This window comes from Drosophila sechellia, chromosome 2R (assembly GCF_004382195.2).
Source record: "Drosophila sechellia strain sech25 chromosome 2R, ASM438219v1, whole genome shotgun sequence".
NCBI lineage: Eukaryota > Metazoa > Arthropoda > Insecta > Diptera > Drosophilidae > Drosophila > Drosophila sechellia.
The window spans coordinates 8,962,529-9,236,160 of NC_045950.1; the positions used below are offsets into that span (position 1 = coordinate 8,962,529).

Consider the following 273,632-nt stretch of genomic DNA (forward strand, 5'->3'; position numbering starts at 1 on the left):
TTTCAATTTTCAATTAACATTGCGACATGGGAACTAGGAAAGCTATATAATGTAGTCGTAATATTTTTATCAAATTAAAACCGAAATAATAACTTATTATATATACCCTTTGAAAGGGTATTGGGAACAGCTATTAATGGGCCTGATTTATGGGCAGCAAGAGCGACGCCTTGAAATATGCAATATGGAAATTAATAAAGCGCGGCTTAAAGCTTAAATCCTTTGACACACAAAGAGAAACAGCTGCAGGGATACAAAAACAAGCTACATATGCCTTGGGGAATTTATTACCCACTCACCTGACCCGATCCGACCCGGCCACGCCCATGCCCCAAATTGCGCCCCCTTTCGCTGGCACAATTTGCCCCCTAGATTTGGAAATTATTCACATTTTATGGCATTAATTATGCGCTCTCCAGTTGCTCACGTTGCTGGATCGCGATTCTTGTTGTTGTTGTTGACATTAATAAACGCGCATTTAATGAAATTGCAAACGTGCAGCTACATAATTAATTGTTTGCATAAATTAAATAAATGCCGCGCAAATTACAATCCGCCTGCGAATACATGGCCACGTCCACGAATTCCACAGTTGACTTTAAATGCGCTGATATTATTTAATTATTAACTTTTCCTTTCCTTCAATCAGCCAAATATTGCTCTTAATTGAATTCTCTTTAAAAAAAATCTTTTTAAAATATGATTACCGATTAAGGTAGATTCAAAAAGCCATTAATAAAACATTACCTTGCATTTTTCCTGCATATTGTAGCTATTATTTGCGGAATAACCTTCAACCTTTCATTTCTTAATTACAATTGCGGCCAACTTTCGCTGTGCTTAAATTTCAAAAAAGAATCCATTTGAAGCACTCGACGGAAACTCCGATGGTAAAAATTTGTAACATTCGCATTCGAACAATTAGAACACTTACCAAACCCTAGACCGCTTAATGGAAACTTTTCTGCGCATCGGGCCTGAATAAAGTCCGGGCCAAAACTTGAATAAGTTGAATAGGTAATAAGCCCGTTGACCTGGCCGCAGATGAATGGCCTTCGTGGGCCGAGCGGGAAATTATTTGCAAAATGCTTGACCAACTTCCGAACTTTGAGTAACTCTTCATGCGATTGCAATTGTTTTCGAGTTGAGCTCGGTCTGCGGACTTGGCAAATTTATTGCTGCAATCGCAATTCCCCTCACACAGCCCCTTCTTGCCATAATATGCGACTAATTTAATAGAGTGTCAACTTGACGGAGCAAATCACACTCACAAAATACACTCAAGATACTTAAAATGTTGATTTACGGCATGCAGTAAAATGTAGGGAAAAAGATAGTTCTGTGCTCTCTGTATTTTAATATCTTAATAAAATTTTCATAAATTACATACCAAATTGAAGCCTTATCTTAATTAACTATTTTCCATATATCAAAACTCATTTACTTACTACTTAGTTGACAAAAGATGGCAGAAGACAGAGGCGGTCCTTGCTAGCCATCTAATCAAAATGCTGCACAATTCACACAAATGCTCTGACTCGACAATAAATAATATCAGTCGCAACCAGAGGCGTAGTTGCCATTAATCTTTATTTAAATCGGATAACAGTAGAGCCCAGGATGAACTATGGGAAATTCAATTTGCCGCTCCATAAACCACATGAGTAATTAAAACGCCCATTTTTACTTAGAATGCAGTCAATTTCAAGGCGAGATTTTCACATTTTATCCATGAAATTGAAAGTCTACTGCAGCTGATCAATGCAGTATCAGATTTCTAACTATTTACGTGCAAACAGGGAAAATTACACAACTTTTGTTGCATATTCTCACAAGTTGGAGCTGCTGCTTTGGCATTAAACAGCACAATTTGCATAACGTAAACATGCAATTTCAGCTCTATTTCTCAATTTCAGCTATATTTGTGGGGCTCTGGGCGGTTTGGGGGTTCTAATTATAATTTGCATATTAACATCAGTTTGGATGCAAGAATTTCTAGCTGCAAACAGATTATGATGCCGCGTGTGATGTGAATAAAATCAGAGTGGCGTCAAGAGACCTGTTATAATTATCCTTTATATCCGTTGTTCTTCAGTTGATGATTATAAACGTGGTTAGTTGAATTGACTCCATGCTATATATTATATATATTTTTAAGCAAGCCACTGCCAGACATATTTTGGTGTAAAATGAATCAAAAAAAGAGATATCCATTAATTTCAAATTGAATTTGAAAAATATCACCAGCTTTTACGTATTCTATATGGAATTCCACTTTCACGTTGTTCATTGAAATTTGATTCGCATTCGAGTACACATTCCTTGCGTTGCTGATACAGGTATTTATTTAATGCATTTAAATTGAATGAAAATGCCAATTTTTGTTGCCGCCTTTGGAGCCTTTGGATGGCTGAAACCCCAAGGCTGTCAATCAAAGTCAGTGGCAAGTTTATTGCACTTGTAACGGAGAAGAAAGTCGGTGGAAAGTGTGGGGGCTTGGGCTCCGGAAGGGGAGCTGAGTCTGCAGCCGCAGAGTTATTTGTTTGCACATAAAAATAAGCCAGGGCGTAGAGTCCTGGCAGTCCTGTAAGTCCTGGGAGACCCGGGAGAGTCGAGCCGAGGCAGCAGCAGACACAACCATGTCGGCATTCAAATATGTATATGTACACTTGTGAGCCCTCCACGAAAAGTGCTTTCTCCGAAATATGCACATTGCTGCTCGAACGAAAACAAAAATCATTTAAATATTAAACAAGTATATGTATATGTGCTCATAATTTATGAGTAAAGAGTTACACACATACACACTAAATCGAGCAAAGCCCAGGCTGATGGAAACATTTTTCTGTTTCAAAAAATTTTTAAATAGTACATTCTATGCAGTAGCTTAACTATTTTGTTAAACAAAAACATTCTTACTTTATGCAGTTCCAGGAAACGTAATTTTAATACTAGACCAAAATTTCGTTTCCAGCCAACGCACAAACATTATGCTTAAATTCTTTATTAACTATTTACTTCTATAGTTACTTTCACTTCGCAGAATTTGTAATATGAAAGAGCCGAGTCGTTTCGCCCACACACAAGCTCTAATTCCTCTTCCTCCAACGGAAAATAGTAAAAATAAGCCAGCAAGAAGTTGGCCAAAATGAGATGGAAACTCGTGGCTGTAGATTTTGTGTGAGTAGCTAATTGAAATTAATTAAGTGCGTATGCTTTTCGCTGAAGTCATGGATGATTGCCACTGCCAAATTGCATTTGTTTCTAGCCCAAGTTGGCCCAAACAATTCTGCACAATCAACACATTTAACCTTTTGCCCTATGCTCTTTCATCTGGCGTGTAGGAAAATCCCCAGTACGACTACCATTTATTAAAGTCGCCCCCAATCCTCATTGGAAATCAAGTTGGTAAACAACTTATCTAGCCGGGAGCTGCGTTTTAAAACCCTACTTTATTGGCCTAGCCACTGACCGGGCTGACACCTTTATATATTTATTTCGCTGGACTTGCGACGACGTGACAATTTTGGCAATCGGGCACCCAAGTAATCCGCCGTCTGATGAAGGTTCATGTTCAGTGCCAGGCCAGCAATTATTATTAACTGTGCCCTTGGGCAGGATTCCCTCTCCCGCGGGTCAACTGTCCACTGCCACGATGTGATCATCTAGCTAGGAAAAGGAGTGGAAGGCAAAATAAACCTATCATATTATATGCTTAATATAAAATTTTATAAATTTATACTCAGCATCATAAAGTTAGGAAAGGAAGCAAATATATTTTGTATAAGTTTTAGAGTTTCTATATTTTATAATAATATTTTTTATATAAGGTTATATTTGTCTTATAAAATCTACTATATTAGATAATAATATTTTTTGGTAGTAACTAAATATGATTGATATTCTTAATATAATATAACATCAACTTTAGCTCGATAATATTAATAAATATAATATAATTTCGACTTTAGCCGATTAGTAGCCACCATGAGTGTTTAGTAGTTTCTTAAATGAGGTTGGTAGTCATCACTGACTGTCAAGAATGTGGCATTGACATTGTGTAACAAACAGCGGAGTCGGGGAGTTGGAGTACGTGCCTGGAATTGGATCTGGCGGGGGCGCAACTGGTGGACGGGATGGGATTTGCAATAAGCCATGTCCGAGTAGGAATCGAAGTGAGCCTGCAGCGAACAGCTAATTATGCAGTACGCAGCCTAAGATGTCTGCAAATATGCGGCGTCTGACACACTGGACTCGATTGCATTACGCATACGCCACGTAAGCTGCGGGGAAAACGGCTGGCAAACAGGTAAATGGAAAGCGCCGGCAGCCAACCAGATTGCCTCTCCATAATTGGCCATAATGCTTCATTATCGCCGGCCAGCCACGAGTGGCGAAAAAAAGGAATGAAATAAAATCAATGGAAATGGAAATGAAAATGGGAATAGGAATAGGAATAGGAAATGGTAACGAAAATGGAAATGCGCTGCAAACCACGAAACATGGTTGCCCTGGTGAGGATTAGGCCAGCAGCAGTTCAAATGAAAATGCCTTCAACATTTCCCAGGCCATTCGAAGCCATTGGAGCGCAAAACTTGCTAAAACTCATTCACCAATATTGGATAAAGGGAACTGTGAGTCGGTGGTATGGCATTAAAGTGCCTTTAAGGTCGCAAGCCGGTGAATATTTGCATAAATAATTCAGTCAGCATAAACAGGAAAAGGAAGTCCTGGCCAAAGTCCTCACCGGCCTTTTCCACCTGGCTACGATTATTCCTGTTTCCACAATCCTTGTTTCGCCAAGTCCTTCGTTGCAGTTTCCGCCTGCTGGAAAATGGGAAATATTGCACAAACTATGCAAATCGGAAGCTAAACGAGGTCCGTGTGTCCCTCTCCCTATTTGGTTTATCTGCTGATTAATGTTATTTATTATTATAGAATGCAAGGACTTGTTCCTGTTCCGGTTCCTTATCTTCATCCTCATCCTCATCCTGACTGCCAAACCCCCTGCGCCACCATTCTAATTAGATTTTCATATTTAAGCCCTGTCTGTCGTATTGGAAATGCTCGCAAAATGTTTTTATTAAATTTTCCACTTGCTCTTCCATTGACGAAGAGCTGTCAGGAGGGAAAATATAAGTATACACCCACTTAAAACACCCAAGCACTCCCGCAATACATAAATTAAACGATATATCATGCTGACATCTTAAATATTGTTAAAAACTGTCACGTTTACGCTTTTCTTTGCTTACTCATTCAGTTCTCCCGCCAACAGTGGCTTCACCTTGGCTGCTTTGGCTCCTTGAGCTCCTTTGGCCCAGGTTCTGGCCGTTTTGGCCGGAGGATTTCGGCCCTGACAGTTAATGGACCATAAGAAATTCAATTAGAGACGTTATGCCACACAGCCAGTGGCAAAGCTGTTTTTGTTGCTGCCGCTTTGTATGAGCCCTATTCTTCTTGTGGCATTATTTTTATTAATGATACTCTCTACTCAATGCCCCATCGTATTTGTCTGGCCGCATTACAAAGCCAAGCCGAATGGAGGCCAAACGGACGTCAGTCTGCTCCATCATTCAGATCAACAATGCCCGACCATCTGAATGAAAATTCCATTTCAAAATAGACAGCCGCGCTGCAAAATATGCCATGAATGTGAAACAAATAAATGCCGAGCCACGAGTTTCCATCCTAGCGAAACTAATTAAGCCCGCAACATTCATCAGTGGGAGATAGTAAGTGGCATACATCATATGCCTATATATAAGTTAACACAAGCAGTTCTCACGGAGTGAAACTGCTGAATTGCAGGCCAACGACTTATAATTTATATATTCCTGCCCAGCAACCTTAGCCAGGTCTCCTTCTTAACAGGATATATATAAAGAATAAATTCATTTTTAACATACTTAAAAGTATTAATGATCTTTCAGAATGGTGTTCTAAATGCTAAGGAAAGTATTTAACTTCTATTTCTATTTCATTTTCATTTGATTTTGTTTTTCCTATGTGATATGCTCGCACCACAAAGTGGTCGAAAAATCAAAGCCGACTGGCAATTGGCGAAACGTCAAGCGCTTTAATTAAGCTAAGCAGCGATAAGCTAAACGGCAAACAAAACTCTCAGCCCCGCGAAAAAGCTGAACAGTTGAACACCTGAACACCTGAACATCCCGACATCCGAACAGGCGAAACACCCGGAACACCTGAAAAGGCTGACTCACCTGGCGGCTTGTTTGCTTATTTGCTTTCGTGATTGTGCGATGACGTTGGCGGTTTCTTCGGCGCCTTCATTAGCACCTTTCCCTGTGCGTGGGTGCTCATTTACATAGCTTTCCAGAGGGGCTGGGCTGTAATCCGACCAACCACCCCCGCCAGCCAACCACTCAAGCCATCACACACGTTAATCAAGTGCTATCGACTTCAATCTGGGCATTTGTCTTTGAGCTTTATGCGGTCATAAGTTCGGGCCAAGAAGGGCGCAATGGGACACAGGACTGGCTGATGATACGGAAGTGGGCGTAATCCGGGTCAGTGGAGCTCGTAATCTCTGCTCCCCGCCCCTTATTATCGCATCCTATTTACGGCACGCATTTATATGGCCATCACCCGGCAACTTCAAATGCTCCGCAAACATCAGCGCACAACAAATCGATCAATCGGTGCCACTTTGCCCGCTCCATTCACAGCTTCGTTTTGATAGCTGCAAATTGGTTTTTTCTACTTGATGCAGCTGCAATGCGATACAAAAAGGGAGAGAAAGAAAGCGTGGAAAACTGTGGCGGAAAATGGTGGAAAAGCGGGGGTGGGGGTGGTAGACAAACTAACAGACGAGCAAGATGGCAGATGCACAAAATGCAGCGACAATGAATGCAATTTATAATGCAGTCGGGTTCTTAGTGCAAACATATACAAACGCAGCTAGAAACAGAGTGCAGTCAATCGACTATTGGATACCTTTGAATAATAGACGAATTAATTATACATTGATATAGATATCAATCTGTTGTTTGCTTAAACAAACATACATTTAATAAATATTTTTATAAACAACCATTTACCAGTGGTGAAGTTAGTATTTTGCCCATAACAACACGTTAAATGGAAGAAAGATTATTTTGTTTGTAAATAATGTATATCTCAACCTAAAAGTAAACACTACACTTCTTATATACACACCGATCCATTAAATTCGTATTAAAAATAAATAAATGCTTTCTTGTCAGAAGTTTTCAAGCATTTTGAATTCCAAGTACCTATATATAAGAAATTCATGAATATCCAAATATGTCAAACATTTGATTGATTGTGAGGAAAACTCTGTTGGGCGATGAAAATGGTTTCCAGCCAGTCACAGTCGCAATATACCCTCGCAAAATGCCAAAAGGAAGTTGCGGGTAAGCACTTCACACTTTACGGCATTGGCATTTCAATTATGGCCAAAAGCAGAGTAAACTACTTAGCGGGAAAGTGGCAAGCGAGTAGAGGAATTCACTGGCTTTATTACATAAGCTCCGGCAAGGAAGGAAGTTCCATCAATATTTATAAATTTAATGCCATACCACCAGTGATTTCCAATATCCAATTACAGAAAGCGAATAACCCGTCAAACAAACTATCCCCACTGCATTTTGGCCATTGTTGAGGTCGAGCCAACGTCATTAGATTTGTGCAGTCAACTGTGGCGAATGTCGAATACTTCAATTAAACAAAATATTCGATTCGATAAGCAGACCGACCAGGACCCCAGTTCACATAATGTGGCTGTTGGAGCAGAAACGCAAAAGGAGAGCGAACGACCTAAGCCAAAAGAAACCAATCTTTTTTGGCTGCCTGCGGATTGCACTACTCTTCACTGAGCACCGAGCACCGAATTTTGCCCCAAGTAATTTGCCTGCTTAAATTCTGAAGACAATTAATAAACATCAACAGATGCCAGCACTGAAATATTCCCTTTTGCATTCCGTGTAATGCAGTCAGTTAGTTGCCGCCGCCCAGAAACTTGCAGCCAAAAACTACATTGCATTGCCCCATCTAGTCTAGTGTTTTGGGTTTTCGCAGCCATTCCGCCCACATCCATTACATGTTTCCACTTAGTACATTTTCACCAACTCTTTCAATTTGCATGGGAAAACATTTAGCAGGCCAAAAGCCTTTGTAAGCTTCTTCAACTTAATTGTGTTTATTTGCACTAATGAATGTTTAATTTGTACACCCCATTCGCCTCGTTAGAAAAGCGGTAAGCAAAGGTAGTTATGTCGCCTCTTATTGTTTTCTGATTGACCAAAGGCATTCGTACTTTGTCATTGTTTTATATATTGTCGCATATTCAACTGTGTTCGGCTTATGGGCGAACATTTTCCAACCACAAAATCCCACGAAAGTGGAAAAAGTTAACTTTACTTTCGAGTAATTGCGCTTGGTTTTCGTTTTTGGCACTGTGTGACAAAACTTTCGAGAGCTGTCCAACATAAAACACAGGCAAGGAACAAAGCTACATTTATTTATTATTTAAAATACAACAGTTTGTTCTGTGTTCTATGCACTCGTGAAAGCAGCTTTAAGCGAACAGAAAACTAGTTACAGTAGTGGTTTGTTCATAGTGTTAAAGAGTTATCTTGTATTATGTGCAACTAACTAAACTAAACAGGAGAACATTCTTAGGTACTAATATTTTTATGAATTTCTTTAATTTCACATAGTAAACAATCGCGGATATATGAAATATCTAAATGATTCTTTGCTTGCAACTGCCTGGAGGATATGGGAAAACTTAAAAATGTTGCATGGCCATGAGGCAGAAAGATAAAGCCTTGTGGGCCAAACAGAGATCAAGTGAAAGTGGTAGCAGACAACAGTGGCTTAAACTTTTAATGGCTGCTGTTTAGGCCAATCGAAGCTGGATGCCGCCTGAAATGAGTGTGGCATTTATAATATGTGCCTTTGTGCCCCCGAACGGGATAATGATGTAACCAAAATTGAAACCAGCAAAGCAGACAGCCCACAAAGCAAGAATCAATTGAAATCAACATATGGCGAGTGAGCGTGGGGGCAAAAATCATTGCCATTTCAATTGCAATGCAGCCGCATGCAGACTTGTGGTAATTTCGCAATTACCAAGACCCCCGATGCTCTGCCACTGCCACTGCGACTGGTGCAACTGGATGCAACTGGATGCAGCTGCAACAGAGACTGCAACTGCAACGGCAATTCTCGATTTTCAACTGGGACATGCGGGCTTGAATATTTCATTTTGCGACGGCACAAACTGGTCAACCGACCATCCAGCCAGTGGCCGGCGTTCAGCAGTCCCGGACATAACAATGACGGCCAACAATGGCAACAAATAAGCCCAAAAATAAACAGGAACCCGGCTAAACAAATAACAGTAAATAACAGCAGCCACATGCCAGTCTCTCTCTTTGGGCCAAGAGTGTACATATATGCCACCGAACGTAGCTCATAAAATGGCGTTTATGCGATGGAAAATTGCCAGAAGGACATGAATAGATACCAAATTATAGCGCTGTCATTAGCAAAACTTTCATATTTATAAAAGGCCAAACTTTGATCAATAAATTCTTATTAAATGTAATTATTTATGAGATATTACATGCATCGGTTTTGATTCATTTAAGAAATCAATTGTACATTGATTTTCTAAATAATGACATGTATCTTAAATGTATCTATCCATATCTATATCTAGCTTTTTTTAGTTAAAAAGAATGTAACTACTACATCATTACTCATACGCACTGTTGTGCAGTATCTAAAGCTTGCAGCATGTTCATTTAGAACCACCCCTCCTTTTCAGTGCCTTATCCATAAACCTGAACTTTCGTAGCTGCATAAACACTAGCTTAAAGACGGCCAAATGGCGCACTAATCGCCTGTGCATTGGTCCTAGTTCTCGTCCTGGGAACATTCGCCCATTCACATTGTCGGTTGGCTAGCAAAAAACTTTGCATGCTAAAGGGTTAGTACCCTTTCGGTGTCTGCCCGTCTATGTGTGTTGGTGAGTATCTGTGTTAGCTTGGCTCTCGGCCTGGCCAGACACTGGGCCAAAATGGGTCAATGGAACTTTATAGAGAGCGCTGCAGACACCAATCTCCATGGCCATATCCATAGCCATAGCCATCGCCATCGCCAGTTGTACGTAATCGTTGCAGCAAATAAATTTCAAACGCTGTCACATAAATTCGAATGTTTTTGTTTTTTTTTTTTTTTGGGACTGCTGTAGCTAAAATTAAATTTGACTGCACATTGTTAATAGGTCTGCAATGTGCCCATAAATGCCCCATAAATTAGTCTTTCTGGCCGGAGCACTACAAGTGCGATAAGGCTAATGAAATATGGTGAGAGCCGGGCTAAAAGGGGGCAAGGACCTATTTCTTTATCCTTGTGCCATCTTTTTTCGGCCTCAGGACGCAGCTGGAAAGTATGCAACGCCTGGGCCAGTTAATTACGAGGCTGCCACAGAATAAAAAAGTCGACAAACACACAAGGAAAAATCACTTACTGTCATAATAAAATTGGCCAACTTGGGCTAACTTTGGCATAACTTATAACTTGAACGCGCTTATTAAATTTATTTGCCCTCAAAAAGACAAACTTTGACGTGTGCCACGTAGCCCGGAGTGATTCCTCCTAGACTCTTTGGCCCAAAACTCGAGTTTGCAAATTTAAGGCTATCCACCTGCAAAAATCAATAGGCCAAATGACACAAGCCTCGGCAACATGAGGCAAATAAGCCCCCGGCCTTTAAATAACAGACCCCCCACCTCCCCAGTTGACTTTTCCAGGCTCGTGCATAGGGGGCCATAAACAAGGGGGATCGGGGGGAAGTAATCCCAGGTAAGCAAAAGTTTGGCAACTCCATCATTATTTGTGCAATTTCAGCTTAGTGGGTGTATTTGCAGAGACATCGTCTGGCTTGATTTCTGTTTTAATTATGCCAACTAAACATCCACAACGATGCTAGGCAGACGTACAGGCAAGCCTCGGGGGACGAACCAATGCCAGAACTATATCGTCAAAGGTTAACGATGATAGATAAGTGGATTTGGGCTTAAACAAGGCTTTGCTTTGGATTTAAGGTGAAAGCTTATACTGAATTTTCTACACCTTAACTTTTAGCAAGTGACCACCGTAGTTGTCACTTTTGTCATCACTGAATTTATAATACTTATTTGCAATAAACTGTTTAAATTACTTTGAAAGCACGTGTCTACAACTGCTGTGTACAATTAGACACAATTGACTGCAGACATAGTTTCAATTAAATTAGGTTAATTGAAATTCCAAATATGCAAGAAGAGTAAATGAAGGGAATATAGTAGTGTGTAGGAATTGTCCTTTTATCGACCTCATTGTTGATTGACCGCAGCTAGCACACGTGGGTAATAATATGTTATATTGACGCAAACACCCCTCGTAATTAAATATAAAATATAATATATAAATGTTGTCATTAGAAGTGCTTTATTAAATTAAGCATATTGAATTGGCAAACATTTTCGTGCAAATAGAAGATAAGGAAAACATTCATAATTGGGTGTATTGAAAATGTTATGATATAATTATTTTGTTATGTTATCAAATTCAGTTTTGATCCTAATATGCAAACGCTCTGCCTTTGCACTTTCAAATTCAATTAACTTGCTAATTTTTCATTATTGCACCTGCCAAATGCAATCAAACGGAGCAGCAAACCAAATTTAAATTAATTGTGTGCATATTTGAATATGTGGTCAAAAGTCAAAAAGCTAAAATAAGTAATAGCATCGACTCTTTTGGTTGTCTATTATTTAGCGTTCTTTTTTTCGGTTGAAAATCGCCCAGGGAGACTAAATCCAATAAAACGGGAAATTAATTATAAATTTACGAATTTCATTTGCGAACTTGGGTTAGTTTGGCTTAAGGGCTTAAAGGAAACCGATAACATATTAAATACGTTTAAAAAGCGCTAACTAGATTGTGAAATTGTAACCCATTTAGCGGAAGTACTTAAAATGGTTAGAAGTGCTTATATATTATGTATTTCCTTATTTAATATCGCCATTTAAATCATTTGGAATAAATGCTTTAGTATTGGTTTTACAAAAATTATTAATTAAAAATGAGTCAAATTTACATTTTAAAGTGCAGAGTTTTAAAAGATACCTGCCAAAATAAACGTGAGACCGAAATCAACAAGTTTCCCACGCGCTAAGCACAATTTGCAATTTTCCGTATACGACACGCACTTGCGTCATATTATGAATATTACGTGTGTTTTAAATAACTAAACGCAAACACACAGTGAAACCCATAATAATGCGACCAGCCAACGAGCGGCGCTTATGCAAATTTTCTAGTTTCGCTTGTTTTCCGAAAACTTACCCCCGAATGGGTGGAGTGTATGGCGGGAAAGCGGGACTAATGCAAGCATTTGCCGCCTTTTAGCAGCATAATTTTCACATATGTATGTATGAGTGGGCGAGCACAAAAGAAAAGCGTGTGTTTATGTTTCGGATGCGTTGCAAAATGACATCCTGTCACATTTCCCGACCACTGTGCGTCCGTGTGTGTGCCGCCATCCGGCGAGGACTTGTACATGTGTGCGTAGCAGCACCCTGAGTGTGTGTGCGTGTGCGTTACTCTTAACTGTCAGGCCCGTCGATCTGTATGTCGTCCCTCGTCCTTCGTCCTTGCGTCCTATGCTCTTCGTCCTTGCGCCCCTCCACTCCGCCAACAAAGGACGTCCGCACGGAGAAAAACGGCAACAGCTGCTCGACAATCGCACGTTTTATTTAAATTTCACGCACCCACACTCCGCGGAGAGAAAAGTCCAGCACAGTGGGCTAATGAGAAAGGAGCTAGTCCGAGAGTAAACATTTTCAGAAATTATTTTTAAGCTAAACCACATTTCATTTGTGTTTCATAATTATGCAATTTTATATTGAACAATAAATTCAATTAAAAAATGTATTTATAGCTAACTAACAATACAAATATTTTATAATCTTTGAAAAATATAATTTGCTATATATAATTCGGTGTTTTTGTTTATCAAATTGGAACAGGCTCAAAACACATTAGCTAATTCTTATAATATGCCAAAACATTTGTACACATATAAATTTAAAGTAACCTTATTTAAAAACCCTTTTAATCAAATCTTGCTCCACTGTGCGTTGGCCCATCACGTTGAGGCAGGTTAAATGAACAAATTCCCCCCACACCCACCATCCGGCCCGGCCATCACGAAAATTCTTTCATCACACACATGCTCACCGGCTGGAGTTTTATACACATTTAATGAGACAATATTGAAATTAACATTATTTTTTATGATTTTGATTTTATAAGTAGGCACTTTGGGTTGTCATAAAAGGTCGGAATACGGAAGCACAGGCTGTGTCGGGATGTGTGCGCATATAAGTGTGCGTGTATTTATGGCCGGTCTTTTGGAAAATAAGGGAAATAATAAAACGACAAAATGGCCCAGAGAGCTGAAACTAATCCGAGCCTGATTGTATTCCGGATCAAGTGGAACTCCTAGGGACCACATAGAACGTAAGCTGGGAAACGCATGGTGGCCAGTGATAACCTATCAATTTGTAGCGCTCGTATTATAATCCCCTAATAAAGTCATGCATCAATTTAAATCAACTGGGCTAAGGGAATCATCACTCCCACTCCCTCACAGCCGCCCAAAAGGACATAAATTATTTGCGTACAATTTTAATGCGGCATGCCACGAACAGGACTCTCGGTGGGCAATTTCGCTAAGTAGTGGCAAAGGCCACACAGCGTGGCAAAATAATCCATCGAGAGCTGGGTATCTGTGCAAAACCGCAAACTGCCAACAATTGGCTGCATATTATCTGCAAAATGTTACTGTGAAAATATCAAATACACATGCATTTTACATAGAATACGCAAAAGGACGAATTTTGTGAATTAAATTAATTGCTTTGTCTGCAGGTTGTCAATAGTTACCGACCCACTTGCTCACCTCATCACCGCATCGAGTTCAAAGAGGCTTAAAGCCTTAAATGCAATTATTTCAATTAGACCGCTTCAATGTTAATTAAATTTCCGCATATGGAATGCGATGTCGCACAAAATTATGAGTGAAGTGCATGGAAAAGTATTAATCAGCGTCATAATATGGCGTTTAACATAAATTTAAACGGCTATATGCAAATTTTAGCGAACTATTCGAACCAGAATCTAGTTAACTTTTAAGTGCATTTTATATTTCATAAACTAAAATATTAAAGTTATACTTTAAAGAGCTGCATTCAGAGTCAGAGTTTTCCAGGCTAAACCACTCCGCATTTCTTGGCAAACTTTATTATTATCGCTCTTGAAATGGATTTGCGGGGCACACCACCACCACTGATTGCCCCACACATGCGATTTCATATACGCACATTTTTGTGGCAAAAGTTTGTGCAACACGCGGCTGCTGCGAGAAACGCAGTGACATTGCCGCCAGGACGCCCCACGCACTCACGTCCATAAATGTAATGCAATTTCGAGCTGAACTTTATTTAATTGAGTATTTCGGTGTTAAGGTTGTCACTTGCACACAATCTGAGACTGCAGCGCGAATACAGAGGTATGCCGGCATGTCAGTTTTATGAGAATAGTTGCGGCTTTGTTGAACTTTGAATTTAATTTCTGGCAACTTGGCTTCACTGGCTTAACCGCATCCTATGCGGAGTGCACTCGACTTGGGTGCGTTGTTAATCTTTATGCGGCTGATTGGATCTTCCCTAGCACTATTATTTCAATTGGTATTCCGTTGCAGTCGGATTGCAAGTGCATCAGTGGGTAATGTGGGCCATAAATAGTCGGAGCTCTAAAAAATGTTCAACAATAAATATGAAGGAAAAAGCGTTGCATACTCCGGGGCGCTTACAAGGGTTTATAATGTCCCACAAGGCATTATCCTCACATGTTCCATTCTGAGCATGTGTGAGTGTGTTGTTTGTGTGTGTGTGTCTGTGCAGTGGAGCATCGTTTTATTTATGCTCATAATGCTGCGCAATGAATAATTATGCAAATGGAGCGGCTTATGGTCAAGCCGCCTCGGCTGCTCCTGCTCCCATTTTGCCTTTTCCATGTAAGCCAGCAAATTGCAAGATTCTGCACAACTTACTGGACATTCAAGGATACGAAATCTTGTCGTCTTATGGGCTCAAAAAAGTGGTGGACCCAAGCAAATTTGGCAACCAGCCTTACAGGCCCAAGCTCAGTTATTTATTTATGTATATTGTTCTGCAGATACAGTATACTGTATCTACTACTGCAGTAGTGTGTTTTGGTTTTTATTTGTAAATTCACATAAAATCGAAAATGTATATTTTTGTTTTGCATATGTAAAATTATATTTCCCTATCATATTTTCCATTAGCAGTAATTGCCACATAATTAACGTGTTGCTTTTTAAATTGCGCTGCGTATTTGTATTTAACTGACGCCCTTTGTGTTTGTTTTCTCAATGAAATACCTTTTGTAACACTTGGTAATAATTTATATGGTTTTTCTATTATTCGCAAGTTAAAAGCTTATAAAATTCTGTTATCTCATTTAAATTATTCTCTCAATGCTGGAAAAATTGTCGAACGTCAGTGGCAAGGAAAATAATTATCCAGCGCGGCAAAAATGCAAAACGCAAAGAAAAACTTTGAATTTCCCGCGACTGGGCAACTTTTGTTGTTTCCCTCGAGAGGGAAAGTCGCCGAGCTACTTCTCCCTGGGCTCCCTGAGCCATCCACCAACTTTAGGCTTATAAAAGTTGGCCAAAAGTCTGGCTGGATCAAAGCTTAATCGCTGGCCGCTTTATAAATCAAATCTGGGAATCAAAACAGAAACTTTGGCCCTGGACAACAAGTCGCTAGATTCCAAATATGTATTTGAGCTGCATAATATTTATTATCTCACAGCTGTTGACTTGCGAATAAATCAATATCGTATTGTATTAACTGCTTAGGCGGGCCGAAAAACTTTTGCCTAAATACCCTCGAAGCACATAAATAACGAGAATGTCAAAAACTTTTCGCCCCTCAGCTGCTCCCGATTTCCCGGAGTTTTGGTTTTTCCGGCGCCACTGGACCGGACAAGCAGCGAGCGAGTTTTTCCATCCAGTGTTTGTCACCAGCACTTCTTCACCAGATTTCTTTTCAATTCTCGATTCACTTAAGACACCCAGCTTAAATTAATTGAAAAATCCAGCCAGTTGATTAATGAACGGCTGCCTACGAGCTTAAATTGAAAAACCGCATTCGATTAGTTGGCTCAGATGCATAAGACTTTATTGACGTGCCTCAAACTTCAGCCAGAAGCCATTCTTTGGCTTCAAACCATGACCCCTTATGTCGTTCAGTAAATCGCGGGATGTCCTTTCAGCTGGCAATAGTTTGAAATTTAAAAGCAACTGGTATACTATGGATTTCAGCTCCATCAGTGCCATTCGATTGCCAATGCAGTTGCGAGGACCCACTCCGAAGGGCATGTAAACACGGGACTCCAGAGCATGACCCTCGACGAAACGCTCCGGATTGAAGAACTCCGGATCCTCGAAGTTCTCGGGATCGTGATGGAGCGAGAAGATAGGTATTTGCAGGACATCACCCTTTCGGGCGGAGAACAACTTCTGACCATTTTCATCGAACAAATCAATATCCTGACTGCACTCACGATCGGTGGAAATCGATGGTGGCCATTTACGCAGTGCTTCGAGTACCACCATGTCCAGGTACTTCATCTTGGTCAGCTTGTCATATGTCAGAGGTTGACCATTCAGTTCTTCGTGCACGGAGAGGACCTCCTCATACAACCTATCCTGCACCGTAGGATTCAGGCAGAGCTCATGGGTGATGAAGCACAAGGACGACGAGATAATCTCAAAGCCGGCAAAGAAGAATAGCAGGCACTGGGCTAACAGGTCATCGTCGGTGAATTCGGAATAGTATAGCTCATCCTTCGACTTATCCCTCAGATCGGCCAACCTTTGCTGCTTGGCCTCCATCATCAGGTGGATCATATCCGGCCTCACCACTTTGTGCTCCTGGCGGTACCTCATCGCCGCGGTGACCAGGCTGCTGAAGTAATCAATGTTCTTGGTGTCCAGCACCTGGATGCGGAGAACCTGAAGCAAGCAGAAATGAGCATAACCCAATAAATAAATAATCAACATATTCCTTAAATAGTTTACTCCCGACTATTTGTGTCCTGGTTAATTTATCACTTAATAAAGAATAGAGTGAACCAACTGAATGGGTTGACACTTTACCGACCATTAGGACATTATATACGACATCTGGACAATAGTTACCTTCATCAGGCGTGGAAAGAGGGCGTACAGCATGGCCTTGAACACCGACCAGGCGCTAATCCTGGACATGGCCTGTCCAATGCGAAAGAACTCGTTATCTTTGCGCCTGAACGAGTTGATGCTGATGCCAAAGGCGACCGTAGCAATCACATCGTTGGCGAATCGCGTGAAGTAATCCTTCATTTCCAGTTCGATGCTCGCGTCCTGCGACAGCTCCAACTGCTGCTGTATGTGGATGACGCCCTCCTCGCTGCACGATTCGATCAGGTCGTACATTATACGCATTTTGCTACCCGTAAATGCGGGTGTCAGGATATTTCGCATCTCCTTCCATCGACCATCGCGCAGCGAAATGAGACTTTTCGAGAGTATCGACTCCTGTATATTGTTGTGCATGCTATTGTGATTAACGAAGTGGTCGAACTCCTTGATGCCGATGAGCTTGATGAGCTCAGGGTCTCGAACGAAGAAGACGGCATCTCGAAGGGCGTAGATGCCATATACCGGGGATCCCGAGTGTTTTGCATGCAATTCGATCATTTTCTTTAGTACTGGCAATCCACCGATCATGCCCTTGAGCGGAATATTGCCAATTAGAGGCCATGGCTTCTCATGTGCCACGCCCCTTTCACTGAACACACCATATTTGGCCACCGACCACTTGTAGAGCAAAACGAGCAGTATTATAAACAAAGCAATTGCTATCATCGACAGATCCATGATGTCATATGTGAGCGGCTAATTGAACCGAAGATCTCGAGAGCTGAAGCACAACTGATTTCACATTAAATGTGAACGAAGCTATCAAAAGCTTTTTAGAAAAGCTGCTTCTGATTATCAAGCGATCACTTATAGGGTTTTATACTATCTCCAATCGATAAGCATTATCTATGTGTAAATATAATTGAGTTTATGATAATTGGTCTATCTTTATTAAACGTACAGCCCAAGTGCAGTCCAGTTATCAGCGGAACGCATTAGCAAAATTGGCTTCCAAATTTGTTTAATGAAAAATAAATTGAAGTGCTATAATCTGTATCTCCCACCCGTCCTTCACTCATAATTCAAAAAGAAATCAATATGTGGCCAATGAAATGCTGCAAATAAATGTTCCAATTCAATGGCGAAAATTTGTGCAAAATCATTGGCAATTTAGGCAGAAATTGCACCCAAATGAGACCAGCTGGGAATCCATGCAAGTCGTGTCCTTTAAAAACTGCCTTAAGAAAGCTATAAAAGGCTGAGGCACACGCAGGATGGCTCAGAATTCGATTAGAAAGCCAAGTTATAAGCCATGTTTGAAGACATTCAGCTAATCTACATGAACATCAAGATACTGCGATTCTGGGCCCTCCTCTATGACAAAAACTTGAGGCGTTATGTGTGCATTGGACTGGCCTCATTCCACATCTTCACCCAAATCGTGTACATGATGAGTACGAATGAAGGACTAACCGGGATAATTCGAAACTCATATATGCTCGTCCTTTGGATCAATACGGTGCTGCGAGCTTATCTCTTGCTGGCGGATCACGACAGATATTTGGCTTCGATCCAGAAACTAACTGAGGCCTATTACGATCTGTTGAATCTGAACGATTCGTATATATCGGAAATATTGGGCCAGATGAACAAGGTGGGAAAGTTTATGGCTAGGGGCAATCTCTTCTTTGGCATGCTCACATCCATGGGATTCGGTCTGTACCCATTGTCCTCCAGCGAAAGAGGTAAGTTGGAGGGTTCTTAAAAGAAGTTGGAAGGACATACGTTATATTACCCATTATCCTCTTTCAGTCCTGCCATTTGGCAGCAGAATTCCTGGTCTGAATGAGTACGAGAGTCCGTACTACGAGATGTGGTACATCTTTCAGATGCTCATCACCCCGATGGGCTGTTGCATGTACATTCCGTACACCAGTCTGATTGTGGGCTTGATTATGTTCGGCATTGTGAGGTGCAAGGCTCTGCAGCATCGCCTCCGCCAGGTGGCGCTTAAGCATCCGTACGGAGATCGCGACCTACGGGAACTAAGGGAGGAGATCATAGCCTGCATCCGATACCAGCAGAGCATTATCGAGTACATGGATCACATAAACGAGCTGACCACCATGATGTTCCTCTTCGAACTGATGGCCTTTTCGGCGCTGCTCTGTGCGCTGCTCTTTATGCTGGTTATCGTAAGTAGATGTCCACAAAGGGAACCTAATGTACGCGTGTCTGCCATTTGTCATAGGTCAGCGGCACCAGTCAGCTGATAATTGTTTGCATGTACATTAACATGATTCTGGCCCAAATACTGGCCCTCTATTGGTATGCAAATGAGCTCAGGGAACAGAATTTGGCCGTGGCCACCGCAGCCTACGAAACGGAGTGGTTCACCTTCGACGTTCCACTGCGCAAAAACATCCTGTTCATGATGATGAGGGCCCAGCGGCCAGCTTCAGTAAGTCCTGCTTACATTAATCCTTGCACGATAACGATAACCATTGTTAAAGGCTCAGTGAAAACGTAATATATATGCGTTTGAAATTTAAATTCCAGATACTACTGGGCAATATACGTCCCATCACCTTGGAACTGTTCCAGAATCTACTGAACACAACCTATACATTTTTTACGGTTCTCAAGCGAGTTTACGGATGAACGAGCAAGGACCAAACTGGAATATTTTATGAAATAGCTTAAATACTGCACATGCAAAGACTCTCACGATACGATTTACCATTTACTCTGGACACAATCGAGCACATTTTACAATTGAATAAATCATTAGTGAAAAGAAAAATAGTTTTTCGTATTTAGCTGGAAATACTCGCGATTTATTTCTTGTATTTTTTCAGTGAGAACTATTTTGCGGTTGCTGCGTATTTCACGCTGTGTTCACCATTTTTTCACCGCCCCAACAATGAAAAACGAAATTTAAAAAAAAGAAATAACTGAAATCAAATGCAAAAAGAAGAAAAAATGTGTTTGGCTGTGCGCGATAAAAAATTTGTTTGCTAAAGTTGTCAACGAACTTTTTGCGTCCGCTGACTTTGACTGGCAGTCGCCGAGGTGCGAAAACAGGGATTCTGCAGGATGCAGAATGCAGATTTCAGGATCCAGAATGTGGGTAGGTAGGCAACCCGGCGGGCAGATGCCAAAACGGAGCGGGGAAAACACATTTCAATTTGAATGCCACGTTGCAGGTGAGTGGCGTCGGCGAATCGGGTTCATTATAATAATGGTGATGGAATTAAGGTGCGATTCTACTGGCTCAACTTTCAATCTCTGTTGTAAAACGAACAATTCAAACAAAAAGACGCGGAGTAAAAAATAAAGTTCTTAAGGAATTATCTCTCTAAATTGCCAATAAGTGGAGCTGCTTTAAAAACAATTTGTGAAACAAACTAAAGTTTTCTTTAAATGTTTAACTGTTATTGAACATTACACAAAATTTAGCTGGTTGGTATCTTTAATAAATATCTACAACATAATCTACAAATATAATTTATAATGAATCTGCCTGTCAAATAATACTTGGTAGTAAATTCGGAAGGGGTTTACAACTTGATTGATTTTTGATGTAAAAATACTAGGAAAATATAGCTTGGGCGGCAGTACACATAGTGACGAAGCGCTCCTTGTGTGCTTCGTGCGATATCAAAAACATATACGCTGTGGTTGTCCGATCACAACGAGTGATAAACTTAATAGATTGCTAACCAAGAAAAGAAAAAGTTCAATATTTCAGGAAAAAAGAAGTGCTGAAAGTGAAAAAATTCATATTTTTTATATCGGAACTGATGGGATGGTGAGAAAATGAATAAATTCTCTTAACAAATCGACGCATCGAGTGACACACAAATATGTTGTGGGTGTCACTGGTTGTTGAACTCGTGAAGAGCTGCTTTTACTTTATATAGTAAAATAATATACTATAGTAAGATTTGCACCCACTCACTTAATCGTGTTAACTAAAACTGTTTGTTTAGACCTTGTTAATTTCTTCTTGTAAGTTATAAACAGAGCCAAAGTTAATGCAATCTGTATTGTTAGTAGTCATATTTAACCGCACTCATATTGTAGGTACAAGCCACCCACCAAAAAGAAGCCAGCAAACATTTAAGTCCTTTCATTTTTATTAAAGTAAGTGATTTGCTTTGGAATTGCAGAGCCCGCCAGTTCAGAAGAGGCCAGCCAGGTTGGAGGAGTCGTAGATCTCGTTGACGGAGCACAGGTTAATGAAGACCGGATTCCGTCCGCTGCGGCACTCGGTGGCCGGACGATCGCCACTCTGGTAGACCGGGGCATTGACATCGTTTGTCCGGACAAAGTTGCAGGTCATGTACTGGTGGACACTGGACAGCGACTGACCGGCCTCGTTGGTGGTGTTCTTGGTCTGGCGGAGAATGCCGCAGCCCACGTGGGTGGTGCTATCCCGGACGAGCTGTGTGAAGTAGGCAATGCACTTGCTGACGCGCAAGCGAAGGATTCTGGTCAGGTGAGCAATACTTAATCCTGGCGCCTCCACCTACCTGTTGTTGGGCGGACTAAATGCTATAATATCCCGCATGCTGCATTCCTTGTACTCGGCGAACATTTCCTCCAGCGTGGCCTTGATTACCTCATCTTCAGTGTGGTACTCCACCGGGATTGGAGCTTCCGGATTGGGAGGGCCACTGGAAGAGCTCGGCGGCAAGGGATCCCCCTGCCAACCGCCCTCAGCCACCACCTGGGCCACGTTGCGGAACTGCTCGCTGTTGCGGCAATGATCGTTGACCAGGGCACATCGTTTCACATTGAGCTCCGCAAAACTGGCCAACTCCTGATCCCACTGCAACGTGGCCATGCGGGTGGCCGGACTGAAGCCCATCAGATCGCCCCTCGCTATCCGATCGCGGTACTCGTTCAGCTCATTGAGGATCATGGTGCGACGAGCCGTCGTGATCCGCACAATGTGGGCATCCGGACTGCAGATGTCGGCCAGCGCCTAAAGGAATCAGTCATCAGCGACGTGTCTCGCTGACCATTAGATGCATCTTACCCCGAAATTGTTGCAGGCTATATGCCTCTCGGGTCCGGGACACAGGGTGGGATCGCAGTAGTCGAAGGCCTGGAGCTGCTGGCCCAGGAGCATCAGCAGCAGCAACAGCGGCGGCCACTTGGTGTCCAACATCTCGACGAGGCAGCCAGTTTAGCCAGCTCCGGCCACCCGAGGCTGCCTCTTATAGAGTTCGAAGGGGCCAAATCGATTACCAGTCAAGCGGAGCTATCAATTGCGACCATTTACTGACCACCAATCAGTTAAACAATTGGTTAGGCCCACTATTAGGCACACTTTTGTACACAGAAAAAAAGCGATAAGTTCTGATCAATTTTTGTACCTTAAATTTTGTACCATAAATCCGTTAAAATAATATAATATTTTGAAATTATTTCTCCCATTCTGTTATTGGTTTTATAGGTTTTTATTTAATGAATAGTATTTATGTGAATACTGAGTGCATAAGCACCTTTTCTTTAAGTGCAAAAGTGTATTTAACACCCTAAATGTCATCTTGCACTTTGTCGCTGGGCGGCATATTCGATTCCACCGCCAAGCTGTTGGCATCGACGACCTCATCCTCGCTGCAGAGGAACTGGTACATCTGGCTCGATCCACTGGCGCACTTCCCGCCAGCAATCTGACCCTCCTCGTACGGAATCAGGTTGTTCACACTGGCCCGCGAGAAGTGGCAGAGCAGGACGATATTTGACTCCTTCTCGTCCCTACCTTTCACACGAAGGCCGCATCCCATACGAGAACCATGGTCCTGAATCAGAGGCATATAGTGGCCCACACAGGTTCTACAGTAAAAAAAAATATGCCCTTAGTAGTTAGATAAACCAATTTTAAAAATGTAAGCTTAAACCCACTAACATGTGTTTAAAACGAAGTATTTAACCTAATACACTAATTTGTAAAAGATTTTAACAAGCATTCTATAAAGTTGGTTTCTATACTTGAAATATAGGTGGCGTTTTACGTCACTTACCCTTCTCTTAGTGGCACTAATTTCTGACTGTTCATCATGCATCCCATGACATCCAGGAACAACTCCGGCAGCAATTTATCTAAAATCGTACGTATAAGGCTCTTGGTCCGTTTCATCTTGCTACGGATTTCGATGGTGGCCACATAATGATACTTATCGGTATTGGCGCAAAACTTTCCCGTCTCATCGCATTGGCGAACCTGTCGATCGGCCAGCCTCTGCAGTTCGAAATCCCAGCCCATCGTTGGCATGCGAGCGGCTACCGAATAGTTGCCCACTCCACTGGCCACATAGTTGCGCAACATGTTGATCCTGCTGAGGATGCCGGTCTTCAAGGCTCCATTGACGTTCAGGAAGAGGTTGTTTTTCCCACATTGCTCGCCTATTGCCTGCAGATGAGGTGGTTAAATCACTACAATCTCGAGTATTGATAGCTACTACCTTAGGTTGAAAGCAGCCCACATGGACTTCCGAATTCATGCAAAGATTGGGCTTACAATGGGGATCATCTTCTGGGGACAAGCTCGCAGTTAGCGGTAACAAAAAAAGGTACAAATACCACATCTGCATCTTGTGGCAAAAGCTATTTAACTAATGTGTAAAGCTATCTTATGAGCTAGATTTATTAAATGCAGCATGAACGAATCAATTAAGCTCGCCCAATTGCAGGGCATTGGGATTAACGTGCTCCTCGGGTGAACAGAGCCCCTCATATATGGAGTGGGTTCCCGCATAGCAGCGACTTCCCGGATGGGCACTTGCCCGGTAAACCAGCTCATTGGCAATCTTTCCGCGCGAAAAGTGACAAAGGACACCGTACTGGTAGAGTCCGCTCTTTTGGCCTTTTCGCAGCATCATGGCACAACCGACATGGGCGGCCAAATCTTGGACCAGCTGGGTGAAGTAGCCGCGACACTGCCTGCAATCATGGATCAGATATACACTAACCACTTGGATCTCTCACTCTCACCCATCCTTGGCCGGTTTCTCGGCATTAATGTGGGCCATTGTGCAGCCCTTGACATCATCCATCCAAAACTGCAAAACAAAGTCCAAAACAGATATGGGATCCTTTTCCAGTTGCAACCACTTGGTACTGCCATATATATACGACACATAGCTGAACTCCTCCGTATTGCTGCAGTAATCGTCGATATAGTCACAACGCCTCAAGGCAAACTTGGCCAATCCGGCCAGCTCCTCGTGCCACCGTAGTGTTGCCATCCGGGAAGCTGGACGCAAGTGCGGATACTGACCCTTAGCCACGGTATTCCGAAAATCATTTAGGACGGCCAGGAGGTGGGCACGCATGTGCATGGGAAACTTCACGATGATTGCATCACTGCCACAACTCTCATCAAAGTCCTGCGAAACTCAGACAGTTACTAAGCACCTTGATGGGAAGCCAAACTTACCCCATAATTGCGGCAAGCGATATGCGTTATTTCCGGCAGACACAGATCCTTGTTGCAGTAATCCGTACATAACGCCTCCTGGCTGATAAGAACTATTGCAAGCACTGATAGAAGGTACAACATCTGGTGCGTATTGGTGGAGTCAAAATACAAAACTATTTTGAAGAAAACTAACCTATCTATACACCGGAAAATCCATTTTAACTGCCTTAACGAGGCGTGACAATTCAATAATATATAAAGCTATTAGTAGTTATATATATCCAACAGTTGCCATATTCAACAAGGAATCCAAAGATCTAGAAGGTCATTATTAAGACATAAAATTTACAAAATGTGTAAAACATTGTAATTTCGCATGGCTCACCAAAATCAGTTTTAAAACAGCGTGGCTAACAATGGAACAAACATGGTACTAAAAACATAAAACATAATTCCGCATCTCAATTAAAAAAAGATGAATAAAAACTTTCGATTGCCGCAATAGCAATGGAAATCCACTAGTAATCTTTAGAAACCCATTGGCAAAATCATCCGAGTGCAGAAGTAATTGAAAACATGTTTGCATTTCTTGTTTTTGTGATTTTGTGAAAGTGCACATCGAAACAAATATGCTCCAGTTGTATTTGATGTGCACTTCACTGGTTTATTACAATTAACACTTCATGTAGTTTGGTTTGGTTTTCGTTTTGGATTTGCTTAATGTAGATGTATAAATAAAAGGTTGCGCTTAAGTTATATGTACACTTTACATACATCACATGGAATATAAAAATGGCTCGTTGTGCGATCGCTTTCACTTTGTTTTTTTTCCCAGGAGTTTGGAGTTTTTTCGGGGAATACATTATGCAAGGAAACATGGAAAGTAAAGTGTTCAGCTGAGTAAAAAAGCTATAACGAGACGGAAAGGGGATCCTCAAATATAGTTTCACTTTCAGTTAACAGTGAGATTTCACTGGCTAAAGTGGGGATTGTATGGAGCTTGCTTCTCATATCCAGCGGGCATAACACTAGGTCCTGGATTAGCCATGGCCATGTCATACGGCGGAGGATTCATGTTGGCAGCCCCGGCGCCAGGATACGGCGGATAGGCCACGCCATGCGTTTGCTGACTGCATTGGATAAAAGCATATCAATTAATATTTGCGTTCCGCTGGAGCACTAGTTTCCACTTACCCCGGCATCGGCATTGGCATTGGCATTTGCTGCTGGTTCTGGTGGCTCATCTGCATGGGCATCTGCACAGTCACGTTGCTGCGGGGAAAACGAGAACATTAGAATAGTTTGCGGCCCCACTTCAGGCTCCGTACTTACCCGGTGGTCTGTGCGGGGTACGAGGTCGCAGTTACGTAGGCATTGCCCGACGGATAGCCCGGCGGAGGCAGCTGTGTGACCGGATATCCGCCGGGAGCCGTGTGGGTGGCGGAGGTCACCACCACAGGCGCTGAAAGTAGGAAGAACGGAAAAAAGAAATTAGAAACGGAAAATAGCTGCGCCAATGATTCTGAATCATCGCCAACCGCGAATCGCAGACTCGATAAGCTGCCTCTTTTGATTAGACTCATAAGTTTGAACAAAAATTCCCCTTTCAGCACTATAAACAATTTTCAATATTGTATTAATCTAAATTAATGTAAGTCATCAAAACTTGATGTACATTAACTTCTTTGCTGTTTTTTTCTTAATATTATCCACTTAATTTATTTATAGAAAAACGTGTCACGTTTATTTACACTATAAATACTTTTTTCATTATAATTAATATTTTTAAAACAAATACTGCCTGTATCGAAAACGAATAAAAAGAAAATGCTTCACACTTAGACAAAGAAGATAAGGCACCACAAAATTTGTTGCACTACTATTTCTTTAAGTGTAATTGTCAATCTTTTCATTGCTCAGTCAATGTAATTACCAACGCCTTCACTGATTGTGTAGCCAACATTTCGCGCTGCTTTCTGCTTGCGTCTAATGCAAACAACAATGGAAGTTATGAAAAATATGGAAAAGGCTATAGATAATCCGACAAAGAACGCCCACATTCTCGATAAGTCAGGGGATTTAGCTCTGAAAACACAATCGCTTTCCAGGCGAACACAGAACAGACTGCAAGTCCTATGTCTGACAAACCCACTCACTCGGCCCACGTCTAATCAATGTCCGATTATATGGCCAATACGATAAGCGGGTGGTGTACTCGCATTATGGTCTTGTTTACCTCTGATATTGGCAGTACGGAGCAGCTTCGAAATTACATAAATCATAAAACATAAATAACTCTTCCCGGAGCTGCAGGTATTTACCCATGTATCTGAACTTCTTGGCTATGCAAAAGAAGCAGAGGCACATCGACGAGGCAATCACTATGAAGACTGAGACTGCTATGATGGGAATAACAAACGGCTCCATCGCGAATATTATTCTATACAAACTGAACGAACTGGTGCTACAGCATGGAGTTCACGATTTCAACTGTTTCATGACATTGGGGCTTTTGTGTTTTTTTTGTGTAAATGGGCGATATTGGAAACCCATTGGTCGCGTTATCGCCACAAGCGGGAGATCCCCGAAAACACACCTGCGCCCTTGGTGAGCGCCGCTCTCCGGGTTCGACCACGGGTCAGGAATACCGCCGCGGATGTCATGAAAAATACGGAGAAGGTGAAGAAAAGTATCCAGTAGATGCCCGAATCATCCATGATTTTGATACTGACTGAATAAGCGGCGTACAAAGACTAAACAAAAGCGAGAAACTAAAGCCGCCGGATTGGCAATTGGCAAAAAAGTGCCAGTAATGGCCAAAGAAAAGGGCAATCGCACTCATAAAGATAGCTCTTATCAGTGATAACAGCACACTTCCAACCATTATCATAACTTACTTAAATCGCCGAGAGCCTGACGACGCTTCCAATGTAGTGCAACCAGGCCGATCAATGCTAAGATGAATATTTTGAAGGTTATGCGAAAAACGGATACGAAAACCACAGAGCGTTCCGTGGACTCCAGCAAGTAGCTGACGTCCGTTTCGTTATTCATTTCGAAAATACTTTTTCTAAATGTTCAAATAGCGAAAGTCTTCCGGATTTCTAGCAAGATTTAAGGCATATATCACAACAAGGGCAACCAAGACCGTGAGAATACCCGCTTCAAATGCCAAAAATGTCCAGTTGATGTGCAGTCGCTGGGAAATGTCCTCAAACACATCCAATATGGTGGCATTCATCGTGAGGACCTGCGACCTAACTAAATGGATTTCATAATCATTTTCTGAATTACCCAGCATTTCGGGATCGATCCCTTTGTATGACCATTAGCCACTAATACCTAATTATTGATTTGCGTTTAGGCGTAAATGAAGCTTTTAGTGACACATTTGGGAATGGGATCCGAAATAGTAGGGAATCACAGTCGTTGTTATCAGTATATATTGCACAAATATAACAATAACACCCAGTCATTACCCACTCCAAACCAAGTCCTAAATCTGAGCATACCAAGATAGCCGGACTATTTCACCACAGAAGCTTTAAAAGTTTAGGATATTGGATATGAAATGAATTAAAATTGTGTTTTGAAGGAGAAATTAAAAATGTTTTACAATTTTTAATATTAAATCGGAATTTCCATGCAAGATACTTTACGACTAGTTGAAGAACTAAATTTCTTGTAGACAATGACTTGAATATTTCAACCATAAATAAAATTGACAGTCCAGATAGGAAGCAAAAGCACTAAACCTTGGGCAATACCCATTATCATCATATATTTATCAATTTACAAGATCGAGTTAGGAAATCTAATACAGACGCCTTGAATGACGTCATTGAGGAATGGGTTTAATTAAAAAACAAACAATATTCCCAGTGTTTTAGATGCAGATATCGCTATCATGTGAGTAATCTTTAAGCACCTGGATTTACCTATATTTACATGTGGCAACTATGAACAAAGTGACTCAAAGTGAGTAATACGCTGGATAGTTTCTGGTTTTATGTTATTTTTATCATTAGAAATGATAATTAAAGTACATGTAACTTGGTCTAACTATATAAAACGAAAATTCTCGATTCATTAAGAGGTGTTTTTTTTTAAAGCAGACAGCAGGATTGTAATAATAAAATTAATAAGAATAATGGGTTACCAACCATTACAGTTTTTAATCTCCTTTCCACTTTTTAATCGTAGGCATATACAAATGGCCCCAATACAAATGGTTAATACAAAAACCGCAAACACTATGACCAAACTGAAGTCGCCTTCATTTGAATTCGACTTGAACACATTCACAAAAAGAAAATTCATTATTGCACTGCAAACGCGACCTATAGACTAAGATAGCAATCTGAAAGTGCAATTATCTGTGAGTTTTAATAGATGCTGAAATAAGAGAGTTGGCTTATCGTACAGATACGTTAAGAATTTCTCTTACCTTCCGTTTTAGTGCGTTTACAACAGGAACAACAACACTTGCAATAGCCCCAGACAAAAAGCATAAAAATGACGACTATTAATCTGGCAGCTGCTGCAGCAAATTTGTCGCCCTCTTCATCGTGTTGAGGTGGCATTGGGAATTCTAAAGAAGGCATCTTTTTCTAGTAAACACGTTTGGCTGCAACGAACTGAGTAAATGAACTGATCGAACTGTGCCTAAGCTCAAATCTTTTTGGACTGACTCTGGGAAAAAATCCAATTCACTAAGCCCTTTTCCTTACGATAAGCAAAAGCGGATGAGAAAGAAAATGGCATGTTATCGTTTAGACTGCATATAAAATATTTATCTATAATAAAGAAAACTTTAAAACACTTAACAAGTACTGCTTAGCTCTTTGTTTAATCTAACAAAGGAACAATGTGCACATTTTTGCAGCGTACTTTTAGGCATTTAAGGCGTTAAAAAACACAAGAAATATCAATAAGTTCTTGTCTTATTTGTCTTTCCATCTGCTTATAGCGTCTTTGATACGTGACACCATAAAAGGTCTCAAATGTATAGTACCAATTAAAAAAAACCATTTTGCGACCGATTTTAAAATTTATGATTTAGTCACAATAAGTCAGAAAAACACTACCGTTCCAATGAAAGCAATGACTACTACTATGAACTACAATATTATACAGAAGATTATTTAAATATTCGAAAGAAGAATCCGATCGTTTAGGATTAAATCGAAAAGATACAAAAAAATATCCCAAATTAAAAACATACCCCTTTGAAGAAAGCACAGGTAAATGCAAAACAAAAACAATACAATAATGAAAACAACGATTGACGTATATATTGCCATTATTGGTAAAATTTGCTAAATTCCAAATCACTTGCGATCCGAATAAGCGGAGCAAAGAAACTAAAATGTTAAGGAAGTCGTTGAGGGTTTTCACTTTAAATAATTACTCATACTCATAATATGCACATGGTAAATACAATACCATTCGCTTAAAAATTTGATAAGGATAATCTTTACTCACTGAGTCGCACTCAAAAAAGTTAAAAATTCAAAGCATTGAGCGATTTTATTCCTTTTCTATGTATAGTTCAAAAATTATAATCTTTGAGTAAAATTTCATTAAACTTTTCTAAATTACTAAGAACATAGTAAATCCGCAACATAGCGATAATGCACCGAATGAATCAAAATATTTATCCGAAATGTGTAGGAAAATAAAATCATGGGAAAAAATCATTGTATGAAAAAGTATGATTATTTTTTTGAGTGATAGTGGTTGCAACCGAATTTTTTTTTTTTTGAAAAATCTTGATTTTTGTATTTCGTGCACAGCAGGATTAAATACAACATATATTTTAAGTTCTTAGCCAAGGCAAATGATTTTGTGTCAATATTGTAGCAGAATCAAACTTTTTATCCATGTATATAAATGTGAAATATATTATAATAATCTTATTTATTAAGCAGTTGGTTCGGCAATCTTGTAGTGTTACATAATAAATAACGAAACTAAGTTGGTAAACTTAAAAAAAATCAAATAGATTGTTCTCCATCATTTTGTTGGACAAAACAACACACAGGAACTTCACACACGGAACTTCGACAACTGCGAACTCGAAAGGACACAGAACAGCAACAAAGGACTTCTGCAGCGGACTATACTAACTTGCTTCGATCACGCCCTTGTCCGCCAGCCGCTGTTTTCTTTTGCGGATCACGGTTCCTATGATCATCGCCAGGACTGCGCAGACGACCACAGCGAAAATGGTGCAAAGGATGATGGTGGAGATCTCCAGATCCCTGTCGCCCGGTACGTGCGGCATCTTAATCGAACTACTTCAATAATGGGTATTTACTAACTAACAGATTCAATCGGCAGGCAGTCTTGAGGATGGTTCGATGGGTATTGAAACTACGCCACGGTGATGCGAGTTTTTCCAGTGTTCATTGCGCAGAGGTTCGACGATTATTGCGATCCGGATTCGATTCCTCGACGGCTTTTGTAAGAGTCAAGTCAGTTTAAAATGGTGGTTTGAATGGCAAGATAAGATTAGCACCCATCGCTGGGTCGGCATTGACGCTCTGGACGTTTAATCGGCTTAAAAACGCCATATAGTTCTGATATCGGTGCCAGAAGGTAGCATAGAATGGAGGGGAAACCATAAAAGTTCAAGTGGACATTGTATTTACAGCTTGAAACCTGCGTCAATAGTCTACATCAATCAAAAGAAAAATTAGGTTTCGTTTTCGAAATTTATTACTTCTGGGGGATCCTCAGCACGATGCGATTACTCTGAACAATTCCCACAAATCTCTGATCGTTTCTGACGTCAGTGGTAATCAAATAATTGAATTACGCTTATCGAACGCTTACTATCTGGGATGGCAAACAATTCAGCTGTTGGGGAAATTCACCGGTCAACAGTTGGACCCAAGATTTTTCTGCAGAAACGAAGTACGATTCAAGTACAACGACAACAATCATTCTGTTTGCGAAATGCCAATAATTGTTTAACTTATTTTATATCATTATTTAAATATCTAAAGCTGGTCATAAGCACAAGTATTCTTGAGGCAATTCAAATCAGTAAAGCAGTGGCTACAGTATTTTCAATTACGTGTAATTCGAGTTTTTATATATTTATAACATTTTTTATTGCATGCTAAATATTGCCATTTTGACCTTGTTAGTACAAGAACTCTATAGAGATTTGAAAGGTTTAGACTTATTTATTAAAAAAATTTTTTTTTAATTATTACTGCTGTCTAAAATTATTATCAAAAACAATACAAAATTCAAGAGATAAAATTTTTCCATAAAAAAATACAAAATTGTTTGTGTGCTGAAAAGAAGTGGTTATTCTGGGAGCACGGTACCAACTATTTACGACCATCTAATCAACAGCCTATCGCCTAATTCGAACAACACTAAATATAATTTAATATCATTCGGGCAAGGGTAAGAAGAAAAAACAAGACTTGACGTCAAACGTTTGCGAATATAAGTTAATAAGATTGTCGAAAATGTTAAAAAGGCTACATTAGCCAGATTCGATTTGATGAACAGCATTGATGATTTGTAAATTAAGGTGATAATCAAAACGCTTGATGCAAATGGCGTCTTGGACTTGAAGGACTTATAGGTATATATGATTAGATTTTGATAGCTCGGCTGTCTGGAGCGATTCCCAGAATCGAAGATACGACCATCGATCATTCCAGAGTTACTATTTAAAGTCCTGTCCTCACCGGCGGTAACCACAGTTGCGTTTCCCATGCGAAGTCGACGGGCGCGACGAACTCGCAATAGCACCAGTATCAAAACCACAATAAAAAACACCATTATAATGGGAAACCATATATCAAAGTATATGTAAACCATGGTTAAAAGATACTTTCAACGAGCCGTTCGGTAAAAAAGTTCGAGGTATACTGCATGCGTATTTAACTGTGGCATGTGGTTACAATTGTAAGTCGCGCTTATCTCTAAAAATATATCAATTCCTTATCGAAGCGCTACTGAAGATGAGTCATTTAAATTTAAGTTATATTGTTGTTATATTAAAAAATCTAACTTTATAGGTAGCCAATGGTGGAAAATGGGTAAAAACTGGGAAAATCATGCCCAGAAAGGGACAACAGACAACAACCACTTGTTTCAGATAAGATACGACCATATAAATGAACATACATAAATAGATGATTACTTGCTGATAAAGTAAGTTCCGCTTATGGCTGAGCATACTTAATGTTGTTTACGAATCGGTGGAGAGGCAAAAGCCAAAAAACTGCAAAAGCTCTCTCTCATTATTCAGATCTGTCTCTCTCTATAAATATATACCGACTGAATATAATTGTTATTATCACTTCTTAACACGAATAGGATGTCGTATAGTCTTACGCACACTCGCTCACTCATGAAACTCATCTTTTGAGCTAAACTCCGACTGCTTTGACTTTCCGGTTGGTGAATGACTCATCGCTGGTTTTTATTTGATTAATGGCTTATAGGCTGATACTTCTATATTGTTTATAGTTACTCACTGGACAGAACGGCACCCTGGCGTCTGGTGGTGCAGCAATATCCGCAGCAACTCATGATGAGGAAGGTGAGCAGGAAGAACATGAAAATGCCCCAGAAATCCATGGCGAAATCGTCTATATCGTCCAACTCAAAGTCGTCCACTGCGGAGGAAGTTAATGACTTTAAAAGCTCGTTTCATGGTCGATAAGCCGTCGTGATATACTTACGTTTGGCAAGGTTTAAGCGGTTGTTCCCCTTTCTTAATATATGTACTTAAAGTCAAAAATTCCACTTGTTGCAGTTATTGCACAGACATGCACTGCCTACTTATCGAATTTATCCGTTCGTTGGCAGCACCCCTGTAATTAAATTCAATTTCACTGAACTACTATGCCGGAAGGCCGTTACTGAAGCCCGATTGGAATTAACTATATCTTATCAGCGTTAATCTGAAAATAATACAATTTATCATGATGATAATGGCAGCACGTTTTGCAGCACTGACAACGCTGGCTGTGTTATAGCTACCGATAGCTAGCGCACTCAACACAGCTATCGATACTATTGGAATAGAAAAATATAAGAATTAAATAGTTCAAACATTACATCTGGTTTGATTGTGTTAAAAACTGTAGTGCAAGGCTTATGATGGCTCATAATTATGTTTATTTACATTCCAAATATTTTGTAAATTTATTTTGTCTTACTTAGTTTTAATATTTTATGTAGCAAATTTTTACAAAATTACAATTTATCGTGATGATAATGTCTGCACGTTTTGCAGCACTGACTGCGCTGGCTGTGTTTAGTGAGCAGTCGATGCAAAGCGTCGATATTTGGTGCACTCAACACAGCAACCGATACTATTGGAATAGAAAAAATAAGAATTAATTAATTCAAATATTACATCTGGTTTAATTGTGTTTTTGCTTTACTGCAAAGTTTATGATGGCTCACAATTATGTATATTTAGATTCCAAATATTTAGTAAATTGATTTTGTCTTACTCCGTTATTTTGTTTGATATAGCAAATTTTTAAACATGTTTTCCTATATTTGTGGCTAAAAGCATTGAAAATAAAATATATCAGTCGCAAAAAGTGCTTACTATTTGAATATTTGAATTTATGCCCTTAACAGAAATAACTTCCACGATATACTACTGGAAATTTTAATACATTCAAAACTAAAAATTCATTAAAAATTCAGATGACGTATTGCTACATCGAAAATAAATTAAAATACACTTTATAAAAGCTGTTTTAAATTTTGGCGCGCACTGGTTGCCACCTTGTGAGTTATCGATAGTCAACACTCACGTTTAGTACTTCCTACCAGTACTACTCACATATACATACACCTTTTGCCATTTTTATCATGGCGATTTCTTTTTGACATTTGACTACGACTGGGCGCACGTGTTTTCTGGCAAGGCTCTGTGCTAAATTATAGTAAAATCAAAGTGAGTAGTGGAAAGTGCGGCATTCGATTGGCGTTTTACTGATGCGACCATTGTGTTTATTCAATTGAACAGATGAACGCGGAAAAGCTGAAGAAGTTGCAGGCGCAGGTGCGCATTGGCGGCAAGGGCACCCCTCGCCGCAAGAAGAAGATCGTCCACTCCACGCCCGCCACCGACGACAAGAAGCTGCAGTCGTCGCTCAAGAAGCTGTCGGTGAATACAATTCCCGGCATTGAGGAGGTGAACATCATCAAGAACGATGGCACTGTCATCCACTTCAACAATCCGAAGGCCCAGGCCTCGCTGCCGACGAACACGTTTGCCATCACTGGTCATGGCGAGAACAAGACGATCACCGAGATGGTGCCCGGCATTCTGACGCAACTGGGTCCCCAGGACATCAACCAGCTGAAGAAGCTGGCCACGGAGATTGCCAACAAAAGCGGCGCCGGCGGCGCAGCCGGCTCTTCGGCCGCCGATGCCGGTGACGATGATGTGCCCGATCTGGTCGAGAACTTCGAGGAGGTGGCCATCGCCGACACAAAGGAGGAGAAGTCCGGTGAGGTGGCGGCCTCCGCTTAGGCAGGTCCAACCCCGCCCACCCAGGCAAATCACACCACACACACCGAACGCAAAAACATACATACAAAACATACGGGGCCAGGGAGCAAGACGAAGTGGGTGGCATACAGGGCAGAACCCACACACCAGACACGCCGGAAACACATCTACCACTTACCCATTCCGATTCCAAATCGGAAACGGATCCACTCCGGACTGCAACCAGCGCTTCTGCCCTGGATGGGCCATTCTTCGTGCTCCCTCCAGCCACTTTTTTGGGGGTAATGCTAAACACTAAACTAAAATACAAAAATAAAGGCATCCGAGTGAGCGCTGAACAGAACACATAAGCATAATAACTAACTTAACATACTAAGGGAACCCTTCAATCTTAATCTAATTGTAATAGTTTGGAACAGTCAAATGTATTTTCCAAAGCGATTAAAGAACGTTTCCTTAACCAAAAAACCACAGTCCAAACAACACACACATTCTAATTTTTGCCGCCCTCCCAAGAACAACACACACACAAATGTATCTATAGATATATGCGCTCTCATAATACACTATATACTATATATATACGATACGGTTTTTGGAAGAATTGTGACGTGAGGTGATTAGGGGATCAACGCAGACACTCCAGATGAATTCATTGCCAGGTCGCGAGGACAGAGAAATATATTTTTAGCACTACTAGCTCTTACCGATTTTCCCCAAAATCCGACTTTTCGATGTAACCCCGCCCTCAACGAATCCTCAATTTAAAACGAAAACAAGCTGGAGGCCACAATTTCGATTCGAGGACTATGTGCCCAAATTGTTGAAAACATAGCTTATAATTTGTAAACTATTGTTTTATACTATCATACATGCATTAAATGAGCTGTAAAAAGCATACGACCCATTCATATTTCCAGCATTTTTTTTTTAGTTTAATGCCTTTTTTTCGTTGCTTGCATAATCGACATGTGTGTGAGTGTGGACCTGTGTGTGTATGCATAGCAACGCTCTTGTGTGAGGTGTGTTGGGAAAGGGGAGGTGGGAGGTGCGGCGCAAAGCACGCGGTAGTCGAAAACTTGTTGACATTGGGAATAGTGGGTCTAAAATCCAGACGGTCAGAAGCCTCCTTTGGCAGGAACTTTGATCCGTTCGCAACATCCAAATTATTGGGCCAAATCCAAAGGTGGGAAGTCATAGCATGCGGCACATATACATATGTATATATATCTACATATATATATGTATGTGGTGTTAGGTTCGAAAATCTTCGAAATGAGTCACGTTTAAATTGGCTTAAAATTGCGATTAGGCCAGTTCAACCGGAATGTTTCTTGAAGTTTCCACTTGTTTGTGCATCAGCAAGCGATTGCCGGCTTCTTATCGCATTTCGACGACCTATAACGTATTAGGGTTAATGCAAATGCTAGTATTTTTATCAGTTGCGAGGTCAAATGGAGTAAAAAAAACTCATATTGTAGCGAATATGCCCATTTAATTGATGTTTATTAGGTTCCAATTGGGTTTTGTTTTGATTTTTTGTCCATTTAAATTTGCCGGTCGGCCTGCCAACTTGTTTTATAAACATGCGTGCATAGCTAATACTGTGAATAGAAGTGTTTTAAATATTGTTAAATAGCTTGCTGAAATATTTTTGATGATTAAAATAAACTTTATGGCAAAGCTTATTGAGAATTAGATGTTTATTATTTAAATATTCTAAAATCTTGTCACATTTTAATCTTAAACTGTGAACTAAAGATAATCTAAAGATTTTCTAGCTTTTAATAGCTCACACCACTGTGACACATGTATGTATGTATGTACATGCGGCACCGAGTTGCCAGATGTAAGAGATAGAGCCGCCACAAAATCAAAACAAATTAATTTCAATTTCAAACTTTATTTTAACCTACTCTATTTCAACAACTTTTAACTGACTAAAGCGTACGCATTTCATTTTTACAAATGCTGCAAACGATCTTGCAAGGGACTCTAGCTGAAACCGGAGTATCTACACGATGGAAAACCGGTGTTCCGCCCTCAGGAACAATTCTTTTCTGCGGACTCACACGGATATTGCTCGGCTTTCGCTCGCTTTCCACACAGCAGCAGAGGAGGAAGCTTAGTGGCACTGCCTCGCCCTCCTCTAAGGTCTGGGGAAGATTTCGGTTACGGGTCTCCGGCAGCAGAAGACTAGCAAATCCTCCCAAGATCAGCAGAGCTCCCATCACAATTAGCGGAAGTACGAGCATTTGCTGACCCTGCAACGGGAAATGGGTGAATATTATGGTAAACAGTAATCCCCTGAGCCGCACTCACCATATGATTGATCATGGGAATCACTATAGGTCCCACCATGGCTATCACCGAGCTAAAGCTCATGCCCAGTCCCCGCACCACCGTGGGATACAACTCAGATGCCATGAGCGGCAAGACTACGAAGGACGAGCTGATGCCCATCTTACCCACGCAGTAGAGCAGCAGTGTGATGTCTGGGTACAGGAACGTGGCCACGCAGGCGACTCCGCCCACCAGCATCGAGATGAACAGGATCCAGCGCCTTCCGAAATAACTCAATCCCGGCCAGAGTAGCAAATATGTTGGCAGTTCCACCGCCCCAGCCAGAAAGAAGTTCCAGATCTCATCGCCTCCAAGCGCAGGAGCATAGTAACTCAGTCCCACGTAGACACTGGTGTTGGCAAACCAAATAAGGGTTATGATCAGGGTCTTTCGACGCATATTGGGTCCCCGGAATAAGTCCAAGATGCCATAGTGGGTAGTCATTGAAGATTTGGTTTCCGCAGCCTTTGTGCTGACCAGTTTTCGCTGCAACCGTTCCACAAAATCCCGATTTACGCGCACACCATTCACTCTGGCCATGACTTTCAGGATTTTAATGGCCCTCCTGGTTTTCCCCACGGCCATTAACCATCGTGGTGATTCCGGAAGCACGAAGAAGCAGGAGAAAAGCATCAGCAAAGGCATGGACACTGCCAAACTGAGTTCCCGCCAATCACGTACGATGTAGATAACTCCGGCTAATACCACCAAGCCCAAGGAATAGGCGATATTCGAGACGATGGTGCAAAAAACTCTCCTCTCCGGTCCCACCAGCTCAATGGCCAGAACATAGGGACTCGCCAGAATAGCTGGCACCGTCAGTCCAACCACAAAGCGCAGTCCCAACCAAGTGTAATAGTTCCAGGCAAAGGCACTGGCCGCACAGGCAGTAATCTCGAGCAGCAGATAGGCGTAGAAGGATGGCCGCCTGCCCCACAGATCCACGAGATATCCAAATACATAGTTACCTAGCAATCCGCCCACACCGAACACCACAAGCGCCAAAGTAACAAGGAAGCTGCGGTCGCACACCAGGTTCCACTGCAAGATATATGAGGAAATAATTCGAATATATCATCATAGCGAATGTGAAAAGCCTCACCTCTTGAACCACCGTACTTGAGTATATGGATTTGTCGTAGTGCCAGCCATGTTGGCACGGCACCACCTGCGCCGTATCCGGCTGCAACTTGAGCAAATCCTCTGCCTGTTGTCGTAACAAATCCGGAGGAGGGCGATACTCAAGATAGCGCACTATATCGGTGTAATTTCTCGCGTACATGGAACACTCGGCATAGGCTCCATTGCGATTACGCGGAATGCTCAGGTTCTTAACAAGCTGCACATAGTCCTGCGTCCAGGGCTCCAGCTCAGGAACGCGACAAAAGTGCTGAGGTGTGGCCGCTATGAACAACTGGCTAGAAAATAATCATGTTAGATAATTTTGAAAATTTACTGATGAAGTACCTTTAAGAGATAAAGGTAGGTCCCATTTGATAATTGTGAAAATTCCATTGAGATTTGTTTCTAATAATATTTTCTTATAGAAAACCCAAGAAGGATGACCAACCTATAGGCGTGGAAGGCACAAGGCAGCGCGGCGGGCAATAGAACGGAGCAAATGATGACCTTCTGGTAGAGCCCAAAGGAGCCCACCTCCCGCAGCACCTCGTCGAAATCCATGTCCGCCCGTTAGCCAGACGCTCTCGCAACTGACGATCGCGCCGATCACCTTGTCCACATTCAATCCAGCCCAGGAACTGGTGGCGCTGCAGGGGCTGATTGGACATAATTACATTACGGCCTCTCGTGCGCATTAATTAATTGGACACCGCGGTGTGGACAAGGTTCGAACTAGTTGAGCGCCCCAATCCCAGCCAAAATCCCAAACCAAAGCGAGCACTCGACAATGTTGGATTAGTTAGTCGTCTTGTATTTCTTCGCGGCTAAGGTGGCACTGGGCACATAAAATTAAGTTACATTGCTAAAACTGGAATAGAAGCTATGGATCATAATGACCAGTCTAATTGCGAGACAATCCGATAATGGTCAGTATGTACATGAAGATGTTAATAATGTCCAGGTAGAGGTTTAGAGCGGCGAAGATATATTCCTCAGGACTGATGGAGTACTTATGATTACCACCCAGCATCAACTGGGTATCGTACACCAAGTAAACGGAGAAGAGCAATGCTCCCAAGGAGGCATAGACCAGTCCGATCACCTTGCCCGGAATGAAGATAGCGATGATGCCAAAGATGATGAAGACCACCAGACAGGCCACCAACACTCCTCCGCACATCGTAAAATCGTATTTGGTCTGCAGGGCAAACAGGGTGAGTCCCAGGGCCACCGCAGCCGTAATTCCCACTGCCATCAGGACCTCATCAGCCTCATACTGTCCGGCGACCATTCCCAGAAGGAACGACTCCGCCACGGTGAACAGGAAAAGGAAGATGAAGTTGAGAGGCGTCTTACGGCGTACACTTTCGCAGCAGGCCATGCAGATCATGGTCACGATAAGAACGACCTAAGTTTAAGAATTGGATATATTTGCATTCAATATTTTCCAAAAAAGTCGTAAAAACTTACCAAGGCTATCCAAAACAGTGCCGGATTTTTTTGCACCCATTCCTGCGAAGCTTTCGAGAACGTAAATACACTAACAAAACCGAAAGTGATCAGCAATTGGCACTAGAAATAGAACGATATCAAAATTAGATTGCAGGAAGTCAATAAATCTTGAAGTCTTAAAGTGACCCAAAGCGGAAAAGTAGTGATCCAAATACGTTTATAGTTTGGGCAATTTAAATTTATTTTTTCTTTTTCAGTTCAAATATCAGCACTTACCATCAATATCAAATAGACCTTCCGGATAAAACCCTTCCGGATGCTCTGGTCATCGAAGGCGAAGCTCTTGTCCGCTTCCGCATCTGTGTATGCGCCAGTTTCATCGCCTGCGTGGTTGGAAGACAATTCAAGGAAGCAGGAAAATTAATGCAATGACTAACCGTACTGAAAATGATTGTCGCTGCTCATGGTTAAATTGCTATGACTAAACTTTAGTCACTTAAGTTACTGTGCTCTTTTTGGCCGACTGCCGGCAGCGTGCTAGTGTTTCAGCTTAATGGTACCGAATCGCCCTTTCTAGGTGTTCCCATATGGACGTATGAGTTGAGATTAGCCGGTTACCGGCTCTTATCACAGCCCCACACTTCTACTCTAGATAAGATTTGTGTATTGATGTCGGTGAGTAACTGATATTGCCACCATACAATTTCAAAATGGTTGTTCACTCTCCCTTCGATTGGGTGAATCAGTGTTTTTGGGCCCATACAGAAACCTTTTCAGCTGTCTTATCAGATGAAAATGCGCCGAGAGAGATATATTTTTTCGACTCTTACTGAGAGGAAACGATGCAGTCAATAAGCTTTCTACAATAGCCAAATCGATTATCTAATCTAGAGCACCTTTCCGCAGCCAATATGGTTTTGGTTCAGCCCAATCCGGGCGATACTTGCCTTGCTGGTAGTGATACATTTTATAGCTACGCCCTGCTGGAATTCACACGAACTACTGAACAGGTGGCCGGGTCAAACGCATGATATGGGGCCAACCCGAAATTAAAACACCCGGACTTCTTTCTGTGGTGGTGCAGATAACAAAGTTAACTCAAGCAATAATAAAGCAAAAATGCAGACGTTAATGGTGTGGAGTCTAGAAGTAATCCAACCACCGGCGTCGCTCTGCCGTCGCAGACTAAAGTTGCATCTGGCGGTGGTGGCTGGCTGGTTGAACTGGATGAACCACTGACGGAAGCCCCACAATGCAGGGGTCTGTGGCTTTAATAAATAGATGCGCTTTATTGTTGACTTTAAACTCAGTGTCGCTGCAGGGATTACAATGTTCGGTACTTGATTCATAGTTGAAAATCGGGATTCCTTGGTTATTACACACGGTTAAGTTTTATGTTTTAACAACGGCAAGCCAACTTGCTTATATGTATATTCTCTCATAAATATGTTTATACGTGACTATTTATTGTTGTTTCGTGTATCTGAATGGCATATCATTTGGTATACATACATATTTATAATTTTTTTTTTAAATTTGGAAATATCCACTTGGTTTGCGCCTCAACTTAAGCAAGAATAAAACATACATAACAAAAAGTTAGTTCATATACCCTTAGCTGATATTTAGAACTAGAAGGAAACGGGAAATTGGCAAACACAACACGAAGTAGATAGATTTGTAAGTATTTGAGTAATTCGTTAGTTGAAGATTGCCTCCACTGGGGGAGCACACCGATGAGATTACGCGACAACAATATTCGTGTATTCCAGGCTACTGAATAACCCGATTAAACTGTAAACAATATTTGGAAATAGAGCGGAACTTAGTCGCGCGATGCGCCGATTATAGTCAGAATGTACATGAAGATATTGATGATGTCCAGGTAGAGATTTAGTGCCGCAAAGATGTACTCCTCGGGACTGATGGAGTATTTGTGCTCGCCGCCCATCATTAACTGTGTGTCGTAGATAAGGTAAACGGAGAAGAGCAGCGCTCCAATCGAGGCGTACACCAGTGTTATGATCTTTCCCTTTACAAAGATGGCCACGATGCCGAAGATCAGGAACACCACCATGCAGGCGATCAAAATGCCGCCCATCATAGTAAAGTCGTACTTGGTCTGCAAGGCGAAGATCGTTAGGGCCAAACAAACCGCTGCTGTTATGCCCACCGCCATGAGAACCTGGAAAACAGATATCGTTTGATTTTACTACATATCGTACTTAAATCAAAGTACTCACCTCTTTCGGCGCATATTTGGTTGCGGAAACTCCCATTAAGAACGACTGAGCTGCTGTAAACAGACCCAAGAATATGAAGTTCGTCGGAGTTTGGCGGCGCACACTTTCGCAGCAAGCCATAGACAGCATGGTTACTAACATCACGCCGAGGGCAACCCAAAAGAGCCACATGTTATTCCTGGCAAAGGTTTTTGTGCCCTCGTGGTATACAAACAGGGCAACAGCTCCAAAAGTGACGATTAGTTGTCCCTAATGACAAAGAAATGTTAATTAATTGTACATGCCTTCTATGTAGAATTATCTTAAGCTCACCATCAGAATCAGGTACACCTTACGTATGAATCCGCGACGGATGCTTTGGTCGTCAAACGAGAAGTTCTTGGGCTGGCTCTCCGGATCATCGTAGGCTCCGTAGCCGCCAGCGGATGGTGGTGGTTGGATGAATCCCGGCTGGGGAGCATAACCTCCCGGTGGAGGGCCCTGTCCGTAGGGCTGTGGATAGGGTTGAGCACCTCCTTGAGCATAGGGTGGGTAGCCTTGTGGCGGTCCTTGAGGTGGATAGCCGCCCTGAGGTGGATATCCACCATATCCTCCCTGCGGGGGATAACCGCCGCCATAGTTGTACTGCTGGTTGGGATCTGCGGAATAAGACATCTCGTTTTAGTTTGTCATCTAAAAAGGTGCTACCAACGCGTTCGCTACAGCAATCTGTCTACCAAGAACTGTAAAATCTAAATGAAACGCTTCGCCGTGACGAAGAGATGCGGTAAACCAAGAAACAATCTCGAGCAAATATGTACATACAACCATGATAAGAAGGGACAAGTACGATGTGTAAAGAGAGAGAGCTAATGGAAATAAATCAGCTCTGGGAAATTACTGAGCATTCAACGGGTCGACAAGCCCCGGGACGAACGAAAAGCATGCGATCAGAAAACGGGTAAGCTGTAACACTCGCTTAGAAGTTAAGAAGATTGCACCTTGGTATTGGGGATACTGGGGAACACTTTGCCAGGACATTCTCGAGGGACTTCGCTCTAGGGATTTCTATGTAATTCCGAAACCGCTGTGGAGTAAACTTAGATCCGAAAAAGAATGTGTTAGTACGGCTTGTCCTTATTCCACTCACCTTGCATTGTTTCGTTGTTGTTTTACCTGCAAAGACAGATGATAAGCAATCATTAGCTAATTTAATTAGTGTCTAAGAAAAGTGCACACCCTTTGGTGGCATGCAACTTTAATTATCAATCAATTTGCCACTTGAGTAATGCCTGAGAAACTTCGACACCGTTTGGTTTGTTGTGGCCCCCATGACGTGTACCCCTCAAGCTTTATGGTGTGGGTTCTCCGTAAATAGCTGGGGCCATTTATGAACCTTACCTACACGTTGAACCGCGAGCTTAAGCGCTTTAACCTAGTCGTAGCTATTAAATTAGTTCAGCCGGAGCACCACCAGCGCAAATAATACATACACAGCAGCTCGGTGTAGGAAAAGTGGTGACTCACTTTTAGAAATTGCCAGCTTCTCGAAATTACCGGGAAATCACACTATTACAATTTTCTTTGACTTGACCTACTATCTCCCCATTATTCAAATTATGCTCTTTGGATGACTAATTACCTCTGGATTACGTTGCAATTTGATCAAAACAAACAATTGAATGTTGTTTTTCTGAATATTTGTTTTTTTGCTATAAATTAACAGAGATGTGCCTGCTGACTGCTATCGGAACGCAGCTGTAATTATCGTTGGGGGTGGAACTTATTTTTTTAGAAGGTGGTACATTTACAGACTACACTAACCTCGGCTTAAACATTATTGCGTTTAAATTTTATGTGGCACGTACCATCGTTTATATATGTATAATACATTCACAGTATTGTAATTAAATTAGGATGTTATAAAATGCTACAGATTCTTTTTTTTTAAACTTATCATTTCTGTAGATATTCTAATGCTTATGATGCTTATGATTATTAATTTAAAAAATATTAATTTTCAGTATTAGCTAAGCTCAACTTAATGTGACACCACAAATTCACATATGCGCCACCCTGAAGCACGCAAGCAACCATCGATATATATCGATAGCCGCGATAGAAATCCTCTAGACTGCACCGCGCTGCTGGCATGTGCAATAGTACACGACGCTCGTGAAATCAATTCGTTTGTGTATTAAAAGGGCAAAATCTAGCTGGTAAGTCGAGTGAACTTGAATGCACCATTGAAATAACCAATAGGGGAAGAGATAGGAAGTGAATAGAATCGGTAAATAATCAGATAAAAGACCGCAAAGTTTAGGTTATGTGCGAGCCGCTAGACAAAGAGTGTTTCTCTGTCCCGGGAAATATTTGTGGACATATGGCTATTGGAGGAGGAGACTGGGTCACCGAACTGCAGTCCGGAAGCCAATGTCACTTATTCGCAAATGGGGCACTTCATCAGCCAAGTGCTATTTATAAAACCATGACGCAACGCACAAAATACTCCTCCTTTTTCGCCTGTTGCTCGCTTATCGAAACTGTGTGGTTTACGTTCTAGTTGTGTGACCCTCTTCTAAAATATACAACCCTCCCTTCCTTACAGCCGTTTTTGTGCATTCCAAGATGGTCGAGGAGAAAGAGAACGTGGCCAACGGAGAGCAGGTCTCTAAAAAGGGAGCCAAAAAGCTGGCCAAGGCCGCAAAGGTGAGAATCTTTGATTTGGGGACGTGGCATGTTGTTCTTTTTGAACCTCTGATAACAGCTTTAATCTCTATTTGTACAGAAAGCCGAACAAAAAGCGGAGAATGCCTCCGCCGCGGCGGCCAATAATGCTGGGGGCGATTCTGCCGAGGATCACGCCGCCGGACGATATGGGCTCTCCGAAATGATCCAATCCAAGGATAAACGTAGTGAACGCAACTTTTTCCCGGTTTCGGAACTAAGCGTTCAGGTGGGCAAAGGACTCGTCTGGGTGCGAGGACGCGTCCACACGTCGAGAGCCAAGGGAAAGCAGTGCTTCCTCATCCTGCGTCAGCAGAGCAGCACGGTGCAGTGCATCCTGGCTGTCGGTGATGTTATCTCCAAACAGATGGTCAAATTCGCGGGAAAGTAAGTTATAAATATTCGACATGGCGATCGGTTATCTTAAGAGCCCTAACCCAAAAAAGCTCAATATCAAATCTGAATTGCGCAGGTTATATAGATATTTTCATCATACTTTGATAATATATTATTGCGTAGAATTTGTGTTGTTTGAAATTTATTAATTCATACTGATAAACATTATTATTTAAATACGTTTTAAGCTCAAAACTCTATTTTTCAGTATCCCTAAGGAGAGCATCATCGATATCCAGGCCAAGCCAGTGGCGGTGTCCAGCAAGATTGAATCCTGCACAGAGCAGTCACTGGAATTGTCCGTCGAGCAGATATTCGTAATTTCCCAGGCCAAGGCTCAGTTGCCGTTGCAAATCGAGGATGCATCGCGACCCGAGAACGCCGAGGATGCGGAAGGTCTGAATATTCGCGTGAACCAGGACACGCGTTTGGACAACCGAGTGCTCGACCTGAGGACCCCGGCAAATCAGGCCATTTTCCGACTGGAAGCCGGAGTATGTCGCCTGTTCCGCGATATTCTCACCGAGCAGGGCTTCACCGAGATTCACACGCCAAAGATCATTTCGGCTGCCAGTGAGGGAGGCGCCAATGTGTTCACCGTGAGCTACTTCAAGGATTCAGCCTATCTGGCGCAGTCGCCGCAGCTGTACAAGCAGATGGCCATCGCTGCCGATTTTGACAAGGTCTATACCGTAGGAGCCGTGTTCCGTGCAGAGGATTCGAACACTCATCGGCATTTGACCGAGTTCGTAGGCCTTGATCTGGAAATGGCCTTTAAGTACCACTACCACGAGGTGCTGCACACGATTGGAAACACGTTTACGTCCATTTTCAAGGGACTGCGTGACAAGTACGCTAAGGAAATCGAATCTGTTGGCCAGCAGTACAAGGTGGATGCCTTCAAGTTCCTGGAGCCACCATTGATCCTCCAGTTCGCCGATGGCGTGGCCATGTTGCGCGAGGCTGGTGTGGAGACCGGCGACGAGGAGGATCTGTCTACGCCCAACGAAAAGCTGTTGGGTCGCCTGGTCAAGGCCAAGTACGACACTGACTTCTACATCCTTGACAAGTTCCCGTTAGCGATACGGCCCTTCTACACGATGCCTGATCCAAACAATCCGGTCTACTCCAACTCTTACGATATGTTCATGCGCGGCGAAGAGATTCTGTCCGGCGCGCAGCGTATCCACGATCCCGAGTACTTAATCGAGCGAGCCAAGCACCATGGCATTGGTGAGTATCCCCTACACGTAGTAAATAACTCCTTAGGTCAGCTTAGTCACAAGATCTCTTGGTAAACAATGATAAGACTGCAATAAAAGAATAATATAAGTGTATAGCTCAAGTGCGCTAATATAAGACTGTATCACATTCAGATAAGAAGTTCCACCTTGATCTACTCTATAAATACTTAATATTAACGCCGTATATATTTGTTTTCTAGATACCTCCAAGATTGCGGCGTACATCGAGTCCTTCCGCTATGGATGTCCTCCACATGCTGGTGGTGGCATTGGAATGGAGCGTGTGGTGATGCTGTATCTGGGATTGGACAACATCCGCAAGACTTCCATGTTCCCACGCGATCCCAAACGATTAACGCCTTAAGCACGCTAAACTCACACAACGTACCCTTTAGATTTGAATCCAATTCGATGAAACATTTGTTTTACTTTCCCTGTGACTTTCCAAGCATTCAGTTCTTTTTATTTTTACGCCAAACCCAATTGTGAGTGTTTTATCCCTCTTCTCAAGACTAACATGCAGCGAAGTTGTTAAACAACGAGAAAATGTACGGGAAGACTGCCTAGAGTCAAATTTATTTGGAAGCTCGTAAAAAATAAATATTTGCGCGTATGTTTTGTACTTTAATAATTGCTTTTAATATTTTGGTTGGTTATTTATAAGTGGATAAAATATATAAGCTAACATGTAGCTAGAAATTATATTTTTTGTTGCATAGTTTTAGGGTCTGTAGAAAGGCCAGATTTGGTCTTATAGTTTATCCATATGCACTTGGTCAATGAGTTTTATTAATGATTTACTTAAAAGGTTGAAACCAAACCAGTTTTATTAAAAACCTCAAGTAAAAATGGTTAATTACTTTTGATTTCTGATTGGAATAATATTCTCAAAATTTTCAAAATAAATAAGTGATATTATCTTTTGTTGAGGGCTGAGCAAAACCAACTATTATTATCTTGCATTAGGATTTAGAAATTTAGTTTTTGATACAGGCTGTGTACTAACCATTATATTTTTATTGGTGATCATCTATAAGACTGACTACCTTAACTACTTTGAGGATCCCTTAAATAGTCACCACTCAAAGTCCCGTCGGCCATGTCTTCTTTATCTGGAAATTTCTTTCTCAGGTTAAACTCCCACATAAACATTGTTTTATTTATATGTTTCTCCGTAATTATAGAACTTCTATACAACTTCCCACAACATTTTACAACATTGCTTAAACAACTTTTTGCACCTTAAAATAAATTTCGATATTTCGTAAGGACAAAGCAATAAATATAACCAGTAATCAAAACATATTGGCTGTCACTAAAACCAAGCTTTGTGTTCCGACTTTCCTGGAATTTGTAAATGAAAACCTAAGTTTAGATCCTATATGATCTCTTGTGGGGCTACCTTCCATGCTAACACGACGTAATCCATTTTGATATTAACCACTGATTTTCCAGCGTTTTTTACACGTTCCTATCGGCAATCTAACAATTAAAGGTGTAGTAGACCGTCTTTCACTTTTTCGCATCCACACCTTGCCAACACACAATCCGCGGCGAAATGAAGGCGAATGAACAGCACAATAAATTGTATTCATTTGCAATCAGATTATTATCAATACGGAAACTTCGCGGTTGAGGAGGGCTGGCGGCTTGGAAGGGGACTGGAAAACAAGAATTGCGGGGGCACTGCAAACACTGTTGACACAGTTGGCGCATACTTTTCATTGCGGAAAGGCAAGGAAAGGAACAAAAGGACGAAGTAGAAGGCCCCGGATGAATGCGAATTCCTTTCAATCTGTTTGTCGAACTTTAAAATCAGAGAGAAACAGCAGGAGTTTCGTCTACTTGAGGACACAATTGAGACGCACTCCATTTTATTTTCACACCGATGTGGCATCGTTAGTTGGAAACCTGGAAACAACAACACAACGCTGAATGCGGCAGCAATCAAGTGGGCGGTGCTTGGCAACTGCAGCACACTAGTTGTCCCGCTCCCACAGCGGTCCAATGACTGCCGTGCGAGGGAGATGGCCCGATACAAGAAATTGCCATTTTGTTTTCAATGCCGCGGCGACTGCGCTGCTGTCGCGCTGCCCGCAAATGCATTGGATTTACCGCTCCTTTTGCCAGTTTGTTTTTTCTCTTCCGATTGAGCGGCAGCCGGAGCTCTCCGTGTTTTTCTCTCACCGCCGAGCGGGATTTTCGATTTTCGGATTTTCGATTTCAGCGTGAACGAGAATATCGAAAAATTAAAACGAAACAAAACCAAAATCCCAGTGAGTGATCGCGGCAAGTGCAGTTCATTTGTTTTCCAAGTGCCACATCGCAAAGCAGAATAATAATTATAGAAATAGAGATTTCCGCGGATGCTGCAATTGCCAAAATAGTGCCGTTCTCCATCTCGTTTTCGCTCCGCTCTATCTCCCTCTCTCTCAATCGCTCTCGGGCTGGCAAGAATTTATGGAATTCGGCATTTTGTGGATTTAGCGAAAATATTTTCATTGAGTGCGCCGACCAAATGTTTGCTGCTCGTTTTCGGTTAAAAATAATCGCAGAAGCCCCTGCGCCAAAATCTCAAGAATTCACGTGCGAATTCCCCAGCGCGTATCACTTTAATTACTATTCAAATTAACAACAACAAAAAAACGATCAAACGAAAATTAAGTCAAGTTTTACCTTGACAAGAGTTGTGAAATTGTTGAATATTTTGCCAAAAGTGCACTGTAACGAGAATAAAGTTAATATACGCAAGCAACACTGAACATCTTATTGGATTACACTAAAAACATTCAAGTGGTAAGTAGGGGTTTGATAAATGAAATGTCTAATTGGATCACAGTCGTTTTCCTTCTGGTGCCATTATAATTATAATAATTTGCCTACTTTTTCGATTTGCATTTTGTTTTATTACACATATTAAGCTAAACGTCTGAAATTGTTAAGGTTAATTTATTATTAACACTTAATTGGTTATATTGTTCCTATACTTTTTAATTGAATTGTAAAAAGGTACAACGTGTAAAGATCTGAACAGTTAAGGATTAAAAAAGGTTGTCAAAAAGCTTCCGTTTATTGTAACGGGAAGATTATGTAGCTATACTCATTTTATGTGATATGTGATAGTTACTATTCATAGGATTATTCATTAAATTACAAATATTTTTTGTGACAGGTAAGCTTTTAGAAAAAATTTAAATTTGTTATTCCCATGTCCCGACGGAGTTTAACTTAAAAATGATTCCTGTTGCCGTCGGAACTTAAATATATTTTCATATATTTCAGTAGCTTTGATTGTGTTCAATCCAATAGTTTGTTCAACGTTTGGCATTCGCTCCTGCAGTTATTACATCAAGCAATAGTCAAAATTACAACGATTATTTATTTCCATTCTACAAAGCAGGTTAGCACATTAATTTGCGATTTAATTCAAGATATATCTAAAAGCTAAAGCCAAGAATTAAAGCCAATTAAAGTAATTTCTTATTTTCCGACGGATTTATTGAACAATTTTTTATTCACTTCGTTTATAAAACAGTTTATGAGCCAGTTTATTGGTTTTTATTTTGATCATTATTACTTTAAATGTGAAAGCTTTCGTTTGTGGTTTTTTATAGCCATTTTCAGACTTGATGATGGTTTGTTTACATGCAATTGCTATTCCAAACACAATTACGGTTCAAATAGTCACATCATTAAAGTCGGTTTTAACATAAATGCCAGAAATTGGCTCTTCAGCTTTGAATTTCTTACCACAATTAGCAAATTGTTAATGCCTTCTCCTGCACTTTTCTCAATTTTCCTTCCAGTTGGCAATTCTTCGTCGGAAACGCGGATGAGAAACGAAATTGACGTTCCAACGCCAAAGGGAAAAAAAACTGAAAAAATAGAAAACAACGACTAACAGCAATCAACAATGTGGAAATGATAATTGCAATTGCCTGCACAAGCAAACAAAGAAGAAAGAAGCAAGTGAAGAAAGTCGAAGAGCGACGAGGGGAGGAACCTGAGTCGAAAAGAAAAGGAAATTACCCACCAACGGGAATGGCAAATGCATAGAAAGAAGTTTGCGAAAAACAACAGAAACGTAAACAAAAAAACAGACGAAAAGCAATTATAGCTGCTGCTGATACAAACGCGATGGTGTTTTACAATATGTAAATATAATTAGCCGAGCGGAGTTTTCATTTCAGGAATTTTGCCAGCCAACAAAAGAAATAAATACTACAACTGCTGCAGAAAAACTACAAGAAAAACAACAACAACACAACAAAACACGCCTTGACTTGAAAGCCGGTTTTATAATTACTCCAAGTTTTAGCCCCCTTCCCGCCCCGCGCGCTCTCTATCTATCTATCCATCTATCTCGCTCTCCTCAGAGAGAGCATTCAATTTCAAGCCCCCGATACGATTACGAATCCAATTGGAACCACGCGTATTGGTATCACAATTCCCCGCTCAAGTGACAATACCAATTTAACTACCATCCATCGCCAAACCGCAAAAGCAGTGAGCCAGTGTGAGTGCAGTGCCAGTGCCAGTGCCAGTGTGTGTGTGGCAGTGAGTGGCAGTTGCAGTTGCAAGTGCGCTTGCCACTGCGACAATGGCAGTGTCCTGCCCCGAAGTTATGTACGGTGCCTACTATCCATATCTGTACGGGCGCGCTGGACCAAGTCGATCGTTCTACCAGTATGAGAGGGTGAGTACCGCAAACCATTCGTTTCGATTCGATTCGATTTGCCTCCCGAACTTTGAATATTTGGACCGGTAATCAGTCCAAAACAACTGCATTTGGCTAACTCCTAGATCTAGAAAAAGTTTTTTCAAAGCAATATTACTTAAAAACATCACATTTTAAAGATTAGATTGAGTTGAATTAGCTTGTTAAGTCAAGCTTAAACTCCAAGCAGTCAGTAAAATGTTTATAATTTACATTTTTACAATCAGAAGAAGAATAGTTGTTTAGTTTCAGATAGTAAAATAGTTCACCTTTTTGAATGTTGGCTGATTTTAAAGAATGGATATTAAACTAATAGTCGGAACTCGATGGCACCATTTAAAAAATAATGATAGTCATGTGGATGTGGTCACAAAAAATATGGAATTTCAGTCAGACGAGTTTTACGTGTTCAGTTCGACAGTTAATATTCGAAAATTACTCGAAAACTAGTTTATCGTTTATAAGATTGGTTTATTATTGGTTTATTTATCCTCAGGAATACCATTCAATTAATCAAAATCTCAGCGAAACATCAAAAACTGGTGGCAATAACAATTTCTATTTGCATAAGTAATAAATTAAGGATTTGAAATTAGAATTTTGAAATGAATAATGAAGAAAAATAATCAAATAGATAGTAAAACCACGCAGTATATAACGGTCGATTCACAGAAATCGCTACAATTTGAGATTATTTAACTTATTACATCTATTAAATACTAATTACTCACTAATTTCATAAAATATCAAAGAAATGAGCTGAAACCAACCAGCAAAAGTGTTGCTGACCAAATTTGTATCTTGAACATTTTTGGCTAGCGAATTTTCGAGTTTAAGGCGTTGCGGTTTTTGTGGCTAACGCACGTACCAAGGTGTTAAACATTTCCAAATTTACAATTCTCCATACTTTTTGTAACTCCAAGTTAGTAGTTGAAATTGCTGACATAACTGTTTTTTAGAAAAACCCATTTCTTGAAATGATAAGAAACCACGTCTGTTAAACAGAAGCAATTGAATAACTTGCTTAGAATTTTAATTAGTCAAAGCTATTTATGGAAATTGTCAGTTATCCACAAAAAAACATTATTTAAAAAGGAACGACATGATGTAGTAGTTTAAGCGTTCTTAAATGCTTATATTCTGTATTTCATGCGTTTAAGCTCACATTTGTAATTGCAAAAAATAAATTGAAGGAGTAAAGGCTCTTTGTGCAAGCGCAATTCAAAACTGGAATCCCATTTGTGCAACGCAAGTTTCTGTTAGCCAGCACAAAGTGGCTCGCTTTGCATAAACACCGAGTGGCCAAAAGGAAAATCAGAAAACGTTTTGTAAAGACTCTTGTTCGTTCGTCTCCTTTTAACCAAGAACAAGTTGCAGGAGGAGCACTTAAAGGAGGGAAAGCACCGAGGATGAGTCACTTGGCCACCGCTGATTGATGGATACCTCTTTGCACTTTTGGCCAAGGCCAACGAAAGCTACTGTGTTGGCTGCGTCAATTTGTTTGGACGGTTTTGTCGGCTGAATAATTAGACGCTTCTAACAAATCATAAGAATTCACGCAGAACGCAAATCGATTTGGGAAACCCAAAAACAATAAAGAACCGAAAAAAAAGAAGAGAAGTTGCCCAACTAAAGGGGCAACATTTCAAGGAATTCCGCGACTCAATGTTGGCTTTGTTTCGCCTCTCCCGCTTTTTGCTAACATTGATTTCGAAGATTTCGCTGTGATTTCTGTGACAAGTACAGAAAAGTTCTCACGATCCCAGGTTTCCAGTGTCCAGTTTCGAGGGCCAAAACTCCGGCCGACCATGGTCAAAAGGCGGCTGTGGCAGTGCGGCCAATATATCCATGAGGCAGTTGCCGTTGCTGCTGCCGCTGGGGCACAAAGAAATTCTTGTGTCGCAAGTTCCAATTATACAAGGCCGCGGCACCAAATCGAAATTGGCCTTTTATGTAAGTAACCGATACGACACGATTCTGATTCTATGCTTTTGCATGCCCATAAAGAGGGACCGCGATAAACCCGCCTGGATATTGCGGCTTCGGTTGCTCCTTTCTGCTCCTTTCTGCTCCACCGCCATGGAAAGCCAATCGCAGATTGAGTCAGCAGCTTTGGCTCCTCAGCTGGATGACCGGTTTATTTCGTCCCACAAACGCACAATCCTCGTCCGCCCTTTCGACACTTTGGCCAGCCAGGCAGTCCCGAAACCTAAAGTTAAACTAAAACAAATAAACAAACAAAAACCTTCGGCCGTTGGGTTAATTTATTGTGTGTATCGCCATTAGTTCTTGCCGATCTTCCAGCTCTCCTCGCCTACAACGCCATAACATAACCATACCGATTCGATCCTTGGGGCCTTTTGTCAACCGATCGCAGATAAACCAGGGAGCTGAATTCAAAAAAACAAAAAAACAAAAAACCAAAAAAAAAAGCCAAAGTTTTGGGGCTCCGAAATTTTGTCGCTGGTTCGTCTGGCGATTCCCGGTGATTTATGCCGTGTGATCGAAGGTCTGACTGCTCGGCATAACCGAAATATCGCCTGCAGCTAATAACACTGCAGCAGATACAGATACAAGTACACCGGGAAAATGATACGTTGCTCAGATAGTTTAAATTAATTAATGGTCAGGGTGTTTACATTGAACTGAACTTGATAATTACTGCACTTATGACCTTTATATGAAACTATCTAACTTATTACGCAACTTTCTTTTCACTTAATAAATTTGTTATGCATAGCATTAGCCATAAACAATGTTTTAACACTTGAAGATAGATACCTGTGAATCAGCGCTATTTGACATTTCAATTAAATATGTGACCGCACTCTTCACAAAGTTATAGCTTTGTTCAAAAGATGCATATATGTATATGCAAGATATTTCTCTCTGTGTGCCGATTGCCGTGCAGATACATCTGCCGATGCGTTTGCGACCGTGCGTTTTGTATCTGTATCTGGGCATTGTTTCGCCTACGCTACTGCACTTGGTATTCGCGATTCGGGTTCCGCAACCGGAGGATTCCGCCCTCCAATTTGGACTGTCGTCGCTGATAGTGTTGGCCGATAAGGTGGAACGCATTGATTATGTGCTTAAGCCAGGTGACAGATGGAGATACTCGATCTGCCACATATTTGCGGCAAGTGCCTGTGATGCTGCAGCTTTTGCCGCAGCTGTATCTCAATCAATTTGTATCTGTATCTATTAGCAAGTATCTTTCGGCTGACTCAGCGCTTTCGCCTAATTAAGTGGCATGCCTCCTAACGGGCCGGCCAGCTGTTGTATCTACCAGATACGTGGCTCGTAAATCAGGGCTGCTGTCCGTGGACGCGCTGCACTCTTCTTGAAATGGTTCGTGCCCGGTTAACCCATTATTAACCCTTAGACACGATCATAATTGGCATGCGCCTACGAAATGGAGCAGGGCAGGGGTCGTGGTTCGCCCCGCTCGACTGGAAGTTAATGCTTAAATTTAGAACGATTTTCGGCTGCAAATGTGGCATAGCAGGGCAGGGACAGTGGCAGGGCAACGATTGCCATGGGGTTATCGGCTAGGGAGCCGCTAATGGGCTCATTAGGAGGGGGGATGGTCGAAGGTGTTGCTCGTAAATCGTCGCCAGCGCCGCATTATGTTTGACAGTCCGCTAAGCAGAAGATTGCGGCGTGATTATCGCCTTCTGGCCGCTCTCCTATTTCAGTTTCAGTTCACCTCCTCCCCAAACTCGAACCTCCCCCTTTTCCCCAGCCCATTTACCCATTTGGAGCGGTGCAACCTTGCAACGAGTCCGTGATAATATGCGCCAAACGCTCGTAAATTTAATGGCCTCACTCGCGTTTTCCATCAACATAAATTTTCTTATTGTGTCATTTTCAATTTGCTGCAACGCGTCTCATAACTCATTACTCGCCCGTCGCTGGCCTTTCGGGAATCTGCCGGGAATATCCACTTATGAATCCAGAAATATAGTTTCAAAGGGAAGCGTGGTTAAAGCTGTTCAAACTACAATATAGTCTAATACTATTAAAAGAATGATTTGAATTCAAAATGAAAAAACTATCTCCGATAAGAATCACTACTTCTGTTCATTGTAAAGAACTAGGTATGTAGTTCAATAGCATGATTAATATTATTCCCAAATCAACTTTTTAAAGGTATTATAGGTAACTTACTGGAAAATTAGATATACGCGTTTACTATTTTAACTGCATTAAATCTTATATAACATCATCCAACCGTAAGAACCCATTCTCAACTGATTAAAACTTAAATTTCAATGTTCATTAGGAATCTCTTAGCTGTCTTAGTTTTAAAATTGTTGATAACAAATGAACTAATAACTTTTTTACATTTTCAGTTCAACCAGGATTTGTACTCCTCCTCGGGCGTCAACTTGGCCGCCTCATCGAGTGCCTCGGGCAGCTCCCACTCGCCCTGCAGCCCCATCCTGCCGCCCTCGGTGAGCGCGAATGCCGCTGCGGCGGTGGCAGCGGCGGCCCACAACAGTGCAGCGGCGGCAGTGGCGGTCGCAGCGAATCAGGCCAGCTCCTCCGGCGGAATCGGAGGCGGTGGACTCGGCGGCCTGGGAGGACTAGGCGGCGGACCGGCGAGCGGACTGCTTGGCAGCAATGTGGTGCCCGGGAGCAGTAGTGTTGGGAGCGTGGGACTGGGAATGAGTCCGGTGCTGAGCGGAGCGGCGGGACACTCGCTGCACGGTTCGCACAGGACGCACGCACACTCCCTCGCCCACGCACACACGCACCCGCACTCGCACACACACACGCATACGCACCAAACCAAAGAAGAGGACCTCATCGTGCCGCGCAGCGAAGCTGAAGGTGAGCAAGGATCACTTGGGTACACCACATATGATGGATCTTAAAACTTTACAAAAGTCATTTCAAACTATCAGAATATAAAGTTATTATTTAGTTTTAACTTAAGTGTAACTAAAACCACGACAGTGCTTAATTAGTTACTAGAGAGAAGAATAATCTTTTAAAAATCGATGTGTTGATTTATTTAACTTTAGAGATCGGACCCATTTAGCCCTTCCACTAATTAATACATTAGTGTCTCAATTAGGACATTATAAAGTTCAGCTCCAAAGGTGAAACTAATCGCAAAAGTATTAATACCAAAATGAAAGTAAAGTCGCTATAGATGTAATTAATAATAATAATTAGCTAAACACTTTGTTTGCACGTGTTCGTTCGAAACGCTTTAAAGCAATGCATTTTTTATGGGTTTTCATGTGCGTGTGTTTATTGATATTGTCAATGTCAATGTTTGCATAACATTTATTTTTTGGCAGCTCACTGAAAATTCATGCGAGTTAAAAAGCCCGATAGTCATCGCACACTCGTAGCTAATTAATTTGAAAATTCTTGAAATTTCCGACGAAGCACTCGCATTCCAAACCAGTTAGCATTCAATAAATTATATCATATTTTTCCCGTTGGTGAATTCGCCATTATTTTGCGATTATTTAATAGTTTTTCCGCTCGGCTTTTCTTCTCGCCCTCTCTGATTTCCCAGCACGCCTGGTGGGCTCCCAACAACATCAGCATCATAATGAATCATCCTGCTCCTCCGGTCCGGACTCCCCGCGCCACGCCCACTCGCACAGCCATCCGCTGCACGGTGGCGGCGGAGCGACGGGCGGTCCATCCTCAGCGGGCGGAACGGGCTCGGGGGGCGGCGACGGAGGCGGCACGGGAGCAATACCCAAGAATCTGCCAGCTCTGGAGGCGCCGATGGGCAGCGGAGGCGGCGGATTGGCCGGCAGTGGCCAGGGACAGGCCCAGTATCTATCGGCCTCCTGCGTTGTGTTCACCAACTACTCGGGCGACACGGCCAGCCAGGTGGACGAGCACTTCTCCCGCGCCCTCAACTACAACAACAAGGATTCTAAAGGTGAGTGCTAAAAAAAATATGATAACTTATCAATTGACCACAGTAAAATTGTGATATGGAGTTGAATCATACAAATTTTCCTTTGGTTAAATTAAATAGATTTAAATTATCATAGTCTATATAGGCTTTCTCAAGCATTTAAAATAAGAACTGGTATTTGTGTTAGTGCAGGATGATAATCAGCATGTTTTCCATGCTCCCCCTACCCGTTTTTCACTCATTCGTTGGCTCCAGTGAGTTGTGATCAAAGAACCGCTCGTGTCATGTACTTGTCCCAGCTGTCAGTTTGCGTGTTTGCCTCGATTTGCGGCACTGTCCCACTTGTGCCCCCAAAATGGGGGCATAATTAGGTGAAAAATGAGCCAGCAGTTCCAGCAAAGTTATTAAAATGTTCTCGGAAAATTCACAACAGGCAAATTATGCCTTTCGGAATGCATAAGTGTGTGGGAAAGAATGAGGTGGCTAAATCTAACAAAGAAAAATACACAATTTTCAGTTTTGTGAAGTGGTTTTAATGTCTGGAAGCACTTCTTGTGCTTCCCCAAACTCAACTGATGACCTTGTATCGATGGGGAATGTGTCGGTTAATGTGTATAAACTTTGGGAGTGTGAGTATACTATATGGTTGGGGCAGTAGCCTCATTTAGCCTTTCCAAAATAATGAAGAAGTTTTCACAACAAATCAATATGCCTTTAGACTTTTAAAAGTGCAAAATTAATGCTTTGGTGTGTGGATATAACTAAAGTTTGAGTTATATCAAAATATTAGGCAATCGACATGTATCGATTAAATCGATTAAAAATGTGTCTTAAATTTTTTGAGATTTCATTAAAATTCTCGCCTTTAATCCATCTTTTCATTCGAAAACTATGCAAAATATTTAAATTTTCGCCTCCACTCATTGTCAGCCATTCGTTTATAAGATAAAAACACTTTAGGATGGCACTTTGTTTTATCCCCTCCACAAGTTTGTGAAATGTCTGTGAATGTGAGTGTGAATGTGAATGTGAAAAACGGGCGCACAATAAAACAAATAAATCAAGTTGCCACTTGCCACTCGCTTGTTCTTTCGATTTCAAAATTAATTACCTCCTTTAATGAAGATAAACGTTTCGTTTGTTCATGCCTGTCTGTTTTGCCTGTCCGTCTATCTGCTGCACATTATGTGCAACACGGATCAACGTTTATATATATGTGTATATATATAAAAATAACCCAACATGTGTGTTGCTTATTTTTTGTTTTGTTTTTAATTTTAATTGCCCTGTTGCAGTTTTGCCCAGCCATAACGAATTCAGCCTTGTCAAGTGAAGATTTTCATTATGATCATCGATGCTATGCTGCTCTGCTAACTGGTGTCCATTGCTCAATCAATCTATTCCATTATCCTCGCATTTGAATGCCGAACAGGTGTTGGCAGTCGAAAAGCCTCTTAATGCTAATGTTTCGTACGTGCAACGCCCACTGGGTGATTATTTCGGTTGCCACCCCCTCGATTGGAGCACTTTGTGGCATATTCCTTTGCCACACCGCCAATTGCAGTTAAACCTGGGATTTTATTGAGTTTCTGTGGCTGCCATTGCCTCGATTTTCCCCCACCGATTTGTCCAATTTCCTTTCTGCTTTGAGGAAATGCCACCACTTTGATTGTGCGAAAATTCAGTTTCCATTCAATTCCCCCCATTCGTTATGCGATAATTGGAAATTTTCCACAGGCTGCTTAACTACGAATTTACAGTGATTGGTTCGCCAAAATTTAAAGCAAAGCCAGTAAAGTTTCCTGGAGCCAATTAACTGGCCAACAAATAAGCAAATACTAAATGAAATAACTTGGTTGAATACTTATTAAAGCAGATATGGACAAATGATATGTTTCGATATATCAATTTTCATTTATGATTCAGATAAATTACTATTTTTTATAAATTATAAGTTAAGTAGAGGATTGCTATTAGGTTTCTAAGAAATTATCACTTTTGTAGTCCGGAAATTCCTATAAAAATCTACCTTAAAAATATTTAATAACCAAATATTAAAGTTGTCACCAAATGCAGTAGGGTGATTCGATTCAGGAAAATTCTTAATATCAGGGTGACGTTGACATTTTTTCGCCAACTGCCGCACACTGGCACACATTGCCCATTTTAGAACTGCCCCTTAAAATACAGTTTTAAAATGCGAATGGGTTTTTGTTTAAATTTGTTTACTTTTGCGCCTCTTGTTTTTGCCCGTTTTTTGTTGTCTGCTTAATGGTATTTAAAGTTCATTTTGGTCATTTGTCTATTTGAGAGCAGCGCGCGCAGTTGAACATTTACATTTGCGCGCTTAAAACTATTCAACATTTATATAAATTTTTTTTCGAAATGCAATGCGCCGCGTCTATATGTTTGTGCTATATGCCCACATGTATCTATATATATATGTGCATATATATGTATGTATATATCGCTAGTTGGAATGTGCTATGAAATGTCGCCGGAATGCGATGCGGTCGATGCTGATGTTGTTGCTTTGGGTGCCAGTTGTTGTTGCTGTTGTCGGACGGTGGCAATGCCGAATGCCGCATAGATTCCTCATTACGATTTTAAAATGCATTTCAATTAACTGCTCCGCACAGTGAAGCCAAACAAAACGAACCGCACCGAATCGTATCGAACCGAACCGATCCGAACCGAAAGAGGGCATCGCAGAAGATGACGCGATAGCAGAGCGGTAGGAACGGCACGCTTGCAGTTTTCTCCGTTTTCCCCCGTTTCCCGATCAGTTTCTCGATCAAAAAATACCCGATTCATCAGGGCAGTCATTCGTATTATTTTCATTTTGTTTCTCTGCCGCGAGGAGCATTTAATTAGATGCCCAAAGAATTCGATTTAAAATTCCTTGGCACCCGCTGCAGGCAGGAGAAACGTCTTTCCGAAATACAAAACAGAAACCGAAACCGAAACAGATAGAGATACAGATACATTTGAAGATACGTTTGCAGATACGGATACAAGTGCAGGGACACACGGAAAAATATTATGCTCCAAAGGAAATTAGAACAATTTAGATTTTACTTTAAAAACAAAAAAAAAGAGAAAGTGCACTAAATATAAATAGATTTCTTTTACTTATTTCCTTGATAAGTAATAAACTCTCACAAAATAGTTTAAAGCATAGTTTCAATATATAAGGATAAACAAGATAAAACTACTGTTGTTTTGATTTTAGTTTGAATACTCTATACTTCATTTAGAATGTTCATAGAGGATTAGGTTAGTTTTCTCTGTGCAGGAACGCACTATGCGTCAACGCTGGCGATCGAACCTTATCGGGTCATAAATCGCCACGCTCTCTTCATTAGGCCAAAAGGTGAAAGGTGGGGACAGGTAGTGCGGCTTTCGCTTTTGAAGCCGCTGGCTGAAAGTGAAATGCTAACTGAAGGAGCTGGAGAGGAAATATCTTTGGCAGTCTGCTTGTTTGCACATTAATGGGAATTCCACGGCCTCAGCTGAGCGAGTGAGTGAATGGCAATGGGATGATGACGACTTCTGGCTTCTGGTACGGAAAAAAAAGGCACGCGGCATGGCATCCCGTATCCAGTATTCAGTAACCCAGCCGCACCATCACCATCATCATCCGCATCCTCATCCTCATCCTCATACTCATACTCATCGTCATCAGCATGCATGGCACACTCGCCAACGTGCCGGCCAAAGTTGTCGAATCGCGACGGCAGCCAAGCACAAACATTACACATCCCCACAAGCACATTCACATCCACATCCACATCCTCCAGCCTCGTCCTCGTCCGCATCCTCAAAACTCCTCTCCAGTTGTTGGATATTTTTCTCTCGAATCGAGTTTGGAATGTTGTCAACGCAAATGCAAGCCTATGCAAGTTTTTGGTGTCTCCTGCCGCTCAATTGCAGTTGCTATTTTTGGGCGCCCGGTCTCCTGAGGGAGCTCCATTACACATAATGGAGATGTCTTGCCCGACTCCTGCTCCTTCTGCATCTTGTTGGCGGCGTCGCGCGATTTCATAAACGCGTAGATTTACAACCATTTAATACAAGTGATGATCCTGAACAACAGCGCGACAACGAGCACGAACGACAACCGAAAACATTCCGCTCAGTTATTTGCAACAGGCCATGGCGCCGCCACCGAGGCGGAGATTCAGACTGGGACTCCGTGGAGAGGCCCCAACCAATCCTGTAGCCGAGCCACAGAATCCCCCAAGACTCGTTCATCTGCCGGCTTGTCAGTTAATCATTGCCGCAAGTGAATGGAAATTGCCCCGAGAGGCAAAAGCATAGCACCTCCTTCGAGTATATTTGCTGGCGAAAATTCAATGAAAAAGATACATATTACCTTCTTCAGCTATCTATTTATCTGTATAAAAGATGGTTCCTCTTACTAGTTACATAAATTGCTAGTAGTAAAAAAAAACATAAACAGCATAGGTTGTGTTTGTTTAATAACAAAGTAAAGTAAGCAAATGTGAAAGAAACATAATAATATGTTTATTACTTTTTTTTCCTTACCTGCTAATAGATTTTTGAGGATTTTCCTACACTATTTTTGCTCCATTGTCCTGATAATCTTTGGGCGATTTAACAACATCTTGTTAACCATTATCATTATACATTTGCCCTAAAAAATTCCCCCATTTTGCAATTGCAGAGAGCAGCAGCCCGATGTCGAATCGAAATTTCCCACCGTCGTTCTGGAACAGCAATTACGTGCACCCCATACCCGCGCCCACACACCACCAGGTGAGCACCCACCCAAGTCCCATGACCAACAACAATGCCACGTCCAAGTGGTCAGTAGCCAGTTGCTAGTTGCCGATTGCTGGCTGGACGTGAGGCAATTACGACTGGAAGGAGCATGCGATCCTGATGCTCCTGCACTTCCATGCTAAATAAGTTGTAATCCGATCGGATATCTGCTTGCAGGTTAGCGACTTGTATGGCACCGCGACGGACACCGGCTACGCCACCGATCCGTGGGTGCCGCATGCGGCCCACTATGGTTCCTATGCCCACGCAGCCCACGCCCATGCGGCCCACGCCCACGCCTACCACCACAACATGGCCCAGTACGGCAGTCTCCTCAGGCTGCCCCAGCAGTACGCCAGCCACGGTTCCAGGTGAGTCGATCCCCCGATCGGGCATCCCATAGACCACGTCCTGACCTCTCGCCGGCTTCTCGTGTCTTACAGGCTGCACCACGACCAGCAGACGGCCCACGCCCTGGAGTACTCCAGCTATCCCACAATGGCAGGTGAGCCTATGAGCAGGATTTTAGTTTACTCCAACTATGTAGTTGAAAAAGAAACAATTCAAAGGGACAAATATGTTAGTTAAGCGGTGATATATACAACATAATTTAGGATGATATGTATTCTCATAAGTGTAGTTCAATCATAAGGAACTAGGCTTTAGTATCTCGTACTTTAGTATCTCGTGCTTATAACACTTGATATGAAGGATAACTTGTAAGCTTCTCTGTTTAAAAATACTTTCTATATATATTTCTTTAAATCATAGATATATAAAGCAGCTATCTCAAAGCAATAGCTCAAGTTTTCGTATAAACTCATCCTATTTATTTTCCAGGCCTGGAAGCGCAGGTGGCGCAAGTACAGGAATCGTCGAAGGATCTCTACTGGTTCTAAACGCCACCTGGCGATGGAGGGCGCCGAGGTCCTTCGGGACGACACCCCGGATCGAATACAATGTGCGACTTTGGGTCGGGATTTTGAGAGCGCTTCTTAAGCAAAACTGCAGTGTCTGTGTTTCTGTGTGAGCAAAACAATAACAAACGCAAAGGATTTTGAAATTTAATTTAATTTTACCATAATGTTTAACGTTAAGCTATAATTCGTAAGCTTAAAAACACCTTGTAAACAAACGATTTTTCGCGCATTCGAGACCATTTTTTCCGCGTAATTTGATTTTGTAAGTTTAGCATCCCATATCAGCAATTTAGACACATACAATAATGACTATATACACTATATATATAAATATACACATAAATATATAATGGTATTCGTAATCAGCGTTGGTAACGTTTAATAATCGACATTTCTTGTATAGTTAACGCGAACTTTGACATACACTTAAAGCAACAACAAAGTTAGAATTTATTTTGTTTAAACTTCGATTTTTGCAAACTTCAACAAACTAGGATAACGAAAATCAAATTGAGAAAAAAGCAAAGCAGAAAACCCAATAAAAAAAGATAAATAAAATAAAAAAACAAACACAATTTGAATACAATCAATAAACTGAGTTTGCGTTTCTAAGGGAGCGGTTCGATAAAGGTAAGAATTTTGGAGTTGATATAAACTTTAATTAGTTTATGTGCCCATCTGCTAATGATTTCATTCCGATTAACCAACGAAACACAATCAGATAAGCGGCCAAATTTCATAATCGTCGACTTTGAATGCTTTCCACGCCATTTAGCCAGGCGCCTTATTAATCTCGGGCTATTTATCATCCAAAACGACCCAGCACGACCCGAATCAAAACAAAAACGAAACGAAACGAAATGAAATGAAATCCCCAAAAGGAATCTCTTGCATAATTAATGAAAACACAAATCTGAGATAGTAGCCAAGTGGTGGCACAAGTCATAAATAAGACGCCAGGCTCCTGTGACTTCTGGCGTTGCAACTGCAACCGTGACTTTGTCCGGGAACAGTGACTCCCCTACCTCCATTTCACTCTTTTCAACCGGATGGACGAGCTTGTGTGCGGGGGGGAGGGGCACCCATACTATTGACTTTCAACAGTTGGCCAAAGCACCTCACCTTCGATCGGTGGAGCAGGAACAGTTGGTCCAGAACGCCGATCCTGCTCATGAATTAAAGAAATGAAACAAACGCGCGACATGCTCCCGCTCCATATTCTGTTTTTTTTTCTGTTTTTTGGTCTGTACCCCCGGTGTACGCAACAAATTTATTACTGATCGATGAACCACTAGCTTGGTGGCTTCACTCCTGCTCCGAGTCCGGTGTTGTGGGTCCATTATTTTAGCATAAGAATTCCATAATTCGCGGTAACTGCGCTCGGCCGCTTGGGCAAGGGAGGCCATCCACAAGGTGTTCAACAATTCGCCAAATGCGTTTTGCTCTGGGTTTATCGCTTTTTAATAACTTCCCTCCGCAACTCATTCAATTCACCACTTTTTGCTGGCCTTTTTCTTTTATTCTTTTTTTTTTTTTGGCCCAAACCATGTTCCTGCTGCTGTTGTCACTCAAGTTTCGCCATCGGGACAGATGGTTCCGTTTGGCGGCTCTACTTCCTTCCTTTTCTCAACTTTCGACTCTGGTCGGTAGCATTTGTTGTTGTTTATGGCCGCATTGTGTGTTAATGAGTTCAGCTAAATGTTTGCGATCCAAGGGATAAGTACTACTCTGCAGTCTTGTATCTATTCGGTTGCGGATTGAAAGTGCAAAAAGCAAACGATTTGAGATCGAAAACGTTGGCTTAAAAATATATCTTTAGAGGAGTAAATAGAAGGATCAACTGTTTTGAAAGGTTATCTATAAAATATAGAGCTAATGTGTTAAAGGTCCATGGTTTCTATTTCGGTGAGATCTATTTCAAAGATATGTTTCTGTATATCTTTACTTACCACTGAAGTAGTGAATATTATTTAGTCAGCTCCATCAATTCCATATAGTCGCCGTCAAAAGCGGCACGTCCAACAAAATGAATACCCCAGTTTGCCCATAGGTTATTGGACCAAGTGTCAACAAGACCGTTTGCCACATTAAATGGAAATTAATTTTACCCCAGATAAACAAGAATCGCGGAGTCCAACAAATTTCCAATTTGGTATTCGGTTAAGTTATGTTAACAAAAGGCGCGCAACCAAAGTTGGATAATAAATAAGATGTGAAAACAATAATAAAAGAGCGAAGTGTGGCACGTGGGTATTTTTGGAGGCCCCCATTTGAAGGAGCCACCGTTCGATAGGGGAACTTTGACTCCACTCGGCGACACTTTATGACCAGCGAATGTGCGTGACTGGCCGCAAAGTATAAATAAAAACATTTTCCCAGCGTCTTTGGGGAGAAGATATCGCACCGCCTCCGCTGGAGAAATCGCTGAGCAAATGGATGGATGAGTCGACGGATGGATGGAAGAGCTCTGCTGGCACGTACTCCGGCATCCCGGGTGCAGCTCGTAAATTTGGCCAAACCGTATTGGCTGCTAATTGCTGATTGGAGTGGGGGTCACGGAAAAACGAGAGGTGAGGAGCTAAGGAAACAGTGGGGTATATGGTGATTTTATTAGGACAAATTAGTATAAACTAAGCAAAAATAATTAAGTTTCCAAATGCAAAACAGACGAATATGACAAGTACTTTAATGGAAAGTTATACAATGGGCTTAGTAGCAACTTAGTTGCTTACTGCAACTTATAGTTGCAAGTACCACAAGAACAACTTTCATTGGATCGACTGCAATGATGGAACTAAATATGTTGCCAAATCGAATTGTTTTTGCCGCGTTGCAGATAATGGTGGGTTTGCATGAGAGCAGAAATCAATTTATAATTAACGCTGTTGTGGATGCAACACATTTTGAGCACATGTTGGGGGTCCAATGCTCCCCACATGCGGCGCTGATTACGGCGCTGGAAGCCAGGCATCGGATTTGGAATCCTTCGGAAACGAATCATCCTACCGAATAAACGGGGCTACTGTTCGATGTGATGCATTGGGAGCTCCATGTGGCTCCGGCGATTGCGCAGACAATCAGCGGCGTTAAAAAATCCATACATCATTTTCCTGCCCGCAATCCGGATTCCCCGATTTCCCCGTCACCCGATTTCCCGTATTTCCCCATGCTTTTCGGGTTCATTTCGGGCTGCCTGCGGTTGCATGTGCATCTGGTTGGTTTCCTTTCCATTTTCCTCCTTTCCATTTGACTGGCTGGTAGGTTGGTCCGGTCATGTCAGTTTGTGTGGCGTTTGCTCTGTGATTTATTTGTCTGTGCCCGCTCGAAGAGTCCTGCGTCCCGGGCAGAGTTCCCAAAAGTGCCCGGGTACAAGGTGACATTTCCTGTGTATCGGAGACAACGACATGGAACCAAATGCTCCATTGATATTCTAATTAATGTGTGTAAGATATCTGCTAGCTCCCCCACCTCGTTTCCTTACTCACTCGAAGGTATTTTCTAATTTACACGTTTAAGCAAACAGAATGAAAATTATGAAACAACATTTTGCATACAAACGAAATGCTTCAAAGGGAATCGCTGGGAATTTCAAGTGATAGCCCCACTCCTCCACTCGTTTTGGCCTCGAGCGGTTCTACCTTGGCAAACTTTTGAAATTCAGACCGCGTTAAAATACTTTTCCTCCGCTTACCGACCGTTCTTTCTTCACCCCCTTTTTTTGTCCTCTTTATCTCAGCAAAAGCTCCAGCTCCAGCTCCACCTCCAGCCTCCAAGGACCTCAAAACAAAGCAGGATGTCTGAAAGTGTGTGCGTGTGTTGAAGTGAATTTTCCAAAGCAGCTGCCAAGATGTCGGGTTGATTTTGCACACCGCCCACTTCCACTCGGCGCAGATGGAAGACGGAAAATACCCCGCGTTGCCAGGACTCTTTCAGGACTCTGCCAATGGCCGCACAATAAACTTAATCTGCTCATAATGGGAAAATAATTCACAAAAATGCTCGACTTGAAGTTGTCGGCTGCATTTGCACTTCCCTTCGCCCCATTGGCTCCACAGGCCCTTTAAACAGCAATTATATCTATAGGCGGGGCCCCAGTACTCCAAGACAAAGGACCCCAGACGAGATGAGGTTTCTGCGGGCCCAAGGATAGCCGGGAAAAAAGCAAGGAAAGTTTATTAGTTTGACCTGGCAAAGGATGCTCCGGTTCCAGATCCGGGTTAGGCCTCCTGTCTCCTGTCTGCGGGAAATTGGATTGCGGAGGCAGACGGTGGATGAACACAAACTGTATTAGGAATATTCCGCGCCATCTAATTTAATTTGCTCCAAGAAAAGTCCAGTTAGTTAAGTGGGGTGTAGGCTTACCCGCAAATAATACGTAATAAAGTTTTATCGCAAAGAAGAGTGCGCAAAATGAGTATTGAAATGGAAGTACTTAGTGGATATCTAGTTTTTATAAACTTCTTACAATTTGGATTAAAATCGAGCACTTACAAGAACCATCATTGCCTAAAAGTTTATTTTTTTTACTATGTCGTATAAGTAAATTGTATAAAAGATTGTAAAAAAAGTTAAATTATTTATTATACACTTATATGCTCTTTATAGCCTGGAGTTAATGCTTGTGAAATTCTCACTGCAAGTTCTTGAAAATTAACTTTGTAGTTAATTTCTGTGGATATTTGTGAAAATTCAATTATACTTACATATGCGAAATATGCATATCAATTGCACTCAATTGATAAAACCCTAACCAGGGTTCATTTTTATTGATAATGCGTTGTTTTATTTACATTTGCCGGGCAATTATTGCAAATACACAAAAAGAATGCAACTTATTACCACATCACGTCACATCGTCGGAAAGGATATGAAATATGTGCTGAAAAAAAGAAGTGTAGAGGAGAAAATCCATGAAATTGAGTTAATTAAAAGGGAATCCACTGTGCACCGCCCACACACATTCTCACAGCCACATTTACACACACGAACACACATGCACATGGGCAGGCAAACGGCATGAAAATGCGGTAAAAAAGCAAGAAGCAGAGTGCGCAGCAGAGAGATGAATATAAAATATATGGTTAATAATGCACACACAGAGGCATGTCGTTGCAATTCGTGCATATGTATTGCTGGCATATGCACACACATATACGCACGCACATACATATGCAGTTCATAACGGCAAATGGACGGGGCATTGTTGAAATTGTTGAAATTTGGTGGAAAAATATGCTATGCTCTCTGCTACGGGCGCTTTAAAATGCATTCAAGTGCAAGTGCCGCAAATGCAGTTCACTTCGCTGAATCGATAGAGAGCGAGGTGGGTGGCGATCCAGCCCCCACACGACCCGCTCCCTCACGCCCCTACGCCCACACTTTCGTGCACATTCACCTAACTACTCCCATGAACAATTGCAACATTTTGGCAAAAGTCAAGGAAGTCGGCCCTCCCGCTCGCACCTTCGCCTCGCGCGCCACTCCGCCTCCTGCGTCCGAGCGAGACAACTGTAGTGTACTTCAGACCTGGCGTGATGTATAATTCGCACAAGGCACAAACAATTCATTTCAGGCATGAGAGAGAGCGAGCTCAAGTCTCCGCCCAATAATGCAAAGAGGTTGAACCCCTTGCTCTCAGGAAACCGGTTTATTTCCACAGTGTACACTGTGCGTGTGTGCGTTTCTGCCTGTGTGCGCTCGTTTGTGTGAGAGTGAGCAGCACAGTGGCTGCGGCAGACATCTTTTGCCAAGGGTTGGACTTTTGCCGCAGGACTCGCAGCTGACCTTAAGCTTACCTCCCCTCCCCGCTTCGCCATCAAGCAAACACACACACACACGCACTCTACCAAAAATATGTGCGTGTACTGCCTGCCGTAAAGGGGCGTAATTAAAACCAAAGGGGGAGTGGAGTGGGGGTGTAATGTCGGTGGGGCATGCAACCGCCAGGTCGCTCCTAAATACTTTCACCAACTATGCCATGTTGTCATAATTCTTCATCCACCTATAAGGCACACACCCGAAAAACCACACATAGAAATAAAATAATAAATGGTGGGTGGGGAGGTGGATGTCAATGGGGGGCCAGCACCAAAAGCAAAAAGAGAGTAACGAAAAGTGCACGAAATATGCGCCCTGTTATTGCTAATACGCATTCCAGCTGCAGTTTTCGGCTCAGCCCAGTGGACTCACAATGGAGTGGAATGCCACTGTCGTCGCTGCCGGCATGTCAAAGTGAATAACTCAATAGCCATATTGGGTGTCCACCTGTGCGAGAGCGGGAGAGGGAGAGGCAGAGAGCGGGCGAGTGGCAGCTTCATCCATCAGCAGGAGGGCCAGGGGCGGGAGTGGGGTCGCAGAGGGGGTGAGCACTTGCAATTCCACGTAAATCCACTCGATGAGAGCACTTACATGAGCTTGCGTTTGTCACACACACACACACACACTCGGCAGCTCGCACACACTCACAGAAATGGCCGTTAAAATTCTTGACAACCCGATATGGTAATGATAATTTCGCACATTGAGCCGCAATTTACACTTCTGCGGAATAAAACAAAAGCAAAGTCCGAGGCAATCGCCAATCCACAGCCATTTACAGAGCCACTCGTATCCAGTATCCAGTATCCAGCTATCCAAGTACCCAGGTATCCAAGTATCCAGCTATACAAGTATCGAAGTATTCAACTATCCAGTGAAGTTCTGCTGCGCGTATTACCACCCAACCAGGTAAGCCCGGCCATCAACTTTAGCCATCAGCCATCCGGGGAATCCCATTTGATCCCGGGAATGCATCGGGGACACGCGCAGCGCATAATCTTTAATTAGCAATGACCACAAACGCCCAGCTGAGCAATGCGAAAATGCCAGCTGAGTGGAAAAGAAAAGCTAGTGAAAAACCAGAAAACAGCAGCAGTTAACAAACAAATATGCAAACCATTATGACACACGCGGTGCTACACAGAGAACAATGGGAGCTCGAAAGCTAACGATCACTTTATACACTTGAATACTTATGAAAAACAAACATAGTACACCATAGATGAGTTAAGAGTTCAAAAGGCATAGGGTTTCCAGATCTCTGATTAGTGTATCATGTACTGAAGAAAGGGTTTGATTACCACTAATTTTTTAATTATGATTAATATGCGACCACATCTATAAGCTCCTTTATCGTCAGTGTACCACACTGTGCGCTCTTAAGCAGACAAGCACTTGAAAAACGCATTTAAAATAACTCGCGGGACCTGAGAAACCTCCGCGTGAATGGATGTGGAGCACCTTGGGAGCTGGGAGCTGGTAGCTGGTAGCTGGGAACCTGGAATCGGTAACTGGGAGCTGGGCACTCTGGACGTTGCGCAGGTCAGTAGCAATTAAGATAAGCCGCTACAAGTGTGCCGATTATGTCCTGTCAATGTGTCGTCGATAACTCTGGCCGGCGCCCCCGGTGGCCAGGCAAATCAGGTAAGCCGGTGGCCGACTTGAAACGGGAAACTGGAAGACTGGCCGGGAAAGGTGCAGCATGAGGCACTCAAGCGACGGACAGCGGTAGCCGTTTCGGCCTCGATAAGCTGTCCAAATGGAGGGACATCCTGCTCATTCCATATGCATAATGCATTCATTTGACAGCTCCGAATGCGAGGACCACCGATCGCTGGATCAGCATCTGCTGATTTTAGACCGCCTCTAATGTCTTTTGAGTGTGCCGCACACATCCTTTTTCCGCCTCGCCTAAGCATTCTGCTACCGCCGCTATTAATTAGAATGTATATATGGGCTCAAATTCGGATCGGAGTTGGAGTCCCCATTTCATTCCGTTAATTTTTGGCATTTCAAAAGTTAACAGCACGCGACATTTTAAATATGTATGATGCCCGATGCCCGATGCCCGATGTCCTCGTCCTGTTTCTTCCCCCTCGAGCTGCGTGAGTAATTTGGGTGGCATTCCACAGATATTATTGTTCAAATATTTGAAACTTGATTTGCATTTTTCAGCACTCGCCTCGTTTGTCGAAGTGGCGAACTGCCGAAGTGGAGGAGATGATGTGAACAGGCAAGGGAACGGGAATGGAAGCGGGCTTGGGAATGGGAATGGGATTCCCCGGAGCAGCTGTTAAAATTGATGGCTGGTCGCGTTTGGCATTTGCCGTCGAATATGCAAGTAGTCCTTTCGGGGCATGTTAAGTTAATGAACACGATAGCTGGCCAGCACGGACGGGGTATATTCTCTTATCCCGCAATTTAGTTGTGCACTTCAGTGGGTTTCACTTAGCGAGTAACCCCTGTAGCGGCTCCTTTGGTAAAAGGAGTTTTATTAATAGTAGTTATTTGAAAACATGCCTTTGCTATCCATTATTTAATAACATTCAATTAATTAAAAACAAAAAACTTTCCAATATATCGTTATAAGACTTATCTGGAAGTTCTTTGACAAGTTAACTATGTAACGGATTTATTTGTTAATTAGTAAAAGTCCAGATAATAAACCAGCTTTTATTAAATTATAGGATAACACAACAGAATGCTTAGGCCTTTCGTTAGACTTAAAAAAAGTGTAATATAAGTTTAATCTGATTTATTGATGACGCCACTAGTCTCAATAGCTGCTGAATAAACTTTACGAATTTCAAGGGAAAATGACACTCAATAAATGGCAGGCGGCAGGTGGAAAACCACTTCCCCTCTCAATTTTCCAGCCGCATTGTTCGGGCTTTTTAGCCTGACCTTCTTGTGTGTGTGTGTGTGTGTGTGTGTGTAGGGTGTGTGGGGGCTAACAACATCAATTTTTCACCAATAAACCCTATTTGTGGCATTCCGTGCGACACTATATTTTTTTGCATGTTCAACAAGGTCAAATGCCCGGCCAGCCGAAGAGCTTGACAAACTTTCGATTGCACATCCGTGCAAATTGAATGCACAAAAAGTGGTGAAAGGAGCCGGCGGGAAGCGGACGTCGCCATGATGAACTGGCTGGAAAATCGCTTGCCATGGAAACAACGGGTAATTTGGGGCTCATTACCCGGGTAAACACGGGATTGACTGAACCCATCCCATTCCCATCCCGGACCGTCGCTTGCCGCGTGCCGCCTGCGATTTTCCGCTTTTCCACATCCCGCCGTGAAAGTTATGAATGGCGGACGGGACAATCAAATCAGGCAACGAGGCAGACAAGCAGTCGAGCAGCCAAGCAGCTGAGATGACGACGACAAATTGGAGTAATGAAAATGTTTTCGAAGTATTTGCTTTGAGGTAGACGCGAATGCGCACAGAAGTATGCTAGCTAAGCCCACGCCACTCATTCCAGACCCGAAAATCCGCAACCCGACAACTCCGGACCAATCCTCATGGCACTCGTGAGGTGAGAAGTGCCTACTTAAGACGGAGTGCTTTTGCACGGCGCGAAAATGTCTCGATATAGATTCGGCACTGCAATCTAAGGTATATCACGATTTTTTACCGTTGACATACAATCCTTATGATTAGGGATACATGTAGTACTTCTCATAAGAAGAAAGTTCTTCTCCTGTAACCTAGGTTTCTATTCTCTATGACCTACAATTTAAACAGTTACATTAATCCTTAACATTATAATGCCTTACTTAAACTGTTTTCTTTACACTACAAGTTTTTGTGAAGAATATATTAACAGAAGTAATCCCTAATGAGCATTAGCTACTTTACTTAAACATCTGACACTTAACAGAAATAAATATTCCAGTTGGCAACCTTTTTTCCCGTGTAAACCCAATGCCACTCCCCCCTTTCCAACACTCCTTATCGCCGGCAATGCCAAATGTTTCAATATGTTTTTATGTTAGTTCAAACAGCGTGTTGAATGCTTCCAAATCGCTGATAAACAGCGAACAACTCGCGAGGTGAACAGCGGTGGGTGGGGCTGACTTGGCAGGGGTGGGGGAGGCGGATGGGAACGGGAAAGGCGGCAGTTTGAGGGCTTGGGGAGACCAAACCGGAGCCCAAACCGGAGCTACAAATACAATACAAAACGAGACAGACGACGGAAGAGACAAACCCACGAGTGGCAAGCGGGGCAAGCGGGGCAAGCGGAGCAAACGGGGCAACAAGAGCTGCAAAAGCTACAAAAGCTACAGAGCAACATGGAGCGATGATGGAGACGATGAATTTCGGTGTCTTTGAACAGTGCCTTGTCCCAGGGAGATGGAGTCATGGGAACCAACTTTTCACATTCCGGGCGCGCTTCTGTTTTGCAGTCTCCGCTTTGGCCCTGATATTCGGTGCGTTTTTGCCGCTCTCCGCCGCCAGCGGCAAAGTGTCCGTGCAGCGTCCAAGTTCCTTCGGCGGCACAAAGACAAAGCCATTCGATGGCCAATCTTTGGGCAGACGAGGATGTCAGGACGAGAGAATCCTAAGACCCCGTATCGGACACGATCCGGCGGCGACAGCCCGGACTTCAGGGCACTGATAAGGCGCGCTTCCTATCCCGTGGGTTCCCGAGAAGAACCAGAACATGTAGACGAATCAGCCGCATCAGCTGCACTGAGAAAAGTCATATTGTATTTATTCAAGCAGATATTATAATAACTTCTACAACGAAGGTGCATCAAGCTAAGCCGGATGGTAATGCCAACTATTTTATGACAACTTAAGATGATAAGCTTAGCCTTGATCAGATTTTCCACCTCACCTGTGCAGCTGGGTTTTTCTCCAAGCATTGTTAATCAAATTGTTGCTTTTCTAGTTTTTCCCAATTGCCAAGCAAATCGCGAAATTTCTTATCTCCTTGCGTCGGCAAAATGGCCAAACGAGCCGGGGAGCAAACAACCGCGATCATCGGCATTAAATTGTTGCCCCCCGGACTCGTTTAACCCACCTCGCATCCTCTTAACCCCAACCTTCCTCATTTTCCAGCCGCAAAGATGATAAAGTCTTGCGGTCGGCTCAACTGCAAAATGCTTTTAAGTTGTTTTTGTCTCTCTCCTCTCTCTATCTTTCTGTTGCCCTGCGACTTGCATCGAATGCAGTTGTTAGCAGTTGTGTCTCTGCCTCGGAGCCCCTCGTCCTCGGCTGCCCCTCCACCGATCCATGCTTCTCCAGATCCTGCTCCCAAATCGAACGATCGAACGGACGAGATCGAGAACGAGTAGCCACCAAATTTGTTTCTTGACATCGGACGAGGAGCAGCAGAAACCACGAGGCATTCATATGACGCACGATCGCTTCGATTCCCGATTCCAGGCCTGGGAATCGTTTACCGCCGACACATCCCTCCATATCTCAGGGAAGAAGGGGTGCACTGAAAGAAATTCTGTGATAAAATCATTTAAAATGCAGTCTTTAAGAAGACTTAGGTGCTTTAATGGTGGCAAACCAAATTATTAACATACATCAAACAAAGTTAACTTCATGCGCTAAGAATCTAGTAACGAAGGCACTTTAAAGAAATATTTTATATAATAATTATTCTAAGTGTATGTTTGGTGGGGGAGGGGAGGGGAGATGCCTCTTGTGTACGCCGGGGTATGCAACTGCAAGATGCTGATGCCGCTGTTGTTGCCCCTGCTACTGCGGCAAGTTGCAAAACGCTTTGGACGTCACGCATTTTTGATGATCAGTTTCGTCTATTCGAAGAAAGAGACGGAAACGATGAAGGAAAGAGAGAGGAACGTAATAAATAAGAGGTGGAGAATGAGAATTCTTATAATCATTAGAAAAATTGGTCATTCGGGAGTGCTCAAAAACCACTAGCATTCCATTTCGATGTGACAGATTCCAAGCCTAATGAGAAAATTTAATTGGTCCAGAAATGAGGTATAAAAGTATTATGTAAGAGTATTTATATAAAAGATTTTGCGCAATAAGCCGCATTATTTATGCTAATAGAAACATTAACTTTAAGCAATAAAGCCCCTTGATTTTCAATATCCCTGAATAAGAAATTTCCTCGCCAATAATCATAAAATCAGAAGATCTCGCGATCTATTCGGTGTACAACTCTATCAAGTCGTTCGGTAGCTGCCCCTTTGAACCGCGATCCTTTGCAGAAAAACGAGATGCACTTGCGCAACCTTGGGCCCCATCATCCATTTTGTCAACGCCATTGCACTTTTTGCTCGCTCGCCACTTCGCTTATCGATTGCCGCCATCTGTGTCTTCTGGACCCTTTCTTCTCCAGAAATCCAGCAGGGAAGGAGGCCGCGGAGGACTCCGAGTAGCTGCGGCAGGATGGAGCGGACCAGAGTGGACAAGCGTGGAACAGAGTGGTTGGGGCAGCAACGTCAATGAGTAGATCAATCAAAAACGCCGTCCGTCGAAGACGAGGCCAACATTAAATGCCAGACGATAATGACCAATCGGAAGAATCTTAAATGCATCATCACGTTTGCCTCAGTATCCGGTGTGGTTGTTGGATTGTTTGTTTGGTTGTTGGGCCCCCTCGATAAGAAAAACTGAATTTCAATTCGCAAGTTTTCATGTTTGGCATTTCAGTTGGTACCGCAGTCAAAATTGTTTAAGCAACATTATGTAATGTGAAGAAATCAAATTCATTTTTTGAGAACTTTCAAATGGTTTGAAAGCGGATTTTCTAGCTAGGCCAGTTAAATAAATAAAATCCTAAAAAACCCTTAAGAACATAAGCTAATAAGTTCAAAATTTAAACTAAAACTTGGCGGCCAGTTTCGATTTCTAAGTCTTGCTAGTTTCTTGATCCTTCCAGCACCATTAAGATAAATGTGTTGGCCTGAATTTGTGCCCAAACTGTCCATCTGTTCAGTCCCCCCAGTGATGTGCTCACTTAAGCGCGAAAAGCCAAGATTATTTGGCCATAAATAGAGGTAATTGGTCATTGCAGCCATATTTCATAAAGCGCCAGACATTTGTGGTGCTCAATCAATATCGAACGCTGATGCGCCTCAGTGCCCCCCATTTCATCGGATTTCATGGGGTTTGTTTGGCTAAAATTAATTAAAATTTCAGTGCCGCCTCCCCCTTTGGAACTGTGCGCAACCCCTATCGAGGCCGGGTGTCCATGAGCTCCTGATGCCATGACGATTAGATTTTATTAAAAAGCCAAATATGCACAATTATTATGCTACGCCAACCACTTGACAGTCCGCAAGAACGGCATAGCTGCGAGGGGTGAAGGCGCAAGGACGAGAGTGGGGGTGAGACATCCAGTTCAGTCAGCTCATCTAGGACATGCAGCCACCACCGCCATCCTCCTCGGCACATCCTCATCCCCAGCCCCATGGCCATGCTCATCACCATCATCCACATTATCCGACTATTAACAATGCCTCAGACGCATTGCCCTCTGCTGTCTGCGGTGGTCCTTTTCCTTCCTGCCCCCCCCACCATTCAAAATTCTCTTATTTGCTTTTTAATAAAACAGGTGCTCGACCTTCAGCCACTCGGTTGTTGTGTGTGTAGTGTGTTGTGCGTGTGTCACTGCTTGCTTTTATCATTTAATTTCGCATTCAAACGTTTCGCACCCTCGGCATCAAAAGGATGTGCAGTGAAAGGATCACGGGGACAGCACACAGCATACAGCGAGTCCTGATTCGGCTCCTGCTGCCAAAAGTGCGTGCGGTCTTCACTCCACTCGACGTTTTGGACGGCGGACGGAAGGACGAAGGACAGACGACCCTCCGTTGTCATTTTTCATTTCGCTCACAACCCCCGTCCCTCAGTCGCATTGCCGAAATTTGTATATGTCGAAAAGTCCGACATTCCAGTCGGAAAATAGAGCGTGCGGGGCCGCGGGGCGGGAAGCGGGCGGAGGGAGGTCCTGTAGGTGGAGGGGAAAGACCAGGCAGCTTCATCCGGATCCGGCAATTAGGCCAAGCGTAAAGCGTGCTGAAACTATTGAAAAGGACAAGAGAGATATATAGAGTCAGCAGCCAGTGCTGCGAATATTGGGAGTTTCGGTGGAGTTACGGGGGAGTTGCGGGGCGTACGGGCTATGTGCGTGTACGCCAAATCGTTTTGTGATTGCCGAAAGCTGTCTTCGGACTTTATTGGTTTTTTGGAACGAGATTTCATCAGCACTGCCAGAAAATTGGGCCCTAAATATTGGGCATAGCGGGAAAAGTTCTAATTGTCCGACTTTCAATTAAATATTTGCAGCTATCGAAATAATCGAAAGTGCATCGATAAGTAAATAGATTCAATAAGTATAAATGCTTGCACATCAAAAATGAAATTAAATTTAGTTTTATTATAGAGCACGGGAATACACTCTAATCTACACATTTTACTTCGTCTCTATTTACAATCTTAAATTATTCACTTGCTTTGAAGTTCATTAGTCCTATAAATTCCTATCCCTTTTGCCAACTGGTTTTCTTTGCAGTGCATTCGCACCGAATATTATATTATCTGAGCATTTTTGGACAATCATTCCTATTATCAAAAGTCATTGACACCCTTTTATTTATTTTTACATTTATTGTTTTTCCCCGCATCGCACCCCGGCGTTATCCTGCGATATCCTTGCGATAATCGCTTACATGCCACTTGTCCTTGTGCGAGGGGATGCTCAAGGATGCTGGGCGTGCGCGGAGCTGGCGGGACGAAGGACGATAAAATGCCGTGAAATAAGGATTAATGGTGTACACGATTATTTGTGCCGGGTGACTGAGAGACAAACAGACGGTCGGTCGGTCGGATGAGCAAACATATTAAAAAATACAATACGAAAACTGTCGCGAGGGCGAGGGCGCAAGGATATTCATGGGGTGGCGTAGGTCGAATTTAATAAAACTCAGCTCCTCAAGTGTTTATCCTGCTGATGCGAGGGGATGCTGGGTGCTGAATGCTGGGTGCTGGTTGCGATTTCGCACGCTTCTGGTTGGCTGGCCGAGTTCACTTGCCATCCTGTCGGCTTTCTTCTTTGCCGAGGGGTGCTCACTGCTCACTGCTCACTGTTTAGTGCCTGGCAATTGTGTTGCCCCCCCTGCCTTGGCTTTTCCCTTTTTCTCGTATGATGAAAAATTTATTTGAAAATTAAGAAGACAAATTATTTAATTTCGACTTTATGAGCTTTTGCGACGCACCCCCACCCGTCCCCCTTCCCCTTCGTCAACCCAATCGAGCGCTTTAATTTTGAATGCGAAACGGACGATAGGGATTGCGATTTCCGGGAAAAGGGTTCGCTGTCGGCCATTTTGAGCGCGGGAAAGGCTCTTTGCATTTTATGCGCGACGCGGTAATAAACACGCAGCCACGGCTTAGACTACAAAGTGGAGTGGGCCATCGGACTTGGCACGAGCACGCCACAAACTTAATTTCATTTAGTTTTATGTACATTTCATTAAGCAAAAAATGTCCAGGCATCGCGACGGCGACCAACATTCAAGTGTCCGGACTTTGGACTAGGTCCTGCACATAAACCCGACTATGGGACTATATAGCTATGGCGATAGCGATGGCGATGGCGACTTGGGGACAATCAAGATAAATAGCAAACGGAATTTTTATTGCCGAAAGGATACGACGAAGGGCGAAACAAAAGGCAGCCCAAAGAGTTGAAAGTGTTGACGTGACTACTGTGTCCTGTGGCCTTTGTCCTCGATGTGTGCAGCCAGCCAGGATAGTCTCACAAACTTACTAAACACACACACGCACGCACACACACGGGCCACGGAAAATTGTCAGAATGTTTTGTATTTTCCAAATTTATTGCCGGTGGCCGCATTTTGTTGTCGCTGCGACCATAGATTATCTCATCGTTTAGGAGGCCCTAATATGCGCCGGAGTCAGTCTGAATATGATTTATAGCCAACCTACCGATATATGATCGTTGCGGGCTTGTTTACCTACGAATCCTTTAGCATCGCCTTTGCCTTCGTGTCCTTATCCTTCCACCTTGACTCTTCCAGCAGCTCCAGCTGTGAGCCGAACATTTTTAATTACGCTTTTTACAAGAAAATTAAATGGCAACATGTCATCACTAATTAAATTGTTCTTCTGTTCGGTTTCCCACTTCTTCATGGTTATCCTGCGAGTGCGACAGTGTGCGTGTGTGTGGAAAACCGGCAAGGAGTGGGGAGGGAAAAGGGTTGTAGATGACTGCGTTGATAATTCAATTAAATAAAATTATACCCTCTGTAAACGCTGACGAAAACCATTTGAAAATTATGGTAGCAAAATGATGACCTCGTTTGTGGGCTTAGTAATTAGTTATAATTAACAAATTTATAATCACAAGATGCAGTTCTAGATATGAAAGCACATTAGAGCTAAAAAATGTTGTATTACGCTTATATACTGTTTTTTATTATACTCAATGCACTTAGCCACTATAAAGTAAAATCTTTCAAATCAATAAAAAAAATATTTTATATATTATATTCGCTCACTAATTTAAAATTAAATTAAATGGGAAAGTTAGGTCATGTACGAATAATAATAAAATAAGTAATAAAAGCTTAAATTAGTTTAGTTTAGTTTTATAGCAGCTTAAGTAACCACATAAAAATCCTGTATGCCATGTTTAAATGAAACTCTTCTTGTACAAAAGATCTGCTTAAAATGCAATTCAAATATTGCGGTCATCAAAAATTTGTCAGTACTTAACCGAAATAAACCCTTTGCAGTACTGCTGAGTAGTCGAGCTGGTTCGATAATTTTTGGGTCATCGCTATTTTTCCAAGTTCCACACCGTGGATTGTGAATTAGCTACGTGGCACATTTTTAGCTAAGTTAACAGGCTATCGATTGCTGCATGCGAAAAATCGATAATTCTATTTTCTGGACACACCGATAAAACCAAACGCACATCGATTTTTGTTCCAGCTCTATTTCGTGGAACCTTTGCGTGATTTGCTATACGAAATTACTCAAGAAAAGGTTAGTAAAAATAATTTAAAGAGTATGCTTTGCAAAAAGTTTTTTGCTTTCTTTAGACAGAATATGGAAAGCACACTTCGTTGCAAGTGGATTTTCCGCACTTTAGCCTTTAAATTTTCCACGATGTGCCAGAGAAAACCGATTCGATTGTGTGTGTATAAGTGTGTGTGCTTGTGTGAACGTCCTCGTTTCTTCACGGCGAAAAATCAAGTATTGAAATCAATAAAAGTGCGAAGCTCCCCTAGATGCCATAGTCGCTCCATCGCGGTGATAATTTTCAAGAGCAAGCAGGGTAGAAATTCGTCATTCAAAACGTTAATTCGCATGAATCATTTCGAGAGAAAAAAACACAAAGAAAGTTTGCGCGTATGACTGTGTGCGTAGGTACACCTATTTGCGCCACAAAATGGCGTCGGCACGTCGGAAAATCTCAAATGCTGTGTTGACGTTGCCCGCTGCCTTTGCTTGAGTTATCTGCAGTGCCCCCTCCCCCGGGAAGACAGCCCTCTCACGGAGTTAGAGTTTTTTCTTCCATTCCATTTCCACAGCTTCACTTTTGGCGTGTGCCTTCCAGCTGCTCTCTGATCTCCCACACACACGCATTGTGCTGCTTGCATGTGTGTGTGCTTTCGTCACTATCGGTGGGGAAAAAGAAGAGTGCGTTTTTTCATGGGTTTTCTCAAGATATTTGCTCTTGAAGCCCCCGAAAAACTGGTAAAATAAATACTATTTGCAATGTGGGTGTGCCACTTGGTTAAGTTAAGTTAAACAGTTAAACATGCAGACAGCGACAAACACTTGTGCACAAGAGCCGAGCCGAACGCTCGAATTGAGGTCAAAATCATCCACAATTGGGTCTGTGCGGAAGCAGGGGGGGGGCTCATTTCTCAGGTCGGGGTCGACGCCTCAATGCTGCAGAGGGTGGGTTTTCGCATTGGGGGTGTTTAGTTTTGGCTTAGCCCTTCCCCGCACGAAAGACTACATTATTGCAGGCCCAAAGTTCGTATGTATTTATGTGGTGTACTCGCACAATGACAAATCGCAGGGTTGTTTGCGACGTCGTCGTCCTATGGCCAATCAATTAAACCAAGCAAATTGAGCGGAATGGAGTAGTGACTCAGCTAATCAGCAATTGCAACCCCCTGCTTGCTGTGCGCCTCTGCCTATTTCCCGGGGTCAAGAGACTTTAATTCCGTGGCGCAGAAGACCAGCATCGCGTGTGAGCGGGATGGCCAGCTGGCTGGAAAGCGGGAGAGAGGGAGAAAGAGAGGAGATCCCCAAAGCTGAGGCCATAAACCCCAACACAAAGAAAGGACACTGACACACGGACGCAGCTTCTAGTTCTTTTCGGTGCATGTGTGTTGGTGTTGTTTGAGTTTGTGGTGGGAGAGAGTGCGCCAAACAAAGAAAGCTGGAACAAAGAACGGCAGGCTACAGCAAATGAGTCAATCAAGCGAAAGTAACTTGGCAAAAATAAAACTTAGCAACGGCACAAAGCTGGTTGGCATTGTGTAAGCCTGTGATTAATTACAATCTTCCCAGCACTTAATGCTCAAATGGCAATGCCACCAACACTTGCACACATGCGATTGCGGAGAATGCGGCAGTGCCGTTTCAATTGGCGGGAGAGAGTGGAAGTGGAATAAACTTGAAGGTGCTCACCCGAGGTTATTTCCATTAAATGCATATTTTCCAGTTTGGCTGGCAGGTGATGTTATTGTTATTGTGCTTGCTCGCAGTGAAATCGAGTGTAAACAAAAACAATCGTACGAGATTAGCAAATAACGTCCATTTAAATAATCCCACACGCACACCACTACGATCAGTTTTCTTTTGTATTTTTGTCACAATTGTACGTAATTGTCGATTCGCCTGATTTAAGACTAATTTTTATTAATTTGCCACGGTTCCGGCTTTTGTTTGTTTCCACCTCTCATTTCTCTCCAGGATTCCCTAAACGCAAGGCCGTACCCAGTGTGACGTAACGAAACGGAGAGACCAATCCCAGGTGTTACCACGCAGGACTTGTTACTTCTAGCCCAAAGGAACCAACCAGGAAGAACCGAAATCGGAAGGAACAGTAGTAGAGTTGGTCTTAAATAGGATAACCAGCCACCCATAACCCATAACTTGTCTCTGTGTGCGTACGCGTGTGTGTGTTAGATTTGTGTGCGTTTCGTCGATTGTCCCCAAGGATCATCAGAACCACAGAGCAGACGAGGAGGATCTAAGACCCTTAACTAGGATCCAGATCCCCAGAAAACGGGGAAACCAACCAAGACGCCAAGAGTAGCCCACTCCGTGCCACCCAAGCACGCACCCATTTCGCCCCCGAGTCGATCAAGAAAAGCATCCACCATTCCTCTATCAACGTACGACGCCGCTCCCCTTTTGCACTCTTACGACGACAGTCCGCAGCGTTGGTCCGGAGTCACCAACGGGCACCAGGCAGGCGTCATCATAGATCAGTTTCGGGGCGGTAAAGCGATCATCATTGAGGGAGGCACCAGCACCGGTGATACGAAGAGCATCGGCGGCGGCAGCGATTTACGACTGGTAATAACGGCCAATCCCAGCGAGATCGAGCGCAATTACGAGCAGCCAACCAATCGCGGTGGTGGCGGAGGCGGCGGCGTTATCGGCGTCAGCTGTGGTGGCCAAACCCCACCGACACCCTCGGTCGGCAAAACCCTGCTCAACACCAGTCCCAATCTTCTGCCGATCACCACAGCGACCGATACGTTTAACAACCTTAAGAATCTAGTGAAGATCGACAAGGGCTCCTCGCCATCGTCAGGATCGAATTCGCTTGGCGGCAATTACCGTAAGGGCGGCTCTAACGGCTCAGGATACAAGAGCGCCGGCGGCAACGGAGGATCTCCGGCCATAAGCGGCAACAGCGAGGGCGGCAGGAACGGCAGCCGATCATCTGGTGGACCGACCGGACACTTTTCCACTGGCTATAGCAAGAATTCCGTCAAAATTCGCCAACACGACAGTGAGGTGAGCCCAAGACCTCGACGATCTTACCAGGGTGACTCGTCGTCGTCGCGTTACTATCCAAAGAATAGTGACATTTTGGGTCAAGGCTTAGGCGGCAACTCCGAAAGCTACAACGGCAGTTCCTCCTCTGGTAGATACCAGCAGCAGGATCAGCAAGGCGGTTCGCATCGTGGTAGTCGCAACAACTATCACTCAAACTCCGATGGCAGCTACAATCGATCAATAAACTCAAACTCCGTGGGAGGAGGAGGGTCTGGGGCAGTCGGCTCTGGAAGCGGTGGCAGCAATTATCGCTCCGCCCGCAACTACGAGAACGGCAATGGGAGCAACGGCCCACAGCCACGTTACGGCAGCGGCAACGGGAACGGCAACAGCAGCAACTCCAACTCCTCATCCGGTTACAACGGATCTGCAGCAAGCTCAACCAACAGCAAGTCGTCGTATGGGGCTTCGCGCGGTGGCAACGATGGAGGCGTGAGTAGCGGATACAACAGCAACTACCGCGACAACTACGAGGATTCACCATCGCATCAGCGCTACAACAACACCAACAGCCTAGAGCGAAACGGAGGAGGCGGATTAGGGGCAGGAGCGAGCGGAGGACCCCGCAGCTACGGCAGGTCTGACGCAGATCGTTACGGGGGAACCCCATCCAGTCGCACACCCAATCTTCGCAACGGGAATGCGTCTGCTCAGATCTCTGGCTCCACTTCCAATTCTTCAAACATTTCTCTGAACTCTGGATCAGCGTCGGCCGCAGGAGGAGGCACTCCTCATTCTCAACAGCACCAGGAACGATCCCAGACTGGCAAGGCAAGCACACCGCCACCGATCACCGGACGCTGGATACCACCATCGTTGCGTCCACAGCATGGACTCACCCAAAGCGAAAAGAACGACGCCGTCTTCCGGCGTGTGAGGGGTATTTTGAACAAACTAACGCCCGAGAAGTTCCAGGAACTGAGTGATGAACTGTTGAAGCTGGATCTTAACTCGATTGCCATTTTGAACGGCGTGATTTTGCTGATATTCGAAAAGGCATTAGACGAGCCGAAGTACTCGTCTATGTATGCGCAGCTGTGCAAGCGACTTTCCGAGGAAGCCCCGTCATTCGACAAGGAACCAAGCAATTTGTGCACCTTCTTACGCCTGCTGCTTGCGGTCTGCCGCGACAAGTTCAACAACCGACTCAAGCGCGACGAGAACGACAACAGACCTCCGCCCGAAAATGAGGCCGACGAGGAGGAGCGCCGCCATTTGGCCAAACAGCGCATGCTCGGCAACATCAAGTTCATCGGAGAGCTCAACAAGCTGGACATGCTGTCGACGAACGTGCTGCATCAGTGCATCATGGAGCTATTTGACAAGAAGAAGAAGCGTACGGCCGGTGCGCAGGAAATGTGCGAGGACATGGAATGCCTGGCTCAACTGCTCAAGACTTGCGGCAAGAATCTGGATTCAGAACAGAGCAAAGAGCTGATGAACCAGTACTTCGAGAAGCTTGAACGTCGGTTAAAATCATCTGAATATCCTCCGCGGATACGTTTCATGCTAAAGGACGTCATTGAGTTGCGCCAGAACAATTGGGTGCCACGCAAACTGGGCACCACCGAAGGCCCCGTCCCCATAAAGCAAATACGCTCGGATGACGACTCAATCATACGCACCCCGTTCCCCAATCGCAACCGTGATATGCGCAACAATGATCGCGACTCGGACAGCTGGATGAATCGTTTCCATCTGAATATCCAGCCTGGCGGCTACAATGACATGTTTAGCGGACTGAGTGTTACGGGAGCTTCTCCGATTGTCTCGCCGTAAGTATTGAGAACGTCATGGGAGTAATAAACACACATTTGGTCGGGTGTATAGTTTGATTGCACAGTTAATATTAATTACTTTGAAAGTACAATGCCTAATTTTAAAAAATTTCAGGTTCGCTACGAGCAATCGTGACCGAGACCGCGACAATCGCCAGTACAACAACCGAGGCGATCGCAACAGGGATCGCGACCAGGGCGGTAGCGGCGGAGCTAACTATGGCAATCGCTACAACAAGCACAACCAGAATGGAGGAGGCAGTGGCGGAGGATCCTCCAACAACCGGGACCGGGATGATTCGCGTAGGAATAACGATCGCGACAGGGATCGCAATGAAGGACAGTATGGGGGCAATCAGCTGCTGGGTAGTAAGGAATTGGCACCGAGGTTCAAACGCAACTTGATCACCACGAACCAGGATGCGGTGGAGAACTTGCAAATGCGCCCGGCAGCCAACTCCTTGCTCTTCCGAGCGGCCTCCCAGAACCAGAAGTTTCCGGCCACGTTGCCCATGTCAACACCACCCAATAGCAACAATCAAGGCAGCACGCAGGGCAAGGATCAGGGCCAGCTCTCGAACTCCCACTACCCTATGCTCGGCACGCCCACATCCCATCTGATCAATCCAACGCGTCCCTCGTCAACACCATCTGCTGAATATGCTGATAACCGAACTCTTCTGGGAGTGCAACAGGAGAGGGGCTTAAAGGCCACCTCTTCTTCGCCGAACTTTTCATCAGGAGCGGAGAAGTTGGATTTAGACGGTCAGGCGGGCAGGAAGGGATCGCATGACGGCAAAGATCAGGGCAAGAATGGCTCGGTGGAGAGACCAAGCACTCCGGCCGGCGGTATTGGCTCGGCCAAGCAGCAAAAGAAAGATAAGGGTCCCAACAAGGAGGAGCTGTCTAAGAAGGCCAGTCAGTACTTCAAGGATAGTTTCTACTACGACGAGGAAGAGGATGCTGAGGTGACGGAAATTGAGGTCAAGGATATTGATGAGGCAAAGAAGGAGGAGGCCGACGCTGCTCCAGTTGAAGACCCGGAGGTAAAGGAAGAAGCTGCAACCCCTGTGGCCACTCCAGATCGCTTCGCCAAGCTTGTAGATGGTTTCCTCGAGCTGAAGCTGCCAGAGAAGGTGCTGAAGGATGTGTGCATTAATCTGCTGATGGAGGTCTTGGACCGTGTAAACGATGTCTTCCTGGAGCGTGCTGTGCGACTTCTGCAGACATTGCGCAAGCAATCCAATATAAAGCCGAACATCGTGGTCGAGATTTTCAAGCAGGTGGTCAACAAGATGAACGAGCGAGAGGCACTTAATCCCCGAATCGTTAGTCTTGTAGCCAGTGTGCTGGCAAAGACAATTTGCGAGCCGGCTTTGCTGAAGCTAAACGATATCGCCAACTTCACGGACAATGGTCAACACTATCCGCTGTTCCTGCTCGTGCTGCAGCAACTGGTCAAGGTCATCGGCAAGGATGCGCTGGAGGAGAAATTCCGGGCGAGCAAAGTGGATCTTATGAACAGCCTGCCGGAGGCGGATCGGAACAAGGAGCGCCTGGCCGGGATACTCGAGGATCGCAAGCTTTCTTTCCTTTATCCGCTACTAAAGGTGCAGGCCGAGATGCTGAAACAGCTGCAAAGCGACCCGAACCCCAACAACTTCTACAAGTGGATCAAGGCCAACGTTGACAACAAATACTACAAGGACCCGGGCTTTATCCAAGCCCTAATGACTGTGGTGGTCAAGTATGTGACCAAGGAGACGACGCTGGCGGACAACCTCGACCCCAAGGAACACCCTGAGAAATCTGTGACCCAGAAGGAGCAACAGCTGCTTGAGAACTACAGTCAGATGCTGCAGACCTTCCTGGGACAGAACGAGCTTCAATTGATAGCTCTCTATGCTCTGCAAACGTTCTGCTACAATGAAAATTTCCCCAAGGGTAAGTGCTCAACATTCTAAATCAAATCTGTTTTATCGGTAACTTATATTTGCGTTATTTTTTCGTTAGGCATGCTGTGCCGTTGGTTCAAGTATCTTTACGAATCTGAAATTATCGAGGAGGAGGCATTCGTCCTGTGGAAGGAGGAGATTTCCGACAAATATCCAGGCAAAGGATCCGCTTTGTTCCAAGTGAACGCCTGGTTGACTTGGCTGCAGGAGGCCGAATCTGAGGACGATGAGGATTAGGAAGCACCGCAGTCCCGCATAATAACAGCGCTATATGTTTATCACTTCCAATATTTATTCACAAATCGATAATGATCACATGATGAAAAACAACAAAACTAACAAAACACGAAAAATAGGAAACAAAATACCGCCAGGATGGAAGTTTGAAATCGCGGTTGCAAAACTTAGTCAAATTATAGTAAAAGAGAAAAACAAAACAAAAAAAAAATTAATCAAAATTATTTGATATCCAACAAATTCAAAGAACATTAACAATCAATTATCAATAAATAAAGCGCAATAGACGTCAAATATAACCGATATTTATCCATACATCATAATTCCCATTGACATTTCAAGCATAACGAATAATTAGTGAATTTCCTCAGCTTTTTTAAACATAACCGGAACTGATCTTTAAATCGAATAACGTTGATTTCAATTGCCTTTTTTTGGTACTCTCGACGATTCCCCTTTTGTGTATTTAAATAAGTAGATCAAATCAAAGCGACAACATTAACATTATAGAAAAGGAAAAACCAATCGACGCGCGCCGAAGAGAGCGAAACAAAATCTGAATGTAATTGTGAACAAAATATCGTATATATGTATTTAACTAAACAAACGTAAACATTAAAAACTCGCCCACATTAAATAGAGCCTTAATAAATGCAACCAACACTGCGAACGGCGAAATCAAAAGGACTTTCATTGGCTATTGAGGGAGTAGTACAAATTCAAAATACGCGCTTTGGCTCTATAGTAGCTGCCTATCGATAATATTTTCGATTATTTTAAAAAGCTATCTATGGTCGTTTCATTATCTGGCAACACTTCTCCGGTCAAATTTGCAATTTCATTGTTTTCCTTGTGAACATTGCTTGTTTATGTATAAAATTCGCAAATGATGGAGAGCGTTGCTTCTGATGTTGTGCCTGCAAAGGAGTCTGGTGGCTTCACCTCACATAGCGTCCACTTGTCGGCGGGTCCCTCGCAATTCACCGTGCGCGCCCTGAAAATGCAAGGCAGCACCATGCTGATCATAAACCCCAAGGGATCCGAGGTTTTCGAGGAGCTAGCGGTGGCCATGCCCTCTCGCAATCCCGCCAGCAGCCAGTCCGTATCCTCCACAATCCTGGGCGGACACGGGCAGACCGACTCATCTGTTCTGGCCGCCAAATTGAGTAAACGCTACTGCCGCCAGTTTTACGTGAGCCTCAATCTCAAACTGGATCGATTAATGGGCCCTCTGTTCGAGAAGACGCTAGTCACCTACATGCAAGACCATCTGGAGCACTTCGCTTGAGTGGGTACAACAACTTAGTGTGTCGTAAATTTAAGCCTCAATCGCTGACTTATTTCTGGTTCACGTGCACACAGGGCTCGCCTGCGCTACCGATGACACGGCGCCGCGTGGGGGTCAACGTCTATTTCGGGGACCGGCGGCTACCCCACGGACGCAGCTCCACGTACTCAACGCACTCCATCAGCTAACTATCTGGGATCTCCGATTCCCGATCTCCGCTCAGACGTCATGCGGCGGCCGAGTGAGCGCGAACTTTAAACGTGTATCGGTGAAACGAATTTTGTACAATAAATTTATTGCCCTAAGTAAGTTTACAGCCGTATGTACGCTTTATCAATTGTGTCGCGATAGCAGTGCTCAATGTAAGGAGAGGTCACCCGCTGTGGGAGTGATCGCGTGCCACCCGCATGCTATTCATGCTGCTTCACCACCCAATGATTTGAAGGTCAGTTTGGCTGCACTGATGATCCCTTGATAGGTGATTTCCCCGTCATCGTATTAAATTCGAATATATGTGTGTGTTCGCAGTGCGCCGGTTCGTTCATCCGGCCTCCGTTCCGGTTTCCCTTTCGAATGAATGTTTACAGTTTAGGCAAAAGTTAATCACTGATTGTATGTAATCATCATCCGGAAGTTTTCCAAATTGGTTCTATTTTAGTTTGATCACTGAATACCTCTGACTATTAATATTATTCGATTTTAACTAGAAAAGGTAGTGGGACACCACTTTCAAATTAGTGTATTAGTATTAACTAGCGGGATTACAATTCACAATGTGATTAACAAGCTTCAAAATTGTGTGAATAATCGTTGAAAATATATATCTCTTGTTAAAGTTCGTTAAGCTTTTGAAAAATGATATAGGTCATGACTTCTTTCGAAATAAAGTTATAGGAATTCTCAACTTTGCTAATTACCCACAAGCAAAAAGTTAATGTCACTTCCTGCATGAGTTCCCAATTATAATGATTGCGATATCCAAAATATCCAAGTCATTTAACTATTTCAGAATGGTTTCACAGAAAGTCTGCAACCTGAACAGTTTGATACTCAGGTATCAGATAGTTGAAGGACCAACGCGACAACTTCATAATGCCCTTTATCTATCGGCATTCTCAGACTGAAAGTTTGCTACACTTCCTGCCCGCCAATCGTAAATATGAATCGGTTGATAAGACGTCTGAATTATCCCCGCCAAGAATGCCAGTCATATTTATAATGGAACAGCCCCCAGCAGCGTTGTGCAATGGTTGTGTTGGATCACACCGCCTGGAGGTGCCATTGAAACTTTTCCGCTAAACATCCCAATGGGAGCGAGGAGCAACAAAATGAAAAACACTAATGTACGAAAAAACAAATTTCGCCTCTCATAATAATGCCCAGTCTAGACGAGATATTGTCAGGCGTATCAGTGGTGGTAACAGCGACAAGAGCATATCGCTCCAAAAAAAAATAGCAGCACCCATTGAACGGGTATAAAAATAGAGCTCCAGCCGGAAGGTCTACGCTCCGGGGTCTGTGGGCTCCCACGAATGTCTGGAATGTTTTTTTCCCCGTTTTTATTTTTTTCTGCTTTTGGTTCCCCCAGTTGCCTAATAACTTTTCCTTTTTGGCCATATCAAAAGCTGTCTGGCGATAAGCGCCCTATAAATAATAGATCCGAGTCGGCCGAATTCGAGCAGCCATCTGTAATTATCGGGTCGGGATGTGACTGCGGGTCGGGATGTGGCTTCCATGCCTCGGTTGCATGTCCCTGGCTTGGATGACTGGCTGTCCCGGCTGGCGGTACATGGACTTTGGAAGTCTGTCGTTGGCGGCAACAAAGTAATTAGCCTTCTGCGGGACTACCATAGCCATATCAGCGCCCCCAGTGGGTTCCCACTGCAGCGATAAGCCGGCTGGACTACGCGTGGAACCTTCTCCGCGGCGGCTGCTGCTGCTACTGCTGATGCTGCTGCTGCTGCAAATGTGCATCTTGGCTGATAAACCCCTAGGTTCAGGCGCACGCCCACCGGTCAAGCTGAGGCGCGAAACGGAACGGTTCGGATCGGATCGAATCGAATCGAATAGGAGATCCCAATCCGAATCTGCTGCGAGGGCTTATCGGACCACCAGGCCACCTTTGCCAGCCATCCAGACCCCGCCGGTTATCGGTCGAGTGTTGTTAATTTGATAGAAATATTGAACATCATTGCGCCCGACGGACTGCACCCTGCCATTCCGGATCGATCCGGATCGCCGCCGAGTGTCTATCCGCCTAGTTGGTTGCGGATTTGTTATTATTTACGCCGAGATTCGGACCACGGAAAATTAATAAGCGCACACGCTCAGCTCCCCAACGGAAATTCGCCAATGTTCGTTGGTATTCGATTCCTTTTAGCATGCTGACAACTGATAAGCGGAGAAGCTGAGAAGCCGAGAAGCCTCTGGACTTTGGGAATCTCCAAGGGGGGGACGACAAACGGTTTTGGATCCCATCTTAAGGGGGGGAGGGGGGTGTTGACTGGGGCGGTGGTGACAATGGGAGCTGGCTTATCGACAGCCGCTCGCGCCATACAAAGTTCATACTGTCAGCCAGAAAATCCGGATTTTTTGTACTCATTTTCTACGCGGATTTAATTGCCGGCAAGCGGCAAAAAACATAAAAATTAGGTTGCGCCTGGGGTCCTTCATCGCCTGTATTCGATTTGGGGAGGCGATACGGACCCAATGCCGTGCTTTTGGAAGATTCCGCTGAACTGACCTCGCCATGCGCGACTGTACCTCGGCTCGATTGTCCGGCGGAGCAGTTGTGGTCCGATTATGCCCCCTATCTATTTATAAATCATGATTCGCCATCTGGTGGGGGAACTGGAATGGGTACGGCTACGGGGATTGGGATGGGTACTGCGAAGTGCAAATGGCCATGAGTACGCTTCCACGACCACAACCACGTTCGCCTCTACCTGTCGCACTGCTGATAGAGGGCAAGGGCTTATCAAAGTCCCTGATGTCAGGTTGTCTCTTTACGTAAGCCAGGGACCCCACTCGTTGGCCCGTGCGCAGGGACGGATTACGTGTGGGGATTGGTCGATTGGCGCTGGTGCTCTGCAGCGCTGGGGTGGATCGAAGGTTGCTCCCCCAGTGATTCACGGGACCAGACAGCGCCTCCGCCGCGCTGATAACGACGATAGCTATATAGCTGGCTGATAGCTGATTGCCATAGCCACCACCACCCAGCAGAGCGCAACTCCGCGTCCCGCCGAGCCATTCGCGTCATGGCGCACCAAGTTTCGGGCCAAAAGATATGGTACCATGGCGGCATGTGGCGGCGTCTGTTGACTTGGCGTGAGATAACCAACCACCACCACCACCTTATCGCCGTTCCAGACGCAGCGCCCACACACTGAGGTGAAACCGGCGGCCAAACCCAAGAATGAATTTCTGGGTTTTGGGATCGTACGCATGCATATCGTACACATGTGGGGGAGGTTTACTGTTTCTGATAAAGTGATAAAATTATAAATGAAAATGTGTGGGGTTTCACAAAGCTCAAGCAAGAAAATAGCACTTTTGTTTGCAGTGTACTTAAATTAAATGTGATAAATTAAATAAAATAAAATTAGTGTGATTATCTTATGCAACACATCAGTTGGTGCTTATATCCATTATAAAGTTCGGAATTGAAGGATCCCTTCTTAGCGCAAAGCTAACTTTATAAAAAGCTATTAAGCTTAAAGTCTAATTTTATGTTTGTAATAATAAAACATATGGAGAAATTGATAAATATATTACAGAATTGAGATTGTTTGGCTTCCACGAAAGTTTATCCATTCCCTTAGAATATATGGATCATATGGATATGGATTCTAATTGTCTGCTTAAACTTTTGATTCTCTGTCCCAAAACTATAATTATTCACATTTTAGTCACAAGCTCGAATATATAGTTAGATCGGGAAAACACTTAATTGTCTCTACGCTTTGCTTTATTAATAAATCTATTTATGGTAATGATGCAAGACGATCTTATAGTGGCCTCTTTGTAGATTCTAGAACCAGCCATCCTCAGGCAGAAGATCTAGATGGGTCTTCAGACGAATTAGCCCATTCGCTTTTCTCTAAGTGCATTAGTACGACTCCAAGAGTTGACGTACCTGTTCCAATGAAGGGGTGGGATTCGGATTGGGAGTGGGACCTCGGATCGGTACGCAGGGTGGGGTGCGGCAGGGAATTCGCTACGCGGTACGAAGTGCAAGTCAGGCAGGCTGGCAGGCAGACGGCACCGGGCGATAAGACTTGCCCCCCAAAGAGCGATCATCGGGCACACACATGTGCATGTGTACATATGTGGACTGGCTGGCTGACTGGCTGGCTCTCCACTTGTGCGTTGATAAGCGGGCCCAGACCGTACCCTGTTCGCCCCCAGTCACCCATCTGCGTCGCAGTCCATCCAGCACGGAGTTTCACTCACGTAGTGTGTGCTTTTGGCCCAGATCCATTTTTTCCACCGCTCCACCGCTACGCACCTGCTCCTCGGCGCTCCACTGTTTTGGTTCCGTCTGCCGCCGTCTGCTCCCCCAGCCCCTGCCACGGCCCCGCCGGACCCGTCTGCAGCCTTCGGAACTGATAAGCGTACCCTGTCCGTCTGGGCGACCCCTTATCGCCGTCCGAGTTTCGCATATTACCCGAACCTCTGCAGGCGAGCGGCTCATTCGATCGGCAGGCGCTTTAGCGAAAGCAACAAATTTTCTCGATCAGCACCCACCCACCACAGACAACAAAAATGGATATACTACAAAAGTCAATCTTCAACAGCGGCCCACACAGCAGAGGCATCTACGAGCCGCCCCTCGGCTACTTTACGCCGTACAACACCCCGCCGTATATAGCCGCCTACTCGGATTCCGGCAGCTGGTTGGCAGATCACCACCACCAGCAGCAGCAGCAGATGCAGCACATCAGGTTTCCCACGCCGCCCATCACACCGCCGCGTCCCATCGCCGGATACGGATATCGCCAGCGCACCCAATCCGTGATCATGAAGGCTCGTGGCCAACAGGACGAACTATGCCGCAGTCCAGTGGAGTTCCCCGACGACAGCAAATCCTGCAGCAGCAGCAGCGAGTGCGGCACCGCCAGCGATTTCGTCTGCAACTGGACAGATTGCGATAGGTAAGTGTCAACTGCAATACCGAATTATTCTGGAAATATCAAAGATATTTTCTAAAGGGGCCAACACTTTCGTAATGTTTTTTAAAAAGGTGCCAAGTTGTAAAGTTAAATGGAACCAATAGGTCTTACTTACAACATGTTCTCATAAATAGGTTCGATATAAAAAAATAAAGTAGTGTTTAGAACAGTTAATATTATTAGAAATACTAAATACTTAAATATTGTTTAAATAGACTTTAGTACTCTGCATTATATTTTCTTTCGAATTTTGAGTTGCCAGAGAAAGACATTGGGTGTAATTCTAGAAAAATATAAATCACAGTTCCCTCGCGTTTTACCATTAAAACCGATTACGCATTCGACAGAAATAAAAAAAAAACCACAGCAGCCTGTCATTTGTGCTGAACTGTTGGACTCGACTTTCTGATAAACCCTCCAATAGCGATAATAATGTGATTTTGGGTCAAATTGACAGAGATGCAGTGTATTTATGGTCAGCAAGTGTATTAATATTGGATAAGAAATCAATTCAGTATATGTTATTTCCGTACTAACCACTCATATCCCTTTGATCCTTGCAGAGTTTTCGACACCTTGGAAGCACTGGCGCAGCACGTGACCCAGCGACATGCGATCGCCAGCCTGACAGACGGACTCTACTACTGCCGCTGGCGGGGATGTCAGCGCAGCGAGCGAGGATTCAATGCTCGTTACAAGATGCTTGTCCATACCCGCACCCACACCAAGGAGAAGCCACATCGGTGTCACCTGTGCGAGAAGTCCTTCTCGCGGGCGGAGAACCTGAAGATCCACATCAGGTCGCACTCGGGCGAGAAGCCCTACAAGTGCAGCTTCGAGGGCTGCCAGAAGGCGTACTCGAACTCCTCGGACCGGTTCAAGCACACGCGCACCCACTCGATGGAGAAGCCGTACATGTGCAAGGTGGCCGGCTGCCAGAAGCGCTACACGGATCCCTCCTCGCTGCGAAAGCACGTGAAGACCTTCAAGCACAGCATCCACCTGATCGCCAGCCAGCCGCTCACCCTGCCCAGCGTACCCTGCCTCCTGGAGGCCAGCAGCGAATCAGCGTTCACGTGTCTTCCCGCTGCCGGCAGTGTGGAGTCCACCAGCTCCTCCTCCTCCGCCCGCTACTATGATGACTCCAACAATGAGCCCAGCGATTACTCGCTAAAACCCAAGCAGGATGCGGAATTCTCGCCCCGCTATTGGCTAGGCGATAGACAGCATAGCTATCTCCACAGCGAGGACTTCTTCGTTAAGATGGATGTGGAGTCACCGCTCGATCTGCGCGTCCATCGAATCTGAACTGGCCAACCGGTTCGCCTCTTGTCTCTCTTCCCCTTCTAGTCATTGCGCTGTTTCCCAGCTCTTGTCACCACACCTAGATTACTTATTAACGTGATTAAAGACTGTTGTAATTGAACTGCTCTAGTTTGCCATGGGGGTATCTTCGGGATTGATCTGATCTATGTTCCTTTATAGTGATTCTGGCCAAAAAGAGTAGTTTAAGAATTTCAAAAAACGATAAGCTCAAGGTATGGGAAAATCCCCAGTTACAGACGATTCGTCACAAAACTAGTGACCAATCTTAATCGACTTCGATTAGACTTTATGATCCAGACAACCTTTGTTTGGAGGAAAATCCCCATTTCGAATGGCTAGGCTAATAGAGCGCTGGATATTGGAAAATATTTATTGTTTAAATGCGCATCTAGACGAGTTTTTCACACAACTGTTAATAACAGATTTAATCTTTTTTTGCGGTTTATAGGAATGTTAGTTGATCTAGATAACCTCTCGTTTTTATACAAACAACAAGAACAAACAAAATAAAAAGAAAAGTATTTCACATTTGAAATAGATGAATACACTTTGAAAGCGATATCAGGGTGTACACTATATATAGGCATATATACTGACAACATACTACAGAGTAGAACCAAATAATCAAATTAATATTATTGTTGCACTCGCGTCATTTAAGGAAACATATACGTTGTAGTCCCATCATCAGGATCTGCTGTACATCTTGTACACCTGGGCTGGATCTGGATTTGTATCTGGATGTGGCTTGTGGCGACTATCGGCTTCCAGCATTACACTAGGTCCAGTTATCATTACGCTCTAAAAAATCTTACAACTCGTACAATATATTGTCGGCAAATTGGGCACTCGTTCAACACTTTTCCACAGCTCGTGCAGGTGGCCATGTGTCCGCACTCTAGAAAAACGCACTCAATCGGCGCATCCATGCAGATCTTGCAGAGCTCATCAGTGGCGAGTTTTTCAACAGCTGCGTAAATGGTTGAATCCTTATAAGGGTGAAATTACAGTGCAAAGTCCAAAGCTCACCTGGACACTCGCGCATGGTTTTCCACAGCCTGCTGACGCGGTCAAGAAGCTCCTGCTTCTCGCAACAGCCTTTGTAGTCGACGCGGTGCAGCATCAGCACCTCCTTCAACTGCTTCACTGTCAAACCCTCCAAGTCTTTTCTATAAATCAATAGAGAGGCATTAATCGATCATGAATATTCTAGAGAATAGAGCACTTACAAATCCTCAAAGTCTTCCAAATTGACAAATCGTGTGTCAATGCCGGCTGTCGGTTCAAAGTCCGATGGAGCGGCGTATACATGGATGCCCTCGTCATCGTCCCAGCGGATACCATCGTCCTGCGTTGGCGAGAACTCAATTGTCGGCGTGATGGGCATGTCCGGTGATCTTCCACCAGCAGCCACACTTATAGCATCCACGCTGAGTGGCGACACCGCGTGGCTGTCCGCATCGGATGCATCCACCGACTTGGTTCGCTGCTCCAGGTACGTGAGAAACTCCTGGAGCTCCCGTTTGATGTCCTCCTCGGACATTTGCGAGTTCTCCAGATGGCGTCGCATTTTCTCAACATGTCGACGTATGTTTGTCTTGTTCTTACCGCAGCGCTGGCAGCTCTGGCGATGGGAGTGCGGATGCAGGCCGTGCTCTGGGTGTTCACTCAGCGTGGAAAGTCCCAGGCTTAGGCCAGGTCCACCTGGCGCCACAGGCGACTCGTCATCGCTGGAATGGTAGCGGCGATTCAAGTAACCATCGGATCGTCTTCGAGTGACCTTCTTTGTGCGCTGCGGTACGGCGGGATAGAACGCCGGACTTGGGTTGGCCGGGCGCTGCTCTACGTTAAATGCCTGAGTACTTTCGCCCGTCTGACTATCGTCGCCCTCGACCGCCGGCCTGCTCCGCAATGTCACCTCTAATATCTCATCGGCGGCACTCGTGGTCGGCGTCTCTTCTACAGCTTCGATCCGGTTTACCTCCAGCACCTGCCACTGATCCAGGTGACTGCTATTGGTGTCCGTGTTGGCCTTGCTCTCGTCTGAGATGCCGCCAATGGCGCCCAGCTCCTCAAAACTTGACTGCGAGGAGGCATCTGCCTTGGAGCTGCTTGACCCCTGTTTGGAGCAGCCCGGACTAGGTGCTGTGTTCCCTGCAGGTCCACTATCTCCGGTCGCTAGATCAACAGGACTGCGCTCTGTGGCAGCATTGACCCGCCGGCCACTGGTATCGGTTTTGAGCGACATCGAAACACGCTCACTGAACGTGGCCATAATCTCTTCGTCTGAGCACTCGCAGTCGGACTTGCTTTGATCGTCTTCCTGCTCTTCATTTCTCGCTTCCTGATGAGCAACCTGGGGCTGGCTGCTGCTGCTGGCATCACGATTATTTGATGCCTGCGTGGAAGTTGAGGGACTGCTGCTGTTTAGACTGCCACCATTGGTGGCTGTGGCCTGCTGTTGGACATGTACGTGTTGTGGTCCGCCGTTTACGGCACTGGCATAAGTGGGTATCTCACGCGTAGATACTCGCGGCTGCTCGAAGATGTGGGTGGGCACCTCTGGCGACCTGCTCTCCGGCGGCTTTGTGGTAACTTTGGAATCAAACGAGGCTAGCGAATCACTTATGTTATCGCTTAGGTTGGAGAAGAAGTTTTGGCACGACTGTTTAAGGCTGTCGATGGGATTGGCCTGGCCGCGACCCGGACTATTGGAGGAGGCGTTTGAGCCTCGGCTCCTGTCAACCTGGGCCACATGGGTGAGAACCAGTCCTACAAGCTCCTCTTTCTCTGTGGGAAAAGTTGTGTTAAGTTGTGTTTTCGCAAGAGGTTTCCCCATCCAGGGGACTTCCCGGCTGAGTTACTCACCTAGACAGCCTTCAGTGGAGATGTGTTTGGACTGCAGATAGAAAATCAGGTCCTTGGGCTTGAGCTTTAATAGATCTGTCCTTGACAGCGGACGCTGGGCGAATACAGAGCATCGTTTGCACCGCCTGGATGCAATGCAGTTGGCACAGTAGTAGCGTCTAATGGAGGATTAGAAAATTTCGGTGATTCCCCGAAATCCGAGACAACCATATGCACAGGCCATTACTCACTTGCAGTCGAAGCAAGCACGCTTGCGACGGAACACCGTGAATTCCACGCCGCAACTTTCGCAGGGCATCGTGGTCGTTGGACACTGGCCAGCTGCTCCTATCGACCGTGTCCTTGCGCTGAATCCTTGCCCTTCCTGGCGATTACACCCCTTTCGCCTGCTCACGCCCACTGTGCTGGCATTGCGTTTGTTTTTCAATGTCAACGCCGTGAATCACTGGATGAAGAATGCCCTGCACACGGCTATAATTTCCACCTGGCGGGGATTCGTTAAAGCGCGCGGGGGTGCACTTAACACTTAATCATAGCCAGCTGGCTGCGTTCGCGATGATTTTTATAATTTTATCAGGCCAACCAAAATAGCAATTTAATGTACTAGTCTCACGGTTGCATGGAAGCATTACTATCGGTCCAGTCTGCAGATATGGCTATCGATAGGCCAGGTAATTGGCGGTTGATTTGAATGCATCCCCATTCGAAATAAACTATTATGTTAAGTTAATTTACTGGTATATCAAACTAAATGCACCATGCCATAATTAACAAATCCAATTAAGCAGTTTAATCTTTTAGTTGGTTTTATTTAATTCACATCCACTACTTACAGTTAAGTATGTAATTGTATGCATTTAAATAGTTAAGTGCCATAAAATGTTGCAATTTTGTTTAAAATAATACATCAATTAATTGCTAAATATTATACGGGCTGCCTTCTGCCCCGCCTTCAAGTCAATTAGTTATATACACATGTGGTTTCCGATGATTGAGCTTTTCCAAAATTCTTGTCGATAAGTCTTTAATTACATAAACAAATGCGTCCGTTGTTGCTCCGGCCAGAATGTTGGCCAGCCATAATAAGAGCTGGCTAATGATGGCAGTTGGAGAGTCCGTCCTCAAGCAGCGCCAGCACCGCATCGTTCGTTTTCAGTGGCCACGGGTGTTTTAAGGTTTTTACTTTCACAGGGGATCTTAAGCAGCAGCTAGAGAGAGCGAGTCGTCAGTGTAGATGAAAATGTACATTCTTTAATTTCTATTGGCGAGTTGAATGTTGCTTGGCCCTGAAGAGACTGGAGACTGGCTACTATGACACAAGACCCGGATCCTCGGCCTTCACGTGGCTCTGCAGGGGATCATCGTTGTTGTTGTCATCGTCGTGGATGCCGGAGGAAACCAGCGCCCTGCTTTTCTCGTAGTCGACAAAGTCGTCGAAGAGACTGGGCCACGCTTCGGTATCATCGTAATTTTGTATATCACATTGTTCCGTAAAATTGAGGTACATGTTCCATGTATCCTTCGGTATGCGGCGAATATTCGGGTGCTTTTCGAGGAAGTGTATCCAGTTGGAGAAGAGATCAGGTGTTTGTACAGTGAACACGAGTTTCCACAGGTCGATAGCCATCTCCAGAGAGAGGACGCGCTGATCGGGCTCCAGACCAAATCTGAAATTTGAGACGCTATTTAGGTACTGATCTTGTCAGCAGTAAGAACGGCATACCGGAATGTGAAGCGGTACAACTGCTTGAACATCTCGGCGTCCGCCTTGAGCATCTCGATTGTCTGCTCCAGCCGCACCCGGATGCTGGCTATTGTGTCTGCCCTCATCTTATGCAGACCCTCAATGAACTCCACCTTGGTGAATCGGCACATCTGCGAGGCATCCAGGCACCAGGCCAAGACGAGAATCGCGAACTCATCGGGCTGATAGTTGAGGTCATTGCACAATCGCTCGATGCCGTCCGTGAGTATCATCTCCTCGTCGTCTGGATCTTTGTACTCATCGAATAGTTTGCTCAGCGTCTGGTGCGATACCTCCATCGATTCCTTGACAGCTATTAGAATATATAAAATCTAATGAGTATTCCGCCAAGGTAGTCGAAAGAACGCTGACTCACCAGTTGTTATGATATCGCTCATGGTGGGCGCACTGCCATTAAGCAAACCTAAAGACTTAAAACTATTACGCTTAGTATCACAATTGTTTGCTTTTGCTGGCTTGAGTGGAGTTCGGCTAGAGAGCAGTTCATCGGTTTCTACGGGGCATACGCCGGAATAAGAGAGGTTTATTAGACTTTGGATCGCAATGCGGTTATTAACTTTAGAATACCCACCTAAGGCGCAGCGCTCGTTGGCATTGGGATTAATGCCCACCGATTCGTAGCAATTTGCAAGGCTGGTGGCCGTCTGGCAGGCGTTGGAATTGGAATTGTGTGAATTGGGGGACGAGGCGTTCGTTGGCATCGATTGTTCGGCGGCAGACTGGAAGCATTTCAGGCAATTGCCCATAGTGCGGGCGTGCTTGGTGCACCACCAGGTCCTACTCCTCCCCCGTGCTCCGCCTGCAGTTGCTTGCTTAACGGGAGCACTCGATGGCTTCCAGTTTCGTTTTGGCTGAGACACTGTGATTTGTCAAGGGGCGTGCAATTGCAATTGAGGTCTGCTGGTCGTATAGCTTCTGGGGAATTTATTAACTATGCATTGGCACTGCGATTCCCTCCACTGGCATATGGTAGTTGCTATTCCGATGCCGATTCCAAGAACGTCCTGTGCGAGTACAAACAAGTACGATTCCGATTCCGATTCTTTGTTGTCACTGCGATTGCTGTTGTTATTTTGGTGCCTCCTACGCAAACGCACACTCACGCGTATACACATACATGTGCAGGTTGCAACTGCAGCATTTGGTGCCACCAAATCGCGCTCGTCTCTCTCTATTGATGGTTTTCATTCACATTTTCATTTCACCGTGCTCCAGCGCTTGTTTAACTACAATTTTGTACAATATTTTTAATTTGATTTATCTCGCTTTTTCACTTGTCTTGTTTTTTTCTGGCAATCGGACCAGGGCGGCACTAGTCAACCAGGGCAGCAGTGCTCTACCTTAGTTGATGCGATAGTCGCAGCGAGTTTAGTCTGGCAACACCCTATCGTCGAAGAGAGTCACAGTGGGACAAACAAGTTGATTCCGCACAGTAGTTACCATTTTAAAATTTTCTAACAAATTATTCTGAACAAATTATTCTAACAAATTACTCAAATACGATTATCGCAGATATTTGCTTACCACTACGTTCAATAAAATTTCATTTATTTTTTATTAATTAATTTTTTTTTATATTGTTTTACTGGTTGAGAAATTTATAACAATACGCTTCCATACATAATTTTTCCAATTAAAATATTTTGTTGCCATATAAGCTTCACCTACCATTTTCTCGACCACTGTGCGTAATGTGAGCGCCGAGTTTGAGCAAAGTTAACAATTTCATTCAACAACATGCAGTCGGAGCGGTAGAAAGTGCTTCCGGGTAACGGCTTTCGGAACGTGCATATTCTACCGATCGCAGATGAAAACTTTCGGTTCATTTGGCTAAAAAGAAAAGTGTCAAGCTGCCCGGAGTGGGAAAATTCAATTGGAAATCCTGCATTTGAAAAGTCGTCTTGAACCGGGACAACTAACTGGTAGTAAGTGAGTGTGTGTACCCGTGGTAAATAAGTAAATGGTTGGCTGCCTCGATTTTCGGTTGTTTTGGGCAATTCGAAAACCAGCCAGCAAGGTTGAGTGAACTTGGTAGTTGGCCCGTTGGTATGTAAGCCAAACTCCGTCGTGTGCAGTAAATGGGTAATGTTTTCTTGTATGCGTGTGTCGTGGGCCTGTGATTCTTCGCGGCGGCTACACTTTTCTTTTTCTTTTTTGGATTATTAATTCGAAACGTGTGAACGTTAGTACACAAGTGCTGGGAAAAAGGGCAATCTGCTTAGTGGGGAATTTGGCTCATCTTCGGGCTCATTTTAATTGGCCAACCACACGATAAACACATTAAAAAACGAAGTACCCCTTTTACATATGATACTAGTAACACCGGAACGGAAATCAGTGCACCTAATACATAGATATGTACATATATGCATATATAGGGATCCATAAATCTAATCATTGTTTAGTTGTGCATTAAAAAGAGCACATCTAAAATGAGAAAACCTTAATATATAATCTAAAATGGTATATATCTTTTATTACTCTAAATATAACAATACACACACCGTTCTTCCAATCATCAAGTGTACATTATTTCAGCGCTGGGCGGAAGATTCTTGGGTATGTTGAGCATATTTTCGAAGTAGCTGGCCAACTCTTCGAAATTAACTTCGTCGGGGCTTTGAGCCTGAGCTTCTGTGCCTCCGTTAGGAAAAATATCATCACGTTGACAGGTCTGGGAGACCGTATCGGGATCCCTTGGGATCGATTTAGCCAGTTTCTGTGGCTTGTCCACCTTTGGAATCGTCAAGTTTATGGGGTTTCCGAAACCAGAAATATTTTCGCACTCGCCCATCATGGTTTTAATATCGTAGGCATTGCCAGAAACTCCTTCGGAACGAATTTCAAAGGGATGTTGAATTATTGACTTTCGAGAAAGAAACTTTTGCCTCACTGTATGCGTCGGAATTCGTAGATCATCGAATTTGTTGGAATCCAAAGTTGCCTCTAGTGCGGATTTATCGGAAGTTGTTGCTTCGATTGGATCGGCAGAGATTATCATCTTATGCAGCTCGGAGGACAATTTTTCTATAGACATGCTTTTTGAATGTATATAATTGTTGGGGCTTGTGTGTGTGACCTAATTTTGAGAATCTTGAGATGTGTGATGGAAAGGAATGGAAAGTATAATGGACAGCCTGCTCATCTGGCCTTGGATTCCTTTCAGATCGATTCCAGAATTTCCATCGCCAACCTGATTGAAAGATAACACAGACGAATATGTCATCGGATCGGTTTCACAAGTGGGTACATGCAATTAATTTGACTCTATCTTATCACCAATGGAATGCACAAGAGACTCATTAACTTTCTGGATCAATCTTTTCTGTTTAGAGCCGCCAAAGATGGGCTGTTGGATGTGTTGGCAGCAGCCACACGGAAGGATACGAATGCCAAGGACAGTGATTCTATGACGCCGGTAATGTGGGCTGCCTTCGAGGGGCGTCTGGATGCACTGCGTCTGCTGTGCGGAAGGGGGTACGCATTAGTTTAATTGGTGATCTATATCTTCTGAATATAATACTTTTCTTTCCCTTCAGTGGTGACCCTGACAAATGCGATCAGTTCGGAAACACAGCCTTGCACTTGGCCTCCGCCAAGGGTCATTTGCATTGCGTCGACTTTTTGGTGAAATTCGGAGTTAACATCTATGCCTTGGATATCGATAAGCACAGCGCCAAGGATCTGGCGGCTATTAATGGCAGGGACGAGATCCTGCGCTACTTGGATGTCGCCTTCACAAACTTTGAGGCCACTGAAAAGTAAGTTTATGAAGTATCTGCCTCTTGCTTGCATGTTTGCTTGCATAATTTAATATATATACTAAAACTAATACTTTAACTTACAGGAAAAAATGCAAGGCTCTGAAAGAATTGGCCGAGAAAAACTGCGAGAAACGTGTTAGGGAGTACATGAAGCGCCAGAATCAGCAGCAACAGCGCCAGGATCCGGAGTATTCAGATCTAAGCCCACCCAGTGGCTCCAGCAAGACCGGCAACATGCTGTCCACTTTGAAGCAGAAGATCTGGTCCAGCCAGGGCAATCTAAATAAAACCCCACGGGATACACCGCCTCCCACAAAGTTCAGCGATCTGGTTGGAAGCGGTAGCAGCAGCAGCGGTGGCTCCACGATAGCCAGTCGAGCGGGAACGGTGCAAAAGAGACCATCGCAGCTCCAAAAGCAGCACAGCAGCACATGTCCACACTCCAAGACTTCCAGCGACACCGACGGTGGCTTCAAGGTGCGCGAGGTGGAGCCAGATGGAAAGCGAACCATTACATCGCTTACGGGTCTGCAGAGAGACTCCGAGGTGCTGTACGTGGGCACCTTCAGTTCCAACGAGGACAGTGTCGGCAAGCGCGGCAAGATAAGCGATGTTTTTGAGTGCATGGAGGTCGATGAGTTGGACCACAGCGATAACCGCAGTGGCTATAGCTCTACCTTAGCGCGTTCCTTCTCCCAACCGGATATTCTGGGGGATGGTCAGTTAACCCAGGAACTAAGCGAGGAAGTGACACTCCAGAGACCCGTTGGACTCTTTGACAGACCCACCATGCTGGGCAGCATTGCCTTTCGTCGATCCGTGACTGCTGCTTTAAGTCAGCTTCAGCTACACACGGACACCAGTTCCACTTCCACTATGCGGAATGCGGGCAGCAATCCTCCAAAGTCACGAAATGGCGGAGGAAAGGGTCGCTTATATCTGAACCTTTCGGATGATACGGATTCGGAGGGCGGCGGTCATGATATCTACAGCGATGATGACGACGACGACCGAGACGCCGGAGGGAGTGCCTTGCAGCGATTCCTGGCCGTTTGGGCCCTGGAAGAATACCTGCCAGTGTGAGTAGCAAAAAAAAAATTTGTCTGGAATGTATGTGCATTCAACTTGTATCCTGCTTTACCATTTCAGATTTCAGAAGCAAGAGATCGACTTGGAGACTCTGATGCTGCTCACAGAGTCGGACATTAAGTCACTTGGCTTGCCACTGGGTCCATTCCGCAAACTCACCTTCGCCATCCAGGAGAGACGTAACGCCCTGGCCAATCCCGGACCCCTGGTAGACAGTCGACTGTAGTAGTTGGCAATCATTCTATTTTTTTGTAATACTTCAACATGTTCAATTAGCCTAGTGTACATACTAAATTAAAGCCTAATAATTATCACCCCAGCTCGCTGTGTTAGCCCGACACCTGTTGCATCAGGTAGAGATTGGCGTAGATTTTGTTCAGTGCCATCAACTCATCGTGGGTGCCGTGCTCCACTACCACGCCGCGTTTCAGCACACAGATGAGATCCGCATTGCGCACGGTGGTCAGACGATGCGCGATCGTGAGACATGTGCGCCCTGATCTCGCCTCATCCAACGCCTGTTGCACCACCTTCTCGCTCTCCAAGTCCAGCGCAGAGGTGGCCTCGTCCAGGATGAGTATCTTCGGGTTTCTGACCAGCGCTCGAGCGATGGCAATGCGCTGCTTCTGACCTCCAGAGAGCTGCGAGGTCTTGCCCAGCCGGGTGTCGTAGCCTTGGGGCAAAGCACTTATAAAGTTGTGGATATTGGACTTCTTGGCCGCCTCAATAATCTCCTGCATGGACACATCGTCACGGAAATTGTTGCCATAAGCTATGTTCTCGGCAATGGTGCGATCGAAGAGCACGGGTTCCTGCGAGACCAAGCCCAGCTTGGAGCGCAGTGTGTCCAACGGGAATTCCGTGCTTGGCACTCCGCTCAGATTCACGGATCCCGATACGGGATCGTAGTAGCGGAGCAGCAGTTGCACGCAGGTGGACTTGCCGGAACCAGATGGACCCACCAGAGCCACCGTCGTCGACTTCTTGATGGTGAGATTTAGGCCCTGCAGAATGGGAGTGCCCTTTCTCGTCGGATATTCGAAGCCCACGTTTTCATAGACAATGTCTCCCTCTGATTTCTACAAAGACAATGAAATTTGAGATTCCAACATAATGTCCGGTTGCGATTGTCGAAAAGCTGACTTACCTCAACTGTATTGTAGGGACTCTGTGGCGGATTGGGCTGCGTGGAGGTGCGCTTGAAGAGATCCATCAGGCGTCTGGCGGACAAAATAGCATCGTTTACATTTGGCGCGTAGGCCAGGGCCTGTCCCAACATCCAGGAGCCAAAGATCAGAGCCTCGGCCACCTTTATGATGTCCTCGTAGTTCATTCGCTCCTCTGCCACCAGAACACCACCATAGTACATGGAGATGCCGTAAGCCAGGAAAGGAGCCGCCTGTCCCAGAGCGAAAACCAGACCACGGAAGCGAACCTTGCGCCTGCAGGCGACATCCACGCGATCGATCTGCTGAACGTACTGATCCAAGACCTGGCGCTCTAGGCAAAGACCATTGACCGTTCGGATATTGGTAATAGCTTCGACTGCCACTTGAGAAGCCTCCTCGATGGACGCCTTAGCCTTCTGGGCGCTCTTCATGATGAAGCGGCCCTCCAAGTACACGGACAAACAGACCAGGGGCAGGGTGACCAGTGTGAGGAGCGTCTGTTGCCAGGAGAAAACGAAACCGACGACCATTCCAACCACAAGAGTGGCCACAGCCTGGAGCATTGTGCCCACACGAGCTCCGGTAGCCTGGAATATGGAAAAAACGTTAGATATTTAAACAAATAACTTGGAATAGCAGTGCTTCTGCATCAATCTTGAAACTTACCCCCTGAACGTTGGAACAATCGCTGGCCAGCCGGGAGCACAGTGCTCCCACTGAGTTCCGCTCGTCATCGAAGTAGGCAATATCCTGACCAATAATCGTTCCAAAAGCCCGTTTACGCAATCGCGTTGTCATCTTCACGCCGGCCGTTGTGAACATGTAGGTCTGGAGCATGTTGCCCAATCCGGCCATCAAGCCAATGCCCACAAAGATCATGGAGATTTTCAGGACCTCGGCTCGCACAACGTCATCGTCACCATCCGAGAGGATTCCAAAGAAGTCGCCGAAGAAGAGACCCCAAAGCGGGAATGTGGCGCCATGCATTACGGATGCAATGCCTCCGACCACAATGAAACGCCACTCCGGAGAATTAAGCTTCATTAGTTGAGTGAAGGAGACCTTGGACACCACTTCTTTGTCCTTCTTCTTCTTGCGACGCTGCGAGCGACCTGTAAATTATTTGAATTGAAAAGTTAATTTATAAATTAAGAATATGAGCACCATTTTATAGAACTTTTGATTTTCCATTTTTTCCATTTAAGTAAAGATTTTTTTACTTATCGAATTTAAGTCTTGGAACGTGGGTTAGTAAATCCATTATTTATTCTATCATCTGGTACTTACGCTTGCGTCGCGTGCTGGCTCTGAAACCGCTGTCCCTGGAGCTGCCCGAAGTCTGCAGCTCCGGCTCCTCGTCCTTCTCCTCATCCTCCTCGTCATCGTCGGTTTCCTCGTCAGACAGGTTCTGCGACTTCTGCAGAGGTCGCCCGGCCACCGCTCCCTCGTCCGCCTCCGTGGCCTCCTTGCGCTGGGTGATGTTCACCAGTTCGCAGTAGAGACCCCGTCGCTCCATGAGCTCCTCGTGCGTACCCTGCTCCGCCACTACACCGTCTTTGAGGAAGACAATCTTGTCGGCATTGGTGATGGTGGACAGTCGGTGGGCCACAACCAGAGTGGTTGGTCCCTGACTGGCCAGTTCTAGGGCACTTTGCACCCGCTTCTCAGAGGTGGGGTCCAGGGCAGAGGTGGCCTCGTCGAGAAGGAGCACTTGGGGCTGTCGAACCAAAGCCCGGGCAATGGCAATCCGCTGCTTCTGGCCACCAGAGATCTGGGCGCCCTTCTCGCCCACCTGCGTGTCGTAGCCCTTGGGTAAGCGAGTGATGAAATCATGACAGTTGGCCGCTCGCGCCGCCTTCTCTATATCCGCCTGAGTGGCCGATGGTCTTCCGTATCGGATATTCTCGCCAATGGTGGTGGCGAAGAGAACCGGTTCCTGGCCCACCACTCCGATCTGCGAACGCAACCAGCCCACATTCAGTGTTCGAAGATCCCGTCCATCCAGTTTGACGCTGCCCGCTTCGGGGTCGTAGAACCGCTGCATCAGCTGGATGAGGGTGCTCTTGCCACACCCAGATGCGCCCACGAAGGCCACCGTCTGACCCGGAAGCACATCGACGGTCAGACCCTTGAGGATCTCCACATCCGGACGTGCGGGGTAACGGAAGCGGATGCCCTCGAAACGAATGTGTCCAGCGGTGTTCTCCGGCCTGTTTCCCTTCTCGTCCATTGGATCCACCTGCGACGGACGATCGATGATGTTGAACAGGGTCTGGCCAGCTGCCGTGGCCACAGCAATGGCTTCCACGTGCGGAGAGGCGAAACCGAGATTCTGGGCACCCATGATCACGGCGAACAGGACAATGACCAGAACGGCAGGAGTATAAACGCGATCGGGAAGATCACGCTCGTCCAGAATGAGCGTCACACCATACCAGATGGCAAGAGCCATGCACAGGTAGATGATCAGCCAGGACAGCGCATTGCCCATGCCCGAGTAGAGACCCTTCTTGCGGCCCGTATTCTCTGCGGGAATGAGCAGCTTTCCAAAGCGTTCCTTCTCCTTCTCCTGACCACTGAATGCGAACACTGTGCGAATTCCACTGAATACCTCCTCGACCACGTTGGCTGCATCCGAGTATGACTTCAGCTCCTTCTCGGCCAGCGATCCCTGGAGTCGAGCCACCACACTGGTGGCTGCAATGATGAATGGCACACAACTCAGAACGACCAGGGTGAGCTTCCATCCGTAGACGAAAGCAGACACTATTCCAATCACAAAGGTCATGATCAGGAATACCACAATCACCACTTTCTCGCCAATGCCTTCCTTCAGTTTGTCCAGGTCTCTGCAAATTCCAAAAAAATCGAGAAGTTCTAGAAATCACAATGACCAAAATTGCTCTTAAGTTTATTTAATTCTAGAATTAAAAATTCGCACAAAAAATGGGCACGTCATTGGCATGAGATACTTAATTTATTCAAAAACTTTCAGGTGGCTTCCTAAAATTGTCTGGGAATCGCGATAGTGATAAATTGGCTCAATCATATTTAAACCATATTGATGTTAATAAGTCCGATTGCTACTATGATTGCGTAATTTTCTAGTTCTGCTAATGAATATTCAATTGATATGGTTTTTATAATTTGTTTAATGTAATAAGATTCGCATTATACGGTTATTAAGAATTATATTTTGAGACGAAACTCACTCTGTCATTTTGCTGGCGAAGTTGGAGCCCGAACTGGTGTCGTACCAGGCGATGTCCTGTCGGAGCATTGCCTCCAGGAAGAGCTTTCGGATGCGATCGATCTGGTTGAGGGCTATCCGGTTGGCCAAGTCGATGGCCAGTGTGATGAGCAGGAACATGGCCACAGAACCCACAAGACTGCCAATGCCAAAGGCAGTCGCATCATCGATGATCGCCTGGTTGTTCTCCTCTTTGCTGGCATTTGTCCTGAAGGAAATATCGAGTTATAATATAATCCTGGACTATCTTATCATTTAGAACTTACAATTGCTGGCCGCCACCAAACATGGGCAAAGCGAAGGCGGGCGAGGATGTGCCCACGCCGACTGTTCGGTCCACGAGCAGGGATGTGAACTCTCCATAGATAATCATGAAGTAGGGTATAAAAACGGACGCAGCGGTGGCCACCAGCAGACTGACTACCAACAGGAAGCGCTCGCATCTGGTTGAGTATCTGAACTATATGGGCGATACCAGAAAGGATATAGAACATTTATCGATGCTGATGTGGAGTCACCACTTACCAGATCAAAGTAACTGTACTTCCGGGTCGCATCAAGGACTGATCCTTCCTTAAGCTGAAAGTCACCAGCTTGTGGCAGCCGTGAGTCCTCCTTCTTGGCCATTGTGTCTATGAGGCGATACTGCAGTAAAGTATCTCTATACTCGCTATAGCAATCAGGCCTAAGAACAAAGTTAACAATCAGTATACAACATTTTGTGCTGGCCTTATATCTAAGCTCAAAATTGGGGTCTATAATTTAGAGTCTGTCAATTAAAGAACTTAACCACGAGAACCACAAACACGCCCAGTTGCTGTGGTTTTTATCTGCAAACTCGACTATACAAGTATGATCTTAAATTCAAATTCAGAAAAAGAGTTCAGTGCTCATAAGGTAAACATGTTATCCCAGGAAAGTTACTGGGAAGATTATAAAAAATATGATTGAAATTTAAAAAATATTTTAGATTCTAAATATTGTTATGAAAAAAATTCTAGAACTATATCTTCTTGCATTGCCACTTCATAATACTTTCATAACAATAGTTTGTCATTCGTTTTTGCTTAACGAGAAGTATTTGTACTTGCACTTAATTAAATGGAAATCAATGTATCTCAACATCTTGGAAACACGTAATTATAATACCATTAAAATAAGTAATGTTGATAAAAATGGGATCAATTATGACGCTTAAGTGTGTGATAATTAATGTATCTTTACGTGCTACATAAAATATTGTAGAAATTATTAGACGCGAAGCAAAGGGCTGATTAATCAGCAAAAACAATTTTCCCAAGTCAATTTAAGGAAATTAGCTCGATTGCGCGAATGAAAAAGCGTCCATAAATTAATAAATTAAGCGCAATTGGAAAGCGAGATATTTGTGTGTTGATTGCGATTGTCAATTGCGAACGGCTTGCACTCAAGATCCAAGCAACTTGGGTATAATAGCCCACTCCTCAGCTACTCAGATTCGATTCAATCTTATTCACTTGTCACCGAAACGCACTCATCGAAAGTTTCGAGAAACTGAATCAATTAATCGAAATTCACTTGCTACATGGGCACTTACTTAGCAAGTGCCGCTGTGATCTTCCCTGGACACTTGGCAAACTGATGAAACTCGCGATCGTCTGAAGACTTTATATATATATATATATATATCCGCTGCCTCTATTGGCACTGGGAAGTGCTCAAGAAGCCGTCTGAAGCCGACGAGTGCGCGATCTGAACTGGACAAACACAATATCGAATGGTTGCGACGACAGCTCGGTTCCAGAATCTCGGGTCTCGGTTCTCGAGCGGCAATAAAGTCGATCGTATAACTAATCGGGATTCCCCCCCTGGCAACCGCCTGCCCCACGCACTCGTGGGCATACTGGTTCCTGGCCGCTGGTCCTGTAACCAAAACAGAGCCATATTATGGCCGATAAAGACGATGCAGATTAGATAGATTAGACAGTTATGTGTACGAACCATCGATTCGGCGTAACGCCAGTCTGTTATCAGTCTCGTAACCGGTATTTGTTTACTGGCCAGCGTGTCCATAGATGCAGTGGAGTCGGGACTAAGCGAGACTAAGCGTAATCCATTTGCGCGCATGGTTTTCCCCGCGCGAAAGGTTTTAAGCTGAATTCGCAAGATCGGGGGACTAACCGAGAAGAAATCTGTATCTGTATCGCGTGCGAAAGCCATGATTCATACCGACGCTGAGGTGTGCCGTGAAATACCTGGATGCTTAAGCGTGGTAGCGGCATTCTCACGCTGCACAGCGGCGACTTCCCCAATCCAAATATAAAACACTACTTGGTGTGATAAAATACAAATAATGTCGTTGCCGAGATTCAGATATCGCAGGGCATGGTCCAATTCTTTTGCAATGGTTCGTCGTATTTCACCATTTCAGTTGAAAAGCGTTTCCAAGCAAAGCGATTTGGAAAACAAAAAATTTTCCAAAGTTATCTCGTCTGCAATCTAATCGACAGTTGTAAGCACTTCAATTACCCATATCAAAATGTTTTTTTAGCAATCAGATAAGCCGAATTGTGGCCAATTTAGACAAGGTTATTCCAATAGATAATTGCGGCCAGGTCTGGCGTTTTTGACCATTTGGCATCAGATGGCGAAATTATTTGGAAGTCGGTTTAAATCGGTTCCATTCAAATGTTCTCCTGGTTGCGGACCTAGTCCAATGCGACTATGTTATCTTCGGCAAACCAGATTAGTATTCTAAAAAAATCGTGCATATTTATAGACGTGGGAAAGAATTTGGACAAAGGTGTATATATCAAATATTGGCGAAAGTAATTGTTGATGTACTCAGTGTCGAATTGCTTTCTTCTTTCTTTCTTTAATATTTTTTCAACCATTAACATTTAATGAGCTCCCATTACTTCGTATCAACAATGCATTTTCGTCAGACAACATATATATCTGTTAAAATTACATTAAATATGTTAATGGTTTTCGAAGTGATAAGCTTAATAAAAAACTGAAATTTATTTAATTTAAAAAATTGATCGATTAAAGTGCATATCATTAGCTTGTAATATAAGTATTGAGCAACTTATATTAAAAAAAAATACATTAAAAGCATGAAAATATTAAAATATTAAGAATGTGTGTTTAAAAATCAACAAATATTCATGTTTTTCTGACGGTGTATTTCTAGAGTACGTATTATGACGCATTTGCTCATATTTACTCTTACCTGTTTCGCCTTTCTCTTTCTTCTCTTTCATCTTGTGCCGTGTGGTTGACGTCGGAAAACCAGAATCGTTTAAGAAATCTTGTGTTGGCCAATAACGGGCCGTTGTGGGAAATGCCAGATTTGTCTAATCGTAAACCCCGCGTGTGGGTTCAAGGAGGTTTCAAGCATATGGGGTTCTTTGCTGAGCTGGGAATACAGCGTTTTTAATTCCGCACATTAAGCCAAGTTTAGTATTCTACGTGATACAATATTATTTTGACCTTAAACTCTCGTGCTCGCAAATCGTTTAGTTACCATCTTCTAATCGTAATTTCGTGTTAAAGCGGAAGAACTTTGTTCTTTACGATTTTGCATACACGTTTATGTTTGTTTGTCATAGTATAATTACTAACTTATTTTACACGTGGTTGTACCGACGTAATAACAAACCCAAACCATAACAAATGATAAAATCCAAAGGCGTCATTAAATAAATAAAACATTTATTACACAACAAACTTTAAGTGTGTCAATATAATTAGTGCATAAGTATCTCAACTAGTAAATAAACAATATATTTATCGGTTTACAACATATCGGTTAAATAGAATATTTTCAGAGGTAGTTTCACATTTTACAGTTGGCATTTAATATGCATTTAATATTTAGTACGTAGATAATTAGTGGTAGATAGATAATTAATAATTAAAATGCATCTTAGAGATGCACATTTTTACACATTACACAAATTTATGCGTGGTTTTATAGGAATAAATATTGTTTATATGGTTTTTCATGGTCTAGCTGCTCTCGGATTTTCCAGATTAAACAGTAAACTTCAGTAAACCAGGCGGATGGCCTGCTGTCCGTGGTAAATATCGCTCCTAACCAAAACTTCGTAGCTGCTCAGACGGATCTCTTGGCCACCGTATGGGATTTGGAGGCAGCGGTTGTAGGACTCAATTACGCCGGGGGTCAAGCTGCCGCAGTAGTGACCCCGTCCAATGTAGAGTGGTGCTCCGCCAGGTGTCGTTCCGGCTACAACTGCTCCGGGTGGAACGTTTCCGCCGTAGGATGCCACCCAGTGGTACTTGCCCTTGCCCACCAGCATTTGGTACGAGGGCTCAATGATTTCACGACCCCCGTGGGCTATGTAGCCACATCCCTGGCTGGGAATGGCCTTGCCTGGAACATGGACACCGCGGTAGTAGGCCCTGCAAACCAGCAGTTGCTCCATGTTGCTGTCATGACCTCCAATCACAGCATCTGGGGAGTAATAATAGCCTGGTTCGGCGGTTACCCAAACGTCATAGTTGTTGCCATAGCCATAGGCGTCATATGCCAAAGGAGCAGCACATTCGGCCGGAGTGTAGGACGAGCATCCCGCCTCGTAGGGATTATAGGTGGAAGCGGGTGTAAACGATGGTCCCACGGGAACGGATGCTGCGGTCACCTCTGCGGGAACATATGATGGTGGTGCCACGGAGACCTCAGCGGGAGTGAACGATGGAGGAGGAGGTGGCATGACCAGCACTCCACCTGCAGGCGGTGGTGGTGGTGGTGGTCGCGGCATGACCAGCACTCCTCCCGCCGGAGGTGTTGGGGTTGGACTCGGCATCACCATCACACCACCAACGGGCGGCATGGGATCCGGAGTGGGTGTGTAGGCCGGAGGCCTGTCAGGAAATGGCATGGCAGCCAAATCCGGATAGGGATATGGTTTGGCCGGCAGTGGCGGCGCCATGGCCAGTGGCGAAGGTGGTGGCGGCGGCGTTAGTGGACACTTTTCCGGCTCCTCTAGTGGAGGAGGTGGTGGCGGCAGCTGCCAGCCAGGAACCACTCTGCGCTCCTCCACCAAAATTTCGTAGGAATCCAGACGACGTTCGGCACCGCGAAAAGCGATGAACAGAGCTCGATGAACAGAGGAAATTTTGCCGATAATCAGGTGACCCTCGTAATGACCACGACCAATGTACACCGGCTGATCCAGCGACGTGCGTCCACAGAGTACAGCATTCTCGGGAATCACATGGTCGTAGCACTTGATCCACACCAGATTCTGGCCGCACAGCACCTCGAAGATGTCCTTTGGCAGTGCCTCTCCCCGCTGCGAAATGAATCCCAGTTGCTTGCTCGGCACCACCTTGCAGACCAACATATCGCCCTCGTGCTCCGCCCTGCCCACGTATATCATGGCGCCGTCCTCATCGTTGCCGCCCACCACTGCCTCCTCGGGAAGGGAGGAGTAGGCCGAGGATTGAACCCATTTGTAGGCTGGAAGAAATAGAGGTACAGTTGGTTATTTGCTTAAAAGTGCATTCAGAAGTGATTAGTTCATCTTAAAGGACGAATAGTTAATTTGTTAAGCTATTTCATCTAGTCATTTTAAATTTCATTAAAAATAACTAATAGTGAAGGAAGGGAGAATGCAAGGAAATGACCTTCATAGCAAGCCATTATCTCAGCTCATAAATAAATGTAAAACCTGTCTAATCAGACAATCCACTTTGAAGTTGTTTCAGCCCAATATACCATATCAGTATCATAAATTTGCAGGGATAAGTATTTTCAAAATAGCAGGAACACAAAATGCCAACAGATTTCTTGGATATTAAGAGTCACTTTATTGGGAGCGATAATAGTTTGATCTAGGCTAAATGCATGTGGTATCTGTAGGGTTTCGTTCCTTTAGCTTATTGTCTGCAGAGAATCTCGTACGAGTTGATGCGAATCTCCCGACCTCCGTAAGGAATGTAGAGGCATCGCTGGCTGGCCGAGATCAGACCCGGTGTCAGGCTGCCCTGGTAGTGTCCTCGCCCATAGTACAGGAGCTCTCCATTGCGAGCACGACCCGTGGTTACGGCGTTGGGTGGAATGCCGTGGCCGCAATTGGTCCACACATATCCGTAACCAGTGAGCACCTCGTAGCTGAGCTTCTGGAACTCGTATCCTCCAAAGCAGACGTAGGCGGTTCCCTTGCTCGGCACCACCTTGGCGGGCAGCATTTCACCCTCGTGCATCGCCCTTCCGGCGTAGATCGGAGTACGGTCGGAGTCGTGTCCGGCGATCACTGCGCCCGGAGGAGTGAAACTGGGCGAGGCCGGTACCCAGACGTCGTGCTGCTGCTTGATGAGCACCTCGTAGGTGTTGATGCGTACCTCCTGGCCACCAAATGGAATGTACAGGCAACCGTGCGACGGATGAACTTTGCCCACAGTCAAGCTTCCGGCATGATGGCCGCGTCCCACGTAGAGCGGCTCGCCCGTTCGCGTCGTTCCGCTCCTCACCGCATTCGGTGGCACTCCACCGCTGGAACTGGGCACCCAGGCAAATCCCTGACCCACCAGCACTTCGTAGTGCGTCTTCGTGTGCTCCGCACCACCGTAGGCCACATAGGCGCATCCCTTGCTCGGTATGACCTTGGCGGGAAGATTCTCGCCCTCGTGAAAGGATCGACCCACATAGATGGGCGTGCGGTCCGAGTCATGGCCACCGATCACCGCGTAAGGGGGCAGGGGGCTGTGTGGAGACGAGTGCACCCAGGTGTTGTCTGCAAGGAGAAAGGCAGTAGGGCGATAAGTTTGATACCACGCGATAAGATAACCTATCTGTACACAGAGAGAAAGCCGGAGAGTAAGTTTCGTGTCCTTTCCATTGGAAATATCTTAAAACTCTACAGATCACATTATAAGTTTTTAGTTAACTCCGTAATAAATATATTATTTTAATGCTTTTCATAACTTGTTATATTAATATTGTTTTAATAGATTTTGATGATCCATAAAACCATATTGTAATTCAAAAAAGAACAGATTAGTATTATTTAACTTGATACCTTTTCAAAAGGTAAACATTTATCATCCCGAGCTGCATTAATTAAATGGATTAAAAATTTATTACAAGATAAAATGAAATGATTCACTCTACACATACTATCACAGCTCTTTCTCTGTGTACATATTTGGTATTTGCTATACGGTTTTTCGGGTTTGGGTGGTCTAGGTGGTCTAGGTGGTCTGGGGGCGGGGATGAAGTGGGATTTGGGGTTTCACAGAGGCGTAGGGGTTTCACCCTGGGCTCACTGCACTCGTCCTACCAACGGTCACAACTCCTCCTGGCTGCACGGCGCCTGGAAAGGGCAAAGAAAGGCGGAGAACTGTAGAAGTCACTCAATGCTCTTTGCTTTTCTTCCGGCTAATGTGCACAGAGAAAAAATCACAATACCAACAGAATGTGACACTTGTGGCCCGTAATTGGGGAATTATATTAATTAAGCTAATATGCAATATAGCCGTGTAAACAATATATTCTTTGATGATCTTCGAAGTTAAATTACAATTTATTCATTCGAATTTCGCATTGCAAATTCACTTTCTTTGCACTTATCTGAGGTTACTCATGGTACTTACCCATTCTGCGTTAATTGATGATAAGAGTTATTCCTTTGAAAAATAGTTTCTGACTCCAAAATGCGTCTGAACAGACCGAAGTTTGCCTTTTCACTAAACTATTGGTTCGCAAAAGCCTGGTGTTTAAAAACCGAACCAGACCGATTTGTCACTGCTCCTTATCGGCGAGCTTTTATCTATCAATTCGCATTTGTACATAAAAAAAAGAAGTGCAGTTGATATTGGGACCTTCGCTATCACTACGTTTAACTTCCAGTCTCGAAAGCTCCATTTCCAGAAAAGCATTCCATCTATCGATCGAGAATGAATCATTGGCCCAAACAGGCGGTACTTTTGTGGAGTAAAAGAATCGAGGCATGTTTTAAATGTTATTGTTGTGCCCTCTCAACAGGTGGAACCCCCATTAGGTGAACCCTAAAAAATATGACGACTGCCAGAAGCGCCCATGCTAAAAAAAAATCCCCCCGTTGAAGAGGCGATAAGCATGCCCAAAAATTGCAGTTTTAAAAGGAAAAGGACCATTCATATTTGATACTATTTTGCATACAGAAATATTAAAAATTATATTTATATCTTTAAACTTTTATTGTAATGTATGTATCTTTTTTAATTAATAATTTCTTTGTAATAATAAACAAACAGATTTAAAAAGACACATGGTATGTAATAAAAAGCGATTAAAAAGTATAAATAAATGTGACTCAGCGGTAATGATATCAATAACTTTATATCGCAATTGACTCATCCTTATAGAAAACAAGTGTCTGTAATTTTACAATAGTTACACATGATGTTTTCCAAAGGTTTCTCAATTGTTAGTTTTAAGATCAAAATAATCCACAAGAAGGTTAGGTAACTGTTTACATGCTGGGTATTATTTTTGTTCTAGAAAAGCATTCCCTGAGCTTATAGTTGATCCGTGGACAGCAACATTCATACGTGTACCTATATAATCTTTTACGAACTTATTGATCAAGTTTATTTTTGACTGCCGGCGATAAGATTCGTAGCCAACTGCTTCTAGATAAAACCCGCAAAAACAGAAACACATTTCATGCACAAGATCGATTGAGTAATTTTGGTTGCCCTTCCTGTTTAGCGCAGAATTTAAATTGTTTTTCCCAAACAAAATCATACAACAGACATTCTGACACACCTGTAAGTTGGTCGCAATGACGAACACCCCCAACGACATGAGGATACCTTTGTGGAACACACACAATCGAACGGTTCAAAGCAGTGTGACTAAGATATCTTATCACTGCCGGCTAACTTGCCCAACTGATAAGGGGAAACAACAGCTTTTAAGGCGCAACCGATGTGCGGGTAGAGACCAGTCGTTGAAGTCAGCCCCAACATAGCGGAGCCAGCGAGTATATAACGCCACGTTCCAGACCTAAATCAACACACAGAACCCACACAAACACAACATGGGAGGTGAGAACTGAAGTGCAAAGTTAGTGACTAAGTTAATTCCGGCGAAAACGAAAGCATAGTGCCGCAATTAGTCGTGACAAGTGGGCTAGTGTCATCGATACTCCGAGCACCTGACAGCCGAAATCCCTTGGAGCTTTGGTAGCTTTCCATAGATCCAGCGATTCTACACCCTGACAGATAAAAGAAACCTCTACTGTGGCTGATTAATGGTGTACAGTTGGCCCAAGTTCACTTATCGCCTCTGACCTTATATATATTTTCTTCGCTCTCAGACTACACCTGGATTAGCACCAACGTTTACGGATCCCTGCCCCCAGGAGCCATCCTCGCTGGCCACGATTCCGACCAGGATCCCATCTTTGTGGGCCGTGCCTACCACAATGGAGAGATGCTGCCAGCGAAGGTGGTGCCCGGCAAGCAGCAGGCCTATGTGCCATGGGGCGGTCAGGAGATCAGCAAGCATGACTTCGAGGTCCTTGTCGGTGATCACTTCTCCTGGATCCCGTCCAGCGGTGGATCTGTCCCGCCCCACGCCATCCAAGTGGGCCAGACTGGCGAGGGTGAGCCCCTGTACGTGGGTCGTGGTTACTTCCAGGGCAGCCTCACCCCCGGCAAGATCCATCCCTCGCACCAGTGCTTGTACATCCCCTACGGCGGACAGGAGGTAGGTCTAACCCTCACTTTAATGTTATGTTGATGGATTCCCATCATCCCCTCAACAATAACGTTCGAAGTAGTGACGAATCGCACCAGCAGTGTTTGTAATGTGATAAATCTTAGTAAATCACTTTTATCTTTGACCTAACGAATTCTTATATCATTTCAGCACCGTCTGGAAGCCTATGAAGTGCTGGTCCAGCCCGAGACTTGGGTAGCCTCCAGCGGACGCGGCATTGTTCCCGGAACTGTGGTTGGAGGACACGACTGCGATGGCGATCAGATCTATGTGGGTCGCGCCTACCACGAGGGCGATTTGCTGCCAGCCAAGGTGAGGATATTAAATTATAAAGAGCTTGTGTTCTGAAATGGAGCATTCCAGCTTTAAGTTTTTCTGTTTCATCCCACTTAATTTGTCCACTTATCCACCAGGTGATCCCCAACAAGGGCTGTGCCTATGTGCCCTACGGAGGCGGTGAGGTTGTGAAGCACGACTACGAGCTGCTGGCCGGATACGGATACGGATGGGTGCACGACAGCCACGGCAATGTGCCCAGCAATGCCGTTCTCTGCGGTCGCACTTCCGACGGCGAGCCCCTGTTCATCGGCCGTGCCCACCACCACGGCAGCCTCACTCCCGGCAAGATCCACCAGTCGCACCACTGCCTCTACATCCCATTCGGCGGCGAGGAGGTCCGCATCGACCACTACGAGGTCCTGGTCAAGGGCTAAGCTGCTACAGCGACTAGACTTTTGTGTTGTCCCCCCGTCGTCTGCCTACTAATTTATAAATCATCTTGTATCATTAAAAATGTCCCCTGATAAACCAAATGTCCGGAATTTTAATGGAAAATGTCAAGACAGCTTCTTGTTTTTGTTTGGTAAACACAAGAAATTTGTTTTAACATCATATTTGATATATTTTATATATTTAGTAATCGCCTGCTATGAACGCTACTCTATAGCGAATTAAGTTATGAACACATTTATTGGACTTTTGCAACAACAACAAGGACAGCATGCCCAGTCATCCCTGATTTTCATAGCTGCCAAATTCGGACCTTCAATGACTCTCCAGGCAGCGAAGGTCCAGCAGCTGTCACAAGTGAGTAGATGATGGACCGGGGTCACTATGCCTTTCGACTTCCAGTCGACCGATTTCGACGAACTCCAGTAATCAAGAGGGAACTATGACTAAAAGTCAGTGAGGTGGTTAACCAATCCCTGGTCATGGTTATTAGTATGGATTGAGTTTTGCTGGGATATGTGTATTCCTTTGCAAAAGCTGCTTATAAAGAAATGGGAAATTGTGTTTGAGGGTACAACCACCAACAGCAAAGTTTAGCAAAGAATAACAGGTAGAAATAAAATACATTTCCAATCAATGTTAGAATTAATGATTTATTCCAACACTAGCTGGAATTTCGGTTAGTTTAAAGATTAGTTTAAAGACAGCTGTTTAAAGGCAGCTATGAGCCGACATTGATGTTTTGAGAACGGAAACTTTTAAAAAGTTTTTCTTTTGAGGAATGGCTATTCTGATTTCTGAAGAAAGGTTACCGATCTCATACAACCATAAAATCGTTACACCTTAAGTTATGCTTTGTTTTGCAAGCTTTTCCAGAGCTTTCGATTAACTCTCTACATGGTGTGTAGACTTTATGTAAAGATACACCCCCAGGGCCGAATATCTTATTCTTTTTTTTTCCCCCAGCCGCACTCGCTTGCTCTCACTCGCGCTCGCCCTTATTGCTGGCTTACCATTGGTCGTTTGTTCTCGTCGTCGGCAGCGCTCTGTTTTCATTGGCTAACTGGAAATCATGCCGCTCCCGACCTCGAACTTAATTGGTCTTCTGTGGCAAGTTTCTCAGCCTGTGGACGTAGCCAACTAATAGTGGCAGGTGGCCAAGACAAGGCGTTTCCGATCGCATTTCATTTACAAGTTAATTTCCCCCCAGAGGAATTGGCGACTTGATGATTTCGTTATTGTCCAAGGTGTATATTAGAAATTAAAATACGTTTTTACTGATACTCATGCGAAAGATTCTTGAAAAGAAATCTTGCCGCTCCAAACTGGTTTAGGAAGGACGCCTCCCAGACCTCAAAATGCCGTCGCTACTTTCATGCAAGCTGACAAAACAGTAAAGTAAGATTTTTTGTAAACATTTAGCTTTAACACCTGGAAGTCAGCTTTGTAGATCTTAATCGCTGTGGACGGCATCTCAGGTAGTCGCGAAGCGCACCAAGATAGTTTCGAAGGCAATACTACTATAAATACATGAATGATTTATTAAGAAAATGCTATAAATTAGAAATATATAGTTAAATAAACATATATAGAGATATATTAACTAACTTATTGTTTTGCAATTTACGCTTGTTACCAATGATAAATGGGGAGTTATTTTTAAGCACTTTCAAAAGTATTCAAAAGTTAAAGAATGGCAATTTTGTAACAAATTTAAAAATATTTTTATGTTACATATAGAAGTTTCATCAAATGTTTAGGGCACCCTAAAATCAATTTTTTTTAGTTTACAAACAATTTTGTAGTAAATTGGGTGCATTGTAACATATGTAGCTTGAAGTTCTAAATGTTATATGATTTTAATGCATTTCTGGTTTCAGTGCTAAGGATTCCATCTTCTACAAAAAACATATATCGCCAATATCCATGCAACATGCAATAACGCTGAAGATAACATCTTAAATAACTTTGCAGATTAAACAAAGCGATCCAATTTAATATTTCTACCTGACCATTCATGTTACCCCTTTTCACTAAACCCGTTTTTATTTGAATATCAGACACCCCAATGTGTAACCACCAGCTTTCCAAGCGTCTGTCAATTTCAGACTTTGCAGCGACAGAGTCATAACTTTAAAGCCATACAAGGAGTACGGGTTGCGGGACATGGGAAGACCCACCCCCTGGCGAATAACCCTCGGCCAATATAAATTCTTGTAATTTAATTTCGCTATTGCAAAGCAAGCGCACTCACATACTCGTAATCCGGGGCATACAGTGCCACGGCATCAGTGCCACGTAAAATCTCGCATTTATTTTCCCGGAGAAGAGATATTAAAAGGCAACTGTGATGCTATCGGAGACCACATCCCATTGAAGCCGAAGCCCAGCTTCCTTTGCTTTTTTACCGCCAACCCTCGGAATAACTGTGAAAATGCTCGACATTCCGGGGCCCAAGCAACAATAACAAACGGGGACGGGACGACTATCAGTTTCAGTCTCTACAGACGAGAGGAATGACAAAATTTCGCCTCTGGGCTGTCACTGTATCTGAACCTCGTCGTCTATGCATGTATCCGTATCCGTGTTCGTATATTTGTAACCGTATCTCAGTGTCTGTATCTTTTCGCAGCGCACAGCGTTTAGCTGGCAACGAATGAAGCCGTTTTGGAGAAGGGCTCTACCAGCATATGTACATAGGTTTTCATATGCCGCCGTGTGGTACATAGGGGAAAATTTCTATATACAACAAAGGCGATACAATTAGTTGAAAAGCCCAAGTGCGATTCGATGTCGTTATATCTGTGTGTGGAGTATGGTGTGTGTTCTGTGCGAAAGGGAGGGTTGCTCTGCCGACGTCGCTGCTGCGAAGGTATTACTTTTTGGACCAGCAGTACGGGTCTTCATCCTGTTTCGTTAGCGAACAGCGGGGCAAAACGAAAAACTGAAAAATGTACATAAAATGGAAATGAGAGGCTTTTGTTGAACGCACGGCGATGGGCGTTTCGGTATATAAATCGACACCGAAACCGAAAACCTTTCTCGAATTTAAAACCCCGGCTCTCGACGCCTACGTCGATCCGGGCAGCGACGCCAGCGCAGGCAGAGCATGAAGCTGTACACTCAGACAAATAGCGCGATCCAATAAAGGCAAATTATGCAAAAAAAAATATGATTGTTCCACCGTATATTGTTTTATATTAATTGTATCTTCTTATAAAAATGATTGTGTTTTACATTACATTTCTGAAGAAACTGTATACAGATACGAAATTATTGGCAGTGCATCGCAGGCAATTTGGAAAAATATTCTTGATCCTTTCTTTGTTATGTAATCTACTCAGAATCAGATTCAAGTTCGGAATAATTATCTAATTCCTGTAAGTGTAGACGCCAAGCGAAGACTTCGACAGCGCTTCTTCTAATTAGTTTTCGGAGTCTAAAAATAAGTTTTAGTGGATGTGCGGGGCAGCGGGTGCGGTGCGTATGAGGGTTAGAGTGATATGGTACATGTTTCTCATCTGCTGCGTGATAATTCAATTAGGAATGTGTGAATCAGCAACAACAACAAACAGAGCTGCAGCAGCGTTGCAGCGTTGCAGCGTTGCAGCGGAAGTGCAGGCGAAAGAGGGAGGAAAACAAGCGAAGGGGGCGACGGAGAGCGGGAAAGAGGAAGAGAGGGAAGAAGGAAAAGTGTCTTTCTTCAATAGAAAGGCCAGAGTAAAGAGGAATATGCGTGAAAAGAGAGGGGCAGAGAGAGAGAGAGACAAGGAGAGAAAGAGTGGGAAGGCGGAAAGAAAAACCATCCATGTCCATGTCCATTCCATGTTGCATGCAACCCTGTTTTGCTTTTTTTCCAACCTGGATGTGGCAGGAACAGAAAGTTGGTGCCTGTGCTGTGCTGCTGTTGCTGCTGCTGCCTTTGCCACGGCAACAATTTATGTGCATGTATTTGTGCTGGTACATAAAAATAGCGGTCGAGGCAGCCACGACGCCAGCAGAGCAACAGCAGAGCCACAGCCAGAAGCAGAAGCAGAGCAAAAGCAGAGGCGGAGAGGCAGACGCAAATACCCTGTGCCTGTGTCGTGGAATGGGCAAGGGGTGGGGGTGCTGCAGAGTGGAACGCACAGAGGCTTGTGGTGTGGGCCAGGGGGTTCGGGGCACTATGTGCGCAGCTTGTGCGCCTCGAAAATACATATTTCAGCATGAAGCATAGGCATGGGACATTGAGTGCGACACAGGGGCGCCGACCAGAGGGGATCACTTTGGTACGGTATCCAATGAAAAGCTCATAAAGTATCATTACTCATTGATTTCACTGATTTCATTAATAATATATAAAATAATTGTTGTTAACTATGTCATAAAACCAATAATAATTTTCTTTTATCTAAAAATATTATTAAAAATATTTAAATCTCAAAAAAAAAACTTTTTTATTTTATCCATTAAACAACTTAGTAATAATATATGCTAGCAAAACCCAGAGTTGCATTCAGAAACCTCTGTTTAACTTATACTATTGCTGCGATACCCAACTCTACCCCAGCACCCTGTTAACCTCGAAACGCCCCTACCACTGCGCCTCTGGCCGAGTATCTTGTATCTTGCAGTTTGCTGTGCATACACAGGCACATGCGACTTTGTATGTACAAAGTGCCATGTACAGCATTTGGTAGGTAGCTATGTGCATACATATGTGTGGCTGCATGTACGCTGTGTTCGCTATGTACTCAAGTGTGCGATAGTGTCGAGGACGTTAACGTTGGAAAATGCCAGCAACAACGACAACAACAACAACAACAAGAGCCAAGAGTTCGGCAACGGTCGCATTACCAATTTAAATTCCCATCCAATGTCCGCACGTAACGTAACGAAATCGGCGGCCGAAAGAGTATTTAATGAGCGCGTTGCCAGAACAACGTGATATATTCGTGGCCTTTGTTGTTGCCCCCAAGTGGTATATGTATGTATTGGTATATAGGTACAGCTGTCTGTGTGCGCTATCAAATTAGGTTCATTTGCTGCCTTTGGCAGTACCGCTGCTGACGCTTCTTTGCCTGCCACTCACTCACTCGCTTCGTACACTTTCTGTCGCTCCAGTGGCCAAAAGCACCCTTCGTGCAACTGCTCAGCGATGCCCCTACCCCAGTTTTGTTGTTCTTGGACGTCAAGTGGGCGGGCGAATGTGAGTGTGTGTGTACATAAACGTACTTATCGCCTATGTAAACCGCACGGCTCACTGGCTGCGCGTTGCTTTCGTTACTGCCTTCGTCACTGCGGTTTCTGGCTTTTTTTGTACATACTGAGTATATAGAAAGGCAACGCCTGAGTGGTTCACATAGTCGTCAATGAAGAACCCCCACCCCTCGCCAACCCGCAAAAACAGCCCTTCAAAACGCTGCGGCATGCTGATAATTCAATAAGCAGAGCCCACGAAAAAAAAAACTCAGACCCTAAGTTGATGAGTCGCTCCTGCGTAAATACAGTCATACTTCCAAAGTTGGCTACAAAATGAGGACCCTTTTCATTTTTCTTTATTCAAAAAAAATAAGGACAAGAAAAACTTTTTTTATAAAAGAAAAAAAAGGCTTAAAAAAGGGTGACCATTCCGGCTGACACTTTTATATTAAAAAATATGCAAAAAAATTGAACAATAAGCAGCAAAACGTGTTATGTTAAACCTTTACAAAATACAAACGACAAAAAATAAAATTGGCGTACTAGAAAGCATTTCCAAGGATCATGGATTGCTTATTTAAGACACTGTACCGGGTTTAATTCGAAATTAACACTCACTTTTTTTTTAAACTCTACACCATTTTTTCAAAACTTTTTTTCAACCATTGATATCAGTTCTTTTTAAAGGGTGTGAGCTTTTATTATTAGTAAGACTGTGCCATGAATAAATTAAACCAATATGAAACCCATATCCTGAACAATGACCAAATTTTGTACTTCTTGCTGCATAATTTGAAATTCAAAACTTTCCAAATGGAAAAACTTCAAAACTCGAATCTTTGAAGTGCAGGCTACCTCAGACTTTCGACCTGATAAAGTTCGGGTTATAGAGATGCTAAGGTAAGGCATAACCACAAGAAAAAGGCCAAGTACTTTGTGTGGTCGTTTGGCGAATTCCTTGCGCTTGTGTGGACTCTCGACCCAACCAACACTCGACATCATTATGGCCAAGGGAGCGGGAAAAAACTCACTCGGTTCAGTCGGCTGAGCTGCTGCCTGCAAATAGCAATGTCATGCAGCTGTCTCAGCATCAGCTTCTGCACCACTCCACACCAATCCATACCACACCACACCACACCACAACAGAGCACAAGGCTCACCACAAGCCACCCATCTGCCACCCAGAACCCCTCGACCCACTGAAAGCGCCACCCGGACGACCGAACGGTGGCAACTTCATTTGCAATGCAAACAGAAAAACCGAACGGAGCGAGGAGCTTCGCTTCAGTTCAGTTGTGTAATCAACTAATTACAACAGCCACCGAAGCTGGCGCCATTAGGCATCATCAGCAGTCCAGCCCCATGACAAAACCCCACTCATTTGTCTGGCCGAAGTGACTTTTAAGCATTGGCGAGCACATTTTGCCAAACGAAAACGAAAGCCAAATCCCCGCCAGTTTGAGACAATTGAGTAGCCCTGCCACTCGAATCAATCAATTCTCCGCAGTCCTCAGATCCACTCAATGGTAAACCCCCCTCCTAAGACTAATACTTATTGCTCTCGCCGTTCCCCGAAATGCAACACTGCGAGAATTTGGCACTGCAAAGCTTTCGAAAGGAAGTTCACAGTGGTCTAAAGTTCTAAACTTTGTTAGATCAATCAAAGTATCACTTAAACATGTGACTATACTTCATATAACATCGACACCATTATAAACATTATATTTAAACATTTATTTCGTATTTATGTGATTTTACATCATAGAACTTTCCAACTAGATTTATTACAGTGGAGCTATCAATCACCATTAAAAATGTAGCAAATGCAGGGCAGATATCACATCTCCTGGTCCTGCTAAGGACACTTTGGAACAGTTAAGATATCGTATATATCAAATATTTGAAAAGTGCAAATCATAAATCGAAATGTACAACTTATTCAGCTTACGTTTTTAAAAGGCAAAGTACGACTTTGAAGAACACCCTTTTTGATTGAAAAGAAATCCTTCAATCAAAAACTTATTCCCACAGTGCACTCTCGGAGTTATTATTCCTGTTTCCGGTTCAGGATTCTCGATGATTTCGCCCTGTCTTGAGTCCGTCGAAGAACTCCGGGCGTCTCCTTGACGCAACGCTCCTTCTGCCCTCCACCTTTGGTAAATTGATACTTTCTTCTTTTTTTTTTTTGGGTTTTTGGGATTCGCATTTTTTGTCAGGCACGCAAAAAATAAGCCAAGAGGGAGCGGGACAACTTGAGACTCGGGCTGCGCACTGCGGATGCCATCCATATTCATAATGGCACACTAATTGGATCTTAATTCTGGCATTTTATTTGATTACACGACCGAATTATGTCTGATGAATTCAATTAGATCGCGAAAAGTGTTACCGACATTGACACTTGCTAAACAAATTGGCGGAATTATGGAATGGAAATGCAAAACGGGGTAAGTTCGGGTGGCTATCATTTGGTAACTGGTAATTGATATCTTTGTTTTCTTGGTCTTGATCTTAGTACTTAACCGGAAATTGACCCAACTGTCGCGTAAATTAATATCATATCTAACTGAACTAACAATTGAATCATTTCTCTAATTTTCCCCATTCAACGCAGTTGCTTTGATCAGATGCATATTCTCCGCCAATGACGCAGTTCAACTGTTTGTGATTAATGAATCCAGATTGAATTACACGGCACAACCTGTGCCAAGCAGTTTGGCCCCATTCTCCTGGAAATAATAATACATGGAAATAAGCCGAGGGGAAAACTTGGCCATAACTGCCTTTGATTGGAAGCAAAAGTTGGTAAAAGTTTAGCCCGGCAGGTCGAAAAACTGCGCACGTCCTTTGAGCAATTTGTTTTGGGTGCTCTTAAACAGGCATTTACGTGCTTACCATTTGTTACATAATCACAATAAATTAGCCCAGCAACAACGACAAGTTCAAGTGCTCAGCAGATGAAATTTAATTAGCAATCACACGGCTGTCCGTCCATTTGCAAGCGCTACAAGTGACTGATGGATGGATGATCGATGTGCCACTTAACAAGTTGATTGAGTTCCTAAAGTCAAGTTATATAGTGTAACAAAGTTGTACTATTCTTAATATATTTTGAGATACAAAATATACAAATTAGGGACTCAGCGGAGAGTTAGATTAAGAGAATATTATAGAATTGATATTAATAGGTTTTTGTATCTTATACTAATTCCTATTTAAATTCATACTAACTAGTACATTAGATACTTAATTTCAGAAGCAAAACATGCAGTCCTAATTACTTATTCTGCTTTTCTTAATAGTTCTTAATAGTTCTTAGTAGTTCAACCTCAAATCTCAAGAAACTCTTAAATAAACGTTTCAAAAGTAAGATTCATTCACATTAACCTATTTAGTGTTCGCAATTAGCCCCGCTCAGTAGTTAGGAATATCCTTTAAGCACATAATCAATATTCTGCCACCGCTTAAATTCCCCCCTATGCTATTAATCTATCCAAGTGTAAATTTAATTATGCCCTTGGGCCAGGAAAAACATTCTGGAACCACAAAGTGAGGCCAGGCTGTCAATGAATTGCGCCACTTTTTCGATGTCAGCGACAAATTGCCGGTGAGACACTTTAGATGCAGTCGACTGAACTGGATTAATTCATTCAAATACACCAGCAAAAGATTTAAGTTAACTTCAACAAGTTGAAGGGTGTGGAATTCTGCGGTGCGGGGACGTTGCCTTCCATGTGTCCGCTAGATTTATTGGCTTCGTTTAATTCTAAAGCTTTTATTGATCGTATTTTTTTCAGCACAAATTGAGTGGAAATCGACAGATTGTAAATGGCTTTTTAGACTCGAGAATTTTATGAAAAACAACATGCGGGGGGAGTCAAGAGATACATTTTTGATATACTTTAAATATGGGCTCTGTTCCTATAATAATTTATAAAGTTTTTTGGAGGTTATCAATGACTCAAGAATGTAGATGATGATTGTCCAGCGAAGCTCATAATTTGTTGGTCATTTCAAAACTAATCTAAATAACCTTAACATATGATTGATCTAACGACCTTGATATGAAGTTAAAGATTCCATGACGAAGATTCTCAAAGTTTGTGTGAAGAAAGTTCTACAAGATCCAATTTATGTAGTAATGAAACACATAAGAATATTTTACATTCCCTAGTAAATTTTGATCCAAAACAAGAAAGAAAGGTAGGTTTTAATTTTAAAAAAATTTGTATTAAAATTTGTATTAAAATATTAAAAACTTAAAACCAAAATCAACAAATGCATCATTAGAATCTAAAGAATCTTGTAGATCCTATCATATTTCCAGCATCTTCATTTTTATTAGTTTCACATGAAGAACATAGTGTTTTGTATATCATCCCTGTAAACGTTTTTATACCAAGCAATAACTGAATTATTTATAACAAAATGATGTGGTAAGAAGCTAGGTATTGTCCCACTCCTGAATAATAATCATACATTGGGGAAGCATTCCGTAAAATTTGTAAATATTATGTTATGTCTGTTTTATTTGTTCACCAGCTCGTTGAAGAAAGTTGTTACTTGGGCAGCAGCACTTGAAATGTAATATTCATTATTATTGTTTCGAATAGCATGTGGGAAAAATCCCACGTGTGGTTACTTTCTACCTAAGGGAAATGCCGAATGTCTAATTGCCACTGTGTTGCCCACTTTCCGCATCTTTGGCGAGTACTCGCCTGGGCCCAAATGATTTATAAATGCTCATTTAATGCGCTAAAAGCCGGCGTATTAAGCTGGTAACTCGTATTCATATGGGCCCCGCCCATTTGGGGCGGAAAATGCGAAAATGAAGCTGGTGGAAATTGGAGGCACATGCGTGCGGTTTGCTCCTTTTTTGCGTGGCGAGAAAAGGTAAACGTTGCGCCCGGGCTTTAATTATTGTAATTGGAGTTTTTGGCTCAAACCGCACAATCGTATAAATTATGGAGGCCAGATGATGATGATACCCCAGATAACTTTCCCTTCTCGGGAATCATATGTTAATTGTTTTCGTAGCAAAGTGGAGCCCGCCTTCAAACGGTTACCACATGTGCAACATAAATCTCCTCCTCGGGCGAAGAGCAATTTTCACCTAATCTCAAACCCTCGGGAAATATCTCCAGTTCATCCCTTTCATCCCGATGCCCACTACTATCTTATCACATTCATTACACGAATTAGGTTCGAGACGTCGGATTGGTTTCCTTTCTTGGATTGGTTTTCTTCGTGAAAATTGCCTAGTTCTGAAATCAGAAACTTTGCAAAAACCGGGGAAAAAATAAGATAAAGGTAAAAGGGCAAGCCAACAACAAAGGCCACAGAATTTCCAATCGTTTTTATTGAATTTTTCGAAACGGCGACAAGAAAATCCAGCCATCCTGCCCGGTCCTTCTGCCCGGTTTCACGGTGTCCGCATCCGTGCTGGCGAGAAACCCAATATAATCTTTACTCCCTTTGTGTCCGATGGTCGGTCGGTCGGTCGAATGTTCAAAATGCTCGGACATTTTTCATTTTAAAGACATTTCGACATTTTTTCTCCGTCGCCAGGCATTCCATTCAGTGGGAATTGGCAGATTAGAAACGCTCGAAACGCAGCGGTCGGTCTGCGGGGAAGGTCGACCTCTGACCTTGGCCAGTTGATTAGCATTGGGATTGGACCAGTCCATTGACCGACCCGGTATCTCCAACTGGGTGTGTGTGTGTGTGCGTGAGCTAAAGTCATTGGGAATTAGGAAGTGACAGTAAAAGACGTCAACGTTTTTGGCATAAATTAGATTTCTATTTTTCCGCTTGATTTTACATAGAAAAGATTATATAAATGATATCTTACGTCTGCTATTTACACTTAGCATTAGCATCGCTTACGGCTATGAATAAATATAATTCGTATATCTGCATATATATCGATTCTGAATCGCTGTCTTATCCTCCATTTATTTTTAATACATTTCTTAAATCTAGACATTTGTATATATCATTATATATATTTACAGAGCGTTGGCTCACTACCGAAAGGGAGGCATGTTTAATGTTAATGTTTGTTTAACATGTTTTTTTGGGTGAGGAGAATCCACCCCCAGGTGCAGGGGTTGGATTCCGTGCCACCGTAATTAGGGCGAGGAATTGGTTCTGGTCGTGGACTCTGCCAAAGCGCCAACGAACGAACGGGTAACGTAAATGAATAACTAAAACAAGGTCTTTAAAAATTAATTAGAGCTACGATCTACGAGGGGCTGGGACGACTCCTTCACTTGCTTTTGGTGGCCGGTGGCAAGGAGGCGGCGGAGACTGTTGCTCCGTTGTTGCCGGTGGCCGCTGTCTGCTGGCGTGCATTCGCTCCACTGCTGCTGTTTCCCTTGGTCTGGGGTGCCGTGGCCGCTGCCGTGAGTTTTCCAGCTGGGAGGGGTGATGTTTTCGGGCTGGCTGCCGGCGGAGTGGCTCCTGGACTGGGCAACGTGACCGTGGGCAGCATGGGCTTAAGCTCTCCTTCTGCCGGACCACCTCCTCCGGCCACTGCTGCAGTCTTCAGCTTTTGCAGGTAATCGTTGAAAACCTCGTTTCCGGCGCGCTGCATTCGCGACAACTGCTCCATGAAATATGCCTGCTGGTAGTTGTACATCGCTGGCGTCATGTGACCCATTTGGGCCAAGTTGTACATCATATTCGACTGGTTAGCAGCGGCCGCCTGGGCAGCCTGCGCCGCTTGCGCGGCATGCACCCGCCTCAGGTTCTCCTTGAGGAAGTTGCTCAGGTCCAATTGCCCCGAGGCGACTGCCGCAGCACTGGCGCTGGACGCGATGCTTAGTGGAGCATTTTGGCTATGCATGACGGGATGGGGCATCATTTTGCCGACTGCCGGCAAGGATGATGGCGGTGGCGTCGGATTCTTGGATACCTTCTTGACCTGCTGTTGATTCTTCTGGGGTGGACTGGTTTTCTGTTGAGCCGGCTGCTGCTGTCCACCATTGACCAGCTTTTGTTGGCCAGCCTGATGGGCAGTGGCTCCGGCATTGGGTGACTTCTTGCTGGGCGGCACCTTCTTGCCAGTGGCTGGATTTTGGAGTGGGTTGAAACCAACGAAGGGCGACAGTGTAGGCAGCTTGGGAGCCAACTCAGGCATGCCATTCTGGCGAGGCAGAATGGGTCGGAACTTCTTGGCCGCTGGATCGCCATTCTGAGCGCCCCCAGCCGAATTTGCCACTCCTGCAGCTCCTCCCTTGGGCGATTTGTTTTCACTGGCAGTTGGTGAATGACTGCCCATCTGGGCGGCGGTTCGCTTCTCCGGGCTGGGTGTCTTCTTATCCGCCTGCGTTGGTGTGAGCACTGGCTTTAAAGGCGTTACCTTTGTGGCATTGGCAGGTGGTGATGTTTTTGGTGGCGTGATCACACGCGGAGCACTTGAAGGCGGAGGTGTGGCCACTTTGGGTAACTGTGGCGGCGTCATACGCGACACCAAATGCTGCGGCGAAGGAATAGCTTTGGATGGTGGCGGCGGGGGCAACTTTGCGGCTAGATGTCCTGGAACGGTAGCAGGTGGTGACTGTCGTTTCTGAGCCTCCTTGGCAGCCTGCACCTGATCCTGCGGCTGATCGGGCAGCTTAACAATCTCAATGTAATTGTTGACCGGACTTTTGTGTTTAGGATGCTGGCCGTTATTGGGTGAAGAAGAATCTCCATTATCCCGAGAGATGGTGATCGATAGCGAGGAGGGAATATTGATGTTGCACGAGTTGAGCAGAGACTTGACCTTCACCTGCTGCTTTTCGGGCGCGTCTTCATTGGGCATATAGATATTGTTATTCACCATGCCATTGCCTCCACTTTGAGAAGCTGAAGAGGAACCTCCTCCTTGAGCTGGATTGGTATTTTGATCCGACTTGGTGGGCGGTGACGGGAACAATCCACCAATAGATCCACCATTTCCGCCTCCCAACATATTCTGCAGGTAGCTGCCAGAGCCTCCGTTACCACTTCCAGAATTTGGAGTTGGTTTCGGTGTATACTTATAGGTGGGCATTGTTGGAATATTGTAGCTGGGCACATACTGCGGCGAACTGGGCGAGTATATCGGCGAGTTTGGCGTGTACATGGGAGTGCGGCAGCCAGGAGGCGCCTCCTTGCCCTTGCACTTACTGGAATTGAACAGCGCCAGATTCAGATAATTGTTCGAACTGTTACCCTTATTGGGCGGCGCTGACATCGGCAAATTGCCCGCCTGCTTTCCAACGTTTTTGCTACTCTGAGATGATGGGGTGGTTGCAGGTAAGGCCGGGGGTCCCATCTTAGTGTCTCCCTTGGGTCCGTACAGATGTGGCTTTTGGGCAGAGTTACTGTTGTTCTCCACTGATCCTCCACCAATCGACTTGATTTCGGTACCAGCATCTTTGAGCAATCGATTGACATCGTTTGGAATATTGGCAAAGGGATTTGGCCGCAAAGCTTTGGGTAAAATGGGCTGATAGCGTTTTGCGATGGGTGTTCGATTACCAGGAGCTGACATCTGCACACCGGCATGATGATGTATCGGCGATGGAGGCGGCGCAAACTGGGCGGAGGGCTGGAGTTTCCGGGGAGCCAACATTGGCGGCTTTGCCGGCGGTGGCATCAGCGGTTTTTCTATCTTTGGAGATGCAGTGCCTGGAGAATTGCCATTGGTGGCGGGCAGGCGTATCTTAAAGTCCACCGTTGGAAGGGGCGGCGATAGTTTTTGCTTCTTGGACACCGCCTTAACTGGTTCTTTGCTCTTTCTCTTCGAAGATGCAATGGATTTGGGAGGCATACAGCTGGGCGGCTTCATAAGAATACTGTCGTCCATGTTGTTACCCTTCGATTTGGGTGAAGCGGACTGTTGCACTGAAGGCGAAGGCGGTGTGATGGCTCTGTTGTTTAACGTCCTTTCAGGTGATTCAACTTTAACCTTGATGGGTTTCAGAGCAAACGACTTGAGGAATTCCGACTTCGGATCTTCCGAGAAACCTCCGCTGGTTACTCTTGGACTAAGTGTGCTCACCCCACTTGGACTCATGATGCGCTCCGTGCGAATGGTCAAAGGAGGAACCGTCAGCGGGCTGGGACTCTTACGCTTGCGCTCTCCACTTGAAGAGGAACTGGAGCTGCTCGACGATTTGGGACTTCCGTCCTTGTCCTTCTTCTTCGACCGTGACTCCTTCTCGGGCTTAAGTGGTTTAACAATCTCTCTGCGCTCGGGATCGGACATATCGATAATGGTGACACTGTTCTGCTTGGACAGATCGATCTTCAACTTGATATTGGGCTCCGAGGGTGACGAAATGGGAGTGGAGGGCGAACTCTTCGATTTGGAGCTCAGCTGTGGAGAGTGACTCTTTTCACGCTTGTCCAGCATATTTCGGTTGATCACCAGCTTGAGTGTCTCTGTCGGGGATGTGGTTGCCACATCTTTGATCACATCTTTTACGATTTCCCTATTGCTCTCCTGTTCCTCCAATTTAATGGAAGCTTCGGCTTTTTGGTCCTCGGGCAGGGACACAGGTTCTACCTTCGAAGACGCAGCTTCAACTGCCAGCTGTTGCTCTTGACTCTCCCTCTCCTGCTTCTCCAGTGTCAGTGGCAGCACTCGACGAGGAGCCGGCTTCACCAGCGGCTGGGGCGACTCATAAACACGGTAGTAAAACCGCATGGGTGCATCCCGTTTCCACGTGTAGATGTAGGCGATGTCCATTAGCGTGTAGTAGTCGAGCAGAACGATTGTCTTGACCTTGTACATAATGTCGATACTAAAACGCTGGGCATCAATCTCAAATTTGTCGTAGACGAACTTCTTCAAGTGACTCACACGGCACATGGCCGGACATTGAAGGTACCGCGGACGCAGTGTGTCCACCAACTCAGACTCGGAATCGTTTGTCAGTTCCCTAGGGAAGAAAACAAAGGAAAGAAAGAGCCTAAGATTAATATAGTGCAAAGGAATGGTCACAGGTTTAGTTAGCTTATACAGGGGTTAGTTTTCAAACATTTAAAGTATGTTTTATAACCATATGGTACATACCCCAATTCGGCGTACTCTAGCGACAGCGACATATCATCCGAGGGACTGAAGATCAGATGCTCCGTATCATCGCCTCGCTGCTCGGGCGTGGCCAAAGCTGCCTCCTCGGGACGATCCTTGTAGAAGGCCCTTTTGCGCATCAGTTCCCGCTCGTAAAGGCCCGGCACGAGCTTGTACACTATCGCCTGGAGCGTGGTGTCCGATCTGGAAAGGAAGAAGACGAGCAACGGATGGATTAGGTTTAGGTACATATATATATAACTAAGGGTTTGGGTTTGGGTTGGGGGTAACTGTAACTGCGTGCATGCCCAGTGAAATGGAACGCAGACAAAGGCGAGCGGGAAATGGGAAAAGTCACCGTGGATGAGGACACACAGAAGCCAAAGAGTCGGGGACAGGACTTGCAACTTCCTTGGCGCGGAAATGAGGCACACAAAGCGCACGAGTGAAAGAGACGGGAACAGAGCAGTCTGTACAAATTAGGCGGCAGATGCAATTTTCTATTGCTTCAATGGCACGCAACAAACACAAAAAGCGGACAAAAAATAAGGGAAGTGAAGGGACGGGACGGTGCTATGTATTCCTTGGCATGCGCTGGTGACGACGGTAGATGGTCGACGTAGTGATAGTGGTGGTGCTGTGGTGGTGGTTTCCCCCAGATACTCACACACACACACACACAGCAGCGAACTGAGACAGGAACCGAGCAACTCTGGCCCTAAGACGTCTTTAAAAACATCTACGGCCCCGGGCAGCCAGGCGCTCACTTCAATCATTTCAACCAAAATAACGCAAGACGCAGACCGAAAAAGGTCTTGAATAGAACCGAGGAAGATGAAAGAATATAGTGAATATAGGGAGGGGGGATGGGGTAAAGACCAAAGCATCGGAGACTCGGGATCTGAAAATGGCACGACGGCGGCTCCCATTTACATAACCCGGGGCCATAAATTTATCGATCATTGCCGAGTGTGCCAAGGGGTTATCACTAATCGATCCGATCTATTCAGGAGTATCCTTTCACAACCATATTAATATTACCCACCAAATGAGAGATGAGCGATAAGGAGGGCAACCCATGTAATTCAAGTAATTATCTAGTTATGGGGAGCAGTACTAGTTATTTAGATACATATATACGAACTAGTATTGTTATTTTGTAAGGAATGATGATTATTTTCGATAACGATAATTTAATGTTTTACATAGAATTATACGCCTTAAGATAATATTATTAATAATATTATTATAATAATATTTATAGTAAAGAACATTCGTGTGTTATAACTGCGAGCACAATGAAGTAATAAAGAACTTTAGAACTATTGTCTCAAAGCAATTATAGCATAAGCCGCATAAAACACGTTTACCGTTTATTGTTCGAAAATACGTTATATAACAATCCGATCATTCTAAGTAGACTTTTGCTCGCTTTCTACTTAGCTGCCACTTTTGGACGCCAGTTGCAAGGAAAGAAGGAACTCTCTTTCTCTGGGTAAAAAAAAAAGAAGAAAAAGGAATCCAACAGAAGCCAGACTGTTTGGCATTCGCTCCTTCTCCCTCGCGCGCCTGTCACTCAATTGTTGTTGTTGTAGCTGCTATTATCATGGTAGTTCCTGGTTTCTTGGCCCTTTTGTTGTTGTCAGCTGCTGCCAGTCGTCGTCGCTTTTTGGCCGACGGCAAATTCGAGCCATCGCCAGGCAAGACACGCCCGTTAATTATCTCGGCCGCACTTGGATTTGTTTTCATTCGGTTTTCTTGGAACTGCGTGTCGCTGCAGTTTCGTGCTCTCTTCCCTTCTCTTCTCCTGGCTTTTTTGCAGGGTATTTATCAATTGATTTGGGGGGAGCCATAAAGCAATAAGAACATGGCCGGTCGGTCCCTGACACACATACAAAAGAGCTGTAGCTGTTGAAACTTTCAGAGTTCCCGAGTTCAGTTTAGTGGACTTCATTTCATTTCTTTTCATTTCATTTTGTTTTTCTTTTATTTAGTTCTAAAGTTAGTTCTTTTTTTTTTGGCAGCGCTTTTATTTTGTGTTTACCTTTGTAAAGACAAACTGAGCCCCGTTTTCTTTTGTGATCCCGCTGCTGTGCCCTCATCTTCTCCTTCTCCCGCCTTCGCCTGGCCTGTTCCCTCGACTCCCCTGACTCCCCTTCATTCGGCGGGTTAAACAATAAACTTTTGCAATAAATTTAATTGGAGACTCGAGACTTCCACTACAATACTACTAAAAATTCATGGAAAACATGGCCAGCGGCGTACAAAGGGCACTTGTTTGTGGATCCACCAAAATACCCGCTATATCTTCACAACTATATCTACACGGTGAGAAAAAAAAGAGAGAAAGATCTCCTCAAAAGGCCAACCAGGTAAACGCGATCCCCACCAAATCGAACTGCGTGGATTCTTATAATTCTCGGTATGAGATTGTTATCTAACTTCTATTTAAAGAGCTCCAAACAATAAAATGCAAAGGAGATACAATACAAAGCAATTTGAATGCAACATTTTTTTAATGAAATAAAAAGTATTTTAATTTTAAGCTGACTAATAAATAATAACCAATTAAATAAGTTTCAGTACAAATTATTGATTTAATCGATTTCGTTCACAATCTTTAGTTTTGCGAAAGTTGTTTCTCAACTTTATGTTGGGTTATTATGCAAGTTCGACGCTATGTATATACATAAATGGCTTATTATTTTATCGCCGTGTAACCGGCTCCAATCCATAGCTCACCACTTCACACCATTTGGCCAGCAATGGCAGCGGTGGCAGCAGCAGCCCAAAAAGGTTCGTTCATTCATTCATTCACCTGCTCTTCATTTACTCAGACCTCTTCTGCCCACGATAACGCCGCTCTTTGAATTTGTATTCATTATCTCTTTGTGTGTGCCAGCGATTACAACGTGCCACTTGAACTGTGGATGGGGGGGCAGAGCAGGTGGGCAGGCGGGGGATGCAAGGGGAGCGCCAGCGGGTGGTTTTCTATACAGACTCCCATTAAAGTTGTTGGTTGGGGAGGGGAGGCGGCTTAAATAGATATACTATTCGCTGGTTCAGCTCCTCGGCTCGGAACATGAAACGTGTTTTTCATTACGCCCAGCGAAATGGAATGGAATGAATTGAAACGTGCCAGACGAGACAGTTGGAGATTCCCGAAAATGCTTGGGCTGCGTCAAATAAAGTTAACCACAGGCGAAAACTTTACGGCAAAAAGGTGGAAAAGAAAAGGAGAGCGCACAGGCAGGCATTTTCTTGGCCCAATCTCGCAGGCAGCACAGCACACTTAGGCCAAAGGTTTTTGATCAAGTTTATCCCCTCCCACTCCCCCACTCGCAATTTGGCAGAGGAAAAACCACTGATACCGTCACCGCTCACCCACCGAAAATGCCAAAAGTTGTGCGGTCCAAGAAGAAACATTTAAGAAGAAACTACTCCGGTCCAGGAGTTCGTCGCTTCCCCCTGGGGAAAATCAATCTCGCAGCTATAAGCTACATGGCCCGTAACCGTGCTTGTGGGCGGGAAAGTTGACGGAAAAGCGGTAAAATGAAAGGAGCTAATCTTGTACTGATTTTCTGATTATATTAGTCAGCTGACAGCATCTCCTCGCACACAATGCGTTTGCAGAGACACCTTCTATAGAATAAAGATGTCATTCACAATTGGCCCTTTGACACCGCACAAAAGTGGGATTAAGTGGAGTTTAGGACCAGGCTAATTCTTCTTTTATTTGCCAAGGAAGTGAAATCATGTCGAAATCTACCTGCGTACTAACTGAAGTGGAGTACCTCCACGTTTAATTTATCACCATTTTTCTGTTAACTGGTTATGAAACAAGTTATAAAGCAGGCAAACTGATTAATGAACGCAGCATAAACCCATTTCGTCCTTTGACATCTTTGCAACGCATAAAATATTGAGCAGACACATTTCGCTAAGAACCTGAATAATTTACTTATCCCTCTTTTATCAGCCATCGCCGCTGTTCCCATTAAAGATCCATCTGGGCTTGTCAGAAAGGCTGGCTGGTTGGCAGCAGCTACCACTTACTTTCAGCCAGACAGCGACGAATCGCAATCTCAAGCACCTTTGCAGCGCCCCCCCTGCAGCCCACGACCTTGCATTATGTATCTATCATCTAATCGCCTGTTGTCAAAGACAGACGATTGCGTTGAGCATCCATTCAGATACAGATACATAGCTACAGCTACTAGAGATATATTTTTGTAAAGAGCCCTCTCGCATACTCACTTGATGTTCGGCTTGGCGTTGTTGATGACCATCTCGCAGCGCGGGCAGAATCGCTCCTTTCGCAGGTGATTAATGAGGCAACTGTGGCAGACTGAAAAGAGTGCGCAAAAGACGAGTATAAATTAGAGGGCTTTGGTATGCGAAATAGGCAAATAACGATGCACACGGCATTCGAAATAAGTAAACTCAACAGATTTCGATGATTCGATTGATGTAAAACCATTCCTGTTATCCAACCAAGCCAGGCAACCACCCCGCATAAAATGGAACGGAAACGCAATCAAACCCAACAGAAGGGCAAAAAAAAAACACACAAACTGGCGAAAGACTAAGGACGAAGGACGAAGGACGAAGCACCAGGCAAGGGGCAGAGCATTAAACATGGAAATACAACCTTCAAGGCAAAGTGAGTGCCGTGCTGCAAAAAAGTTGTTTTGACTTTAATGTCAATGGCAGTGTCTGTCTCTTCCTCCGTGTCTGCGTAGCTCCATCTCCATCTCCACGCCACATCCACGGCCAGTTCTCCCCAGTTTTCCCCAGTTTCCTCCTGGATATATCCTGCCCGCTACAACTGTCACCCAGCAGCAGACCATGGCGATTCCCAGTGGGTGGGGTTCTGCATGAAGCAGGAGGCGAAGGATAGGATAGTCCACTGGGGGTCGCAGCACCGTCAGTCAGTCCAAGCTGGCCCGCCGCCTGTTACGCTTGTCCGTCAGTTTTGGTCCAATGCCGAAATAATAATAATGAAAAAAACACGCACACACCCAGCGAAATACAAGGAAAAATTCGCACTGAGCAGAAAAAAAAATATAAAGCAGGCGGTTTAGTGGGGCGTCAGTTGGGCGCTTTTGGGGCGGTGGCGTGTGCAAGCTAGCAAAAGGAACAAAAAATGGTTTTACTGCCCGCCAAATGGCCTCGAATGGGGAGAGCAACAGCAGCCAGCTTTCTGCAAGAGTTGCAGCAGCATCGGTGCACTGAGCGAAATAACTAGGCCCTACCAAAATCAACTTAATGAAACTTTGTCTCGCTAAAAACTCAACCAAACTAAACTTGGGTAGAATAACAGCAAGTATCTGAATAATAAGTATAATAATATATAAAATACATATTTTAAAGACTTATATTATTTATACACTGTACCAAAAACTCTACTAACTGAGCACTTCCAACTATACATCTTTGTAATTATATCTTAATTTCTTCTACTAACATAATAGTTTACATTCTTATATACCCAAACAAAATCTACAATTTAAGCTAGCTTTTTGTTTACAAATTTCTCGCAGTGCACCCTGCACAGGCAGCTGTTGCTACTACAGTCCGGTTTTCGGTTTGGTTTGGTTTGGTTTGCTCTGCTTGCTCTGCGTTGCCTTTGCTTTTGGTTTCGGCGTTGGTTTGCTTTTGCTTTGGCCTGGGTCCCAGTGCCCAGGTCCGGTCAGCAGTAAACAGTCCACCGACTGTCCACTCTGTCCAGTGTCCACTGTCCACTGCCCACCGTCCAGCGTCCGGCGTCCCCACTTCGCATCGGTTTGTTTTGGTTCGGTTCGTTTGACAGTTAGATGGGACTCCCGGGTGCTCTACATACGTAAGCATGTATATCTGTGCGTCCCTGCCGGCCAACAGATTTAAATGAGCCTGACCAAATGTATCCAGTGTCCATTATCAACACATTGGTTGCCAGATTTACGGACGGCCAACGAAGTTTGGCAAGCAAAAAAAAAAAAAAAAGAAGCGGCTGAATGGAAAATTAACCTTACGCTGCAAAAGGGGGAACTTTTAATATCTGAACGGAATGGAGAACCGAACGGCTGTTGATGAATGGCCGCATTCGCTAGTTTTATGGCGTTTAGTCCCCCGCCTGAATGCTAATGTTGTGTTAATATCTGTGTCGTTGATAACGCATCCGGGGTTTTTAGCAGCGCTGCCAGGGACAGGATCATCTCTTGGCCGCCACCTCGAACAGTTTCTCAATCAATCGAGCTAAGTACTTTCGAGGCCGGGACCATTAATGTGCCCACAAACTTATCGCCCGGCAACATCTGCGTGTCGTCTGTGTTCCTGCTCCGAACCGCCCAACCCTCGTACTACTACTCCTCCTCCTGCTGCCACACCATGCAGCTCCTGCTCCTCGCCCTGGCGAAATTCTCCGCCCCTCGAAGCAAACATAACTCATCGCGTCTAGGCAATTTTGCAGAACATCTAGACATTTGAGTATGGGTATTGGAAATGGAATTTGGCGGGGATGGTGGGTGCCCTTAGTCGGCAGTTGGCATAATAATTAAGCCACAGCGATTACTAGCTGCAACTTTTCCCAATCCCTGGACATTGCCCGACGGTTTTATGGGATAAAATCTAAATACCCCAAATTCTAATTACTCTGAGCTACAAATATACCGAACCTAATCGCATTAGATATTCGTGTAGCTCTCGTTTTTAATATCTTGATGAAAAAAGTTTGTATCTGAATTTATGTAAACTTGTTGGGGAACTTTTAAATTGTTCTTTCAACGGAAAGTAATTATTTCCCTTTAGATGGTAACCACTTAAAGTGAATCCAAACGAATTTAACCATTTAGGAATTTCTTCTTTTAACTTACTCCCACATTGATTAATTTGTAATGGTTTTCAGCAACCAGAATCGGACAAGTTTTCAAAAGGCTCTTAAAGTTTCCGTTTGAAACTGCTCAAGTGTAAGGAATTCCCAGGCCAAGAATAGCGCATTCATTCATTCCATTAACAGGGTAGTTTGAATTAGAACCATTAGAAGTTCACAAAAAAATCTGTATCTGTATCTCCTGGCCACTCAAAGGTTATTGACTTGTGCAAGTCCGCATCGCAAATAGAATACAATTTGATGAAGTTCATCGGCGGAAGGATACTTACAGGAGTGCAGACACTCGACGATGGTGGTGGCATTGATCAGATATCCCTGGCACAGGTGACAGATGATGTGCGGATTGACGGCCGTTAGAAGGACGGGGCGTGGCCTTGAAGTTGTGGCCAAATCGGAAGTCGTTGTCGCCGTTGAAGACGCAGCTGCCGCCGCCGCCACCGCTCCCGTTGGGTCCTCCTCCGACTTCTCCTCGTCGGCGGAGGCGCCACCATTGCTGCTGGCGTCCTCTGAAGTGGCTCTCCTTGTCGTCGACCACGAGGACAATGATGAGGAGGAGGATGACGAGGAGGAGGATGACGAGGAGGAGGATGACGATGAGGAGGAGGCCTCAATGGATTCGACAGCCGGAGGCGTGGATTCCTTCTTTATGCCGTTTTCTAATATTGTTTTTGCTGCTTTGCCGGTGGCAAGTGTTGCTGCTGTTGTTGTTGCTGGTTCTGCTAACGCTTCATTCGCAGTAGTTGCTAATGTGTTTTCACTTTTTACTTTAATGCTGCAGGCAGCAAAAAGTTGCTGCTTTAGTTGCTGTTGCTTTTGCATTTTATCAGCATTAGTTGGTACCTCTGCTGTTGTTGGTGTTGTTGCTGTTGTTTTCTGAGACTGAGACAAAGCCAGCTTTTTGCTCGAATTGTTGCCACTGCTATTTGCATTGCTGACAACGCTTTTGGCCGCCTTACTCGTTGCCGTTGCCGTTGTCGTTGTTGTTTTCGCCAACGTTGACAACTGCGACTTTTGTTGTGTGTGAGCCATTGTTGTTGTTGCTGTTGCTTCTGGTGTTGCTTCTGCTGTTTGCTTTGTTGTTGCTGCTGCCGGCTGTATTGCTTTCGATTCTGGCGTCATCATAGTAATAATACACTCTCGCGGCTAAAAATTCGCTTTTGTTTTTCGCACAAGCGTCAATCTGCAAAATAGATAATGCCAAAAGTTGAAATTAAATGCGAATAAAGGAGCGCATGGAAATGTGAAATGGAAAATGAAAATCGACTTGAGAAGAGAGCGTGCTGAAGATTATAAATAAATCAGCCGCTGAGCCGCAGAAAGCAATAAGCTGAAGCTATATCGGTATAGCCTCGTTGGTGCGCGAAGAAGCTTAAAGCTCCACTCGCCCCTCGCTGTTTACGAAAGAATAATGGAGGCAAGGGAAATATACATTTTCTGGGAAAACTGGTCGAGTTAATGAACTCGGTGGGATCGTATTTTTCCTCGCTGCAATCTTCTCTTTTGCATCATTCTTCGTGAATCAGCTTTAATATAGTTGAAATAGTGATAAAGTTTCTACAGTGATCGTCATAAGAGATCTATTCAGAAAATATAAATGATCAAGCATAAGAAATTATGAACTAACTTAGAAAACAAATATGTTGTGGTATGAACACCGGAACTTAAAGATCATTTAACTTTTGGAGTTTTTAGTGAATGTGCTTTGACTTTAAATTGTTAGAGAACGCTTTAGCCCAAAGAAATCAAAATGCATTTAACTCAAACATGATGTACCGAATTAAAGCTTGTGGGACTTGAGCCGTAGACAGAAAGGAGTCGCAATCTGGCAGCTATTATTTGCAATCAGTCGATGGATGTGGGGGCCCTCGATAATGGATGTTGTAGTTGCCATGGGAATGCCTACGTCGAATATATTGAAATGCACAGCACTCGGGGGAGCTAAAGAGGGGGGAACAGAGTTGCACAGGGGTGCTTTGTTTTATTACGGATGAAAGGGTGGAGGGGGGAGAGTGAAGAGTGCCGAGTGGAGTTTTAACCAGATGCCAAGTACATCGAAAGTGGGGGGCGGAGCTGTGGGGGCGTCGAACAAAATGTGTATTTCAAACAACTTCAAGTTGTTTTTGCATCAACGCGCCAGTAAAAAGTCAAGGTACATACGGTAAACTTTTCGGAAAAACTTTTCCAACTCCAGGGGGCACACAGAATATGGAAAATTATATTTGTGTACAGAAAATATGGCAATGGAATATGAATGACTGTATATGCGAGAGGGCGCAAAGAAATTGCCAGCAGGCCTCTTTAAATCCTTTTTACATCACTTTTAAGTGCTGTGCGAAAAGAGGAACCCTTCTGTTGGCCCCTTCCCTTCTTATTTTACCGAACCCATTCCATGGCCGTGTTTAAAGTCTCAGGGATTCTCGCGCGCGCAAAAAATGTGAGTGAGTACCAACATGAAAAGGATAATAAAAAAAAGCAGCGGAATTTCTCATTTGTGTGTGGTGTGCGTGTGCTTATGTGCTCGCGTATGTTTGTGTGTGTGGGTAGGGATGCGAAGGGATGTTGAAAGAAGGGAAACGCGAGACTGTGACAGTGAACAGAAAAAACAACAAGCCAGCGAAAATTCGGAGAATGCAGAACCGAGACTGCGGCTTTATCTCCTCTTTCACAAGCACGCACACACACACACTCTCGCATATTACTTTCATTCAAAGAAACAAGTACATAAGCATAAAACAAAAAACGTTGCTAAATGAAAAAGCAGTAAAAAAAAATCAGTCACACACGCTCATATTCTCATGTTCCCCTTTTTCATTTGCCGTGTGTCCAATCGAAATTCTCACTTGCTGGGACAAAAGGAGAAAGAGAGAGAGGGGGTCGTAAAGAGAAAACAGAAAGAGGAGCTGTGGTTGGGGGGGAGGGGGATGAGCGCAACAGCTGCCGGTCGAGAGCAATGTTGATTAACGCCAAGCATGTACCTTTGTATCCAATCTTTAATCCACTAATAATCCAGCCAGTTAATTGGCATCGCGGTGGTCGCCTTGTATACATAAATAATCCAATGGCAAGAGGAATAATCCAAGTAAATAATCCACACTTGAGTTTTGAGTCAGCGTTTCTGCTTCCCCTTCTTCACTATGCTCCACTTCACTTTTATTTTATTTTATTTTCTTTCTACTTCTTCACTTCGCCTGCACATTCAAACCACACCAACACGCGCTGGCACTTTCGGCTGCTCTGCTTTCGCGGGCACCTTTATTGTGTATTATGCTTTGCTCTATGTTTTCTGCCCACACGCACACACACAAACGCGCGCGACGTACATAAGCCAGCAGACGTAGTTGTAGTTGTGCTTGTTGTCGCTGCTACGGCATTTGTCACACAAAGGAAATTGGCTTCAGATTGCTTTTTTATTATTATTATTATTTTGTAACTGAAGCTTTGAGCTCTGGTTGTAATATAAACACATGTTTCTTGTTTCGTTATTTACAGTGGTCGCTTCACTCTGTTTGGATAGCGATAAAGCAGGAGTATCGAAACAACCGACCGTACACGTCCGTTCGCCTTGAGAGTTTTTATTCGACTAACGACCACGCTGCCTTTCGTTTATGTACTGCTGCGTTGCCCGCTATTTACTCTCTCTCGCATACACACACTTATATACCACGCCAAAGACAGGTAGCCAACTGCTCTGGGCGAGTATCTTTGTTTTCTTTTTCGTCGCTCGCACACGGATCGTCTGTCTCGCTCCCGCCGGCCTCTCACTGGACAACTTGACAGCTATCTCTCTCGCACGCGAACTCGGCTCTTTTGTTGTTCTCGTTGCGGGGCGTCGTCGCTCTCGCTCGGTCTCTCTCGTTCGATCTGTAATCTTTCCGCACAGCGTCGGCGAACCGCTCTCGTTGAATGTTGGTGTTGCACTGAAGCACACGCTCTTCGCTGACTCTGTTTTTCGGTCGCCACATCGTCGGTTGCTGCCGCTGCCTGCGTCGACGCCGACATCGACGTCGTCGTTTGGCTCTTTTCTTTTGCTTTGCCAGCCGTTTCTTTGTTCGTTTCTGTATATACAAGCGGAAAATGTAAGAGGGAGGGGGATAGAGAACAAAGGGCTGCACATAAATGGCAGAGGTTTTATAACTCTTATCCATCTGCAAACACTTCGGAATACATAAGACCATGTGCAATCAAGGTAGAATGAGTGCCTATGTAATCGCAACTTGCAATTTCCGTCAGCAGAAATCGCATATTTGCACGTAGGCGTACGTCTATATCTGCACCCCTCTCGCTCTCACGCTTTTTAATGCCTCCAAATTGGAAATGCTTTTTGCTTCTTTTCCCTTCGCCTTTTCCTTTTTGCCCCCCACAGAAGTGGCAGCAACAGCAACAACCACAATGGGAGCGCGAAAGAGCTCTCCAATCAGTGGCAACCAACAACAATAAAAGCAGCAACTTCGTTTCCGTCTTGGCGAATTAACCGTTAGACTGCTCTACGTAACGTAACAATGCAGATCTAACGGATAATTTGCGAGCGAAGGAACCGTACCATGACGATACTTTCCATGCAAATTTACACTATTATTATCATTGCCGTGGGAGTAAAGAGTTTATTCTGCTTATTTTTTTTTAATAATGATCCTATCCTCTAAATAGTAGCGTACTCAGCCAATATTATACTGAAATCTTCGAAGCTCGCAGATTAAAAAGTCAATAGGGTTTTTCTTTCAGATTTATTGCAGGAAAACTTGCTTTTAAAAGGCAACTATTTTTTGATAATTTTCCATTCTATTATAATACTTTTATTGATTGTTTTGGCCACAGTAAAATTTTAGATGTAAGCCGATTTTAAATTAATATTTTATTCTGTTTCACACAAAGCCAATTTTCAGTTATTTATCTCTAACTCAACCACTGTTTATACTAGTTATAAAACTAACAAATGTTTTTAACAGTTTCATACCAAACAAATCAAAAAAGATCGATTTTTATTCTTATAGAAGAAATAAAGTAGTAATCTTAGAATATATTTAAAGTGTAAAGCCACAAATAGCTATTTATAGTTTGATAAGTAAGTTAACAACCCTACAAGCCAAACAACTACAGTTATCATTGAAAATGAAACATTTAAAAGTAACTATGTATATTTTGGGTGATTTCAACCACCGAGACAGTTTAAATTTAAACCATCAATTAAATGGACATGTATTTGTACATATGTATGTACATATGGATATATATAAGACATATAGATAATAAAAAAAAGTAAATAAAGAATTGGTTGTTCAATCAACGAAAATTTTTGTTTTGCCTTAGTTTGTTTCCACATCTGTTTTAGGTACAAGTAACTAAAAAATTATTTTAACGATCTACCTTATGTCGAAATCTTGGATTTTGAAAAGGTGCTTTTTGGTCTATTTTTAGCCTTTTGTATGAAACTTCCACACAAAATATGCACCCAAGAAGAATTGCATTTGCTTGAATCAACCAACTATTACGGTATCATAATAGTATTGCATTTTGTTATCGAAGTTCCAATAGATTTGAATTTTATTTCATCTGTGTTGCTTAGTTGCTTAGTTGTAAGCTTAGTTGCTTAGTTGTAAGCTGTGTTTTAGGCAGGGATTTGTTTTATTTTCGGTACATATAAAGAAGCAAACAATTGCACAATTCAAAAAATTGGAATATATTGTAATCACTCCAGTAAACACTTTCGCACACAGTTTTCACCGTCGAAGGAAAATTCCAGCATTACCTCGACTTTCAAAGGCATTTGATTCAATATTTCTTGATCATAATAATAAACTTATTACTTCTGTCACGAAATAAAGGATTCAATGAACATTTACCTTTCAGTAAAGAACTTAATATATAATTTGGTAAAGTTCTTAATAGAACTTAATAGATCGTTTGTTATGGGTATATACATACACATATATATTTTGGTATATACATACATAAATATAAACATTATCAGGAAAAACAAAAAACTGTGTGCTTTGATTATTTTGTATGAGTCATGCAAAGCGATAAGTTCGCCAGCTTATGAATCAGAAAACGTGAAATATTGTTTTTGAATGAGTAATACTTTTAGAGGATACTTTTTGCGTTTGCAAAGATCAGGAATCGCTGTAACTAAATATGAGCACACTATAAATATTTGTGAATTATTAAATAATACATCTAAATAAGATAGTTTTAAATTGAAGGACCTAAACCAACTAATTTAAACATGTTGTCAGACAACCCTCTAAAGACCAAAAAGATTTACTCGTAATTTCTAAAATGAAAAGTGTGTTTTTCCACGGAATATAATAAAGTTTCTCTAATGGATTATGTGGGCAGATTACAGTTTCTTTTAATTATAACTCGGTAGTAAATTACAATGTATCCTAGCTAAAAGCTTGGGAAATCCAGAGTAGAATCGATATTATATAATTAAAAGGTACTTTTCCTTCTAACACTGGTCGTTAAATCCAATTAGGCGATCCTTCAGTTACCTCCCTTTGACCATTCGCATTGGGAGGGTGAAGCATTTGGACTCCCCGTGGATTTTTATTACGTGTATTGAATATCCCGCTTTTTTGCCCAATTTCTCCGAGGAGTATCAATTCCATTCGCCAGAGACTCCCCGTTTCTCTGGGCAATTAGAACCACTCGAACTGACGCTAATCCTCGAGTGGAATCTTCCAGCGTGTGCCGGACACCGGGCCACTGTGGGTTTAAATGTATCCGAACTTTGGATACCCGGAGTAGATTGGCCTCCCATGCGGACGCCATCTTAAGTCGGCCGTCATCGGCGGCTGATTGAGCTCATCCTGTCCGCTGGACACTGGTCTCTGCCACTCCAGCAGGCAGGGACGTAAATTATTGATTGGCTTTAATGCCTGGCAATAGATTGCCCCAACTGGTTTTAACAGCTTAATTGAGACCCCATGAAGCAATAAATGCGATAAAGCGACGGACTTGCACTCGGATTCCGACTTGGAGTCGAAATCGTGGCAGCTAGGGCAGGAGAAACTACAGTCCAGCTCGCAAGTGGGCAAACTATTCGTAACCCGCAAGAGTAAGGTTATGCAAAGCAGATTTATAAACATATGTTACTAAACCACTTAGTATAAACGTAGGGTTTTATATTCAATCGGGATCGAAATTTTTTTTTGTTTTTTTACAAAATATTGAATGTTTTATAGGATTCGAACTATTACCTAACATATCGATGATAGGAATAAAATATGGTTTCGTAAAATATTTACCCTAAAACCCCAAAGTAATGGAAGATTCGAATATCCTAAGAGTATGTTTTTATAACTTATTATGCACATCCGCGATAAGAATCATCAATATATTAACATGGATCATATGTCAGTTTAAAATTTTGTAAATTATGAAATAAGGTTAAGATGCATATTATGTTATAGAGAGGAATTGACACAATAAGGTTATCAATAAAGTTCTTCTATAAAAGGACAGCCTTTTCAACAGCCTTTATAATTATGTAATATTAGGAGATCTATTATAAAAAGACCAGTTAAGGATACAAGAAAGAAAATAAAAACCAGTTGTGTGACACTCTTTCGCTTTGGAGGAGATCTATCTCCTTAGATCCCAAGATTTGAACCTATCGAGGCTTCACTGTAGTCTTGAGCCGCTCAGTGAAAAGACGATGGAGCCAAGCCAAAGTCGTGTCCACAGCGGCAACAACAACAACAACCTAAACGTAGCGAATGCAAGAGAGACTACAAAAACAATAGGATTGGGGCAACAACAGTAACTCCGGTAGCAGCAGCCCAAGTGAATGGGGGGCATTTAAGTTTAATTTGTGTGCCGCCGACGTCGCCACTCGTTCGCTTCCCTCTCTCTCTCTCGCGCTCACTCCCTCTCTCTGCTTTAAGTCCTCCTTCCCTCCTCTTTCTTAAACGAAGCGCACATAGCAGAAATCCCAATCCCCACAAGCATTTGAGATTCGTATTCGTTGTTGTTGTCGTGCATTCAGGGCGCATGCCGAAAGCAAAAGCAACAACTCGTACTCATGTATGTGGATTGTACATACATACATACATACAAATGTGCCAGTTGAGTTTTCCCAATACGCACTGCTCTGACGTCACGAGCATCAACAGCAGGAGCAACAGCAACAGCATCGTCATAATCACCATGTTCATCATCGCAATCGCCACAAAAGCAAAAGCAACTCAACAGCAGATGTTTATGTGCCAACGGTAGAGTGTGCGTTTGTGTCGGAGAGTATGTGTGTGAAAAGGTGCATCTGTGTGTGCTAGCAAACAGCAAATAGTGCGAGCGGGGTTGTCAGCTCACTGGTGGCAAATGTGAAAAAGCTGTTGCCGAAGTAAAATAAATAAATTTTCTTTTTTTGCTATTTTGCTTGTAATAATATAAGATATACATAAAGTATGTGCACTATTAAAAACAAATAATTAATATGGTATTACATAATAGATTATTTACCTATTGGATGTATAATTTTAAAGAATTATTCGCGCCACTCGACAACCCTGGAATCTGTTATTGCCTCGCTCTGCTTTTATCTACGCGCACACAGGCCAACAGTCGACAGAATTTCTGCTGCTTTCGTCGCAGCGAGCATAATAATGATTTTTCTCGCCTCCGCCTTGCCACCACTTTCCACACACACCGTGTTTTCCCGGTCGGAAAACGGGGGATGAGTAGTTGGGATGAGTTGGGTGGAATATGCTGAAGGGAAGAAGGAATTGGGACAGCATAATGCGAAATAATGTTGAAAATTATAAAGCGAAATTGCCAGAGATGCCAGATAGAAATACAAACGGCCAAACGGAACAAGCCACATTCAGTACATACACACACCACGCATATACATACTTACATACGTACAATAGCAAACTGGTTGCCAGCGAGGGCACGAAGATGTGTGGAATGGAGAAGGGCGAAATAACGCCGGCAGAGCGAAGCCATATGAAAACGAGAGAGCGGCGAAGAGAGAGGGAGCAAAACCAAGCATAAGGCAAAAGGCGAAAAGCATGCAAAGCAAATCTCCGAAATATATGTATGTATGTGTAGTTGAATGTGCGAGGGCCGCTGGCGCCTGCGAAGAGTTGAAGAGGGAGAGAGCGCAAGAGCGGAGAGGGAGAGCAACAACGAATGCGGGCAGCAAAGCGGAAACAAGCACAAAGCGGAGAAGCCGATACATAAGACAAAAACATTCGAGAAAACTGAGAGGCCAGCGGCAGCATGAAAACAAAAGGTAGCCGCCGCTGGTCTCTCAATTAATCAAAAATATTTAGGTTCATATTTAATTATTTGATTAACTGCCACCGCGTTCCAAACATTCCAGGTGTCCTCTTACCTTTAAATTTTTCGTTACAGAAGTCAAAGCATACAGTTTGCACTCACAAAGGGCGAAATAAGAGTCGAAAGTGATGTAAAGTATATCCATCCGATAAAATGGGTGAATTTCTATTGAAGTATATTTGGTATATTATATACTTTCCTTATGTGCTTCATTAGTTCAACAAAAATTATACAATTTCTTTATTTCACCAACTGAATATTAACGTACAAATAAAATATTAAATAAGTATGTTTACTCTAAATACTATGATCAATAAAAAAAAGTGATTTAATTTTAATTAAAGGCCATTTTACTACAATACTATTTCTTTTGACTTTGGAGAACAATATATTTAAAGAACCTTTTTTTTTTGAACATTGTTTTCACCAAAATTATTAAAAGGATATTTTCCATCAACAGGATCAGATATTCCTGCTTAGAAACGTAAGTTAGATAGAGACCTAACCAAATGAAGGAATTTATCAGAGGGTTTTAAAAAAAAAACATTTTATATTTGTTTATTCTTCATTTCATTTCATGAAATCCGCTGATATTGACGATCGCTTCTAATGAAAACTTATTAAGAATTTATTAATTTCAACTATATTTCTTTAGGAACACTGCTTTGCAACTGACTAACTGAATTAAAACTTTAAATTATCCACAATTAATTACTCTTCAGTATGGAAATCTGCTTCAAAAAATGCTAGAAAGAAATCATTTTAATTGCTTTTCCAAACACGAATAAGCTCTACTGTATTTACCCAGCCCCTACCATGAGCTCCCACTCCACGCTTCACCATTTATAAGTCGCAAAAGTTGAACAGAAAAAGTTACCTAAAAACTTGAACAAGCCGAGCCAAAGTTCACTCCAAGTCGTGCAACTTTTTTATGTTCACGCCGATTTTATGCGATGTCTTTGCCCGAAAAGGAAACGGCTCGAGGGGGCGAATAGCGGGGTGGGAGGTGGAGCCTTTTCGGGGATACGACGCAACACGTAAGGGAAATCCGGCAGCGGATCAATGAGAACGGGTCCCGGTCTCAAAAGTTCGAAGATGGCAGGCTGGCAGGCCGAAGAAGAATCAGCCCATTTCACAGTTGAAAGCGGATTTGAACGCACTTAAAGATGCAAAATCAATTTGCCGGATTTGACGGCGGCGGCATGTTAACCTTCTCGGGAACTTAAATCGAAATCTCGACGAGAAATAAGAGTGCACAGTGCTGAGCTTCCCGGCCAAAGGCTTATTGAATTACAGGTAATACTTCCTGCGATATTTTCACATGTTCATGCGGGTTGCAACATCAAAGCGAGTGTATCGGAATAAACAAATGGAAGCGCGATGCTTACTTCAGTCGGATTTCGAAAAACTAAGGGGGTAGCATTTAAAAGATATCCGGTTTAACACTAACATCGTTTGTCACTCGCTTGTTTGTGTTTTCTATTTTGTTTCCATATTCATGGGTTTTGTTTACCATCCATTAACTGTTTCTGTTTGTTATTTCTGCCAATTTTTGCTTATTGCAAAGTATTCAAGTTTCATAAGGCAAGAGTTCAATAATATATGTGAATATGAAACACATTTCAAGTGAAATAGTTTCCCGCATGTGGTAAGCCAGTCATATTTCAGTTTAGTGTTAGAAAACGTGCCGTTTTTGATTTATTTGCTGTATTTGTACTTGTTTTAAAAATACCACTGATTGATAGAATACCTCGATGAATTCATAAAAATAAGCCCTAGTTGCATAATCAAACTCTCTGACAACTGCAGATTTCCGCTCTAAACCAGAAAGGACATGAAAAAAAGAGGATTATTTCAATTACATGCTTTGAATATTTGCCTAGGGGTTACGCACTGAATGTCAGGGAGTTTTGGGAAAGAGGGTGGTTAGAGCACTCCGAAAACAAATGCCAATTCTTTAAACCATTCAAGACCGAGCGCAAACTTTTCAAAATGAACCCTTTTAGTCAATGATGAATGAGTGCATAATTTTCTATGTCTTACCAACAATTCATTCAGAATTGCAGCAATATACACGTTTTCAATTTCAGTGGCTTCGTTTTGGAGATTTTATTTTCATGGGTTGTAGATTAAAATGGTATACTAGATTTTTTCAAGGCGCGTGGCGGGTAGAAGATATTGCATTCGACCTTTAAAAGTAAAATATTTTTAATTGGACCCACTAGTCGAATAGATCTGCAAACTGTCCCGAGCTCACCTCTTAAAGATATATTTTTAATTGGAGTCTATCTAAATTCCATATACTAAGATCACGCCAAATTCTAAAACTCAAATGTTTAGCATTGTATATGGAGCAATTTATGTACATCTATCCATCTGCCGAAAATTCGAAATGTTTAATTATAAATGATGAACAATTAAGTGAAGCTGCTGTGAACTAATTGTTACAATAATAACGTCTATTATTATTTGGTACTTGAGTAAAACAATGCTATTTTATTAATATCGATATATCGATTTGTATAATTAAATGATATCATTTAAGGCTAAAAATGATTTTTATACCAAGATGAAACATTCTCATGTTTGCTTCCTTCTTATTATACTACCATAAAAAACATTTTTTTTTCTTAGTAACATTGAAATCCATCTTGAACTATTCAACAACAAAATACAAATTTACAACTGACCAAAACTGCGTCCTCCAAAAATTGGCAAAAAAAAAACTGAAATAATAAATTGAGGCTTTTTTAAAAGAACGGGCGTGGCAAACTTATATTAAACAAACTTGCGCTGTGTCTATGTTTCTAGAATCTTCTTGCTCAGACTTAACTTAACTTATATATAGTTCACGAGATTGCAACCTTCATACGGACGGACAAACGGACACGGCCATATCTTATATGATATCATATCTACTTACTTCTTTCACCTGTTACATTTATTTCACTGAATAAATAAATTTCTAAGAGAACTTAAAGTAAAAGCCAAAATAAACATGCAATATTTAACCGTCGCTACTTTATTGTTCAGTTGTTTTAAAACTAAGATCGCTGCCAACTCCAGGTTTTTTATTCGTAAGGAATGGTTTTACGTGCGCCATTATATGGAAACAAGCCCGTGAGCCGCACCCACTTTTTAAACTTATCATTAGCTTGGCGAATAGCCACTTGCACTGAAACTGAATGCTGATCAAGGCAGAACCGAGTCACTGGGCATTTTATATTGCAAGTTTGGGCCATAATTATGCTAATTTCCGGCGACGGGTATTGGCAAAAAGCCCGACAGAAGGCCTGTTCTTCGAGCAATTTAAATCCACTTTAATTGGAATTTTAAAGTTAACAGCGTCAGAGATTAAGCTGCAGCAACAAACAACAATTTAAGCCCTTAAATTGCAAATTTCGCAATATCCCCGGGGAAAGCGAACGGGCCCAGTAAAAGGTGGGTGGAGAAGGCGGCCTGTCGTCCTTGCCGGCGTATTTCAATTTCCACCCGCCAAACCCTCTTTAAAATTCTTCCAAACATCGCGGGCATAAACTAATTAGTGACATAATTTCAAAAGTCGCGACTGGTTTTCGAGCCCGGTCCCGCAAGTTGAGGGGTGTGACAAATCCCGCAGGTTGTCAAAGGCGAACCAAATTATATTACACAATGATTATGAAAAATTGCTTTGTCATTACACGGATCTCCCAGTTCAGGCTGACAATGGTTGCAACAAGACCCATTGCCTTGGGAGACATTTTTTTTAGTCAAATTATATGAACTAAGTACATTAAGTAAGTCATTTGTTCTTTTAAAAATTTGCAAGATTTCAGGGTATTTCTATTCAATTTCGGGTTGCTACGAAAAAAGGTTTAAGCCTCACGTTTAAAAAGAGCGTTTTCAAATTAAGATTGGCAGATGTCGGACGATGGGGAAAATTAAATAAACGTATATTTCTGATGGTTGGTTGGTTGGTCAACTGTTAAAGCCTTCCGTTTAAGTTGTTAGCCATCTGGCATACGTCAAATAAAGTAGTAAGCTTATACACAAAAACTTATTTTGACAGGTCAAAAAACTTTAATCATATGGTATTGAATTTGTAAACAAAACGGTGTTTATAAAGTTGTTATACTGAGTTCAATAAAAAGTATAATATTAGTACGGGAAAAATGCAATAAGCAATATTTAAAATGTTCATTGAAATACATATATTATTTATCAGAATAAAATTAAAGAAGGATCTATTTAAAATGGGACAACGTTTAGTTTTTTCTGATATTCTCTGGAGATTTGAAAATTTGCTGTAAAGGTTAGAGCTATTTACAAAAATATAATAATTTTAAAAATGGAAAAAGGAAGCATTTTATAACATGCAAAAATTGTATTCTAAAATTAAAATGGGATACTAACCTAAAGTCGCTTTTAGCCATTTAAAGCACTTATCAAAGAGTGAAACCTAAACATGGCAACATATAAAAAAGAGTGCAAAGACCATTAAAAGAGCATAAAAAAATGAGAAATGCCAACCAAAGTTTTAATGGTTACGTAAGCTCCATTTGCCCCAAAGCGGCTTATCCACTTGGAAAATATTTGGAATAGCTCAATTCGATATAATAAATAGATGGCCGATTGTCATAAGATTATCGCATTTCGGGCTCTCGCCGATTAATTAATCATTCGCCGGGTATCTCGTTGCTCTCTTTGTTGTTGTTGCTGGCGTGTCTCAATAAAACATCGTGTGATAAATCGAAACAAATTATAATTGGACAAAAGCGGATAGCGCGCACACACACACGCGCACACAGACAAGCGGGCCACAGACACACGTGAACGAAACGAATCGAAACGGAAAAGGAGAAAAAGAAAAAACAACGACAAGAGCTGAATGTTAAACTACACCCACACACAAGTGTAGCCGTAAAATGAGCCTCAGCAGTTTCCCAATCAAAATGTAAATATTTCCCGACAGTTGCTCGCTCGCCGTGTGGATGCAGGGGTTGCGGGGGGCTGGGCGAGGGGGTTGGCCGGCCTGCAATCCATAAGTAAATATTGCTCGTGTGCGCCTCTGTGTGAGTGATTGTGTGTGCGTGTGTGTGGTAGCGCACTTTTGGCCAGGCAAAATGCAAAAAAACGAAGAAGCAACAGCAAAGGCAACGCCATGTTTGCGCACGACGCGACGCCTCTGCCGACGTCGGCAGAAAATATGCCAATACCAAAGCCATGCCCCCCCAACCCCCAGCAACCAACAACCTTCCCATCCCCCCACGCCCCCGCTCGAACCCAGCGACGAGTCACGCAAGGCGAAATGAGGAAAACAACGTGCCCGGTTGGAAATGGCAGAGAACAGTTGACCATATTTTTGTATGCTATGTTTTTATGTTTTCTTACTTTTGCTTTCAACCAAGTACAAAATTTAAAGAACGCTTAATTTGCATTGGCTGAAGAAATGAAATCATGCATTTTACTCATAATAAATTGGTTGTGTATAATTAAAAAACATTAATATTAAATATATATTTTTCTTATAAAAAATAGAACGCAGTTGCTGTTTTATGCTCAGCATAAAAAAAAAACAAATGCTTCACAATGATAATTAGCTTAGTTGATTGACATGACTCATTAATATAATTATTATTTATTTAATTAATTTTCTGTTTTTACCTGAAGCAACAACGTAGAAACCAAAGCAAATGGACACAAGCCGGGTGAGAGTTTATCAACTATCCCACCACCGAATTGGACACGGGGCACTTCGTGCTTGTGCTGTGTGGATGGCATGCTGGCGTCGTAAATGGAACGATGAACGGGCGGCAAGAGCCAGGGCAAAGCAACAAAAACAGCAAACAGAGTGACGTCTGTGTGTGTATGTGTGTGTGCGTGAGCGTAAGTGAGTATCTGTGTGAGCGACGGCTGTTGTTGCTGCCTTTCGGTATCTTGCACTCGAGCGTCGAGACTCGGATTCGAAATCGGAATAGGCACAAGCACTATACTATACCCCGCATTATCGTGTACCGTAGTACCGCAAGTGCTCATTACGAATGCACGGCGAGAGGAGAATGAAAAGAAGCAGAAGAGAAGAACTGTGCGCGTTTTTTCGAGGGTTAATACGAAAAATATATATTTCAGTCCGCTTCACAGATTTGCTAGCAATTCAAATCTTTCATCTTTCATACCCTTAACGAAATCCCCTTTTTTTCGGCTTCAGTTTCGGTCGCTCTCGTACTCTCTCCCGCTCGCACACATGAGCTGGCGAATAAATTATGCTCCCTTTTTTCATAAATGTCACTTTGCGCGTATATTTGTCGACTAATTGCGGCAGGGTGGGTCGCCAAGTGGGCGGGCAGAAAGTAATTGCCACAGAGCTGCGTAATAAGTACACCTGTCAAAATTATTTTGGCCGCGACATGGGTTATGTGAGGTGATTCAGCACGCTGCGTAAAGCCAATAGGTCGCATTTTCCTGGATGGAACTCGATTTGCTTAGGCTGGCTTTCAAAAATCATATGTTTTCCGATTTTGGAAAAAAACTAGATCAACCACAGCAATAGATTTCAATCCTAAAACTTCTTAAGCAAGGGTGTCGTAAAAATTCTCAAAAACATCTTGTATGTAGAATTTTTAGTTTTTGGTATGACAGTTACTATTTAAAACCAAAATTTAAGAAAGAGAGCTACTCAAAGCTTTCTTAAAATAAAATAGTAATTTATAAATAAGATTCTATATTTCTAATTATGAATATGTTCGTTGTGGATTTTATTCACGTCGTTACTCATTCGCCAAGCAATAAGCCTAACTCAAAAACACTTTTTTGAACTTGGTTCTGTCCGACACTCTTTTCCCAATAACCATAGCATCAGAACCCAATGAAAACCCATTCGGTATTTATTTACTATTGTAAATTACTTTCTAAGCTCCCGCAAGGTCAATGAATCACCCAAAACCCCCCTTTGTAGGGCCCATGAAAACGTAAATGTAATTAGGCTCTGACCACCCGATCCCCACCCACCAAACTTCAGTGTATTTGCGTTTGTACTTGTGCTAACCGCACGTACAAAACCACAGAGCAGTTGCAACATTAATTATTCATTTTGCCAGAGGATTCTAAAGGATTCACCCGCAGCAACATCGTGTGTCTGCCTTTCTACGTGGCTACATAGGTGCATGTGCAGTTCACATTTTTGGGGCAGCATACATAATCACTTTCCACACACATTGCAGAGGGGTGCTTAACTGAGTTTGCCCAAATTATGATACAGTAGAGTGGTCAAGCAGTGTCAAACGGACTTAAAAAGGTCGGAAACGCTTAATTTATTTCATACACATTGTCACAATGTGTAGAATAAAGCCATATAATAATGTTATATGTTTGCTATATTTTGGTGTTTTTAAATTTATTCCGTATCAACAGGCTATTTTGATCTAGAATACATAAATAATTTGTAGCACAGCTTAATTCAATAGGATGTAAAGACAAGATGTTAAAATTATGGAAGGTCTAATGTTATTCAAAATATGTTTTTCTGCAGCGTAAAAGTATTGAAAATATATCAGTTTTAATAACTTAATATTGGCAGTACTTTGGATTCGTATTCGGAGATACTCTTTTTCAAATAACCTTTTTATATTTTGTTTTCCCACCAACAGATTGTAATTGTAAATTCATAGGTAACAGAATTTCATATCTGAAAACATTAATCAGTTTTTAATATTTAATAGCTCTTTTAGGTAATAGCCGATTAAAGTGTAATTTGTCTTTGACAATTATAAGCGACTATTTAAAGCTTAGTTTTTGGCATTTAGCTCAGTTGTCCATAAAACCTTGACACTTCAAAGTGAATAGAAACATGCATTTTTCCGTTGGGTTTCTAGTGACCATGCTTTTAATCAGGAAGGTAAAACTTCAATCAAACTACGAAAATGATGACTGCAGGTTGTACATATACATACATACGTTGCAGGTCCATTCTCTAGTTGAAATAACGAACTTTAAGTGTGAGTCATTGGATCGAAACTTTTCCAACTTCGAGTACTGTCGCCTAAAATCTGTGAACCGGACGTACAAATACGTTTCCCTTAAGGTTAACCTCTTCCAAACTCCCGTGAATCAAGTTAAGGTATGCCGTTATTTACTTACTTCATAACAGCTCCTTTAACTATCAACTGTGGATTAGGTTAATACGGCCTTTTATAAGCGCTTGAATGGCTATAAGCCCTTTCTCTACAATGTAGCTGTAGACGGATGCAAATTTATGAAAAACCAGAACTCAAGTCCCGTTTCTAAGTACATCTTCGGTGTTTTTAAAGACGCCTCCAATATAAACCATTCCTGCCCCTACGACGTACGTAAGACAAAACAAAAAACATCTGCATTTCGCTACTGTTTTAAATATATATATTTTTCTGTTTCAGCATGGCATGACATATTTGTGGAAAAGCTATCAGCAGAGAATATTAATTTTCAAATAACGAAAATTCTTCCTTTTCCTGAAGGAAAATATATGATTCAAATGCACTGGTTCGCCTATGAAATTAACCGAGCCATAATTCGATTATATTATACACTCACATAAGATAAATATATTCAAACAGAACCACACAAGTTTTAACTTTTAATATGAAACAAATCATCGCTGTGCAAATATCAAATTCATTCGAAATCTACAGACTGGAACGCTTCAATAGTAGTTTTTAATAATTATAATGTTATTATTTAGTGCGTTATATTTAGTGCGCTCATTATACCCGTTAATCGTAGATTAAAAGGGTTCGTTGAAAAGTAAGTGTAACTGGTAGAAGAAAACGATAGTGACCATATAAAGGATATATATTCTTGATCAGGATTAATAGCCGACTATGTCCGTCATTTTTTCATTTTTTGTATATCTTGTAAAACTCTATCGCCAAAAAACTATGGCACTATGGCAACTGAAATATATGTATGTACCCGATTTAACAAGGTTGATTGAATTAAAAAGCTGAGATAGACACTAAATAGCTATTGCAATATTAATGGATGTTAATATTCTAGTAAATTGTTTCTACTTAGCGTTGTTTTAGGCCTTAGTGAATGTAACGCTCGATCTTTAAAGTCCTGTAAGGACTTGTAATCCCTTAAAGATGATTGGAAAACTTCTCTACGTAAGGTAGCTGTAAAATATACCTTATACATACATACATTTACATATCTGTTTCCACAAGAACAAATTACGATTTCCCACAAATGTATAAGCATATCATTAAAATGTGCATGCAACTAATTCATCGACAAGTCGGATTAAAATGCCGTATTTCGCGATGAATGGGTTAGAAATACAAAAGAGAAAGCTTAAGTAGAGTTCCTCGACTCTCAAGTACCCATTACGAGGGAGAAAATCGAATATTTTGTTGGCATATCAATGGAAATTAGCAAGACTAATACTAATCAAAATCTGCATCTAATCTGCAACTAATTCCAGCTCTTATAGTTCCAGACAGTCGTGTAGAGGAAGTGACATAACCAGCTCGACTCGGATAGTGATCCTGATAAAAAATTAACATATTTTATAGGGTCGGAATCGCTTTGTTCTACTAGTTACACATTTTTAGCCAAATCTAGTATACCTTTTTATTCAACAAGAAGCTGGTCCTAACACTTTGGCCGAGTTCTATACAATGTGGTTTCCGCTCTTTATTATGTTAATTTGTTTGAAAGATGAATAGATAATATACTACTTACATAATATTCTACTTGCATATCTAATAATCGAGTGCCCGTCGGTTTACCTCCTCAAAATAAAGGGTATATTTTCTTTTTAAATTGTTTTGATTAATAGTAGCATCACTCCTCTAGGGCAACGTGGGCTTCAGACAGACTTTCGTGATTAACAGGAAGCTTCTCTTTGAATGAATGCACAAATGGGAATACAAATTGCTGAAACAGGCTCCAATATTTATACGCAGCTTCCAGTAACGATCTGAGCTGCTATCTCTTTTTGGCATATAGACTACATAACAATACATTATAAAGAAAACCTAACACTTGGAGATTGCGTGGAAAATGCGGTGTCATTATCATTGATCAATCAATCTATAGAGGTTTTTGGATCCCCGCTCTAAGCAAAAGACGAGCATGAAATCACTTTGTGTAGAACGCGCGAAAAATTATTCGAGGACAATGCCAATGTCCTTTGAAATGCAAATTTTCCATTCTGTTTTGCCGTTTTCCCCCTTTTTTGCATCGGAAATCAAGTGGCGGCAAATGATGCGAAAGAACGCACTTTGCATATGGCCAAAAACAGGTTCGTCGCGGATTTCAACAAAATGAAATGCCAACGGCAGACCAACAAAAAAAGGATAAAAAATCTACGAAAACGGGCATTTTTGTGTTAATTATAAACGCCAAGGCCAATACACGGGCACACTGCACGCACATACATACGAATATGTGCGTTAATCTCTCTCATTTGACAGTTGGATTCAATTAGAAACGACGCCACCCACACAGTTACAGAGTAAGCTCAATTCGTGAGAGTGCGACGCAGACAGCCTGCTGTTGCCGAGCGTCCCTCTCTTGTCATCTCACTCGTGCAGCGATGCGATAGGCCAGTGGTTGTTCTCTCGTGTTTCACTCGTGCGGCTCTCTCATGCGAGCCGAGTGATTTTGGGCAGCGACAGCGCCAGCAGGTCTAATTTGAATCAGTCTGTGGAAACTTTTCGTGCCGTGCACTTTGTGAAACGGAACGGAGAATATATTTTTGTCGTGGCGAGAGCTCAAACGAGTGCGAGAGGGAGAGAGCCCGAGAGTGTGTGACAGAGAAGCAGCGAAAATCTGTGCGTGTACGAGAAATCGATAACAGCAGCTGAAGTGACAGAAGAAGAAGACGAAAAGGCAGTGGAGTAATCGAAAGCGTGTGTGTGTCGGCGAATGGATTTGTTTTAATGGAAAATCCAAAGGGAATGTGCTACAGAGGAAAACTCTTCAAGTTACAACGCAATTGCTTTGAGTACGTATTCGGGAAAAAAAAACCAAAAAGGAAAGGGAACATGAAATTTTCCCTCTCACATGTATGGGTGAAAATTTTGTAAACACAAATGCCCTGGTGTGCGTGCGTGTTATTCTCGCCGCGTATTGGAATTTTCGTCGTGCGGCGAAAATGTCGACAGTCGGCGAAAATGCGCCCGCGCAAAAGTAGAAAGTTTGTTTGTCGTCTCTCTCGCCGCGGCGAATAGATACAATTTTGTGTGTGTCGTGCGCTCTCGCCTAACGGCGAATTGAGCGCGCAAGTGGCAGTTGGGATTTCTCGAATTGGATTTCAGTTGAACTCTGGACGCGGCCGCGGAAAAATCGTATTTCCAGTGGTGTAGCGATTTTACGTAGATTTTCGTCCATGTTTTCGTCTTTTTTTGTGAGTTCATTTTTCGGACAGCCAGCTTGTTGCTTGTGTGTGTGTGAGCGATGTTGTGATAGAGAGTGGGAGAGAAATGGCGAGTGTGTGTATGTAACCACCCTGCGGGCGCCCGTGCCGGTCTAACTGTTATTGTTGTTATTGCATTGCCGACACTTTCAAGCTGTGACCATGTGTGTGTGTGTGTGCAAGTGCGCGCCTTTTACGAAATTGCGGCGTATAAACAGAAAGCGGGCTAAGGAAAATCAAGAAAAGCGCTCGCCAGCGACGTCATCAATTTAAGAGCATCATCAAACGTGGAACTGTCATTTTCCAGCTGAGTGGGCGTAGGCACACGAACGCCAACCACCCACTTTTCTGCCCAACTTTAGTTCAAGCCGCTCGGCCTTTTGTTTTTGTTTTGTTCGCTTTTTGTTTTGCTAGCACAGCCTCCGTTCTTCTGCCTCCCCTTCTCCCAGCCATGCCACCCTACTCTTTGCGTGCCATTTTCGCGTGAGCGGCAAACGAAAATAATCGAAAGGCAACGGAGACAAAAAATGGGCGAAGCGATGCGACTTTTGGTTGCGCTATGCGATGGGCGTTTTTGATGGGGTGGCTGTGGATTAAAAGTGCTTAAATTTGAAGAATACTTAGTTAAATAATGAATAATGCAGTGCCAAATTCAGTCACGTTTCAACAAACTTCAACTTACTGGCTGTACTGACTGAATTGAGGGGAATAAAGATGGCCTATTCCAGAAGAAATCATCATTTACACGCAATTTTGTTTCTAATTATGCAAATGCGGGAATATCTAATGCAAATTAAGAAAAAGCGTTCAGCTAAAAGAAATTGCTTTGCGCATAATTATTTATCATTCTGATGATAATTAGTTGGTTTACTGTACTTTCTACAGCTCAACAGTTTTATCCAAGGTATTCACTTTGTAATGCAGATCTTGTTGATCCGATTAAAGCCTTTTCTTTTTATTATTCATGTTGGTAATTAACATATTTTAAAAATATATAGAAATATATATATACTGTATTGTATTGAAATGAAACTTTTCTAAAGGGGTTTGCGAATATTGACTTAGATTTCCACATCTTGGGTACACTAATTGTTAAACACAAGTACTTGAACAATAGTCCCAAGAGTAACTTGAAGTTTTCCTTGTTTTCCTAGTAGCTATCCGAACAACCTGCTGATCCACTATGCCCTGAACTTTGCCCTGAACTCTCGGCTGCCTGCCATCAACTCGCAATCATCGTCAGGGCATCGCCATAATGATGAAAATTCAGTTTCCACTGGTGTGCAGGGCACAAAAGCGTAATTTTCGTAGTTTTATTGCGGGCAAGGAGGGGTCTGAAGCGATGGGGCAGAAAAGGGGGGCGCCAAGCTAAAACTAGCTTCAAGTACACCGTCGAGTGCACATCGCTTTCTGTGCGCTTCTCTCGGCTCTTCTCGGCTTCTCTCGGTAGGTGCCCTCTGTGGCACGAAGGGCGTACGAAAGACCAAAGACCCCACCTCCCAGAGCCCGTAGCCCCCCCTGCTTGCCACCCGCCCACAAAGTTGCTACTTTTGTGTTCTGTTTTGTTTTTTATTCTATTTTTTATTCATATTTTTGTGAGCTGCAAGCACATTGTTCCGATTCATGGATATGGATGGCTGCCTTACTAGTCTAAAGTTTTCTGTATTGTGCGAGTGTGCTGACGTTGCCATATCTTTTGGGACAAGATACAGATACACGGTTGATATATCTGGCTCTGTGGCTTTTTTGTTGACGAGCGACAACCACAAATGTCGACAACAATGATGATGACGATGATGGTGATGGTGATGTTCATGTTGATGGGATTGTGTGCTGTCTGTTGGTTCTCACAGTTGTGTGTCTTTTTCCTAGTTTTTACTTGGCCCCTGTTACCCCGTTTCCTTCGTGCCCTCGTCATAATTATGGAAAGACCCTAACAGATTAGCCATCATCAGTTGTCACACTAGTGTCACTTGTTGAGCACATGCCAAACATGGATATGACGAGTCCCTAACCCCCATCCTTGTCCCTCTTCCAGGACCCCATTGAAAGAGGCTGCTAGGAGTAAGTATTGAGAATAGACAGGAAGATGCACCTGCAAAACACGCACAACACAATGGAATCACACGCCGCTATGGATGCCACATCCCCAGCTTCCCGGGATGTCCGGCAGTTTCATGATCTGATAACGTGCCGACTTTGTCGCGGTTATATGATCGATCCAACCACCGTGGATTACTGCTATCATACCTGTAAGTAGTCTTAGATTCCAAAGAGTACCTTTAATATACATGTAAAACCAATATCTTGTGTTAATTGCATGTAATTTGATCATTAATTGATTGATGAATACCCTACCCGAATATCCTTTGCGATTCACTTTTACCTTTTTAAAGTTCTTTAATAAATTTAAGGTTTGTCGTTTATAGTGTATTTAAAAATCATGATTTATGCCAGCATGGAAGCAACTTCTGGTAGTTCTTAAGCTAAAATAAATGTTCATATATCTTAGATCATTAAACATATTGTGTTTCGGTTTGATCTATAATCTCTCAACAGATTGCCGGAGTTGCATACTAAAGCACCTGCTGCGAGCGGTTTACTGTCCGGAATGTAAAGCCAGCGGTGGAAAGGAAATCAATGAATTGAATCTGAAATCGGATGATACGTTGCGATCGCTGATCTATAAGCTAGTGCCGGGACTCTATCAAAGGGAGTGCAAGGAGCTGGCAGAATTCAAGGATCAGCACGATTTGGTGGATGAACAAACGACTGATGAACAGGAGTTCTTCACCACCACGGAACTTATAAGGTAGGTTTCAGCTAAATGCTAACAATGCTTAAACGTGTAAAACTAACCAACTTGTTGCTTTACTTTTCGTTCATATCAATTAGCTTATCCCTGGAATACCATCCCGCCATGCTGCGTCAGTGTGGTCCTGGCGAGGTGCCGCCCACTATTTACCTGCAATGTGCCGCCGGATTACCTGTGGAGCTACTGAAAAGGTTCCTCTGCTCCAAGTACAACATAGAGACGGACAATGGTCTGGTGGAAGTGGAGGTGACCTACAAGGATGAGGTACTGCCTTCCAATTTCACCCTGATGGATGTAGCCTACTGTTACAACTGGAGCCGGGTAAGTGATGTTTTACTTAAAACGAAATATTAGTGCATTTTTATAATGATATTGGGTTAAAAATTTAAAAGGATTTAACTGCAATGAAGGGACAATGCAATTGTAAAATCTTTAAATTAATTCTAAAAAGCGGATTTGAGTACCTATGCTATTTTTTCAGTTGTCAATTAGTGCAATGAAATGTATTCTTCAGATGGATGACTTTTTGATTCCGTAAAACACAAAAACTACGTAACAATAAGGAGGGAAAACAGGGTTGAAACTTCTCACTTGATCTGCGGTCATCCGACTGACAAATTAGACCTTGAAAACATATCCATCTTATCATTATCGGTCAGTTTTAAGTGCTATATACGCCCTTTTTTCTTTTGTTCGGGGGGCGGTGTATTGTCCCTTTTTGCGGTTTATCCCAATAACCCGATAGATTTTCGCAAGGGGAAACCCAATCCAATTGTGCCGGCAGTTTAGCGTTCAATGTCCACTTTCAATTTTCCACCCTTGTCAACCTGCCCTTTTTCCATCTATTTCTCCCCTCTCCGAATCCATTTAGGAATCGCCCATGGCTTTCTGCTACCGGATTCTGCTTTACGACAACGAGCAAGCAAAAAACGATGAGAACAACCTATCCAGGATTAACCAGGACATTGAACCAGAGCATTCGGTACGTCGCTCCAAGTCGGCCAAATCGGTGACCTTTGCCGAGGACCTGGAATCGGAAATAGACTCCGGTTCTCCGCGTTCCAAGGTGCGGTGTAAGACTCCGCCAAAAGTTTCTCCCTCGTCGAAAAACAAACGATTGACGTCGAGTAAACGGGATGCGGAACCTGAAAGTCCGGTGAGCAACTTCAAAAGTCTGCGAAGCAACGACATGCGGTACAGTGATTACGCCGTGTCCAAAGTTAAAAGTGAACCGGAACAAGAGCAGTTCCTATTGCCGAGAGAACGGGAACAACAGCCACTGGAGGCCAACACTAATATAGTGGTCAGCATTCCACCCTCGCAGCTCAGAAAGTCCTACGTTGATGCCGAGGATTTTGAGCTGAAGACAGCAAATCGAAAGGGAGTGGGCCATTTGCCCAAACTGAAGATCGAACTGAACAGCATGAAGAGCAAGCTGAGTATGCCATTATCGGCGGGTCCGCGACTGGAGGATACCTCCTGCTCCTCAACTTTCTCGGCTCAACAACTCGATCTGGAGACCTACGCCAAGAACATTGGCCTGAAGCCCATTGAGCAGCCTTTGCAGCAGAGTGCATCCAATCCCGATAGCAAATACAGTCCCAATGCCTCGCCCATGTCCTCGTGCTCCAGTTCGACCAACGGATCCAGCGGCAGTCTGGGCACTGCCGATGCCAGTACATCGACCAGCACGTCCGGTTCCCATCGCAAGCGCAAGAAGAAGCACTCCAAGGAGCCAAAGGATGCGAATGGCAAGCGGAAAAAGTTGCACGCTGAGATCAGCTCGCAAACGGATGGGAAAATGAAGGTTAAGATTACAGCCAAACCCAATCATAAGTTGGATTTCAAGAGGTCCCATTCACTGGCCAGTGGAGAGTTGGATCTGCAGAAGTTGAAACTGGACAGTACTAGCACTTCCGAGGCTCTGAATCGCACATTGGGCGAGGAGGCGCGGAGTATCAACAGCCTGGTGGTGGGTGGAGCACCCACACCGCCGCCCACGCCCACCGCCGAACCAGAAAAGCAGCAGCAGCAACAACAACCACAACAACAACAGCAGCAGCAGCAACAGCAGTTTGTGGTGCTGCCAAAAATAAAGGATCTAACCTTGCCCACATCGCCACCTCTGCCGCCCAGTTTATTCAAAGCCTATACACCCAGCACGACGCCAACTGCTCCACTTACGGTGCCCGGCGGAAAGCCCAAGCAGCAGCAACAGCAAATGCCACAGCAACCTCAAGCTGTACTACAGCAAAGCCTGGCTAAAACGAACCCCGCCAAACCGCCGCTGAGTAGCAACAATAATCGCAAGCCAAACAGTGGACACTTTGCGGTGCCACAGGCACCAACCCACCGGAATATGTACCACATGCAACGCTACCAGTCCACACCCAGTTCGATTGCCAGTGCGGCCAACAAGATGCCAAAGCGATCCATGTCCCTGGACGAATCGCATCCGGCCAAGCAGGCGAGATTGAGCCAGGCTCAGGCGATGGCCAGCAGTTATGCGGCCAAGCTGCATATGCAGACTACCAACCAGGCCAAAAGTCAGGCGGCCGCCTTTCTGCCCAATCCCCAGATGCGATCCTATGGTCTTCCCGACCTGGGCAGCAAGCCAACGCTGCCACTGTTGTGCCCGGCCAACAGTTCGAGCCAAGTGACGATTACGCCAAGGCCCAGAGCCACACCGTCGATTTATTCCTTCTCGGAGCCAAATATCCATGTGCCTGCACTGGAAATAGTGCGATTGCCGGTGAATAAGCAGAGTGCAGGAGGCAAGGGTCTAACGATGCCACCTCTTAGCCCGCCGGCAACATCCAGTGCCCGCCTGATGGGACCACCAGCGGCTCTGCCCAAACAGGCTGGAGGACATGGTGCGGCCAAGCGGAGCTGCCAAATGCCGACAATGCCAATGCCGTTGCCGCTGCCGCTGCCCATGCCGATGACCACGATTCCGGCGATTGTCAAGTCGCCACCACTGTCAGTTGCGCTCAGTGGCCAGAGGAACAACAAGGGCAACTCCTCGAACTCAAATGCTTATCGCACATCACCGCCTGCATTAATAAATCTGCGCAACACAGCCGCTCCACAGCACTCGTTTCCATCAAAGTCGAGCCCAAAGGTGGAAGCCAATTCAAAGAAATCCCCGCCAGCAGCTGGCTGCCAAGGCAAAACCAATGGCACTGCCGCATTGGACAAGTCCAAAACGAGTTTGCGCGAGTTTCGGCCAGCAGTGCAGGCGGCTGTAACAGCAACAGCAACCACATCGGCCACCACTGCAGCGGAAGCAGGAGCAGGAGCAGGAACAGGAACAGCATTAGCCAAGGATGCCGATATACTTGATTTATCAGCTAACCCGGGAAGGAGCAACAATGACGCCAAATTGGCGCCCAACTCACAGCCCGCTGGCAACAACAACAACAATAATAACAACAACAATAATAATAACAATAACAACAGCACAAGCAACAGCCTGGAGGCCGCCTTAAACAAAATCAAACAGAATATATCGGCGAACAGCAATGGTGGACCATCGACCACTTCTGGCGGTAACTCGAATGGTACAACCAACGGCGACGATCTACAGAATCTGCATATGCTCTCGGAATCGGCAACGGCCAGGGAGAAGATCTCCATAAAGGCCGCCAGCAGTGGAAATGGCAGTGGTAGCACTAGTAGTTCCGCTAAACCCAAGAATGCCAATGCATTGGTAAGACCACAGAATGCCTCAGTTAGGAGCATACCCAATCCATCGGCTTTGGCATTCCGCAATCAGCCAGCTGCTGCCAGCACGGCAGCCAGCATTAGTAAACCGTTGACAGTTAGTGCTGAGGAAAAGATGAAGGTTTCCACCAGCAATCCGGGATCACTGAGCCCCACTAACACGGGCAGTGGCTGCTCAAGCGGCAGCTCTGGATGCAGTGCGGCCACCTCGCCGCGGGCAATGACCAAGAAGCCCACGACAATCGACCAAGTGGCGGCCAATTTGAATATCCGCGCCGAGGCCAAGGCCGCCGCTCTCGCCGAGGAGGCACCACCCGTTCTCAGTTCCAATGCGGCCAAATCCCCGGAGTTGGCCAAAACGACGACAACGGTTGCGTTGAGGCCAGAGCCCAAGGAGACGCCCATCACTGTTTCGGCGGCCAGCACTCTGCTGACCATCCCGTCTGCGGTTTCCAGTGTGTCCGCAGTGCCGGAATCCATGGCCAAGCCACCCGTACAGATTGCCAATGCTCCGGTGGCGAGTTCCGCTTAGTCACAAGGTGAGTTGTTGCACTGATTTCTATTGGTTTAAGGGTTTCTGATAGGGTACAATTATGAAATATATGTAGGCTCATTTAGATTCCATAAATAACTAGAATCCGCTGTTTGTGAATAACTTAAGTTAAGTTTAACTAACAAAACTTGAACTTCGCGTTTTTGGAATTTTGTTCAACACTTAATCTTCGTTCCTCAATATTGTTTTGTATTTCTGGGATTATATTCGTAGTTTTTTAATGGTATTTTTTTTGGAATGTGATCTGTTCGATGGCCAGTAGGTGAGATGATTTGGTTACCACCTTGTTCCGGCGATCTAATGTTTAAGTTTCCTCATTTGATTGCTTTTCTTTTTAGCGATTCATTGTGACCTTTTCAACTCTACGCTACATTAGTAAAACAAACTCTTCTGTTAGAGCCAGTTGTCTTGAACCCTAGTTCTTTGGTGCTTTCCACTTCCCTTATGAGTTGGCTATATAATTTTTCTTTTTGGCGCATTTCCCACACTGGATGGAATTGAGACTCAAATTATACAAATTACATTTCGTGTTTTGCGTTTTCTTTGCCTCGATTTTCTTGCCGATGTTGTGTTGTTTGTGTGTTTGTTCCTTTTCTGCTTTGGCTTTTCTCAAGTAGTCATTATACACAAATAATGTATCTTCTTCCACGTACTCTCTCGCCCTCTCTCTCCCTCTGCACCCATCTCGCTCTGTTTGTCGTTCGTCACTTCGGCAGCGGTCTTGGTCGGTCATTCATACGCTTTGCTTTTATTTTAGACGTTACTACACACTGAGTTTTGACTTTTGCGCTGTGTTTTTTGTATACCCGTTTGTCGTAGAGCACTAAAGGTATTTTGAACTCGTCTAAGCGTTTTGAGATGATGACAGAAATGAAAGTCTGTCCGTATGCCTGTCCGTCCGTTTCAACATCTGGATTTTATTAGCTATTTTGCATTAAGAAATCTGTCGCTTTTTACACATTTCAAATGAACAGATAACACATCTAAGTATCTTTTTTTCGTTTAATCATGCGTGAGTTACATTTTAATTACGCACTTGTCAATGTCAATCAAATTATTCCAAAGAAATTTTTAATGTGGTTCTTACAAATCATTGGATCACTAACACTGAGTATCTTGTAGTCGTATCATTAGACTTTGACAAACATTCTTGTTTTGATATTCGTTTTTGTTTTGGTTTAGTTGTTTTTTTTTTCTGTTTTGGTTGGCCTTTTAATGAACATCGGCCGAGTGTAGAGTCATTACATCATTTTGTATTTTCACCCATAGAAAGGCGAATAACATTTTCATTCGTTCTCTTCCCCTTTTCGTTTCTTTTGCAGCGTTTCTTTGGCTGTGCGGAACGCAAATGTATCTTGTGGCGCCGCTGGAGAATCTGCGAAATACCGACAGCAACTGAGGTGATGAAAAACCGTATAAACAACTCCTATGGCGCAAGTTTTCCAACCTCGCTCCCGAAGAAGAAGTGCAATTTAATCAACCAGTAGAATGGATCATCGTAAGCCTTAGAACTAAACCGAACAACACTGAGCAATATCTACAACGCAGTGGAATGTATCTGTTGGATGCGAAAACCGCATCATTTGCATACATATATGCAAACATTTGCAATCGAATTAGTACGCGACTAAATAAATAATCCAAGCAAATTTCAAAAATGCCAGCAACAAAATTCATTAATAATAACCCAACTGAGAGAAAGAGAGAAGCGCGAGGAGGAGAATAATAATAATCAAACGCGCTGGCGTTCGCTGGCATTTTCGAAAGCCGGCAAAAGCAACAACAAAATTAATTATAAAATATCAACAGCAAATATGTGTTAAACCGCGATAAGGTCAGACGAACACAAACACATGCCTTTAGTAGATAGATCTTCGGTTGGCCTTTTGCTTTTTGGGGAAAGTCCAAGCGTAAGCAAGAGAAAAAAACTCTACTAATAAATAGCAAAATTAATTTCAAATGCGCGATAGTAAAAGAGTTTATTTTCGAGAAAACCCAAGAAGAGGAAAAACCACAAACCGATTCGAAAACGGAAATCGCATCAGGAATATTTGATTACGCACACACACTGAGTGCCGAAAGTGTTTGGCCCACACCCTGCGGAAAAACTGCCACGAAGTGTGAAAATTCGGAGGTAGTGTTGGTGGTGGTGGGCTAGCTAGCTAGCTGCTAGATTTTTCGAAAGGAACACACTCAGTCGCGTATAGCGAAAGATACAGCCCCGATACCCGATACACACACTCACGTTCCTCATCGGGGCGATAAAATTTTAACGATTTTGCGCCGCTTTGAGCGAGCGTGTCAGGCATAAAGATACAAAACAATACTTGGGCATATATAAACAAAAGCAAACAAAGCGGAATGAAAATAATGAAAATAACAAACTCGCACTGGCACAATGCGTATATTTCTATACATATACCCAAATCAATATAAACACATATTTATATATATATAAATATATCTTGTAGATACCTTGTCGCATTAGTTGTTTAAGCGAGTTACGTTTAATTGCAGCACGAATTTTGTACATAAATTTAAAAATCGAAGCCAGGCAAAAACAAAACAAGATGCCAACCCAGCACTTGGAAATGAATTTTAATTTTTTAGAGCTTCGACCAAATGAAATACCATACACATAAACACGAACAACACACACGTATTATGCAAATATTGATAAACTTCTTCTTATATTTACGATATTCGTACACTCGAAAAAGGCTTTAGATTTTCGTACATTTATTCTCAACTTGCTCTTAGCTGATATTTTTTTGTTTTTGTTATCTTGTATATGGTCTGTACATATTTTAAGCAAAGATTTAACTTTAAAGTTTATAAGGGGAGCAATAGAACCCTGAATTATATGAGTTTCTTAGAGGAATAGCTGGATTTTTTAGAATAAGTACATGGTGGCAGATCCACCCCATTGTTTATTCGTATCCGTATCTTTTTGTTGCAACCCCTGTCTGCTGGCAGCATCCCCCTCATGATCGGCGAAAAATTAACATAATTTCCAGGCAATCAAACAAATTGAAGGCCTCGGATCGACCTCCAGCTATTCCAATAATAACTTTGGCTCGACTCCTGATTGTTGTATATTTATTTATTCCTATTATCGAAATATATACATTAAATATATATATCTAGTTGTATATGCGAGGAAAGGCTCGACTTATTTAAGCTGATATTGTACTGTTCGGACACCTTAACTAAATAAACCTATGAATACTTAAATATAACGCATATATATATGTTTAGAAATCTGATTGTATGCACATCTGTATGTAATACTGTTAGAAAACCCTCGAAATGTAATCCAAAAACAAACACACACACCCCCACACACACTAAGTTAAATTAGCTGATTTTCAAAAACAATAAAAACATGAAAATGGAACACAGTGTATAACAAATGCGAGTATGGCTTTATATATATTTTTTTTTATGGGCTGCGGATAAATCAGGGCGCTCGGCGTCGACAGAAGGTGTCGCCCTCGCTCGAAAGGAAGTCGGCTCAAATTACAGAGCCATCGTTCCAGCGTTCAATGGTGCCATCCTCCTCCTTCCATTCTCGGCCTTGGGGTCCACAAATCACCGATGCCTTGCCAACCCCGCTTGGCCAGCAGTTTACTTGTTGGCATTGCGGATTTCAACGCTTTTCATGGCCCATCAAGGAGTAGTGGGTGGCGGTGGGCGAGCACTTGCCGGAAACATATGGCAGCACCCTAAACCAAAGACCTTTGTCGCCGCCACTGTCGGCTGCACTGTGAACAATTGGGGCTAACTAGTTCGAAGTTCGAAGTAAAGAACTTAAGGACCAGGAATTTCAGTCAAGATTTCCAAAAACACGTATGTATAGTACTTAGTTTTTAACTGTACTGAAGTACATACTTTCATATATAGAAGAAAGATACATAGATAGAAGATACTAAGAAGATACCCATAACTAGATACTTTTGTCTTGTAAAAAAAAGAGTTATCTAAGATGATTCGATTGCATTTCGCAGCAATAACAATTATCTACATGCTAGACAATCAAATAGATCTGATTTTTGCGAGTGTGCTCACTGTGACTCCCCCACAAAAGCCGCAGAGTCCTGCCGCAGTTGCTGCCACATAACGGGACACGTGCCAGAGCACCACCCACAGTACCACCACCACCCCACCCAACCGCTCGAGCCCAGCGGCGTAACCTTCTGCAAGGGCGACTGCCGCCGAAGCCAAGGATTCACGAGGACGAAGGCACAAGGACGAAGGCGAACCGAAGGAAGCTTCAGTAAGCGGCAGCTTATGAGTTTCTTCTTTTTTCGCCATGTACATATACATATGTATGTGTGCACCAGCCAACTGAAGCAGCGAATTCGAATCAGCGATGGCAGCGTGATAAGGGATAAGCTAGTTAAAAGTTTATAAGCTATCTACAAACCGCTAAAGAGACACATTGCAAGTCCATTAGGAAACCATGAGGATAATTGAATGTCGCAGATGAAGTTGGATTTTGGGAATTATGTAAGTTTTAAAATGTCAAAGAAATAAGCCTAGACTCATATTGTAATTAACGAGAGTATTTCAGGGGATTTAGATTGAAAACTTACAAAATATTAAAATATCATGATTTCTTTAAAAACAACACTAAAATTATCCTTTAAAAATTGGAGCCTTTGATGAGATTTTCCTGCACTCACGCTGTCATCGCTTCTTTTCAGGCAACTTGTTGTTTTATTTGCTTGTCGGACTTTTATTAAAAACGAACGCCACTTAATCAGCAGCAAAATGTCGCACTTTACTGCGCACCCCCCAGGAAAAGTTGTGGGTGCGCAGGGGGAGGGGGGGATTGCGAGCGGGACTTTTGACTTTTCGCCGTCGTTGGCGAAAACAGACTTATCAGCGTTACGATGTATTTGTTGCTGCCACTGCCTGCGTCGGCTGAAAGCTTTCCGAATCGCCCCGTTCCGCTACATCCGGCCACCCGTTTGGCATGTGCCGCCCCCTTGGCCGCCCACCACCTATAACCCACCACCCCCCTCCAAACCCCCTTGGAAAGCCACTGCTGCGCGGCACAAGGCCCGCTGATAAATGGCATTTAAGTATTAGTTGCTGCGACAGTTTCGCCGGGAACGTGCCGGCTTTGCGATTCGCGATTGGTAAATTGGGTAATTGAAAACACTTAGTCGTTATGATTTATTATCTGTTTGATTTAGCCAGTCGCTGCTGATGTAACTGATTCGCTGGCACACACAGTAGTAACTAATATAATAGTAATGTGGGCTCACCTGGCAGGGCAACTCAATTAATGGCTACCTTAATTGCAAATGTTGCAAGTTGTACCTTCTCTTTTTAGACACGCAGCTGGATATGCTTTTAAATTATAACTTTAGTAATAGCTTTAAAAATAAAAAACATATTGAACAACTCAAATTCCAAAACTTGTTGCCAATATTTTTGGTAATTTTTAGATATATTTTTGAGATTAGGGTTTTTTGCATGGATTTTACTTAACACACTTAATCGTTCTATTAACCTGCTTTTAAAAGAGATATCCTAATAACTTTAAGATAACTTTAAAAAAAATGATTAAAAAATTAGTTGTCTATCTTTTTAATAACGAGAACTGTTGTAAATGTTTTAAAATTAAGTAGATTTAAGCTTACTGCTTGCAATTTATAGATCCGCGTATATATATAACAAAGTTTCTTATTTCTTAATGAAAGTTCGTATCTACACCATATTTTTCTAGAGTGCATTTGCATTAAAAAACAATTAATCAAATGTCTATCGCCATTGATACACAATTTGCCTGATAAGTAACTGAAAATGTTAATACCCAAAGGTGTTGACGAATTTCGCGGTAGACGGCTAATGCCCAACACTATTTCTTTGTTTCTAAATGGTTATTTGTTGACTTTTGAAGTTGAGAGTAAGTAAACGTAGCTCAACTTGAATTTGCTATCAAATATCGCAAATATTTGCGCTGCTGTCGCGAATATAAATATGCTAATTAATCACGTGTTTTATACCCTACTTAGCTTACGTAACTGATAGTATCAGTGTGTAGCGGAGCACTTTGGCAGCCCGTGCCGCCGATTTGTCGCGCACAGTTATTAATGCTAATAGATTGCACTCATTATATGCATATGCAATTAGTACCGGTGGGTAGGGCGATATAATCGATCAATAACTTGTTGCTAAATGGAATATTTTGAATATTTCATGCAAATTCCGTGCCCAAACTTGAAATTCTAAAGGTTTTATTAATATAAAGCTATTTTTAATGGTATATATACCGATGAATTATGTCGATTTTTAGAACTTTTGACAGTGTTTAAAATGTTCTATATCTGTGATATGACTATACCGATTCAGGGCTAAGATTTGTTAGCTATAAAGCTAGTTATAGATAGTTAGTTGGATAGATAGTTCTAATTATCATTGGTAGAACAATACTTAAATAATAGATGTCTCTGGGTTTCAGTTTTTTAGCTAAATTTGTACCTAAATTTCTGTTTTTTATCAAGTTCTTTGCCTAAATCACATAATTTTATGTAAAATCTAGCATAATACAGGCTATCATATTGACTCTTTAAGTTTCCTACGCTTTATAATACTATTTCTTGGCATTGCGCCAATCTTGTTAGCCGTAAATCACTCCCAATTAAGAACGTATTAGTTTTTGGGTTGTCCATAAAATCCGAATGGCCCGAATCTAATCTACGCCTGGCAATTTTCGACTTTCGAGCGAGATCGTTGGCGGCGATAAGTGCCGAAAATAAAAGGAGGAAATCTCAACTTTGATCCCCAAACCGAAGAAGGTATTATGCGTCCGTGTATAACCATTAAAATTAATGAAGAGCCCGTCCAGATGCAGGGGCCGCCATGCGAAAGGGACAGCGATATGTGCATATAAGGCCGGGGAACAACAAAATGAGCGTTAACCAAGCGAATCCTCGGCACGTTTTGGAATTTACACGAGGCCAGGAGTTACGTGGTTGTGGAGACTTGTGGCGGTGGCCCAGAGGGAGGGGGGGACTTCCTTCCACCAAGGTGTGTCTGGTAGTCCAGGGGGGGGGGGGGGGGGGGGGGGGGGGGGGGTTGTGCACAGACGTTATGCGAAACACGCAAAACGAATTTGATTTCGCTGCATCAGTTTAGTTTGCCGTGAAGCTAACCAACCATCCGACCAACCAACCACCCCTCCCGTCGATCCGATCCAAACCGATCCCTCTTGGTCGTGGCTCCTGGCATGGCTAGCATGGCAATTTGCCATTTTGAACACATCGAAGCGCAGCGTCGAGGGTTGAGAAATAGGGGGTTCCAGCGGGCATCGCCGGGGGGTTAAGCGGGGTTACCAGGCATTACACGAGGGGCAGCGCGGTGAGGGGCGGGGTTGAGGGTTGGCGATGGGAAAACAACCGGGTACAAAGCCGAGCGAGGAGGCCGAACCGCAGTTTTGCGGCTTCATTGGATGCCAAAGGCGGCGACTTGGTTGCGTGGGGGACGGGGGTCAACGGGGTTGGAACGTGGCATTTTCGGCTCTCCAAAATTTTCCAGAGTTTCGCCGAGCCTTGAACCATGGAATCATCCGCAAAGGGGAGTTTTGCTGTTTGTTTTTGATTTTGGCAATACATGAGGTGACAGTTTGCAGTCAGCAATAATCACATGGAATCAATTCATCATGGCTTATAAAAAAGAATAATTTATTAAGTAATTATTAGTGGAGTAATGATGCGAAAAGTTTTATCAAAGAATTTTTGATTCAAAGTTGATATAGTATACAAAAAGATCATAACTTTGGCTTCAATATATATTTAAATAAATCCAACTTTGTATAGATCTTATGAACTTATGACTTTCATTAATCACAGTATGTTAGAAATTCATTAATCACAGCAAGTTAGAAATTCTAATTAATTACAGTTTATTAACGTTCCTAATGAAAACGTAAAAGATATCGATGCATCTCTATGATAAGCATAAATTTAAGGTTCCCATAGGTAGCTCGTACAAATACATTGTATTTACTTCAAAAGTTAGTTGGTATCTTAAAAGAACGAGAAATTATATATCACAATCTTGGGAGCTACAAGCACTGTACCATAACTTCCGCTTCTGGAAGCCCATGCTCTGAATTCATCCTCCAATTCTCCCAATCCTTCCTGAAATCCCTCTCTGTCATCGCATCTCCTGTGGCGTTGATGACGGCTGACGAGATGAGGTAAACGGAAGGTGTTTCAATCAGGGCTCGTTGTTTATGGATGCCTCTGTGTGCGTGTGTGTATTCGTGTATCTGTGAGCTTGTGTGGGAGCTTGCACCTGTCTTCCACCGATTGCGCTCCTCTTTGGCCACATTCGCTGAACTTTTGCCTTCCGTGCGGAACTTCGGCTTTTAGCCGACGGTTGTTGGGTCTGGTTTTTGGTCTGTGGCAAGCGAGCTTGTTGGTCCCCGGGATAGGATGCTCTGGTGCAGGGCGTAGCTCGTATAGAGGTTATATTGCCGCTGCAGGGGGATTCGAGTTAATCGAATAATAGGCGCACACACGCACACGCACTGCGAGCCACAGATACGCCTCATACATACATACATATACATATATACATATTTGTGGCCCCACGGAGGTCGGAGTCATGACCAATTGGCGTGTTTTTCAAAAAGCGGGCATGGAAGATGATACGAGTCGCTCGGTTTTGCCCAGTTCCTCTGGTTTATTGCGCCTTTTGCTCCTCGGCATCGCTCGAAAATGATGTGCGCTCATTTGTGAAGTGCGCGGCGTATCTCTGATTCTCCAATTCTCGAATTCTCCGCTTCTCGGTAGCTTTGCGGTGCGTGAGAAAAGATACACTCGACATCAGTTCGAGATACTTATGTGTATCTGCAGCTGTATTTGTATCTGCGGCGATCAAGTGGCGGTGCTACTTGAAAGCAGCTCACCGAGTTCCTCAAATTCACTTCTAATTGATTCAAAATTGCTTTCAATTGCAACAAGCTCCCTTCGATCGAACGTCAATTTCATTTCAATTTATGTCGGACAAAAGTCTGTGCATTAATTGCATTTAAATTCCTCAGTTGGATTGTTACAACTGCATATTTAATTCCCCCCAGGCTATCGAGTCAATCTCTTGATTGAGACCTCATGTTGTCTTGGCAATGAAATATACAATACCTACAAGGCTCTAGTTTGATTTTTGTTCCGCAAATCTACATTTCCATACGAAGGGCAACTTTGGAAAATGCTGTCTGATGAAAAGCTGCCATTTAGCCATGTGTATACCCAAAAGGCGAATAAATGTTTTAGCTTCTGCAGTTTGACATTAATTAAAACTTGGCATATGGACAAAATGGAGATTGTTTTTAGGCGTTGAGTATCACTATATCAGGCTCTGTCATTTAGTCGAAGTTATTTAATCTATAAAAAGATTTTCGTATCAGTACTTTGATATTTTAATGATATGTCCAGCAATTCCAATGTTGTTATCATGAGATACTAAAACATGTAAACAGATATTATTCATATATTAATCAAATGAATCACGAGATTTATACTGTAATTATTTCAGACAGCGCAGTGATTTAGTTAATTTTTCGAAATATAATTAATAACCAAGTTGACTAGACTTCAATACTTTCATATATCGTTTAAAGAGAATATTTAAGTGAAATTTCACTGTTTTGCATTAATTTCGAAATATTTCAGCCTGATTTCGGCAGACATTTTATTGCAAAATTCCATTCCATGAATATTGTTCACAATGTGGTTAATGATTCAGTGTCGCGCCTCCATTTTGCATATTCCCATCCCTTTTTTTCAGCGAGGTCGCAACCCTCCGCTGATGAGCTATAAATAAAGTTTTGAAATATTCAGCGCAGCGATGCGGTTTTTTTATGCTGTATTTTCCGAGTGTGAGCTTTGTTATTGATATATATAGATATATTGCTTTTTTTTATTATATATTTTTCAAGCAACATTTATTTTGCACTTCGGAAACAAAGCAAAACACGAAAAAGTTTCGGTTTCGGTCGAAATTCCAGAGCGTCTCGGACAAGCGATAAATTCGTATGAACAAATTGAAAACGATGTGCTTGTTGTGTATTGTATTGCTTTTTTCTTTGTTTTTGTGATTGTAGTTTTTTAGTGCGCCGGGCTTTTGTTGCTCGTTGCCGGCGTATTTCATTTCATGAATGACTGGCTGACAGCAATTTTAAATTGCAGTGCGCGCCAAAAATGGAGCAGCGTCTCGCCTTTCGTTAGTGTTGTTGTTGCTGCTGTCTCTTGTTTATGCTTCTGCTCTTTTTTTTAGTATTTTTATTTGAGTTTTCACAGCTCAAGGTTTTCGGCTTTGAACCAAACAGTTGCTAACTCACTCACACCCGCACGCAGACATTTTATTTCACAGCTCTGCAGTCGACGTCGCTGTCTGCGCCATTTGTCATGTGTCGCTTTTGTTGCTTTTTCCACCAGTGTTGTTGCTGTAGATGTAGTTGCTGCTGCTGCTAATACTGCCCACCCACTCCGCCCATTCCGCCCCTTATCCACCCCCTTCCCAACATGATTCTCAGCTCCCATTCATCAACCGTTGCCTTGCCTATTTCTTTTGCTGTTCTCAGCAGTTGCTTAGTTCTTGGGTCGGACAATGCGGTTTACACGATGGGTTTACGGATCAAGAATCACAAATGCATTGGCGTGAACATATTACATATCACAACATAAGTCCAAAGAATATCAATCTCAACGAAACTTTTTGATTTTAAAATTTGAATTTCTGTAGCTTAAAAAATGGCATCATTAATGGTATATTCATTAATATCTAAACGTCTAGCAAAATAGCTTAAAAACAGTCTTAATTATATAAAGTAATGAATGACTGTAAAAGGCACGACATATCGTATATCCATAAATGATTGTTAACAGCTGTGGAACAGTATATAACAATAGCAATAAAGCCAAAAATTGTTCTACAAATCTAAAGTGGTTATGATTGTTTTTCAGTTCTCATCTTATTGCTGCACGAAAGTTAAAGGTGAAACAAACACCTTTTAATTCACGGATATCATATACAACTGTATACGTAATTAGTTTATATGTGCATATATCGTGATTACCTAAATCGAACGACACGTAGTTTTATTTGGAGACGCATAAACGTGGCAATGCTAGCAGTAAAATTGTTTCTCTCTCCGCTGTTGCCAGCCCCCTGCTCAACACCACCACCCCCTTGCCTACTTTCTTGGCCCCATTGCTCTCTTTCTTTGGCTGCTGCTCCCCCTCTCACTCTCTCTCGCTCTCTACCCCAAGAGAGCCCGCTCTCCTTGGCAATTTTCTAGCGTTTCAACTCTCATCGCCAGCAGTTCGTTGGCTGTTTGAGTTGTTGTTGGTTGGGTAGGTGGGTGGTGGGCGGCGCTGCGGTGAATGGAGAGTGGGGGAGCAACCCGAGCAACACACGTTGTAGGTGTGTCTGTGCGACCGAGTGTTCGTGTGCCCGTTTGCTAGTGTGTGTAATCAGCCAACGGCTTCGCTTTATTTGGCATTTCATTTATTTTTTCATTCGCCTCTCCTCACCACCTCGCTTTTGTTATTGTTGGCAACTTTTTGCGCAGCGAAATTTCATTTTAAATTTCATGGAAAATCGTTTTAATTATATTCGTAAAGTTTCCTTTTCCACGCCACCTTTTTTGCTCCCCAACTCGATGGGCAAACTTTGCCGCGAGCTTTTCATTATTCAGCATTTGAAGAGCATTTCATAAATTCAAATTAACCGCAAGTGTTAATGCAATTAGTGTCTGGGTTCGCTGTTTAATTACCCGCCTCTCGATGGCCCTTTGCAAATGTGGCTCAAACGACTTTCTTGCTCAGTCAAGCGGCGAAAAAATATTCCACTAAAAACATGTGTGATCTTTGAAAATCAAGAAGGTCACTATGAACACAATTTACACAATTATTTTTCCTTTTAGTAGGAAATTTCAAAAATTTAAATATTTCAAGAGCTGATTTATTTGAAAATACCAAGAAACCTCATTTTCTTTTTAGAAACAAATAATTTTTAAGCGTTTATTCAACGATTTTATAATTGCAAGACATATATGTATCCGTAAAAATGTTTGGAAATATTATTATAAACACAAAAATAACCCTATTTATTGGAAAGATGTTATTTTATTTATAATCATTAGTTATGTAATAATATAGCTAATAGAAACATCGTCAATACCTTTGTGGAACCAATTTAAATTCGTTATGCGTTACAAAAATCAATCCACCAAAATTACATTTTGTTTGGTAATTTTGAAACTTAAGTCTAGTTGGCTTAAATTATTTAATTTATTTGACTTATTGTTTTCCATGAACTGTGAATTTAAAGTTAAATCTATATAATAGCGCACTACCCAGTTTTATTAAAATGGTTTAAACCAAAAATCACAGCAACTTTTCTCGGCTTTGCGCATAAATGGCAATTTAATCCGTAAAGTTGGTCTGCATTATACGACATTGATGTGATATAAAATGAAATTGATGTGATTACAATTGCCGGGAAGGTACGCAACGAGTTTAGTGCCACGCCGCTGCAGACTGATGCGAAAATGGCGTCACCAGCCGCATCCGTTTAGCGCGGCGATCCCTTCTTGACAGCCATTTGATGACGCCTCGTGCACGTAGTAGGATCCCCGACCCAAGAAGACCCATAATGCGGCATGCAGCATATAGCATGTAGCCCCCTGGAGCGACGTGCGCCAATTTGATTGGCATTCAAAGGAGCGTCGGACATCAGGTGCAGCAGTCAGGTGCCGGTGCCGTCGCTATCCAGCTGCATCTGTATTTCTATCTGCCAGAATCCAGTATCCCAGCATCCCAGTATACAAGTATCCAAGCATCCAGGAAGTTCAATTATGCATGCGATTTACTCGCCCTGCGCTGCGCTGAAATTGATTTTTGAAATCTGTGAAAGTATTTTATGAGCTTTGTTCTTCGTTTCTATGTACATACATACATATCAATATATATATCCCATATTAAATGCACACACAACTGGCGAAGTGTGTGTTCATGTGGCAAGTTCGCTAACTTTAAGCTTTGTGGCAACTTTTCTTATTTCAAATGTTAACTTGTGTAGCAGACAGCTTGTTAGGGTCGTTGGAATGCGAAGGGTGGAGACCGGAACTTCTTCAAGGCCTATTTATACGGGCTTTGGTCAAGACGGCAACTTTTGACGTGGGCATCAAATTTGCACATTTATGTATGTATGTATGTACCCACATCATATCACAAATCAAAAGGAGTAGCAATATGTTGGGCAGACGAATATAAATACCTTTTCAAATGAATGCACTTAAAGTCCTTTGAGGGTGCAGAGATTTTTATCTATACGGTAAAGTATAATATATTTTAATTTCGAGTTATTTAAGCTTCAGTTCACCAGATACTTTGGCTTATTCTGATAACATATCAAGTCTAGCATACACCATCTTAAGTATGAATAAGAATCTTTAAACACTGTTAGTTAGATTCTTGGTAAATGTTTTTAATAAAAGGATGGCAAATGTAAAAACCTTTGGCTGGACTGTACCATTTATTCATATTGACAATTAAATATGCAACATAGGGTATCAGGTGATCCCATAGATTTCTATTCCAGCACATCTTACCATATATAGTTGGGCACGGAAATTTTCTTTAATGACGACGGCCTGTGAAATCGCGCCTTTTACGTGAAGAGGCACACGAAAACCAGCTGCGGCCATTTTGAGACGTTTTTTATTGGTCATAACTCTCGAGTTATGACAAATATAGAAACCGAAAGCATTCAATTTGGCGACAGCGAGAATATCCATAAAAAATCCCAAGTCAACGCATTGAAATTCAACTCGACGAGATAGGTGAGCGGAAGGAGGCCTTCGAAATTGTTGGATTGCCTTATAAGTTCAGATGAATAAACCAGGCACACCGCTTATGATTGAGTGTGTGTGCGCTCTGCTCATTACATTCATTAACTTTAATGAATTGATATTCAGGCAAACTCGAAGGCCAACTGAGGCCTACGACTTATCTGAATATTGGCTGTGTGCTTAATAGCAACAGTGTCAATTTCCTAGGCGAGACATTTAGCAAATGGATTTCTCATTAACATTGAATTGAAACATTCACCAATCACTAAAGTACAGAACTAGCATAACTCAGTTATTCATAACTCTTATTTTCAGTGGGAAACCTTGAATATATTCCATGAAAGCACGAGCTAATAATGTTATCATGTGGTAATTGTGAATATTTCATCACCATTGTTATGGCTCATTTCACACAAGCAATTTTCACACCTTTCATTTGAATCTCAATATCAATTCCCCAGAAATGTCTTGTTTTTTGTTTTTTTTTCATTCGTCCAAAGCCAACAGAACCATAAAGCCCATAAAAGCTGACACTTTGCATAATAATTCGTCGGCTAATGTGAATTCAATACTCGTTCGTTCCAGAAGCACATTTCACAATTTGTTGTCCCCAAAGCGACGAGTGTAATTCCCTAACACCTTTTTGCCGACAATTGCCATAATTTGCTTAGATATGCATGGGACCCATTTTCACTCGTAAAGCTCTGGTAATCGGGCACGTTTTATCACCAACCACCCAACCGCCCACTATATACCATTCACATATAGATACACACATACATACACATGGCCAAAACTTTGAATGTCCCCGGATAATATCGTCAAATTTCAATAGCGGAAGAACTTCGCCCCTCGACCTTTGCCGCATAAAATGGCGTCGGCAAATGACGCTGGTCCGTGGCTCGGATCTCTTACCAAAATCCACACTTTCCGAGGCCTTACAACAAAGTTGTTGTTGTTGTTGTTGTAGTTGTAGTTGCTTTTTGGCTGCTGTGTTAATGCTTTCGGGAGATAAAATGCCATAAAAACGCCACCGCCCGCCGTTTATTTGTTTCGAGTGAAGTGGAATGGCATGGAATAGAGTGCAGTGGAGTGGTTCTGGTTCAGCAGGTAGAAGCCGCACACACATCTCCACATATATATTCATGAAAAGATTCCGAAACCCCGACAAAGTCATCAGACGTTAAGTAGAACGAATGAATGCAGGCGGCCAGAAGAGGCGAGTTGTAGAGCTGTCGCGCTCTCCCTCGCCCATTCATTCATTCATTCACTTATGTATTCATTTTAACGACGACAGGTAAACTCGGACGGACACACACTTGTGGGTGGGCTCAGTGTGCGAAGGAAACATAAAAAAAAACGAGGGAAAAATACTGAGGACCCGAGATAAAAAGAAGCAAATTAAAACCCCCACAAAAAGCGTACAAAAAGATTTCGGACAAGAGGGAAGATTTGATCTTGGGGACCTTGGGGACAAAAGCTCGGAATACCCTTGCAGTAATGTCAAATGACCCCATATACATACAAAACTCTTTTTTTTAGAGTGAATATATCTGAGTATTTTCTTTTCTCTTTTCACTATGTTTAAGTAGACCCATAAACAGCTTTGGGGTCGAAATCCAGTAAGTTTTTCTAACTTTTCAGTCCGCAACACAGACTTTTATACCTAAAACCTTTATGAATTTGTAGTTTAAATGCTGCTACTTCTCACTTATATTTTGACAGAGCGTTGACAGATGTTTGCATAGCAACAGTTTAACGGACAATTATACGGAAATTTGAAGTTCTGGGGCTTGTAATGGTATTCAAAACTAATTATTTACTGACTGGAAAACTCTTCCTTACATCCTCTAATAACCTTACATTCACTTAATACTGATTTTCCAAAAAATCTTTAAAGTTAATCATTGTAACGGACAAAGATACGGACAAAGCGGAGCTCTACGGACAAAGACTTTTCTATTTTGCAGTGAAACTGTACTCAAAATGCCTTGAGCTAAGAAATAAATAGGTATTTTGAAAATATTTGTAGAAACAGACAAACTAGATTCTACGGATTATGTCAATTAGTGCAGATTAAGAATAACTCTGTGAACTATGTACAATGTACATACACCTTTTCCTCAGTTGTTGCATAACTTTGTGCAATTCTGTAGCATTTTAAACGGGCAGCAACTGTGGCGAGGCTCCACCTCGCATTCGCATTCTTTGCGACATGTTGCTAGTTGGCGACTTAACGCTTAGCTCCCCTTTTTTTCCTCCAACGTTTTCATCCGACGTCAGCTGCTTTGGCTTTTTGCGACTTTCGGCAGGGCACTAAAGATAAGAAAGTTTTACGTTGCTGCTGTTTTTTCGTATAATTTGCACAGTTGTTGTTGGCTCGTTTTTATTTAGACCTGAAGCAATGTCGTGCAATAAAAATAAAGCCTCAGAAAAACTTATTTACTCCCGCAAAACAGTGTGCGCGCGCGTCGGATGTTTTTCGCACATACAATTGGGGCCATATTAATAGCACTATTTATTAAATATAGTTATGATTTTGATTCTAAATGTGGCTAGAACTATAGGTCTCAGTTTGAAACTTGTTTAATAATTATAACCAAATCCCAAGCTTAAAACAAGCTATGTAAGTTTCTAAGTTTTCCGTTAACAGAGTCATCTTATTGCCTAATTGTGGTTTCTAACTGACTTGAAGCTGCCTAGATAGTGTTTGTCAAGTAAATTCATTAATTATTTAGTGTGTATGTAACCACATTTAAGTGTAATTCATTACCATAAACCTTTTCGCAATTCAGCTGACCGCAACTGTGGGCACTATTTACATAGCCATATACTCAGAGCCAGATGCTCATTTGTAAGCTTTTAGTTTTAGTGGCTGCCTTAGTTTCGTTTTGTGTTCGCTTTTTGTACTTTGGCGTTTTCATTGTTCGGCCACCTCCACTTCTGCCCCCCTTTTGGCCATACCCCCTCCTGCTTTTGGCCCATCCGTGTCATGTTATTTAGCAGCTTTTTCTCGGGCGAGGGTCTCGCATCTCGGATCTCGGGTCTTTGGTCTGGGGATCTTGAGGTTTTTGCCGCCCGTCCGGAGGAGAAAATTTCAGCTTTGTTCCAAGCGCGTTAAATGCCATGAGATGGCACAAATTTTCCAAAGCGATTTCTGCGCGCTTGCAATCTAAAGAATCTGCCATAGCTACGCAGAAACACACACGTATTTAGACCATATATCAAAGGCCGGTCTTTGAACAGGTTCAAGTGGTATGTTGGTTGAGAACTTCCAGCTCTAAAAGCACATTTTCATTATTTAGCTGAGTTCGCTTTAAAATAGGCAAATATGTGCGCAATGCTTGCCACATCATATCCACTTGCATCTGCCAATAAAACCCCTACAAATAAAAATCACATTGGTCTCATTAAGCTCGTTTGTGTGCCGAAAAAGCAGACTGAAAAGTTGGCTTCACTGGAAATAAACTATGTTTGCCTGATATTCGAGCGCTAAGCAAACTCTATTTGGGCGCTTGGAGTGCTTTTGCTGTTCTCCGTAAATGGTTTCCAATTTCGGAATATGTTGCCTCCGGCTTGGCTCACAATATTGACCAAAAATAAAACAGCCAAATTTCAGAGTGGGCGCACACAATTACTAGCAAACAGAAAAGGAGGCGTGATGAAAAAATTGCTTTGCTTCTAAAACAACTAGTTGCTAGAACGATGGAACTGTTCTGTTGATAGTAAAATAATAATAATAATAACTTTGATTATGCAAACAGAAAGATCTTGCCAAATAAAGATACACCTATTGATTATAATAAACGAAACAGCTAAACAGTGTGCTAAAAAGAGATACACATATTTATTATAATAAGCAAACAGCAAAACAGTGTGCTAAAGTGACAATTAATCGAAAATTCGTATAAAACGATTCTTCTATTAAGATTTTCCTAAATTGGAACATTTACATTGATCAAGTATAAGATATTCTTCAAAGACTGAAAACAAGTGAATTGCATTCCAGCCGCTGATATCCGGAGTTGCACAACAATGGCGACTTTTTGGGGACAGGACTTGGAAGTGAAGCTATGCTATCTTGAATCGGTTTCTTCAAATTCAATTTGCTTTGTCCTGTTCCGGGGAAATGTCCTCGACTCGGTTGGGTTTTTTGTGTGCGATTATTGTTCAGCAATTCGGGGGTTGTTCGATTGCGATGGCATGGTATTTTAGAGGGTTTGTTTTGGGGTTGCTAAACGGCGGCTAACGATGTGCCAATCTAATCCACTGAGATATGACCGTAAGCGGGGATTTAGCTACGGCACATTTGCCTACTGCTCCTTTGGTTAGCCGCTTTTGGGCTCTAGCCTGTTAAAATGGCTCATTAACGGAATATAGTGCGATTTAAACGATCCTATCAAGCGAAAAAGTTTAGCTTGGCCAGCTAGGTAACAACCAAATCCTCGAATAACTTAAGTATCTACATCTACTTATTTAAAGTATCTACACTTTGCATTCTTCTTTGCAGAACCTTTTCGCTTCGTGCACTAGAAATGCACTAAATCCTTTTGCTCTTACTGAGGCTTCCGTTCTCGAGCAGTGATTTTTAGTCAGTCGAAAAGCCAAGGAAATGAAATAAATGGCAAATAAATTCAATATGCCTGTTGGCTGCCGTTTTTTTATGCATGCGACTCCCTGCCGACATGTGAGTGTGCGTGTGTGTGAGTGCGGAGTATCTGTGTGCGCATTAGAGATCCAGTAGCTGAGATACATAAATCAAGGCCATAAATGGCAACAGCGCCAGCAGCAGCCGGATGATTGGAGGCAGCGACATCGGCATCGGTGCATTGTGCTGTCCGGCCGAACGAAATCCCAGGGAGCGGGCTTCATTTGCAATAACTTTGGACTTAGCCAGGCTTTTTCGCACACGTCTTTTTTTGCCAATTTTATTCTCTTTTTTTTTTTTGATCTTTTTTGTGCACTTCTCGAACGGGCGGACGGACTCCCCATCGTCAGCAGACCGCAATGTGTGTAAATCAATCTTTATTAAGTGCAAGCTCGCCGGCAGTGAGAAGCTGTAAAGGAAAAACCTGTTTAAAGTGCAACTTTGAGGCAAGTTTTTTGTGTGGCGTTGTGCCGTGTTGTGCCCGCAAATGTCGCTCATACGCCGCGTGTGCCGTCGCAATTGGCAACTGGCTTTCGGCACCGAATCTCGAATCTTGCCGCTCGCCGCTCTCGCCACTCGTTTGGTATCGCGATTGAAATCGCAATTAAGTTTTATTTTGTGGCGAGCATTTTTTAATTAGCAACGACGCGACGACTGCCCCATTTGCAACGGCTGCCTACGCGAAAAGTGGCCCAAAGTCGCCAGCAGTGGTCAGAAGTAGCCAGAAGTGGCCAGAAGTCGACAGACTTCCCCACATTGCCAATTGCTAATGACGCTGATTGCCGGCCCTCTCGTTCTTTTGCACTCGCCCCGTCTCTTTTCGCCGCTGTCGCTCTGTTCGCCCAGTTCGCTCGATTTTAGCCCGGTCCAGACACATATCGCCGCATGTATCTGCGTATCTTGTGTATCTGTATCTGCGCTAAGTGGGCGCTACAACTGCAGGGAATGCAGTGCACGAATGAACCCCCCTTTTGTTGCACATATGCACATATACGTGAGCACGGAAATTTATTCGCTTCCCGATTTTTAACACCCATGGGGCCACACCGCCGGGCACAGAAAGCCAAAAAAAAAGATAAAAAAAAGTAAAATAAATAAATAAAACAGAGCTCATTGAAATTCCTGTGTCGCAGAACAGGGGCGCCACTGCACCCAAATCGATCGTTTCGCCCAGGCTTCACTGCGGTTTCTCCACGAGAGTGGATTCTCGATTCTCGGTCCTCGTTGCTCGATTCTCGGGTCTGGGATGGCCCAAAACCAAAAAGCCCAGCACGTGATGTTAAGGAGGTTTGCCCATGAACCAACTAAATTGAATTGCGGTTTGCCTGCCACCCGTAATGGGCACGTTTGATTGGAAGTTGCGACTGCAGCGGGCTTATCTTACTTGCCACAACTGCCCGCTGTTGCGGCAAAATGTCCTGTAATTTGCAATCAGTTAATGGTTGCTCCGCTTTGCGTTTTCTGCATTACGCTTTACCTCTTTGTTTATTAGTGTTTTTATTGAATTCTGTGATATGAAGAATTCCTTTGAATCGTGTAACTTCAGTTAAAAATCAATATAAAGATGGAACGCCAGCAGAAAAGAACTCACCAGATATAAAATAAATGTAATTTTCCAATTCCTCATAAATTATAAAACGAATGCTTAAATATGAGAGGGGATATTATTATAGGAGGGGATATATTATATAAAACAATTTGCTCAAAGATAAGATTTGTGCACTGCATGTGGTCAGCATTCTTAGCAGATCTTTTAGATTTTAATTCAAAATACTTTTAAAAAATCCACGATAGACTTATTCTGTAAGCAAGATTAATTTGCATTCTAGAAATACGAAAATGTTTTTGTAAATTGTTAATAATTGTAATCTTCGAATTGTAAACCTAGCTAGTAAATGATTGATAATCATAGTTGTTGTCATATCAAAACTAAATACATATATAAAAAGCAACAAGTGTGCAATGAATTTGATTAAGTCGCACGACTAACATACAAAGAGATTAACTAGTCTCTGATAAGACAAGCTCTATAAATTGTATAGTAGTTCTTTGATATGAAACTCTGTTGGCCGATTGCAAATGGTCAAGGAAAACGAAAGCGCTATTTTTACGCTACCGAGTACATGTGATCATTAATAAATAGAAAAGTGCTATTCGAATTTGGCAAAAGTCAAGTTCACATGTTGTCTAGTCAAATGTGTTGCAATTATGAGTTTTCCAACCATTACGTTTTAATCACTTCGCGTTTTCACAGCATTTTCCGCAAATGTTTTGCGTCTCTCGCCGCCGCAGGGATTTGGTTTTCTTCTTGTTACTTTTTTTTTGGTTGCATTCAAAACATGAAACAAATTTGCATTTGACTTTTATTGACATATTCGCGTTTTTATTGATCGTTTTAATTTGCATTTCGATTTCATTTCAATTTGAATTTTGCAGTTGTTGTGGCTGTTGTACTTGCAAATAAAGCGAAGGCCTTGTTTCTGTATTCGTGTATCTGCATTTTTTTTTTTTTTTGCATTTGCATTTTATTTTTGCGCCGCCATAAACTGGTTGCTGCCACCTCACGCTGGGTGCAACAAAAGCACACACATTTGCCGTATTTATAAAATTTTATTGCATTAATTATTTAATTTATGACTTTCTTCTCGCTTTACGACTTGTGCAGTTTTTTTTTTCTTGCCAACCGTTTCAGTTTTATGGGGCGTTCGGCCCGCTCCGCTCCACAAATGCAATTCGCATTATTGCGTTTTATTGATTGCCGCCTGATATTTTCCACAATCACAATCGGCAGTCTGTTGACACTCTGATTAGGTAATGTTTGCCATACTCGAGGCACAAACACTCGTTGCCAATTCCATTTCGCGCATTTGTATTGATTCGCTTCGGTGGCAAGGCCGCAAATAAAATGCAAAAAGTCCATTTCCTCGCGCAACTGAAAAACTTGGCAAGCGTCGTCGATTAAGATACATAAATAGAGATACTTTGGCCAGAATAGTGCCGTCGAAATCGTTTTCGAATTGGCCGGCTTCCGCTTTCAGCGGTGAAATTGCAATTTAATTGTGTGAAAGGGAAATTCGTACGAATTTGATTGTGCTTCCGCGGAATTTTCCCGATTTTCTTTCACTCGGTTCGCCATTTATGAATATTCCAAAGGTTAGAAGAAATAAGTTTAGTGTTGAAAAACTTTGGGAAAGTGCAGAAATTTTAAAACAATTATTTTTAACCTTTACTTTATGAAATACAACTAATTTCAAACTTTATTAACACATATTTTTTAACTTTTGCCCTTGTGGATTATATTTATTTATGTATTATATTTTGTAATATATGATTGCTTAGGAGTTTATTTATTTAGCCAGTTAAATTGATTTTTCAGCTATTTCCAACACTTATTCAATTCTGTAGAAAAGGCAATTCTACCCGAAAACCTATAAAGATATATTATATACATATAAAAAGCTTTTGCTTTAACCTTTGTCATCGTTACTTACTTGTCAAGATCATTTAGAATTCACGGTACTACTTGTGGCAACATTATGTTGTGGCCCTCGAATAATCTTATTTTGAGGTACCCTCGAAAAATATTTCCCAATTATTATTAATAGATGACGACTCATGCAGTGGATTGTTTGTTTTGCGCAATATTGCAGGGAAGCCCGAAAATTTGTAAGGGGGATAACAAAGGGCGAAGTCACTGCCGTTGGGGCACATTTTGCCCACTTGACAAATAAACTTGATTTCCTTTTTGCGACAGTGGCTGGTTGCTGGTTGGAAAAACGCCGAAAAACCGTCCAGTTACCCGGGAGCCCAAACGGGAAAGTACAAAATAAAAGAATAATAATAATCATGTTGAGCGATAAGAGAGAGAGAGGTTGAGTGCCGGCGGAGGGACAATAGCAATCAATCCGATGGCAGGGCACTTTCCGGACGAAACGAAAGTTAATAACACTGCCATTAAAGTTATGCCTCTCGGCCCTCAGGCCTGTTATTATGGCCTGACTTAAAGCAATGTGGCCAAAACGCGGCGGATAACCACGCTAACCCAAAATTTTTCTTGGCCAGTGCCCACTGAAGCGAATAGAAAAGAAAACCCATTCTGAGCGGTGCGAGCGAGAGGCCCGGAGACCCAGCGAGTGACAAAAGGAAACCTTTTGCGGTTAATTGCACCACCAACCACACCAAAATAGGAAAAAAAAAACACGAAAGAATAACCGAATGGGCAACGGACAGGGGCAGGGGCAGTGGAGGGTTAAGGGGCCACGCCAAATGTCAACTGCCAGGGTGCCCCGTCCTTTGTGTTTTTCCCCTGGCAACCTGCTGTGTCGATACAAAAACAGCAGCGACGGTGGCGCAACCCATTCCGGATTATACGGACTGCGGAAAATGAACCGGACTAAGCCGGGCCAGCACGAAATCCCGCTTCGTTGCTAGATGTGACTGAAAAAAATAAAAACATTAAATCATCATTTAAATCTGTATGCTCTCGACCTCACAACCGCAACGTTGTTGGAGGTTAAGATGGGCCTAATGATGCGAAAAACTTAAAATAATTGCTTTCGTTTTATTTGAAAATTATTACCAAATGTAATGACAGTCTTCACTTAATCAGGAGATTTTTATAATGATCATAGCTGCAGGTAAAATTCCATCTTCTAAGTTGTAATAAAGATGGTCATAAAATGCATTTTAGGCACATAATGAGCATATTTTATGTATGTACATATGTTATTCGTTACTCGTTAGATCTTAAAATAACGATCGATGAATGATTACCATAAACCGCGTATTAAAAACTAAATGTTTTAGACAAGCTACCCATTTGCAGTAAACGTAATAGTTTGAACCTAACAATTTGATACTTAGGTTGATAGAACTTCTATTGATACTAAATTAAAAAAAATATATACAAAAATATTATAATATTCAAGCTTAACTTCTGCAGTAGCACTTTTCATAAAATAAGCCCATTTATTCTAGAAATGGGCGATTAGTTTATAGAAGCGGACAACAATATATTTTCCCCTTGCCAATTAGGCCAGCTAATTAGGAACTGTGTGTAAAACGTTTTTAATATTTTCCCCAGCATTTTGTTAATCATTTTTTTGTAGGGTGAACAGGGGAATGCGGGCATAAATAAATGATTTCCATTTAAAGCGGACGACTGTACGGGGCGAGATTTAAAATAAATTATATCTGGCGAATTCCCAGGGGCGCTTTACGGCTCACGAGTGACATGTTTTCCATGTGGGCAGCCCATTCCGATTTTCCTGCCGTGTTGAGTGTTTTATGTCTGTGTGTGTTTGAGTGTGTGCTTCTGCTCAGCCCACTTTTGGAGCACCCACACACACATACTACGACCTCGTCACACTCGACACGCCAATTCCATATGTTGCATACAGAGTCCTTGTCAGCCCCTCGCTCCGCACCTCTCAATCCAACGACGGCACGACTATCTATACATCCACCCATCCATTTATCCATCCATCCATCCATCCATCCGTCCGTCCGTTCGTCCATCCACCCGCCAAGCAGCCGAGGTGAAGGGGTGTGGAGAACGAGGACGACCGCATTGCATGAATTTAGCGTAACCCCGAAGCATTTCGACTATGACTATCCAGGACTCTCTCTGTTACTCTCCATAGCTCGTTTGTGGACTGTCTCCATATAAACGTTCATATTGTATATATGAAAATCGGGGTAGTAGCAGCGGCAATTCAGATAATTGAACATGTTTCCGCCGTTCGTCGTGGCTTCGGCCTCGTCCTTCGATTCCGTTTTGTAGTCCTCGTCCTCGGACCCCTTTTAGCATTTTTCAAAAGTGCCCTTTTCCACCTTCCCCGCCGCACGGGTCGGATGCGCCTCGGTTTCGCCTTTATTTCTGGCATAGGTTGTACATGTAGGTATAGGACTACGAAAACGAGTGAGCTGAACGGCATGAATATGAATGCCAGTCAAGCCCTTGGTAGCCTCGAACACGCTCACAAATACACAAAGCATCTTCGCCACGTACGAAGGCAGGAAGGCAGGGTAACTCCATTTTGTTAGCGCCGGCTTAGGGTGACCAGAGCTGTCAAAGTGTTGAAAAACTTTTATTTGAAAAGGGATGGGTGGAGTAATTCAATGAATATGTAAATCACATTTTGAATAATTTTTACGCAAATTTATGCGAATTATAAATGATTGAAATTGAGACGGAGACGGTTTCAAGACCCAATTATACAAGGCTCGACCCTGCCCAAATAAACCTTTTGAATTTCTTATATTACTTAAAATTAACTTCATTTATCCATTGAAAGCATGCCCTTCCCTATCATCTTGTTAGCCCATCTAATACTGTACGCGCCAACTGAAGGTTAAGTAACTCAAACCTGGCCACACTGCCATGTACAGCCCTTAGTAAATGGGCTGTTACCTGTTATGTTTGTCAATGAAAAGGGGCAGGACACACGTAAAGCTCGAGCAACTCGCAAGTCATGCATTTTACGACGGTACCTATTCAGGGCCTTTACTTATTTAGGACTGTAGCTAATAGAGAAAGATGTACCATTTCTTCTCCCCTTCGAATTTCCCCAACCCACGCGCCCCCTCAGCTGGGTCCATGTTATCCCTGAGCTAAGCTTTCAAGATATCCTCTGCAGTGTCATAAAGTTTACACTTTATGTGCGTTTGCCGTTTATCCTTTAATATTTTTAAAGCCCAGGGAGCCTTTCTAGCTCACACACACAAGGAGGGCAGAGAGCACGAGGGCTTTATAAAAATTAAATATTTGCCCATGAGAAAGGTGTGGGAGTGGTGAAGTGAGGGGTGGTGGTTCGGTTGATGGAAGGGATATGAAACAACAACAACGGCAAGTGCGACAGAAAGTTAGAGCAGCGAAAACTTTTCCTTCTCTTTGATGCGCTGGCCTCGTAGTTGTCCTTGTTCCTGTTCCTTGCTCGCTCCGTTAGTATGTGTGTGTGTGTGAGTGTTTTGTGCTTGTGTGTGTGCTTGCTGTTTTTCCGAGGCTGGGTACACGAAACTTTTCGACGCGTGCTTTGTGCCCGTTTGCCAGCCTTCGCTTCAGGCATTCTTTTGCTCCCATTCGCATTCACCCACACAGTCACACAACTACACACCCACTCGTACACCCACACACCCACCCATTAAAACAGACCCACACCAACGCGGACAGCTCTCGTTTGGTTTTGACTTTTTGTGTTAAGGACATTATTGCATGCCCCGCTGGATGCACTTTGGGGGTGGTTCTTGCACCCCCTGTGCGGCTGGGTCCGTTTTCAATTTCCTTTGCTTTCATTTCCATTTTATACGTTCGACATTTGATTATATTACGATAGATATTTTCGGATTTCTTTGCCAGCCCGCCTCTGACCGCCGAGGGGCGAATCCCCTGAGCTGCAATTAGGCGAGTTAATGACTGCTTCGGAAAATAAACTTTTCCGCCGCTCGATCAATTTCCCAATGCTCCAGTGGGCATTTCCAAACGGGATTGTGGTCTTTTCAAGCATAAACATTTTTGTTTCTGTATAGTTTAATAGAAACTATAGGCTTAAAATTAAGGTGGATAGAAAAATGTTAATTCGGAAAATGTAATCAAAGAGTTAGATACTTCGATAAATAAACAGACTTTCAATTGAGTTACACAGAGATTTCTGCGTTATAATATTTTTCGGGATAATTTTTTAAAGAATTTTGATATTTTTTAGTGGCTTTAGTAATGATTAAAAGTTATTATGATAACTTGAGAAAAGTTTATTGCCGGTTGGTTGTGTATATGTCTCGTTTTGCTATGGTGGCAATTGGTTTATAAACCAATGAAAGATAGGTCAAAATCTAAAATTAAGTTATTTGCATTACTGCTGTGCCTTCTGATTGCTAGCACCAACTGGGTATTAGCCCTTATTCTCTAGTGAAATCGCCTGCGGGATAACGAAGGTAAATGAGATGTTTGCATTGTCAGTGGTCGATGATCAATTGAATTTTCCGAATGGCCCTCTTACTTTCCCTCACTCCCTGCCGAAACATCCTTGTTTTTCGTTCTACCTCCGTGTTCCCTTCGGCTGCAACTGGCTGTTGATTTATTGTCATGTTCTGGACTCCGGACACCTTGGCATCGTGCGTGTTGCCTGAATTTCCCCACTTTTCCTTCCCCGTTGCGGTTTTAGCTGTGTTTCTCTTCTCTTTTTTTTTGCTGCCGAGTCCCGTTTGGCCGTTTGTCGAGACTTAACATATTAATCAAAGGCATGAAATCTTTATCAAGTTGTCAAGCGGGACTGCGGAGTCTTTGCAACATGGTCTGTGGATGAAACCCGTTTGATCCTTAACACGCATCCCATTCCATCCCATCGCCACCCATTGCATATCCCATTTGGCATTTCACGTTCTCATTTGCGATTTGCACAATCGGAAAAAGCTAAAATTGCGCACGAAAATGCAAGAAGTACAGAGGAGCAGAAGAAAGACGAGGCGGAAGAACAGTCTACAGATTTTGTCACCACAACTTGGTATTGCGATCCGAATCGGCGGCATTAATATTCACATGTCGTTGCACAGTAAAAAAAACGCAGGCCAGCAGCTATTCACTTTCGGATAATTTATGTTTTACCTTAAATTTTTTTATTATCAGGCAATCTGGTGGTTTTGCACTCGCTCGTAAATAATGAGTTATTTTTTGAGCGAAAATAGTAATTGCTTCTGTTCTCACAAACCAAATGATTCTAATTGAGACTGTCTAAACTACCTGTTAAGAAAAACAATAATCAACCGATAAATTTTGTTTTAAATTTTTAATAAAAGTTAGTTTTATTTCTTTATAATATTTAAGTTTTGAAATATTTTAAACAGTTGTCCGTTTGGGAATGGACAAGCTTCTGAAATGAATACAACTGAAAGTTAAGAGTTAAAACTTTAGAAGAATTGAGAATCGCTAATTTCTTGTGAAGTTATCCCCATTTTTTTGGATATAGATTTCAAAAGCATGTACCTAAAATCTTCAAAAATTTGCATAATGAAATCATGGTGATGGAGAAGATTTCCAAGAATCTTAAAGAATCTAGAATCGTATGATTTTTAAGATCGTGCTGCTTAAAAGCTTATTAGATTTACTTGGTCAAAATTGCGATTCTATTTCTCTCCGTGTGCTTCTTCGGCTTTGAGGCCTCAAACGAAGTCGCTGGAATTGGTTTGAAATTCAGGCTCTCCGTTCCGAAGTTGGATGTCTAAACAGAGGCCGCCGTCTGTCTGTCTCTGTCGCAGTCTGTGCCGCTGCCTCCCCAATTCTCCCCCTCCCCTCGAGATTCTCCACAATTCTTCCCCCTTCTCGGCACCACAGTCTCTTCTCAACTGGCAACTGGCCGCATAAATTTACTCAAAAGCTGACGCTAACTAAAGTCTCGACTTTTGCTTGGCTCCTCGGCCTCAAAACTGGTTCCATTTATGCAAGCTATTATTATTGCTTTTGTTGTCGCTGTATTTGTAGTTGTTGTTGCTTTTGTACGCTTTCCGTAATGTGCCTAGTAGTGTTTGTTGTTGTTGTTGCCGCTCTCGCATTGAATTTTGCGCCTCGATTTTTAGCTTTTGCCGCAGATACATTTTACTTATCGGCATCTAAATTCGAAGTCGCCGCAATTTCAAACCAGGTTCGAAACTGGCAATTCTCGCGGGTATCTTTAAGATTTCGAGTGTTTGTGCGAGTGTTTTTTGCCAGTTTGTTTGTTTGTTTGATTGTCTCCTCTCCTTGGCAAAAAGTATCGAATTTCGTTGGCGAGCAGAGTGGGAGATCAAACAAAATGAACAAATAGCACGAAAATGGTTGGGAGCCAGATTGAGATACGAAGTTAAGGCAGGGGCATTATATAAGATTAGTTGGGCCAGCTGATATTATAAGATCAACTAGATCTATAAGTAATTTATTCACTTGGAGAACAACCCAACGAGAGGGTCGCATTCCGTAGAGATCAACACAGATTACCAGACGCATTTCCAATTTGTTTATATCAATGTTTTCGTTTCCATTCAACTTAATGAATTCCACTGATTAAATACTTCCTCTGGCCCAATCTCTCACTCACTCTCACAATATCGCGCCATATCTGCGCATAAACATTCGTTCGCCTTGAAAATGGGCTTGAAATGATTCCTTTGTTTATCATTACTTCAATGCGTCCAACTGCTTGGCCTGAAATAATTACGAACAAATATGAACAAATATAAATGCACTAACGTGTGTGTGCGTCGTATTTGTTTGTAAATACACAAAGCTGGCGAATGAAGGCCTTTGAAGATGCAGATACTCGTGATACTCGAATCACTGATCAACTTTCTATGGCCAAACATGGTCGAAATTAATGAACTTTCGCGGCGCTCAGATTTGTTTGTTTGCGGATGAAAGTTGGCACAAGTCAAGGCCGAGAATTGATGGATCTATCAAACGTTTTATGGCACTCGATAATGATCTGTGTCATAAATAACAAACAGTCAGTGAGCCGATGCCGGTGGCGATGGAAATGAAAATGCTTTCATATGTCAACGATCGTTGTGAATTAAACAGGTATTTCCACCATTTTGGGCTGTGAATGTTCGTATTTTGGAAATAGTTTCCGAAACTTGTCAGAATGGACGGAGAAGCAAAACAAATAGTTTGAAAATATTAAATACTTTATTTGATATTTATGAAATTGCCAAAGGATCTCTAATTCAATCCGGATAACTTTGTCATATTAGCTAATTTATATTACAATCAAAAAGGTTTTGAATTAACGAAATTGAAGAAAGTACCTAATGATCTTTGTTTTTATACTATTTATACATATGGCAATTTAAAAGTTCATAGATATATCAAGTTTTATAGATAATATTTCAATCAAACTGACTATACTTAACTTCTATATGAAAAGTTAGATCAAAAAACCATTTGTGTGCAACTTTTATTGCATTTTTGGCTAAATAACTCCATAATTCGAAAGCCCGCAGCACTCGGGCAACAAAATGGAGAATGACGGGCAACGGCGACCCACTGAGTGGTTGAGGATACCACATATGTATCACTCCGCGTGGCGCACAAATGACCCTCTCTCGCCGCATAAATAACAGTGCACCACCATTCCATGGGAACAGGGAAGTGCACCACGTTTGTGGCAGCGATAAATTTGCTTTGAAAGTTTCCACCGAAAGTTTTTCCGGAAAGTTAATTGATTTATATTTTGACATTTTGCGCAAAAACGAGAGAGGAAACCCAAATGAGTGGGCGGGTAAAAGGAAGCGTGGAGTGTTGCCAACCTTCATGACAAATGTCGGAAGTTTATTTTGCGTGGGCGGAATCACAGAGAAAAATAATGCCAACTATAATTACACACAACTTAATTCGATATAAATTCTATAAAAAATATCTCACCAATTGTTAAATATATTATGCATATCGTGATTAAAAGCGACGTCAGGGATTTTAAATCCATTTCAGTTCAAAGTGGCACTGAGTGAAAAAGATTGTCATTAGTTATGTTGTAAACTCTGAAATAACGTTAAGCTTTGGTTCAAACTAAAAATATGTATATATTTAAACGATAATTATTACATTTTGAGACCATGTTTAAAATGAAGTTAGTGCACTTCATGGTGTTCGAGATTTTGTTGTGTTAAAAAAAAATACTATAGAACCAGCTTGCCATTGTTTCAATATGGACCAACTAAGAATGAGCCTTTGACATTTGTAGCGTAACTTTATTATTTTTGAAATACGTTTTAGAAGGTGTTTGCATATTTACATTTCAGATTTTTTAGAGGTTTTATAAAACTGCTTATATTGATTAATTAGTAATAAAACTAATAGTTCCTTCTCTTGTTAGGAGATTTCTGTAATGTACATATAGAAGAATTGTAATTGATGTTAGGCGTATCTTAATTCCGTTAAGGTACAGTTTAATGTTAAACGAACTTTTTGCTGCAAATTTAGGCCACTATCTTGGACTTTTTCTTCCTGTTCACTTGTGTGCTTCGCCAGACGCTCTTGGAACTTTAGTGTTTCCTCCAAAAGTTACTTTATCATGTGTTCCAATTAGTGTGGCGACCAGTGGCACAGGGGCAGGAGCAGGTCAGGGGGTTGGAGAATGTGGAGTGTGCATGGGTGTAGCTGCAGAAATTGCTTTCATGCCAGTGTCGGAAAATAAAAATGGAGTGTCACGGCAAAGACTCGCTTGTTGAAGAGCGGGGTGGAAGGTGTAGAGGTGTAGTGCGGGAGCGGGCGGTGGAGAGCCCTCGGACAAAGTCTGCCCATTGTGCCACGATGAGTTGCTTCCGTTGCATTTTGCTTTGTGCTCTCCCTCTCAGCCGCCCCACACACTGCGGGAAAAGTAGATCCAATTAAAGGTCAAAAAACCTATTCCTAAAATGTTGTAATTTTGTTTTATTTATATTTTATGGTCTATACTTTTTGTACAAAAATCTTATATCATTTGGCATTAATACCAAAGCTCTAGATTAGAAACATTTAGTTTCTTGCTGTGCATTTGCTCCGTTACACACTCTCTTTCGCACTTTTCTCCCATTCTCTCTCTCTCGCTAGCTTCGACTTCGGCTTCGTTTGCCATTCGTGTTTCGCTTCGTGTCGTCGTGGCTCGGCCTCTTTCATCAGCATATTTCTGAGTGATGAAAATTATGTTGATGACGATTGCACAGCGCCCAGTAGTACCCCAACCCACCCCACGACACCTTCCCCTTCCCCATTTTTAAGCCCCAGCGGCGACAACTAGCGAAAGTTGCGCTGAATTGGAACATCAGCGTTTTGCCGTTGCTTCTGTTTATTTCTTCGAGCTTTTTCACTTTTCTCTCTTCGCCGCCGCCGCCACAGCAAAAAGCAAAGTAGCCACGCAAAGCGGAATTCGAAAAATTCATTTACATGAACGCAAAATTTATGTGCGTATTTTGCGGCTACTTTTTGTGATTTGATTTGTGCCTCACATAAAGTTAAAAAATGCATATTTGACGCTTTTCTGCTTTTTAACCTTTCAAAAGCTTACATTTGCGCTATGTTGTGACGTTTGTAATGTACATACAATTTCACGATAAAAAAGTATCTACTTTCTGAATTTAGTCAAAAACATTTGAAAAATACATACTATTTATGCACATACATTATTCTATATTAAGACAAGTTTAAAATCTGTGTTTTCAGTAAATAATCCAAGCAAATAGAATGGCATTTTTATCCTTTTACCCTTCAACACACACAGAACCCATCATTACTAGTAAAACTACATGAAAATTCCGTAAGGGAGACTAATTAATTATCGAACAACATTCTACACCTTCTAAAAGACGTTTAGCTAATGCACGCTGAGTAGCCAATCTAAACAGAAATCGTCTAATAAAAGTCGCATCAATCAACTCAGACCCTTAACCCCATGGAACACTCAAAGCCTCCATCTGAAAGGCTCAGATCATCTAATCCTACATTTAGTAATAACTCAGTTGTTTCCCTACTTCGTTCCTCTTTAGCTGCTATAATAATTAATCGATTACTTTTCTTACACAGACTTATCGATGCATCAGTGTTTGAAAGTGTCAAAATTATTTGAATAAAACTGTATTAGCCACTCTATTGCAAACTTAAAGCCAGAGCGTCAAATTACAGCCAATGCCAGTGGTGCCGGACTTAGTGACTAGTTGAGTTATATAAATAAAGTCACACATATCAACTATTGTAAATGCACAGTCAATTGCTTGGAAGGTTCGATAATTACGAAAATATGTAGGGGAATTACAAAATAAATTTGTTTTTATAGAAATTTATTTATTAATTATTTTGAGTGATTGGGGGACCAAATATGTATCTCCACCACGTTTCCAAAGGTTTACCCTAAAGAGGTGGGGGCTACATCTACAACAAGACTACAAGTCTACTGCTGCTGGTTCTGTGGAACGGAAGCAGGCAATGGCGGATGGCACATGTGAAAATGTGACAGGATATGAGAATTTTGTTGTCCTGTCTGTCTGTGTTTCAACTCATAGGAATAGATTCGACAAATTTTTGTGCTTCCTGTGTGTGTGAAAAACTAGACAAATAGATCTGCACTCGAGCCTGCAAATGGAGCAGCAGCAGATGCAAAGATCTGAAGGCGTTGATAACCAGACAAGAGAAGATACAGATACAGATAGATCCATTTGGACTTTCGATATGATCTACAGTTTTGTGAACCGGAATAAGTTTTATCCCAAACCAGCCTAATATTGTGCTAAAATGTTTTTTTTTTTTGCAATTATTAATTTTATGTTTATAAACAACGTTTTAATGGGTTGGTATATTATATATTGAGTGAAATCCAAAGCATTCCCAACCAGCCAAGGCCTTTAAACTTATACATATGGCAGCTCTTTGATATAGTCCTCCGATTTTGATCAAGTTAACACCACAATTATGTATTACCAAATATTATCCATATCAATTGTAAAGTAAAACAATAAAATCCACTAAGATCAAAACATTGTTAAAATTTAGTGCAGTTTCTGCGGCTTGTGGGAGTGGCCAAATGTATAGCAATGGAAATTTTCATGACAATTAATAAAATTAACACAAAATAAAAAACATTTTTAAATTGTGTGGTCGTTTTTGGGCAGTTTGTGGGCGCGGCAAGTTTATGAAACAAATTCGCACACCAATCTGAACTTTGTAGATTTTATAGTTCTCGGAAGCATAGAGGGACATGACAGGAATTTGATTCTGCTAGTAATCCTGATCCTGATATACTAGATATTGTGCACTGGCCTCCGTAGAGGTTATCACAACCTAAAGTCACAACCAAAATAATGTGACCTTTGAACAATATAAGATAAGGTATTTAAAATTTGTGATATTCTGTGGTTGCTCTTATGAAAATCGTCAGGTTTTTAACAACATGGTGTCGGTCTTTTGCGCAAAAATCGATTAAGCCAGCTGAAAATGTAAAATTAAAGTTTAGTAGCAAAGAACTACATAAATTGAATTAAAAAAAAAAGCCATATAAATTGAAAACTTTTCCAGCTACATAAAAAAGGAAATGCAACCAAGTGACTGTTAAAAAGTTGGTTTAATTATTAATTGTTTTGAACCATGAAAAAAAGATGAAACTGTAAACAGACTAACTTCATTAAAATAAGATGTTTCGGACAGCATTTTTCACTCATCTACCGTTAATTTACTGCTTTAGTGTTTCCACTAAGAACAAGTTGTATTCTACTCAAATATATAAGTGTTTGAAGGCTTAACATTTAATTAAATTAATAGAATTTCATTATGCTTACCTTACCAACAGAAATTTCCCAAAATCAGACATTTTGTTGCCTTGTTTAATTGTCATGAAAAGTTTAAGGGCAAACTTTTGAATGTGTGCAGTTCTAATTTACGACATCTGTATCTGCACAGTTTTTGGCATTGGGATTGCAAAAGTTTCGCGTTGAATTTCCCCTTTTCTATTCATGCTAATTCGGAGAAAGTGGTAAATGGGAGCAAAGTTTTGTCAGCGCCAAAGGCTTTCTTTCTTTCAGACCCAACGGGGGCCTTTCAAATCTCGCAGTTCCCCCGCATTTTGACCAATTTGTTAGGCAGAGCTCTCTCGTTGGCTTTTTCGTTTTGCCAACTTTGCAGACGGGCGGGAAAAACAATGGACTCTTGGCCACTGAGGCGGCAAATGAGCCGAAAACATTGCGCCCCGTTGAATTTTCAGCAAAAAGCCAAAGCAAAAATATAATTAGCGGAGTCGTGATACAAAAAAAAAAATGAGGTGGAAAAAACACATTTGGAGGCCTGTTTTTGCGTCGTTTCGAAACGAAACGTTCAATTAACATTGGTGGGGAACCGAAAAACACGGAATTCTCGCATCAGGTTTTTTCTCGCCTTTTTTTGTGGGGGCTGAAAATGGGATTTGCTAAGCGACGTTGCCTGTTTTCACTTCGGCACGACCAAAAACAAAAAGTGGCGCGCAGCGAAGCGAAGAAGAAGCTTGTGAAATTTTCCGCGTTTTTCGAGCAAACGCTCTCCGAATTCGAGCGCTCTCGCTTTGATTTCGAAATCTCACGCACACAACAACCGGCTAAAAGCGCGGCGAATTCGCTGTGTTGTCGCGAGAGAGGGAGAACGTTGTCGAATTTCGAATAAAATATTGAGTTCGAATATCTTGTCAGTCGCTACGAGCGCTCACACACACGCACACACCGACGAACGCACTTACTACAATTCGGTTTTTGATTGAGCGCTGTTGCCGTTTTTCAGCTATTACGTAGCATGGCGAAAACGAACAACTGAAAAAGGGGCGTTGGGCGGTGGGAGTGGCATGGCTCGAAGGGGTGGTTGCAGGGCACGAACTACACGTTTGCGCCATTTATGACGATTATTAAGTTATCTTGCTGGCAAATTTTAATTCGATTTTCATTTACTGTCCTTCGGCACCTTCCATTTTCCCCCCTTTTCGACCACCGGCCCCCATGATTTTCGCTCACTTTTCCGGAGAAATAATTTAATTTGCTCACCCGTTTTCGCTGCTTACATCATTTATTTATAAATATAAATATTTTCGAGCGATCGGCCCTGGGTAATATTTAAATATAGATCTTTTTGCGTGACGCTTTCGCAATTCGATTGCGCATTTATGCTTTCAATTAAAGCGAAAACACAATATTTTCTCCCCCGAATTTATTTGATTTTTTCTTTTCTCGAGATTACAGTTGGTTGCCATGCATGTGCGTAAGTGTGTGTGTGAGCGGGTGTGAGATTGCAAGTGTATGGGTGCTCCGTCTGGCGCTATGACGTCAATCGATGCCCCAGCCCCCACTCTCCCCCTCTGACCAACACTTTTGACGCCATTTTCTGCGGTCGACGGGTCGCATTTCGGTTTCATCGAGCGGCTATTGATGCCAGCTATCGAAATCGATAGCAAAAACCACTTTAGATGGGAATTTCATTCACAGCACGATATCTTTTACAACTGAAACTTAAAATAAAGCGCTAAATAAATAAGAATTACACCTAACGAGAAAAATTAAATCCGAAAAACTTGTACATAGGTACTCTTTCGTTTTCTATCGAAATAATTTTTTCATTTAACTACAAACGTTTTGGTAGAGAAAATCTGTTTGAAAAAAGCTTTTAACGACCATGTAGTACCATAACATATCGAAAAAACTAGTGACAGAATCCGCTGAATCATGAGATTCATTATTGACAGAAGTATAAAAATATTTTACTCACAAATTCAAATAACATCTCAAATTATTTGCCTGCAACGCAAAAGTTACTTCAGTTCTAGAGTTTTCTATTGTTGGAATTTTGTGGGTTTCATTTAAACTGGAAGTGACTTCATAAGAAAACTATCCAGTAGTATCTGGTGTATCTTAAGAATGTCTTACCTTGACTTTCTGCCGTCGAAACTCATCTGCAATGTTATTTATTTAATAATTTATGTTTTAATTTGCCTCTTTAATCAACTTGAAGTTTCATATTTAATTGTAAAACGCAGTAAAAGGAAAGAAAATCTAAACGGAAGCTTTCCAATTTTAGACAAGACATATTTAAAGACAGCTTTTATTATCAACAATAACCAAGAACTTAAAATCCGTACAGTACACTTTCAAAACGCCCCCATTCTTGTGAGCTCAACTACCGCACTTTTTGCAAGTCGGGAGCCTCAATAAATCCCATTTTTCGACAGGCCACTTCCGCAAAAATGCTAATTTGCAGCGGGGAGCAGTAAAAAGCAGCTGTAACTGCCATCGCTGACGGGAACGAGGGACCAGCGGGGGCGGAGAAGCCATTTTATGGCCTGTCAGTCAGTGGCAGAAAATGAAGCAGGCACAAAGGCTGGCAGGCGGCTGGGCTTGGCTCACAAAAACCGACTCGAACCGACTGCGGAATCCTAAAATACAGATTGACAGCCAACGAGCATAAACCCTTAAAATGGAGACTGGAGGAGCGAAGTGAGTGTCGCAAAAAGTCGGGAGGCGGATGACATGCCTCGGAAAGCTGTCAAGAACATTCACCAGCCTCAACACGAATGGGCGAAAGTGAGCGTGGTTGGAGCACCCATGCGAAGCCAATGGAGATCAGGAGCAGGGACAGCAGTCTGAAGTTTAATTAAGAGGATTTACTAGGTTCCTGTAGGGTAATAGTTTCAAAGACTTATTCTAGTCCTGTCTGCGGAGATGCAGATTTGTGTATATTTGTTCTCAAAATCTAACAAATATCGAATCATGCTTAGCATACTCAGATGGAGTAAATGTAATTCTAAATGAATATCGATCATCTTAGTATACATATGTATATATTGTGAAAAAATGTTTTCTCGCCATCGTGACGAACCGAACTCCATCACAATTACCAACCCAAAATAAAAAACCAGAAAGAACGCTTTAGTCGAGTGCCCCGACTATCAGATACCCGTTACTTTGCTAATGGAAGTGCGAACCTGACATTTCAACATTATTCTGGCTTATTGGCAAAACAAGAATAAAATGAAAGATTTGTGGGCGTTAAAAGGGGCGTGTTCTTGGTATACCGATAGAAATTTACAAGACTAATAAAAAACTAAAAACATCAACATATTTTTAAAAGTGTGGGCGCTGTAGCTTTGTGTGGTTTGTGGGCGTTAGAGTGCGCATTTCAAAAATATAAATGCAAACAGGTGACGTTACCAAGGCAAAGTCCCAGAATTCTCTGCCTCTCACCACATCACATCACCACATCATATCACATTTTACTCTTATTATCCTACACACATTCCTAAAATATGTAAATATAATCATAGTAGTTAATTAAAAAAAGGTTTATATTTATATTAATATATTTGAATGAAAATTCTGTGTACTGCTTAAGAGATACATTTTCCAAAACAGCAGTTCTTCGCATTCAGCCGTTCAAAATGGAAGCCGCACGAAAAAGTACAGGCAGCACACATTTTGGCCGCAGGAAAATAAAGGAAGGCGCGGCCCGAAAGAGAGGAGAGAGAAGAACACAACCACTTCGAAGGAATCTGAAACTACTAGTTTAGCATTAACCGAATCTTTAACTAGGAATTGGAAATAGTGGTACTTACAATTTCCAAGTGGATGGGCCTGGTAAACATTAGGTGCTCCTGGCCACGTGGCTCTACACCCGATTCTTCTGTAAAAAAGGTCATCCACCATGACGAAGAACGCCGTTTCAAATTTCAGGATAATTTCCTGGCAGCTAAAAATTCCGTTCTTCTCCATCATGCCACTGAAACTCCTCCAGCCTTGCAGTTATTAGCTTGTTGCCATTGAGTACACGTTTAATTGTAAAACATTGTCTAAAAAAAAATACAAGATACAATTTTATCATTGTAACTTCCAATGGACGTGAGAAAATTCAACGACAGAGAGAAGAGAGATAAACACATCGTTGAAAGCAGCGAAAACCGGTTCCGATGACGAACCGAAGAGAGCAGACGTGCGGCGAAATCGAGTTGTCGAAGCGAGGCATTGCGATTGGTCGGATTTGAAGGGCAAACGCGGTTGGCCGAAATCGGGGCAAGCCGAAGATAGCCGAATGCTGCCGATCGCTCTTTGATTCAATGATTGGCTTATAGCTTCGATTCGATTCAGAGTGCTCGTTTTGGGCGTTTTCCAAGTTTGGGTGGTGGGTGGTTGTTTTTGCCTTTTCTGGGGGCGACTTTTCGGGCCAGCCTAAGTGGAATATTGATTGATGGGCTAAATGGGTGGTTGAGGTGAATAAGCAGGAAATTACCAAGCAATACATCAGCGCTGGAAGTCGGTAAAATGGTCAGGTAATTGAAAAGGCAGCAGAGAGCTCGACTTAATGGCAGCTCAATTGGTCAAGTACAGTTGTGCTGGGCCGATCTGCGCTGCTTTTAAAGCCTGGCCTGGAAGCCAAGGCTTTCTGCACTCAAGGCCAAACAAAAACCTACACGTCTTCCCTTCATTATTCATTTGCGAACATGACAGGGAAGAAAAGCAAACCACTTCCATTCAAAGTCAGCCATATGGAAAGATATCTTTTCAAACAAAGTGAGCAAAGAGTAGTCAAAACAAAGGGAAAAGCGGTCGGTCGCTGTGTGTGTATGTATAATACAGCTCGTGGCATTTTCGGGGTTGTTCGACGGCAATTGACGGCAGCACTGGGTGAAGTAGAAGTACTGCGACAAATAAAACAGTGTAGGAAAAAGTATCTGCAGAATATCATCTTCAGTTCGATCTGGAATGGGTCTTCACAATTTTAAGTACACTGATATATGTTCTGTGATACATATATACAGAAAGGAAAACAAAGTCGGGAATTGACGGAATATACTGCATATTTGTTTAAGAAAACTTGTTTAGGTAGTTTATATACTGTATTTTGTAAAAATCTTTTTAATCTTACACTCATATATTTCTACGGCTTTAATTGAAAATGTATATTACACTAATTTTATGTTACCTTATTTATAATATAAAAATAAAAATATTTGAATTTCACTTTTAGCGCCATCAAGCTGTTAAAGCAGTTGTAAAGCAGTAACAAGCAGTAAAACGTGTATATGTAAAATAATATTGACATTCTGAGATGTATCAATGTTATTTACGTTCACGGCCTCAAACCAATAAAGCAGTTCGAGTATTCAAATGTTATAAATGGTTCAAATCTATGCTGCTTCGTAAAGTAAATAAGACCCTTAACAAAGCAGTTTCTCGTTTAAAGCAGTAAATGTAATAATGTGAGTCTTTGCTAATTTTGAAACAAAACTGCGAATTTCGTAAAAAATAAACAATTTTTACGAACAAGAAGATTATTGAATTAAAGTTTGAACCACTAAAATATTTCTTTATACATGAAGGTTTAACCTAGATTTTGCCTAATAATCAATTTTTAAAGAAGTTAATTAATTTAGATTTATTTAAATCTAAGAAATCGAGGAATATTTTGAAATCAACAAATTATTATTTTTTTGTAGCACAACTAGTGTTATTTGGTTTATTAATATTGTTACTGTTGGTAGTATGGTTATATTTATATTTATTTTCATTCATATTTCACAGTCAAGATAAACATTTTAAAGTCCACTTGCAAATTGTGTATTTGCGTTTGATTTTGTGTTGAAAATGTAACTAACAACATCGGTAGTTTTGGCTTCTGAAAGCGTTAAATCCAATATGAAGGATATGCAAAACCAACGTTGCCTTTTGATTCGACCATCATCAATATTGATTGCCTGCTGCTCCAGTTGGCCCTGCGTGCGAAGGTATTTTACAATTTAGCCGCTTAAAATTTGTTATGCCACAAATCCCCAGCAGCGCCTGTCAAAACGTAAATTCAGGTGGCGAGGCGACACCTCACCTGTCCCGAAAGTCCTGCCAGCTCCACACCACCACCACCACCGCATGCAATCAGCCCGATCATAAATACTTCATTACCTTTTCCAAAGGCTTCTGCGGCCGATGGCTGTGTGCGGGATGCACATTAGCTGCAGCTTTTGGCCTTGTCCGCTGCACATTTGAAATGCTTTTTCCACCTGCCAGCTAAAATAATCACAGCTCAGATTGGTTTGCCAAATTGCTATTTATTAAAAATCAATGCTGCTGGCCATCGCCGACCAACGTAATCGCAATGGACGGCGACAACGCCAGCAACAGCAAATCAGCAATTTCAGCAGCCTTAACAGCATGTCCGACACCCTTTTATGCCGTGTCCCTAGGACACCACCTGCCACAACCCCGGCCACACTGCGAGAAAACATGTGTCAACTTATGAAAATAATATTTTTTAGCTTATCTAAGCGTACACGAAAACATATCCCTCGGGCAACAGGTATTTTATTCTAACTAAATTGCACTTTTCATTTTAAAATTTCTCTTTGAAGATTTGAAAGTATTTAATAAATATATACAAATGTTCATAGTTAGAAAATGTAATAACGAACTATATCTAAAAGGAATAAATTCAATAAATTCAATATTAAAATGGGGCTCTCTTTTATATTTTACTGCCAGTAAGATAGTTAAACCAGTTCAACTTTACTATCTTTAACCTACAAAAGAGATAATAGGACCCCATTTGGACTTCATTTTTATCGGTGCACCCCGGCAGTGTCCTTTCCACGTGGCAGGGTGAGCCGCAACACTGGACAACACAATCGCCGGCTGGTGTGAGACAGTTGCTGCTAATTGAAATCCCATTTGAGGCGGGTATTTTCGATGTTCCGCAGCCACAGCGGCCAGTGTAAGCAGATGCCAACGCTTGTCCTTGCAGCGCCAGACATATGCCACACCCCCAAAGCGAGTGGGGGGCGGGGCGGAGTGGAGGACGACCGAAGGCGTTGGGGGTACCGGCAGGAGCTGTTCCAAGCAGCTGCCATTGCTGTCGCTGCTGGTTTTCGGTCGACATTTCCGGGCAGTCCGAAGTAATTGCTCGGCAAGCTGTTGCCGCTGACGGGAAAAGGGGGGCGGGGTGGGGTAAGTGGAGCTGGCAGTGGGAGTGGCAGGACACAAGGTCCTGGCGCCTGGAAGTGGGGGAGTGTGTGTGTGGCAGGCTGGTTACCCGGGGACACCGATGTAGTGGTCAGCTTAGCCGGCAAGCGGCTTACGTTGGGCATTTCGTTGTGGCGGCCACGCGGCGTATGTGGAATGTCAAGTGAATGCGCCCGGAAGCGAGATTCGGCAGTCGCATTTGGCAGTTCTTAAAGTTAGCACACAGAGCAGCAGGACAAATCGAATTCGGATGCACCACCTCCTGCTGCTGCTGCTGCTCCTGGCATTTTCTCTCTTTCTCTCTGCTGCTGCGACACTGCAGTTACGTGACTTTTCGGGGGCAATTTTTTATCGAACGACTTTCCCTTTGGCGCGGGACGAATCCCAACCGCCGCCTGTATCCGTAGTCGAGGCCGTGGCCGTATCCGTAAACATATCCGGATCCGGGGCTTTGCAACGCAGCCGAGAACGGCCGCGCTTTGCATATTAACTAAGTGAAACATTTTCGTTGACAACTTTTCAAACATTTGTGCACCCTGTGCAAATATTTACCGCCACCTCGAATGGCGAATGGGAGGTAGCTATCGAATGCGTAGCCTCAAGACGTTTAAAATTGAAATTTAAATTCGATACATAAACTACGGAAATAGGAAAACGGAGAAAAGAGAAAAGGGACAGCGGCACATCCTTTTGACCGTGCAGCTTAACATATCGACCCCCCTTCGGTTTCTTTTTTTTGGGGCTGCTTTTGGCAATTTGAAATACAAATTTTACACCATCCCCGGGAATCAAATGAGCCAAGGCCAATAAGTCTGTCTCCCCTTCGCTGGGCTCCAGTTTTCCGCTTTTCTTTGCCATCTTTTTTTTTTTGTGCTGGTTAAGCCCTCTAGCCCTTTTAACAGTCTGTCTGGGCCTCACAGGATTTGTGGCCAGTAGTCCTATCCCCAGCCTTAATTTCGAGTTACACACACACACACACCCCACACACACACTCACTGATGTTTATTAAATATTGAATGTTTTCCTTTGCTAGATGACTACGCCTCTGGCGGGCAAAAAGGAAAAGTTTCCTCTTTCCTCGGGCGCTCCACTTTCATCCTTTGTGCTAGGCAGAATCCAAGGGAAAATTCTAAACTTGCAGGGAGTTTTTGGGGATTGGCCCAAGGCTAATATGCGATTATGCAAAGTCCGGCAGAGATAGATACATCAATATGCTATTCCTATTGACAGCACACACTGATAAAGATAACCACCGATTTATGTTGGAATATGATACACTCTTTGCGATTTTCACTTTGTGCACCTTTTTGTTATTAAATATTTACTATCATGGCTTCCTTATCTTGATAATTGCCTCGACTTGTGAAATAATACTTTTCCGTATAAACCAATTCCGTCTTTTATAAGTAAGACTTATAAGCCATTTTTTAATAAACAAATGAACTTGCTTTTTTAACTGATTAGATATACACGTGGGCAAGTCGGGAATTATTTTGTTTACCTCAGAAACACAATCTTATTGGTTTAATGTTTTTGCAATTAATGAAAAGCGCCTTGTTTAATACTGCCATATATGTGTATTTTTCTATATTCTTTTATTTTTTAAGATTGAGAATTTAGCTTTGAGTTGCGTAAGAAACATGTTTCAGTTGATATCCCAGCGACTTTCAGTCGGTTATAACAGATTCGTTTGATCACTTAACGACCCCAGATCTCGACGGTGGAGTTGATTCCGCGATTCACCTGCCCGCGGAGATTCACTGTGGCGAAGCGGTAGCCCGGACCGCCGGAATAGAGGCTGGGAGATGCGCCGGAGTTGTTCTTGAAGTTGTCGTAAACGATCACGGCGGAGATGTTGTAGAATCCGGCGGGATAGTTCACGTTCACGTTCCAGTAGTTGTTCTTGATCGGATTGCGGGCCTCGTTGGTGCGGGACAGCAGGTAGTCGTTGCTATTGCGACGCCCCCAGGTGGCGCCGTAGGCGTGGCAGCCGAGGATCACGGCCAGGACAACGGAGAGGATGAGCAGAAGACGCATGTTGAATGGTTTGGTTGGACGTTCTTGGATCGTTTGATAGCAACTGCTGCGAATGGCCAAGCTTTTATATCGCTTCGCGGGGCCAGCATGACTAAGGCATTGTTTACAAAAGCGCTTCGCTTTTAATTAACTTCTGTTACAGGGCGGGCTTATCGCAGCCCATGATGAAGTGGGCATGGGGGCGAGTGTCTGGCGAAAAGGCCCAATAGTGCGAAACCAAATCAAGGCATAAGAAACCCCCCTGGCAATCAAGTGGCCGCGATAAGATTACCTGACTCACGCCAGCGGTTGTGGCCAAAACAAGGCGGCTTCTAAAGTTTGTGGCCAGCCTTCCAGGAAAAGATTTGGCGGGCTTATCACAGAACGCTAAGCCCTCCATACTGGAATTGAAGATCGGAAAGAAATCTCAGCTGCAGATTTCAACTTATAGATACTGCGCCTTGATTGGTAACCTATCAAAGTTTTCCATAGAAAAAACAATCAGTTATTAGTCAGAAATTGATTTTCCTTGAATCTCATCAAGTGGTTTGAATTGACAAATTTTCACTCATTAGTTTGGCAAACAAAATCGAAATGCTTTGCTCAATAAATAATCCATAATCTAATGTAAGCCAATATATGCAAATTGCCAACGAACAAAACTTTCTGAAGCTGCCAAGAGTTTTGTGTATTGGTTGATCAACTAGTGAGGAATGTGAATGCATAAGCAATTAAATTCTGGCTAAGTAATTAAAATGTGAGTTATACGAGCTACACAAGGCTTTGCTGATGCAGAATTCCATTGGAAATATAACAAGGCCAAGACAAGTGTCTGTCGATTTAAGCCATGATTACGTCAGACATTCCGACCGACGTATAGCCTTTTGCCCACAAAAGTGTCGAATAGCGAACTTTTAATCATCCCTAATGTAATCCAACTTAAGCTGCCGGTTGTCATTAGCATTGTTTGAACCGGAACTCGCCCCTACTTTAATTAAGTCCAGAGATTATTCCATTCATGCCTGTGGCATTGCGTCCGTGGAGTTGGTTAATCTGCTACGGAATGCATTCGTGGAATCACAGTTCCACCGCGATCCTTGGGGGTGGCATCCTTATCGCCTGACACACAAATCGAGCTGCTGGTCTCATCCTGGCTGCATATTTATTGCGAATTACCACGGCTAGCAGTCACTTGGTTTGGAATAAAATCTCATTACTTGCAGCAGCCGTGGCTGATGAGGGTGGACGTATTTGTCACTTATGAAAGGGATAATTCGCCACGCTCCCAGGATGTTTGCTACCCCCACCCCTACACACCCTCCACCCACTAAAAAAGAACAAAAAACCAAAAAGGAACCCCACAATGACAACTGAAAGATACAAAGCAGCGAGAAATGCCTGAGGGAATGTCGGCGAAGCATTTTGTACCCACTGCCATTGCCATTGCCATTATCCGATTGCAGTCTGTGTTGGCATTTTGTGCAGCAACTTGTTAATCACATTTTATTGACACATCGCCGACTCTCGGGGGAATCGATTTCCATTTTTAAATTGGCCAAATTAAGGGCTGCTTTTGGCCTTGCTGGGCCCCCATTTTCATTTTGGCTGCTCTACATGCGCTCGCTTGATAAGCAATTTGTTGTGGACTCACCCGAACATGAAAGACATACACTACAAGAAAAACTTGTATCTTACAGAATTAGGTTTCAAAATAAAGATACAAATGCTTGTAAATTTTATAAACTTGAATTCTAGAAAGCCTGGTAAGCAGAAGGTTATTTAACATTACAATAAAAACCTAAAAAGAACAAAATACAATAAGAACAGGGCTTTATCTAAAAAGATTTTCATTTTTTCCTTATACTTTGATACCCTGTGTTAACCATTCCTTCAGTGAAATACAATAATATTGCTTAACATTGAAACAACAACTTATATGTGAGTTTTACTCTTTCTTTATTGATTGATTCCATAGTTTTTTCACCAGTTTTTTGACATTTCAATTTAACTTTAATTCTTTTACAACATACTCCCAAGATCACTTAACGACCCCAGATCTCGACGGTGGAATCGATTCCGCGGTTCACCTGACCACGAAGATTCACGGTGGCAAAACGGTAGCCCGGACCGCCGGAATAAAGACTGGGAGATGCTCCGGAGCTGTTCTTGAAGTTGTCGTAGACGATCACGGCGGAGATGTTGTAGAATCCATTGGGGTAGTTCACATTCACGTTCCAGTAGTTGTTCTTGATCGGATTGCGGACTTCCCTGGTGCGGGAGAGAAGGAAATCGTTGTTGACCCTGCGTCCCCAGGTGGCGCTGTAGGCGTGGCAGCCGAGGATCACGGCCAGGACGACTGAGAGGACGAGCAGGAGACGCATGTTGAATAGGTTAGTCGGACGTTCTTGGATCGTTTGTTGGCAGCAACTGAAAGTGGCGAGCTTTTATAAGACAAGACGCGACGCTATTAATTAACTCTTTTTACAAGGTGCTCTTATCTCGCAGAAAAAAATGTGCATGGAGGCAAGAGTCAGGCGAAAACAGTTCATATGTATGTATTCTCGAAATAGCAGGTTATTAGGTGTTTCGTCAAAATGCTGATAAGAAATGATGATCCCCTTTTGAATGACTAACAAAAACACAAATAGCAGCTTTATCTAGAAAGTGTTTGGTGTTTCTTCAACACTTTTATGCTTTCGTCATTCTGACAGTCGAAACACTTTCGTATCTCTGAGCCCACTTAAGACCATTTGGATTCCTTAAAAACAGGATGTTAGATAGTGAAGAGCTTTGTACACCATTTGTTTTCAGTGCACACACATGCACTTACCATCGCCAGATTCGACAATTGGCAAATTTAAAAGCAATAAACGTACAGAGAGCAAATTTCTGGGTTTATGCCCCGTCCTCGTTTAGCCTTTTTTAACTGCTTGTCAGGGGCGTGCAGGGGGCTGGAGGCGGGGGGCGTTCCTCCCCCGGGGGGACGGACGAACGCGTGCCGTCGGTACTTTCCAGCGATGGCGGGTTCCACCCTATGGGATTGGGATATGTCTGGGATTCCATCGCAAGCTGCCAGTGCCATTCAAAAGAGGACTTCCCTTTCATTTGCGCTTTCAATGTCGATAGCTGGCACGACACTTTCCCACTTTCCCATTTTCTCTCTCCAATTCCACACCACCCCCCCACCCTATCCCCTTGAAGACCAGAGTTCAAGCTGCGCTTTGGTAAAATGTCAAGAGCGGAATGTGCACTTTTGACAGTTTCAGTTCATTCGTCGTACCCCCAACGAAAGCCCGGGGTAACCCTAAACATCCCCCCGACATCCGCACACATGGCAACCCTGACACGTACCCCTAATAAAACTTTCTCGTCGGACGAAAGAACAAAGTCAAATATTAGGAAAAATGGGAAATATGGCAGCAGCAGCAGCGGCTGGTTTATTTTATTTTTTTATGATTTTAATGTGCTTTTTGTGCCGTAGAAACCTCTCACAACCACTGAACAGACCCCTTTAGTGGAACGAAAATCGAGTTTAGTTGCTATGCTAAACAATGGAAAGGCGAAATAATAATCCACACAATGGGGTTGACTCCTTACTCCGCATAATTTCGAATTCAAGGAATTTTCCATTTTCGAGTGGTTTTCATAAAATGTTGTTTGACTTTAAATGCGTGTGTGTTTGTTTGCTTTCTACTTAAGTATGCTTCACGTTGCCAAAAAGCCCGCAACTTTCGGGCTTTCATTGAAATAATATTATATTAGTATATTCTTTATGGAGGAGTTGCCATAACAACATTTTCAATTGTTTTTCACTTAAATGCACGCAAAACTGCGAGCGATAAAAAAATTATGAAATACTTGTAACTTTAGACTATTTTATTACGAGTTTAAATGCCAAAATATTGTTTTCCCGTTTCTGACGTCCATATATTTTTTATTTGAATTATGTTGTTTATATTTGTAGATTTGTGTGGATTTCAACTTAGTTTTTTTACTATATAACAAATGATACATATGTAGTTTTAATGATGCAACAACTGGTCGATAAACTAATTTTCACTCATTACTAAATCTAGATTGTTTTTTAAATTTTGACCAGCTTATTTATTTGTTTAGTTTGTGTACAATTTCGCAGAAAACTTCTTATTGCCAATTAAAACCAGCTTATTTGTATGTTTTCGTGCTTTAAGAGAAACTATTTCTTTCTGAAATTTTACAAATAACCTTTGCGGTGGAATTCCAAGTAATTCAAACTTATTCCTTAAGAACTAGTCACATTCCAGGAATTTTAAAGGTTCCAACGTTAAGAATGCAGAATAAAGAGGGTTTCATTTCTGAAGGTGTGCGCTGCAGTTAGTCGGGAAAATCAAAGGGTTGCGACTTTTCCGCGACAGTGTGAGTCCTGTGCTGGGTCCTCCTTTGTTTATTTTTTTTTAGCAATATGCAAAATGGTTTCTGGCCAGAAACATAAGGGAGGCCCAATGAATGGCCCCCTTGCAATTGCTAATGAATTCTCTAAGCGATAACACGGCAAAAAAGAATTTAATGCGCCAGCAGCAGCAAATGCAAACATAATGAAAGCGGGAAGAGCGGAAACGGAAGCGGGAAAAAAAAAAGGAAAATCTAAAGCCGATGCGAAGCCGGGGCGTCAAAGTTGTTTGCCCTTTGTTTGGCTGGCTGTTACTGTTGTTGCTGCTTTAGCTGGCATTGTTGTTGTTGTTGTTAATTGCTGACTTAATGGCGCTTTAATTAAATCGCAACACTGCAGGCGGCCCAACTAGGAAAACGAGTGGGTGGGGGCGAGGTGGTGCGATTTAAGGGTGTGAGATGGCTGGCTGGCGGAATTCTTGCACATGGCGACTTCCGGTTAGTCAAGAGCCAACCCTCCGACCAACTTGATTTGTGACCCTTTGTTAGTTGTAAACGGTCGAAAGTTGTAAACTGCTTTTGCCATTTTATTTTATCAATAGTCGAAGCATCAGGCATGCGAAACTGGCGTTTTTATAGCTAGGTCTACATATTTGCAAAAACATAAAATCAGCAAAGGCTAGAAATCAGTAAGAAATACTCTCAGGTAACTAATATAATTTATATAAAAATGCATAAATAAAGTATTTATGTATGTTAAAGTAATATATTACAAATTTGCTCACTTTGCGCTTGTTGTTTAAAGGTATATTTTTCCATCAAAGTGCTGCAATAAACAGGGTGTATAAAATTTCAAGCCGTTCATGATGAATTGTCCATTTTCAACTACATTTTAGCACTTTAAGGAAAATATAAAAATTAATTAAAATAGTTGTGCATGTAGCTGAGTAATATATACGTCATTCGCAAGTCATTTGATTTATTTGACTGATTTTGCAATCCATCGCTGTCGGCACTGCGATGGCCCCACCCCCAAATTGGGCGGAAATGGCCAAAAGCTGCAGCTGGCGATAAGTTGGCAGTTGCTGTTGTGGCAGACACAACATTAGATTTGATCTTGGGCGCAGCGAGTGCTTAATTGCCGGTTTGGCTGTCTATCAAGACAATCAAGTTGAATTATTCCAGTGGTTATTGTTGCTCGCCGTGCAGTCTGGCGAAAAATTTTAATTAATGCAACTATAACTAACAAGGAGCAGCAAAAACCCATTGAATTTCGCTGTCAAATTGATGAACTTTCGCAAACAATTGGCGGTGGCGCAAGTCTGGCAGCTTGCAGTTTTTGGTCATTGTTTTTGGTACAATATTTACGTTTAATCAAATGGAAAATCCTGTGCGATAACTGGAAGCTGTAATAACAATCCATCCAGTGAGCCTTGTGCCGGGGAGTACTCGTAAACATAATCGCAGTTTCAGTTGTGCGATTTCCTGCCATTCGAATGGATAGTCTATTTATTTTGTGGTTTGCAGTTCTGCGGACTCGCAGTACATACGTGTATGTACATATGTGGGTTTATACATCATTTTAATTAAAAGTGGTAAAAAACACATGTGCCGCAGCGAGTGCACATAATGCGGAGCAGATAAAAATGCAATGTGCCCGCAATACCGCAATTGGTTTAACATTCCAGGCAAAACGCGGACTGCATAAACAATTAAACCGATTGAGTTGAAAATGGCGCGTAAAAAATGCACTGTTAAAACCGCAGGATAAAAACATACATTATATTGTAATCTAACATTTCGATCGTGGCCAGGCAAAGACCGCTTGATATGTTTACTCATACTTAATTGGTTTAGTGCCTGGCGGTATCGATTTCCGGCGCGTTCTCATAGTGCCACAAATCATCGGAATTCATAAATAATAAAGCCTTTTAAATGATTTAAAAAGCGTTTTGCATATTTCATGCCTGTTCCCAGCTCCTCTGGCTGCCAATTAAATGCTAAATAGATTAAAATGGCAAAATAGCGATAAACTCAATCAGGAATTCTGATTTATGCCTGCCAAATAGGCTTGTTCAACGTAGTGAAATTCATACCCACGCTCTTCAACTACCCTGCACTGTTGCACTTTGAAGTATTTATTAATACTTTTAGTATAAATGCCTTTTTTTTTTCGTTCAACCATCATCATCATGAATATTTAACATGTAAAATGACTTGACTTACACGAAGTTAAGCATCAAATAGTTTGTTTTTAATACTTTTGTTGTTATAAGTATTGTTAAATATATATCTATTCTATTAAATTCCTTCCTTACTTTTAAGCTCCTTCGTAGAGTGCAAAACAAATTATTTATAAGCCCCATCTAATTCGGCGATCTTATCAAGGCAACCAGCCGCAAATCGATGGGACAGACGTGCTCATAATGCGTCAACTAATTGCTCATTAATTCCCAAACATGATTTCCAATTCAATCTGACTCGGCTAATTACAAAACTTAATCCCGTGGAACGGACGTCACCCCCCAAAATAACACCTGTTGATATGTACATATATGCGTATATCCGCGTTGTAGACTTCCGCTTCCCGCACTTCCGGTTTCCCATTTTCCTCTTACGCAGGGCCAACGATGTTGTTGCAAGGCAAACTTGGGTCCGGATTTTCCCATTTAGTTTGTTTTGTTTTCCGATTCCAATTTTTTTGCCGGCTCAAAGGCAAACACATAACGCAGCGGCAACCCCCGCTGGACACGCCACCCCCCTCTAGTGGGGCTGCCACTCAAAGTTTTGTCGTTTGGAGGATGGCAGAAAAAGCGAATGTCCAGTGACAGCTACCAACAAGAGAAAAGCGATTCAGTCCACCCGTTGTACATTCAACACAATGGGTATAAGGCATTTGGATACTCTATCTATAGTGAAAAGTATGTTTTTGGCGAAGCTAACTGAATATTTACTATCAAATAGTGCTGTTAGTTTAAACATCAAGGATGCCAATAAATGTCTTTTCTTCAAAACATAGGCATCCGTTTTAAGAAATCATTTGCCGTATAGTAAGTTCCTGTAGAGCTTCTAAATCCCCACTTATGAAAAAGTTAACTAATTCTGTTTAGATGCGCTTTAACAACTAACGATATCGTAGAATTTTTAAATTTTTTCTTTGTAGGGTATAGGGAGATCGATACCCTGTCCTAAAATTATTCGTAATTAGAGCGGCACAAACGCTGCCCATCAAGAAAGGGTAGCATGGGGTCAGCAAATGCGCATCGCTCAGTTTTTGACACGCACGGCAAATATGTTTTTCTGGCTCGAAGGATAGCAGACCCTGTCCAGGAGCGGTTCAATAAAGCCAATACTTACCTTATCACAGCTTAACATCATAAAAAGCACTAAATAATATTGTTTGTTATGTAAATACGGCACATGCATGGGGTCAGTTCATTTAATGCGCCCCTTTAGGCGCGCGTCCTTGAACCGCTCCTGTTGTGTGCGAACGTGCCCTCGCATGGAATGGATGTGGTCCGTCCAGCGGCTCCGCCCCACAGCCCTTGATGCATCCTGATTTTTTCTTTGGACTGCCCCCCATTATGCAAACCCGTCAGTTGATTAATAAAGCACTGGGATTGCTCGATTGCAATGTTTTTTGTTTATGATTCAAAAGGAACATTTAATTTATTTGCTTTGTTTTTTTGTTTGTTTCGTTTCCGAGTTTTTCTGTTTCTTCTGTTTTTCGTTTCCGGCTACCGCTCTTCACAAAAATTGAATTTCTGCTTAAGGTTGTCGTTCTGGTTCTTAGCTTTATCTTGGTGCCACGCCCACTTAGAATAGCGTTCGAATAGATAGAGGGGGTGGGGTCTCAAAGGTGTCGGTGTGTTTTGAGTATTTTGAGTGTTTCGAGTGTTGCGAGTGTTTGTGTGTCTTAGCAGATATTCCTTCTTCATTTCGTTTCTAGACGAAAACACATTAGTTTCGAGTTTTTGTATACACATACAATCATACGCTAGAGTATATCTAAAAGTAGGATACAGGGATACATCTATATAGAGTTAAAGAGTGAGACATATGTAGAGTGAATGACAACTTGTTTTGCTTTGTGGTTTCTAGGCTTCCGCTGTGTGAGTGTGTGTGTGTGTATGGTTGTGTGTGAGTGTGCGTCTGGTTGTGTGTGTTTTAGCCGCTTCCTTCCGGGCTTTACACGTTTGCTGGTATTGGGGTTGCTTTTCCTCTTAATAGCCTTTACAGTTAGTTTTCAATTTGACGACAAAATATACGTTTAGTCATAGACATACACTCACGTACACATATATAAACATGAAACACATTCAGTTAGTTATAGTAGTGGGCTGCTCCTTTGATTCAAGAGCTCCGTCTCCTTAGCTTTATAATATATTTAAAGTTCTGCTCGTCCCCCCGAGTTATCTTTAATTGTTTGGTGTTCGTGTGGGTGTTTTCTGTGAGTGTGCTGAGTTTAGTTGGCTGCCTGGCAGCCTTTTTGGGATATTTATTAAATGCAGAGAGCTTTGATAGTTTACAGTTCAGTATTTGCTTAGTAACGTTTCCATAGTCGAGTGCGAAGCTTAAGAATAAACAATATCGGAGATGGCTTACGTAGCTAGACGAATAAGCAGCTGCTGGTTTGGAACTATTTTCTATTTCGACCTTAGTTAATTCGGTGCGTGACTGGTTGTTGTGTTCGTATTTGCATTTCTTGCAGATTCTTTTTTCTTTGATTACTACGGAGAACATTTAAACTACGTTTAAGTGGCGGCCTTTAGCTATTTATTAATTGGAAAATATTTTGGGATGGTTGAAGCTGCCTTCCCCATTGAATAAATCATCTCCAATGTCTTCTGGCACATCCACTTCCCCATCCCATTGCATTTTCCAAGTCTTCTGGGGGTCGTGGGTGGTTTTTTTGGGGCTTGACAACTTTAAGTTGTCGCCTGAGCTGGCTAACGGAAAGGCAAATTAATACATAACTCTGAGGAAATGGATACAGAGATAGAAACAGAAACAGAAACAATTTCTGGCTAATTCAACTAAAAGGCGTACACAAACAGCAAGGACGTCTTAAGCTGGAGATTTTGGCTCGGATTGGGGCCAAGTGACAGTTTGAGATGCGAACGCAGACACTCACAAGTGCACTGAGCGAAAACCCAGCTGCATATTGCATATTTCATGGCGCATCCTGCCAGAAGCGGAGATTATTCCCCTGTCCTTTGACTTCGAAATAATTGAGCAACGAAACGATTGCGACAAGTTTCTCCGAAACTGAATTAGTGCGTTATACGAGCAAGTTGGGGACAAGTTGTGAAGGATTAAGGGATGCAGGGCAGTCTGGGGTTAAGGTGCTAAGGGAGCTCTATGCAAGCGAGTGTGTTGTTGTGTTTGTGGTCGTGGGTGTGAATAATGTTCATCGGTTGTTTGCCATCGGTTTAACATTTGCTCTTTTTGCTTTTCACCTGATTCAGATTCTGTTTTGAACTTCCTCCCTTATGACATACGCAATAGTAATAATAATAATCAAGGTAAATAAATATATCGCATTCGTAACAATCTCGAGGACAACATTCGTGAACAAAAGATTCCGCATCCTGTTGTCGCATCTCTTCCCGTTCAATCCTTCGTCCTGTGCTTACACTCTACACACATTCAATAAAATATGCACATCAATAATTCACATTCATTTATCATTTATGGTTCGTGTATGTGTCTGTGTGTTGCTGTGTGTTTCGCCGCGTGTGAGTGTTTGTTATTCAATTGCTAACTACTTAAATGTCAGTTTTATCTAACGCTTAACCCACATGCCGCTCGGGGGGCCAGTTCGACCCGGGCCCTGTGTCAACGGGTTGGAAAATTATAGCTTTTCTATTGTTGGGTGGACCTCAGTTGCTATTTGACTTTTGACTTGCTTTGATGCATGGAATCACGTATACGCAGTGTGGCCTTACTTGCACTATGTTCGAAGTGGGATTGAACTTTAAGGCCAGAAAATGGCATCACTCATACGCCGTGTGGCCTTAAAGCATTCGATGTTCATTTGTGCGCACTAGCTGGTATACATATCGCTCAAACGCAGCGTGGCCCATGTTAATATACCTTATTAGCATACCTTTCTCTTGACATGTTAATTTAACTGCTTTTATTAATTTTAATAGTTATTATCAGCTCATTGAGGTCCACCTCAGTGTACTGGTGTGTGTATATGCGTGTGCTTACGTATCTGAAGTTAGCTGGCTTTCAGTGTAATTGGTTTTGCGCCAAACTCTAACAGGTAAATTCACATTTAATCTCACATTTAAAATGCAAAAGTTTCAATTAATTTATTTTGGGCTTCGCTCCGCTTGACTCCACCTGGATACTGCTCATCCGTCGTCAGTCCTTCGTCTCGCTTAGATGTACATGCCCAGATCCGCATGGAAGTCCTGCAGATACGATAGCAACTGTGGGGGCGTAGGTCGCTGTTTGGCCTCGCAGTGCCAGCAGCAGTTCATAACCGTAAAGCTAAGGGTTGGTTAAGGTGCAAGGGAAGAGAGTGAAATTTATATTTATATTTTTCGTAAATTCAGCAATATTTTCCAGGGGCTACTTACAATTCATCTGGGCAGTTGACGGGCTGCTCCAGCCGGAAGCCGGCAGCCAAGTAATTGGTAAGCTCGAATATATCCACCTCCTCGTGCGGCATCTGGGCCAGAGTGACCAGCTCCCAGTAGGTCACGCCCAAGGCCCACACGTCGCCCTGGGTGGCATAGACCCGCTTCTGGAGCGATTCCAGCGACAGCCACTTCAGCGGGCGATTCTCATTGTCGCCCAGACAGTCGTAGTCGTCTGGGAAGAGATCGCGGGAGAGGGCGCTATCGCAGATCTTCACATAGGACTCTTCGTCAAGGCTGGAAAAAAGTGGGATAAAATAATAGTAATGGTAATGATGGCAATTTCTTAGGCTTAAGCCCAAAAGTGTAGAGCAGAATGTGCTATATATGTTGAATACTCACTAGCAATTGCGTGTGGCAATGTCCTTATGAACGATTCCCAGGGAGTGCAGATAGGCCAATCCCTTGGTGATGTGCAGCCCAAACTCAACCAGTTGGCGCGTACTCAATGCTGTGCTCGATTCCCGCGACTTTTGCAAGTACCTTAAGTATTAAGAATGTGATTTAACAATTAATAATATAAGATGGTTTGCTATATAGATAATTCTTTAGATATTTCCCACACTCCCTCACACCTTCCATTTTGTACTTACATCTTGAGATTGCCCTTGGACGGATGGGGATAGGCAATCTCCGGCGGACCCGGCAGCTCCGTGTTGGCCAGCAGCGGTGCCAGGATGTGCTGGTGACTGACGCCAATCAGCAGGGAGGCGTCCTGCAGCAGGCAGGCCACCTGGGTGAGCGAAGCGCCATCGATGACGGTCTTTACGAGCGCCTCGCAGGACTCGCCCAGCTTGCCGGCATAGATCCGGCCGAAGGTGCCCTCCTTGACCAGCTCCTCGTAGCTGAGGGCACCGGGCTGGACGCTGGGTATCCGTCGCAGGCGCTGGTTACCCTTCTCCCCGTGACTGGCCATGGTGATGGTGCTGCCGGTGGGGATGCCACCAAAAAGGCTTAGGCTGCCACTTCCGCTGGTGCAGTTGCCATTGCCGTTGCTTCGGATGCTCTTCGGCGTCGACAGGCTGCAAGGCTGAAAGCAAAAATAAATGAAATTAATTTAAAGCTAAGTAAATAATAAATAATAATTTATGTTTGCTTATTGTACTGGATTTAAATTTATACAGTTTATGCACACACACTTCATTATTATGGTCCTTTTTTCAAGCCAATCGAAATGTTGGAAATGTATATTGACATTAAAATTATTCACTCAACTTGCCACATGTATTAAACGCTATTTAAGCATTGAATTTATACAATTTGGGTTGATGGCAACAACACACAAAGCTATTAATAATAAATTCAGCAATTAATATGTAAGCAGTGAATGTGCAACGTGCGTGTGGAAATTCGAGTATCCAAAACGGTGGGCGGCGTACTCCCCCTTCTGTTTAGGTGACTTTGATCCAATATTGCAATCAAGATTACTTCGAGAAGGGGTTTCCGCTCAAGTAAGCTGCTCAGTGGCAGGACACTCGAGTCGAGGAAACTGTATAAATTTCCATATTTCCGTGCCCCATCTAATTTGGGCCAACTAAGGACCCTTCGCCAACCGAGAGTCCCCCCCCCCCCCCCCAAAAAAAAAAAAAAACCAACTGGCAAGGACTTTGGCAACAGAAACAGCAATTTCAGCTGCCGGATTTGCATCTTTCGACTTGCATCCGTTTACCGTTAGTCATGCACTCGGCTGCGCTCCTCCGTTCATTCATTTTAATGAATTGAGTTCCGTTTCCGCTCCAAGGCACTCCCACATCTTCTTCAGCTATAATTTAGCCGCTCGACCCCCCACCCAACCGCTCGCTTGTCTTACAGCATGAATAATTTATTGGCTGGCAAAAAAGCTTTAATTCGCCGAGCATTATGTTTGCACAGCCGTCGGTTAAGGGGGGGGAGGGGTAGTTAAATTTTCCGTAGCTGGAACTGGGGAGCTCAGCTGTAGGAAATTGCGAACTCGTCTTGGGCAAACAAAGTCTGCTGCCAGATAACCAGAAGTCGGCTTTGGAATGGGGCTAGCAGAGCACACCAACTCGGTTCGCCCGCTTAAATTTCAGCCTACACAGCACATTTATTCCCGCACAACATAAAACAGTTGGCCGAAACGAAAATAGATAAAAAAGAACTGAGAGAAACTCGGTCTAATAAACACAAGAAAAATCAGCACAACTCCCTCGGAAATCTGCATAACTGCGGCCGAGTTCAAGTGGATCCGAGTGGCTTTTCCCTGGACACTAAATCTCCATCAGCTTTCAGGAGCAGGAGCAGCGGGAGCAGCGGGAGGAGCTGGAGCTGAAGCAGGTGGATGGCGTTTTTATTAAAAGCCACCGACGGCAATATGCGGGAATTATATTATTTGGTGTGGTCTGACAACAGCTCCCGCAAAAGGCAGGACAAAAGGACACGACCGCCGCGAGGAAGCCAAACGACACAATTGCAGCACATTCGCAACAGCCACAGCGACAAAAGGCAATAAAAACAATAGTTGGCTGCCTTTTGTTAGTGAATTTCATTTCATTATTGCCTTCATTGCCACTTTCCTGAAGGGGGCTGCCCCCGATGTCCTGCTGCCCGCCTGCGATTCCTGCTGTTTGTCCTTTATTGTGTTTGTCGTGCTGCCGTTGCTGCTGTTGCCGCCGCGTTTGCTGCTGCTTTTGGCCCACAAAGAAAATTCAATTAAAACGCAACAATATCGCACTCCATCATCAAAGCTGTCCCGCCGCGTGGGATGAGAAAGTGGACGAGGAGCTCTTGTTGCTGGCTGCGATTGGTCAACTGGTGGGGCATGATGTCCTGGCTGAGCCATAAATCCTCAGAGATTCACATGCAAAGGCTCCCCTTTCGCCCATCCAGAGATCCAGATTGTCTGGCAGACCTTGAACCTGTCTGGTGTCATTACGAGTCCTGGCCGCATCCCGAATCCTTTGTGGCATGTCTTAAAGCTCGGGCAGAATTCGTTAATGAGTCCCGTTCAAAGGTAATTAGAATTTGATTAGTCGGCTCAGCATTAAATGACGAAAATGCAATTGGAAAGAGTTAACTCCTTCTTAAAGAAATCTCTGAATTTAAATTAAAATTGCTTTGTAGCTTGTAAACAAACTCTTGGCGAGTCCTTTTACTTAATTGACATTAATATACATATTTCGTGTACTTAAAGTGACTTCTAACCTCTTCAATAAACAAATTAAATCTCTTCAGCATTCCTAGAATCATTACTAATCGTCCTTTTATCAATCTTGCAACTTTTCCAAAGCACTTCGAGTGGCTTAGCAAATAGTTTAAGGACACAGTTCAGTTTAAAATAAACCAATTGTGCACTTCAATTGACTTGTGCTCTCTTAGCTTTATTGCTCTCAATCTTGGCTGATTGTCATTGAGGAAATACTTCAGATTTTCCTCTGTGTGAGCTGGCCAATAAATGCGAAAAATGTCAGTAAAATTAAAACGAAATTGGTCCAATGCTTGTTGCCAATAAATAAGGAGGGGGCAATGGATTTTATAGGAGTGCTGCCCCCACCCAGTTTAAATTGCAAATGAAAATGTTCATTTCGGCTTTCGATATTAAATGCGGATGTCAAACGACGGGGCATTATTGCTTGCCATTTCATTTGAAATTCGAAATGGGCAAGAAGGCCAAAAATAACTGCCAATTGGAATTTGCAGCTGGGCGTCAAGGATACGACTAGATAGCTGTTTGAGGACAGGATTGCAGCTGCTGCTGCTGCTTCTGCTTGGTTGTTGTGACATTTCTAATGACAACCGGGGTGAAAGGGGGCAGGGGGTGGTGGGTCCTGGCTGTGTCCTGCAAATGACGTAAGCACAAACAACGAAACACACACGACTTGGCAGGCGTCTGATTTGTTATGTCACTTGCAGCTCTATGGCTGCCCGCAGGAACAACAACCGCAACCATCGTCGCCGCTCCACCGCTTCTCCACTGCACTTCTACGCCGCCCCCGCCACCCCGCTTGTAATTAAAAACGCTTGATGACAATTTTGCCAGAACGTCGCCCGTCAGCACGTCACTTGCCGGCAAACCGAAGCTGCAGTCCAACTTTTTGGCAAGCAGCCGAGGGAAATGCAGCACAACATTTTCACACAATTTTCCAACACCGCACAGTGGGCCGGGTGGGCGTAAATATTTTAATGAAGTCTCACCGCGGCAACTTTCGTGTTGGGCAACCTCGAACAAAATTCGGTGGGAAACTTTTCTTTTAATACACACCGAGAGAGAGAAATTTAAAAGTGCAGTCTGTTATACATTAATTAATTAACCAAAATGTCGAGTAAGGTTATAAATCAAATTCGTATAAACTCAACGATTCTGTGCATCCAAAAGTATTAAAATAAATGCATAAAGCGAGCTATTGAGGCGAGCTATTCCAAAATTGAATGCTACTTTGCTTTTTAGACAATTTATTCACTTTTATTTTCAATGCGTTAATAACTGAACTCGAATTTCTCCAGGCATTGTTTGAAAACCACTGTGCCAAAAAATTGTTGACACAAAATGCAACTATGCAAAATGCTGCTGATGCTGTTGCTATGTTGTGTGCAGCACTTTTTGCGTTATTTTCCCACTAGCAGCACTGAATTTTACTTTAGTCGGGCAATGACAGCATTTTGTACGTATCACGTATACGACCTGTCGCCTTCTCCTAATAAGACCTGGCAGTGAAGTGGAACCAGATGAAAAGCTGGCTGCCAGGTGGAGCTGACAGTGCGTCCTGCACGCCGTTGGCTCAATTATATTTCAATTTACCTGACAACAGGTCTTTTGGCCATTTTGGTACCCCTCTCCCCTCCCCGCTTTCCCCTGGGGAAAAGCCTTTAATCAAGGTGGAAAGCCTCTCTGTCTGACTTTTCGCTCAGCCTTTCCCATTTCTTTTTCCGACCCAACTAACTGAACTCTCATTATTTTGGCATTTGCATGGCCAATGCTGCCAGGACAAACTGTGTGTGCCTTCTAATTTGCCGGCACCAACTAATTTGAATTTCGTTTGATTTATGGCTGATCGATTTGGCCATGGCCCGAACCGCCGCCACACCCCTCGCCATCCTTTGATGCATGGCATTTTGATGAGTCGACCTCGTTAGGCCCGTCGTTTAATAAGCGTTTTTGGGGCAACCAAAAAGGTTCTTTCGTCTAATGCATAATTGAAGAGGGGAAGATGTCGGCTGGCCGGCGTTTTAATGGTTTCTAATTAAAGGTGGCGCATACTTAACCAAAGTCGCAGCTTACACGCACTTAATCACGCATAATTGCCTTTCAATTAGCCATTGCGTGCTCTGGCCACGCCCCAAGGTACTCACCTGTCTGAAGCCCCTTCCGCCACTTCCCTCTATTTTCACCCCCACCATTTGGCTCAGCATTTAATAATGCGGTTGCACAATTTACACATGTCCCACACAGATTTCCATTGATTTTCTCGGTTTGTTGACTTTGCAAATTAAATTAATTTGCTATTGACTGGTCTGCAGTTTGGCTCAGTTCGTTGCTCCCAAGAATGGTGCTTTGAGTGATCAATGAAATCCGTCAATTAAAGCTGAAGGCGCCCATTTTAATGGAGAAGTCTTGTACTCTAATTCGTTTTCGGTGATTTCCATGTTGCGCCAAGGCAAAAAGTAAAGTGCAATGTGTAAACGGCGCCCCAAAGCGAAGAGGTTGGGGCAGCCCCTGGTCTTTGGTCCTTGGACCACAAAGGAAAATCGGAACAAAAGAAACATCCGCCACTTCCGTTTGTCTCTCCTGCGGCTGACAGGAAGCAATCAATATAGTGTAATGCCAGACAAAAGCATCCGCCGCAGTTTGCCTGACCAAAGGGGAATCCCCAGCGGATGGAGGATGGCTGAGAGTTGAGCGACTTGAAAAAATATCGACCGACGTTTGGGTAATTTGTCAACCTTTGGCGACGGCTTTTGTTCGCCGGCTTAACCCCTTGGATTCGTCACCTGGCTGGTCACATACCTCGACGCCCATTAACTGTCATTTCCCTTATTCAACCTCTACCCAAGTTTTGTTCCGAATGTAAGTAATGCCTTTTAATCAAAAGCAACAACAGTAGTAAATCCATTAATGGTTTACGTGTCGCCGACTTTCACTGGGTGTAGAACTCCCTAGGCCTTAATAGTCAGCTCCCCTTTTCCCTGAACATCCCCCCGTGGAGCTCGACTTCACCACCTGCTGAGTAGGTTGATTTACAAATTTCTTTAATGGGGCGACAACAACATTTTTAATTAGCACCTGTTCCTGCTGCTGCTCAGGTTAGTCCGCCATTTGTCGATCCAGTAATCTCCATAAAACAGGAGGACATGCTCGCAGTTCCTTGGAAATTAATTTCCAACTTTTCTTGGCTCCTCGCCTCGTAATTTCCTCCGTGGTGCGAGTACAAGTACTTCGACAACTTTCACCCTAATGATGCCATTCAAATGCGTGGCACGATGTTCCCGGCTTCTCTTAACCCATTACATTCTGGGTTCCTTTCGCTTTAATTCCACTGTTTGCTCCAGTTCCCTTCCTCTCGCTCTTTCTTCTTCCAGCTGATCCAATATACTAATGCCTCTGTTTAGATTCAGTTTCAATGCCTGCTGGATCCACGGAACATTGCGCATCCGCCCTGTTGTCCTTACTTTTAGCAGCCCCTTTGCAATTTGCCTTTTGTTGTTGGTGCTGCAATAATATTTTGCAAGTGTTTCTAAACAAGCACAAAGTCATGTTTCAACAGCTGTAGTCTGGTTTCTGTTCGCTGCTGTTTTTATTGTTATGTGCCACTACTTCCCTTACTTCCCACACTTCCACCCCCAAACCCCCTTTTCAACCCCACATTGTAACTGCTTTTTGCTAAACTTTCGCTGCACATTAAAGCAATTTGGCCGACGTTTATAGACTGATTTAATAGAAACTGCAGGGGCGGGAAGAGGGGATGGCTCCACACCCAAAATGAGATATTTCCACACAAATGAACAGAGCCAGACCTCGAATGTGTGTGTGTGTGTGGGTGCGTAGAGTATCTGTGTGCAATTGGATATAATTGTTTGACTAAATGAGTGCGTTCGCCTCTTGTTTGTGCCCCCAAATGTGCCATACTTCGCTTAACGCTCACACATGGCCAAAAGCCTGGCCAAATGCAAAGGGGGGAGCTGGGGTGCAGAGGATCCTTTGGATAGCGAGCTCAACATAACGGAACAACAATAATTATGGCAAGCACTCTCACCCTCCAACCGCATCCCCACTTCCATCTCCACTTCGCATCCACTTTAATTTCGGTGGAAGGGAATATATGTGTATGTCCTGAAGAGAGTGCGAGTGGGATGGAGTATGGCGAGAGGGGGACGGAGAATTCATTTAATTCCCAGCCGTCTGCTTCGATGCGTGCATCCTTCCACTAGATAGAGGCGAATCCAAATGGATATGACTCTTGGCATTGTGTGTGGCCCGATAGCCGTGTAAGTGGGTGGAGGAGCAGCTCTTGCCACCGATTCCATCTGCGATTGGAGGCTGTTCCCATAATGAGCATGGAATGGAAGTCTAAACAAACAGGAATCGCTGGGCAAACAAGCGGCGGATCAGGCCAAAGGAGACGAATTAAGCTGAACACATAAAAATCCCCTCCAGTTTCCAAGGAAATTGAATATTTAATTATGGGTCGATGGAAATTGCGTTAGAACTTGGTGACGAAAATGGGCCAGACATCATGATGGTAGGCTATGGAGTACGACTAGAAAAAAACAGTGTGGGTCCCCGGAATGTTTACAAGGACAACAATTGAAAGAGGCTGCTAAATAATTTATTCCAATTTGGCAGAGATTTCCTAGACACCAAGAAGTTAACTTGGCTCGAAAGAAATGCTAATGTTCTCCCTAGAGGGAGATGTGCTTTTAAAGAGGGAGCAAAAGACTTCAACTCCCAAGTTGATGGAAAATAGTCCCAGTGCTTCGGAAGAAACCCTAATGGTTTGGTTCATTCAGTGGTTAGTTTGGATTTAGTTTTCTAATTTTCGCCCAAGGGGTATTCATTGCCTAAAATTCACTGGATTGGAAGCAACAACTGAGATAAACAGGGCCAGACTGTCTGCGTCTCAGTGAATGGAGTACCTTTCGCTTATCTAGGCGGCCATTCCACCTCCTTCCTCGAGAGACTCACATGCTCCGCCTCTCGAGGCACTGGGTTTGTGTGTCGCCTTCACCTTCGCCCAGCTTCCACTTCCACTTCCCACCTGCCACATGAAGTACGTGAGCGCCACACGAAAGATCCCCCCTTCGAAATCAGACCCAGACATCCAGACATCCTCGAGGGGAGCGGGTGGAAAAAGCCGCATATTTATGAATGGCTCTTGTTTCGAGTTTAACGCACTACGGGAGATTTATCAGCTCGTAAATATAAATTAGAATTTAATTTTTATGGCCGAGGAAAGGTGGCTAAAGGGGGGTTGAGAGCGGGTCCTCCGCCTGGGGAGCAATCGAGTGGTCCTTGGCACAAATTAGAGGGTAGTCCTGGCAACAGGGAAGCGCAGTCTGCTTCAAGGGTATCTCCATTTCCATTTGCGCCTGCCACGTGTCGTAATATATCAAAGGCTTTGATTTCGTGTAGACCCCAGTCCGAATCCCCATTTCAAATCCAATCAAGCCCCTGGGATAGTCGCTAGTGGGTTAGATAGTGGATCCACGGCACTCACCTGGGTCAGTTGCGAGGAGGCGTAGTAGGAAATCCTCGAGGGACAGATCGACTCTGGCTTCGAGTAAATCGTCTCTGCGGTCTGTTCGAGGTTCATGGGCAGCAGGGCGGTGGCATACGGCGTGGGGGTGGGTGAGCTCCGGAAACCTGTGGATTGGTCGAGGGAGTGCCAGGGGGAGTTGGTTAGGGGTCATCCGAGTGGGTAATGAACTTACGGTCGAATATGCTGCACGACTTTTTGCTGTCCGCAGGGTATTTGTTGAGGCTGGCAATGGTCGCATAGGATCCCGTGGCACTCGGCGGTCTTCCCAGGGGATCCAGTCGGATGAACACGTTTTGGTGGCTGCCATAAGCTGCGGTGGTGAAACTGGTGCTAAAAAAGGGGATGAGTGTTAATGGAGTGGTATGGCGATTGGGGGTGGCGGATAACCCACTGTAGCGAGTCCTGGCGAAGCTGTTTGCGCGCCCTCACATACATCATGCTGGCCACTAGTCCCACGGCCAAAACCAAACCCAGAGCACAAGCGGCGGCACTGAGGAGGGCGGGTCCTTGGGAGGGGGCGTGGGCTGGCGCCGGCGATTGATTGGGCTCAGGTGAGATGCCTACGAAACGGATGTCCGATGAGTGATGGATAAGTGGGCGTGGGTGATGATGGAGTTCTGGGTGTACTCACCTTTGGCGCAGATCTTATTGCGCTTGAAGTGGAGCCGGGTGTCGTTGAATCGAGGAGGAGCACGCACCACCATGTTGACATTGACAGGCATCTGTAGGCTCGCATTTCCGGTGCAGGGCAGGTAAACCAGGAAGGACTCGATCTCCTGTGGAACCAGACCCTTGTGCGGAATGCTCAGCGTGGGCGTGCCCAGTGCCTCCTGGTCGTTGTTATACTCAATACTAATGGCGTATGGCAGCTGGTCGAGAGTGGAATGGTTAATTATCGCAGGTTCTAGATGACTGCTCCTGGTTACTCACTGGGTAGGCAATCAGACTCTGCCAGGAAAACTCCAGCTCATGGACATCCGCGGGCACTGGGACGGTGAAGTGCATTGCGTATGTGTTGATGGCTCCCTCGTGCACATAGAACAGGTCCGCCTCGAGACCTGCGGGGATGAAAAAACCAACAGGATATACAGTGAGAGAGTTGCGGATGCGGATGCACAGCAGACGTAAAGCGAAAGTTTCCCCGCAATTTGCTGGGCACACCCACTCCATTTGAGACGGAGATTCTTTCCGCTGAGCAAACTTTGTGCATTTGCTGTTTACACTCCCCTCGAGCGTTTCTCTCTACCATTAAGCGGAAATTGATTTTCTCAGTGGAAAGGGATGGTTAAAAAGGGGGGCAACACTAGGTGACAATGCTGGTGGGTAAACAAAGCCCAAGACACAATAATAATCGAAATCGAATCCGTCACCAGCAGACAGGAGAGTCTCGAGATCTTCTGCAGGACGAAATGAGGAGCGACAGGCGTCCTGGGGGAAGTTCTTCGGGTTGGAGATATTAAAAGGTGTCAACTGCGACTGCTTCATCATAGGACGGAGTAGCATTGGCGGGCTCAGGAGTCCTGGAGTGTCCTGATCTTTCTCACTCTCCATTCGAATTGCCCACCCGCTGGCATTGAAAGACGAGCTGCTTGAGTTAAAACGACGTGAAATTAAATTTCTTCATCCGCTTTTATTGTTGCTCTTCCTATTTCTATTCGACGCCCCCCTTTTGGGGGAGGGGCTTATTATTTACTCCACGGGATCAGGCTAAGTTCGCTATTCACCAGAGTGGAAGGAGTGGCATGCCGGGTGTTTACCCGCTTCAAGTTCGAGCTGCTGCTGCTCGGTGCTCCGACTCCGCCGGATGTTGAATGTAGCAATTCCGCTTCCGGCGGACTAAGCGAGGGGATGATTGGCGCAGGACGAAACCGCCTGCATTTAGGATAGAACAAAGCGCTCGCTAGCTGCTTAAAACAATTTTAAATCCAATTACAGAACAAGAAAAAGCATTTTTCGTTAGCTTTCATCCTGCTCTCAGCTTCATCTACATCTTCAGACTGATTCTCCCCACCAGCTCAGCTTTCTATGCGCTTTCCACTTTCCTTTTACCATTTCAACATTTCTGGCTTGTTTTTGAGTCCCAAATTGCTTTGCTCCCCGTCGCGTTTTTAACCTGGCTCTCTGAGTGGGCCAAGTGCACCACTTTCCTACCTACTACCCCACGAAACTTCTTTGAGCTGGTGAAAAAACACATACATAACCCCAAAGTGCTTCCCATTAAATATGCACAAACACGGAAAAGGACAATGTCCCCCTCTCATCCTGTGCCTTTCTATCTATCCTTTCTGTCCTTTCTCTCTCATGAAGTTTTAGGCAGGAGGCATTTGAATAAATGACTGTCTCAATTAATTCAGCTCTGATTTCTGGGATGTCGCAGCTGCTCCACCACTCCATTCTCTTAGCCCGTGTAATGCCTGTCACCTCGATTGGCTTCACTGGGGAGCACAATCCTGAATTGCACTTTAAGCAGCATCAATTGGCAGTTCTCACCCTCTTGCGCAAGTTCATCCTGCTCCTGGTGGATATCCTTCCCATCAGACCCCTTTCCCTTGCAGTGTCAAACTTTGCTCGTCTTTCATATCACGGTGCCGCCAACTTTGCCTGCGAAAGTTTCGCTGCTTTCATGAAGGCTCCTTTCTTCTTGGCTCTCTTCTGGATATTCCCTCCTTTAAGACCTCTTCTTCCAGGCCCGGTAATACCACTCCCATGTATCTTGCCTCCCTGGCCATAATTATAATTCCCGCCATTGCGATTGTCTGAATGACTCCGCCGCGCACACGTGACGCTGCAACCGCAACTCATATTCTCATGGATGGGGAAATGGGGCTCCAGAGATGGGGACAAAGTGGAGTGAAGGCCAAAGAGTGGCAGAAACTGGCTGGCTAAGGTGAATCCCAGTTCCACGTTAGTTCTGCAGTCTCACATTGCCAACGAGAGGAGACACTATTTGCATAAGAGATTACGGGGGTAATTAGTGTCATTAGTTGGGAAAGTGCACTCCAGCCCCCAACCCCCAACCCCCAACCCGCAACCACCTCTTCCGATCTCAGGGGAGTGCAGGATCCCCTCGTCGTTGATTAAGGCTGTTCCTGCTAATTGTCCCATGAATCGGAGATGAGGATTGCCCGCTCAATTGGCACAGTTCCTGATTGCCTCCCCCCGAATCCCCCTGATTTTGGAGCAATAAAGACGGATTCCAGATGCCAAGCCACCCTTTAAAAGAAACACGTAACAGGGGGTAAATTAATGTGCGGATTTCGGACTGTTTTCTATTCATTAAAAATAATTTTCTTTTGCATTAACTTTTCATTGGCAGGGAAGTATCAGACCTTACCCGCCGAAGGTTGTGGTCCACCCTCAGGGTGGGGCACTTGGAAGCTGGTCCGAGGGGATCGGGTGGCAAGGAAAAAGTGTGCACATCAAAGCGAAACTTGTTGAAATTGCATTTTTACGCACCCTTGAACAGGAAAGTCTTCAGCGGAAGGACTCAAGGGCGGAAGGGGGAGTGGCTGTGTCGGTGGCAACGGGGAAAATGATTCGTTGCTGGGACAACACATCCAAATTGAACTCAGAGGCGGAAAATCTCCAACAAAAGCGCAGAAAATATTTAATTTTAATGCTTTCGACACTTCATCGAAGGGATTGGGTGTCACGGGAGGGGAAGTTCCGGGTTTTCGGCTGTGACAATTGATACGAAATGGGAAGAAAGCAATGAACTTTGTTTACTCTTCTACAAGAAAGTCACCAGAGAAGCCGAAAAGTGCACAACAAATGGTCGGAAGAAAAACCCTCAGTTCCATGTGGGATGTGCAGCTAGAGAGTCCAGGAAAAGTTGGCTTGCATGGAATGGGGACTAGTTCGTGCATCCGTGACCAGCCTTCCACATGAAGAAACTCCCATGGAGACCGAAAAGCAGCGGAGGATGAAAGGGAAATGAGGTGGAAGTCTAAGGGAAAATCATGCACAGGAATTTTTCATCTGGAGTGTGAGGTGGTGGAAAATGGAGGAGGATGAGGGTCAGTTTGTTTGATTTCATGCTGCTTGTTAATTTCCAAATCGAAACAACTCGGAGGGTGGCAGGCATCCCGAATGGAATGGATGGGAAATATTCCAGGGGTGTTAACTGGTCGTTAGGAACATAACGAGCTTTTAGAAATGGAGGCGGGAACTCCAAGAGCAGGAAGGGAGGAAGCTTGAAAAGAATCTTCGCCAGGCAAAGGAAATGGCGAGAAGCACCAAACAAAGTGAAAGCGTCTCTGGAAATGTCGCTAATGAAATCCGATTTGCATGGGGATAAATAGTTGAAATGGCGGACAAGTTGTTTATAAAGTGCAATTGCCAGGAAAGAGCCCACTTGCCCATTGAACCGGATGCATTTGAATGGCCTGCAGGCGGGATTGATGGATGTCAGGAGGTGGTGGCAATAATTGGATGCAGCACAGCTCACTGATCCATCAATCTAGTATCCATCTCACCCATCCATTTGACTGTGGATTACTTTTACGCCATCAACTAATTGAAGAGCCCTGATTTGGCAACTAGGAAGCGGAGTGGAGTGGATGGAACCTGCATAATGAGATGGAAGCACTTATGCTCCAATTACAGCTAAGTGCCGGAAAATGCTGTGACCAGCTAAACATCGAGTGATGGAGTAGCGACCGCGAACTAGGCCAGTTTCCATGCCTTTCCATCGGAGTTTCCACTCCACTCCCACCTCCACCTCCATTCCCGTTCCTGGGATCCATTAATCAACCTGAGGAGCAGGAAAATCGCGAGCCAAACGACAAGCACGAGGCCATTCCTCCTTAGCGCGTCTATGAAATCCGTGTAACTCCCATCTGGGGGAGTGGGCTGGGCGGGGGAACTTGGCCTTGGCTCGATCTGGAGCCGGCGCCATCAATAACGAGAATTCGCGTTTAGCAACAAACGGAAAAACAAGAAAACAAACAGGGAACGGCGAGCACGGAAAACATGGAAATGTGGGGAGGCAAAGGAAATGTTCGAGGGAAACGGAAAATGGGGGAAAGCTACTTGCAGCTGTCAGCAAGGTGAAGGTGGGTGGTTTAGGCCCAGCGGAAATCGATTTGTGTGCGATTTGTTTTGGTTTCGCCCACTAAGTATGCCCATATAATTCCACCTCCCCTCATCCATCCGGCAACAACCTTTCCTTAATGGTCAACTATAATTTCGGAACTATTAATGACTGTGACATGGTCGCCGACTTCGGGGACTGTTTGTGTTTTCGTGTTCAGGGATCAATGAATTTGTCCTGTCGCACTTCGGCCTCCAACTATTAATCATAGATCCTGGGTCGTGGAGTGGGTGTGTCGATGTATCGGTCCCCCAATAGAGGTTTCATTAATGGATTAGGAAGCGGAACTGAAACTGGACTTACCCATCAGTTTCATCACCTCGTGGTGGCTGATGAAAATGTTCAGATAGCCGCTGACCGAAGTGGAAATGGTTAGGCATAGGAGCAGGATCGGGAGGGGCGGCTTCAGAGGAAGGAGTTCCATGGTGGCGCGGGGTTTGTTTGTTTAGTGGGTGCCGCGAGGAGTCAATAAATTGTCAGAGCATGTGTCGCAGCAAGTGGCGAACATTTCCACCGTTTCCACAGCTCCACTTCGTCCGGATGCTCCCCTTTGACAGCCAATCTCAATGTGTTGCCATTGATGCGTAGCTTTCAGGAGGAGTTGGGGCTATGCTTCCGGGGTGAAGTTTCCTGGTGCTGAGTTTAATTCGGCTGCCAGTTGCTCCTGCCTCGGTGATGGTTGTCTGTGGCTGGTGCCACAAACAGAGACTCAGAACCAGAACAGATCCCAAGCTCTCGAATAAGCGTTAAAATCAAATTCCAGCTGCTGCTAACTGTTCCGGCTGGAAGTGGGAACGAGATGGCCAGAAAGGGGTCTGGTCTGTCTGCCAAATTTGGGAACTTTTCAGCCTCTGCTTCCGCTGGCTGCTCCCCTCAACCCCCTCCTGCAGTCTGTTTCGGAGCAACTTTTCCGTTTTCAGTTTTGTTTTGCTGCGGTTGCTGTTGCTGGTGGTTTCCTCAGCCGCCTTTTTGCATCAGTGTGTCCAAATTTGGCCCAGACTGAGTTTGGTTGGCTTTTATTGGCTGAGCTCCTGTCAACTGGCCCTGCTTTCCTCTTTCGGCTGTGTTGTTTTGTGGCTATCGCCTGTCACTTTGTCCACTTTTCTGCTGCTGGTCACTCCATGTTCCTTGCTCCAGAGGCCTTCCTCCTCCGATTTCTTCCTCGTTTATCCACAGTTCCTGTTGGTTAAAAAGTGATTTGATTTAGTGCAAATCAGACTGCAGAAAGAAGTAAAGTTGACAAAAGGAAGATGCGTTTATGGAAATGGTGTTTTCTCAATTGGAGGACTTAGAAATGAGGGTGTATATGTGGTGATGTAATGTGATGATGTAATTCGAAAGCTGCAAAAAGATTAACAGCTTAGGGGTTCCGAGGGAGATCCATCTTAACTTTCCATAAAGTAACTGATTTACATCGCATATGAGTTGGTGGTTGGAAATTGCCGGCGCTTTAATAAATTTGAGGCAGTATTTATGGGTTTGTTTGGCATAAATTATGAACTGGAAAAGGGAACAAGTTTTGGCTTTGGAAATGTTTGTAGTTCAAGTGGTTCAGGTGGTTTTCCCCCTGCTCATTGTTGTTTGGTCTACGTGTTTATTCAGCTGTCCCGCCCCTTTCCCCCTCATCCTTGCAGGTTATCCTTGCTGGTTGCGTGTGCAGGTAACCCGAATGGAATGCCAACTGAACTGGAGGAGGAAGGTGGGTCAAAGTGCAAGCGGCGCTGGCCGGTGGGAGATGGGTGGGGCATCGTGGGCATGCCAATGGAACCGGGACAGTCGAGTGCCCCCGAAATGAAATTGTTGCCAAGAAGCAACCAAAACTGCTTCTATCTCCATGGTAAACTCTTTCCCACTTGGCTTTTGCTTTTTGCTCACAGCTCTTCTCGCTTTTCCCCATTTTCTGGCCGCAATAAAAATCGAAATCAGAAAAGTTTGTTGCCTTCAATTTTCGATTTCTTCTTTTTGCGTTGGAACATTTTTGGAATTTTAAAGTTTCATCAGCAGTAGATAGTTTCCCAGCCGATGGAAGCAATTCCCAAGCTTAACAAAAGAATGTTGCGGTCTTTTTAATTAAACTTATATGCGCCCAAAAGAGCGCCGCGGGATGGCAAGTGAATCACTTGATTAAGGGCCAGATCATCAGCACATCTAGCCACCATCCACATCAGCCCCATCATCATCACCTTTATCACCATGAAAGGGAGTCAAGAAGCAGAGGCAGCCGCATCTGCAGATGGAAAACACGATTTCTCCGGCTTTCGAAGTCATTCAGCGAGTGCATTAATAATTCAAAAGACAAATAAACGATGGAAATGTGTGTCTTTGCTTGTGTGTTTTCCAAGGGGAGCTCAGTGTAACTGATTTAAATGGAGCAGCAGACAAACATTGAGCAGGCTGCACTTCCTGAAGGGGGCGGCCGATGGGGAAACGGGCCCATCCTTCCCAGCAATCATCATCTTAGTCGATAGCATATTAACTACATCAACTCAATCATAATCATGATGGTGGAAAGTAGGAAGCGGGACGCAGCCGGGGGCAAAGTAAGTTTCCTTCGAGCATTTTCTGCTTACTCACACGCATCATCTGTCAGTCTGCCACGCCTCCGAATCCATCCATCCTGCCAACCAACCTTCTCCTCCCGGCAAGTGACAAATTGAGCATTGGCCGTTGTTTCTGCAGCCGAAGGGAAAGATCGCAAAGGATGAGCCACGGAATGGATGAGTTGGCGGTGGGTAAAAGTTTTCAATTACTCGGGGGAAAATAGGCGGGTGAAGCTGACACCGTAATGAATAATAATCTTTGCCGCTCTGGCTGCATCATTTTTCCCCAGCTAATATTTATCGATGTGTATTATTTTCCGCCCCCCTGAGCCTGGCCTAGATTGAAAAGGCTTTCGGATCGGTGGTTGGGGGATATGGGGCCTCGGGCTCCACCCGACTCGTTTCAATTATAAAATGGCTTTCGCTTCTAATTGAATCGTAAGCTAGAGTCGGGCTGAGTTAATATTTTATTTCCACCGATTGCTCCTTCCCCTCCAGCCATCTCCATCTTTTCGAGCTCTGTTTGCTTAGCGTTTCCAGTTGCTCGGTTCCTCCACCCGACCCTAAATGCCCTGTCATGGCTTTAGCCCACCCACTTCACGCCCACCTCCGCAATACCCATTCCCCATTTCCCAGCTCCCAACTCCCAATCCCATTTGTTGTCGCTTGGGTTGGGAAAACAGCCGCGGGGCATTTCGTAGTAGCAACCAAACTGGCATACCCCCGACTTCTATATAACTGATGATAAACAGCAGAATGTGGCAGGATATCCATCTCCTTGGCTATTAAAACACCGATGGAATCTATTTTGGCCAACAAAAACAAAAACAAATTTCGCATTTGAGTAATGCGAGTGGCCAAAATTAAAGTAAACTGAAACTCAAATTGAGTTTCGCCCTCGGCATTGATTGGGCGCCGAATGAGAATAGTTTTTCCGCCCCCAATAAAATATCGAATTGCATTCCTTGTCATCCCTGTGGCCATCCCCGTTCACCTAATGTATACAGTTTCTCTATGATTGTGTCTTTAGTTAGTAACGTGTTCATTAGTAAATTGTTATTCATTTAATTGTGTGCAATGAAGAGTTTTATGCAAGTAGGAAACATTCAAATTTGGGTTTAAATTTCCTTCTGTTTATCTGTCCATTCGCATGTCCTTATGTCCGTATAAGACCTTTAAAAAACAACTACACACTTTTTAAAAACAATAGATAGATTCTAATCTAGCTTAAAATAACTACACATTTTTTAAAAACAATATATGGTGAATATCGTTATTTTCTGCAGATAAATTCTCACTGTCAAAAGATGTCTCTACCCTCCAACAGGTGGCGCTTTTTAAATATTTATTTGTGATTCTTTTAAACAAATATTTATCCCAATTTGCCAAATGTTATTTTTTAAGTGCATAGGCGTCGCTCACATTAATTTGGCGAATAAACAACCTCGCCGAACATCATTAAATTGGCGTAAATATTTGAAAATGGACTCCAACTGGGGAAATGGATTTCGGCAACACAATGCGAAATTTTCGCGCTGACCGGACAAATTGTTGCCCATAAATTTTGATAACTGATTAAAAGTAACGAGCGACAGTTTGCCATGTCCTGGCATTACCTGAGTACTGTTGTATATTTAATGGCGAATTGCTGGCTGAATGTTGTCCCAACAATTGCCAATTGCAACACCCAACCACCCCCTCTGTACGCTGGCAAAAACTTGCCTGGCCTAATGTCCAAAATGTTCGCCGGACTGGCTAATTTGTGCAGGCAATTAATTTACATTACAACAGGAGGGGGTGGCGGGAAAATGTCGGGACGATTTGTTCCATTTTGTTTAATTTTGTTGCTGCGCTCCACTGAACTAACGATTTTCGGCCAAACATGTGCGCCAAAAATATTTATCCGAAATGCCAGTAACCCTCATAAAAGACATTCATGTTTGCGGCGAAATTGAGCATTAGTGTCTAGCCTGGCTAAGCAATTAAATTCAGAATTTGTGCTATAATGTGGCGCTACTCTAATTACTTTTGTAATTATTGTTACCATAAGTTAGGAAAAATATTGATCTCTAACTTGCCAAATTGGCATTAAAATATCCATGCTGTTTACAGCGTTCATTTATCCTTGGAAATGATGTCACATCTTTAGCAATTCCGAATTATTTTGTTTACTTTGCTTCAAGCAAATGTTTACAATGCAGTGAAGGGGAAATCTTAATAGCATTTTAATTATTTTTGCTGTTTCATTTTTAATGGCTTGTCAAGCTGCACAAACAAATGTGCACACATGCAAATCGAAAATGCAAATATCATTTGATTTTGCAACAGTTTCAGTGATTGTTTATTGTAAAAATGTGGCAAGTTAAAAGCTTAAATCTAAGCAGAAATTCGTAGAAATACAAATAAAAGTTCTTTTGTTTATAAGTCCTTTAGATATTTAAGAAATTCTTTCGAAAGTAGCGGGTATCTGTTAGTCGAGGTTTATAGCGTGCTTTCTCGTCTTGTACTGCCATTGTGTTTTAAACCGGAAAAACAGTTTCATACAGTGGTCATAATTTAAAGGTAAGACCTAAAGATCTAACCGCATTGTGGATTCCCTACTCCGCACAGCCGGGTAAACAGAATGAGGACTTTCAAGGATGCTCGTCTGCATGCAAGCGAGTGTCTAGTAAATAACCCCATAATGACCATCTCGCATATCCAGTTGCCAGTTGGCTGATCCAGAGGAACACAGGACTGCGCCACGCCACTGGGCAGCCGGCCATTTAACATGAAATACAACCTCAATTACGTTTTACGAGTTTAACTCAACACCGTGCGGTTGTCTGATGGGAATTTTCAATATTATGTGGCGTAAATTTATGGTGCCAAGTGACTCAAGCCGGGCTAAGCGAAAACACCCGAAAGGGAGGGACTTTTATCTCCGCTGAAGTATCTCAACGACAGTCAGGACCCTCGTTTTAAAGCCCCTCCAAGTGACGTGGGCAACGAAAACGACATGCCGCCCAACTCCCCAGACAATGGGGCAATAATCATTGATTTATGGCTGTCATTTCGGTTATTAAAATGATATTTTCCCCGGCTCGTGCGAAAATCTGACTGGCAACGACATCTCAGCCGCCTATCTGGGTCAAAACAGGACTAACGGAGACCGCTTTTTACAGTTTTATGCCCCTAATTGAAACATCAAGACGAGTGTCCCGCATTCGAGCGCTAAAAGCGTGCCTAATCTATGCATATTCGCCCAAAGACCCCTAATCAGGGGCTGAGGCATAAAAAACCGGGCTAAAAGCGAAACTGTGGCCCGCACTTAGGCCAACTTTTAGTTTCACTTTGTGCCTCCTTTGTTGCGCTGCTCCCGCCCACTGAGCCATTCAATCAACGTAGGCTGTCGTGTCGAGGCGTTGGCGTGCACTGAGTGGTCCGGTCGGTGGGTTGGGATTGGGATTGGGGCACTGGCCCAAAGGTCTGCAGGGTGGTTGGGTGGTGCTAAGTGTCGGGCCAGCCCATTTAGAGCTGCCCAAGCGCAACGAGAGATTTGCATTTTCAGCTTTATTCCTCTCCATTTAGGCGGGGTACTCCTCGAATGCCGGGGTATATCGGTTTTTTTAAGAACTATTGTTAAAGTGCTGACCCCATTAAACTGATTTACTGATTTCCTAAGGCCACTTGTTCTTAGAAAAGTTGTTTAACTGAAGTGTTAAGGCATATAGCCAAATGGCATAAATAAATTAAAGAAATATTTCTACTTAAAAGTTTTGTGGTAACTAACATTCTTTCTTAAAAGTTTTTACTAACTTTACTTAATGGCACTTTATTTGCCCAATGTACCAACACTATTGAGATGTGGCATCCTAAAGATATTCTATTTTATTTAAATTTTAAGTAAGATTATCTTTATCTTTACCCTTAATTTTGCACGTTACTCTGTAACCTTAAGGCACATTCAAAAGCCATTAAATATTTTCAAATAAGTGCATTCTATACTATTTTTCACAATCTTCATATTTTTTTGGCTGTCCACTTGGGGCTTTCATTACTTTTTATTGCCTACTTTCGGGCGTCCCAAGGAAAGGGCCATCATTCTCACACATTGCAATTAGTGTCAGTCCACCCTCGCAAGTTCACTCAGTCACGCAATGTGACACCATAAAAAAGGAACTGAAAAGCATATATATATTTTATATGTATGTGTGTAAGATGGGGTCGAGCACAATTATTTATTTAGTTCCGGTCGAGAGTTTGAAGTGGGTGCGATTCCTTGTGACGGGTTCAAGCGGGTGTTGAAATCGGTCAGAGCGAACAAAACACATTAAATGCTTACTTATATCACCGGGCAATCAGCTTTACGCCTGTCGACCGATCCGGAACACTGGGCGGGCTGATGTGAATCCGGAGCTTAATCCTTTTAGTTCTGCTGGTCAGTTGGGATCACACTGATGCGGAATCGTGTGGTATTATTGCACTTGTGATTAGCGGAAATTGCATATATCAGCACTGAACTCCGAGCACTTAATGCTCCATTTAAGCCGTGTCAACATGCAGGGGCAACGCGAAACAATTTTGTCGACGGCTGGGATTTTCTTTATTAATGATTCGGTTTTGCGGTACGCGAACCTCGCAGGAACCACGAAGCTACGCTTGTGTTGTTTGCTGTTGTTTGGACGGAGAATTTCGCTTTTTCCCTCGAAGCACACGCACACACTCACGCACGCACGCTGTTTTCCACAGTTTTCCGGCGGTGGAAAGTCCTCGACGACCGTGTGTTTCGAATAGTGGCGAGCGACTGAAGTCCGACGCTAAGTCCTACGTCGGGAGTCCTTGACTCCGGTGCTCATTTCCACGAATTGGCCACGAAAGAAGGACTCGGCTCTGCTGTGGGCACATGCGCAGGATTTTCGGTTTCCGGTGGGTGGGTTGGTGCTCCCAAAATGCCGGCAGTAAATTGGGTGGCCGCAGGGGGTTGGGTGCGGATTTTAGGGCCGGAGAAAGGACAATTGTTTGTTTTGTGTTGGTGTTGCTGTTGCTGTTGTTGCCACTGGCGGCTGCCACATGCAACTGTTGCGCATTTTTTTTGCAAATGGCCAGCGAGAAATGCTGTTCTTGCTGCGAACTGCGCTTGTTTATGATTGCACTTGATGTCGTGTTGAGTTTCGGGTTGCCGGGTCGGGTTCGGATAGCGCAACTGGAGCGGATCCAGCTCCGATTTGTGTTTATTTTGAATAATTTAAATAAATTTGATTAATGTGAATTTAAGCTGGCAAAAGTCAAGGGTACTTCAATTAATTTTTTTTTATTTAAATCCGCTTCATAATTTGCTAATTTGTAATGAGAGATAAACATATATTAAATGAAGTATTATTCGGATTTATTGTTTAAAGTATATAATATATCAAATAAAATATCAGTATATTTTATCATTATATATCGACGCAGAATTTAAAATTTGTTCTGATGGGCTGAACTTAATCGAATGTTTTTATTCCGCACAATTTTGATGTCCAAAGCTTTGTACGTTAGAGGTGAGGAAGTCACTAAGAGATTACTAAACCTTATGATACATTTTGCATCCTATTAAGTCAGTCTTATACTCCTACTAAGAACTAGTTCAAAGTACCAAGAAATAAAACCAGCACTGTTGCTGTGAAATTTTACTTGTAGTAGCAGCACTTTTAGTTGCATTTGTGGAATGTTGGCCAGAGTGAGTGAATAAAATACCCGGATTTGTTGTTGTAAAATCCCAAATAAGAAGACTTTACTCGTTGAGTTTTTGTAAGAAACTGATTTTATTTGGAAATATCTTCGGTTTAAATAGGTGACATGAGAATCGCATCTTAAAGTAAATGGCCTACGCAGAAGCCTAAGTAAATAGTCCCCGCCTTATCGAGGTCCCACGCTCGGGCACATCTGCCTATCTTGAGCGGCGAGGACCTTATCTGTGGTCTCCCACTAAGGGACTATTTTAGGAGGCGGGGAACGATCTCAAGTGACTGACTCATGTGGTGTGCACATGTTTTTGAGCAATGCACCCATGTCGCCTTAGATAACAAAATCCTAAATATAATTTATCGCTCTCGATTCATTTACATAAGATATGAACGGAGCCCAAAATTGTAAGTCTTTAAATATATTCGTGTTCATGTGTGAACATTCTGCCAAAGGGCCAGCAAAGCTGAGATGTACATTAGTATATTAGTTGCATTTATAACAGTAGTGGACTGTATTTATTTGATATATGTTCATTTATTTTGCAACTAAGATTTCAATGGGCCTAGTTTTTCTGGCTTTTAATTTTATTGGATTACAATTATGGTTTATATTATTTTTAATTCAACAATTTGTACTCAATTAACTTATTTTAAACATTTTGCTTTTTCTATGTAGAAGTACATTTTCTATTAAACAACGATATAGTGGACTGTATATTTTTATTTGTTATATTATTTTATTGTTTATTTACTATTGATATTTATAGTACTGGCAACGGACCTGCAAAGGTTATTGCTTGCATTCTTTGTTGCACAGCACATTCCGTATGAAATATATTATTAATACTATCATTAGTATTAAAGCAATAATTAATCCAGCATGTCCGGAAATATGATGGAAATGTAAATCTTTCAATTTTTGATGGTTCTCTTTCATAAATTTAATTTCATTATTCAATCGTTCAAATTCCTCAGTATGATTTAATATTGATAGTTTCAGCGGATCCCAAATAATCTTCGGCACTTCACTAACTTCTCCTATATAAGGTGTTGATAATAATTCTTCACTTTCGGACTGAATGTTATGGTGGGCAACTAGAATTTTATCGTCGGTTCTTGCCGTACAATATGGCGCAATGCTTAAAACTCCTTGCTGAGGCAAATCAAACAATTCAATTTGAGAGCCAGTACATTGCAGACGGACTTTTGAATTCGCAGGAACCTTACCTGAGAATATTTGTATTTAGCCTACCGTGATTAATATCAATCAACAGGCTTATAATGCCTGCTTGAATTTTTTCGCCTTCTTCAATCAATGAGTGTAGCTGTTTCGTAATCATAAAGAATTTTTATTGATTCCTTATAAACATAATAATTTTCTTTAAGAACTTCTGTCATGTTCTCAATTCTTATTTGCATACTTCTAAAATTGGAGTTAACATCTTCTGTTGTTCTCTTTAATAGATTAGAAGTTGAATCAACCACAGATGTTTGTTTTTGAATTAGTTTATCAAGGTTGTTCTGGTTATCTAACAAATTCTTCATATTTTCTTCTAATTGCTCTCTATCATCTTCATCCATTATACCAAATAAAATATGATACAAGGAACCCATAAATTCGAAAGGAGCACGCTTGCTTCTAGATCTAGACTGCATCATAAACAATTTATTGTTTTCTTCAAGTTCCGATCTTGGACATTCCCGATGTCGCTCTAGTTCGTCTTTTTGGCTCTTGGTCAGCCTCATTTTTGTCAACAGACTTTATTCCTTCCAAGGGACAAATTTTAGTAATGGGTCTAGTGATATATCCTTCCTGCATCTTTACTTTAGCCACTCGGACCTTGTCATCATTCCCCTTATGCACCTTTTCCACCTTTCCTAAAGGCCATCTTGCAGGATGACAATTCTCATCCTTTAATAAAACTATTTGCCCTTCTTCTATATTAGGAATTTCCTTTTTCCATTTATTCCTTTGCTGGAGCGTATGCAAATATTCACTTTTCCACTTAACCCAGAAATCTTTCTTCATTTTTTGGATAAGTCTCCACCTATCCAAATTTCCGATTTTTTCATCTTCCATTGGTTCGACTATTTCTAAAGGTGGTCTTCCAATTAAAAAATGACCTGGTGTTAAAACTTCTTGTTGGTCCTTCTCACTAACTATAGTGTATAATGGCCTTGAATTTAAGCATGCTTCTATTTGACATAAAAGAGTTGACATTTCTTCGTAAGTCAAAATAGTGTCGCCGATTATACGCTTTAAATGGTATTTCATTGACTTAACTCCAGCTTCCCAAATACCTCCGAAGTGAGGTCCTGCCGGGGGAATAAAATGCCAATCAATCCTGTCCTTTTCAAGCTGCGCTGCAATCGTTATATTTTCTTGTATTGCATTAAATAACTCTTGATCTAATTTTCTTGCAGCTCCTACAAAATTTGTTCCGTTGTCTGAATAGATATTGGAACATTTTCCCCGTCTAGCAATAAATCTTCTGAGTGCTGCTAAAAATGCGTCTGAAGTTAGATCGCTTACCATTTCTAAGTGTATGGCTTTGGTGGCCATGCAAACGAATACAGCAACGTATCCTTTAAATGTTTTTTGGCCACGATTTTTTGAACATTTAACATAATAAGGACCTGCGTAATCTATTCCAGTATTAAGAAACGGGAATGTCATCGTCACTCTATATTTTGGCAAGTTACCCATTATTTGCTGAGCTGTATTTTGTTTATACCTTGCACACGTTACACATTCTCTTAAATACTTTTTCAACGAATTTTTCAACCCGAAAATCCAATACTTTCTTTGGATATAGTTTCGCATTAGGTTTATCCCTCCATGCAATGTTTCCTTATGAGCATTTTTTATTAATAAGCTTGTTAGGTGGCATTTTTCTAAAATGATTGGATGTTTAACATTAAATTCTGCATTGGAATTTTGCAATCTTCCTCCAACTCTTAGAACCCCATCCTTGTCCAAAAATGGATTCAATGACAATATTTTATTATTTGTCTTGATTTCCTTTTTGATTTTAAGGCACCTTATCTCTTGCCTAAACTGGTATTCTTGTTGTTTCTTAATAACAACTGTTTCCGCTATTCTTATCTCCTTTACTGAAATAATTGATGAATAGGCTTTATTTCTTGTTTTCATCTGCACGAATCTATTTATGTATGCTATTATACGTATAAGTTTTTCTATACTGGAATACCTTTCTATTAATTCGTAAATAGGATCATCTATTTTGTCATTTAATACCGTATTTATTAAGACAGGTTCTTCTACAGACTGCTGCCGAGGCCAAAGTTCTTTTGGGTCTGCTAGCCATTTCGGACCTTTCCACCAAAAATCACAGTTGATCAACTGGTTAGAATCCACTCCCCTGGATGCTAAATCTGCTGGATTATCCTCTGACTTAACATGATTCCATTCAGTATTTTTTAATTTCCGAATGTCATCCGTTCTTCTTCTTATAAATTTGATCTTACTTTGACCACTGTTAATCCATGCTAAGGTAATCGTGGAATCACTCCAAGCATAGATCTCCATTATATTGTCAATTGATCCTTTTAGTCTTTGGATTAATTCACTAAGCAGGTGAGCTGCACACAGCTCGAGTTTGGGAATTGTCTTCCTATTTTTTATAGGGTTGACTCTACTTTTGCTAGCTATTATATTAACATGAGGTCCTACTTTAGCATAGACTACTGCAGCATATGCTTTTTCGGAGGCGTCCGCAAATCCGTGAATCTGAATGACTGAAGAACTGTTTGAATTAATCCACCTTGGGATTCGAATATTCTCTAACAATAATAAATTTTCTTTATATTTTTCCCAATAATTTTTATCTTCTATGGATAATTCCTGATCCCATTCACTTTTATTTATCCAAAGTTTTTGAATAAAAAGTTTTCCTGAAACCGTGACTGGTGCCAACCATCCTAACGGATCAAATATTTTTGCTAGCGTTGATAACACAACGCGCTTATTTATATTTTTTGATTCATCATTACAATTTACGCTGAACTTAAATAAATCATTTTGAGGTTCCCATTTTAGTCCTAAAGTTTTAACACATTCATTTTCGATAATATTGAGAACCTTATTGTCCCCTGTGTCCTCCACAGTGGTTAATATTTTGGAATTGTTGGAAATCCATTTCCTTAAGTTGAATCCAACTTTCTGCAATTCATGGAGAATTAATGTTATTAATTTATTAGCTTCTTCTACCGAATCAGCTCCAGTCATTAGGTCATCCATATAGAAATCATTCCTAATTATTGCACTAATAACTTGGTTTTTACATTTATCTGCAATATCTACCAGAACCCTGGTAGCCAAATATGGTGCAGATGCAGTTCCGTAAGTGACTGTGGTTAATTTATATGTTTTAATTTTTTCTTTTGGAGAATTTCTCCATAAAATATATTGATATTTTTGATCATCATTATCTATTTTAATTTGTCGGTACATCTTTTCAATGTCTGCCGAAACAACAAATTCCCATTTTCTCCATTTAATAATAATGTCAAAAATATCTTTTTGAACTCGTGGCCCAACCCACATTATGTCGTTCAAACTTTTGTTATTCGTAGTTTTTGCTGAAGCATCAAAAACTACTCTCAATTTGGTCGTAAGGCTTGAATCTCTAATCACTGCCTGGTGCGGTAAAAAATATTTGCCTTCATCACTCACTTCAATCATGTGTCCTAAATCCATGTATTCATTCATGAATTTAGTGTAGTCAACCTTAAGTTTTTCATTTCTTTTTAGTTTTTTCTCCAGATTCATGTAACGAGCTATCGCTTGTTTCTTTGAATCTCCTAAGGTGACATCCTCCTTGAATGGAATTGACACAATGTATCGCCCATCTGAATCTTTTTTTGTCGTTTTGATAAATTTATTTTCACAGATTTCAGACTCGATATCATCTTTTTCTTCTTCTTCCACTTCCCAGTAGCGATCTAACTCTTTTATTTCTATTGTTGTGGCTACAATGGTTTCTTTTCCTTTGGATTTTTTACATCCAGAAACTATCCACCCGAAATCAGTTTTTTGCCCAAGGAGACCGTCTATTTTTATAACTCCATTTTGCAGAATGTGAGTATATACGTCTGCTCCAATGATTAGATCAATGCGACCCGGTTTATTAAAATCGGGGTCGGCTAATTTAAAGTTCTTCCATTTTTTCTGATCAACATTAATCGTGTTGACTGGAAGTGCCTTCATAAGTTTTGGGAGAATAATTGCTTCAATTTCTAAATTTTTCGGAGAATTTCTTATCGAAATAACCGCTTTGTGCTTGGAGATGCACGTTCCTGTGGAAGATACTCCACTTATTTCAGTATGAGACCGAAATTTTTTCAATTTTAGAATCTGTGCAGACTCTTCTGAAATAATTGTGCTTTGAGAGCCACTATCAATCAATGCTCTTAATTGTTCAAAGCCTCCATACCTCGACTTTACTTGAATCAAGGCCGTGGCCAACAAGGCTTGACCTGTTGTTCTACACGTATTCACTTTTTCTGGATTATGACCTGCAAAGTGAAGTAACGTGTGGTGAGGTTTACGACAAGTCGAACAAAGCTGCTCGCTTATACATTTTTTACCAAACGGATGCCTCAGACATCTTTGGCAAATCCCATTTTTTCTTACCCAGTCAGACCGTTCTGCTGGATTCATTATTTTAAATTTATGGCATTGAATTAAATAATGCCCTGGTAGTTTGCAATATGCACAATTGTCACTATAATTTTTATTCTTGTTATTATTAATCATTTTCTTTACAGGTTTTACTTCCTGTGAGAATGATGATATAGAATTGAGCCTTTGCTCTAAAAAGTCCATGACATCAGAAAGTGCCTGTATTTCTTTTGTCTTTTTAACATGGCTTTCATATAAATTGAGTGATTCTTTATTGAATTTCCGAAGAATTATGTGAGCGAAAATTGCATCCACATCTTCTGGTAATTGTGCCTTTAATTTTATAATATAAATTGACTCGTTAATCGTGTCAATAAATGTCTTTATTTGCTTATTGGATTCTAAATTTAAATTTGGCATATCCATAAGCCTATTCATATGATCTGAGAATATGTTTCTTTTATTCTCATATCGCTTGGTCAAAAACTCCCAAGTGGCTTCATAATTTTCTCCAGAGCCGAGCAGTAAATGAGTAACCACATTTCTGGCTTCTCCTTTTAATGCTGACTTTAGATAATTAAATTTGAGAGAAGGACTGAGATCCTCTCTCACATGTATGAGCTCTGTAAAGAGTTCATTAAAAAGATCCCATTCTTTGGAATCACCAAAGAAAGTGGGAATCTGTATTTTAGGCAGGGTTGGTAACTCCTCCGCCTTAACAACCGTCGACATTTCAGCTTTATTTATTGTGCCACTGAGTCGACTATTAATGGCTGTAAGAATATTTTGTTTGTCAAATTCAAGTTCGCTAATTTCTTCTTCGAATAGCGAGCTCTCAAAATGACTATTCACCTGTTCAATCAGGTTATTTATTTTATGCCATAAAAATTCAATTTTATTTTTCCTTATTTTAAGGAAATCTGGACTACTGTCTATTAGTTTAGACGTATCTTCTAGATATACTCGAAATTGGCCAACATTATTTCGAAATGCCTGCTCTACTTTTAAAGCGTTGTTTTGTGCTATACCCTCTTTTTCAGGGTGACCACACATTTCAAGGTTTAATGTAGGGGGAGGGTTTGATTTAGGGACAGTGTTTGATTTAGGGAAAGTGTTTTCTACCGACTCGCCCTTAATTTTTTCATTTTTATTTTTAATTTTTTCTAACACCATCATTATTAAATCATACTGCTTCGCGTTAAAATATTCATGATCGACAACGCCGATCTTTAACAAATTGCTATGATTAGCAATGAAACATTTTTGAAGCTCATTTAATTTTAGAATTTCTACATCTGTTAATGTTGGTTTTACTTCCAACTTTCTAATTTCCAAAATAATTTCGGACTGCTTCTTAAGGAATTGAATAGTCTTTTCTGACATCATTTTGAAAATTTTTTGTAATTTCTTAATATATATAGTACGTGTATATGTATTTTATATGTATTTATATATATATGTGTGTTTGGATAAACAGAAAATTCTTGTTTTGACTTAGCTGATGTCGTTGTTGTTGCTGCTGCTGTTGCTGCTGTTGTTGCTGCTGTTGCTACTGCTGTTGCTGCTTCTGCTGCTGCTGTTGTTGCTGCTTCTGCTGCTGGTAGAGGCTCCTTTGATGTTTAAAGATGATTTTTTTTTTATTTGGCACGTTTTATTATTTTTGTAGTCCAGTCAGATTTTTTGTTTTTTAGCCATTTATTTCGGCATTTATGCTCTTTTGGCATATACACTGCACTCTATTTATGAGCTGATTTAATGCTATTAGAGCATTTATAAGGCACTGTTTTCAGGCACTTTTTATTTAATTTATGCTCTTATGGCATATACACTGCACTCTATTTATGAGCTGATTTAATGCTATTAGAGCATTTATAAGGCACTTTTGTTATGCACTTTTTAATTTCACAATTGCTGATGTATGGCCTCAAGCACGCCTTACCACAATTTATAATGGTACACAAAGCAACCTTTAGCTATAGACTATAAGGTGCTTGTTTTAAAACATAAAAGATTCTTTTGTATCTTTTTGCTTTTTATATTTATACTCTGTTCCTTACCTTTGGTAGGGGGAAACAAGAGTCACTTATTTTTGCTACCTTTAGCTGTAAGATGCTTAAAGGAGCTGGCCTTTCTCTGAGTTCCTTACCTTTGGTAGGGGGAAACTGCAGAGTCGATTAAAGGCTCGATTGACCAAATGTAAAATCCCAAATAAGAAGACTTTACTCGTTGAGTTTTTGTAAGAAACTGATTTTATTTGGAAATATCTTCGGTTTAAATAGGTGACATGAGAATCGCATCTTAAAGTAAATGGCCTACGCAGAAGCCTAAGTAAATAGTCCCCGCCTTATCGAGGTCCCACGCTCGGGCACATCTGCCTATCTTGAGCGGCGAGGACCTTATCTGTGGTCTCCCACTAAGGGACTATTTTAGGAGGCGGGGAACGATCTCAAGTGACTGACTCATGTGGTGTGCACATGTTTTTGAGCAATGCACCCATGTCGCCTTAGATAACAAAATCCTAAATATAATTTATCGCTCTCGATTCATTTACATAAGATATGAACGGAGCCCAAAATTGTAAGTCTTTAAATATATTCGTGTTCATGTGTGAACAGTTGTTTTCTCGGACCCTAAACTAGCAGTGTTTTAGTGGCCAGAAAGATATAGCACGAAATCTCTAATTGCCTGTGAGGGTATGTGGGTGATATATACTCTGCGCTTGCGACAGGATCTGATGCATGGACCCTTACAAGTAGCCCTATTTTGTCACAGCAAATTCAATTTGTCACTCAACAGCCGACGAAACTGAATAATTTCCTGTTGCCAGCGATGGCAGCTGGGGAAAATCAGAAGACGTTGCCAAAAGAGCCGGGACAAACAATCTACAAACTAATTAAATAAAACGAACTCCGAACTAAGCAAATTGGGCAACTTGTCGCCGTAATTACATCAAAATATCTATAAAGAGGGGAAAGAAGCGAGCCTTGCACAAAAAGTTCGAGTCTGAAAAAAAAAAAAAAACTGAAATAGAAATATATATGAGCTCTGTCAGCTTGATTCATTGTGGAAGTGAAAATGAGCCAGCCGGGCGAAAGAAACTGGACGAGGTAATAGGTCCTGGGACAGGTCCTGTCCTAGCTGAGATGGGCAAATATTTTTACGACACAAAGCTTAATTTGCTGGAAGAACGAATGTCAATTAAAATTTTTTAATGAAATAACTTTCCTTGATTTGTCCCCGGCCTGAGGACGACAGCTCCGAGCTCCGGCCCCAGGAATTCAATTAAAAAAGGTTGATTAGTTCGCCATTAGATCGGAGAATGGCTCATTACCAAAGGCAGTGGCGAGGGCAAACAAAAAAGTGCCAACTTTTAGGCCCTCCAACTTGTCCGCTGCGATACGCTCGAACTTTTAATTAAAGAAAGGACATCCGCACGGCAAATGGCGAAGCGTACCGAACTGAAACGGAACGAAACGAAAGAAAACCAATTACAAATCATAACAAGGCCTCTGAAAATAATTGAAATTTTCATGGCTAACCAGGCGCCAGTCAGCAGCAGTCAACCTTGTCTCAATTCCGCAATCTCAACAATCCATTGCGAGCTGTTCGCACGTGGAGCACGTGCCACGTTGGGCGCCATTAAGTTGCCAGCAAGTAGATTGCCTGTGATAAAATCCCCGATTCTTGTTCGTCGGATGGGGGCGAATGTTGAAACTACGTCAGTAAGAACTGATAAGAGACCACTAATCCCCCAACCGTGCACTTATCAGCGAGGCGAACACATCTACATTGCCAGCCGAACCCCATCTCGCCCAGCCCTTTCCACACGCTCGCTCCTTGAGTAATGAGTGCTGGCAGAGCCGAGGATGAAGCGGAAAAGGAAAGGTTAAGCCAGTCAACCCTCGATGCAACAAATGGCACTACTAGGGCGGATATAGAACACAATAAGCAGCCGCAAAACAGTACAATAAATGGAAGTGGGAACGCAAGTGGAAAGCACTAAATAGTTGCAGGAGTTGCAGGACGAAGGATAAGCCGCAGAAAAAGCTGCAGCCGAGTGCCAAAGTTCACACCAACCCCATCAGGGAATCGGGCGGAAGAAGAAGAAAGGGGCGGGATAAGGATAATAATGCGAGAGTAAAAACAAATATGCGTTGATCTGTGGCAGGGATATATAGCGGAGGGTATATGGCGAAATGAATGTGTGGCAAACGGAAAATAGAATCAAATCGCAATAAAACGAAACGAACGAAACACAGCGAGTGAAAACTAAACGGAATGGAATCCCCTTAATGCGGCATGTAAACAAAATGGGCACGTGACCAGAAAGGGCGAAGACAGCAGGAGCTGGATAAAGGAGCACGGGGTGGATTCCGAGCTCTGGACAGCGGACTGTGGATGTGGATGTGGCAAAAGTAGCCAACTGGCCAACAAATTGCCGCATGAAAGTAATCCTGACAGCCTGCAGATTGTTGCGCCATCATAAAACCCAGTCGGATACCGAAACCAAAGACGCAGACTGCGAAGGCGCCAGGATCAGAGAATAAGGAAGCACTTTGCGAGTTGGCAGACAGCAGCACTTGCAAGACATTGTTACGCCCCGATATGTTGGGGCATGAAGGAGGAGCGTCCGAAAAGGATTGTGCATTATTCACACCAGCGGAGAGCAGAAATGACCAGTGGTCAGTGCACCATTCCACCAATCTACAGACTCGAGTGCAACTGCAGTCCTCGAATGGCTGTCAAATCAAACATCTTTTGAGCACGCCAGCATCTCCTTTTCGCCATTTCATTTCCTCAACGCCTGTCGAAGTGCTTTCTGAGAAATTTCTGAGAACTGTCAGCCAGTTTTCTCTCGTGATGGGACATTTTCAGTTTAAATACTTTTCGTTTTGACGTTTTTCTGCGAGATGAAGGCGTTTCCGGTGCAGCCGCTTCGATTGCCTCACGTATTTCCCGACTGTTAATTAGCTCGATAAATGTGAAAATAATGAAAGGGCGGCACTGCGACCTCTGTGGCCCGCAAATTGGCATGGCAAATGTTGTTTCAGCTAAGACAAGTCGTCCGCCCAGCACTTTTGGCACTTCGCCGGCGCCCAATCAGAACTTTAGGGCCAGAAGTTATGAAGTCCGAAAGATAATAATGCGCCAACACTTTATGCCTGATGCCTGGCACTAACTCAAATCCGCCACAAGGGCAACTCAGCTCCGTACTGGCGCACAATAAAGTTAAGTGCACTGCAAGAAATTGCTGCCAACTCTCGCAGCAACCCAGTGCAATCAGTCACGACAATCACATTCTGCGATATTATTACTGCCGGGAACCCCCTCCCCTGCGCAAAACTAGAATCAAAGTCGCAGCCAACTTTCAGTCGAGGAAATTGTTTGCCGCTTCCCATGCAAAGCAGCGCCTCGGGGGCGTCGGAAGTGACGGGAAACTTTCATGTTTCATGGCCAGGCGACGGGAGTGGAGCTGGATGGCCGCCTGGAGTTCAGGAGTCTGCCAGAGACCACCACACCAGCCAAAGCCATCCAAAGGACGTCAACTGTCAGCCGAGCGTTTGGGTGGCGGCCAAAGAGGATAAGCAGACTAGCAACACGAAGGATACTTGCTAAGGGGAAAAAAGAGCCAAAGGAGACTTTCTTGGCAAACGCTTTTATTGCTCTTAGCCGGCTCAATGTGTCTCCACTTCGAAATGGGGCTTGTTGGCCTGGGGAGCGTGGCATGTATCCACAGGACCTCTCCCCGCCGAGGAGTTGTACTAAAGTAAATGAAGCGTGACGCTTTGTTTTCCTTTGATTTAGTTTTATGAGTCTGCATCGGATGTAATTGAATTATGCAAGTTGGCGCCGACGGCCAACGGCAGACGACTTTATTAGCATTCGATCGTAAAGTGAGGAAAGTGGTGGTAGGGGCAGAAAAGGCTGGATGACACGGATGAAGGATAACACCAGGAGGCAGGATACAGGCGGACTCAGACATGGCTACGCTTTTTAGCGGTGATATTTGAATTTCAGATGATTCCGCACAACTCGCGATGAAATGAATTGGAAAATATGTGTATGAGCCTGATAAAGGATGCGGGATATTCGATATGCCACCGCAAGCCCGAGGAACAGCACCTCCTGCCGCCGTCCACATCCAGTGATAAGCAGTCCAATGAATGCGCAATGCGATGGCAACAGGATGGCATCCACAATGAAATGCCAATTTGCAGGCGAACAAAGCTTTCCACAGCCTAATTGACACCAATGGATGTCCGGGATGCAGAAACTGGCTGGAGAGTCGGAAATCAAATCTGAAACTTGAATAAGGCAAGGGCCAGGACAACAAGGGTGCGGTCCCAGATCAGTCCTTTCGTTGGCCACGGCAAAGGAAAGAAATCGATTTGTCAACTGCCTCAGAGCATTTGCTGGGGTTTCTGTTTCAATATTGTGGGCCAATAATTAATATGTGAGTCACCATGGTCCCGGGCAGGATACCATCACTACGGTTCGGTGCAATCTGTCATCCCAGTGCGGGTTTCGTTTATCAAAAATGGAGTGCTGGAGCAGCACTCCAGTGATGGCAGAGTCCTCCTCCAACTGACAGGGACTTCCAATTACAGTTTCATTGGCAGAGTGGAAAGGAGTGCTTGGTACCACGGCGGGGATCCCCAGTTTATTTGCGAGCCCAAGCCAATGACAAATTGAAATCGAAAGCGTTCGAAGTGCATCTTTACCGTCCGCTCTCCCACAAAACATTCGTCCAATCGTTGCAATCGGATCCGTGGATTGTTGGGAGTTGTTTGTTTCCTGTCTTGTTGCATTGTTTTGTGCTCGACGGTGACTAAGCGGGTTTGGACTGTTTAGGAAACCTAGTGCAGTCTTACAATATTCCAAAGGATTTACGTGCAGTTCACGTCAAAAGCAGACACGAGATAGGTCAACAACTTGCTGCTACCTTGTAATTTTTGTAAGCCATCGATTGCTGCAGTCATCAGCAATAGAACAATGCACTTAACCAGGCCCCCAGGACATGCTTTTCACACTCTTCCCCACCTCGCCTCCCGGGGCAACTTCGATAGCACGTCGAAAAGTTGCCTAAAAATGCTCACGTCCCCGGAACGTGACCAAAATGTTTGGCCATAAACAAGGAAAATATGAAAATGAAGAGACGAGCTCAGCAAATAAAGGAAACGAGGAAATCAGGAGGAGGAAGTTCGGAGTCGGTAATCGGGTTGATATATTTATCCTGGCTGAAAGTTCGCTCGAAGCCTCTTCAAAAATTCATCAAGGAGTAGCGCTCAACTTGGCTTCAGCTGAAGTGAACCCCCCTTCTTCGCTCCTTTTTTGCGGGTGTGGACATTAACCCCAATTGGCTAAATGGCTCATTAGGTCACTGGGCGAGCTGTTTCTTGTTCCTGGTGTTCCAAAGGAAATGGAGAAACAGAAACAAACGCAAGCGAATTGCACTTCTGCGTGGTCAGTTATAATTAGGAACATTCGCATTCGGGGCTTTACGACCGAGCGATTAAGCGAAAGGGATGGGATACACCCAGTAGGTAGAGTACTGGGATGACCAAGGCCAAGGACACGGGAATACCCACTCCACTTTGGGTTCACATTCAATATTATTAATTGACAACATGGTGTGTCTATACGAACCCAAAGAATCGTAAATATATCGCTTACAGGAGGGTTTTGTCCAATTGGAAAGTCGCCAAAGTCATGTCCAGGATGTTTGTTTAGGAGCCGTTAAGGGAGCGGCTGTGAAGTAGCATAATGTCCACGGAAAGTGTATCCTCCTCTTTTGGGTTTTGCGGCACTGGAGAGTTGATTAATTGGTCATAAACCAAACGATTATCATTTGAATTCAGTGGATGGGTGGGGAGGAGAGGAATGTCCCAGCCCCACTCCAATCCCTCCCAGTTTCACATCCATCTCCCCTTTCGAAGACCGAGTACCAGACATCGCTGTGGATTAGCCAGGATATGGATGTCCTTCGCTTGCATGGCTGGTGTTGGACTGATTCCCACCTGTGCGCAGGGTAACATTTCTGGGGCTCTCCAGCTCCGATTCCATTTGCATGGGCAACATTTACCGTTATGATTGCAGAGCCCAACTTCAGCTGGTGATTTTCCCTTGAAGTTGCCCCGTAATCAAGGGGATGCGGTGGGCGGTGGGCGGAGGGGAGAAACGCCAGGCAGTAATTGCTTAATTTGATTACGTGCCGCCGTAAAAAGCAGAACAGGAAATTTGCACACACACACAAGCTCCGTGCTGGGTAATGAAGTTAGGATGGATGGATGGATGGATGCACGGGTGGATGGACGGATGGGTGGGCTGTTTGGGTGTATAGGTAAGTGGGGGTAAGATCCCCAGCCGCAGCCCCGAATCCGCCCCATCGAAACAGGAGCGACTTTAAACTTTGTCGCAGACGCTAGCAACTTAATTCGTGTTTCGGCTGAACCTTTCGCCAAATGTCGCAGGCCATTTGCCATAAACAACCTAACAACAAACAAGATGAAGGGTTAGGATGGGGGTCCTGGAAAAGGGGAACAATGGCGTCAAAGGATCGAAATGGGAAATGGGAAACTGTTCGCTTCGTGCGATAATTAGAAGCGCCCAGTGCACGCTCAATTAGAAGCTTGTAGCCCCATCCCCGTGGGTTTTCCGGGTGTAGAAGGTTGTGGGAAGTACATAGAACATGGAACATGGAAAGTCTTTCTCCCGCCCTGCTCCAGTTCCCCCTCCTCCACGATGCAGACACGCGATGATCCGGAGCAGAGCTCGGCGTGAATGAGTCGCTGGATGGACGATTGGTGGGTGGTTGAGGTGAGGTGGTGCAGGGCTTGAATGTCTTAATTAACTGTTAGCTGCACTCTGCGAAATCAACAGGCCATAAACGGCAAGTGGAGCAGAGGGGGCAGAATTGTGGCCCGCTGTTTGCCTCTAAATAATGTCGAGGACGTCGTGCCTCATATTTATGATTCGCAATTATTCTACAACGTGTGGCGGCAAGTCTCCTCATCCCCCGCTTAAATTGCAAGGACCTTAGGCAGTGGCACTGTGAAAACAAATTCAAAGGGGGTTTTGAGCGGAGTGAGATTAGAGAATTAAGTGAAGACCTGCCTTTTGTAACTGATTAACCATTAAACTTTCACATAACAGATTTTTAGTTCAAGCCAAACATTATCAAAGAGTTATACCAGTATATAGTATTCATTTCTTTAGTGAAGTGGAATTGATATGCTTACATTTATTTTTATGCTCCCTTTCCAAGTATCATTAATATCATTTGAACCCAAAAGTACCCCACTGGAGCCGCCTCTGTGCTGGAGTGTTTAGGGGGTTTTAAAGCCAAGTCCGGAATGGGTTGAGCTGTGTGCTCCGCTTATCTGATTCTGGATACACGGTGAGTGCATAAACGTGAACACACACAGAGGGTCTGGAATAATTCTCTTTGCCAGACGCAGACGAAAGTGTTTCCAGACAAATAGAGAGGGGATCCGGGGGGTTCTGGGGTGGGCAACGATGGGGTAGGAGTGGGTTAGGTGGATTTACATGTCACTTGGCCATAAAAAGAGTTTATGTCTGACATGAGCCGAAAACAATTTGCATATATTTTAGCGCTGGATAACGACTTAATTTCGGATACATTCGGGGTGTCCCAAAACCCGCTCACTTTTGTCTGCCTCCGGGGAGCGTGTTGCGTAAGCGCCTTGCTCTGGAAGGCCAAAACAGTAGTTTGGCTACTCACTTGTCCTGTTTTGGCCGCTTTCCGCCCGGCCTTTCCGCTGCACGCTCGTCCACGTGGAAGGCAATCCATTTGCGGACTGCTCCGCTGACTAAAGCCATATTTTCCGCTACATTTCGCAGTGCCGGATTGGGGGTGTGTTATGCCTGACAGAGATGCATGTGGCATGCCACCGCGCTGCTCAGCGACAGAGTGCAGCTTCGGAAATGGCCTGGAATTAGTCAGATGTGAGCTTGAGCTACCTCAAAGTGATTCCACTTCAAATGGTTAAGGGGTGAGAAGGGGGAGGAGGAGGCAGCATTGAGCCCGCTTCTAATTTGATTTTCACCGACAATGAGCACTCAAAGTGGCCAATCAATGGAAATGGAACTCGGCTCAAAGTGGTTGGCCAAAAGGCAGAGATACCTCTTACAGCTGCACTGAATACAGTTGCCAATTAATGGGAGTGGCAGGCTTGAAAAGGTAGATAGGACTAGTCAGCTCTAGTCTAGGTATCTAGGTATCAGAGAAGTATTGGATAATATCTTTCGGGAACATGGTTATATCTAGGATTATATCTAGTTGTATAAAATTTTTCTTTGGAGGCAATTAAGACTGTTTACCAAATAGACTACACAACCCCACAATTTTGAACAGTGCATCAACTAAAGCCGCAGTTGGCCAGTCTACCTAAGCAGTTAACGCTTAACTTTGCCCATTACTGGACCCACTTAGGTGGATTCATTGGTCATGGCCAGCACTGGAATTTGCAACATCGCCATTCGGAATAAACTTGAAAGTTTTTTGCCCAGAACTTGTAGTGGAAAAAAATGTTTTGGGGTGAAAAAAACTTGTTCATTGCCTCGCTGCACTCGTAATCCCATTCCATTCAAAGTTGCGGCAACAAAATGGCGCCCAATGGCGTCGGCAGTGGCGCCAAATGAATTGCACTTTGTTGAAGCATAGCTCGAACCGAATCCCCCTGAAATCCTACTCCAAACCCAAGGCCCAAAACCCTTAACCCAGACCTCCGCGTCCACCAGACTGGCAAACGCAACGACAGCAGTTTTATTCACTGTCAAACGGATTTTAACTGAGTTCCAGTTACAGTTGCCTGGCATTGAAATTAATTTAGCATATATATATATAAATTTTTTCCTTTTCGACTACCAGTTAAACTAATTTGCCGGGCGCCATCTCCATAATTCTTGTCGGCATGGAGCATTTTTAATTCATTTCGGGAGCAAGCGGATCCATTCGAGGGGGGAGCAGTTCAAGAGCACTAACGGGCAAAATGGTGAGATGGAGCATCCGAGTGCTCCATGGAATACTGGCTACTGGCAGTTGACAGTGCACCACGGGGTGGACACGCCCTCGATGGACTGATGGAGTGGCCGTTGAAAATAGAGAGATGCAGATGGAGATGTACATCAATAGCACCTTCGCATCGTGGCCGGTGCTCTTCAAATCCGTCCTGATTGTGTTGTTAATGCCACAAGGGTTGCCATGGGAACCTGCTCCTGATGGAGTCTTTTGCAGAGGCGGAGGCACGAAAAACAATTTTGCAATTGGCATGTCGAGAGTCAAGGTGCACTCATGCATGTGGAACGAAGCAAAACCCACGGCTCAGTGCACTCCAGTGGGAATGGAACTGGGACTGGGACTGGGACTGGGATTGGGATTGGGTATGCTATTGGGAATGGGAATGGAAACGGGATTCGGGCATTCCGATGGCATGGCAACGGCAAGTCAGAAATTATGGAAGTGGCATTCATTACACTAGAGATGTATCAGTTTTCAGTATCGATGGCCGGCGCACAAGTTCAATGCTCATTCCGACTGACTGCCCGGACTCAAATTGCCTTGCTGCAATTTGGACTTGGGTTTGAGTGGGTCCTTAAAGCCAACATCACCGCCACCCACCAAACACTTGATTAAGGTCAAAGGCAGTTAATGAAAGTTTTCACTAGGCGCACAAACACAAATCGTTTGTTGGCCACAAAGAGCCGAAATTAATTTCATGCCTGAAAAAACACAAATCTAAAATAATTGTTGTTTGGGAAAAATCCAAAAATCCATCGCAACACACAGGCGAACACGCAATCTCCGAGCACGACAATAAGCCAAATTTTTAAGACCCGAAAAGCAGGGAACTTTTTTTTTTTTTTTTGGCAACAAGCCCAGGGTGAACTGACTGCTGTTTCGGGGTGCGAAAAAGCCAACGACAATGGATTGAAGGAGCCAGATAAATCCGGTGGTTCCAGAGCCGGGCAATAAATGACATTCCCAAGCCCGAAAGTGGGAAACTCAACTGGGCATGGGAAATGGAAAATGGGCAATGGGAAGCACAATTGAGTTCTCCACAAGCCGCAATTTGTGCAAACACGCAACTCAAGCCAAGCAAACCGAGGCAAACAGGCCGCCTATAAAATCAAAGACAATTGGCAAAGTTTGTGAAACTAGCTTGATTGGTCAATTGTCCCCACTTTTGAGCCGGACATGCAATTAAAGTTTGCGGTCTCTTGGCCACTTCAAAGGACCTGCCTGTCTGCCCGTCTGCTCGTCTGTCAATTGCCCTGCGTTTTGGCCGCACTGCACTCTGGCTACTTTTAATTGTCGGACAAGTTTCGGCCATGGAGCACTTCGTCCGTAGTTTCTCTACCCCCCAAGGATGCATGCGGTATGTCCTGCAAGGACCTGCCCGAACTTGCAACCCCCCACAAATCACTTAGGGAGCCCGCAAATACATGTGCGAATGCAATCACCTGGGCGATTGGGGGAATTGGCAGCACAAATCGCTTTGGCGCCGCCAACAGAAGCCATAATGGCATACAATATTGATGCCCCCAGCCCCACCCACTTTTCGGGAAGCGGGAAAGTGGATGCTCCGCATTATGTTCGCGCATTGATCTCAAATTGAATGTGAATCGCGGCGAGTGCGTATCAGTATCCGCATCTGATTCGGCTTTTGATGAGGCACGTGGGAATCGGGCAGGTGAATGGGAAAAGTGTAGGATGTGCAGAAAAGGCAGCTCAGCTTAACCATTTAAGAGAAGCAAAATCTGAAATGTTGCACAAGACCCAGAAACGTGTATAAAAAAGAGTATAAAATAACATTTTCATCATTGTAACCCATATAATCAAAGCTTATTCATGTGAAACGTGAAGGGAATGACAAGTTTAGGATTCATATAAGACACCAAAATGGCAACCCCAGTGCATTATACTTCATTGAAAGGGCATGAATCTTTATATTATGGAATAATGAATAATACTGAACGTAGATTGTTTAGGGGAAAAGCAGCTGGTTATTATCTATGTGAGTTGGTAGTAATTGTAGTTATAAGAGCTATAGGAGACTTGTATTAATTCATCATTTAATCATTCCATCATTTATTTCCATTATATACTGATTTGAGTTAAGTTCTGAAGAGTTAGTAATGTACTTAATTTTACTTTATGTACTTAATTAGTATTATTAAGGCTTGAAGTTAGCATAAATGTGAAACGGAGTTACTAGATATAAATTTTAAACGTTCTTTCACCTCGATTTGCATGCACTTTGAATGAACTCTTCGCCAATTTCCCAGACCACCAAACAATCCCCTCCTGGATAAATCTTTTCGGGAGCGGCTTTTCCGAGCTGCTGATGACTTCATATGCCGTTGCGAACTTGTTTTCGTGTTATGGTCCTTTGAATCTCCCTCAGCTGCTGTCCTTGCCACAGACTTTTATGACATTGAAGCACATTAAATTTAACAGCTTATCAAAGCAGTTGACACTTGCTTTGTGTTTCCCGCCCCCTCCGTCACCCTGGGCCGCTCCCCCCAAAAAGGACATTTACATTTTGGTTAACTGTAAATTGGCTTTGTTGTGTGTGCTGGGGCAAAAGTTTTTGAAGCTCATTGAGCGCGTTAATTGATTTTCGCGCCAAACAAAAGGCAAAGTTTCAAAAGGACATGGACACACGTTATGTCGTGTGCTGGAAGTGCAGGAGGATCGGGAACAGGAGTGGCTTCCATGAAACAAAAGCCGCAGGAACCGGAAGAGCAGCTGGGCGGAGGAGCCGAGCCCGCAGCCGGAGCTAAAAGGCCAATTGTTGGCGGTGGACAAAATAAAAAAAAAAATGGGTGGTGGGGGGAGAAAAAAAAAAAACTAAAGAAAAACAAAAAACAATCCAGAAAACATAAAAGGAAAAGAACCCGAACCGAACTTTCGATATGTATGTGGATATGTATCGCTATATGTTTGTGTTTCAGCTGGAAGCCCTAAAAAAATATGCCAACAAGGGTGTGCGGTTTGTGGATGGGGATGGTTATTTTCGTTGGGGGATGTGGATGGGGAATGGGCAATGGTTATGGGGATGGGTGTGGGGCCGAAGTGAAGTGAAGCAATTTACGAAATGACATTATTTGAACGCAAAGCATAAAGAAAGCGACGACGACGGAAAAAATTACCCCAGCAACTAAAATAGACAGGGAATCCCCACCGACACCTCCCCCGCTGTAGTTCATGCAGCATTGTCCTTGTTGTCACTGCCATTGTCCTTGTTGTTATTGTTACGGCGACATATACATATATATATATGGACTCCCCATTTCATTTTTTTAAAGGAAAGGAAAAAAAGCACGGCCAGAACGAACGTGTTGCAACTTTACATATTTTTACAAGGGGCGAAAACTATTTTTTACCCATTTTTTAGATCCGCTCCGGGAAAAGCATTTTGCACAACGTCGGAGGGCAGGTCAATTGCAGGCGATTCTTTGAATTTTTTTCCACTGCTTCCGCTCGAGAAATGCGAGGGGGTGCGGAATTTGGGGGTGGCTGGGAGTTGCTGGGGGTGCACTCAATGCACGAAATGATAATAAAAGCGAAATAAATTTTATGCAGCGGAACGAAGCTCAGTGGAGGAAGGGAGGGGCTGCAGAGTGACTAACCAAATTCATGGACATTTAAGGATACAGCGAACGCATAAAGTAAATGAAGTGCATGCAATATTATCCAAACACACACACAGATACCCACCCACACATGTGAGCCCAGTAAGGACCATAAAAGTCCTCGAAGAACCCATGACTCAGCCCGAACCACAAATATCGATTGAAGGCGAAAAATGAGTCAATCTTCGATCGGCTTTAATGGCAACTGACTGCATCATAGTGGGAATCTGTGCACTCAATCTGGTTGCTTCTATATTTGCCAACATTTTTGGCCCATTCGGCCTTTTAATTAAAAGCACGCCCCTCACTTCCCTGCTTACTGGCTTCCCCAAACAGCCAGTCAGTCACTAAATCTAGCTATCTATATATATATATATAGATACATCCGGCTGAAATTGATGTTCGTCGGTCAATATTTACCTGCTATGATTTTAAAATGTTATCGTCGTTTTCTCTGATATGTATTTTAGTCGAGTGCGAGATTTTCCAACCATTGACCGTCTGCGGCAAATTGTGTTTGCCATGTCGAGAGTGTAAAAACAAATAAAATAGTCCTGGGACCCTGAATGCACTTACAATAATGTCAGCCAAGCTCGCCAATTGCCAAATATTTTCATTCCTGACTTTGGATGCTCCAAAAATGGCATATGGAGAAATTGGTCAATAAATTGATAGCTAATGGGAAATAATTAGCATTTGACAGAAATTACCAGCATAGCATATAAGAAATTTATATATATATTGCAAACTATTGTTTCACTGAACAAATTATTGTTGATGGCATTTATTTTATAATAAATTTATGGACTATTTAACCGATCCAAATAAAATGATTTGTGATGCACAAATGGTTTTATTATATTTGATATTACAATATATAAATATATTAGTGAAAATTGTCTGTTAAAAAGTGCATTAGAAGTCAATTGTTTTGTTTTAGAGGAGCTAATTATTAAATCCATTTGAGTTCCGCAGTTATTCAGATGAAAACGATTTGGGGAACTTGCTCGACATACTTTGCATAGCAAAACAAACAAAATGTAGCATGTTGAACATATTGAACACAAAGTAAAATGGCTCGAATTTGCAGTGGGCTCCAAAGTGGGTGGCCGATGGTCAATGCAATTGCAGCCAGCAAGCCAATGCCAATGACAGATGCAATTATGCAAATTCGAATGTGTGTGGATGTAGATGGGTGGGTGGTTGGGCTGGTTGGATTGGTTGGGAGTTTGGGTGTGCGAAAGCAACAATGCATAATGAATGCTCCCCGATGCGTGGGTGTTCGTGTCATGTTGAATATGGACACACAAAAGGTTGCCAATGCCCACTGATGCGTGCAACTGGCATTGCAGCTCCAACTGCAAATGCGACTGCAGCTGCAGCTGCAACTGCATCTGCGTCTGCAAATGCGACTGTGGCTGTGGCAGCGCCTGTGTGACTGAGTGAGCAATTCCATCTGCCGTCCAGCCGGGCGGGCAACCTTTGATTTATCAAATGAAATTGTTAATTTTGCAACCAATGCCAATTTATGTCGGCAGAGGGGGCAGCCGCAAAAATTGCATCAGCATCGACAATAATTGACTCGATCATTGAAAAGACTCCTTGTGCGCCCGCCAGTTAATTCAGTTTCCATTTCGGAATCGACCGAACCGTTTTCGTTTTCGGCCTCTGTACGCATTTTGGTTTTGGGCTTTAGTTTTTGGCCGTAGAATACGAATTTCAATTAAAATCACTGGCAATCCGAATTAATTGATTTCCATTTAAATTTTAATTTAAATCAATTGCCCTGTGCAGGTCACACCCACCATGGCCACAAAGACAAGCGCCGGTCATCGCCCTCAAACCCTCACAATTATAGTCATATATTGTTGTTAATTCCCATGTACTGCCTGCATTTGTTTCATTTGCGGTCAAGTGGTTCGGGGTGGCATTGGGTGGTTTTGGGTGGTTTTGGGTGCTTTGCTGTCTACGGAGATCAATGTCAGACGCAAATCCATTTACCATAGCCCGTTTGATGGCTTTAATTGGCTTTGATTGCAAAATAACAAGTGCATTTAATGCTCGTACATATGGGATGAAGTGCAGTGTTGATGAAAGAGTATGGGTGCAAAATGTGAAATGTATTGAGACAAAATATCTGTTTTTAATGCAAATGTTTTAATTTAATGATACGAAACGGATAAATCCGATCTAGATACTGAATCAGAAAGCCACTAAGCTATTGACGAATTACAAGTGAGCTTACGATTATTAAAAAGATTGAAACTATTAATTCGTCAATGAACTGGACGTAAATTAAACTTACGTATCAATAGCAATTCGAATTCAAAAGAGAACGATATCGACTATCAGATACCCGACACTCACGTGAGTTATTCACTACCGACCCTATTGACCATGTTACGCCTTAAAGAGATAGTGTATTAGTTATTTCTAAAGTAATTAAGTGTTTCGAACTCCTATTCACACATCGCTAAGTGTTAGCTGAATAAACATTTATTGCCCAACTATCTAGCCTTAGTAATTCTCCAGGTCTCGATGACAGACAGACAGTCTAAGCAATAATTTAAATAAATAATATAATATTGATCGTCTACACACAGTACACTCTAGAACTATACTAGATAGACAAAGGAACAATTAAACGTTTGACTGCAAATGATTTCCGATTTATCGAGCGCCGCAGTACAGTTGTGTTCAAAAGTTTTTCCGTGCCCCTCCAACTAGTCAACTTGACTGCGGGACGAGTGCTCTTGAAAATGGGAGTATTGTCACCCCGTTGGAGTGTCATGTGGGTGTCACCCAAGCCCATTTCATCGCATGTCGTAATCAAGTCAAAGCCAGACCCGCACACATCCGTATATGGCGTATACCCTCCGGAAAGTCCCGTGCCGCCGATTCCGTACCCATTCCAGGATCCATCCTCTTCCGCTGCCTGGTTTTTTGGTGTGACAAGCCACATTTCAGCCGCAGAGTCTTTTGTTTGACGCGAAATTCAATTAACGTACGTTTCGGGTTGGGGACACGGCAGTGGTATCCAAATTTCCGTGCCTGAGTACGGAGAGCCAATTTACAGTTAACCAAAATTTAAATGACTTTTAAGCGATACAATCCCCCAGCATTCACACCCCATGCCATTCCGGATTTTGACACATCGCCAAGGAGGGTGAAGGGGGTAGGCAGGGGGGCCGTTTGGGCTTTGGCCCTTTGATAAGTTATAAAATTTAATGCGCCATCATGGTCGTAAAATCTGCGAGACGACAGCTCCGGCAACAACTCAATGCCATACACAATATGAAGTCATAAAACGGAAGGAAGCCCAACGAAACGGAGCGAAAAGTCGACAGTTTTCTGGCGGGGCAGCGCATAAGGGAAGCATAAACAAGCGAAATATGCGAGATGAACGACGACACGGGATTCGCCTTCAGCGCTACTACTTGGCATTCCATTGGCATGCGGCACATTTCAGAAGGTCCGGCAGGTGTTTTCCTGCTGATTTAAATTATTTGCATGCCTTACTGGGGGGCCATGCCCCCGGCATAAATTCCCCCGCCGGCCAGAAATTTTAACCAAAGCCAATTGGCCAAGATAAGATGTAATGGTCTTTTATGGCCCAGTTCGCTGTGGGCACACATGCTGGATGGCTGGCTCGCCGGCTGCTTGGCCGGTTGGTTGTGTCGCCCCTGGTTATCTGGAAGAGTTACGAGTGAAAGGACCCTGGACATCGGCCACTGACCATAGGAGCAACTTTGTCTCCGAGTCAACGACACTGGCTGCACTCTGTTGCAATGGCTGCAGCAGCGAGGTTTAATGGCAGTCGCATGATTTAGCAGAAAGCCAGGGGACACGAACGCCAGGACACCCCGGCGCGGCAGACGGCGTCCAGACAGGAGGAAGGATAACAGAGGCATAGCTGGCAAAGGATTCCACGCCCGCTGTTGCCCAACATTGGCAACATTGTGGCTCGAGTGCTCGTCCCAGCGGGCAGCTGCTCTTTCCCACGTGCATCATTCGAGTTGCCGCAATTTACATTCAATTTTAGATCAATACACAAGCATAATGGCAGTGCCACTCCCCCACATCGAAATCCTCCCCCCTATTAGCAAGTCACTAATCACGACCATAATAAATAAGTGCTTGCAATTGGGGCACTTCCCTTCATCATGGAAACGCGCCGAAGTAGTTATGATCCTGAAGCCTGGTAAACACGAAGCCAATCCCGCCTCCTACCGCCCGATCAGCCTACTACCAGTACTCTCCAAGATACTCGAAAGAGTATTTTTGACCAGAGTATTGCCGGTGATTGAGGAGGCTGGTCTGATCCCTGATCACCAGTTTGGCTTTAGGCGCCGCCACGGGACACCAGAGCAAGGCCACCGAGTAGCGCAATATATCCTGGACGCCTTTGAGAATAAGAAATACTGCCTAGCAGTAATGCTGGACATTAAGCAAGCCTTTGATCGTGTTTGGCACCCCGGTCTCCTCCTAAAGCTCAAAAACGGCCTGCCCCAGCCATATTTCAAGTTCTTAAAATCGTTCCTGGAGGGCAGAAGATTCGCCGTCAGGTGTGGAGAAGCGCGCTCAGACGTCAAAGAAGCCCGTGCAGGAGTTCCCCAAGGAAGCGTTCTCGGTCCGCTCCTCTACAACGCGTATTCGGCTGACCTGCCGGTGATACCGAGCCAGTACATTATGGCAGCCACTTACGCCGATGATACTGCGTTCCTAACAACAGCAGATACCCCAGCAGAGGCCTCCCAGACTATGCAGGAGCAACTAGATCTACTGAACACGTGGCACACGAGATGGAATATATCGGTAAACAGCGACAAGTCAACCGCTACCACCTTCGCAACTAGACGCGGCACTTGCCCACCAGTCAGTTTCAACGGGTTCCCAATCCCAGAGGTAGCCAATCCAAATTATCTTGGCTTTACACTGGACAGGAGACTTACATGGAGACCACACCTGCTAAAGAAGCGGAAACAGGCGGAGAACCGAGTCCGTGAATTCTACTGGCTGATGGGCAGACAATCTAAGCTACCGACTTCCACTAAGCTCCTTATCTACAAAGCGATCATAAGGCCAATCTGGACGTATGGCATTCAACTGTGGGGCACTGCATCGAAAAGTAACATCAACATTATCCAGACATTCGAAAACAAAACGCTCCGCACAGTCACAAACGCTCACCCTTTCCACGATAATGCCACTATACACGAGGTCCTCAGCTTCCCCTGGGTGAAGGATGAGATTAAGAAAAGCAGCAGGCAGTACATGCAGAGGCTTCAAGACCACCCAAACAACCTGGCACAAGACCTGCTGGACACCAGTCAACGCACCAGGAGGCTGCACCGATCACACCCTTTGGACCTCTCTGGGATTAGACACGCAAATTAAATTAAATTATATACATACATTATTATATACATCATACATACAATATCGACAGTTATTGTATAGTTTCGCAACAATTTATGTAATCAATTAATTCTCTACCGTTAAGTTTAGTCATCAAATTTAATGATTGTCCGCGAAGGACAGTTTTAAATTAATATATCCAAAAAAAAAAAAAAAAAAAAAAAATTTTTATTGCTCCTTGTGGCGGAGCTAAAGCGATTTGGTAAGGTGGTGGCGCCAGAGATGCCTGTTTAGCTATATAATTAAACTCTCGGAAAGGAAATTATTAGGTTTTTTTTATAATTTTGTTTTCAAAAGTTTTTTATTTTGAATAATTTTTGAAAGTTTTGGAAAATATTCTACATTAGTATGTCAATGTAGAGAAATTATGTATGGACGAGTTCCTAAAATGAGCAACAGATGTCGCTGCATTCCAGCTGACGACCCATCTTGCAGGAGTTGTAGTCCTTGAATCTCAAAGGTTTTGTTAATAAATTTTTAACTGTGCTTGGTAAAGCTGTTTTTCATGATTACAGCCCTATAAAATTGTGTGATTCTTGTAATTTCAGCTGTAAACTTTTGCGACAACACTAGGTGGATCAGTCACCTCAACCCAGAGGTGCTTTTCCTGGCGTGCTGATTTCTCAGGTGGTCGCTTTCGCACATGTATTTACATTCACAATGCAGAACGGAATGGGATGGAGCTGGCTGAGGCGAGGAGCACACTAGATGGGGTTCTCCCATCGACTTTGTCGTGACTTGCTGCTGCCGCCTTCGCCTTCTTCTGCACATTTCAACCGGAATTTTCCCCAGCGGCTTGCCCCGAATGGCATTGTTGTACTACGTCTGCCATCCGTCGTCGTGTGCATGCTCATGCTCATGTTCATGGACAAACAATACTTGCATCTTTGATTGAGGCCATGGAACTATGAACCACTTGAAAGTTGTTCAACAATTAAAAGTGTTCGAGCTGGCGTCTGACGAGCGAGGCGAGCTTCCCAAGTGGCGCCCAATTGCCCCGGGTATTGGGAATCTCACACGGGCGTTTATCGAGTGTTCGAGGACCACAAACTTTAATTGCATGTCCAGCTGAAAGTGCGGACAATTGGCCATTGGAGCAATTTGGCAAAGTTTGTCAGTTTGCCAGACATTCAGCTACGCTATGGCTTCTTCGCCAGAGATGACAGCTTAATCTGCATGGATGGTATGGACTTTTGTTCTAACTCCTTTAGGGCATATCGAAAGACAGAGAAGTTTCCATAACTCAACTATATGAAATCAGTACCATCGCTCGGGTTTCTTTTCTTTTTAAATAAATTTTACGTGCACACATAATCACAAATTTTTCATTTATACGAACTAAGTTAAAATATCGATTGCACTTCTTACTTATTTTCCAACCCATCAATCCCGCTTCATACTGTGCATTTTTAATAGTCTAGCGCTGGCATCGTGGGCAGAAAGGAAGGGGAAACCAGATTAATGGGGATTTCATTCTCATTAGTTTTTATTAGTTTCATCCTTTGTTCTGGCTGAGAGTTTGATGGAGACCGAGCATCGCCATCACTTTGGCACTTAACATATTGTCCTAATTCGTTTCATGGCCGACATCTCTTTATCGTGTGATTCATTCTGGTTTGCCTCTGGCATTGGCTGTGACTCTGGCTCTGGGTCTGGATTTTCCAGGCCTTACCCAAACCAAGATCCCTGGCCCACTTTATCTCAAGTTTATCTCAATTTGAGGAAAGAAACCTCCGGAGCATTTGGCATGCAGTGCTCGGGCTCACTAATCGCTTTGTCTTGAATCCTGCCTTGGCTTTGGTAATGCCTGCGGGCCATTTTCGCAAAATCCTTAGTCACTGTGCTACAGTTAGGGCCACGCCCACCACCACCTAGACAGCCATGCCCGCCCACACCCACTTGGGAGCTGTGGAAATTTGCCAGCTCATCATTTGTGCAGGGCTGTGTAATTAAAGGCGCTCGAAAAACTCGACCACAAAGGAGAATCCCTGCTGGAATGGGTGGGCAACTCCGAGTGAGTTGCTGCTATTCCTGGAGCTGCCTTTTCATGTTGATTATGCTAATTCCAAGTCGAAGCTGAACACGAAAACCACTGAACACGACCACTCGCACTCCGGGTCCGCCGTGAACCGGATCTCCCTCACAAAGGACCTTGTAGTCTTTGGCGCTCCACTTCCGTCGCATATCCTACCGCAGGGCAGCCAAGTTGATGACTACCAAGGAGCAGACGAATCGCTTTGCCTGGCGCTCTTAATGAAAAAATGCTGCATAATCTTGGCTAGCTTGAGCATGTTACTTGTGCACTGAGAAAAAGTTAGTTCGCAATAGTAACTATTTAAGTATTTTAATATTAAATGTGTAATGTGGCTTTTGTAAAATTTGATTTAAAAGCGTACTTGAGAGATTACTTCGATTACTTAGGATATATTCAAACATTTTATAGCGAGAACCACAATTTAATGAAAGTGCACCTGTACATGTGTTGTTCTTGTTGCGACGTTGTAATTAAGGCCTCGGCAAGTGGGGGCAAATGGATTCCTTTCAGAAGTGCTCCGGTTGCGACGAGGCACTTCACAGCTATGGCCATTAACTCTACACTTCGATGGCTAAGCACAAAGGACACTGGGGAAGGGGCAGGCCAAGGGGTGAGATGCCAAAAAGCGACTGTGAAATATTCGCAGCTGACAGTTTTGAAAAATGAAAGCTGTGTGGGCGGTGCACTGCGTTGGAGGGCGGAGGGCGTGGCACAAGCCATAAAGATCCAGTGGCAGTTTCAGCGGAAGCGGAAGCGTTCGGCTCGTGCGAATATTGCAAATATGGCGGAAAATATGGCGTCAGTCAAAAGTCAGCGCAGCGCGTTTAATGCCCGCGACAGCAAATAAATTGCATTTCCACTGCAGCAGCCAGGAGAGAGAAAAGAAATGGGGAAAGAAAGAAAGGCCATCGAGCGGAGAAAGCGAAGAATG

General features: G+C 43.1%; 30 protein-coding genes and 2 long non-coding RNA genes across 48 annotated transcripts; 13 read left to right on the forward strand and 19 right to left on the reverse strand.

The window, feature by feature from the left end:
• Positions 1–16,284: 16,284 nt before the first annotated feature.
• Positions 16,285–18,113, reverse strand: LOC6608904 (probable cytochrome P450 9h1). Its single transcript, XM_002033582.2, has 2 exons — positions 17,333–18,113; positions 16,285–17,146 (listed from the first exon to the last, which is right to left on the reverse strand). Exons 1-2 carry the CDS (start codon positions 18,050–18,052, stop codon positions 16,310–16,312), a joined length of 1,557 nt encoding a protein of 518 aa, XP_002033618.1. The 5' UTR covers positions 18,053–18,113; the 3' UTR covers positions 16,285–16,309.
• A 450-nt stretch (positions 18,114–18,563) lies between these two features.
• LOC6608905 (odorant receptor 49b) lies at positions 18,564–20,117 on the forward strand. The gene is made up of 4 exons (XM_002033583.2): positions 18,564–19,059; positions 19,127–19,509; positions 19,566–19,775; positions 19,874–20,117. The coding sequence occupies exons 1-4, from the start codon at positions 18,627–18,629 to the stop codon at positions 19,973–19,975; spliced, it is 1,128 nt and encodes a 375-aa protein (XP_002033619.1). The 5' UTR covers positions 18,564–18,626; the 3' UTR covers positions 19,976–20,117.
• Positions 20,118–21,435: 1,318 nt separating this feature from the next.
• On the reverse strand, positions 21,436–22,525 carry LOC6608906 (antigen 5 like allergen Cul n 1). 2 transcript variants are annotated; one of them, XM_002033584.2, is made up of 3 exons: positions 22,359–22,525; positions 21,850–22,304; positions 21,436–21,786 (listed from the first exon to the last, which is right to left on the reverse strand). In XM_002033584.2, the coding sequence occupies exons 1-3, from the start codon at positions 22,488–22,490 to the stop codon at positions 21,498–21,500; spliced, it is 876 nt and encodes a 291-aa protein (XP_002033620.1). In that variant the 5' UTR covers positions 22,491–22,525; the 3' UTR covers positions 21,436–21,497. The 2 variants fall into 2 exon arrangements, with proteins under 2 accessions (XP_002033620.1, XP_032570631.1); XM_032714740.1 differs by having other exon boundaries at positions 21,436–21,807.
• A 221-nt stretch (positions 22,526–22,746) lies between these two features.
• Positions 22,747–24,020, reverse strand: LOC6608907 (antigen 5 like allergen Cul n 1). The gene is made up of 3 exons (XM_032714742.1): positions 23,791–24,020; positions 23,350–23,738; positions 22,747–23,161 (listed from the first exon to the last, which is right to left on the reverse strand). Exons 1-3 carry the CDS (start codon positions 23,917–23,919, stop codon positions 22,861–22,863), a joined length of 819 nt encoding a protein of 272 aa, XP_032570633.1. The 5' UTR covers positions 23,920–24,020; the 3' UTR covers positions 22,747–22,860.
• LOC6608908 (antigen 5 like allergen Cul n 1) lies at positions 23,955–25,238 on the reverse strand. The gene is made up of 3 exons (XM_002033586.2): positions 24,765–25,238; positions 24,320–24,714; positions 23,955–24,268 (listed from the first exon to the last, which is right to left on the reverse strand). The coding sequence occupies exons 1-3, from the start codon at positions 24,885–24,887 to the stop codon at positions 23,995–23,997; spliced, it is 792 nt and encodes a 263-aa protein (XP_002033622.1). The 5' UTR covers positions 24,888–25,238; the 3' UTR covers positions 23,955–23,994.
• A 93-nt stretch (positions 25,239–25,331) lies between these two features.
• Positions 25,332–33,738, reverse strand: LOC6608909 (protein shisa-5). Of its 7 annotated transcripts, XM_032714749.1 has the most exons (5): positions 33,461–33,738; positions 33,254–33,394; positions 26,079–26,208; positions 25,941–26,018; positions 25,332–25,876 (listed from the first exon to the last, which is right to left on the reverse strand). In XM_032714749.1, exons 2-5 carry the CDS (start codon positions 33,354–33,356, stop codon positions 25,717–25,719), a joined length of 471 nt encoding a protein of 156 aa, XP_032570640.1. In that variant the 5' UTR covers positions 33,357–33,394; positions 33,461–33,738; the 3' UTR covers positions 25,332–25,716. The 7 variants fall into 7 exon arrangements, with proteins under 7 accessions (XP_032570640.1, XP_032570636.1, XP_032570634.1 ...); XM_032714745.1 differs by lacking the exons at positions 33,254–33,394; positions 33,461–33,738 and adding an exon at positions 32,459–32,618; XM_032714743.1 differs by lacking the exons at positions 33,254–33,394; positions 33,461–33,738 and adding an exon at positions 30,876–31,160.
• An 852-nt stretch (positions 33,739–34,590) lies between these two features.
• On the forward strand, positions 34,591–36,167 carry LOC6608910 (transcription factor BTF3 homolog 4). The gene is made up of 2 exons (XM_002033588.2): positions 34,591–34,695; positions 34,768–36,167. Exon 2 carries the CDS (start codon positions 34,768–34,770, stop codon positions 35,275–35,277), a length of 510 nt encoding a protein of 169 aa, XP_002033624.1. The 5' UTR covers positions 34,591–34,695; the 3' UTR covers positions 35,278–36,167.
• Positions 36,168–37,176: 1,009 nt separating this feature from the next.
• Positions 37,177–39,282, reverse strand: LOC6608911 (beta-alanine transporter). Its single transcript, XM_002033589.2, has 4 exons — positions 39,170–39,282; positions 38,702–39,017; positions 37,579–38,640; positions 37,177–37,520 (listed from the first exon to the last, which is right to left on the reverse strand). The coding sequence occupies exons 1-4, from the start codon at positions 39,280–39,282 to the stop codon at positions 37,197–37,199; spliced, it is 1,815 nt and encodes a 604-aa protein (XP_002033625.1). The 3' UTR covers positions 37,177–37,196.
• Positions 39,283–39,511: 229 nt separating this feature from the next.
• LOC6608912 (protein lifeguard 1) lies at positions 39,512–41,355 on the reverse strand. Of its 2 annotated transcripts, none has more exons than XM_002033590.2 (4): positions 41,121–41,355; positions 40,450–40,556; positions 40,192–40,293; positions 39,512–40,129 (listed from the first exon to the last, which is right to left on the reverse strand). In XM_002033590.2, exons 1-4 carry the CDS (start codon positions 41,137–41,139, stop codon positions 39,623–39,625), a joined length of 735 nt encoding a protein of 244 aa, XP_002033626.1. In that variant the 5' UTR covers positions 41,140–41,355; the 3' UTR covers positions 39,512–39,622. The 2 variants fall into 2 exon arrangements, with proteins under 2 accessions (XP_002033626.1, XP_032571270.1); XM_032715379.1 differs by lacking the exon at positions 41,121–41,355 and adding an exon at positions 40,611–40,740 and having other exon boundaries at positions 40,450–40,532.
• A 208-nt stretch (positions 41,356–41,563) lies between these two features.
• On the reverse strand, positions 41,564–44,141 carry LOC6608913 (protein lifeguard 1). 2 transcript variants are annotated; one of them, XM_002033591.2, is made up of 5 exons: positions 44,038–44,141; positions 43,397–43,494; positions 42,729–43,054; positions 42,417–42,665; positions 41,564–42,358 (listed from the first exon to the last, which is right to left on the reverse strand). In XM_002033591.2, exons 2-5 carry the CDS (start codon positions 43,434–43,436, stop codon positions 41,999–42,001), a joined length of 975 nt encoding a protein of 324 aa, XP_002033627.1. In that variant the 5' UTR covers positions 43,437–43,494; positions 44,038–44,141; the 3' UTR covers positions 41,564–41,998. The 2 variants fall into 2 exon arrangements, with proteins under 2 accessions (XP_002033627.1, XP_032571269.1); XM_032715378.1 differs by lacking the exon at positions 43,397–43,494 and adding an exon at positions 43,546–43,571 and having other exon boundaries at positions 44,038–44,137.
• Positions 44,142–44,508: 367 nt separating this feature from the next.
• LOC6608914 (aspartate--tRNA ligase, cytoplasmic) lies at positions 44,509–47,390 on the forward strand. Its single transcript, XM_002033592.2, has 5 exons — positions 44,509–44,614; positions 45,004–45,104; positions 45,184–45,509; positions 45,727–46,751; positions 46,963–47,390. Exons 2-5 carry the CDS (start codon positions 45,024–45,026, stop codon positions 47,124–47,126), a joined length of 1,596 nt encoding a protein of 531 aa, XP_002033628.1. The 5' UTR covers positions 44,509–44,614; positions 45,004–45,023; the 3' UTR covers positions 47,127–47,390.
• Positions 47,391–49,394: 2,004 nt separating this feature from the next.
• LOC6608915 (protein vestigial) lies at positions 49,395–63,143 on the forward strand. Its single transcript, XM_032715472.1, has 8 exons — positions 49,395–49,558; positions 50,569–51,458; positions 55,835–56,315; positions 57,016–57,393; positions 62,060–62,151; positions 62,335–62,528; positions 62,601–62,662; positions 62,998–63,143. Exons 2-8 carry the CDS (start codon positions 51,363–51,365, stop codon positions 63,054–63,056), a joined length of 1,362 nt encoding a protein of 453 aa, XP_032571363.1. The 5' UTR covers positions 49,395–49,558; positions 50,569–51,362; the 3' UTR covers positions 63,057–63,143.
• Positions 63,144–81,612: 18,469 nt separating this feature from the next.
• LOC6608917 (eukaryotic translation initiation factor 4 gamma 2) lies at positions 81,613–87,219 on the forward strand. The gene is made up of 4 exons (XM_002033595.2): positions 81,613–81,651; positions 82,146–84,721; positions 84,840–86,668; positions 86,738–87,219. Exons 1-4 carry the CDS (start codon positions 81,613–81,615, stop codon positions 86,914–86,916), a joined length of 4,623 nt encoding a protein of 1,540 aa, XP_002033631.2. The 3' UTR covers positions 86,917–87,219.
• Positions 87,220–87,686: 467 nt separating this feature from the next.
• Positions 87,687–88,518, forward strand: LOC6608918. Of its 2 annotated transcripts, none has more exons than XM_032717004.1 (2): positions 87,687–88,208; positions 88,279–88,518. In XM_032717004.1, exon 1 carries the CDS (start codon positions 87,803–87,805, stop codon positions 88,202–88,204), a length of 402 nt encoding a protein of 133 aa, XP_032572895.1. In that variant the 5' UTR covers positions 87,687–87,802; the 3' UTR covers positions 88,205–88,208; positions 88,279–88,518. The 2 variants fall into 2 exon arrangements, with proteins under 2 accessions (XP_032572895.1, XP_002033632.2); XM_002033596.2 differs by having other exon boundaries at positions 87,687–88,204.
• Positions 88,519–92,890: 4,372 nt separating this feature from the next.
• LOC6608920 (zinc finger protein GLIS2 homolog) lies at positions 92,891–94,801 on the forward strand. The gene is made up of 2 exons (XM_002033598.2): positions 92,891–93,357; positions 93,939–94,801. The coding sequence occupies exons 1-2, from the start codon at positions 92,969–92,971 to the stop codon at positions 94,681–94,683; spliced, it is 1,134 nt and encodes a 377-aa protein (XP_002033634.1). The 5' UTR covers positions 92,891–92,968; the 3' UTR covers positions 94,684–94,801.
• A 297-nt stretch (positions 94,802–95,098) lies between these two features.
• On the reverse strand, positions 95,099–98,196 carry LOC6608921. The gene is made up of 5 exons (XM_002033599.2): positions 97,800–98,196; positions 97,570–97,727; positions 95,931–97,491; positions 95,731–95,870; positions 95,099–95,671 (listed from the first exon to the last, which is right to left on the reverse strand). The coding sequence occupies exons 1-5, from the start codon at positions 97,865–97,867 to the stop codon at positions 95,496–95,498; spliced, it is 2,103 nt and encodes a 700-aa protein (XP_002033635.1). The 5' UTR covers positions 97,868–98,196; the 3' UTR covers positions 95,099–95,495.
• Positions 98,197–98,357: 161 nt separating this feature from the next.
• Positions 98,358–100,662, reverse strand: LOC6608922 (DCN1-like protein 3). Its single transcript, XM_002033600.2, has 4 exons — positions 99,906–100,662; positions 99,690–99,827; positions 99,293–99,626; positions 98,358–99,236 (listed from the first exon to the last, which is right to left on the reverse strand). The coding sequence occupies exons 1-4, from the start codon at positions 100,078–100,080 to the stop codon at positions 98,879–98,881; spliced, it is 1,005 nt and encodes a 334-aa protein (XP_002033636.1). The 5' UTR covers positions 100,081–100,662; the 3' UTR covers positions 98,358–98,878.
• A 416-nt stretch (positions 100,663–101,078) lies between these two features.
• On the forward strand, positions 101,079–104,506 carry LOC6608924 (Usher syndrome type-1G protein homolog). 3 transcript variants are annotated; one of them, XM_032715079.1, is made up of 6 exons: positions 101,079–101,269; positions 102,501–102,576; positions 102,668–102,811; positions 102,874–103,095; positions 103,182–104,177; positions 104,248–104,506. In XM_032715079.1, the coding sequence occupies exons 2-6, from the start codon at positions 102,554–102,556 to the stop codon at positions 104,411–104,413; spliced, it is 1,551 nt and encodes a 516-aa protein (XP_032570970.1). In that variant the 5' UTR covers positions 101,079–101,269; positions 102,501–102,553; the 3' UTR covers positions 104,414–104,506. The 3 variants fall into 3 exon arrangements, with proteins under 3 accessions (XP_032570970.1, XP_032570969.1, XP_032570968.1); XM_032715078.1 differs by having other exon boundaries at positions 101,079–101,263; XM_032715077.1 differs by having other exon boundaries at positions 101,079–101,259.
• Positions 101,768–102,489, reverse strand: LOC6608923. The gene has a single exon (XM_002033601.2). The coding sequence runs from the start codon at positions 102,369–102,371 to the stop codon at positions 101,853–101,855; it is 519 nt and encodes a 172-aa protein (XP_002033637.1). The 5' UTR covers positions 102,372–102,489; the 3' UTR covers positions 101,768–101,852.
• On the reverse strand, positions 104,414–110,340 carry LOC6608925 (multidrug resistance protein homolog 49). Its single transcript, XM_002033603.2, has 8 exons — positions 110,183–110,340; positions 109,132–109,291; positions 108,873–109,066; positions 108,569–108,814; positions 106,644–108,205; positions 106,023–106,468; positions 105,335–105,943; positions 104,414–105,266 (listed from the first exon to the last, which is right to left on the reverse strand). The coding sequence occupies exons 2-8, from the start codon at positions 109,231–109,233 to the stop codon at positions 104,517–104,519; spliced, it is 3,909 nt and encodes a 1,302-aa protein (XP_002033639.1). The 5' UTR covers positions 109,234–109,291; positions 110,183–110,340; the 3' UTR covers positions 104,414–104,516.
• A 1,942-nt stretch (positions 110,341–112,282) lies between these two features.
• LOC6608926 lies at positions 112,283–116,297 on the reverse strand. The gene is made up of 2 exons (XM_002033604.2): positions 116,209–116,297; positions 112,283–114,073 (listed from the first exon to the last, which is right to left on the reverse strand). Exons 1-2 carry the CDS (start codon positions 116,210–116,212, stop codon positions 112,638–112,640), a joined length of 1,440 nt encoding a protein of 479 aa, XP_002033640.2. The 5' UTR covers positions 116,213–116,297; the 3' UTR covers positions 112,283–112,637.
• On the reverse strand, positions 114,400–116,300 carry LOC6608927. 2 transcript variants are annotated; one of them, XM_002033605.2, is made up of 3 exons: positions 116,209–116,300; positions 115,896–115,928; positions 114,400–115,349 (listed from the first exon to the last, which is right to left on the reverse strand). In XM_002033605.2, the coding sequence occupies exons 1-3, from the start codon at positions 116,210–116,212 to the stop codon at positions 114,493–114,495; spliced, it is 894 nt and encodes a 297-aa protein (XP_002033641.1). In that variant the 5' UTR covers positions 116,213–116,300; the 3' UTR covers positions 114,400–114,492. The 2 variants fall into 2 exon arrangements, with proteins under 2 accessions (XP_002033641.1, XP_032571404.1); XM_032715513.1 differs by lacking the exon at positions 115,896–115,928 and having other exon boundaries at positions 116,209–116,297.
• Positions 116,301–117,535: 1,235 nt separating this feature from the next.
• On the forward strand, positions 117,536–119,133 carry LOC6608928. Its single transcript, XM_002033606.2, has 4 exons — positions 117,536–117,645; positions 117,918–118,309; positions 118,472–118,633; positions 118,735–119,133. Exons 1-4 carry the CDS (start codon positions 117,639–117,641, stop codon positions 119,032–119,034), a joined length of 861 nt encoding a protein of 286 aa, XP_002033642.1. The 5' UTR covers positions 117,536–117,638; the 3' UTR covers positions 119,035–119,133.
• A 10,876-nt stretch (positions 119,134–130,009) lies between these two features.
• On the reverse strand, positions 130,010–145,053 carry LOC6608930 (polycomb group protein Psc). The gene is made up of 5 exons (XM_032715388.1): positions 144,126–145,053; positions 141,420–142,330; positions 138,537–138,627; positions 134,280–134,483; positions 130,010–134,145 (listed from the first exon to the last, which is right to left on the reverse strand). Exons 2-5 carry the CDS (start codon positions 142,270–142,272, stop codon positions 130,500–130,502), a joined length of 4,794 nt encoding a protein of 1,597 aa, XP_032571279.1. The 5' UTR covers positions 142,273–142,330; positions 144,126–145,053; the 3' UTR covers positions 130,010–130,499.
• A 12,997-nt stretch (positions 145,054–158,050) lies between these two features.
• Positions 158,051–159,246, forward strand: LOC6608931. 2 transcript variants are annotated; one of them, XM_002033609.2, is made up of 4 exons: positions 158,051–158,305; positions 158,372–158,527; positions 158,585–158,756; positions 158,823–159,246. In XM_002033609.2, the coding sequence occupies exons 1-4, from the start codon at positions 158,258–158,260 to the stop codon at positions 158,981–158,983; spliced, it is 537 nt and encodes a 178-aa protein (XP_002033645.2). In that variant the 5' UTR covers positions 158,051–158,257; the 3' UTR covers positions 158,984–159,246. The 2 variants fall into 2 exon arrangements, with proteins under 2 accessions (XP_002033645.2, XP_032571969.1); XM_032716078.1 differs by having other exon boundaries at positions 158,585–158,752.
• Positions 159,247–161,106: 1,860 nt separating this feature from the next.
• LOC6608932 (protein suppressor 2 of zeste) lies at positions 161,107–172,310 on the forward strand. 2 transcript variants are annotated; one of them, XM_002033610.2, is made up of 6 exons: positions 161,107–161,395; positions 163,845–164,058; positions 164,366–164,618; positions 164,702–164,942; positions 165,493–168,883; positions 170,220–172,310. In XM_002033610.2, exons 2-5 carry the CDS (start codon positions 163,896–163,898, stop codon positions 168,874–168,876), a joined length of 4,041 nt encoding a protein of 1,346 aa, XP_002033646.2. In that variant the 5' UTR covers positions 161,107–161,395; positions 163,845–163,895; the 3' UTR covers positions 168,877–168,883; positions 170,220–172,310. The 2 variants fall into 2 exon arrangements, with proteins under 2 accessions (XP_002033646.2, XP_032571333.1); XM_032715442.1 differs by lacking the exon at positions 161,107–161,395 and adding an exon at positions 161,705–161,797.
• A 39,125-nt stretch (positions 172,311–211,435) lies between these two features.
• LOC6608933 lies at positions 211,436–211,949 on the reverse strand. The gene has a single exon (XM_002033611.2). The coding sequence runs from the start codon at positions 211,896–211,898 to the stop codon at positions 211,560–211,562; it is 339 nt and encodes a 112-aa protein (XP_002033647.1). The 5' UTR covers positions 211,899–211,949; the 3' UTR covers positions 211,436–211,559.
• A 1,867-nt stretch (positions 211,950–213,816) lies between these two features.
• On the reverse strand, positions 213,817–214,305 carry LOC6608934. Its single transcript, XM_002033612.2, has one exon. The coding sequence runs from the start codon at positions 214,256–214,258 to the stop codon at positions 213,920–213,922; it is 339 nt and encodes a 112-aa protein (XP_002033648.1). The 5' UTR covers positions 214,259–214,305; the 3' UTR covers positions 213,817–213,919.
• Positions 214,306–217,351: 3,046 nt separating this feature from the next.
• LOC116800504 lies at positions 217,352–222,899 on the forward strand. The gene is made up of 4 exons (XR_004361442.1): positions 217,352–217,797; positions 222,401–222,516; positions 222,622–222,752; positions 222,812–222,899. It is a non-coding gene; the product is annotated as an uncharacterized LOC116800504 (long non-coding RNA).
• On the reverse strand, positions 220,327–244,430 carry LOC6608935 (tyrosine-protein kinase RYK). The gene is made up of 11 exons (XM_032715883.1): positions 243,563–244,430; positions 237,002–237,877; positions 232,537–232,664; positions 232,238–232,475; positions 231,998–232,166; positions 231,779–231,936; positions 231,565–231,710; positions 223,489–223,925; positions 223,238–223,378; positions 222,836–223,132; positions 220,327–222,746 (listed from the first exon to the last, which is right to left on the reverse strand). The coding sequence occupies exons 2-11, from the start codon at positions 237,120–237,122 to the stop codon at positions 222,635–222,637; spliced, it is 1,947 nt and encodes a 648-aa protein (XP_032571774.1). The 5' UTR covers positions 237,123–237,877; positions 243,563–244,430; the 3' UTR covers positions 220,327–222,634.
• LOC116800505 lies at positions 223,074–223,514 on the forward strand. 2 transcript variants are annotated; one of them, XR_004361443.1, is made up of 3 exons: positions 223,074–223,164; positions 223,241–223,374; positions 223,436–223,514. It is a non-coding gene; the product is annotated as an uncharacterized LOC116800505 (long non-coding RNA). The 2 variants fall into 2 exon arrangements; XR_004361444.1 differs by having other exon boundaries at positions 223,420–223,512.
• Positions 244,431–245,635: 1,205 nt separating the features above from the next.
• Positions 245,636–252,046, reverse strand: LOC116800466. Its single transcript, XM_032715617.1, has 2 exons — positions 247,107–252,046; positions 245,636–245,978 (listed from the first exon to the last, which is right to left on the reverse strand). The coding sequence occupies exons 1-2, from the start codon at positions 251,974–251,976 to the stop codon at positions 245,737–245,739; spliced, it is 5,112 nt and encodes a 1,703-aa protein (XP_032571508.1). The 5' UTR covers positions 251,977–252,046; the 3' UTR covers positions 245,636–245,736.
• Positions 252,047–273,632: the final 21,586 nt, after the last annotated feature.

What these genes read in the sequence shown, in the direction of transcription:
- LOC6608911 (XM_002033589.2), bottom strand. Translation starts at nt 39,282, where the DNA reads ATGGATTTCGACGAGGTGCTGCGGGAGGTGGGCTCCTTTGGGCTCTAC. An exon ending in TGTGCCTTCCACGCCTATAG is followed by an intron (nt 39,018 to 39,169) that starts GTTGGTCATCCT and finishes ATTATTTTCTAG; the next exon opens with CCAGTTGTTCATAGCGGCCA. An exon ending in TTCCCATGATCAATCATATG is followed by an intron (nt 37,521 to 37,578) that starts GTGAGTGCGGCT and finishes TTCCCGTTGCAG; the next exon opens with GGTCAGCAAATGCTCGTACT.
- LOC6608908 (XM_002033586.2), bottom strand. Translation starts at nt 24,887, where the DNA reads ATGTTGTACCTTCTATCAGTGCTTGCAATAGTTCTTATCAGCCAGGAG. An exon ending in TCGCTTGCCGCAATTATGGG is followed by an intron (nt 24,715 to 24,764) that starts GTAAGTTTGGCT and finishes TGAGTTTCGCAG; the next exon opens with GACTTTGATGAGAGTTGTGG. An exon ending in GAGAAACCGGCCAAGGATGG is followed by an intron (nt 24,269 to 24,319) that starts GTGAGAGTGAGA and finishes CCATGATTGCAG; the next exon opens with GCAGTGTCGCGGCTACTTCA.
- LOC6608930 (XM_032715388.1), bottom strand. Translation starts at nt 142,272, where the DNA reads ATGATGACGCCAGAATCGAAAGCAATACAGCCGGCAGCAGCAACAACA. An exon ending in CGTCGAGTGTCTGCACTCCT is followed by an intron (nt 138,628 to 141,419) that starts GTAAGTATCCTT and finishes CACTCTTTTCAG; the next exon opens with TCTGCCACAGTTGCCTCATT. An exon ending in AACGCCAAGCCGAACATCAA is followed by an intron (nt 134,484 to 138,536) that starts GTGAGTATGCGA and finishes CTTCCTTTCCAG; the next exon opens with ATCGGACACCACGCTCCAGG.
- LOC6608918 (XM_032717004.1), top strand. Translation starts at nt 87,803, where the DNA reads ATGATGGAGAGCGTTGCTTCTGATGTTGTGCCTGCAAAGGAGTCTGGT.
- LOC6608928 (XM_002033606.2), top strand. An exon ending in TCCCCTACGGCGGACAGGAG is followed by an intron (nt 118,310 to 118,471) that starts GTAGGTCTAACC and finishes ATATCATTTCAG; the next exon opens with CACCGTCTGGAAGCCTATGA. An exon ending in GCGATTTGCTGCCAGCCAAG is followed by an intron (nt 118,634 to 118,734) that starts GTGAGGATATTA and finishes CTTATCCACCAG; the next exon opens with GTGATCCCCAACAAGGGCTG.
- LOC6608909 (XM_032714743.1), bottom strand. Translation starts at nt 31,032, where the DNA reads ATGCCGCACGTACCGGGCGACAGGGATCTGGAGATCTCCACCATCATC. An exon ending in CAAGGGCGTGATCGAAGCAA is followed by an intron (nt 26,209 to 30,875) that starts GTTAGTATAGTC and finishes TCCTACTTTCAG; the next exon opens with CGCCTGTGGTGGTGACCTCC. An exon ending in TACCCCGCACAGACCACCGG is followed by an intron (nt 26,019 to 26,078) that starts GTAAGTACGGAG and finishes TTTTCCCCGCAG; the next exon opens with CAACGTGACTGTGCAGATGC.
- LOC6608915 (XM_032715472.1), top strand. Translation starts at nt 51,363, where the DNA reads ATGGCAGTGTCCTGCCCCGAAGTTATGTACGGTGCCTACTATCCATAT. An exon ending in GCCGCGCAGCGAAGCTGAAG is followed by an intron (nt 56,316 to 57,015) that starts GTGAGCAAGGAT and finishes CTGATTTCCCAG; the next exon opens with CACGCCTGGTGGGCTCCCAA. An exon ending in CAGCTATCCCACAATGGCAG is followed by an intron (nt 62,663 to 62,997) that starts GTGAGCCTATGA and finishes TTTATTTTCCAG; the next exon opens with GCCTGGAAGCGCAGGTGGCG.
- LOC6608917 (XM_002033595.2), top strand. Translation starts at nt 81,613, where the DNA reads ATGTTATTGTTATTGTGCTTGCTCGCAGTGAAATCGAGT. An exon ending in TGCTCGCAGTGAAATCGAGT is followed by an intron (nt 81,652 to 82,145) that starts GTAAACAAAAAC and finishes ACCCTTAACTAG; the next exon opens with GATCCAGATCCCCAGAAAAC. An exon ending in CAATGAAAATTTCCCCAAGG is followed by an intron (nt 86,669 to 86,737) that starts GTAAGTGCTCAA and finishes TTTTTTCGTTAG; the next exon opens with GCATGCTGTGCCGTTGGTTC.
- LOC6608925 (XM_002033603.2), bottom strand. Translation starts at nt 109,233, where the DNA reads ATGGCCAAGAAGGAGGACTCACGGCTGCCACAAGCTGGTGACTTTCAG. An exon ending in AGTACAGTTACTTTGATCTG is followed by an intron (nt 109,067 to 109,131) that starts GTAAGTGGTGAC and finishes TCGCCCATATAG; the next exon opens with TTCAGATACTCAACCAGATG. An exon ending in TTCGCCAGCAAAATGACAGA is followed by an intron (nt 108,206 to 108,568) that starts GTGAGTTTCGTC and finishes TGGAATTTGCAG; the next exon opens with AGACCTGGACAAACTGAAGG.
- LOC6608933 (XM_002033611.2), bottom strand. Translation starts at nt 211,898, where the DNA reads ATGCGTCTTCTGCTCATCCTCTCCGTTGTCCTGGCCGTGATCCTCGGC.
- LOC6608920 (XM_002033598.2), top strand. Translation starts at nt 92,969, where the DNA reads ATGGATATACTACAAAAGTCAATCTTCAACAGCGGCCCACACAGCAGA. An exon ending in AACTGGACAGATTGCGATAG is followed by an intron (nt 93,358 to 93,938) that starts GTAAGTGTCAAC and finishes TGATCCTTGCAG; the next exon opens with AGTTTTCGACACCTTGGAAG.
- LOC6608931 (XM_002033609.2), top strand. Translation starts at nt 158,258, where the DNA reads ATGCATTTTTCCGTTGGGTTTCTAGTGACCATGCTTTTAATCAGGAAG. An exon ending in CCATGCTTTTAATCAGGAAG is followed by an intron (nt 158,306 to 158,371) that starts GTAAAACTTCAA and finishes CATACGTTGCAG; the next exon opens with GTCCATTCTCTAGTTGAAAT. An exon ending in TTCCTGCCCCTACGACGTAC is followed by an intron (nt 158,757 to 158,822) that starts GTAAGACAAAAC and finishes TTTCTGTTTCAG; the next exon opens with CATGGCATGACATATTTGTG.
- LOC6608904 (XM_002033582.2), bottom strand. Translation starts at nt 18,052, where the DNA reads ATGGATCTGTCGATGATAGCAATTGCTTTGTTTATAATACTGCTCGTT. An exon ending in TCTTTCCACGCCTGATGAAG is followed by an intron (nt 17,147 to 17,332) that starts GTAACTATTGTC and finishes TGCTTGCTTCAG; the next exon opens with GTTCTCCGCATCCAGGTGCT.
- LOC116800466 (XM_032715617.1), bottom strand. Translation starts at nt 251,976, where the DNA reads ATGATGTCAGAAAAGACTATTCAATTCCTTAAGAAGCAGTCCGAAATT. An exon ending in AAGGCCATTATACACTATAG is followed by an intron (nt 245,979 to 247,106) that starts TTAGTGAGAAGG and finishes ATATAGGAGAAG; the next exon opens with TTAGTGAAGTGCCGAAGATT.
- LOC6608912 (XM_002033590.2), bottom strand. An exon ending in AGGTCTATTTGATATTGATG is followed by an intron (nt 40,294 to 40,449) that starts GTAAGTGCTGAT and finishes TTCTATTTCTAG; the next exon opens with TGCCAATTGCTGATCACTTT. An exon ending in CACTGTTTTGGATAGCCTTG is followed by an intron (nt 40,130 to 40,191) that starts GTAAGTTTTTAC and finishes TCTTAAACTTAG; the next exon opens with GTCGTTCTTATCGTGACCAT.
- LOC6608905 (XM_002033583.2), top strand. Translation starts at nt 18,627, where the DNA reads ATGTTTGAAGACATTCAGCTAATCTACATGAACATCAAGATACTGCGA. An exon ending in ATTGTCCTCCAGCGAAAGAG is followed by an intron (nt 19,060 to 19,126) that starts GTAAGTTGGAGG and finishes ATCCTCTTTCAG; the next exon opens with TCCTGCCATTTGGCAGCAGA. An exon ending in GGGCCCAGCGGCCAGCTTCA is followed by an intron (nt 19,776 to 19,873) that starts GTAAGTCCTGCT and finishes TTTAAATTCCAG; the next exon opens with ATACTACTGGGCAATATACG.
- LOC6608934 (XM_002033612.2), bottom strand. Translation starts at nt 214,258, where the DNA reads ATGCGTCTCCTGCTCGTCCTCTCAGTCGTCCTGGCCGTGATCCTCGGC.
- LOC6608932 (XM_002033610.2), top strand. Translation starts at nt 163,896, where the DNA reads ATGCACCTGCAAAACACGCACAACACAATGGAATCACACGCCGCTATG. An exon ending in ACCACCACGGAACTTATAAG is followed by an intron (nt 164,619 to 164,701) that starts GTAGGTTTCAGC and finishes CATATCAATTAG; the next exon opens with CTTATCCCTGGAATACCATC. An exon ending in ACTGTTACAACTGGAGCCGG is followed by an intron (nt 164,943 to 165,492) that starts GTAAGTGATGTT and finishes GAATCCATTTAG; the next exon opens with GAATCGCCCATGGCTTTCTG.
- LOC6608907 (XM_032714742.1), bottom strand. Translation starts at nt 23,919, where the DNA reads ATGCAGATGTGGTATTTGTACCTTTTTTTGTTACCGCTAACTGCGAGC. An exon ending in TGGGCTGCTTTCAACCTAAG is followed by an intron (nt 23,739 to 23,790) that starts GTAGTAGCTATC and finishes CCTCATCTGCAG; the next exon opens with GCAATAGGCGAGCAATGTGG. An exon ending in TTAGTGCCACTAAGAGAAGG is followed by an intron (nt 23,162 to 23,349) that starts GTAAGTGACGTA and finishes TTTTTACTGTAG; the next exon opens with AACCTGTGTGGGCCACTATA.
- LOC6608922 (XM_002033600.2), bottom strand. Translation starts at nt 100,080, where the DNA reads ATGGGCAATTGCCTGAAATGCTTCCAGTCTGCCGCCGAACAATCGATG. An exon ending in GAGCGATATCATAACAACTG is followed by an intron (nt 99,627 to 99,689) that starts GTGAGTCAGCGT and finishes ATATTCTAATAG; the next exon opens with CTGTCAAGGAATCGATGGAG. An exon ending in TTGTACCGCTTCACATTCCG is followed by an intron (nt 99,237 to 99,292) that starts GTATGCCGTTCT and finishes CTCAAATTTCAG; the next exon opens with ATTTGGTCTGGAGCCCGATC.
- LOC6608935 (XM_032715883.1), bottom strand. Translation starts at nt 237,122, where the DNA reads ATGGAACTCCTTCCTCTGAAGCCGCCCCTCCCGATCCTGCTCCTATGC. An exon ending in CGAGGTGATGAAACTGATGG is followed by an intron (nt 232,665 to 237,001) that starts GTAAGTCCAGTT and finishes TCATCCCCGCAG; the next exon opens with GTCTCGAGGCGGACCTGTTC. An exon ending in ATTGCCACACGCAATTGCTA is followed by an intron (nt 223,133 to 223,237) that starts GTGAGTATTCAA and finishes ACTTTTTTCCAG; the next exon opens with CCTTGACGAAGAGTCCTATG.
- LOC6608923 (XM_002033601.2), bottom strand. Translation starts at nt 102,371, where the DNA reads ATGTCTATAGAAAAATTGTCCTCCGAGCTGCATAAGATGATAATCTCT.
- LOC6608914 (XM_002033592.2), top strand. Translation starts at nt 45,024, where the DNA reads ATGGTCGAGGAGAAAGAGAACGTGGCCAACGGAGAGCAGGTCTCTAAA. An exon ending in AGCTGGCCAAGGCCGCAAAG is followed by an intron (nt 45,105 to 45,183) that starts GTGAGAATCTTT and finishes CTATTTGTACAG; the next exon opens with AAAGCCGAACAAAAAGCGGA. An exon ending in ATGGTCAAATTCGCGGGAAA is followed by an intron (nt 45,510 to 45,726) that starts GTAAGTTATAAA and finishes TCTATTTTTCAG; the next exon opens with TATCCCTAAGGAGAGCATCA.
- LOC6608924 (XM_032715079.1), top strand. Translation starts at nt 102,554, where the DNA reads ATGTCATCGGATCGGTTTCACAA. An exon ending in CGTCTGCTGTGCGGAAGGGG is followed by an intron (nt 102,812 to 102,873) that starts GTACGCATTAGT and finishes CTTTCCCTTCAG; the next exon opens with TGGTGACCCTGACAAATGCG. An exon ending in AACTTTGAGGCCACTGAAAA is followed by an intron (nt 103,096 to 103,181) that starts GTAAGTTTATGA and finishes TTTAACTTACAG; the next exon opens with GAAAAAATGCAAGGCTCTGA.
- LOC6608906 (XM_032714740.1), bottom strand. Translation starts at nt 22,490, where the DNA reads ATGTTGGACACCAAGTGGCCGCCGCTGTTGCTGCTGCTGATGCTCCTG. An exon ending in TAGCCTGCAACAATTTCGGG is followed by an intron (nt 22,305 to 22,358) that starts GTAAGATGCATC and finishes TGATTCCTTTAG; the next exon opens with GCGCTGGCCGACATCTGCAG. An exon ending in TTTAGTCCGCCCAACAACAG is followed by an intron (nt 21,808 to 21,849) that starts GTAGGTGGAGGC and finishes TCACCTGACCAG; the next exon opens with AATCCTTCGCTTGCGCGTCA.
- LOC6608927 (XM_002033605.2), bottom strand. An exon ending in AGGAGGAGTTGTGACCGTTG is followed by an intron (nt 115,350 to 115,895) that starts GTAGGACGAGTG and finishes TTCTCCTTGCAG; the next exon opens with ACAACACCTGGGTGCACTCG.
- LOC6608910 (XM_002033588.2), top strand. Translation starts at nt 34,768, where the DNA reads ATGAACGCGGAAAAGCTGAAGAAGTTGCAGGCGCAGGTGCGCATTGGC.
- LOC6608921 (XM_002033599.2), bottom strand. Translation starts at nt 97,867, where the DNA reads ATGCCCTGCGAAAGTTGCGGCGTGGAATTCACGGTGTTCCGTCGCAAG. An exon ending in CGTGCTTGCTTCGACTGCAA is followed by an intron (nt 97,728 to 97,799) that starts GTGAGTAATGGC and finishes ATCCTCCATTAG; the next exon opens with ACGCTACTACTGTGCCAACT. An exon ending in AACCATGCGCGAGTGTCCAG is followed by an intron (nt 95,672 to 95,730) that starts GTGAGCTTTGGA and finishes CCATTTACGCAG; the next exon opens with CTGTTGAAAAACTCGCCACT.
- LOC6608913 (XM_002033591.2), bottom strand. Translation starts at nt 43,436, where the DNA reads ATGTCCTGGCAAAGTGTTCCCCAGTATCCCCAATACCAAG. An exon ending in CCAGTATCCCCAATACCAAG is followed by an intron (nt 43,055 to 43,396) that starts GTGCAATCTTCT and finishes CTTATTCCGCAG; the next exon opens with ATCCCAACCAGCAGTACAAC. An exon ending in CCAAATATGCGCCGAAAGAG is followed by an intron (nt 42,359 to 42,416) that starts GTGAGTACTTTG and finishes TCTGTTTTCCAG; the next exon opens with GTTCTCATGGCGGTGGGCAT.